The sequence below is a fragment of the Heterocephalus glaber genome, unplaced genomic scaffold (assembly GCF_053883595.1).
Source record: "Heterocephalus glaber isolate CG9 unplaced genomic scaffold, H.glaber_assembly_v1.0 deba00001461, whole genome shotgun sequence".
Classification (NCBI taxonomy): Eukaryota; Metazoa; Chordata; class Mammalia; order Rodentia; family Bathyergidae; genus Heterocephalus; species Heterocephalus glaber.
In genome coordinates this window covers 1103417-1391774 of record NW_028258308.1, presented here as the reverse complement: position 1 = coordinate 1391774, position 288358 = coordinate 1103417, and the positions used below count along the sequence as shown (strand labels likewise).

The following is a 288358-nucleotide window of genomic DNA, read 5'->3' as shown; positions in this document are numbered from 1 at the left end:
TCCAAATCTAGCATGTCTTGAATTCGGGCTAACCCAATCTTCTGCTGGAGCATCTATTGACTCCGTGAAGCAGAACAAATGAATGCCACCTCTAGAGACCCCACGCTGTGTCAGTCGGCTCCCTCTGACTCTGAAAGACTTGAACAATAAAAGTAAAAGGATGTGGCTACTGGTTATGTAGAGAAGTAAATAGCTTGGATAAACAGGAAGAGATATAAGGCAGTAGAAAGAATATAGGCCCCCCAAGTATCAGTGGTCAGCAGGCGATCAGAGTCCCATATTTACTGACTTAGGTTTCCTTTAGAATGCCTGGAAGTAAATAAGATACAATTGTTGAAATACACTTTCTCGACTGATGTCTAGAGACCAGTTTCTACAGCAAATTTATCATATCTAGAGTTTTACTATGGGAACTAATAGATGTTTGTCATGATAATTTACAAGAATTATAAAAATTATGATACACAAAGTTTAAAAACATGATTTGACTCAGATTATCAAGTGACCTTCAAAAATAATTGACGCAGTATAAATAAACTTTACTGGTGCAAAGGATACAGAGTGAGCAGTTGGAAGGAAGGAAAGAAAGAAGGAAGGGAGAGGGAGGCAGGAAGAGGAAAGGGAAGGAGGGAAGGAGAGGGGAAGGGAAGGAATGTCAGCTCTGTATATATTAGTAACCATGTGCTAATCACATAATTAATTTTCCATGTGTACTTGCTTTCAGTTAGTATGCATTCAGTTGCATTCAAGTATATAGTGAATAATTTGATCTTTCTGCCTTTATTTTTTAAGAGGCATAGAAAGCATTTTATTAGGCAGAAAGTCAAATGTACACACTCAAAGAAATAGAGTGAGGGCCTGAGAAAGAGGAGAGAGAGGCCTTGTTTTCTGGAACTGGAAGCATTTTTCTCTTAAGTGGCTGGCAACCCTGGAAAAAGGTAGCTCGCCGAGTACTTGCCCATATTATGGATATGAGCTCATTTTTTTAGATAAGTAATTTAAACCTTTCTTGGATTCTCTCAACCTGTTTCTTCATCTTAAGACCAGGCTTCTGCTCTTTACTTTCTCATTTAGGCCAATTTATAGACTTTCAATATTCCTTTGAAATTCTAGAAGGAAAAGCCTAGATTTAACCAAGGGAATGTGAATATAGATGCCTTTGGGTAACCAGCTGAGGCCCAGAAGTTGCAATCTTCTTAAAAGTACACTTTTTTGGTTATGGTTTCCTTGTCTCCTTTCTACCTAGCTTTTATGTCTTCAATCCTACCTCAGACTCTGCCCTTCTTTAGAATGAGTATTTTTATTAATCCTTGTAATTTAATGCCAAAATATGTGAATAATAACAATCCTTATAATATGCATGCCAAATATATGGCTTTAAAAAGGAAAAGAAAAAGAATTCGAAATACAGAAAAGTATGAAATATTTTGCATAATTTTTTCAATACTACTTTTCATTGCACTTTTAGACATTGGACATGAATTTGTCATGAATCTGTTCCTAATACATAAATATTCTACAGAAATTTCTTCCTTAATTCTCCCTTTCCACATCTTTATAAATCTCAACTAAAGAATTATACAATCTCAAATGATTCCAATAATATTTTCTTACTTTTAGGTGACCTTTTTGAGCTCTTGATACATGACTCAATTAATAAGCAGTTGTTACTGTGATTAATATATTGCAAATTTAATAGGTTCCTGAGCTGTATGGCTTTGATACTCATTATTTTATCAACTTACTTCATTGTCAGTTATTGTTTTTTCAATGTATTTATTCTTTTATTAGCACATTTACCATACATAATATGCATCAACAAAAACTTTATGAACAAAATCCTTATAGCACAGGAAATATTACAAAGAATCAACAAATGGTATCACATAAAATTTAAAAGCTTCTGCACATCAAAGGAAACCAAGAGATAAAAAAAATTAGATTCCCCCAAATTTAAAGATCCAATCCAAAAATGGGCTACTGAAATGAAAGAGCAAATAAATATATGAAAAAATTTTCAACATTTCTGATTATTCAAGAGATGCAAGTTAAAACTTCATCAAGATTCCATCTCACTCCAGAAAGAATAGCTATCATCAATAACAAATGCTGGTGAGGCTGTGGAGGGAAAGGAATGCTTCTCCATTGTTCGTGGGAGTGTAAATGGGCACTATGTAAATCAGTATGAAAATTCCTCAAAAAGCTAAAACTAGAGGTTCCATTTGACCCAGCTATTCCCCTTCCAAGTATCTTCTGGAAAGAGTTAAATTCATCATATCACAGTGATGGATGCATACCCACTTTTTTAGTAGTATAATTTATAATAGCTAAATCTTGGAAATAGCCCACATGGCCATCAACAGATGAATAGACAAGGAAAAAGTGGTATTTATATACAATAGAGTACTACTCTGACATAAAGAAAGATAAACTGGAGAGATTTGGGGGTAAATAGATGCATCTTGAGACCATAATCTTAAGTAAAATAAATCAGACACCCTAGTTTAATCACTGTCTATTTATTAAGTTAAAAAGGAAATTACTTTAAATCACATAAAATATATTGCTTAACTTTTAGGCTACACAGCAAGACCTAGAACTAATCAGCACCTGTTATATGAAAAAAGAGAATGACAACAAATACAATAGACTTTAAGGTGAGTCTATAACATGTTCCTTATTGAGAAACTAGCTACAGATAGGCACAAGAGCATGAATCAAACTGATGAGACAAAGCCTTTCCTGGTAGTTAACTGAATCACAGGTATCTATAAAGGGTTCATGAGTGTGTATATAGTGACATAATTTTTTTTTAAAAGTAGGGTTGGGGCTGGGGATCTAGCTCAGTGGTTTTGCCGCCTGCTTCTCAAGCGGAAGGACCTGAGTTCAATCTCTGGTACCAAAAAACAAAGAAATTTAAAAAGTAGGGTTGAATAATACAATATCTGAAATAAAATTTGTATTTGATGGGATTTAGGGAAACCTGGACACAGCAGGAAAAAAGAAAAGTCATTGTATTGAAGATAGACCAATAAAAGTGATAATACCCAAATAGAAACAATGGGCAAAAAAATAAAATACTTGACAGTACCATTTTGGACCTGACTAGTCATTTCAATGCATAGATCAACTCTACATAGGTAAGTTAGCAGATAAAGGAGGTAGGTAGTATGATATTTCCTCCATTTGGCTCTGAAATGGATAACAAGATTTAACAGATCATGAAAAGTAAAAGACAGATGCTGTAAAAGGAAGTGGGAAATAGATCGTTCTCAGAAGGGAAGGGGATCAAGTGATAGTGGGAGGAAAATGGGGTCAAGGCATGCATGGAGGGAAGAGGAAGGAAAGGAGAAGTGGATGAGAAATGGAATTGAGATGAGTTATGGACATGTCCCAGTTTCTCACAAGGAATGCAAACATTATGTACTACACACATGGACAAATACAGAATAGATCGTGAGCAAATATAAAAGACATATTCCAAATCAAAGATAAATATTTCAAAGTAATTATCTTCATTTTTCTTTCTTTGATCTGTTATCAAGAATGAGCTACAAATTTCACTTGACAAACAACAGTATCACTTATAAAAAATTACATGAGTCCTTTCAAATCTTAGAGATTGGTTTACTTCACTTTTGAAGAAACCACACTTCTCCAAAAAGAAAACTGATTCAATCCTGTAGTCCATGATCTTATGAGGAAAATAGTTATTATTGCAGTCATTTTTCTCATTGCTGAGTCACAAAGCCTGATGTCCACCACAACTTAGAGGTTTACTGTGGCTCATGTCTCTGGTCCATATTCAGCTGGCTCCATGGCAGGAAGTAATGGTAGGAAGGACTGATGGAAGGGGCTGGAGAGTAAAGCTGCTTACATCAGGGTGGAGAGTGAAGGCAGGGGTGGGGGAGAGAGATGCTGTAGACCTTCTGGGTTGTAGCAGACACTTCTCCCCTGTATTAGCAGGCTATAGTGGCACAAGCTTCTTGCCCTTTCATAATTTGGCTGTGTTACGTTGGAAATATTGTAATCAGCTAAGTTCACTTTCAGCCAAGGTCAACTCAGCTCGAGCTAAATTCCCCCTCTGAATTAATCCTCTGTTCTCTTCAGCAAAGATATGCGTGTGCTCTCATTCTACAGTCCTGACTCCTTGACACTTGTTATCAGCAGGTGTCCCAAGGCCTGTCCAGCTTCCCGCCTTCCCACACTTGTAATGAGTAAGCACTAGATGTCCTGGGAGTCCTTTATCTTTGCTGCCCAGAGCAGTTTAGATCAGCTCAAGACTCAGTTTCTCTCAATTCTCTGTCTCTGTGTGTCTTTTCTTTCCCACTTTCCTATCTGGTAGACATCATACTGGCTTGCAGGAGACCAGGACCACTGCAGGGGTCTCTGGTAACTCCCATTACCCTTTCCCTAAACTGGGTCACCCCCCAGTGCTCACTTCTGAGAAGGCCCCACCTCCTTCCATCGCGTTTAGCTACTGTGCTTCCCTGATTCAAAACCCCTCAAAACACCCAACTATGAGCTCATGAGGCCTTGGGGAACAACTTGATATAAACCATAACAGTTTTATTCTTCAGAATTACCAACATATCTGTTTCAGCAAGTTTTCTGGGTATTCCTTCAATTGTAAATAACTGTATAGCTCTCTAGAATTACTATTTTTTGCCCCATCTTATCCCCAGAGTCATGATATTAGCGAGCTTATTAAAATCTGTTACCTGGTGTTCTACAAAGTCCACATCATTCAAAATAATAAATTAATAAAGTATAATCTAATTTGGATATAAATAGCATTTCTAAATTTGTCAGACCCTTGGGAAATTTCTCTAGAGAAAAAATTTAAATAAAAAGAAAGTTAAAATATTTCTAAAAAATATATACAGTACAGCAAAAACTATTGTAAATTTAACAACATATAGCAATAACTATTTGCCAATTCTTGATGATTTACACAAATTGTCTCTGGTTTTCAGTTTTGCAAATGAACTAATTGAGGTCCGCAGAGTTTTAGTAAAAAGCTACTCCTGAGAGAGACCAGAAGCAGGACTTTTCCTCATCGTTTTAGGGTTTGTGTTCATTTGCATGTTGATAGGCCCTTTTCAATATGAATAAAATGATACTTCATCATAATCAGACTAATCTTGTCCATCCACCTCCACCAAAAGAGCTATGTCACTGTGTGCTTTTCTGAGGCTCCTGAAAGGAATCTGAGCCTCTCGTACACTAGTTTCATCTGGATTGCACACCCGCTTTTAGACAGGTGCCTGCTGACACCTCTGGGAATACACACGGGACTTTTCTAGTTTTGCTTTCCCTCGGGAGGTTGTCAGCATGTTTTTCTGCTCATCCTGGTTATGACATTTGTACCTTTTCTCAAGACTTTTACATTTTTAAAGATCCTTAGAGGAAAACATAAATATGATTATAAACTAACATGGAACAAAACTGAGTGTTATCAAAAAGAAGATATTACCAGATATTGACAAAAAATTTCTAAATGGATTACATTGTTCCTGCCAGTAATTGAGCTTTATCTGGTAATCCTGAAGCTAATCGATTAAATAAAAGAATTTGAAGCAAATTATTTACCAGGCTATAGCTTATATTGAGTGGAGGCTTATATATTTATACTATATTACTGTTATATCTTTAAACTAGACTTTTTCATAAAAATACTTTGTTCTTATTCTTAAACAGTTATGCAAGCAAGGGCATTTAATTTTTGTTTTCTTGTCTTTCTCCTTGTCTCTGATATGGAAAAGGATACAAAGAAATAAAGCATCACAAAAAAAAAGATTAAGGCTAAAATCTAGAAAGTCATCTGGCACTTCTCAGTTACCCGCCCCCCACCGCCTTCTGGTAGTGCACCCAAAGCAAACCATTTACTGAAGTAAACAACAGAGACCCAAACAGGAGGAAGGCAAAGTGAAGCAGGATATAAGGAAAGAAGCATCTACACAGTTTCATCCTTAAAAATGATAAAAAATGATACATTCCTAGTGAATTCCATTTGGATTGCAATAAGTACGGAGAAGAACTATGGGACTCATTTATAATATAGAGATCTAGCAAATAAACAGATGTATGGCAGAAATTCAGAGAAGGAGATAATTGATATTACTAAATAATAATAATTTTGTTCAGATTTTAATTAGGTGTTTAAGTGTATATGTGCATACTCCATGCTGATGTGTTTAAAATTCATACTTTCAAGAAAAAAAATTGTTTAAGTGTATAGAACCTACAGATGGAAGCAGTAACAAGAGCTAGATTATCTGTCTTTCTGGTCTTCCACAAACTCATCCTTTTCTCTGAGCCTGTTGAATAGGTGTGAAGTAGACATAACTTTACAAAGCCACCCAGTCTTTCTGTATGTCTCCTTCTCTGCATAACAGTCTTTTTACATCATCAAATCTTCTTTACCACTGAAGAAAAATGAAATGGAGGAAAAATCTAGAGGTCGAAAGAATCTCAGAAAACAGTTGGGTCTGGATATCCCAGTAACATATGTACTACAGACTGAGAGTAACACTAGTGGCACAGCCATGCGAATGCCTGGTAGTGCAGCTGATGCTGCTTCTGAAGGCCCATTCATTGCTGAATTGTAGGCGACCACTTGACTTCCAAAAGACAAGCCTCAACAGTACCAAATACTCACATTTTTATTAAAACAATAAATTCATAAATGCATATGAGCTGCTTCAAATGTTTTAAGGTAATCTAATTTATTCTGAAAATAACAACAACACGGTCAGACTTCAAAGAATACCTAAGGGAAAGTATAGGCATCCTCAGGATAGCCAAATGTCAACTCTGGTCCACATCTTCAGACCTGTTTTAGAGCTGAGAAAACTGACACCCAGATCAAGAGATATTCTCATTTCAAATAGTGGCTTAAAGGGAGAGCAGAAATAAGACTTTATTACTTTTCATCCTTTATCTTAGTGTGTCTTTTCTTATACTTTATGTCACTAATTGCCTCTTTGCTGAAGCACAACATAAAAAATGTAACATAGGTATGAAGACTTAAAATATTCATTCTTTACAATCATTTAGCCTTTTTTTCGTCCAGGCTCTAAGCCAGAATTGTTTACTATATATATTCCATTTCTGCCAGTTTCTGCTAGCTCGGTGAACTTAAGAAGACACCTAATATCTCTGTGAATGCATTCCCTCATTTATAAATTAGGAAAAATACTATCCCTCTCACTCTGTTATTATGAAAATTAAATGATTTACTACGTGTAAAGCACTTATACAACTCCTGTCTTATATGGAGTCAGTATATATGAGTCAGTATTGTTACCTAGATTTTCATCATCATCATCATCACGAATGGCCCATGGGAACAATTTTGCAATGTTCCCAAGTGGATCTGAATGGCCTTCTAGTTCATGACACTCACAGCACAAGGGCTTCCTGAATTACAGCAAGTTTATTTCAACTTCAGAGTTTATATTTGCAGTTTCCATGGCTCACTGCCTCTCTTCATTCAGATTTAGGCTCAAAAGTCACCTTCACATTTATATCCTCCAAGACTACACTTGTTGAACTAATCCTTGTATCTGATGTTCCACCATTTCACCTTTTTACATCTTAATGGAACTTTAAATTTGTGAACTTATATACTTATTTATATCCTTTTGTGGTCAGTGTCTGCCCCCCACCCTTGAATAGGACAATATACTTTATCTTGGTAATTATGGTGGCCGCAGTCCACTGAAAACTGTAAAGCAGAGCATAGCTATTCAGTAACTCCTTGCTGGATAAAATAATAAGCAAATGAAAGAACAAATGACCAGCAAAATGAAAGCTGCTAACAGAAGCAAGTGGAGGGCTAAAACTCTGATAACATGTAGGCTCTAAGGAAATGAACAGTGATATGAAAACCTGATTCTGCCTACAGACAGTGAACATGTGATTTCAAAATTAAAGGTGTTAGTGAATTTTGTTTCAAGATATTCTGGTGTTAATTTTACTTTGTGCCAAAGACAAAGGTTTAAATATTGTTTTCTGATCTGAAAGTTTTCTTAAAGATGCATTCTGCAGGTGAAACCACAAAAACAAATTTGATCACAGCTTTAAAAGTATTTGCTACAGAATGCCTTCTGAAATTCTGTTACTTGTATTATACCTTCGCTATTCATTCACCAAGTTTTTAAAGATGCTGGCATTTTAGCTACATTTAAAGTTATTTTTAAAAAAATAAATAAAGTTATTAGTTCTAGCTGCATTACATGAAATTAATATTGTTAGCAAGGCCTTGAATGAAATAATTTTTTAACTTTTTTTCATTTTATTTTTAATCCTTTCATGAAAAATTTTGTTCCTCAGAGAAGCAGTACTTATGACTCCTTAAGACAACTGGAATCATATCATGGAAAAACAGCGAGTATAAAACGAGTAATAACTCGGGTAAAAGATTCCCTAACTGCAGGATCTTCCCTTTCTGAAAGAGCAGCCTATGACCTCATTCACTAAGGCCTTATGTTTGTAAGTAAAAGAGCAATGCTGACACCTAGCGGTAGTGAGCTCTAAAACAGAAACAAGTTCCACAGAGCATGGGATCGCGAAGAGGGAACAGCAAAGACACGGGGAAGACAAGTAAAATGATCAGTTTCTATTCAGGGCCTGGGCTCTGAGTTCTCTATCAACGTGTTTATATTTGTTCTTTAAAACTCAGAATTTAAAACAGCAGTTTTAAATAAACTAATAGACAATAAAATAATTAGATTCCCATAATCAGTTTATGTGGAAGGACTTCCTGTGCCTAGACTGGGCGAAAAGGGAAAGAGGACCTAAAAAGATAGTAGCAAAGCTGAAATACAGACATAAAAATCCCTGGAGTGGTAGGTATCTCCAGGATGCCCACTGCCATTGCTACTGGGGTTAAAATGATAAAGAATCCAGCAACGCCGATGCTGAGTGAGTGTGAACTCACTGCAATTGACTCCCAACTCGACTCCGTCAAAGATCAAAGAATCTGATTTGACTGAGAATCAATACTTGCTGTGGGAAAAATCTCAAGGACTGCTTTCTGAGCACGATTCCACAGCAGCACGTTCCTACAAAGTCCAGGACTCTTCAGTAGGCATTTGGGTAACGATCTCAGCCAGGCATCAGACAGAAAATTGACTGAATTGTTGTTTAAATGAGTCCAAAAGAAAGTGTGCTCGGAAGATGCTCTTGTAATATCTGTTTCGTCGATTGTTCATAGAGACATCTAATGAAAATTAATATGATTCAAGGACAGCAGAGTATTCTTTCTGTAGCTCTCGTTTTTTGAGATATGTCCCTTCAGTGAGCATTATTGTCTACCACAAGAAAATCTGAAAAACAAACGTCTCTTTTCTGCCTCCAAAACACTCCCAAATCCCCGATTGGCTCTATTCCTTTGAAAATATATGCATTCATTTCCACTTTCACAGAGGTAGCTGGAAACCAATGGACAAATGGGAAACAAATGTGTCAAGTTGCTTTGAGTAGGAAAAGTCTTATGTGTTTTCCCCAAAGTTTTATTTTCTAGATCATAATAAATACGGGCAATTCTTGTCTCATAAATATTTTTTTCTTTCAGATTACATTTGTCTTTCACAGTTGCGATCTAAGAATTAAGTAGAAGAGCTATAGCATTCTGAATCAGATAACATTTTATCAGGTGATTTGCAATTTCTCACAGAAGTTTGCTTGAGGAATTCCTCACCTGAGATGAGATACGGAATGGCCCTGTCTGTAACAAGGGAACTATGGCATCTCTGACAAGTGTAGAATATAAATCTTTGGCCACATCAGTATGAGTTTTTTTCAGTCCACCCAATATTCCGTTCATATATTTTGACCATTGAAGAGCAACATGGTATATCCATTAAGAATTTCTGTATTGTATACATAAAATTTACAAATAACCTTAATTTTAAAAAAGAAACAATATTTTTAAAAGAATTTAACATCTGGAGCCAGACTTCCTGGGTTCTAAATTTGTAATTTCCATTTCTTGGCACATTAGCAGTATTTAACCTTGGTCTTGGTTTCCTAATCTTTATAAGAGAATACTGGTAGTGCCTACCTCATAGATGAGAAAGAAAAAGTAACTAATCCTTGTAACATATAAAAATAGTTCTTTTTATATAAGGAATTTTTATAAATGTTATCTAATTAATTTGCTTCATTTAAAAAATAAAAACAAATACTAGCCACAAATAATTTTCTCAAAAAATGTGGATAATTATCTCAAAGACCTTCTCCTATTATTAAAAAATAAACTGTTAGAATGGTCATGTATTTTCATAGGAAAAAAGACACAAAAAGAGAAATCCTCCAAGAAAAATAGTTAAAAGCATAATTTTGTCTTGGGGTTAGAGTCATAGGTCTGTTGCAGCATTTTTGCTGCTTCTTCCTACTAATAAAGCTTTAGGGGAGGAATTTCTCCTCTCAACAGGATAGGCCCTTCCAACTTAGGCTTCTATAGAATTATGTAAAGTATGAGGGACAGACTAGGAAATCCAAGAATAATCAGTTATAGAAATAATAGTTTACTAGGCAAGAAAAAAACCAAGTGTATTTTACAAGCAAAATGTTGGGAAAATCTGAAAGACAGGAAGAAAAACACACACACACACACACACACACATCAAGCATAGTTGGCACTTGGAATCACTTTTTGGCCAATAAGTATTAAGTAAAGTGTGGATATAGGAAAATGAGGTTCTTAGAACTATGCAAACTGGCTGCAAAGGACAGAAAATATTAAAATAAAAATAATTAAAATATCAATATTGAGGTGAAATACATTTCCACAGTCAAGAAAAACATTACTTTAAAACATGCATTGAATATGCATTTATGTGGAATTCCACAAGCAAATTAGTGAAATTTTTTTTAAAAAATGGAATCCAACGCAAGAACTGTTTAATCATGTGTTCCTAATACAAAATGGTACAAAATGCCATTTTTCTCTGTAAAACTTCACTGCAAATTCTTTTCTCACCTCATTTAAATGAAAGTAACCACAAAACACAAAATGAATCATAATGATGAAATCTTATTTGCCCGTGGTTCAGTTTCTTTTTTGAAATTTGTGTTCTCTGATTAACTGAGGACCAAGAGAATTAAATGAGAAATTAATGAAGAATTCAGGCTGAGTCACTTTATTTATGCTGAACAGAGCTGAGCACCTTTTCAGGCAAAATTAGCAACCCAATAGTGTTTGATGACAAGTAGGAAAATTTACAATTATACCTCTAAAATAATAAATTCAGTGATAAACTTGTTTTAAAAGTTTAAATTAAAGCCTTTAATAAATGAAATATTATGTTCAAATAATAATAGAAATTGCTTATTGTATTTTTCAGATGTGGAAATAAGACCAGCTATGTGTTTCATTTTCAGTTTTATATCAGACACCTATCCATTTGTGAAACTTCCAGGAAGATAAGGTGTAAGAAAATGGTAACATTTTTTTTAAAAACTAACAGACAAAGATGTCGATTTCTGATCCAGTGTAAGGAGCTCATCAAGCACGTCTGAATAGTGATCCTATAATTGCAGAAGCTGCAGAGTATACAAATCAATGAATTAGGCCAAAGAATATAAAAATCTATGGTTTGGGACATTAGCTTTTCTCATTGCCTTTACTATAAGTTAAATTGTTTCCCACAACGTACATATTCATGTCCTAAACCCCAGTACCTCAAAGTGTAACCTTTTTTGAAAGTAGGGTATTTGCAAACATAATTAGCTAAGATAAGGTCATCCCAGAGTACGGTGGGCCCTTGATCTGATGGATTGGTATCTTTGCTAGCAAACAAGAGACCCAGAGATACAGAAAATGAGAAAATGCCATGTGTGGCAAAGGCAGAGATTGGAGAGCTACAGCTTCAAGCTGAGAAACATCACAGATTGTCCCTAACAACTAGAAGTTGGAGAGAAGCAAGGAAGGATTCTCCCCTGCAGTTGCAGGAGTATGACACTGCCCACTGCTTGGTTTTGACCCCTAATTTCTAGAACTATCCTGTTTGAGGTACTTTGTTATGGAATCCGTAGGAAACTCATATTTAAAAACTTAACACTTAGAAAGTGCCAAAGAACATTTTATGAAATATTATAATGTTATCATACAAGAAGGAAAACACACGCTGAAAGAAAAGCTAGGACTAAAATTGGTGTGAAAGACTGTGGTGGAGAGAGCAACATGACAAGGATCAAATTACAGCAGAACTCTAATAGCTGCACTTCTTTTTGTTTGCTGAATCCATTTGTTCATTAAGTACATAGTACTTAAAGTTTTAAGTACTTGTTCCAACAATGATTAGTACACCTGAGTTATTCAATAATGACATGTGACTTTACTTATTTACTTTCATGTAGACTGTTTAATCTAATGGAAGAAAAATTATATTAAATGATGGTACACTGAAAATATTCCCATCTTTTAATAATAACTAAAGTTTGTTGAATTTTCACTGTGAGCTATTACTTTTCCAAGAGCTTTGTTCACATTAGCGAACTTCATTCTCTCAGCAACCCCAGGAGATAGATTTATTAACACCACTTCCATTTTCCTAAGGGCAAACTGAAGTACTAAATATTGAGACAGAATACTTCAGGTTACACAACTAACAAATCCCAGAGGTGAGATCTGAGCATAGTCCATGACAGCCAGGGCTCGTAACACCTTTGTTACAGTGTTCCTGCATGGAAGCAATTTCTCTAAGTCTCCTTTGGAGCCAGTTATTACAAATTGCAAATCATACCAATGAAGCAGAAAAAAGGCCAGTGTGTATTTTTAGCTAATGAATTAATAAAATGTGAGTGTTCTAGATCTACGGGAGAGTTGAAGCATAAACTAAAAAAGTAAAATCTGAAGAAAAGCTCTTTGGCTTTTACATCACAAAATTATTGGTGAGAAAAGCTAAATGACTTGGATTTCTAAGCACATTCTATGACCAGTGTCTCCCATCTAGCATTTCCACTTCCAGCACTGGAGACAGACAAAGCCAATACATTAATACTGGATCCCAACTGTAATGATAATGATTTAATTAACTGTACTTCCGCTTTTCATTTATAAAATGAGGATGAAATCAGCCACACAGTGTTACGCTGGGCCTAACATATAAAATAAAAATATTCAGTATGCTATGCAATACATAATGTATATTCAGCAACTGGTAGCTATTAATTATTGTGCCACTGACTTAGTATTCATATCATTAAAAATTTTTCAACAGAAATAGATCGTTCTATAATCACATCAGTCAGAACAGATATACATGGTGGAAGAATTAAGAAAGTAGACAAAATGAGAAAGTGGTAACTAATTTATCGTTTCAACTGAATTAGCAGTTTTATATTTTGTAATTTTATGTGTTAAATTAATATACATACATATTTAACAGTTACTTTATCTCACTTTGTAAAAATTCTTTGTCTTCATTTTACCCTCATTTTCCCACAAAAAATATAAAAATAAAGTCTGTGTATATTTTCAAGTTACATATACTTAAAGCAATATTTTTACACAATGTTCTTTGTGTAGAGATTTTTTTTTCTGGATATAAGGTATACAGTCTAATACTATAAGGTGATTAAAATGCTCATGTTTTTATATATTTAAAAAAATAAAAATAACAGCTTTTCTTACAATCAGTAAATACTGGAAATTGTGAACCATGAAGACATGAATGGATAAACAGTAGAATTCTGTTCACTAATAACAACGGATGAGGTATTGACCAATGTAATAATACACATCAATCTCAAAGGCATGATGTTGAGTGAAAGGCTACTACATGACTTCATACTTCAAGAGCAAGCAAAGCCATATGGATAGAAAATAAATCAATGTTTTCCAGGTGTTGGGTGAGAAGGAAATCAACTTCAAAAGAGCACAAAAGAACTTTCAGGGTGGATGCAGCTGTTCTGTATCATGACCTGGTGGTCATTACGCATGACTACCCGTGTTTGCCAAACTCAGTGAACTTTACATATAAAAGGGATGAATTTTACTTTAATAATCATATTGCAATGCACTATCTTTAAGAAAATATCTTATGTGAAACATATGTCATGGTGCATTCTTACACTCAGTCAAACAGCAGAACTTCCCCAGCAATCTCAGAACCTCTCCCTGGACCAAAACCTAATCACAGCACACTTCCTTTCTGCAAATATTTCCTCCACCTGGTCTTTTAAAACAATTATTAACACATTTTATTTTTAGACCAGATTTATTTTTAGACCTTAGAAGAAGGTGATTAGCAAGTTTACACTTCCAGTATATGTCCTCCCTCCATCTCCCTGGTGTTCCTTAATATTAAATCTTCATTATAGACTTTTGTAGAGCACTAATGGTACAGTTTAACATATATTTTTGTCCTCTGTATTCTCTGCAAATATATACCTGGGTGCAGAAGCTTCATTACACATATATCCTCTCCCTTTGGCAGGACTATTGGTGTTCTTTGAACACCAATCAGATAACATCTGTTTCTCACAATTATTTGACAGTAGCAACCATTGGTTCTCAAAGCCTATTTACACTAACTTATTAGGGGTTTCAAAATGATAATATACTAATTCTATCATTTTTGCTCACATACATCAGCTTGAGTACTTTTACATGGAGATAATTGATAAGAATAATACAGTTAATTTAGTAGAGAAAGTGCTCAATTCTTCTCATAGAATATAACCAGCATTCAAAATAGCGATTTAGTTGCTCATCTTCTCAAAAAGTAATCATTGATGTTTTTAACATCACTTGAAGGCTATTTATTTTAAAACATTTGTAAGTTTTAACAAATTAATTATGATTTTTATCAGTTATCAAACTTAAACTGTCTCTATTCTGGCCAGTGAGTGCATGTTCATAATGCTGTCCTTTTTGAGATGACCTTAGTAGTTTTTTGTAACTGCCTTATCATTTGATATGCCAAGATATTCTGCTTTCATTTTGTACATTCCCTACCAGTGTCTGCCATCTGACTTTGCTACTTTTCAAGTAATTTTTCATTTCTTTTAATGGAAAATGTAAATAAAGTCTACAACTTGTACTCTGATGATACTCATTGCAATTCACTTGGCTCATTATTTTTAGGTCTTTCCAATGGACAAAATTAGAAAATAACTCATGAGATTACACTCATTTCTAGTTCAAAGTTAGCACTGTAACATGTAGAAGTACATGCAGACACAATGGTACAAGTACTGTTACTATAATATCTACTACTTAAACTTTTCTGTATCATCCCAGTGACTGCTTTTCCTCACACCAAGAATCTCTATTGTTAAAGAAAAGGGAAACGACAATTAGAATATTACATATACACTCACTTGCTTCATTCTACTAATACATATGGAATAGTTAGAATAGCAATTCTAATATTTACACTGTTCATTTATATTAATGAAGGCAGCTAACTTTGTTGTTGTTGTTGTTGATTTTTGGTACTGGGGATCGAATTCGGGACCTTGCGCTTGCGAGGCAGGCGCCAGAACCACTGAGCTAAATCCCCAGCCCAGGACAGCTAACTTTTGCATATGCTGCCCTGATGGTTTAGAATTTATTCTACATCTCCATTGCCCGTATATTGCTGTTATGTTTTAAAACTTCTCCTTTTTACCCTCATTCATTCCTAATTCGACAAGTAACTATATAGTAATATACTGTTAAACACTAGTTTTTATTTGATAGCCACTTGGTCACATTGGTTACATGTGGTTACATTTTTCTACTCAATTCCCTAAAAAACACTCAACATGAGTTACTGCACATTAATAGCAGGGGATTTTTTCAACAGATGAAGATCTGTTTTACTGAATATAAAAATATTTTGTTTTCATTTTTTCTAAGTATCAAAAACATTATTTCATTGTTTCAATCATAAAGCATTCATATGGAAAACTCTAATGCTAATTTTATTTTATTTCTTTATAAATTATATATTCTCTTTATTCAGGCACTCAAAGGATATTTTGGCTTTTTCTTTAAAGACTAGTAATTTTATTAGTGTAAGTAATAGTATTAATCTTTCCATTTAATCTTTTAACGTGCTGTTTCTAATCTTCTCAACTTTCTTTTCCCAGGACATTTTTTTTCTCATTTGTAGTAATTTTTTGTTACTATTATTTTGGGGCTTTTTTTCTCAGAAATTTTCTTTCTTTGTATCTTGAATCTTTGCTTATAGTCAATATTTGCAACTTTTTCTTGAATCCATTTTATCATTTTCTTTATTTAAAAATTCTCCTTTTTACTTTTTTGTTTTTTATTTGCTTTGAATTTCTTCTACTGTAGTGTTAATTTCTATTTTTAATCTCTTATGGAATTTAGCAATTTTAATTTATGCTGTCTTTTATGCTTTGTAACATCCTTAGTGTCTCTTAGCTTGTTTTGACTTATTTTAAGAAACTATCTTTGAAGTTTGTATTTTCTGTAAGAAGTTAATTCTCCTCTTCAGCATTTTCTGTTAACATAACTTTAATTGATTTATAGCCCTGATTTTTGATATTTTATGTTTCTGAACATATGATATTTTATGCTTCAAGTTTCTGAACTGCAGGTAGCTTTTCCAGCTTCACAAAGTTGCTCCTCTATCATATCCATGGTGTTAAAATATATGAAGCCTGGTTTTCTGAGATTCCTCAGCTCCATAACTTGACCATACTGTTGTCTGGACCTTTGCCTCTCTTCTTAAGTGCTCCCCAGTGGGTAGGTCCTGGCCTAAAAGAATGACTGGTGGCTCAGTCCCGCAAGTTCCAGGCAGCTGGACTGCTCCAATCTGCATAGGTCTTACTAAAATACTCGAATAACTCAGTATGAGAGGAGGCAAAATCCCTGCTGGTTTCATCCACACTCTTGGTTTCATCTACTCCTCTAAAACTGGACTGTGGTAGGATATAAGAAAGCAGGTAGAAAGAAGATGAAGAAAATAATAATCTTACAATTGTACTTTTAAGAAGAGCTCAGCTTCAGAATATACTCAACGTTAACCCAAGTTATAATGCTACTGTTTTCCCTTTCAGGAAACTCACTCCAAAGAGTAGTAAAGGTGTGAATAGGGCCTGTGCTTTTCAGTCGTAAATTGAGCTTGCACTTTTCCTCCAATACTTTAGATTCCCAAATTCCACAGACTTCCACACTCAAAGAAAAAGCACTATTGAGTATCATATCTCTAAAATTTCAAATACATCCAATGGTTTTCATTCTAATCTAGCCCTCTGACAAGTAACCCGAATGTACTAGTCAGCTTTCCCACTGACAAACTGCCTAACACATACTACTCTCAGAAGAAAAGATTTAACTTGGCCCACAGTTTCAGAAGATTAAGCCCATGTTCAGCTGGCTCCAGGGCACTAACATCAGGCAGGAAGGGTGTGATGGAACAGAGCTGCTTAGTTCCTGAAGGCCAGAAAGCAGAGCAGAGCAAAGTGCCAGAGAGGGAGAAGAGAGCAGATATAGTTCTTAATCTGACCCACCCAGAAACAGACAGAAATGTGCTGTACTAATCCCCTGGGCAAATTCCAATCTGAAAAAGTTGAAAATGCACCTTAACTGCCCACTGGGAGACACTAGGAAAACATGGCGAATCATTCATCTTGAGGAAACCCCTCAAATCATGGGAATACTTCCAGCTGCAGGACATATCTCACTGTACAGCACCCACATTTCCACTGGCTGTACACTTCTTTCCACCTATTAAATATGCTTGTTCCCCTCACCTGTGAGTCCTATAATTCTTTTCTGTGAAAAAAAATCACTCCATTGTTGGGAGTGTGTTGAGGGGCCCCTCTCTTCTTTGGAGATACTTCCTTGTACCCTGTCTGGCATCAGGACTATAGGCTTCCACCATCCAGTGTATGGATATCCATTAAATATTTGGGGAAATCTAACTTTTTTTCAAGCCTGTCACTTGCCCAGTCATTTCCTTTTGCCTTCTTTAGAACAGAATCTAAAAACATAAATCTTGTGATTGGTATTGGCTTTCATCTTCCCACTGGTAGTTTAAGGATATCTTCTCACTCAACTTTATTACAAGTATTACTCACCTGCTCAAGAGTTTTTCTAAGTATGACACATCTTTTAACATAGGGATTCAGAAAGATCCAAAATATGACTTTGCTCTTACTAGCTCTTTTTTGTTTTGTTTCTAACGCTATTCATTATTTTTTGTCCTCTAAAACCTCTTCGGATTGTCTGTTTAATTTTATTGCATTTATACAGAAGTTAAAGAATGTTAGCAGGATTTGCATTTAGACAGTGTAGTAAGATATCAAATTCTGTATAAGTGTAGGAGAGTTCAAATTTTTATTTCCTGCTAAATATCTTCATAGGTTTTTCATTTGTAGTTGTAGTGCTACAAAATTATGTGTCTTGATGATTATCAGAGTGATCTCTATTGAAAGAGTACATTCTCCTTACTTCATTGTATTGCTTTCTTATAGTTTTAGAAGCAAATGTTGACATTACAGAAAATTAAGCTTTCGTGTATTTTTTAATTTTTTGATTGAATCATCTCAAATTTAAGCTTTAAGAGAAAGTTTTGCAAAATGATTATCGCTGTCATTTTTCACTTTCATATTGATTTCTCAAAAGGTAAACTTGTCATTATAAGGCATAAAATACAGAAAAATTAGGGACAGATTTGTATTAAAATAAATACACACATGAAGAAAATAAGAATAATTCATGAAGGAGATTGTAAAATTGCGTTTTAATAGTAACACATTAATAGCAACATGATAAATCAGTAATCTTGTTTTTGCACAAACTATAATTCCCCCCAAAACACACACTCATTTATATTTAATAACTGATTATTGGGAAGTATAGCTTATTAGGTCAGCTGATAAATTTAGGGCAAAATTTCCTCAAGGGGAAAACTATCCTTAATGGGAAATTTCATTTGTGCTGACCTAGAAAACTCTGAAAACTCCGTGGGGTATCTAATTTACGCAAACATCTATAATGAATCTCATATGCTTTGTTACTTTTTGATTCTTCAATCATGTAAGTTTTTGGCTCTTCTGGTTTCAGTTTATTTACTTGGTACCACATGCACAGGATATGGATCCTTAAGAGCAAGCCTTAAAAAAGTTTGCAATCTAGACTACTATTAAATTTTTCATAAGTGCACTAACAAGATCTCCAGGGTAAATCCCTAAAGCCTCAGAGATTTGGGGGGTTGGAAAGGTTTGAGCAGCCTTTATTGCAATCTTCCATTTTCAAATCTTCTACCTCGTCTACTTGTCTATGATCATTTCCACTTGTCTTAGAGAGTTCTCCCCTAGTGAGTTTCTCCAAGGTATTTATTATTCATCCTGACTGCCTTATTGATACCTTGTAAAATTCCGTGTTCTTGTACTTGATTTCTGAGAGATGGGGACAGAGAGAGAAAGAGAGAGAGAGAGAGAGAGAGAGAGAGAGAGAGAGAGAGAGAGAGAGAGAAAACACAAATGATACAGCCAAAGACTTACAAGTAAAAAGAAAAATTTAAACTTGAATGCATATTTAAATCAAGTTTTCCAGAGCAAAACAAAATTTGGGATTATTAAATAGTTTTCTGGTTTTATGTTTTACATGTTTAGATTTGTTTAGGTGAATTAGATCCATGTTTATTTGTACCTCTAAATTAATCATGTTTGCTTTTCTCAATTTTTTTCCAGGTAAATCAAAATAAATACACAGTATTTTAGCACAAGTGTAATGCTTTTGCTGCTGCCTCTCCCCTTTGCTCAATCGATTAGAATTTCCAAGCAGCTTAACACTTTAAGTGCTTAAGATAATATATCCTAACTTACCCGACATCTACAGACTGAAAGAGAGGTCAGATTGAGAATGTTAAGGACAGGTTATAAAGCTGTTACTGCAGAAACTAATGGAAAACTTTCATTTCATCATTTCATCCAAACTTTCATTATCATCTTGGTAGTACAGGTAGTACAAACACCAATTTTCCAACACTATCACAGAAAGTACCACTCAACTCTGTTGATCCCGAGTTGGGCTGTCACCAACATATTGTCAAAATACTCCCTAGACACTCTCTTCATCTTACCACCCTCTCAGAAACCAAACTGCTCACTAAGGACATAACATTCCTGCAGTACTTTCTGTATGCAACGCCTTTCTTTCTTCCCATACCCATCTTAACATAAACCAAATTTGGGTAATATACACACTTACTGAACATTCTCTGGATTTCCATACAATTAGCTCACTTAATCCTTACAATAAATGTCTGAGATAAAACATATTCTCACTTTACTGGTAGGGAAAAAGAAATGCTGATAATTTAAATAATTAGTCAAGGTCACCATATCTACTAAGAAGAAGAAGAAGTTAATTTGGGTCCAAGTTAAGAACTTCATTGCATAATTACAGATAATTTACTCAATTTTTTTCTCTGGAAAAGAAAAATCCTTGACATTTAAACCACGAGACAATTATCACCTCTTTGTTAAAGTCACATACTGGCCTTCTTGTCACTCCTTTTCATTTACTAAAGTACTAGATTATATTTCTCTCTACCAACAACAGTGTCATCAGGCTGAGTGACTTCTGTCTCCATGCAAGAGCTCAGTTCTGAACACAGTCAATAGCCATTCTCTAGTCTTGTCATTCCTGATAACTGTACAGCTCCTATTCTCTGGGCACAATCTCTTCTCTCCCATCTAGGTTGCTTGAGGCATCCCATGGATGAATTTATTGATCTCATGGCATCTTGAATCCATTAGCTCCCTGAATCTCTACAGTAGCCTGGACCCCTACTGACTTTCTACATTTTCCTGGTCAATTCACTTTTTCATTCTTCAAGATGATTATTCCATTTTTATCTTCTATTCATACTTTTAACTCTTCCTCCTTGTTCTCATACTCAATGATTAATTCACTGAGGAAATAAAATCACTTCATATAAATTTCTCCATCTTCCCACCATCGTATCTATGAACAAATCTGCATTTATTTTCATCTCCCACCTGTTAAAAAAATAGACAATACATCCACCCTACTCTTCTCTAAGGCCAAGTCCTGTGCTTGTACTGAGCCTTTCCTATCTTCTCTGAGCCACTGCACTAAGGCTTCTGTCCCTTCTCTAACTCCTGCCTTACCAGTTGCTGTGCTCAGCTCACTGGTTTCCTCTCTGTAGCACTGGGCACAGTAAATCAACCCTTCCTTGTTAAACCACATCCTTCTCAGACACTCCACTCTTTCTTCAAACCTTCTCCATCTCTTTTTCTGGATTTTAAAATAAACAGACACATTATGAACAAGGAAGGAAGCTTTCCAAAATCTTATACATTTTACATATTCCTATTTTGTTCACTGTTTACCAAGACCTTTATTTTTAGGTGACTAAAGTTAGAGCTGAGAATTTTTGCTGAAATGCCACCAAAATGTCATATGTACCAAAATGAGAGAAAGTTTCTTCATAGCCCATGATTAATTTACACATCACCCATGAACCATGTATATATAAATTTTCCCAGAGATTTCACTGTACTGTTGTCAGACATATAATATTCAGGGTTCAAAATGTGTGGAGAAAAAAATTAAAAAGCATTTTCATGGAGGTTTTAGAAAAACAAAAAGCCATTAGCCTTTAGACAACCATGGAAAATTATGTCATTCTATGAAGTTAAGCTTCCAAGAATTTAAGTTAAAATCTGTGGGAAATATGCAATGCCTGCATGTGAATATGGCATAGAAGAAATGAGAATAATATAGGAGTACTTATTTCAAGATATTTGAAAGGGTTTAAAACTTACTCGATCTTGGTTGCCAGGTATGCCCCCTGGTTGCAAACTTTATTTAAAATATTCTGCACTTACTTCTCAGATCCATTACTGCAAATACCTTTTGCACGTCTGGATTAAAAAAGCATGCTTCTAAGGGCACTCCATTTCCACTCAAGGCAGTGTTTTCTATTAAATTGGCATGTCACATTTAAAAACCAGACTTGATTTTTATAAGTTGTAAATATGAAAGAAGTTCTTCCTTTACTCTTTATCTGCCTTGAACTTTGTGTCTTTTTCCCCCCTGCAAGCTGACCTCACACTGAAAACCGGGCAGGGCGGGGTGAAGTTATGTCAGCAGCTTTGTTTGAGGCCCACACACTGACAGATTCTGCTGTGTATTCAATCCATGTTTAATAGCCCATTCCCAAGACAGGCTCCGGAGCCAAACCAACAAAAGAGGAGAACATATTCACGCTGTAAATAGCTTTAGGCAGATCACTTTTGAGTAAAATAAGGTCAGCTCGTCATTGCTAACTTTGTTTTCTATTTTCCGGGAAAAACTTTACTTGATACTAATTTCTTTATACATTACACAAAGACTTGTCCAATCATTGAGAACAGAATTGTACCTGCTCAGATGCTCTTCCATGAGCTGGCATAAGGTCATTTTGCTTTGCATTTTCATATAGAATGTAAAAATTAGAGGCGACTATGGCAGCAAGCTAATCACATATGCATTGTCTATTAAGCCCCATTTGAATGATTTTACATCTGCTTGGCAACTGCAACATTTCTATATTATACCCATGTATCTCCTTTGTTCCATCCATTCATTTCCCCCTACAAACCCAACCCATTTAGATTTAACTAATTATATTAGCATCTTTGTTCCAGAGAGCCTTTAGCTTCTGCTATAAAATAGGTAGCGTCATCCAATTAGTGGACAAAGGCTATGCCCCTTTGGATATGTCTATGTGCGTCGGTCAAATATCCTATACCAGGGTAGGTCGAGGTACAGAAAGAAGTGTAGTTCCCCTCCAACATTCACTCTTTAAATTTCATTCATTTTTTTCTCTAATTTGGGCTATTTCAAAGACAGAACCAAAAAATATTAATATTCTGATCTCCAAGAAAAAACCTATATATACTCCAATTAATCCTGAGTACATCATTTTTCTTGAACAAGTTGGAAGAAATAATTTTAATACAATTTTCTTAATTTAACACTAATTCTACATTTCATACAACAGGAACATTTCTTTAAAAAAAAAAAAAGAGAGAGAATGTTATAAAACAACCGCAATCACATTTTAAAAGTTTGTATCTTTTAGATAACTTGGTATTTTAACCAAAATTCTAATGCGATTTCTTAAACTATTTTATCAAACACTATGAGATGCTAACAGAGATCCTTGGAATGTGTTCTGTGATTAAAGGATATAGGAAAACTGCATATCCTGTGGGTTCCCTAGAAATTCACAATGAATGTAAATATAATGCTCCAATTTTTGACTCATAAAGAAAAGATTAACTATAGATCATCAAGCATATAGAATATTTTCTTAAAATACTCATTAGTATATATTAAAATACAATATGGTCAATGCTCTAATAATATGGTAGTAGTTGATATATATTCTTTTTTATTTTTCTGTAAATAGAATAATTAATTTCTATTGGCCTTATAATAATTTGAGATGAATTTATAAGAAGCATTGTTAAAGTACCAATATTATTCCCTCATATTTTTAGCTTTTTAAATTTTTACTAGTATATATATGTTTGTAGTACATAATGATTACTTTCATTGTTTACCATTGATACATGTAAATAACACATCTTGATTCCTTTTTTCAGCCTTTTTTCCTTCCATCTGTTGGTCCCCTTCCCTTTTGCAAAGACCTGTAGAAGTTACTAATTATTAGATAAGAGACTAAACTTGTCAATAGTAAACATTATCTTGTATAAAATAGAAAATTTTAAATCATACAATTATCTCATATTCATTTCTTTTACATGCCAAATCATTTAGTCTAATATTGCTCAATGCAAAAAACAATCATTACATAAACTATATTGGACATAAGGCCACTATAATGATCTCACTGTAAATAAGATTTGATTTCCAGGAGAGAAGAGGGTATGTGATCGTGTGAGACTGACAGCGACAACCTTTCTCTTAACAATCAGAACTCCAGAACTGAGCTTGGTGGCACAGGCCTGTAATCCCAGGACTCGGGAGGCTGAGGGAAGAGCATTGTCATGAGTTTCAGGCCAGCCTGGGCTACCCAGCAAGACCCTGTCTCAAAAAGCTAAAAAACAGAAAAACAACAACAAAAAAACCTCCACTTCCTTGGGATGACTCCAAGCAGTGTAGGGAAGATACAAGCTTCATCTGTCATGCCTCCTGCTGTTGTCTAAATGGATCCTCTCCATATTTCACCATGAATAGATTTTTAATTTACAAAGTACTGTACGAAACTTAATGGCCATTGCAGTGGTTTTGCGAGTTGGACCTTTAAGATGTGAGGAGACCGTGAGGACCCTACTTCCTGAGTGTGACTGAGGCTGCTGTAAAAGAACCTGCAGTGCTCTTGGCCTTCTGCCTTCCACTATGCAAGGACACAGTGTTTGTCCCTTCTAGAGGGTGAAGTATTTACCAGACAACTAAAACTGCTGGTTCCAGAACTTCTTAGTCTCAGGAACTATGAGAAATTCATTTCAGCTTTTCATAATCCCAGTTGTGGCATTCTGCTTCAGTGGCACAAAAGGCACTATGATGCCTTCTTACCATGATCTAGCCAAGAGTGAGGCCTAGCATAGAATTTTAATATTTTGGAAAAATGGGTCAGATCAAGACTTGTGCTGTGCAAACTATCCCATTCATTTTCTCCTAAAAGCCAATCAGAATTAACGATGTTCTTCTAAAGCTTCTTTCCCATTGCATCCTTGATGTGATATTCTTCCCTTGGCTTACAGAAGATATCCTGAGTTTCAACACAATCACCAGATGGTTCTTTCTTTTATTCTCTGTATCATGTCACTGGAATTTGGCAGAGGACAAGATATAAGCATATCTTGCTTATAGAATCATGCCATAACATTTTGAGCTAAAAATTTGTTCTATGCAATAGATACTTTCATTTGTTTTGATTTAACAAATGAATGGTTTAGCTTTGCTTATACGCAGGAAATGAAAATAGTCACAATTCTGAAACATCTTCCATCTCTTGTCAGTAAAATCAAAGGGTTCAGCCAGATTCATTCTATTAATATAAAAATCTATACTATGAATTGCCTTGACGTATCAAAAAATAAATATTTCACTACACATAGATTTTTAATTTATAAGATATTATATGATTGTCATAACAAATCTGAAAGATTGGTATTTATATTAAACATTTCAAAAAGTTCTTTCCCTTTTTGTGCCCTAGTGCATGGAAAACAACAACCATTCAACAGTTCAGTGAATACTATTCATTCTTTTATTCAACTTCTTACATTTATCCACTTATAGCAAGTTTTTGTTTTTTAAAATTTAATTATCTTCTACAAGTAAGTAACTTTAATGAAGAAGAGTACAAAATACTAGCTACTATTTTATAGCTTTCTTATTCACTCAAATACATCTAAGATTTTTTGTGGTAGTAAAAATAGGCATTCTTTGTTATTTAGACTGTTTAGTTCTCACATTTTTGAATAAACTTTTTGTCTCTTTATAATTCTTTAGTTCACTTTAAATAATTTGTTTAAAAATATCTAAAGAAGTATATCTTTTTATCTTTGAGTGAATATCTCTATTAGAAATTTGGAAATAAAATGTAGGTTAACTGGCATCTAGTATTTGAGTTATGGTACAAATTGTTGAATTATTACTGCCAAAATATATCAGTTTATCCACCCTTGGTATGAACATCTTATTTAGACCATGTACTACCTCTTTTTCCACATGGTCTCCCACCATGGGTGTTTCTAATCAATTTTACGTTTTACATTATTCAAATTAGTGTTATGGTGCCCCCACACCATTAAATAAATCTGTAACCTTCATACCAGGGGTTGGACAGAACCAAAATTGTACTTATTTATCACTAAAATTCTTTCTCTAATGTCACTAAGGTGTCTACAGGCAATTTTCTTGAAGGTTGCTGGAGAAGGAGAGAAGAGAGTATTTTTTATGCCTAGATCTCCCAGGGAAATATTTCTTCCACTTGGTACCTACCAGCCCTCATCACCTGTCCCCTCTCACAGCAAAGACCTGGCAAATACAATTCTTTTACGCACCACGAAGGAGGGAAGCAATAGTTAAAGGTTAATCCTGGAAGTTACCACCTGTGTTAGCTTTTCCATTATTGTAACTGAGATCATCAAGTTCTAAAAATAAGAAGGTTATTTTGCCTCTGTACTCTTTGGTGCTTACTAGAGTCAAATGTAGAGGAGTCCAAAACTTCTGTCTGGACATTGGAGACCTGAAGGGCCAGTCAAGGGCTGGAGCCCACAGCCATGTGCCGTATAAGTCTCTATCAAGGATCTGCTCCAGAAAGGCCCAACAGCCAGTGGTGGAAGCCAGAAAGTTTGTGCCTGCAGAGTGAAGGATCTGTGCCAGAAAGCTGAGATCTGCACTGGGAGCCAGGAGACAACATCCAAGATGAAGACAAGGTTTGCAGTTCTCCCGAAGGAAGACAGCAGCCAAAACTCCTTTGAAGAAAACCACAGAAAGGCAGCTTCTTAAGGTCTTCCCCTCCAGTTCATGTCATTCCAGCAACAATGCTTAGGTTGGTCTTCCACGCCCAGAACCACGCTGACTCAATGTGACTTCAGCTCACAAGTTGACCATTAGTTAATCCACCACAGGCTCACAATTTCGGGGGGTTTAGTGCATGATCAGTTGTCCACGCTGTTTCTAGTCTTGTTGTGAAACACCATGGTGAAACTGCTCACTTCACCACAAGAGAGTAAAAGAGAGGAAGAAGAATTGGCTGGGGTTCCAATGTGCCCTTTAAGGGTACTTTCTTAATGACCTAAGACCCCCCTTTTAAAGGTTCCATTACCTCTCAACAGGCCAGGCAGGGAACTAAGCCTTTAACACATGAGTCTTATGGGGACATTCTAGATTCAAACTATAGTACAGTGTTACCTTATTAATACAATCTGTGAAAAATTGTATCTCATTATGATTTTAGTTCTATTTATTTCTTGCAATCCTTCTACTATGTTGTTGTCTTTTAAATTAAGCACTGTTTAATTTTTCTCAGTGATTTATAGAAGCTCATAAAGTAACATGAGTAATAGCCTTTCTCCCCATATATTAGAAACATTTTCTCTCAGGCTTTCTGGTCTTAATTATAATTGTAACATTTTTAGTGAATGACTCCGCCTGTGAAAATCATCAGTTAAATCAGTGACACACCATACAATTTGCAATCTTGCCTTTTCATTAACCAAATCACTTTCAGGTTAAGGGTATAAAAAGACCTACACTTAAAGAGCCAAGCTTGGCTATGTTTAATACGTACAAAAGTGAAGATAGTGATACAATACTACCTCCTAGCTTCTGAGTTATTTTCCCTAATCTTCACAACTGTGGTTTTATTTTAGATAAAGCTCAGAATGTGTGAGATGATGCCTGTGATTGGGGACTGTCATCCTAACCTATACATAGTACAAGGGACCTAATCAAGAAAACCAGGCTTGAAAGCCTAGTGAACAAGAATGATATGGTGTATACTGCAGGTCTGAACAAACTTCAGAGAGCTATTAGTGTAATCACAGTAATCTTTTAAAAATGCACACAAAGAATACAAATACATATGGAAGGAAATATATTCAAAATTTACATAACTAGCAAAAGGAACAGGTGAATGATGAATATTTAAATCAATAAATGCAACTCACTGTGCAGAAAATCCACGTACAAGTGGTGGGTTCAAGTGTCAAGCAGACCACAAGGCAAGGCTACCTGTTTGCTCCCTGTATTTTATGCTTCCTGCTGTGAGTGAATGGAAAGTGTATCCACAGGGCCGTATTTGATTAGCGTGGGTGGCCTCAACACACAAGGTGTGCAAAATGGTCCTCTTTCTCTACATGCTTTTCAGTTTTTTACTCTTTGGAAAAATCTTTCTCCGAAGCAAGAAATGATGTTGACCTTTCAAATGAGCCTTCTCATATTTTGGCTATTAGAGACTGTTCTGAAGGAGAAACTGCGTATCACAGCTCCCGCAGCAGATGCCAGTAAACAATTCTTCCTCCAGGACATGTATGATAAAGTATCATGTGGGTATGCCCACTCTTTTGTGTAACCTGAACTAAAACTACCTATCTGTGACCACAAAGGGTAACCACTGCAATAGGCCACAGTAACCATGGCTGTGTTATCATCACTTCCACTGCGAAATGCATTGCTCTAGACTCTAGGTTACATTTGCCACAGTGTTCCAAGCTGGCATTTGAACAAAAAAAAAAACCCATGACTGGAAGCAACATTTTTAAACCAAGAGTCAAAAGAATTGGGGTTCCACTGTTGCAAATAAAGCAGAAATCAAACACCTTTAGTATTAAAATAGTTATTTAGTTTCATAAAGGTTTTCTATTTTAAATCATCTTTTTCAAGGCAAGAACCAAAGACATAGAAATAATACACATTCTATGTTTTACTGAAGCCACTATTTATCATCAATTTGTGGTGCTAACCATGTCCTGTTATGAGGACAATATATTAATATAAAAGACTGAATAAAAAAATTGCTGAGATGACTGCCCTAACAAAATGCAGTTTAAATTAGATTTCCCACAGATTCAAGTTCTCCTCTTTTCTTAGTAGCATCATAAACTCATTGTTAGCTTTGAAGAATTTTTTTTCTCCTTTGTGTAACTCAGTGTCTCCTAAGAATAAACTGGTTGGCCAGTAGTCTAAGTTATAAATAACACAAGAGATCTAATCAAGAAAACCAGGCTTGAAAGCCTAGTTAACAAGAGTATTATGGTGTACACTGCAGTTCTGAACAAATGTCAGAGAAGACCAGCAAAAAGATGGGAAGTCCTTTAATATTTGTCACTTCCCACACTACCGTACTACCACACTGCAATAGTGAACTACAAGCATTAAACGGTGTTGCTTGTTCACATTACTCTCTTCAGGGCCATTCATTCTATTTACTTCAGGGGTCACTGAGTGATGCATGTATCTGAAAAAGACCAGAGAAAATGCAATGAGGAATGCTCAAGTATGGGCTGAACTATACCAGAGTGTACATTCACTTACTAAAAATGTTCACATTGAAAAATAATAGTAATACAAAGCCTGTTAAAATTTTTTAAATAGATATGAGTATTTGACAACTGATCTTTCTCATTTAAAAACCTAGGCTCTGTACTTCTCTTCCTGTCTGTGACGTGATGCTGATATATATGTGCACAGGACTGTAATATTGATTATGCCCAAGGCAGCCTGTAAAGAGTAAATCTCACAATCGGCTTGTTTATAGAAGTGAGTCTGGCTGAAGCCTACGTGCCAAGGTCAGAGTAACTCACACCCTAATTCTGTTCCCATAACTAAACCCTTCAGACTAGAAGGACAATGTCCTAATTACAATCATCTATTTCATCTATTCTCTTCCCAATTTGAGAATGCTTTGTCTTGTCTTTTATGAGCCTTGTTTACATTAATTTCCATGGAAGCCACACATTACCTTTACCCCAATTGATTGCCAATAAAAGTCAGTGCCTGGGGCAGGCCAGCGCCTTTGGTGCTTGCACCAGCATTGGTTTCGTTGTCCTGGCTCCCTGCTTTCTCTCTCTTAGTTCTGTCTCTTAGTGTATGTTTTTCTCAGGCCTGCATTGCACACTAAGCAGGTGGGGATGAGAAACTTACTGCAGGAGTCTCTGGCATGTGTGTGTGTGTATGTGTCTGTATTATGGTGATATATATGAAATACTTAGAAAATTAAATAAGTATAACATTTGCAAAGTATTTCTTCTTTAATTACTTGATTTCCTGCCCATACCAGATGTAGCCCACAAGACCCTGGCCTCTCAAACTCAGCTTCATATCACCAAGCCTAGCCTCTTACCCCTGTTTAAATATTGAAAACAGGTTGAGTTCATTCTAGCCTCGAGACAGCCTTTAATCACATCCTTTACCAGATAAAACTCTGATTTACAGGAATACCATAGATATGCTGAGGGACATTTTGGAGAAACCAGCTACTGGATGGTTCAAGTAGCTATTCTTCTCTGTAATGGGGTAAAATGGCTGATTTATATGCTATGATCAATGTGAATCTCCACGTGAATATTTCTGACTTAGCCCTATCCAGGCGCAGCTCACCATCATTTGAATGCTGTTCTGTTCCCCATTAAGGCACAAGCACTGGGCTGGAGCTGCCCTTAACCCCCAAATTGAGTCGAACTTTTACCTTTGCAATGGACTGATTGTTGGTGAGCCTGAAAATCCATATATGTATCTTGAAATCCTCACACTCTACCATAGTATTGAGAATTAAGGCCTATGAAAGGTAATTACGTCATGAAGATGTAGCCTTCATGAATGAGATTAGTGCTCTTATAAGAAGAGGCCAGAGAGTCAGCTGGCTCTCTTTCTGCCATCTGTGGACACAAAGAGAAGCCCATTCTGTAACCCTGAAGAAGACCCTCACCAGAATGCAATCATTGCTGGGATCCTGATCTCAGACATCCAGATTTCAGAACGATGAGAAATAAGTTTTGTTGTTTCTATCCCACCCAGTCTATGCTGAATTTTTACAGCAGCCAGAAAGAAGGCAGCTTTTACTGTACAAGGGCCTTCTAAATAGTCCTTGTTCAGACTGCACTTCCTACCTTAGCTGCTGTCTATGTGGAACTACTTCCAGTTCAGCTATCAAAGAACAGGTTTGAATACTCACTACTATGACCAAAATCCTCACCTCCACTGGTAAAGTGCTAAGACCATAGCCCTCCTACCTGTAGAGCCTTGGGTATCATAGGAGTTGCTCCCACTCCATTTCTTTTGGGGCAGCCTCTGCCTCAAAGGCTAGATTTGTGCCTAAAGTTCCATTTCTGTCCATTTTTGGAAAGAACTCTGTTCTTCCACATTGCCCACCTTAGTTCATCTGTTCTCTTATTTAATACTACTCAGGGGTGCTTGGGTGGCAGTTACTGCTTCTCCTGAACATGTGTTGGCAAACAGAACAGACACTATTCCATCCCATGGGAGGTCATTTTCCCAGAAGCAACTCCTCACATTTGCCAAGACTGTTAATCTTTAACCCCTTCCCATCCTTCATTTACTATTCAGCTTATCATCAAATCATTTTCATTATATCACTCTAAACAATTTTCTCTAAACTAGACAAGTCATTCATTGCCCAAACCTATGATTTTCTTTCTAACATGATGTTCTCCACCTAAAGAAACTACTTAGGTTAATTCTGCAAAAGAATATCCGTATGGAAGAAAAGTGGCCAACTCACTGCAAAGTAAATTTATAACGAAGTTCAACACTAATAAGTTTGTACTATTGAGATCATCATTCCAGGGAATTTGGCAAGCAGAGAGAGCTTACCAGAAAAAAAGATTTTGAGGGAAGGTAAAAAAAATAGAGTAATACAAGTAACCAGGAAAGGTTGATGGCTTTCCTATATATTGTAGGCCTCCAAGTTCTGATAGCATGGCAAAAAGAACTCCTGAGTGTGTACTTCCAATAAGTGAATGAATGAAAATCAAATGATTTTGGTTAGAACACCATGGAGGCTTGAGATTCATGAGATGAAAATAATTCATCTTTGAGTGAAAAAATTTGACAGATTTAGAGGAGGGGTGGAGGGGTTGAAGGGAGGGCAGGGGAATGGGAAAAATATAAGAACCAAGACATATCTTGGAAAGGTACAAATTTGCAATGAAGAATGTCATTATATTGTATACCTAAAATGTACCAATAAACTTAATGAATAAAAGAGCATGTATTAATATGCATGTATTACATTTACTGAGGTGATTATAATTAAATTAAATATTCAAAACAAAAAAAATATTGAAACAGAGTAAAAAAGACTAAAGGAGACATAATTCCTATTATTTGACAGTTGTGTGCCTTTAAGTTAAAGCACATTTTTAATGATAAAATATAAATTAATTTTATATTTCTATGTTGTTCTGAAAAACATGAAAGGAGTCTGATAAACCACTCACCCTGACTCAACATAGACCTGAGTTAAATAATAATACTAGCAAATATTTCTTTTGTTTATAATACTAGCAAATATTTCTTTTGTTTTATTTTTCACTGGGGAGCTAACCAAGTAAAAGGTCAAGCAAATAAAATCCCATGTTCTCCTTCCCAATAAATATCAGGTCTTAAAACTGGTTTTGTGTATAACAGATGTTGTGATTTTAGGCCTTTATAGATTGAAAGGATCCTTCTATCACTAAGTCATTTTTAGCATATCAACAATGTCAGTAGGTAGCTGCAAATTCAATTTATATCTCAACACTTTTCCCAGTGATGATCTTCAAGCCCTCAGGAGAATGAAATGGAAGAGGGTGGAAAACCCATGGAAGAGATGGGGGGATCTGAATGTTGCCTCCAGTCACCAATAACTCTTAATACATAATGTATGTAACATTTTCTGAGTTCATTTAACTATAAAGAGCTTGAGGATATCTTATTTCTTCCACTAGGAACAGATGGGCATATCAAAAACTATCACAATCTGAATATTTTGTGCAACAGCCTCCCATTCCTATAGGATCTGCACATTCTTTACTGTTTTTTTCATATATTTTATAAAATGGCCAAAGGAATAGACTACCAGGAAAAAGTCATTTATTCTACCTGCTTCTTAATATCATCAAGCCCCAAGTATCCATTCCCTGTGCATTTCAGAATAAACAAATGTTTCATTGTTTCATAACTGAGAATATGCGTGGATACCTTTGTGATTTTTTCAATTATAATTCAAGTCTGTGAGATCATATCAACCAATAATGTTTGAATAAATACTCTTATCCTTTATATAAATAAATGGAATACAAATTTGTTAAAATTTAAAAATTTACCAGTGCTTAGAAATTAACTTTATTGTCTTTAATATTCTCTCAAAAAAACTATCAGCCAAGCTTTAAATTACTATTTTATAATTTCAATCTGTTTTTCATAATGTCTTTTTGGAAAACAACATGTCTACATAATAGTGCCATCTCTTTTCAGACTAAAATGATGTGAATTCTCTTTTCCCTGGTGTGCAAGTTACTTGACTTCACTATGACAAAGGCCAGGACCCTGAATGTCATATTCACAAATCTCTATGACTTGGGAGAAGTTTTACTATCAAATACAGTTTTCAACAATAAGATCTCAGTGAGGTGTGTTCCATGTAGAAAATGATACTCTGTATTTTCTCCTTGTACTCATAATTGCCTATTCTTGCTAAGAAAAAAAATTCACAAATAAACAAAAATGTAATTTTGATTATTTGTCTATCAAGTATTGAGGGATATTTCTTTTACTTTGTTTTCATTTAGTTAGTTAATTTTGGAGTTTTGCTTTTGTTTTGGATTCTTGGTTCAGCTATGGAAGAAAAAAATGTAGTGAGTCCAAGGCAGAAAAATTGGCTGTGTTTTGAAATGTCGAAGTTTTCCCTATCCTTTTTCACTAACTTAAAATTTGAAATTACTGGTGCTTCTCCTACATCTTCTGCTCTTGAAGGAGTAAGAGCTTTTTAGCCAAAGTGGCTGGAATGTTAAGCGAGGCACTTTTCTTTCTATCTGCCAGACATTGTTGGCTTTAGTTACATGTTTTCTACTGTCGAAAATGTTCTCAAAATATTCAATGACCCACAGAAGCATCTTTGCCTAGTACTTACATCCTGATGTAAAAAATCTGCACACTTAAAACAGTCTCTGCACTGAATCAAATCAAAGCACCAGAAAAATGTGTTATAAAAGGACCTACTTGAATTTCTCCAAGGACCCCAGTAATATAATTGCTGAAAATGGGTCAGATGGGTTGATCCATGACAGGTCTATGGTGGATCTTGAAAATGTATAACTTCTCCAAGGTACTTTTTAAAAAAAGAGCTGTATTATAAGCAAGCATATTATAAGAATTTTAGATCTTACTTTCTCTGAAGGAAGAAATGAGTATGTGTCATGAACACAGACAACTTCAGTCAAACTACCACAAATACAGTCATCTCCAAAGCAGACTAGGGGTTTTCTCCTCTTGAAGACAGGGAAATAAAGAATCAAATAAATGCTGTATAACCAACTGGACTTTCATATTATCTCTGGAATCTTTCTTATAAATCTTATTTTATTTCAGAAAAAATCCACTGTGGTTTGGTTTCAGGTTATGTTCACCCCTTGAACCTTATAAACTATTACCAGTAGAAAAAATTTAGTAATTTCTAACCCAAATGGTTGTGCCAAAAATAAAATAAAGTGAGCATGTTACAAAATTCAATCATCTGTTATACTTATAATTTTTAATGGAAACTTTTCTCTTGATAATTTGTAGTTTTTCTGGTTATTTGACCATCAAACATAAATTCATATGTAAAAAATAGATAAGCTATATTAATTGACTTAGTACTTAAAAATTTAAATAATTCTAATTCACTTACTACTGAAATCTTCCAAAACTCATATTGGGGAAGCAACCCTGCACTGGATTCAAACCAGGTTTCTAACCTCTTGGTAAAGGATAGACAACAAACTCATTGAAAAACGCATGCAAAAATAATACAGAGCTTTATTTGTAATAACTTTTTATGTAAATTTATGATCCAGCAAACAGATGGAAATAATAACATTTCAAGCATAAAACTTGAAATTTTTCAGTTGTCCCATCCATTAATACAGTAGCAAACACTATGTACATATGTTATACTCTACATTGTAAAACAACTCCAAAATACTTACTTAAAACATTGAAGCCTGAGCAAAATTAATTTTAACATGTAGGCATTTAGAACAATGCTCCAATTTTCATATTCTGCAGTAGTGTTAGAGAGAAATCCTTGCCAGCTGTGGCCCTGCCTGCCAGCCCCTGTATCTTGGGAGTCTTCAACTCAAACAATGTCTCTGTTCTCCTTAATATCTTTCTTTACATCTTTTCTTGAGTTGTAGCCTAGCACCCATCCTCAGCACTTGGAATCACAATATCCCATCCTTCTAGGATGCCTCACTTGCTTCTACTTAGGAAATTCTTCAATTCAATTTAAAACTTTAATTCAATTTAAAACTCTCAAACTCCATGACCACCCAAAGCTGAAAAATTCATTTCTTTACTCTTATCTCATCCATGCAGGAGGCAGCAACAGCAATTTTGTACTATCTGTTATTTATTCCTCTTTAGTTGCATATAAACAGTTTTCCCATACTTTTTAAAAAAATATTTTCTTCTGTTTTAAGATCACAAAATATAATGCTTATATCTTTAATTTAGTTTAGTTCTTTGTGTTATGTTGCAGAGGACCTAACAAATATTAGTTTCCCAATAAATTGCTATTGGTTTTTGTCTGAATAAAGATATATTTCTAATAAAATATGGAGCCTGGTGTTTTTGTACAGAAATTGAATCAAAGCAATTGCTTTGATGAAAATGTCAACAGATCTGTTTTGTTAGTACATCATTGCTTCTGAAGGTCAGGCCAAATGTGTCATACTTACACAACAGTGCTCTATTTGGTTGACATACTACGTCATTGAAGAGTTGTTTTGTTTGGTTTTTATTAATAATGTGCATGGCTCATTTGGGGACAACCACTTTGGAAAATAAAATTTGTGAAATAAATTCAAATGGATTTGAGATGAATAGAACTATGATGTTAGAAATCACACACTGCCGGTCACACAATTAAAAGAAAAAGTCTCAAAAAATACTAATGCCAGATTCCACTAAAGTTCTAGAAAGTAGTTTTAATTTCCAAAAGGACTGCTAATAATAAAATGCAACTTTTCCCAAGGTATATCTGGAGAAGATGGTGAAGTACATAACCAATTTTTAGAGCTGAAAAATGTTCTTAATGGGCAAGAACAACTAAATACACAATTCAAATACTAGACAACCTTAAGGCTGTATAAATTATGTAGGAAATTTTCGTTTTATTTTCTACCATAATGGGAAATATGGTTCTTATTTATTATAAATAAGAAGAAATTAACTCATGTAGGTATTTTAATCACTAATAATAATGGTAATACTTCTATTACTGGAGTTTTATCATGTCAAAAATACTTTGCCTCCAGTTTCATGCAAATTATCTCATTTTCCTCTTCTTAAATTTGAGGGGAAAATTTTATCATTAATCCTGTTAATAAATAACAAAATTGAAGGCTAAGTCGTGGAACTAGATTAAATTTCAGGCTGTCTGACTCTGCACAGTTGATTGATCATAAAGCTCTAGGTAAGTTTGAGCTTTTCTTGGCTAAGAATTAAAAATTGACAATTTAAAATCATTCATAAATGATAATATGGTTAAGTGATAACTGATAATATAATGTAAGGATCTATGATTAATATTGCCTATATCAGTGTTGTAATGTACGTTTTATCATTTTAGCTGCTTAGGATATTTTCATTCAATTAAAAAATTCTATATTTGCTTGCCAAATGAAATGGCATGAATGGAATATTTCACTTGTAAAACTAATTCTTGTAATCAGTTTTGTGTTGGACAAGAAATGTTTCCCTTTACTGAAAATGTATGATCAGGAATTATCTATTCCCAAAGAATTATACATTAACAGTTGCAAACAAACCAACAAATTGAGGGAAAGCAACTGCATGACATATCTAATATGAGGAAGAAATATGAGTTCTCAATTTCAAACTCTTAAATTGATATGAAAATGGCATCTGAAAGAGAAATGGACCACACACATTCAGATATAGTCTACATTAGTTTTATCCTGCATAAAAATCCATTGGAGTTAATCTCCCAAATTGTAAAAAAAAAAAAAATATATATATATATATATATATATATATGATGTCAAGTTTTGTTAATTCTTAAATTTTAAGGATTTTACTGCATTGTGAAACAAATAAATATATTGAAATCTATTCAAGTTTAGTTCTATGGGTATCATTTGTTGTAAAAATAGTGGCCATTACATTGTATTAGACATCTCTTGTTCACATGAGAGATCGTACAAACTTTATTTTCAATAAGTAAAAAATTAGAATAAAATTTGTTTAAACTCTCACTAAATCAATATAATGCATTTGTATTACTTTTTTCTTTCTTTATTTATTTCTTTTATTTGGGCACCAGGGATCGAACACAGGACCTTGAGCTTGTGAGCCAGGCACAGTGCCACTGAGCTAAATCCCCGGCCCTGTATTACATTTGTAAAGATGTATTTTTCCTTGTCAGTCTCTTTCCTTGTCATGCATTGTTTCTCTTTGTATGTGGAATCAGTCAGGAAATTTACATTTTGGAAAATGGTCCACTGTTAAAGAATGGCTCTCACTATAATATTAATAATAGACAGAATCGTATAAACAAATCACATATCTTCTGTTCTTTCCACTGCTAGCCACTATAAATTTTGAGTGGTATTGGAAATGTGAATGCCAAACTGTGGTAGAGTCTAGGAAATATGTGTGTAAACAAGGCCTTCATAGGTACTGAAATTTCAGATTGTTCAGATGACTTCAATTGGTTCCTGCATTTTTTTTATTCAGCAAATACACCATGATGACCTTCAAACTAGAGAAGACAGCGAAAAGCTGATGTTTAAGGAATTAAAGCCCCTTTATGCTTTAACATTAAAAATAAACACTCAAGTAGAATGGCCTCTCATTTGAAAATATTTTGAAATGGTTGAAATTCTATATGCTTCCATACTCTAATATTTAAAAATAACAATAAAGTGAAGACCTAACATAGCAGAATAGGAAGAACTTTATATTGAGAACTATGGAAAGTTTGGGTAACTCACTTAGAAGTGTATTTTTACCTCATCCTTTCTCTAAAACAAAATGGTTGAACTAAGTTATCTGTGAAGTACCTTGAAACATCTAAAAAGTGATATGATTCTCAGAAGAAATGCAATTCAGGAAAATTGTTTTTTATATAGGCAGCTTTACAAAAAAGGATTTATCTTACAAATATTGAGAGGTAATAGAAATAGTAGGAAAATGATGTTTTGAAGAAAGGGAACAGTCACTTAAGTATGAGAAATATAATAAAAAGAACCCAATAAATCTTGAGAAATGCAATATAAATCTTATCACTAGTATTGGAATGATGATCTCTTAAAACAAAAATTATTGTTTAATATTAAGGTAACTAAAATAACATCACTTGTTCGGCAAATATTTAATAAACTCTGGAGATAGGCTACTGTTCTAAGTACTAAGTATACAGCAGTGCAGAAATAAACATCCCTAACATGATGGATCTCATATTCTAACTTTAACATGCACATAAATTCAGGTGCAATGTAGTTTGCTTTCAAAAAAATTCTTCATTCAAAGAAAGTCATTTCACCAACAACAAACATTAATATTGATTTGTACTTTAAGATTTCCCATAATTTTTTTAAATCCCTTTTTCTCTCCTTTTCAAGTTTCTTAAATATCAGAGGTCTTCTAATCTCTGATCCTATAAACCTTTCACTTTTGGATCTGTTTTCCAACTTATATTATTTTATAGCACAGATGAATTTTTAGTTTCTTCCTCCTCTATTTTCCATTCTTTCACTTTTGCTTCTGGAATAATGAATACATTTTTTAAAGTGATTCAATACTGAATCTTTTTCATTCCCAAGATTTTTTTTTCACTCAACTATTGCCTGAGAGAATTTTTTCTAAGATTATTTACTAAGAGATATATTTCTTGATTGTTTCCTATGGTTTCAGAATATGCCTTGATATTTAAGTGGTGAACTGACTGCCTACCATATCCTACAACCACGATCTTTTCCTAAAGAATTTATTACCATCCATTCAGCAAATACAGTACTGATTCATCATGTACTATGTGTCATGAACTGCTACAGATGCTGTATACTTCCCAATGAATGATTTGGATCTAGTCCCTGCTCCAATAAATCTTATCTAGATGATCACTGCAGAAACACCTTTATTCTCTTATGCTGTTGATGGTTATCATGAAGATGGCTGAGACCAAATAATTATTTTTCTTTTTCAAGTTTCTTGATTTATTCAGATTTCATGCCTGAATAATTACATAATTAGCATCCTTACAAAATGTCATAGCTTTACTGACGTAAATTCAGTAAGCACCTTTTCATTTTGCAGTTTCAATCATTTCCTCATTTCAGGAAGAATTTTCTGTTCAGTTATCACTTAATATTTTCCCTTTTATGTGGGTTATTTATTTTAGAGACATTAATTCTTTTCACATCAGATAATCTAATCTGGCTTCCCTATTATGGTCTCTTTTTGGTTTAACCTTTGTATGGATTCTTTCTGCCTCTACTGTGATTATCTCATTTTTTCTTCTATCCCAATAATTTAATGTTCAGTTGGGTCTATTCTGATCTTTGGGATGTTATTATATCTGTAGGCTGCAATTTGGCAGCATAGTATTTTTTCAGATCATTTCTTATTGTATTGCTAATGCTTAACTTAAGAAGCTGTGTCTAGACTCTTTAATTGTTCTTACAGAATGCAGAACTGTATTTTATAAGACTTCATTTCTGGATTATCTGAGAACTGTTAGTCTTCTCAGTCTGCATCAATTTGAGGAAAAGGCATTAGGTTACATTCATAGGGAGAAATGAGCCAAGGCAGCATGATTCTTGATATTTTTAGGTCTCTGCTCTCCTGCTGTACCACTAAACAATTCTCTTCCATGGTTCATTCCATCAGAGGAAAGATGTGTCCTCTTTGTAAGTTAGGGAATACTTACTTTGAGGACTCCTCTCTTTTGCATCTCTAAAGCAAATATTTCTATATAAAAAGCCAGGTCTTCTTACGTATACTTTTTTCACCTATCTCTACAAACTAGCATGTCCATTAACAGAATAGGAAATGGGTAAATATACATCTCAAGTGAATCTTTGTCTGAAATTAGAAACGTCATGACAATTCTTCTATCAAGTAATCAGAACTGCCTGGCACAGCAGTAGTAAGGAGGTCAGAAACTATTCATGTTTCCCGTAACCATCTGTCCCATCAGTGTTCTGGGTTATGTATTAATACCTTTTTATCTAAACTGGGATGCTAAGCAATACAAACAAAAGTGCCTAATCAGGAAAAAAAATGTTGATGAAATTTAGAACTACCTACAACTTATTCCTACCTTCATACTTTTTAGATGTATATGGTAACTTCATTGAGTATGAAACTTCATTCTAAGCCTGGAGTCAGTATATTTCGAACCTGTTCTGTGCCAGAGGGGTCAAGTATAACAACAAACCTGTAGACAGATGCAGAATTTGGATGTCCTTTTAGTTTTACATAGTTTTGTATGCATGCCACCAGGGAGCTCACCAAGTTTTTACGATGCCTGTGACTTATACAGGGACAAAGACTGCTCTAGTAACCTGTATGAGGCATAGAAGAAAAATCCAAGCAAAAGTGATTATTGGGAATCACCATTGCTGATAATTATAAAAGTGACTGAGAGCTTCTGCTTCTTCTAGTAAACCTTGGTGATGAGGGAAAAGCAACAGCAGTATTTGAAACAGTTGTTAAAAGTACCCTCCCAACTGAGATCTCTCAAAGGTATCAAGAATCATCAATTTATCATCATCCAGTAATGGATGGAGACATCGGGAGACTATAAATTGTTGATTTGTTTTCAAAATACTTCTTATTCTAGAGAGAAAATGAGACATTTCCTTTACATAATTTGTTGTTTTGGTAATGTTAGGTGTGGTCTCAACTGAACAACAGATATTTTCAGTGTCAACTCATCTATTACATTTTAATGGATCTACAGTGCATCACCTAGGAAAATAAAGTTACCTTAAAATAAAGGAGACAACTGAGCAAATCTGCAGACTGTCATGGAGTTCATTCTTGTGTCAATGTAAGATGGATGTGGGAAGGTATTACAGGTCAATCTGCTCAGTTTTACAAATCAGTCAGCTCATCATGTCTGCCTCCTGTCCATCTGGAATTTACATCTCATCAATGCTACTGTGGCCAACAGGGGTAGAAGAGCTGTACATCCGACACTTGTCGGTGGATTCAACCCTAAGTAGACAGCAGTGGGGCGGTAACCCATGGCTCACTTAAGGGAGCTGACATATGACAGCACCGTCTAATAATGTGTTCACTCTTTAGTCCTTTAGTGTCTTCAAATTCCTTTCTCATATTCAGTCAAATTCCAGGTTAGAGAAAAGAAAAAGATTTGAGGCTAGTTCCCCATAATTTCCTGTAGAAAGAATTTCAGTGAGTTAAGATTTTAATGTTATATTTATTCTCTGTCTTGCTCAGAGTCCTCACATAAGGAACTCCAACACGAAGAAAAATTTTTATTTCATAAGACTGAATGGAAGATTCACTGTAAATTTGATTAAAATTGTAACAATCCACTTTTCATAGAATACAAGACCAATAGAATATGTTGTTTCTATACATCAGGTTCTTTCACAGTGAATCTAATATTTAGTGGCCCACATGGCCACATTCAAATTGCAGCTCTCTTACTTGCTGCTGTTGTAACATTAAACAAGTTACCTCACAAGTAATATCAAAATAATCCTGCCACTGGCCTCCTAGGATAAGGGTTAAATAAGTTAACATACATAAAGATCTGAGATTCATCCCCTCCTCCCTCTCTCTCCTCTCTCCCTCTCTCCTTCCCTCAGTGCCTGGGATCCCAATCTCACACATACTAGGCATACCAGTCATAACACTTTACCGCTGAGCCATAACATTAGGCCAAAAGAAAATCCATCTCTTAAACTAGAAAGGTAGAGGTTGTAGACTATATAAACTTGAAATATTTAACTGCTTTCAATTAAACACTACCCCATAAAAGAATATAGTAATTTAAAAAATGTAAATGTCAACAATAATTTCACAAATTATACTAAAATGTTCTAGGAATTTTAAAATCATTTGAAAAGTAAGATTTGATAATTGGTTTAAGCAACCTTCCCCTCATTTACTTCATTTCAAGAAATATTTTAGAAATATCATTAGAAGATAGCAGTAATGCAAGGAATTACGCAAAAGCTGCCAGGGCTAGTGGAGGTGGGTGGGGATCCAGGTATGTCCTGCAAAGGGACCCCACTTTTCATGCTTCTTCTCCCCGCAACTCCTGCCTTCAGCTGTTTGGCCTTGGCACAGATGCTTTTCAAGGTTAAGTTTTTTCCTTGCTGTAGTAATTACACTGGTTGTTTTCCAGGGCCTTTTCTTCCTTAATCTTTTGCAATATTAAAAACAGCTGGACTAAAATTGCCTTATAACAAGAAACAGCACTTAGTGGAAAATTGTGTGATAACAAATGCAGTGTTTATCTTTTTCTATTTTGCTCAAAATCATTATATGGCCCATTATAGGAAAAAGTAAAAAACAAAAACAAAAACCTAGAAAACACTGGGATCTTGGGCTTTAACCCTATTCTAGATCGCAATAGCATTTGTTTACTAGTAAAATCTCTCTTTTTTGAATGCTAAGAAATAAATAGGAAGAAAAATTTAAACCCAGGCCCTTTGATATTTTCCAGGTCTAATACATGGCAAACATCTGTAATAAGTTGAAGCAATGGTTTCAGTCTTTTTAAAATTTTATTTCCACTTTTTCCTGGGATTGTGTAAAATATGTCATCATCCATCAGTAAATTCCAGTTCAGAAAAATTTAATGCCTCAATTGAAATAAAAAGAATGATTCAAATTACTGAAGGTATACCTAACAATTTTTAAATCATCAGATTTTTTTGTTATGTATGTTCTTTGGAATATTCAAGGTGAAATTTCAATAGTGAAAGTCACAAAACTAACACATTTTTATTTAAATTAAGCATTTTGTTTACAAACTATTTGAAAATCTCTCAGATTATTTTATTCTTATTATAAGATTAAATTAGAAAGGAGGCTGAGTAATAGAGAAAGATAAATGTATATAGTTAAATCGTGTTAATGAAATGTCACCTTCTATTTAATGTACGTATTTTATATTGATGCAGACGTGTATTTGTTCACATTAATGACTCATTATTATAGAATTTGTCACAGATGGGAAAATAGTTTTGGGAAACATACTACAGCAAATCCCTGACTTATGAAAGCATTCTGTTCCGGGAGAACCTTGACACAAATGTACCATATACATTGCTTTGCACTTCCTAGCAGTTCCCTCCACATCATCACTGCTTTTCCTCTTGCTTCCAGATCTCCTGGGCTCTGAGTGAGTGCTGTACTACTGTACACTACTATTGCACTGTACAGTAAGCACACAGCAGCACAACCGCGACAATGTCTGGAAGACACATGAGCTACTTTGGTGATTTATTCACATCTACAAATGTTCATAATTCAAGATCCATTTGTCTCTGTGAAAGTTTGCAAGTCAAATGTTCTTAAGGGGGGGATTTACTGTATCTATGCCGTAAGTGTTTTCATTAATGTATAAAATGATTAACTGAAAATAATAAAAGAAAACTTACTAATTTCCATTGGTTCTCTCCTATGAAAATAGATAAAAAGAAAAAATAAGTCAAGAATGTGATCACATGCATCAAGGACTTAAATTATTATGATAGGCAAGCTATAAAGTCAGTCCAAAGATGCCTACAGACCCTTTCTCTTGAATGTGTGCTGAACCTAGTGATTAACTTCTGGTGAATAGAATATGACAAGACTGATGAGACCTCTCTTCAAAGATGGGATTATCAAAAGGCTGCTCATCAAATTGTGATTGTTTTCTCAGTGCCTTCACCCTCCCTGTGAGCAGCAAGTCAACATGTTGTGAGCTTCGTGGTGGAAAGATGTCTTTAGCTAAAAACTGAAGGAGGTCCCTGGTCAGCACTCAGTGAACAGCAGAATTTTACCAACTACAGTACGACTGATGCTCCAAGTGAAGGCTCACCCGGTCAAGCTTTCACAGGAGATTGCAGCCCCAAGGGACTCTGTGACTGGAGCTTTGTGACAGGTCGAGGCAGACACCTTACAGATAGGTTTGCCAGACTTTGGTAACACATCACCTGTGAGATGATGTGTGCTGTCTTAAGGTCCTTCCTTTCAGGATCTGCTGTAGTGCTGTGGTGTATAACAAATATAGACACCAACTGCAAATATACTGGGTATGATAGACAAGTATTTGATTAGCATATATTCTCATTTCTTTTCATAATTCGTCTTTCTTAGACAAATACTCTTGCATTCACTGTTAGAGGTTGCTAAGTTAGACCTTTTAAAAGAATTTTTAAAACCCCCTTTGTTTTTTCTTTTTTTCCAGTCTTTTTGTCAGTACACATTTGAGACACATAATGATTGTGTTCATCATGGGGAGATGGTGCATCACACATCTTAATGTTTTCATCCCCTCCCCAGCCCTTCAACTCCTAGTCCCCTTCGCATCTGCAACAGATTTATCTCCCTGTTTGTTATTATCTATCTTTTATGTTGCTCTTTATTTGTATTTTGGGGTTACATTTGAGAGAAACCATGTGATATTTAAGCATATATGTCTGATTTATTTCACTTAATATTATGGCCTCAAGGTATATATCCATCTTCCTGCAAATGCCTCAAATTTGTCCTTTTTATGACACATTTTGTATAAATACCTTTTTTTATTTATTCATGTTGATGGACATACAGGCAAAAGAATAATAATTCACATAGCTGAAAGCAGTTAAGAAAAATATTTGACTAAATGTGGAAATATAAATTTGCCTCATTATGAATACAAAACAAATTCATTAGAGTTAAAAATTATCTTAGGAGCATATCCCAATTTTATCCCTTTATGACTTAATAAAAGAGGAAGCAAATAAGAAAGAGAGAAACAGAGGTTTCTTTTTTATTTTAAAAACGTTTTTTCAAGTTCTGTAAAAAAGAAACGTGATTATGAAGATGAAAATGCATTCAATCTTGATAGTTATAGGTGGCAAGATTCTTCTATGGTGTACTCTTTAATTTTATATCAGCATTACTCAGAAAATATTACAGATCTAAAGGTGCAAAGTACAAAATAGGTAACATTTTCTGAAAGGTAATTTTTAGTTCATCCAGTTAGCAGAAAGTAATGTAATTTAATGTCATCACTATTAATTTAAGGTAGCCAGTGTACATTGGAGAGCTTTATTATGAAATTCTGTATAAGTACAGGAAAATTTAAATGAAACTGACTTACTGCTTCCAAAAATCTCAAAACTTTGTGTAGGAGAAAAATCAATGTTAGAATGAAAGCAACACATGATAAATAATAGTAGCATTAAAAAATGTATTGAGTATAATTTTCAAAAATGCTACTGTAATACTTTTTTCTAGTATCTTTTTATCAGCACATGTTTTCAGCATATAATGATTACATTCATGGTGGGGAGTAGGTACATGTGTATAACATATCTTAATTCTTTTTATTCTGCTCCACCTCCCCAATACTCCCTCATCTATAGCTAGATACTCTTTCCATTTAGAAAAGGTCTATCTTCCTGTTTCCTATTGTTTATTTTTTCCTCTTTAAATTATATATACTTTTGGTTTCTCATTTAAAAATTTTATGCAATATATTAGCTTCTACATGTCATATTTATTTCACTTAACATTATGATCTCAAGGTGTATCCATTTTCCTATATATGACTCAAATTTATTCTTTATGGCAGAGTGGTATACCATTGCGTATAAATATCACATTTTCTTATTCTATTTGCTGTTGGTGGACATATGTACTACTTACAAGATTAAGCTATTATAAGGTATGCTGCTAAAAAACTTCATATGCAGCTATCACTAAAGTACAGTGGACCCGAAATCTAACATACGAGCTACTTGGGTTAATTAGGTTAATAGAAGTTACATCTGCCTGTTGTTATCTATAGGGCGTACCCAGGTAAACATCTAGATCTCAGCTGTATCTACTTACAACCAACTTGAGTTACATCCAGCCCTTGGGAACCAATCGAGTTTGTAAGTCAAGGGTCCACTTTATGTTGTGTTAAATTTTTCAGGAGGATACCTAGAAGGGAAATAGCTGGTCAAATGGAAATACTAGTTTTAGTTTTCGAGGAATCTCCACACTGATATCCATAGTGGTTGTACAGTTTCCATTACCACTGACAATGTAAAAGGGTGCATTTTTCCACACACTCTAGCAAGATTTGTTATTTGATTTCTCAATGGTAGCCATTCTTTCTGAAGATAAAATCCCAATGGTGTTACAATTTCCATTTTTCTGATGCCCATAGATGTTGAACACTTTTTCATGTGTTTACTGAGCATTTGTACTTCATTTTCTGCATGATGTGTTTTCATTTCAGTTGCCTATTTTTTATTTTTTTTTATTTTTGAGGACCTTTTTGAGTTCAATATATATTTTAAGTATTAGCCCTCTGTCTGAGGAATATCAAGCAAAATTTTGTTCCCACTCTGTTGGTTGTTTTTGCTGTGCAGAAGATTGTTAATTTGGTACAATCCCATTTGTTTATTCCTGACATTATTTCTTTTGCAATCAGGGTTCTGGTTAGGAAGTTCTTACTTCTGCCTATATCTGCAATAATTTTACCTATTTTATGTTCAGGTAGATTAAGTGTTTCTGTTTTTAATATCTATGTCTTTGATCCATTTTTACTTTATTTTAATGCATGATGATACAGACAAGGGTCGAGATTCAGTCTTCTACATGTGAGTAACCAGTATTCACAGCATCAGTTATGAAAGAGGCTATCTTCTGGTATATGCTTCTGCCCTTTTGCCAAAGATTAGAGATTTAATGTGCCTGAGGTTGTCTCTACATCTTCTCTTCTGTTTCATTGATTCACATGTCTGCTTTTGTGTCAGCACCATGATGTTTTTATCACAGTAGCTTTGTAATATACCTTGAAATATGGAATCGGTGTCTCCTGCTTGACTTTTGTTACCCACAATTTCTTTTGCTATTGATTCTGGATCTTTTCTGGTTCCATATAAGTTTTAGAATTGTTTTCTTCTAGTTCTGTAAGGAATGCAGTTGGTATTCTGATTAGGATTGCGTTAAATCTATATATCAGGTTAGTAGTATGGCCATTTTGGTAATATTGGTTTTACCTATCCTTTAACAAGAGATAACTTTCCATTTTATGATGTCCTTTTCAATCTCCTTTTGTTACAGGACATAATACCAGGGATGAAATATGAAATATATCTCCCAACCTGTTAACTATATGATACGCCAAGTTCTTGTTCTCTAGAAATCGAAGAATGAGTCCTAGGAACAATGGAAGTTAAGAGTAGAAAGAAGTTTATTGATAGGAAAGCTCCTGAGGTGATAGCCTGGAGACTTCACTTTTACAGAGGAGTTTTATGGAGTAAAGCCCACGTGAATACAACATGGGCCACAGCCTTGAACATCCAATAAGGTTACAAGCATAGTCACTTAAGCAATGGTGGTCCAATTGGGAAACAAGTCACATAACAAGTGTGGATAGAAAGAACAAAGATTCTTCTAGGAAGTGGTGGGTCCAGAGGTCTCTGGTCACCACTAGGATGAATGATGTCTAGCTAGACTTCATTAGGCCCATATTTGTTCTTTGAAGAAGTATGTAGTTCTGGTCATCTTGTCTTTATCTTGAAGCCTGGTTTTCAGCCCATGTGTCTCCAGTGCAGCTGTAGTGTTTCATCTTTGACCCTCTGGAGGACCTATCCCTACCTGAATGCCTGTAGTATTTCTACCTAGTTCATCTATCTATAATACTTTTACAGGTACCATTGTTTAGCTAGAGAGATCTTTCACTTCTTTGATTAGGTTAGTTCCTAAGTAATTTTTCTTAAGGCTGCTTTGTTTTGTTTTGTTTTACAAAAAAATGCATTGTTGCAAAGTTGAGTCAAAAGAGAGCAGGGCTTGTGAGAAGATTAGCATCAAAAAGAAGCCATGTTTTTATCTTGTTTCACAACAAGATAATAGGAAAGGTGGTTGAAGGCATCTCAAGAATTTGCCAGACTCCAAATTTCACAGGCTCAAGAGTTTAAAAGTGTAAATACTTTTGAAAAACTTCCTTTGAGAAAAGAACTCCAGAGTCCCCAACTCATTCAGCGTCACAGAGGGAAATGTTTCCTGAGTTCATCTGTAGGGGACCAGACTACTGCTCAAGTCAGTGGCAAACTTCGCCAACACCCACGTGGTCCTGGTTTTTCAGGCATGCAGAATACAAGACTTTCAGGGTCGCACAGGCTTCCTCTCACATTTCTGAGCAAGGTCTTAAAAACCAAGCAATGTATCCCTGGCAGGGCAATGCCTGAAGCTGTGAGAGTGATGCCAAAGTGCAGTGGAGGCCCCAGTAATGTGAAATAATTGTAGATAGGTAAGTTAATTAGTATCTTGTAGGCAGTTGCACAGGGCCCCCTCAAGGTGCTGGCCCTCAAGACCCCAGTCCTCAAGGTGCAGGCCTCCAGGAGCCAACACAGCAAGGAGCCAATATGGAGAACAACTGAGGTACATTCACTGGTTAGCATTATAAAAAGAAGAGGCACTACTTCCCATAGAGATGGCAGTGATTAATATTCTAAATGGTAAATTCCTTGTATGTGTTTGTTTTCCCATTGATCCCCATTTAATCAATATTACCTAGGTGACTGTATTCTTATTGGTTGGTCATGGTTTTGTCCCACCTCATGCCCACCTTGTAAATTTTCATCGGGTCTCACAGTTTTGTCCCACTTTGTACCTGCCTCACCACATGGGGTTGCTATATAAAACACCTTTGAAAAGTGGGGTAGGTGGGCAACCCAATTTTTGGTCCCCCTTCTGTCTCTTAGACAGAAGCTATCTTTCTCTCAATAAATTTTCATACTCTTAACCTCTGTTGTTACTAGAATTCATTCTTTGATTTTAGAGAACACAAACTCACATTTCAGATATCTAGTAGGTTTGGGAGTTATATCCATTCCCCCTATATCAAAATATCGGCCAAAAGAGCTGCAGACAGTGAGCAGAACCACCCCAAGAGAGAAGACTTGTGGGCTGCAATAGGCAATATAGTCAGAATGGGGCTATCCAAGCCCTTTGGAGCCTAAATCTTGCCATAATCTACCCTGACTCCTGGATATGAGCTATAGAATGTAAAATCACCTGCTGAGTAGCAGACTTGCTATTGCCCCATTCTTTTCTACTTCACTATTCCTCCCTTTTGGAATTGGAATCTTTTCTTTTTGCCAGTGTATATTGGAAATATTTAACTTTCTAATCTGATTTTTACAGTAGCCCACAGCAAAGAGTTTGCCTTGTGTGTCAGACTTCAGACTAGAATTTTTCAGTAATGCTGGAAATTTTAAGATTTTTGTAACTTTTAAAAATGGGCTAAATACCCTTTATATAATAAATTGAACCTGAGCTTTTTGAGGCCAGGGATAGAATGTTATTTTTAAATCTAAAATGCCCCCTCAAACATCTCATATCCAGATATGGAGCTTTTGGAATACCTTTTTGGATCAGAGCAGGTACTATACTTAACAGAGGATTAATCCATTGATAAATTCATAGCTGAATGTACTTCTGTGAAGTAGGGCCTAGTCAGAAGAGGTGGGTAAGTGAGGGCATTCTCAGCTTCTCCCTTCTCTCTGTGGTTCTTGACCACCTGATCAGCTTTGTTCCTCCTTCTGCTATGATGCTTTTCTCTTGGAACCAACTGACCATAGATGGAAACCTTAAGCACATTAAAACTCCCTCTCCTCCTTTATCTTGTGGGTGTTGGGTGTTATGTGTTAGCAACAAGTAAGGTAACAAGTGGCTTCTTTAAAATTAGGAAAGAGTAAAAAAGATTTTTAGATCAAGAAAGGGGATTTTTTTAAACAATGGGAAATATTATCAAGTACTTGATATGCTCAAGCAGTTATCCCAAATATTTGTACTAAGTTGCATTCCTGCTGGCAGTCTGTATGCTGCATTGAAGATAATATCACTATATTCTCTTTCAATTTTGAAATGTTTATTATATTTTTTTAAAGTAGTTCCTTCTAGGTAATCTGACTTTTTTATTACTTTCAAAACTTTTCTCTTTAAATGAATGTTAACCAATTATAGTGCTATACCCTGAGTTTGGCTTTATGTTTATTTTATTTGTGAATGTATTATATTTCCCAATAAAATGTCTTTCAAAAGTCCTGGAACATTTCAGACAATGATGTTGAATATTTTATTCTACTTCATCCTTTATATTTTCTTTCTCAGTATCACCTAGTAATACTGAATATTCACATTCTATTTTACATCTCTAAATAACCTGTTTTATCTTTCTGTTGTATTTTATGATTTTATGTTCTCTCATTTCATAAACTGTAATCACCTGTATCTAATATCAATTTTTAGTTAAATTACAAGTTCAATTTATTCTTTTTAAAATTCTACTCAGATCTGGTTGTGGCCATTTGTGCCTATGATTCCAGCTATTCAGAAGGCAGAAGGCTCAAGGCCAGACTAGGGAAATTAGTGAGATCATTTCAAAATAAAAAATAAAAAGTGCTGAGGCTTGGGCTCAGTAGAACAATTCTTATTAATCCCCATGACTGAAAAAAAAAGCTACTCAAAAATTCAATCATGTAACTTATCCATATACAGTGGCCTCTTCACGTATGAACTCAATTTGTTCGCAAGGGCTGGTTGTAACTCAAGTTGGTCAATTGAAGGCTCAGGCTTCTGTACACAGCCTTCAAGTCTCCTGTATACAGGCCAATCTCAGTGTCCTTAGAGAGACATTGGCCCACAATTTCTCAATTAATGCCACACAGAAAAGGATGTTGTAATGTTCCTTCCAGAACTCTTCAAGGGTTAAATCTGTATCTGAGACCATCTGAAAGCACAAGTGGCTGGCATTTGGGTCATACTCAAGCCTTTGTTCATAAGTCAAAGCTAAAGTAGTAACCCAAGTTGTTTGTATGTCAAGTAGTAACCCAAGTTGTTTGTATTTCAGGCTGGTCATAACTTGAGGGTCCACTGTACTTTGTTTCCCATCTTTTTATTTTCCAAAAGTTCAAATTTTATATATATAATGTACATTTATATCTCTATATATTTATACTTATATAAAAAGACCAATAATAGCAGTATGTTATGCATCCATAGCAGCAATAGCGTTTCCAGGTTTTGCAGTCATCTGAACAAAATTATAGGCCAGGGATTTAGCTCAGTGGTTCCAGTGCCTGACTTGCAAGTGCAAGATCCTGAGTTCGATCCCTGGTACCAAAAAAAAAAAATTCCTGTGTGGAGTTGGTACATGGACATAACAAATTATAAAGACATCCAGCACACTCCATTTAAAAAAAAAAGAAAGAAAAGAAAAATACCCAGAAAACAGCAAAGTGATGATTGGGTGGAACAAAATCAAAGAACAGTAGGAACGGATCTCCCCTTTTTCCTAGATGAGCGAGCAGATAATTAAATATTGATGTTGGCATCCTTGAACATACCCAAATGAGTTATGTTTATCAACTACTGCTCTTTGAAAGGATGCAGTGTTTTGGTTGTGGTCTGAAGCTTTGAAGCACTGCTACTTGGTGTCTCCTTTCTTCAGTGGAGCTCTTACCTTTCAAACATGACATATTTGATAAAATACTAGTTAGGTTGAGTCTTGCTTGCCCTCACTCAATCATCTTTTGTTTTTTTAATTAAATTCTTTTATTGGTACATTGTAGGTATACAACACAATTACATTTCTCATTGGGAATTGTACCTTTACATAATGCATCTTGGTACTTATTTTTTCCCCATTCCTAGCCCTTCCTTCATGCCCTCCACCCTTCCCTATTTACGAAGACTTTATTTCCAATTTTTCCATTTCTCATCATTTTTCCTTTCCCTCTTTCCTTTCCCCTGCCCCTCCCAATACCCCTACCCCTTTGGACCTTTTCTTCTTATTTTACATTTTCTATTATTCATTCTAATCATTGGTACATTTTAGGTATACAATATAATGACATTCATTATTGGAAATTTGCAACTTTACATAGTCTCTCTTGGTTCTTATTTTTCACCCTTGCCCAGCCCTCCCTTCAACCCCTCCAGTCCTCCCTATTTACAAAGATTTTGTTCCTATTTTTGCATTTTCTCATATTAATCCCATTCCCTTCTATCCTTTCCTCTAGCTCTCCCACTTCCTTCCCCTTTGCCCCTTTTCTTCCTATTTCACATTACCTATTATACATTTAGTCCTTATTTACACTTACAGTTTCTCACAACAGAAAAACTATTTGGTATTTATTCATGTGTGTCCTATTTATTTCACTTAAGAGTATCACCTCAATGTGCATCCACTTAGCTTTTAATGGCTGAGTAGTACTCCATTTTATAAAAAAAAACACATTTTCTTTATCCAGTCTCCAGTTGATGGGCATTTGGGGTGTTTCCAAGTTTTAGCTATTACAAACTGTGCTGCTATGAACATGGGTGCACATATATCACTGTGGTATGATTCTTTTAATTCTTTGGGGAAGATCCCCAGCAGTGGAATAGCGGGGTCAAAAGGGACTTCCAGTCCTAGTTCTTTGAGGTATCTCCATACCGATTTCCACAGTGGTCACACCAGTCTACACTTCCACCAGCAGTGGAGCAAGGTTCCTCTTTCCCCACAGCCCCACCAGCATTGGTTATTGGTTGATTTCATGATAGCAGCCATTCTTTCTGAAGTGAAGTGAAATCTCAGCATTGTTTTCATTTGCATCTCTCAAATGACCAGTGATGTTGAACATTTTTTCATGTATTTATTTGCTATTTCTACTTCTTTGTCTGAGAAATGTCTGTTCATTTCAGAAGCCCATTTTTGGATTGGGTTTTTAAATTTGGGAGGTCTGATCTTTTTAAGTTCTTTTTAGATTTGAGATAGTAGACGTTTGAGTGAGGAAGAGCAGATGAAGATTTATCCCCACATTGTGGGCTGTCTCTACACACTGCTGGTGGTTTCTCTTGTTGTGCAGAAGCCTTTTAATAAGAAGAGATACCACTTGTTGATTGTTTCTGCTGGTTCACGGGCAACTGAGGTTTTGTTCATAAAATCTTTTCCTACACTGATGTCTTCAAGGGAGTCTTGTACCAATGTCTTCAACCTAACCTCTGTTCCAACTGGTTCAGATTTTCTATTTTCATATTTAGATCTTTAATCCATTTTGATTTTAGTTTAGTGCATGGTGAGAGATACAGGTGTAGTTTTAATCTTTGGCAAGTTGAAGCCCAATTTTTCCAGCACCATTTATTAAAGAGGCTATCATTCCTCCAGTGAGGGTGTTTCACTCCTTTATCGAAGATGAGATGGCTGAGTGTGTCTGGTGTTGTTTCTGCATCTTCTAATCTGTTCCACTGGTCCTCAGGTCTGTTTCTTTGACAGTACAATGCAGTTTTTATCACAGTAGCTTTGTAGTATAGTTGCAGGTTGGGGATTGAGATACCCCCTGCCATGTCTCTGTTACCTAGAATTGCTTTTGCTATTCTGGGTCTCTTCTTGTTCCAAATGAATTTGTGGATTGTTTTCTCAAGGCCTATGAAGTATGCTGCTGGGATCTCAATTGGAATTGCATTAAATCTATATAGCAGTTTTGGAAGTATGGCCATTTTCACCATATTGATCCTTCCTACCCAGGAGCAGGGGATGTCTGTCCAACTTCTGATATCATCTTCAATCTCTCTTTTCAGAGTGCCACAGTTTTCAGAGAAGAGGTCTTTGATTTCTTTTGTTAGGATGATTCCTAGGTATTTCAGTTTTTTGGATGCTATTGTGAAAGGAATTATTTGCCCTATTTCTCTCTCAGTGAGTCTGTCATTGGTGTAGAGGAAAGCTATTGATTTTTGTGTGTTAACCTTATAAGCAGCTACTTGACTGAATTTGGTTATTAAGTCTAGAAGACTTTTGGTGGAGTTCTTGGGATCTTCTATATAGAGTATCATATCATTTGCAAATAATGACAATTTGACTTCTTCATTACCTATCTTTATTCATTTTATTTCTTTCTCTTGTCTAATTGCCATGGCTAATGTTTCCAGAACTATATTGAACAGGAGTGGTGATAGTGGACATCTTTGTCTTGTTCGTAGTTTTAGTGTGAAGGATTTCAGTTTTTGACCATTTAGTATGATATTGGCTGTTGGTTTTTCATAGATGGCTTCTATCAGTTTGACGTAGAGACCATCTATTCCAATTTTTTGTAGGGTTTTAATCATAAATGCATATTGGATTTTGTCAAATGCTTTTTCTGCGTCTATGGAGATAATCATATGGTTTTTGTCCTTGGCTCTATTGATATAGTGTATTACATTGATTGACTTTCTTATATTGAAGCATCCCTGCATCCCTGGGATGAATCCCACTTGATCAGGGTGTATGATCTTCTTGATGATCTTCTGCATTCTGTTTGCCATTACCTTATTAAGGATTTTTGCATCTATGTTCATTAGTGAGATTGGCCTATAGTTCTTTTTTTCAGTTGGGCCTTTCTCTGCTCTGGGGATCAAGGTGATGCTTGCTTCCAGAATGAATTTGGGAGTATTGCTTCCCTTTCAATTTCATTGAAGAGTTTAAACAGTAGTGGCAGCAGTTCCTCTCTAAATGTCTTGTAGAATTCAGCAGTGAAGCCATCAGGGCCCGGGCTTTTCTTAGTTGATAAGTTTTTAATTATGTTTTCAGTTTCATTGGTTGATATTGGGTTGTTCAGAGTTTTTAGGTCTTCTTCGTTCAACTTTGGTAATTCATATGTATCTAGGAATCGGTCCATTTCTTCTGTGTTGTCCATCTTATTGGCATATAGGTTCTGGAAGTAGGTATTGATGATCCTCTGGATTTCTGCTGGGTCTGTTGTAATTTCACCCTTTTCATTCCTAATTGCATGGATTTGGGCCTTTTCTTTCCTTTTTCTGACAAGGTTGGCTAAAGGTTTGTCAGTTTTGTTGATTCTTTTGAAGAACCAGCTCTTGGCTTCATTGATTTTTTGTATTGTTCTCTTAGTCTCCATTGCATTGATTTCTCTTCTGATCTTTATAATTTCCTCCCTTGTATGAGTTTTGGGTTTGTCCTGCTCTTCTTTTTCTAGAAGCTTGAGGTTCAGCATCAGGTTGTTTAATTGGGCTCGTTCTGTTTTCCTAATATGCATATTCACTGCTATGAATTTCCCTCATAAGACTGCTTTCATTGTGTCCCATAGATTCCGATATGTTGTATTGTCATTGTCATTTAATTGAAGGAACTGTCTGATTTCTTCTTTAATTTCCTCTGTGACCCATTGGTTATTCAGAAGTGTGTTGTTCACTTTCCACATGTTTATGAAATTTTTTGAGTTTGTTTTTCTATGAATCTCCAATTTCTTTGCACTATGGTCTGATAATATACAGGGGATAACTTCAATTCCTTTGCACTTACTTAAACATGTTCTATGTGTGAGTATGTGGTCTATTTTGGAGAATGACCCATGTGCAACTGAGAAGAATGTGTATTCTGATTTTGTGGGCTGGAAGACTCTGTAAACATCTGTTAAGTTCATTTGTTCAAGAGTTCAACTGAGTTCTAGTATTTCATTACTTATTTTTAGTCTAGTTGATCTATCTAGTTGTGATAGTGGGGTGTTGAGGTCTCCCACTACAATTGTATTAGTGCATATATGACTTTTCATGTCCATTAGTATTTGTTTTATATAGTTGGGTGCACTAGTGTTTGGTGCATAGATATTTATGATTGTCATCTCTTCCTCTTGGATTCTTCCCTTTACAAGGATGTAGTGTCCTTCTTCATCTCTCTTAATCAGTGTTGGTTTGAAATCTACTTGATCTGCCAAGAGGATAGCTACTCCTGCTTTTTTTTTGGTTCCTGTCACATGGAGTATTGTTTTCCACCCTTTAACTTTCAGTCTATGAGTTTCCTTTTGAATTAAGTGTGTTTCTTGTATGCAGCATATTTTTGCATCTTGCCCCTTGATCCATTCTGCCAGTCTATTTCTTTTGATTGGTGAATTGAGACCATTAACATTGATGGTTATAACTGAAACGTATTGATTTGTCATTGCCATGACTGTTTCTTTTTGTTGGGTTCTCCCCCTTTCCATTTAATTTCTTGTCATGCCACATGGGTTCATTCTGCTTTGCTTCCTGGGCTTGTGATCCTCAATGTCTGTTCCTTAGATACTGTGTAACATTATTTGGAGTGCTGCTTTGGTATTCATGAAGTTTCTAAGGTGCTCTTTGTCATGAAAATATCTTATTTCTCCATCAATTTTGAAAGATAGTTTTGCAGGGTACATCAAACAGGGTTGGAGGCTGTTTTCTTTTAGGTCTTGGAATATGTCAGTCCAAGCTCTTCTTGCCTTGATGGTTTGTGTTGCGAAGTCTGCTGTGATTCTGATGGGCTTTCCTTTGTATGTGATTTGTTTCTTTTCTCTGCTTGGAGAACTTTGTTTTGTTGTGTTTCTGGAATCTTAACAATTATATGCCCATGTGTAGATTTTTTTTGATCAAGGCTTTTGAAGTCCTATATGCCTCACTTATCTGTATGTCAAGCTCTTTTCCCCTGCTTGGGAAATTTTCTGCCATTATTTCTGTGAAGAGATTTTTTTATGTCATCTCCACTCTCTCCTGTTTCTTCATTGAGCCCAATCAGTCTTATGTTATTCTTCTTTGCATCATCTAGCAGCTGCTGGGTTGATTTCTCATGTTCCCTTAAAATTTTGAAGCAATTTTTCTTTTCTTGGTCACTAATTGCAATCTTATCTTCTATATCTGAAATTCTGTCCTCACATGGGCTCATTCTGCTGTGCAGACTTTCAATGGAGGTTTTCATGTCCTGGAAATCTATTTGCATCTGTTTTATGGATTCCATTTGTTTCTTATGTTGGGATTCCATCATGTTCCTGAGCTCCTCCCTAGATTTATTAATCATGTCTTGCACTAGGGGCACAATTTCTCCTGTTATCTGAGAAATTATTTCTGATTTCATTTTTTCCAGATCCCCTTTTGTTGCCAGTTCAATGGGTCCAGGTGGTTGAGTATCAGAGTGTTCCATGTCATTTCCCTTTGGGGTTGCTGTAGGTGATCTGGAAGTCTGGTTTTGAGACTTATTTATGTGTTTTCTCATTTCAACTGGGGCAGGGAGCTGTTTGTCCCTGCACGGATTACCTCCTCTGAGCTGGGAGAGGTGGGACAGGGGCCGGGAGCAGTGGTAGGGATGGTGACCCAAAAGCCCTTTCCTGTGGGCTGGGAACAGCAGGAGGGATGGTGGACTGGAAGCCCCTTCCTCTGGACCAGGAGCAGTGGGATGGCAGCTCCGAAGCCCCTACCTCTGGGCTGGGAGCAGCAAGAATCAGTATCTTGGTCTGGTGGTCTGGTGTCCTCTGTGTCTTTGTAGTGTGGAACCAGGTGGCTGCCTGTCTGCAGCAGGGTGATTCGGCATCTTCCACACTACTCAGGACCTTGGTAGGGCATGCACAGACCTGCCTGTCTGCAGTGGGCTGATTTGGCGTATTCCGCAGAACTGGGGAACTTGGTAGGGCATGGGCAGACTTGCCTGTATGCAGCAGGGTGATTCGGCGTGTTCTGTGAGACTCAGGATCTCGGTAGGGCGTCCACTCAATCATCTTTGTATGAATCTTTTTATTTTCCCTGTGGTTTTGTGTTTACCACGGGTTTTATAAAAATGGTTTTTAGCTTATGTTCATGAAGAGAATGAGTAATTAAACTGTGCTGTTAATGAAACGAAATCCCTTCTAAGAAAGTACATTCCTTTACAGAGCTGTGTCATATCATCCTTTGGGCCCTCTGCTGGAAAAGTAGAATCAAGTTTGAAATAATGCCTTTTTAATTATGTCCTCTAGTGTTATAGATGTAGGACAGTACTGCATCATACCTCTATGAATGTAAAATATCTTGTACCTGCCTTATGATACATAGTGGTGACCATGCTTTATCAGAGCTGTTTTTAATGATGTTACTCTAGAATGTTTTCTTTCCAGATGATGATTAAGAAGCTAATAAAAAAAAATGGTGCCAGGTACCACAACAGTAACAGAACTTGGCTATTTTTTGTTTCCCTTCTTTAATCATTTAAATATGCTTTCTTTTTACTTCACATATTACTCTAGTATTCAAAGTTCCTGAGGACAAATTCTCCTTCCTTTTTGGATTACTCCTCAATGAATGTTTTATAAATTTTATTTTTACATCATTGTCTACAAAATATTATCTATATGTGTAAGTTTCCTGTATTGCAGATATATTGTGTTTTCAGTGTGCTTTGACAGACTCTTTATAGAACTGGGCATCTCAGAGTCTTTACTAACATTTAAAAACTATTTGAGGTTGAGGATACAGTTCAGTGATAAAGTGCTTGCCTAGCTTGTAGGAGGCCCAGGTTTGATCCCCAGAGCCAAGCTGGTTGAAAGGGAAGCAAATGATAAGACAGTGAGACATTTTATTGTCCTACTTCACACTACTTCACACTACTTCCTTTTGCCAAGTAAGTCATAATTGATTAGAAATAATAACAATTACAATTTATCAAGCACTTCTGCTTCTGTTATTAGTTGGTGCTATCTGTAAATGTATTGTTTTAAAAATACTTTATTGCCCATCTTGAAAGTCAGTAATTTAGATTTATAGCTTGAAAGCACATGTGATTAATGCAAAAAGAGTTAATCTTATAGAAAAATTGAATTTTTAAAAAATATACAAATGCAACATCAAGGTTAATGTTTATTTCAAGATGCAAACTACAGTATTTTTTTTAAATGTGCCTCAGACAACAGTTAGATATGTATGCAAATTTTATAATTGCAATTTTGACTTTTAGGAATATTTGAAATAAAGAATCTCTTATCTATCAAATAGAATTTAAGTTCAAACAAGCAGAGATTATGATTTTATTCTCTTTTTTAAATTCACATACTTGAGAAGTACTTGGCATATTGATAGGCATTAAGCAAATATTTGTTCAATGAATAAATAAATGAGTGGACAAAATACATGAATGTACTATGCCTTTTGTTTTGAAAATGACAAAACATATTTTGAACTAATCATTAATCCCAGAAAACTTAAACATAATTGATTGTGACATTTATTACATACATCCCTGTGGAAAATTTTCCTTCAATTTACCTAAAGTTTTGATTATCATCCTCTGAGTAACGCAGGCTAGTTTTTCAGGGTAGACTTACATACTTAAGCCTTTTATCCAGAATATTTTTACTTTGTCTTTTCTGGATAATCTTCCTATTTAATCAATCTTAATGCCATTCATTGATTCTTTTTCTTTTTTTCTTTTTTTTTTTTTTGTACTGGGGATCAAACTCAGGACCTTGTGCTTGCAAGGCAGGCAAGGCACCACTGAGGTGTATCCCCAGGCCCTATTAATTGATTCTAACATAAACATATCATGAAGTACTACAGATGCACTTATTTATTTATTTATTTATGTAGTTATGTATTTATTTGGTACTAGAGATTGAACTCGGGACCTTGCGCTTGCGAGGCAGGCGGTGGAACCACTGAGCTAAATCCCCGGCCCCCACTTTTTTATTTTGATTGAAAATTAATGAATAAATTTCTGTAGTTGCTCTTCAAAAAATCTTAATAGTGCTTTTAACAGATATGGAATTTGTCCATTCTTACATTTTTTATAGAGTTAAGTGACTAATATAATTATCCTATCATATTATTTAAAAAATAAATACCACTGAAGGTTTTTTAAATGTAATTTGCAAAATACACTAAAATACTGGGCATATGTTTCAATTAGTTTAAATCAGTTTGAATAAATTTAGTTGTTATTTTTATTTCAGATGCAAATATGCTCTGAAAATTTGCTAGTTGGTCAAGGAAATGCTATTAACAAATTTTCCACCTATATAGCCAATATAGATAGGCAGAAAAGGGTAAGGTCAGGAGGACTGGTGAAGCCATTTGCTTCTCTTCATATAGAAGTTACACAGAATAATACACATAATTTCACTATTTTCTCATACACTTCTACTCTGGCAGCAAAGCAGGACAAGAATCACTGCCAGAAGCTTCAGTCTGTAATACCTAAACTGTGTGTTGGTTTCTCATATCTTTTCAACTCTTTTTTAATTCCAAATATATTTTCACTTGCAAGTCCTTTATTGTTAGAAGGTGATATTTACTTTGTTCATTCTTTATTTAAAATATTGAAAAAGAGTGAGATTTTATATCATGAGATATGCTCAGAGTTCTATTAAGGGAAGATGCCATGGTTGAACTAGAGTCATATGATCAGCATGGGTCAGACTCAATAAACAGGAAATAAGTGAAAGATGTTTGAGTTGAAGGATAGATAGTGAGAATAGTAGATGTCAAAAAAACTTTTGGAGACTAACTGTGCTATTTCATAATGTATCTGAGCCAACCTTCCAATCACTTGTTGCCTGAGCTAATGATGTTTCTAAATTCTGCAACAATAACACTGAAAGCCCAAAAGCTAAATATACATTGGCAACCACTTACTCTGCATTGAAGCATAAAAATCTTCAATTCATTTACAAACATAAAAAAATTTGTGTTTGTATTACATGTATGTTTTGTCAAATAAAAAAATAATTATCACAACTTAAATAGTAAATTTTGTTGATATTTTTTGTTATCTTCTTTTCATGCTAGATTTAACAAGTGATATTAAATGTTTCCCAAGAAAACCATGTCTCATTCCTATTATAACCAAATGAAAGTTTCCCTTCTGTGTGATTCTGGGAATCAAGCATGGGGCTTCAAGCATGAAATGACTGCTTTATCATTGAGCTCCACCCTTGGTCCCCTCAAATTTTGATAATCACTTTAAGTAAAGGTTATTTTAATGCCACATACCATTATTGTCCTACTAAATCACAATGAGGATGTAATTTAATGTTTCTTTTGTTAAAAAATAACTTTGAAAAATAAAATTATTAAATGCTTTTAGTTATTTTATATATGATTAAAAAACTTGATACTTGATAATAGAAACCAAGGGTCAAAAATACTTAAAAACAAAACAACAAAATTTAAATCTGACACCATGAAATATTAAATTAGTCCTAGATAACTAGTCAGCTGATAAAGGTGTGTATGGAATATTCAGGGACTTTGGAAATAAAAGCATTATTTCTCATTCATTTCTTGAAAAAATTTGTTTTGTGTAATTATGTCAGGCCATGATCTCTTTAATAAACTAGATTTATTTTTGAAAATAACTTTAAAATAATTTAATAAAATCTTACGTGAGAACATTTTTTTTTCTGTACATTATAAGTGCTGTATGGAAGTTAGGACTGGGAAAATAGAAATCAAGACCAATATACTGATTAGGGGTTTAAAATAATTTACAAAATTAATTTAATAAAATGGCTAGAACAATAACTAACAATTATTAACAAAACAACAATGAAGCTGTCTGTATTTTCATTCAACAACACATTTAAGGCAAATATTGAATTAATATAAAAATAATATGCAATAAACTAATACCTTACGCAAGATACAATAAAATTAATGTCCACATTGAAGATCAAAAATTATGACAATATGCCTTCTTAAAACCTACAATTTTCTGGTTGTCAGAAAAAAAATTCTGTCTGCATTGAGCACAGCTTACTGTGGCCTAATAAGATGTCAATTGGAATAGTTGGACTATTTCTCAGAATAGAACACTACATTTTTCCTACCATGCCAGGTAAAATAATTTAATATATTTATTATAACAAAAGGCTCATAAGAACTACAAACTATACTTTGTGTGATTTTTAAAAAAATTTTTAGTGCTAACTCTGATTCTTAAAGATATCTACAATTGACTTTCTAATTCTCATGCTGTTCCTAAAAGGAATCATATATTTATCCTGAAAGTGTTACTGTGATTCGCCCCTAAAATTTACTTTATATGGAAAAGTTTCATCATTAAAACCCTACTGCTTAAGTGCATATATCTCAAGATTGATTCTACGATACTTTGTAGAACAAGCATAGATGTTGATATCAGACAAGCTGGGTGTATACATCTAACTTTACACTGTGACCCTGTTAAGTTATATAAAGGCTCTGTGCCTTGGTTTCTAGACTACAAAATGAGAACCTTCTCACAGTTTCCCAAGGGTAGCATGGAGTTTAGAAAGAGCCAGTGCACATGCCTAACACAAAGCTCAGAGAGTGCTGAGCACTTCCAATGTGAATGCCTTTTCCTTCCTTCATCATTCCTGGCATATCTTGGCTATTTGGAGATTAGTGAGAAAATAGGTTAAAACTTACTGGAATAAATCAGATCCATTAAAAAGACTTATCTACATTGCAAGCAAGAGTTAGTACATTTCCAAAGTAACATTCAATGAGATCAAAACATTGGCTTCAAAAATATATTTACACTTTACAGGGAAATGTTTTTCAAGTCAACAATGAGAAAGAACAAATAAGCTGTGTCTGTGTGTAGAGTTTAATTTTGTAAAAGCAAAGAAATATACCAATTTTATTAAATGTTCAGTGTTCATGGACAGGTAACAGAAACAAAGCGACTTCATAGAGCAATCTACATCAACATCAAAAAATATTAAAATAGAGATTCTCTAAAGAAAAGAGTCTTTCTTGAATGGGATTGATACTTAGTGGTTCCCATTATTTGTCCATGAAAGCTAAGAAAGGTGCTATTTCAAGCAGAATTCTAGTAGAACTTGGCACATAAGTTTTAACTTTTTAAGCAACCATTACTCTTCATTTTCTTGTAGGTTCACTCTCTCAGACAATCTCACATATACATACATTAATATTAAAAACATTCATGGCTATAGAGCAGAAAATTCATCCTAAAATTACATTTTCTACAACAAAAGCAGGTCACCACATTTATGTCCAATGTCTCAGTCAGGGAAATGGGTTTTCCTCAATCCGCTGATTAACACACACTATTATGTTCAATATTTCAAAAGGTGTGTTTCTAGGAAGAACTATTGGATCATGTGCAAGAATTCTAAGGCAATATAAGTAGTTGCTCCACAGGAAATATATGTATCTGCCTTTGCAATGATATACTCAATATACTTCACAAGTCTTTACTCTTCAAATGCTACCAGCCAGACATATGGAGACATTCATAGTCTATAGTTGGCTCAAAGGTCAAAAAATTGTTTAAAACAAAGTTTATGGAATAGCACCATAAGAAGTCTTTCCAAAAAAACATCCTTTTTTCAACATGCCATTTTTGAACTGAATTCCAGGAAGCAAAAAAAAGAGAGATTTTAAATTCTCACAAGGGCCACTTCCCCTTCATTCTATTTTTTTAAAAAACACACTAACCATGACATCAACAATAATAACTACAACAATAATACATCATTAACAAAAGAAAGACAATAGCAGCAGTAGTAATTTGAACATGAATCATCCAGGCAGTCATTTAGAAGAATCCTGCACACACCTCATGGGAGTTTTCTCATAAGGACCTTAAGACATCATAGATTTGTTGTGAAAAGGCAGGACTTACACAGAAAGAACTGAGTTTACCAATTAACTGGGCATTTTCCAGTAATTACAAAATGATGTCTAGACTTTAACTGCATTAATAGATACTATCCACACTTTGAACTTGTCAAAATGTAAATACAATGAAGTAGTCTCAATATCACTTGTGTTTTGAAGAGGTTAAGCTGGCCTGCAAGTGAAAATAATGAAGCTGAAATATTCCAGTTTCCAGACATCGCACACACACACACACACGTACACACACACGCACACACACAGAGTACAAACCACCCTCCAAAGACTCCCACTTCACATCACCTTATATGAATCTGGTTTACATTGTATCAGAGATACAAAGTCAAAGCAATTACGCTAAAGGTAAAAGGTTTTCCAATTTATGACCTGCAAGATCATTGTACAATCCCAAGTCTTGAAAAATAGTCAAAAAGAACACCCTGCAGGGTGACAGCCCCAGAATTGAACTGTGTGAATCATGAGGCATCAGTTTCAAGCTGTGAACACAAGCTGATGGAGGCTTTCTTGAAGCAGAAGGTGCCCATCCACCATTTTTTTTTAATGCATCAAGCATGGAGTTCAGATATTCTTGTAATGCTGGTCAGCGTTAGCTGGAAACTCTTTTAGTACAGTTAGTATAACTTTGATCTTACAGTTTTCTTTTGTTCAAACTCACTATATAAAACATTTGTACTAATATCGTCAGTTTAAAAAAAATATGTCTTCTCTCCACTGTGCACATTCCTTTAGGTTCTGAGAGAGGTTCAGGTGCTATTTTTTGGTATGCATGCTTTCTGGATCTCTTGTGCTCTTGTATCTTATATAAAATCCTTTCTTGTTGATTGTGTCATCGGTGTGAAAATGAATTAAAACTGCATCCCCAATTGAATAGATTTCTTCTGGTGGCTGAAGAAAAAAATAACAAACAACAGAATGAGTCATTTTTTTCTTCAATGCAATATATGTTTGAGAACATTTTTCTATGTTATATAATTTAATACTCCCAACAGCCTTGAAAAACAGATGTGACTGACTTCTTTTTAGAGAATGGGAATCTTCAAATTCAGAAAACAATGATGTGGCTAGAGATCACGTGGTTAGTGCTATAGTTGGGTTTTAAACATACGTTACTCTATTTCTAAGTTTTAAACACGTTCTAGAATTTAGCATTTTTATCACTGAACACTTAAGCCAGGTTCTTTTGATATATAAGTAAATAAAGTGAGATTCAGAAATGGTAAATAGAATAAATTCCTTTCAGAAGTTACTCTGAGGCAGAGTCACTTGCAGAATCTAAATGTTCCATTGTGGTTGCTGTTGTATTATCTACAAAACCCAGTATCTTCACACTGAGCTACATCTTAAGCCTTTTCACTTTTTGAGAAAAGATCTCACTCAGTTGCCCAGACTGGCCTCTAACTTGGCAGTCTTCCTATCTCAGCCTCCTAAATAGTGGGGATTACAGGCATGTGCTCAGTCACTACTTCTTATTTTAATAGCTTAAGTATGAAGAAACTTTTTTGTTTCACTTTAGCTATTACTTGGGCACTACTTCAACAGTATTATTTAAATAGAGATTAGTGGACTTCAAAAGCTTGGGAGTGATATCCTCACAACAAAATATGTATTCAGAAAACTAATATTACTTCATTGAGCCATGGGGGTACACCACTGAGGAAATGTTAAGCTTATCTTGGTCTTCTCTCTCATGATGACCTCCTCTGACCTGTTCATGACTCTCTTTACTTGCACACGTGACGCTGTGCCATGGAATACTATTCTCCCAGCACTGGATGAGCCCAAACACTGGTGGCTTATCCTATCATTCTCATCAAAAGTATTTGTTGAGAAGGTAATGTGAATTAGATGGTGTACATATTTTTTTTTCTTGTATTTTTTTTAGGAAGGTGACAACATTTTTAAGGGTATGTGTTCAAGTGTTTTGCTTTTAGGTTGTTAAGCACTTAAATATTCATTCCACAATATAAAGAACATGAAAAATAATAAGAAACTGGAAATAATAAATTCATTTGCTCATCTAAAATTATCGGGCAAATCCATTAGAAACAGAGAAGTGGGAAAGGTAGCAGAGACAAATTATATTTCATCAAGTCATTAAAAATAAAATTAAATAACTTAATATTTATAAATTTATAATATTAATAAAATTAATAAAATAAAATTATTTGGGAGATTATTACCAATTCATAAACGTTATACCTATCCATCATTAGTCATAGGCATTTTAATATATGTTAGGTATCATTTTGTTAGTTTATTTACTTACTCCAGATCCACAGAAGCGACCAAGACCCACAGCTGTCGAATCGAGACCATCAAAGAGTTCAACATAGTCATAGCCACAGTCTGCCTCTTCTTCCACTTCAAAGGCCTGGAAAGATAGTTCAAGTCGAGAGCCTCGTTCGGATACTAGCAGCCATTCACAGTCGACCTGTCCTGGATAGTTGTTATCACCAAACTGTGCGTGTGAGTACAGATCTCTGGATTTTGGTTCTGCTTTCAATCGACCTCCACACTCTGCCCAGGAAAGAAAAATGAAATGAGTCAGTCCAGCGAGCTTTCAAGGGTTCAATTTCAGTGTCAATGTATTCTACCCATTCTCTAATTTTGCTTCACTTCCACCACCAGATGTGTATCCAGAACTGGAGCACGATACAGCGTAACGGTGCTAACTGGCACAGGCTCCAGACACAGGCTGCCTAGGGTGGAACCTGAGCTCCAGCACACACTAACTGTGGTGCTGGCAACTGATGTCACTTCTCTGATTCTGTTTTATCAAGAGTATGTAACAGATGATAATTAATAATGGCAGCAATGTTAGTAGGCTTTCAGAACACAATAAGTGAAAATCACATATTAACTCTCAGTAATGTTTTTACTGTTATATCTAATGTTGTTTTTATTCTATAACAATTATTTTCATGGAGGAAAGACCAGGAACTTAACTTGATTTTAATCTTAGTAATTTTAGAACCCAAAATTCAAAGAAAAAATAAGCAACTGAAAAATAAATAAAATGTTTAAAAAGTGTGTGTATATGAGCATGTGCATGTTACATAGAACTTTCTAAATGTATATAAAACTGTGTTATGTTTTTAGGTAGAAATATTTGATCAGGAAAAAACATACACACATAATGAATTATAGTTATTTTTGTTAATTCCAGAACCTTATATTCAATTATAGGTTGTGTGCCTTCAATAATAAAAGAAAGTAAACGCACTATTTGGCTGCTTGTTTACAAAGGCATTAGTCAACAAATGCTCTATCCATTATTACCTTATCACTAGAGGAAAATATATCAAAGAAATAAATCAGTGAGTATTAGGTACAATTTAGATAATAAAAGTTTCAAAAAATGATCCCAGGATCCCTTCATTGTCAAAGCCCCAAAACTTTATAACGGGAGATTCAACAAAGGCAGTGAAAGAGTGCCTTTACAAGGAGTGATCAAAAATACAGTGAAAAGTAGACTCATCAAAACATTACAGTGTGTCCTCTTCCACCTTTTTCACCAGATCTGGCACCATGTGACTTTTTTGTCTGCCCAATGTCAAGATAACCATGAAAAGTACACATTTTGAAAGGATTTAGTACAGTGGAACAAAAGATACAAAAGAGGACTTCCACAACTACTTCAGAGAGTAGCAAGGGGATAAGTGTGTTCAAAGCAAGGAGGAATATTTTGAGGGGACTAATGGTAATGTGTCCTTTATTGTAATAAATTTCTTTTTATTTAAATATTAGCCATATTTTTTCAATCACACTTCATGTACATGTGGGTAAACATGTTTTGAAAGCACTCCCAAAAAGCAGAATTCCAATAAAATTGGGATTTTATTTCCCTAGTCTCACACATTGGAAGCTAAGTATCCCTCCTTTTTCTTCACAGTGCTTTTCTTATCCTACTAACTCCAAGAATCAATGTTCTCTCCCTGAAACAGCCCTGTTTATTTTTTGGTGAAGTAATACATTTGTGTCAAATTGTATGGTGTAGTAGATCCAAGCTCTGTCCTTTGTCCCACAACTTCTTTTGCATATATTTTTTAAAAAATTTTGTGCTCTAAATTGAACCCAGGGCCTTCCACATACCAAGGATTTGCTCTACCACAGTGTAATGTGCTCCACACCTCATGACTTCATTTCTAAAAATGAAGATTATACATAGTACTCACATCATAAGTTCTAGATGGAGAGTAAATGAGTTAACATATGTAATGGCTTGAATAGTGCCTGGAACATATTTAAAAGCCATAGTAAATTGTATATAAGGAGTCATTATTATCATTATTATTTTCCTGAGAGAACATTTAAATGGTAGCATCCACTCAGGTATGAAATGAAAAGGCAGAAATCTAGAAAATGTAAAATACTATTAATCTGCTCTTACAAAAGAAAAAATATATTTCTGAAGGCAAGAAAAATATTTTGTGCAAAATATTTCTGAATTCAACATAGAAATGTGTAAACCAGACAAATGTCATTTGTCAGTTTTTAAAAATCTACCAGTTCTCAAAGTTTGATATAGTGGAAGCATTTGTTTTTGACTTTCAAAAGACTGTCAGCATTTGTACTTTTTTCAGTTCCCAGGCCAGGAGAAATTGAAGGAGGAGACCAGGAGATACGGAGGAGGTCCTTGGTTTTGAGTGCCTGCTTCACAGTATGAGATGGGGGGGAATCAAGCCAGGATCCGGGAGAGGAAATCCTCTGCCAGCCCCAGCTGGAACAAAAATCAAGGAGGAAATAATGGAGTGAGTGAAATAAGAAAAGAGATTTCACAATCTTTATGAACATAAAAGTCACAGAAAGGAGGTGCTATTTGGTTTTATTGAAAATTGACCTACTTTTTAAAAAAATTCCTTAAATGACATTTAGGAGTAATTTTAAATGCTCTAAAAATTCTCTTTTTTGTATCTGTTTCAGTACACAGCCTTATTCCTATAAATCACTACTCCTACTAAATATCTGAAAATAATGTTATAACCATGAAAAAAAGAATTTAGCCTACAGCATTCATTTTTTAAAGCTGTGAATTTGAATATTATGTGTGTAAGATGTGTGATTTTAATATACCCTGAGAGAAATTCCATGAGCAATATATGATGGGTAGCATGATGGAAATTACTTTAGTGATTATGAGAATCCTTGTGGCTACTCAAACTCTAGTCAGTACAGCATTTAACAGGTGCATTTGAAGAGATAATTTTTAAGTTGAGTCAATATATTTTTCATAGAATGTCCCTATTCATTTACTAAGTCAGAAAAAAATATGAAACCAGTCCTTTAGTATGTGAATGGTATGATTTTTAAATTAATAGTTGAAGGTAATTTAGAAGCTTCTGGAACATCTTCCACAGAATTCTGGGAAATGGAAAATGGAGGCCAATGAATAACAGCATCAGAAAGAGAAGCCCAGGGTGGTCTTCATTCTAATTTGAAAAGACATGTTTATTCTTGTTGAAGTATTACATTCGGGAAGAGGTCCTGTAATTTGACCTACAAATGCTTTAGTGGACATGCTAATTTCCTTGATGTTGATCAAAATAATTTTCTTTCCAAGTTGCATAATACTATATTATGTGATTTTTTTTAGAATGTCAAGGACAAATAGTATGATGTCTTATATTACAGAAAAGATTTCCTAATAGACAATGGCATATTTTTTAAAAAAAAATTTTCTCTCCACTTTTCTCCCCAATTTCTGTTATAGCCATATCTTTTGACAAAAAAAATGTAGAATTTTTTTATTATGAAATTTTTTTCTTTCAAACAGTTTACCTAATGCTAGGGTAATACCATTTGTTATCTGATTAAGGTAAATTTATATTTAGAATTTGAATCAACTATCAGAGAAAAAAAGGACTCTTTCTAATAAAGTCCATTTTCCATGATTTAGTATTACTTGTGGAAAATAACCATAAAGCTATGCTACAGCCATTTTTCAAATCATCTATTTATAATGCTAGACATTTTTCTTGTGGATAAAATTGAAAATTGTATAAGAAATATAAATTTAAGAACACTAACATATGTGCTTGAGAACGCAACAGTAATGGCTACATCTATTCTAGAAGGCAGTAAATAATGCATAAATGTAAGGAAAGGTAACAGATGTGGTTTGTATTTTGCTGTCTTGTTAACAGAAACTGAAAGATAAGCTGAAAATCAAGTATAACATAGACTAAGCTGTTAACAGTCAGGAATTTATTCTACTGTTTTATAAATTCCTACACATTCTTGATTTTGTTCTACAAATTATTAATGCATTATATGGTCTATCCAAAGCAGATGTCCAAAAAAGTTGATGAAAGATTAGAATAGTTGAATGTGTTAAAGAGAATGTTTTGAGGAGGCTGCATAAGAATGTCAGCCTGGATTGCACAAAAAATAACAGTATTAAACAATCTACTCAGAAAATTCCCATACAGCTGGATAAATCAGACCAAACATTTTTAAATGACAGTAACAAAGAAACACATTATACAAAAATTTTGACAAGAGTGAATGACCAGGTGTTCTGAAGCCAGCACTCTAATTCCAACTGTTACTAACTTTTGTGCTACTTCAGTTTTTAGCCTCAGATTGCTCATGTCTGAAATGTCAGAGCTGGATTGAACAATATCCAGGCCTGTTTTGTTGAAAACAATCTGACTAGGATTGCTCAGTATTTGAATCAACACAAATTGAACAGAGAAGCAAAATAAGCCTTTTTAGTTATATATATTATGCACAGGGTTTGCTTAAAACCTGCTATACAAACCTCTTACAAGGAAGCATTCAATTCTAACCTGTTACAAATCACAATTGATACAGTTTTTTTATTAGTTTCTTCCTAATTCAAAAATTTTACGTAGATAAAACGTACTATGGTGGAAAATATATTAGTTCTGGGCACAGAATTATGATAAAACCTGAGCTTTGACACTATTTTATTTTTACAGTCTTTTTTTACTGTTTTTAACCTTATGATATACAATAATTACATGCAACTTGGAGAATTAGTATGTGTATATATATATATATGGCATCATTTTAACTTTGATATTACTTTACAAGCCTTTGGAAATTAATCATCCAGATTTTAATTCCCTTCATTTCCAAAAGCGAAGATGATAATCTCTATTTCATACAGTTCCTGGGAGACTTCAGTTATGTAAATTACATATATTTGTATATTACATATATTTGTTTATTATATTATAAACAGGATCTAAATAGGATGCGTGAATGGAGGGCATAAAATTTAGGAATTCATGAACTCCTAGAGCTGTAACTTTGAGATAATTATTTTCAGATGGCACAACTTGAATCCAATGAAATAGTCTTTTCCAAAGTTTCCTAAGTCACACTTGGAATGAGGAACCAGAGGTACTGACTCACTAACATCATTTGTTCTCAATACTCTCTTTTACAAAGAGTGTAAAGAAAAACCTCTAGAAATAAGCTTTGATAAAAATTTATAGACACTACTATATAATCTGCTATTTCAAGAATTTTGTTTTGACGTATTTTCATACTGCATTCTTGAAAGCTGAGATAGCCAGGATATTTCCTTAAATGCCAAGAACTTTGGGCTATAACAAAATATTGTTAAAGTACAGTAATAAGATTCAAATTTTTCTGCCCCTTCAATGTTTATAAGCATTGGGACTGTACTTAAAGTATAAATACCAAATACTGTGTATGAAAAATCTCATCAATATGGTATTTCTATGGTTCGTGAAAGATTTTTCTCAAACTGTAACATTTGTGGTAATAATGAGAAACAAAATATGATGAACAAGAGTCCAGTAAATACTGGTATAAACCATATCAATGTTCTGACAAGATATATCCACTTTCTCATACATTAGATCTACTGCTACTGATACAATACAGTGAAATACAATACTGGGAAATTAAATAGTTAAAAACAAGATTTATAAATCAAAGTGAAGCAAAATAAAACAATCAGCAGGAGACAATGATAAATATCAATCACTGATTTAAAATTATTTCATAGATGAATATATATTTCTCCGTGTTATCAAGCTTTTGTGGATTAGTAAAACCACTAGGTGTCAGTATAAGCTAAACAACTTCAGCAAATATCTACTATTAACTGATTTTTTTTTTCAAACTGAATAAAAGAAAAAGGAAGGAACTTCTTAGACAGCTATGAACATATAATTAAATTGGCCACAAATTATAAACAATTATATTCTCCTTTTTTGCCTAAAAATGTTTATATTTTTCTAAGTTAAAATTTATTTCCTAAAGACTTCTAGAAGAGCTAAAATCTGTAAGGCACAAGTTAGAATTGTAATAGAGAAAAGATCATGTTGCAAACCAAATAGGAGACAGAAAAAACAAACAAGGCACTGTGAAACAGAGATAAATCCCAAAATTAATAACAAAAAGAAATTACTGCAAAAGCTTCCTAACCAGGTAGGTTATTTGATAAAATATAAGCTTTGAATACCAAAGTATACAGTTCTATCTGTTAAAGATAACACATTGGCCAACTGCTAAAATTATAAATTTTCTTATGGAAATATTTTGATAGTTCTACTTGACCATATTTCATTGATCACAAATGAAACTAAAACCTATTAATTTATTTATTGTCTGTATGTTCAACCTCTACAAAGATATTTAGGTAGAATGCTGAGCAATTCTTCAAATATTTCAGAAAGTGCTTCAATGAGATTTTATCTACCAGACTTGGATATTTGTTGAAGATCCTGTTAATGAGCCAAATACACACATGCACCAGAAAAGAAACTTCCATCTTAGACAAAAAAGAGAAGTATGATCCTAATTTGCTGACCTGTAGAATGTGTGGCTTGAAAGCCTTTTCTCTGAACAGATGCGTCAGAAATAAACCGAACAAACATTTTATTTCCAGTAGCCACAAGGGGATCCGGTATGTTGTTACCGCATAGTCGTCCAAGAATTGGTGATTTTTCTGTTTCTCCATCAAATACTTCTAAATGATCATAAGCACATTCTTGATGTTGCTCAATCTCAAACTCACTAAAGGCCTATTTTAAAAAAAGGAATAGAAAAAAGTTTTTATATATTGCAAATCATTCAAAATGAATTTTTTGTTTGAGGCAGAATATATATATGTGTATGTGTGTGTGTGTACACACATACACATATATATACATACACACACATATGCACGTTCAGGGCACACAAATGATTTAATCCATTCATAATGAGGAAAACAAGTAATGGCTTTGCATGTACTGTGGTTTGAATCTGAAATGGTTCCTAAAGGGCCATGCTTGGTCCTCAGGGTGGCATTATTAGGAAGTAGTGAACCCTTTAAGAGGTGGGCCAGTGGAAAGGCATTAGGTCATTAGGGACTGGACTCAAAATGGATTGAGGCAGTCCAGCCTCTACTCCTTTCACTCTTTTGCTTCTGGTCATGAGGTGAGCAATTTTGTTCCACAGTGTTCCCCTGCCATAGTATGTAATCTTGCTATAAGCCATAAAGCGATGGGATCAATTCATTATCACTTAGAACCTCTAAGAGCCAAAATAATCCTCTTATTTTTATAAATTGATTACCTCAGGTATTTTGGTGCTGTATCAGAAAACCATCGATCACAATATGAAATTCTACTATTCAGCTATTGCAACTAACTCTACTATTTCAATTAATACTATTCAGAATTTAAACAGATAATAATAACAGAATGGCATTTTGTGCCAAATTTAATCCAGAAGATTCTTCAGAAAAGTTTAATCAATTATATTTTTTAAATGATTCTGTCTAGGGCTGGGGATTTAGCTCTGTGGTGCTGCTGCCTGCCTCGCAAGCACAAGGTCCTGAGTTCGATCCCTGGTACCTCCCCCCTAATAAAAATGATTCCATCTAGTGGATGATCACAAACTTGTGAATATCACCCTATCTTTAGGCACTTAAATGAAGAAGGAAATCAAATAAAGTAATTATTACATTTTTACAAAATCTAAGTGCAATAAATCTCCATAAAATAACTAAAACCAAAGGATATTTTCAGCCCTATTTCTTTATTGAGATCTTACAACCCATATTATTAGAGAACACAAACATCAGTATCTTATTAAGTTAGAATATTTTAAAGTTCCTTTTCAGTAATATTTTGCACTAACATTACTATCTGGTATCTTGCAAGTTTGGTATGTTTTTCCATTACTTATGACATTTAAAAATCTAACCTTTGTAGGAACTTTATGTTTGAGTTTTAACAAATGTAAAATTAAACTAATGAAATATACAATAAGTTAAAAATCACCAAAGAAATTTTAATTGAGATGCACTGAAAAGAGTATTACCCAAACTTACAAATTACAGGTTATCTAGGAATTACAGGTTATTTTCAATTTCCAATAAAGTTTATAGTCTTTCCTCCAGAGCAACCATCATGCCCTGGAGAAATAAACCACTATTCTTATTTACATCTTTTAAACAAAGCAAAAAATTATAAAGAAAAAAAACAGAAGAAATACAAAATATGCTTTAAATTTTATTAATTTTGTTTAATCTCTGAAGCATAAGATGTAATTTGTAAAAAATATTTTAATATAAAGATTTTCCATTATGTAATGTTGTGAAGTGATCATAATTTTCAATTTGATGAAGACATACAAAAATGGCTCTCAGTGCTGGCCAGATTATATATTTCACACCAAACTCTACCTCCTTCTATTGCTTCTAACTTTGGAGGAGTAAGAGAAGAAACAGAAGTAATTTATATTACCTAGAGAGTAGAAGAAACACATGCAGTTACTTAACAGAGGCAAGAAATGAAAAGAAAGCTGATCTTACTTAGGTGCCATTCCATTGCACCCTACCTGAGGAGTATAAATACAAATGTTATAACTGATAAGCATTAGAATTATTACTTGTTATAATCATTATGAGTAAAAGAAATGTTCCTTTCATTTGACAAAAGGCACTGGATAGTACAAAAAAAAAGACTGAGCATAGCACAAAGAACTTCTCAAGAAATAGAAAGCGGTGCAAGGAAATATAGTGAACAAGCAGACTTCTGGTGAGTTTATTTACCATGAACCACAGCATGCAAAGCAGGTAGTGACTCGCTTTGTCTTATTAATTACATGCATTGGTCTCTGTAATGCAATGTTAGAGTAGACACAGATCATGGAACAAGGAGCCCAGTGGATGTCTGGATGTCTGGATAGGTCTGTCACTTCATTTAGTTAACCACCTGTCTCTTGTTTGTGGTTGATCTCATGTATGAAAATTCTCTAAACATGGCCAGTCAAAACTTCTGGTTTTATGCCTCTCTCGACATGGTCCTCAATCAGCTCCTATTACCACTGTGTACACAGAACACATGCTTAAGATCAGTTTGTAACCAGTAAGAAACCACAAGAGAAAATGAGCTCAACTGCACCCAGAATTCTTTAAGCCAAGCCTCTCAAGCATAAGAACAATGTTATCTCAAGAGCATAAAACATTATTTTGGGAAAATAGCAATATCTGAAAACCATTGTATGTCATGTAATTTTTTCTTTTCCTGGTAAATTATGGCCATTGATTTATAAATATGAGGAGCATGGAAACCAGCTTATGTAGAAGAGAATAGTCTAAGAAAGAAAGATGAGGGTAATGTGATTTTAAGAATAACCTGTAAGTAATTGCTGAACATGGATCAGAACTTACAGACCACACTTTTACAGTCCATTCACTAGTCCTTAAAACACTAAGTGAACATGACGAATAAGTGACTATTTTGCTTCCAGTGAATTGCAGGAATCTGGAGTAAACAATAACATCTCTTTAGCAGAACAGAGCAACATCACACAAAGTGGCATTGATAGGGTGGGCTGTGGGCCATAGTGACACCTGGTCCAGAGCCAAAATGCTCTGGCTTCCTATCAAGTTACTAATGGAACAAGACTGAGTCCACAAGAGTTAAATTAGTCAAAGATTCCATAACAGACAAACACTCAAATGGTACCAACAACTCTCACTAAGGTATTAATGAATTTTCCTCTTGGAAAAGAGAATAGCTTCTTAGGTCAACTGCAAAGACTGGGTACTCCTTTTCCAGAAATTAACCTGATCCAAAGAACCACCACACACAACAAAAGCCACGACTCTTTCACACACTGAGATGTTATAAGTCTGTGCCACAGAGGCATCCACAGAGAGATCTCTGTATATGTTGTTACTTCAACAAAGAATAGTTATAAATCACAAAAAGTATTACAGGAGCCGTTGGGAAACTGGAATAGCTTTTAAAATACTCTTTAGAGCTCACAGTGATAAAGTACATTACACAATTTATCAGCTTTTAATGAAACATGCTGAACCACAAACTCTACATCTAAATTACAGAGAATGTGAAACTTTTTAGTCACTGGGAGCAAAAGCTACAGAAATCTCCCCAGACAACACTCAGGGGCCCAAGTATCCTTAACATTCACAATGCAGACAGGAAAGCCAGGAATGCTAAATATATGAAGCTACAAGGAACTCTAATTTTGGTTAAAATGCTTTCCCCTGCTTCTTCTTATTTTAATTTGCTTGTTTGTTTTAGGACTGAAATTTTTTTTAAGCATTTACACTCAGACTCCATAAGCATTTGAGTATTAAAATTTTAAAGCTTACTCATCCTATGATTATATTTCCATGATTTTAGGATACTAATCTAGATTTTAGGAAGGCCACACACACACACACACACACACACATGCACACACACACACACACACACAGTAAATAACCATGAGTTCTAGTCAGAAATCTAATGCATTTCCCATAAGGCAAACTAGGAGATTAAGAAGTCCATTCAAAAGAAATAAAATTGAACTCTCCTTATAGGCTGTAGAAGTAACTGTTTCTGGAACACCCAAGCAAGCCTAATCTACCTGGATAGCCAACGTTCAGGCTCCCTTACACCATTTCTTCAAATGAACATCTGCAAACGTTCTTTTATTAAAAATATAGATATTGGCTAAAGTCTGAGGTTAGGTACCATAACTACATATTTTCACAAAGGACAAGATAATAAAATGATTACATTTAAGATAGAAATAAAATTTAGAAGGATAAGATGAATGTTTAAACTAAAAGAATTAAAGAGACTGATGAATTTGAACAGCTGTGAGATAAGCTTAGAACTCCCTAGTACCAGCCATCTTTCGCCTTCTCCCGTCTTCAGTAAGAACTGTCATTTAGTTTCCACAAGATAATTGAAGGATTAGAGGCCACTGGAAAAATAGGGCAGAGTAGAATATAAATTCTAGTTTTCTGATTCAAAAGGTCTCTTCTTTTCTGTGAGTCTTCTATAGTAACTGTGATCAGATATGTTTTATGGATTTGTGTTGGAGAATTCTATAACAGTTGTAGAAGATTTTGTTTTTTAAATATCCCATGTACAAGACTAGGGATTGCAACTGCATGTAACTTAGCAAAACTCTAAGATACAAATCAAATAAAAATTACATAAAGCTATTGTAGTATGTTCTTATATCTAGAACTATGTTTGCATTTGCTTTTAATGATCAATTCAAACTATGAAAAAGTTACCAAAAACTTGATCAATTTTGAGCTTCTCAAAACCAAGACAGGATATGGCAAAGGAATATAGATCCTTTGCCTTATTCATTAAGAACTTTATCCTTGTTCGAATAGGAAGACTTTTTCCATGAATATTTTGGTTAACGTTTTCACTTTAAAGATATCATATGATCATTTTATGATTAAACACACACACACACGCTTAAATCAGGCAATATATTTATTTTAAGTGATTGTAGCAAACTACCACAAACTTAGAGGGTTAAAATAACACAGATTTATTCTTCTTTAGCCTTAGATGTCAATAATATAAAGTGGGTAGGTAATGCTAAGTTTTTTTCTAGAGGTCCTGGGTAAGAACACACTTCCTTGAATTTTTCCAACCTTTAGGGTCAGCTTGCACTCCTTAGCTCACACCTCTTTCTGCCAAGTTCAAAGCCTGCAATGTAGCATTTTCTTTCTTCTCTGACCTCCTGCTTCCTTTTTGTAAGGACCCTTGTGATTAGGGCATCCAACAAATCTCCCCTTTTTAAGATGTGTAATCTTACCACATCTGCAGTTTCTTTTGCCATGGAAGGTAACATATTCGCAAGTTCTGGAAATTAGAACATGGGACACTTTTGGGGAGCCATTGTCTTCCTTCCACAGAGCATCAGGGCTAAACATTTTCATCCTCTGAGGTGCATGTAAGTTTCAGGGGGAAATGAGCACAGACGCTTAGGAATTCATGCTTCCAAATTCTTTTCCTTGACTTTCTTAGCTCTAGGGAAAAAAACTACATCCTACAGGCCTACAGAGTTTTTGAAATAAAACTGTATTGGAACACAGAATAATTCATTCATTTGGGTATTGTTTCTGCCTATTTTCAAACTAAAATGTCAGCTTTAAATTGTTGTAACATAGATTGTATAGCCCATGACGTCTGTATTTACTGCATAGTTCTTCAGAGAAAAAGTTTTCTGAAAAGTAATCAGTAGCCACCTTTTCAATTGTTAGAAATGAATTTCATATGAAAAAACCTCTAATTTACTTTGAATAATTCAATAAAATGGTGATTTTTATTAATTATTACCTAATGATTACTATTTGGATATCGTGTGTCAATTTTTTACTAGCATTTAATAAAGCACTATGAAAAGCACTTTATATACAAGTTCACTTAATATGCAAACAAATCCAAGAACAAACATTATCTCCAATTTCCAGTGAAGGAATCAGGCCCTTACAGGGATGAATATCTTCCTCAAGAAAGTATGGATAGTAAGTAGGAGTGTTAGGATCTAGACTGATTTCTTTAAATTCAAAATGTATGTTCCATATTCCTCAATACCTCCTTGTGGTACATTTTAACTTAATCATTATTAGCTTGTCTTACAAATATTGTTTCCCACTTAATTCTTTGTACATTTAAATTACCAACTCGGCAAACACACATAGCAACTACACATGTATTTCCTCCCCAATACAGGAGGTTACAATGGAAAATAAGATAAAATATAGAGAAAGAATGCTTGGATTTAAAGTCATTTGAACTCTTGGAGTTATAGACTTGCTAAATTGCCTAAACTCTCTGGGACTGCTTCCTATCTGGCAGTGTCATTTCTGCCACAAATTGAGATTATAATCACAATGCCAGTTTGAAACCACTAGGTGATGTATACACATTAAGTTCTAATAAGATGTGTGCCGTCAAGCTACACTGGACATTTTGGGAAGCACTTTCAAGAAATGAAACAATTTAAAGCCATACTTTTATTTGCAGAATTATGTATGAGAGGGTATTCATTTTACAAAAGTTTAAAGGACAGTTCCAAGCTCTCCAGATTACAGTTCTCTAGCTTCCTATATTTTCATGAAGATAGTATTTCAAGGATTTACAGAGATCAGAGCATACCTATCAGTTAAGAGATGTGAAGGAATCCAAAAAATTTCTCCAGAATGAAATACTAACATATAAATATAATTGTGCTCCTTAATATTCATAGTTAGCTTTATAATAGATAATTCACTGGTTTAGGGATAAAAAATAATGAGTATGTTTATTATGTGGTATTGATATAATGTAAATCATCATTGTATGCAAATCATTATTTTATATTACTGGACATTATTTACTCTGGCATTAAAGAAAACAACCTCTAAGTATTTCCTAATTGTATATTGAATGCTTTTGTTAGGTTTCCATTGATGTAACAAAATGGCTGACAGTAACAATTTGAAAGAGGAAAGATTTACTTTGACTCATGGTTTCAAAAATTTCAGTTGATTATTATGATCTCCATTATTTTGGGCCTGAGGCAAGGCAGAACACCATGGCAGGAAGCTTGCACTGCAACAAAGCAGCTCACCTTATGGTGGAGAGGAAGTAGAAAGACAGCATGGAAGGGGCGAAGGATATTGTATACCCTTCATGAACACATCCCCAGCAACCTGCTTCCTCCAATAATGATCTGTCTCCTACACTTTCCATCATGTCCACATATCTCATTAAGTTATGAATCCATCAATGGACTAATCCATTAATAAGTTACAGCTGTCATGATCCAATCATCCCCAAAGCCCCATCTCTGAATACTGCTGCGCTGGGGAACAAGTCTTCAATCCATGAGCCTCTGGCCGACACACCAGATCCAAAATATAATGGTGGTAATTTAACCTAAAAGTATTTCAGCAAAACATTCTGGACTTTTCCTCTTGTAGGGTGAACATAAGCAATAACTTATTTATGTTACCCTTACACCACTAAATATTAACAGCCTCACAAATTTAAGTGGCTGTGTAGAATTTAAAATGAGTACATATTCTTTGTTATTTCTCCCATTGAAAGACCAAGTCTAATTTTCCTCCACTAGCTTCCTGGCCAGCTTTAGTAATTTGGTTCAGCAATAAAATGCACAGAGATACTTAGGGGGGTCTCCAATGCTTCCATGGCCTTCAGAGACTCAAAACTAGATCACTATGCAGCAACAAAAACCTGATATATCCAAAAAAAGGATAATTGTATTATAATAGCCAAAGACTGAAATTTATATAAATCTAAAACAAACTGACCTCTGGTAGTTCAACTGTGATATTATTATGAAATAATACACACCTGGTGTGAATGATCACACTGTGAACTGAAAATACTCATGGTAACTAAGCACTATGCACAAGACTGCTCTCATCTCACAGAAGGCACTGGATTTTATTGTAATTTGTGGCATCCATAACGCAGATCATCTAAATAAGCTTGAAACCATAGTGCTATAAGTAAACCAAATCAAGATAAATGCCATCTTAGACATATATAGCTAGACAAACTACTATACACATCACTTAACACAACTTTATGTTAAAATATAGGAATATTTGGATAAGAAGTCATAGCAAAGCTCTCAAAGTTCACAAACTAGATTAGTTTTATTAAAAGTCTTCTAAAATTATCAGGAAAATCTTGTTTTGTCAACTGAATTGGTTAGCTGTATTCCTGATGAGAATGTAGCCCCTGCATTGCAGCCTGTAAGGTCTGGAGAATTATCTTCTCAATCAGGACCTTGGACAGGACTAGAAAGCTGCGGGCTTGCTATGGGCAGTCATCTCCGCATCTAGCATCCTTCACAGAGTGACTGAAATGAACTGTTGTCTGTCTGGAGAGTCACTTACAAATACGACAAATGGAAGAACTATGTACTAGGAATACAAATGTTATCATTGTGTCTCATTTTATTATAAAACAATATTTGAATAAGGACTCTTCATTGGTGGAAACAATTCACTGACTGGAACGGGATAAACAAGGAATTTAAAAATTAACCTGTTGGCTAGAATGACAAAAAACTACCTTGGTTTGGAAGCCTCTTTCCTACAATATTTTTCCTCTTTTTTACAGTGACTGTTAGTCTGTAATGAGCCTTGCTGGCTAGCATTCCCTCTTGTTCTAAATGCAGCATATTTCAGGAAGTTGTTTAAAGTTCCATATTCCTATGACTTTATTACCTTAAGATATACAACTTACAGACATTGATCTAAAATAAAATGTAACATTTACTACCAGATGAATATACTACAGCATAAGACTCAAAAATACAAAAGGAAAGGCAAACTATACATTCCTATTTGACCTACTGATATAGATCAATGTGTGGGAGAAATATAAAAATATTAGTATCCAACTACAAGGGTAATGCATTATGCAAAAATGATATTCTATAAACTACAAAGTTGATTATAAAAGCATATATGTTGTGTGTATGAGGCATATAGAATTGAGGTAATCAGTAGAATATATTATATTGTATTTAAGTGAATTATCCTGTTGTTTTCTTGCTGAATTTCTGACTTTCTGTTCTTTTATGTGTTATTCCATTGAGAAACATCATTACCCACTTGGAAAATTCATTACTAGTAACAAATAAGCTGATTGTTTCTAGCAACTTTAGCAATACCTTTTAAAACATCCATCAAAAAAAGCCCTGAAGGAGAAGAATATGGTTGTCATTTTATCTAGGAAATCAAGGATTTGTTTAGTATCAGGAGACAAGCACAAGAAGGATAATCTTTTCCAGATGCCTACTGATTTAATTCAGTTCCATAAATCTTATTTTTCCCCATATTGCGAGTTGTGAAAGACACAGCAATCGGCTTGATAGGAAGAAGATGGGCTCACTTACTAATTTAATCCGGTGGCCGGGAGTGGCTCTGATCTCCCACGTGCACTCTTTCCTGCTTGGGTACTTGTCTGGCCAGTTGGGACTGGTGATGTGACCACTCGGGCTGTGGATCTTCTGTTCACACTCAGCTGTGTCAATAATGACAGTATCAGTCAGTGTGGGAATCTAGCCCATGATTGGATCAGAAAACAAGCGGCCTACTTGCCAACTGCTCTGTTGAGAGATCTTCCTGAATACTAGCTAATCATCACTCCTATCTCTGTTATCATATTCATCTGTGTTGGGAAATATGTTGCTGAACATAATCAGGGAATGTTTGTAGTCTGACTCACTGGAAATTAAATGTTTACTACAAATCAGATAAATGCCTAAAAAGAAAATAAACTATTTTAAACTGTTGGACCCATGAGCTCAAAAATGTAATACAGCAACATATTTTGACAATCAAGAATATCAGCACTGGGTATATGAAAAATATGAAATGCATTGCCATCAACAGAAATTAATGGGCTGTGCAGTTTTAATTATTTTCTTTCCCTATTAATGGGAATATAATTTACAGCTAATTAAAATCATTAAAGCTTTTTATAAATCATGCATTTACATTTGTTGTCTCCCTTATGCATATTATCTGAATACCTAAACTATAAGTTTACCTGTTAACGTAAATTAACCACAATTTTATCAAGTATGGCTATCATCATTATTTAGGAAATCAAGGATTTATTTAGTATAAGTAGAAAAAAATGAGAAGAAAATCTTCTAACAGAATAAGGGGAAAATTAGGTGACCAGGTGCTAGCCTTGGAGATAACTTCTAAATTAATTTCAAAGAATATCTCATTCAGTTAGCATGGAATTTCTTCTATGTTTTTCACAACTAATGTCTCCTTAACTGAGATATATTAATATCAAATTTCAAAAATATTTGCGATCAGCATGTCAGGTTCACTCTAATTTATGAAGCTATACACTATAAATCTTGATTCAGATTGGAATTATTTGTCATGCCTTGTGTATTCCATTCTAAAATACAAATTATTTTCTAAAATTTTCCAAAAAAATCTACTTGGGAAAACTCTTTACCATCTGAACAATATACCTGTTACACTGCAGGGTTGCACATCAAGGCTCTGTCCTCAACACTAATTAATGTAAATGCTACTGCCATGGTTTCATTCCTTATTATGAAAACTTTACCTTAATCACAGTAGGTTTTCATAGAAAGATTTGGGATTGCAACAGAGGAAAACACTCAAAAAAAGAGAAAGATGAAATGTGGATCTTGTGGAACAAATTAGGATTTGCAAGACAATAGTCTTAATAATCTAGGAGGGAGGCCACTTGCCTACACTTGAGGCCCTTGGTTTCAGCCCTAGCACTGGAAAAAAAAAATCTAGATCTATTTTTGACAAAAGTTTTCTAAATTCCATCATCCCTATTTTTGCCTTGCCATATAAAATGTGGGATTCACAGAATCTACAATAGATTGAAACAAAGCTGGGAGGCTCAATTCTGAAATGTACAAGGCATGTATACTGTAGCAGGTGTAAAAGAAAATTCAACTTCTTTCCTGGCAATTGAAATGAACTTTATTTAAAAAAAATCCATGAAAAATAGGGCTGGGGATTTAGCTCAGTGGTTCCACCACCTGCCTCATAAGCGCAAGGTCCTGAGTTCGATCCCCGGTAAAAAAAAAAAAAATCCATAAAATGAACTTTATTTATGATTACCTGGACATCATTATATTTTAGAGAAAGTTTTTTTTTTCAGATAATTTCAGAAATATTAGCTGTTGTAATGAACATGGGCATGTTTGCTACTTGTGAACCATGGGTTACATGCATAATTTACAAAAGTTTTGTTTTGTTTTGTTTTTCTGAGTTACTTTCCACATCTGCAAAAACAACTGGGCCTATTGCCAAGCCTATTGACTTAGTAGCATACTCTACCAAGTTATAAATATCATGTTCACACATGAAAGTAGAGAGTAATTCCCTTTCGTATATGATTCTGCATAGTGCCATTTTCTCAAAGGAAAAAAGGGAACTATCCCTCATATGTGTTATTATTATAATGGAACTGAACAGAGCAAGGTGATTTCAGAATATTTTTTATTACTTTAAAATGTATACAAAAAGTATCTATATGCAGTTTTAATCAGGCCTTTCCAATCTACACATGCTTGTGACTAAAGTTATAAAATCTTCCTTAATAATTTTCTTTTCAAAACAGGCATGAATTCAATATAAGTAGAAATTACCAGGGCAGAACTTCAAAGGAAGAAATAAAAATTGAAAATTATACTTTGTTACCATCTAACTCAAGGTAGTAGAAGGAATTAAAATCATTATTTTTTTTTAAATACTGGAATTTTGTACGGCCTTAAGGATAACATCTACAAGGCTAGTATCATGCTACTAGTGTGCTATGTTGGCCAAAACCCTGACTTGAAATGTTAAATGGCACAGTAACTACCATTTTCAAATGTCTTTCCTTTGGTAGGCATTTGAGTTTGATACTTCTGTATTTATAGATACATCACTCATGTAGTACAGATTTGGAGAAGGACATTATACCAAATTTTAAAATTTTGCAGAAGTTAAGTTTATACATAAATAGTGTTACAAGGTCTGTTCAACCAAGACCTGGGCATCCTGCAGGGGAATTTTTGGCTACCAAGTAGTGTTATAGGAGCTTCTACATCTATTATACAAAGTGACTCTAATGACATCCATGTGTAAAGTGTGAAACCTTTGGGTGATATAATGAGATTTCCAATAAGATGGTTTGGAAATCTGAAGATTGCACCGAATTTTTATTTTTCTTTTTTTCACCTTTGAACAGTCAACAGCAGTATAGTTCAATGATATGACTAAGTCTATTTCAAAGTAATAATTTGTGCAAACCACGTGAAATCAAAGATTTTTTTTTTCAAAATAAGAGCATTCTTTTCCATACCTTCCTTGCAATCATGTTTATTTTCATGCAGGACAAATCCATTCCGGCACTGACACATGTAGCTTCCCATTGTGTTGACACATTCATGCTGACACCCGCCATTATCCTTAGAACATTCATCTTTGTCTGTCAAAGAAATAAAGCCTGTCGTTTAGTAAGGAGCTTTAAAAACAAAGAATACCAACAGAGAGTGTTTTAGTTGTGGGGAACATTAGCAAAGGGTAAACTAAGTGATAGTGCTCCTTGTTCACAATACAAAACAAGTAAAAATTAACAGTATCTTAGTTTTACTTCTTCCTTGCTTAGCTTGGAGCTTTGTACCATGGATTGAATTTCTGAGTCTATGTATGGCAGGTAACAATTGCAATTCTTCCACCCCCAGGCTGATGTGAAAGTTTTAAGTAGGAGAATGACGAAATCAAGAGATTTTTGTTCCATTTCAAAAGACTTACTGATGATGTTTAGAAATAAGTTTTTAATTGTGAGTGGTTTAGATAAAGACAAGAAATACCATTTACATAGAAGAAAATCCTTCAGTATAGTTACCATGGTGTATAGCCAGAGGCTAAACAAGTTTGCAAGCTTTCTATGTACTCACTTTTTAAAAATATCATTCAGTAAAATACTGTAGTTGATTTTTTTTTGTTGTTAACTGGGCAGATATGCTTAGCATTAATGAATCAGGACATTTAAAAACATTCCAAGACAGAAAAAGCCATCAATTAGACCATCCTAAAGGTGAAACAATTTATATTAATTCTCTTAAGCAAATCTACTCTGACAGACCAATTTATTAATAAGTCATCCCCTGAAAGGGCTTTTAGTGTGCTAGAAGGAAAGTTAAGGTTAGAATAAGAAATATGAGCTTTAAGAAACAGCTACCAAATTGATGACAGGGAAAAAAGCCAAACTAGATGAACAGGCAGTCAATCCAGGGAGAGGCATCAGCTCTCACACTATGTCACTCAGCTGTCATCCCATGGCAGGCATGGCCATTTAACTAGAACTGGCAGATTGCTCCTGACACACATATATGATGACACATCACTCACATGTTCATCCCACACAGAGAGAATAAAAAGAACACAGTGCATCCTTATCAGATGCTAGAGTGAAGTCATATTTCACTCTGTCAGTTGACTTTTCTACTGAGAACTACTGAGTTCATGGTGCTACACAAATAGTGCAAGTTTTGCTTTTTTAATCATTAATATTCTCCTATGGAGTTAGGTTGAGGAAAAATATTTTCATTAACTAATCTTATAATAATTTTAAAGATGCATCCATGTTTCCATTATTAAGTGTTGATTATATGGTATACCACACAGGCTTGCAGGATGCATTCATGTGCAATACAAGAATATTTCAAACATATAGGCACTCTCATTCTTGAAAGAATATATCAGAATCAGCATATTTGTGATTTATGCATTCTCTATCTATCCTTGACACTTCCATTATTCTTTTAATACTTACTATGAAGAGTCTAAGAAAAAAAGAATAAAAATTTATTTTTAAAAACCAACAAACAGCAAAATATATGAGATATTTGAATTATCTTTATAAAATTGATTTTAGAGCAATTCATCATAACTCTGTGCCCCTATTCCTTTAACTGGATCAACAGTGAAGATCATAGTTTATGAAATATGAATTGCGAATGATAATTCACACTTCTACCACCATAGTATCATCTGCCTGCACTTTCTGATTCATATAGTTAACCAGGAAGTTATTTGCTCATCATTTTACAATAAGAAGCTTTAGAAAAATATTTAAATCCATAGTCCTTTTATAATGAAAATAATTCCAATATATAACATGTTTCTAACATCTAAACAACATTCTACTGGAAATATCATTTCATTAGTTTATATTTCCCAGTAGAATTGTTTCAGGATTTGATAGAACATAAGCTGACCTGTGGTGATGGAAACTAAATGAAATCAAATAGAAAGTAAACCCAGTGATATTTCAATAGCTTTGTGACAAGTTGCTCCTAATTCTATTGTGTTGGAAAAATATATGGAAAAAAGATGAAGAGAAAAGGGAAGAGCAGAATAGTAGAAGGCTAAGAGGATGAATTATTATCATAATTTATAGAGACATTATTAAGTATCTGTTATTTTACACTTTCCCATTTTATCATCTTTCCTTCCTTCATTCCCACATCTGCTGTTGCCTACTTTAGTCAAGGTCACATGAACTTTAAGAGCCATCAATTTTTCTGCTAGAATACATTTATGGGTTAATATAAATTTTAGCAAAAATTCAAAGCTAAACTAATCACAATAGTCACTAAAAGCAGCAGAGGAACATTATCACGTCCAGAAAAATAGCCTGTAAAAATGTTTTATGTGTCAGTCATATGAAAAGAGAAAATTTCATGAAGCCATCGGAATACTTAAAATTGTCCAGATATTTTACATTATGCAGAAAAAAAGATCAAAGTAGCTCTAAGGAATAGTGAACACAATGTAGTTATTTAAAGCTATTTATTTGAATAGCAGTTAGTTAATATCCTAATTAAAGTAAATACAATTTTAGATTTTCTAAACTGATGACAGTGGCAGCATAAAAGAAAAATGCAATAAATATGATTTGGATTTCTCATGAAAGGCCATCAAACAAGAGGGAAAAGCTATTGGCAAACTTGACTGATATTTTCACTTCCCCTTTCTAGTCTTTCTTCATTTCCCTTTCTCCTCTCCTATGAACTCTCCAGATATGTTGAAGAATGAAAACCCAACAAAGGAGAAAAGGGAGAAAGATGCAGAGTTTTAAACACTTCTGATAATGTCTACATAATAAATTTAATAACTGATAATTCAACGTATTCACTTGAATTTTTCTGGCATTTTCATACAATTGAAACACAATAAAAACAGTTTTTTTAGTTATAGAAACAAATGTTTTGTTACAGAGAAATAAAAACATTTATTTTCTGCAGATGGAAATCAATCCCCTCTTTGGGATGGACATATCTGCTTTCCATTTCTCTCGTGTTTGATGAAGAAGGTTCAATTATTAGGGGGAAAGGAGGTGGCATTTCCCCACCAGAGGCCTGCAGCATGCTTCTGAGATGGCCAGAGGTCATGGGCTCATGGCCCTATGAATAATACATACTGGATGCAAAGGAAGTGGCAACCTGTTACAAGTTCTTTCAAGATTCAAAAATAAAAATTTTCTCTCTGAAGAAGGCTTCCTTATCTGTAGGAAAAAGAAGTAAATCATCCATGCAACAGAACAGAACCATACATGAGGAAATAGTCTGAGACTAAATGAACAGAATCTGAAATAAATGGACACACACACACACACAAACACACACTCATGCATGTACATGCAGCAGCACAAACAAAATAAAACAATAGCATAATCACCTTTAGAAAAGTAGTGATAAAGTCACCGAGAGCTACAACAGAGACAATATGCTTGTTCCACAAACATGCAAATATTTAAATATGGCTAATATAGAAAATTTGGAAGCAGGATTCAAAATTGTGTGGGAATATTGCAGTTGTGTTGCTATTTGTAATTATTCACACTAATATTTATACTTTTGCTAAAGTAATATTAACTTGAATGTCACCTACAAATATCCACAACCACTCCATTAAAGAAAACATTGCTTAAAAACATTTGTAAAGAGTATTTGTACACAGGGAAAGGCAGATAAGGAGCATGTAGGTTAAAATCACTTGGATTTATAGTTAGAAAGGTACACTAATTATTTTATCTAAGTCTTGCATTTGTTACAGACAGAAATGAACTGGGGGTCAGAAAGCCAGCATCATTCCATTTTTGCCACTGAGCAGGTCATTAGAGCCATCAATGACAGATCACATCCCCACTCCATTTATCCCTGAGGGAGACTGCTATCAAAAGAGGTTTATTTTTCAAGTTCAGTGTTCATACTATTACAGAAGTCATGACTGAATCTTCATTAATGCAAAGTTGCCAAAGATAGTAGGATGCACATGCTCAATTTTCATTGTCTAATGTCGCTGATTATATTCACAATACTGAACGCTACAGTTGAATTTTAAAAAGCATATCAAGTTCCCCAAAATTTACTGTTCTACTAGAATAGAATTCTACTAATATTTAACTTGAACCCATACAAAGGAATATAACTTTGTTCTAAGCAGAGCATGGTTAACTGTACCTCACCACTGACGTAAACTGCATCATATGCCTATGCAGAGATGCACAATTGTGTTCAAATATAGTACTATATAAAACTAAGTTTAATTTTCCCACCACATAAAGTAAACACTGTTGTTAGTCTGATAAAGAAATCTCATTCAGAGATTATTGGACTAAGTATCATTTAGAAAATGTCTATGTCACTATATTCAGAATTAGCTAAAACGTGGCTAAACACATAATTCTTCATAATATCCAAACAGCCTTATCTTGATATTCTTAATTTCCTTATTTCCCTGAATATTAATCAATTTAATCTATTGGTTTTAAATATATACTGGAATCAATAAGTACATTATTTTTGCGGAGGGGCTTATAGATTACTTTGCCGTAAAACCTGTTAAGTTTCCAATTTTCAAGCTGCAGCATTTTTTAATGACTGGTGATACTTAATTGATTTGACATGTAAATGTCTTAATTTCATTAACATCAAAGTGACAGGCATCACTGATGTCAATTATCCTGCTAATATATTTTTAGAGAGATCATTTTTATTTCATTTCTTAAATCTAAGAAGTATTTATTTGAAAATCTGAAGCTATAAACAAAAGGAACTAAAATATACAATTTTATTAGATGAGGATATTTTAGAAATATTACTATAAATACATTATTTAATTGCATGCATTAATATTTAAATATACTTAGTCTTCTTCCTGATGTATTACTTCACAGCAAGAAAACTACAATTTATTTTTAAATAGCTTTCCCTTCCAAATAACATGCAAGCACTTCTCTCCAAGAAGTGAAAAGTGTATCTGTTATTTTTGAGGTCATAAGGATACTTTGTATAAAGCATTAGTAATGTCACTCAAAAAAGCCATGACCAGCTCTAAGAGGAGGATCCCTGGGCCAAGACAAACTAAGCTTTAGATGACTTGTGACACTAAACAGTATTTAACTCATCTGCCTCGTCTGTTACACATATTAATCTAATATTACAACATGAACATTTGGGATTTAATTTCTCTTGGAACTTTATTTGTCAGTTTATTTAGCTACTGCACTCTATCAAATACCTAAGCTAGACTCTGTCAAAATGAAATATTGTCATGGAATATATTTATATCATCTACATCTAGATCTAGAGAGAGCATATATATAAATACTAAAAAATGAAATGATTTCTTGAGATTGATTATATCAGTGAATATGATTCATAGAAAATTAGTGATTATTGGCTAGTTAGCTGAGTACAACTAAGGCACTCAGTTAATTTTAGAAAGCATAACTACACAGAGAAAAAAAATAAAGATTATTTATTCTTGTGTGCTAGAGCACAGCACCTTCTGGCTGGGCCTTCATATCTGAGTTATAAGAATTAATGAAGATTGTTTTATATACCAATAGTATTGTTCTAAGACATATATACATAAGCTGTCTATACAATTTGGAAAGTTTTGCCTCATCAGAATTAACAGAAAGTGAATTTTAAATATTTTGAGTATCGTTAAATATAATCATACTTTGGAGTCAGTGCATGTACCGTGTATTTTTTAAAAATATTTTGAAAACAAAATGTATGACAAATGTAAAAAGGATCCTGAATACTTTGAACAGTATAATAAAATTTATTGACTTCATAATTTCAATTTTAAGAACACATAGTTAAATGGCTGCCAGGCAAGTACCATTGTCTCCAAATAATCATTGGATCAATTAAATTTTGTAAAACACATGATATTTATAAGGCAGTGAAATCTAGGAAAGTCTTCCTTTTATTAAAATAGGCTATTAAAATTCTATTTTGAGTAACATAAATTTTAAAATAATGCCTGAGAGTTTTAGAAAGTAATTAAACCTTGAAGAAAAGAAGGGAACAAGAGCAATGAACCAGAAATGCATTGTGTTGGGAACACACTTCTGTGCATTACCTGGAACTCAATGGTGCTTCTGAACCACTAACTTCAAATATACTGAAAACCCCAAACAAATCCTGGACATGGTAAATCTCATTAATTTTAAAACACAAGGAGATTGAAATAAATGGACTTTGAATTAACTCAGTCCAAATTACCTAATATTAAAACGTAATTGGAATTTGCTTGCTAAGCTACAGTGCACAGGAAATTGCTATGCCTTTCACTACAATTTTATCTATATTTAAAGTTTAAGGATAATGTGTTTATAAAGAATGATTCTGAGAATAAGAAAATAAGGAAATTTCACTTATGTTTCTATATGTTTTTATAAAATTAAGGGAGCTTTCATCAAATTTCAGTTTTTTAAGTGAAAATTTTACTTTGAATTGATTAAATGTTATTTTTATTTCAAACACAAATATGAGCCAATAATTATATAAGATATTAAATTATTTTTAGTAAAATCATTATTTTCGTATTTCTAAGTATTATACTGCCATCATTTCCATAGTGACAAAGTGAAATATACTGTTGATATTGGCATAAGAATAAGAATAAAAATGTGTGAAGAAATGTGGTGCCAAGTAATGAGAAAGATGTTTTATTAAAATGAGACTACATTTTTCCAAAACAAGAAAATTATGTTGAAAAATCTGCCCCTTTAGGAAACAATTATTTTCAAATCTAGGTAATGAGTACTCATTGTGTGAAAAATTATTGTTATTTTTGTGTATTATTTGCTCTGGTCTTTATAATGTTACATTGTATGTAAGATCTAACTATCTTAGCACAACATTTCAACATGACCTCAATATTAATATCCCAACTTTAAGTAAAAAATTGATAGACCCAGGATAAACGATCATGCATTCTGTGGACCTCCAAATTAAATTTCCAGAAAGCTACGAAGAAAGATAACATAGAAAGGAAGCCAATCCATGGTGAAAACCTGTAGCATACACATAAAGATGTAAATATTTATACCTGAGAAGAAATGTGCTTTGAAGCCCTTCTTTGATACAGTGTTATCAGACCTGAATTCAATTCTCATGTTGTTGAACTGAGATGTGATCACTTCAGGGACTTCAGCACCACAGAATTTGCCATGCAATTTAGACTCAGAGGAAAGACCACTCCAGATCTCCACATAATCATATTTGCAAACCTGGAGAAAAAACATGATTATCAGCATCACCAGATTGGGGAGTACGAGATGACTGACATTTATTTTTCAAAATTTTATCATGCTTTTACCTCTTTACTACCATGGTCGTCAAACTGCAATTAATAGAAACAAATCAAGAAGCGGTTGTCCTTTGACCCAGAAAGCTTCCTTAGAGAATTTTATTGTATCACCTAGACTTGTGCTCACAAATGTATGCTTGTTTGTATATATTAACATCATATATCTTTTCCAGAAAATACAAAATGATAAGGATAATTGAGATGGATAGTTTTTCAGATGATGGTGTTCATGAGAAGAAGAGCAGCAATAGCCATCCTTTTTAAAATATATTTTTGGTGTTTTAAATTTTAGAAGGAACTGTTAAAGAACTTCTTATATACTGTTTTAATACTTACAATAAATACCTGAAATCACCATATTTAGTCCATGATACAATCACTAGCAATAAAAATAATCATTTTCATTATATAGATGAGAAAACCAAGGTTCATAAATTTTTATATAACTTATTCGAAATAATATCTTACAAGCAGTGTGGTGACTAACTGCATAGTTTGGCTTCCCTCATTGCTGCATCCCAGAAATGGCATTTTTATTGGAATAACATTATTAATAACTTTCAAAGAGAAAGACAGATACTTGGTATATGATAGAAAGATCATTGGCTTTTTATTAAAATGTCTGACATAAATTCCTTTGTGTTGTTGAGTACAGTGAAGTCACTCTGTAGGATTGCTTCAGGACAGCAAATAAGAGCTCTCTTCAGTGGAATGAAGGCAGGGATTTACAGTGAGGGATTCACAATGATAATATAAGGAGGCCGACTCATCTGATTTATAGGCACTGCACTAACACCATCAAATTGGAAGGAACTCAGTGAATATTAAGTATTCTTAAGCAATTCTGAGGCCACTAACAGATGTTTCCATAATACATGTTTCTTGAGTTCCAATACAGCACAGTCTAAAGAACACATCCTGCATGGATGACCTTATTATGTAAATATGTAATTAGCAAAGCTCAACAACGAATATGATTGAACCCTGGGGCATGATCTGTACTTTGAAATATGTCAACTCAAATTAGTATTTCTTGTGATAGTAATTCGATGTTAAATAAACAAAATGTCGCTAGGAAAAATGAAATAAGTGTTTTACCTACTTTGTTGCAAGTATGATTTTTTGTTTAGCTAGTGTAGTATGGGAATGTTTCCAAGGCTAATGTTCTTTCCTATTGATTTTCCCCTTGGGGTATCAATATAAAGAATAAAATAATGAAGCCTTAAACTTAATCTAGTATTCTACAAGACAAGTATTTTCACAGGCCTTTTATTGTGAGCAGATCAATTATCAAAATATAAAAATACACAGAATTCTGTAATGGTTTTTCACACGGAGAAACCATTATAAATTAAATAATGGATATGTAAACCAAATTTTTAAAAAGCACTTCTATGAATGATGACCATTACTATGAGAATAATGACTTCATTACACAGATCCTATTTATATAAAACTATCCACCATTCTTCCTCCTGAACACAAATCTCCAGTCTTATAAATATGCATCAATTAATAAATAAATTAATACATATCTCACCTGCTACAACTAAGAGAAAACTGTGTGAATAGCATCCATTCAACACTCAGTTCTTATCAAGTCACAGGATGGGTAGAGATATCCCATTTTCAAAAAGGGTAGCTCAGATAAAAGCTTTTCTAAAAATATTATAAAATTTACTCTCTTCATTTCAACATTTCCCCACATTTGAGGCAGTTGTTTAAAAAATAATGTTCTATGTGTATCAAACTGCATCTTTCCCATCATAAAGTTTACATATGGTGTTAAAAATACCCTCAAAAGGCCTATTGAGTTTTCAGGTTCTACAATTATCTGAAACACATAAATTCATCTCATTTTTTATTTTAATTTCCTTGAAGGGGACAAAAAGTCAGGTACTGTGTTTACCTCAAGCCATAGTAAGAGATTTTAAAATGCACAACAGGGAGAGAGATCTTTTGCAAAAGGGAAGGAGACCCAGAGATGGAGGGAGAGTAGGGGAAGGGGATGAGAAAAATAATTGACATGTTTTTTGTACATGTACCTGCTTCCCATGATGACTGTAATCACAGTGTAATGCAAACATATAGTAATAAAAAGTGCTTCATCTATTAAAAGCAAAATTAAGGAAAATAAAAGTCATCAAAGAAAAAAATGAAAAGGATTAGATATTAAAAAAGGGGCAAAGATAGATACCTAAAAGCAAAATTATGTGTAAACCTCACAAATAATTCCAGTATTTATTGTCCCAGGAGAATTGACAAGTTACATTTCTGTTCTCAGACTTTACAGGTTTCAACAGATATATATCAGAGGCAAAATAATTTTAAGAGTTAATTTTAGAGTGAAATCATGTTCATATCTAAATAAAAACAAAAAAGTTTGAAGAAAGGATGTAGAAACACAAAGAAAAATTTGAAAGATCAAAGCAAACAAATGTTTATAACTTTTTCTTTCTGAAATTAAACTAGTGTTGACCAATCACGCAAAGAATATTTTTCTAAAAGTTCTCATTCTTGGCTTGACATTTTATTTGTATTTGGTGTGCACATAGGAATTTTCAAATAAATTGCTGCACTGTTTTATTGTGGTCACCTGATAGAAAATTATACCTTCAATGCAGTAAGCTATATCTGTAAAGCTAAAGGTAGCTTCAACTACACATGTATTTTACTGACTAAAAAACTAATCTTTTTTTATTTATGAACCATGAGCAGAATCTATATTGAAGAAAATGTATATAATTAAAATTTCCACATTATCACAAATATATCATCTTCTTTGGTGGATATCTTCATTACTACTCAATCAGTGGATTTTAGTTTATTTTCCTAGAACACATTATGTAACAAGAAGCTGACCCTAAATATTCTGTTGTTTTTAGTAAATTAGAAAATTTGTTAATATATAGTGCATTTGAATACATGGAATAAAAACTGCCTCTGGATAATTTTCAATCTCCAAGAAACAGTTTAAAATATCATCAAATGATAAAGAGAATCATTAGTTGCAGATATTAATGGTAGAGCAGAGAAAGACTAAAATATTCATATAACTATAGTACATTCTTTCTTTTCCTTATGTTTGTCTGTCTGCTTTCAGAGATTCTCAAAACGTGATTTAAAAATTTTCTATTTATTGTGCACTTACTTCATTGCCTTCCAATTCAAAAACTTCAAACTTCATGGAAATTCTGTACTGAGTTGGTGCAACCACTTGCCACATGCAGTTTTTATTAGGAGGGTACTCTTTAGGCCAGCCGGGGGTGGTGATGGTGCCATTCAGCTTGGTAAGAAGCCCACCGCAGGCAGCTAGAAGGAAACAAAGGGAAAATAACCGCGGCCCATTCTGAGACCTTTGCATTCATACCCAAACATACTGGCCCTGAATTTGAATCAACTGCATTCTGGATTTTAAAGTATAGAAAGGGCAATCTCTCTTTCTCAGCTTTTAGGACAACTATTTTAATTATCAAATCCCATTTTAAAACTGTTATTTTGTTGCTTTGGAAAAAAGCAAATTATTCTGAACTACATTTTAAATCACTTTATAGTTGTGGGAGCACTGTAATATTGGATCTCCTCTCCCTTGTCTTTTAAATGGGTACAATAATATCTTACAATGCTAGTGATGTCTTGTCTACTACCAAATTAAGAAAAAATTGTGAAAATGGATAGAGCCATTCTGGGAATTAAGGGAATAGATGGATGGATGGATGATAGATAGATAGATAGATAGATAGATAGATAGACAGATAGATAGATAGATAGATGATAGATAGATACATGGGTCACAAGATAGTCTTACACAATCAGACCAAAATCATTGGTTTAGTTCCTCAAATTTTTTCTCCAAGACAAATAAAGCTTTTGTACTGGTTAGTAGGCAATATAAATTATGGTAAAGACAACATATTTATTCAAAAAATGCTAACATCTTGTTTTCTTAACCATTCAATTATCTATTTTATTTGGTTTTTTGTTTTTGTTTTTGTTATTTTAGTACTGGGGATCGAACTTGGTACCTTGCACTTGAGAGGCAGGAGAAAGAACCACTGAGCTAAATCCCCAGCCCTCAATTATCTACTTTAAAAAGGTACTATTTACACTTCCTTTTTTCTTTATTCATACTGAAATCAACAAAATCACAATATCTAAAAGCAAGTTGAATGAAAAGAATATATCTCATACACAGTTGATAACTAATTCCTACCAGGAAACTCAAGTTATCTAAAATAACTTGCTTCTTTGTTTGCCTTTGTGTATAATTTCTATACCTTATCATACTATATAAATATGCAAAATATTACCTATGCACTTACTTTCAATGCCTTTTTGATAAATTATTATGAAGTAAAATATTTCTAGAAGGTACAAATAAGTGAGTCATGTCAATTTGCAATCATCTCCTATAAAAATACTACATTTTCTTAGTAATTATGCTTTTAAAAATTCTAATAGAGGGAGAATGTTAGTAGTTTGTTGGCCAAAATGAAGATTTTTGAGAGCCAAACAGGAACTTTCAAAGTTTTCAGAAGAAACAGGGAGACTATAATTTTTTTAAGTAGGTCAGCAAAGGTGTGGCATTTATTCATTAAGCCAATACTTTTCCTACCTTTGCTCCTCAGATTTTCTGTTACAGACACAATAGAGAAGAACATGCTCACTTTCCAGAGATTTATATTTCAGTAGGAAAAAGCAAAAATAAATTAATATATAAATAATACTAATTTACTACAAGTCCTGTGAAGATGAATTTGTGAGAAACTTAAAAAGAAGAATAAAGGAGGAATAGAAGGAAAGCCATTTTTTTCTGCCTGTAATTCTGGGTATGGAGTCTGTAATAGGATAGAGAAGGGGAACACAACAAAGTCAGCTTTAAATTTTGAGAGAAGAGATTACAGACCATGGTAACACAACTCTGTACAAGAAATCTCATGTTCAAATATAAAGAGGAAATGTAGATAACCATGACAAAAATGTCTTTTAATCAATCATTTGTTCATAAAACACTTATTTGGCTTTGTGCTAAATGCTTTATGTTTGTGCTAGATGATAAAAATACAAAGATAATGTAGACTAGGGCTTTCCATTTTAATTAGAGAGACATACTCATAGACAATGTTAAGCAAAAGACAAAAGAAATGAGAAGACAAATACAGAGATGGATGGATGGATAGATGGATGGATGGATGGATGGATGGATGGATGCGCTCATGAATGCCTACATACATGTATACATAGAAGGAGAAGGAATGGATAGGGGGGAGGGATGGAAGGATGAAGGGCTGGATGGAGGATGGATATACATGGTGACCTGGTGCTCAAAGAGGAAAAAGACTAACTCTATAACAAGAATCCAGGGAAGGTTTCTCAACAGTTGTGACTATGAAGACTATGAATTTTGTCTCACTAGTTGAGGATCAAGATCAAGCTCATTATAGGGGGAGAGAGGGAGGGAGGGAGAGAGAGAACAGAATAGAGGAGGGGCAGCCACATGAGCCCAGGGCTACCTTCGCAGCCCCTTCTGTCTGGCCCCAGCTCATAACCAGGTTCGCAGGCACACTGGTAGCTGCCCAGGGTGTTCAGACACCGCTGCTCACAGCCTCCTCGGTCTGGCTTGGCACATTCATCTTCCTCTGTAAAAAGAGTGATAATTATAGAACAACTAGAGTATGATGTCTTTATATATTAAAGTCGACAACTTTTTGAAAATATAAGCCTTAACAGCTTGGAATAAAACAATATGATTCGTTTCTTCAACAAAGAAGCAGGGACAATGTGTAAGCCCTTGGTGGATGACATACGAGAATTCATGTTACTGCAACATAAAAATTTTGGAAGAACCAAGAGAAAGACTACTAAGATAGAGCCACACGAACTAAAAATCATCTTGTCTCAGATTGTTTTTTCTTCTTCTGAATTTGAGATCAAATAGAGATCGTTAAAACCTAGAGATTTGTCAGAATGAAAAATTTTAAATATCCTTACTATAAAAACATAGCTGCACCTATTCATTTCATGGTACAGTTTGTTAGATGTATCTCAAAAAAAATGGTTTTAGGGGCTGGGAATGTAGATCTGTGGTAGAGTACATAGTTAGAATGCATGCGGCTGTGGGTTCAATCCCCAGTACTTCAAGGAAAAATGCTTTGAAAGAAAAATCACAATTAAGAAATAGATCATGGAGAATAAAAATTAAAAAATAAAACTCAATCGCTTCTTGACCTTTTGGCTAAGATCAAGTGTAAAAAATAAAGCTCAAGAATTGACTTGATTTCTTTCAATTTAAAACATTCAGTGTTTCTTATATAGACATTTTGACTCAGAATATCTAACAATCCAGTATTTTTACAAATGTCTACACATTTAATTGTATGTAAAAATATGAAAATACATAATATTTTAAAAAATGAGTATGACAGGGCATTCCATTATCTCAGTTTTTCAGAAACAGCATAATGTGAATTAGGTAAATACTAAATATACTATGGAAAAATTATGCATCAACAGAACACCAAGCATTTTGATAGTGAAATATATAAATATCACATGAAAATAGTTTGATCATATGTGTCTTTTACTATTAATGCACACAGATGATTTCCAGGGTGTTAGTATATATCTTAATGAATTCATATAGTTAAAGTGTCAAATTTCCTGTCTTTCAATTCTTATGAATTCATAGGGGAAATTCATTATACTTTTCTTAAAATAATGAATATATTTTGAATCACTCATTAAATTTTGATATACTCAAATTTATCATTTGTCCTATAAAACTCAGTGTGGAGTAAATTTTGTTTTCTGTTGCCAAAGGAAAATTTTATTCAACAGTGATACACTTAAAATAAGTATTTATGTATTTCCTAATGTATGTTTAATGTTATAATTTGTAGTACAATAGCTTTTTTTTATCTTCGTAATTCACACAAAATATCGGACATGAATAAATGAAAACATAGGTAATTCAAAATGAAACTGATCAGCAAATAATTCCTTACAAAAAGATATTTTAGCTAACAGAACACTCTGCTGAAAGGTCTATAGTTGCTTCTAATGTTGAGGAACACTATTCTTTAATAGTTTTTTTAAAAATTGTGGTACCTGAAAATAAATTGACCAACTCCATGTCAGTAAAACCCTTTCCAGTTATGAATTCTTTGCTGGTTATATGTATGTATTACAAATATTGTCTTTCTATATCTATATAGCTTTATAGATTTTACTATTTTCGACTATTTCTTAAAACATAAATGGTAGGGTACCCTAATACTGTTCCTGTCCCATGCTACAAGGTTACAAACTAATACTTCACTAACATTTCCCATCAAGACTCATCAAAATATCCTCATCAACTGTGTTTACTTCAATTTTCCATACAATTTTAATCCTATTTCCCTCCCACTCACTAAATACCACATTTGTCCCTGCCTGAGAATGGAAATCTCACATTTGCAAATCACTGTGAAATACCTTTAAAAAAGTTAGCAGCAAACCCAGCTTTGTTGACAGTTCCATCAGAAACAAATTTCATCCACAAGGTATTGGAGGTGGATCTTATGTCTTCAGGTTTATCATAACCACAGAAACGCCCAATCAAGGGGCTATTTTCACTGGTCCCATCTCGAATTTCTAAGTGGTCATAGGCACAGTTGTCATGTCTTTCAATCTACAACAATAAAATTATGATGTATTCCATAAATAGACAAAACAATTTATATGGGAAGATTATGCATTCTCAGTGCTATAGTACTGACTTGTTAACATAAAATTTACTTATATCAAATGAGTACACAAGAGAATTTCCCATGAGTGTATATGGTAATAACCTACACTCAAGGGATATCTACATGAAAAAGGACATTTTGAATTTAAAAAAAAGTCTGTGGAATTGTGTGTCCATGTGGGTCAGGACCAGCAGAAGTTAACTGGTTTTTAAAAGAAAATTAAAGTACAAATAATGATTCTTTAAAAAGAAGTGAAAAAGATAGACAATTATCATCAAAAATCTGGGCCAGATATACATCAAGCAATATATAACTTATTCTTAAACTAAGAAAAATTGTTTATAGTTTATCAACAAGATCATCATTTTATTCATAGAGAAACTGGATATAAATATTTTTGACCAGTATATCATTGTTAGGTTATAGATCTAACTTTTAAAGGAAAATCTGATAGTATGGGGTGACATTTCTTTCTAGTCTATAAAAATTTTTATCCATGATTAGCACAGCTGAATATAGAAAGACTATAATATTACAGTCAGCTTTGGCAATTTTTTGTTGTTGTTCTCAAGGTAAGTTGCCCTTGGTTTGGATGACTTCTTTTACCTTTACACACTCCTCTTGATCCCTGTTATCTGAAGGAGCTCAAAATCTGTCCTTAATGACTAAATGCAAGCCAGGTGCAGTGGTGCATGCCTGTAATCTCAGCCCTGAAGGAGGCTGAGGCAGGAAGATCACAAATTTGAATCCTGCCTGAGATATTTAGCAAGACATTATTACAAAATAATAAAAAGTTTTTTAAAATCTGAGGATAGAGCTCAGGGATATGGTAGCTCTGGGTATGATCCCCAGTACAAAAAAAAAGTTGCATGCAAATATTAGGGCAGACCATTAGCCCATGCACTTTATGGAGAACTGTTCATGCACTGATGTTTTACCCTGAATGTCTAAAACCAACAGACAAGAATGGCTATATAAATTGTACAAGACAAATTCTGAACAAAACTCTTGCTTTTAATGTTTTCACAGAAGTTGTACATTATCTGTGAAATCTTAATAGAGTCAACTGCTTATAAAGTGTTTGAAAATGGAAAGGGCAGACATCTACAATTTTAAAACCATAAAAGTTATTACAGCTTGTCAACTATTGTTCAACATACAATTTATTAATTTATATAATTCTCCCATTACAAAATTGACATCTGAAAATTTATTTATTTCATGGAGTTGCAACCTGAACGAATGAAATTGATGTATATTTGAAAATTCTCTCTGTTGATATTGCTATGTTATGAGAGATACTCTTCAAATAAGGTAGCATAGTAGTGTGATAAAAACAGCATGGTACTGGCAAAGAAACAGACCCAAAGATCAGTGGAATAGATTAGAAGATGCAGAAACAACTCCAGACATACTCAGCCACCTCATCTTTGACAAAGGAGCCAATCGCCCTCATTGGAGAAAGGATAGCCTGTTCAATAAATGGTGTTGGAAAAACTGGATTTCAACCTGCCAAAGATTAAAACTAGACCCATCACCGTCCACTAAACTAAGATCGAAGTGGATTAAAGAGCTAAATATCAAGACAGAAACAGTAAACTTGCTGGAAGATAAGTTAGGTAGAACTCTCAATGACATTGGGATAGGAAAAGACTTTATGAACAAAACTTCAGTAGCACGGGAACTAGCATAAAAAATCAACAACTGGGAATTCATCATATTAAAAAGCTTCTGCCCTGCAAGAGAAACTACCAACAGAGCTAAGAGACAACGTACAATAAGGGAAGAAATTTTTTTCAGCTGTTCCTCAGACAAAGGTCTACTATCTAGAATATATAAAGAATTGAAAAAAATAAGAACCCCAAATTCAAAGACTCAATTCAAAAATGGGCATCTGAAATGAACAGACATTTCTCAGACAAAGAAGTAAAAGCAGCAAATAAATATATGAAAAAATGTTCAACATCACTGGTCATTCGAGAGATGCAGATGAAAACAACATTGAGATTCCACCTCACCCCACAAAGAATGGCTATCAAGAAATCAACCAATAACAAATGCTGGCGGGGGTGTGGAGAGAAAGGAACCCTTCTCCATTGTTGGTGGGAGTGCAGACTGGTGCAATCACTGTGGAAATCCGTATGGAGATACCTCAAAGAACTAGGACTAGAGGTCCCATTTGACCCAGCTACTCCCCTACTGGGTATCTTCCCCAAAGAATTAAAAGAATCATACCACAGTGATATATGTGCACCTATGTTTATAGCAGCACAATTTGTAATAGCTAGGGATTGGAAACAGCCCAAGTGCCCATCAAGTGGAAACTGGATAAAAGATGTGGTTTTTTTTTTTTTTTGTAAAATGGAGTACTACTCAGCCATAAAGAATGAGAAACTAAGAGACATTTATAGCTAAATGGATGCATACTGAGGCCATACTCTTAAGTGAAATAAATAGGACACACATATATAAATACCAAATAGTTTCTCTAGGGTGAGAAACTGAAAGTGTAAATAAGGATGAAAATGATTAAAATGAATAATTGATACTTTGAAATAGGAAAAGGTCCAAAGGTGGAGGGGTGGCAGGAGGGGAAGGGGAAAGGGAAGAAAGGAAAGGAAAAATTATAAGAAAGAAAAAAAAATGGAAGCAAAATCTATGTAAATATGGAAGGGTGGTGGAGGTGAAGGGCATATAGGTAATGCGGAAAAAAATAAGAACTAAGATACATCATGTTCAGGTACAAACACCCAATGATAAATGTAAAAGTATTGTATACCTAAAATGTACCAATTAATATATAAATTAAAAAAACAAATAAGTTAGCATAAGGAGACACCCAAAATAATTTTTTCTGGGGCACAGATTTAGCTGTGAAAGTATTACATTTGCTGTTTCCTTTTCTCCAATCACAGAACTGAATTCATTCATTTTTTTAACAAACGTATTCAGTATTATTCTCAGCAAGATACGCTGCTCATTGTTCTCTATGTATCATTCAGAAAATAACACAGAACTTTGGGCTCCTGGAGTTTGCCTGCTTTTAGTGGGTAGACAGAAAAGGAAGAAATAAATAAGATAATTTGTTCAATCATAAATATTAGAAAGCAATAAATTCCAAGAAAGAAATATAAAGTGACACGAGGTAAGAAGCATGAGAAGATGGGATGGTGGGAGTGAAGGCTGCAATTTTAAATGAAACCATCAGGTCGAACTCATGCAGTATGATTTATAAATCCAGATTTTTTTTCTTAAGATAGAAATTAACACTGAACTACTGACAAAAATGTAGGGAAAATAGAGAAAAGTCTTGGCAAGCCAAACAAGCCTCGGCTGCTTCAAGCAGCACAGAATGAACTGCTCCTAATTCATGAATCCTACTGGGGGGTGTGGTAAGAGAAGAGGAAAAGAATCAAGACTCCACACTGAAAAAAATATCCTTGAGGTGGAAGGCCCACTAATAAAAATTAAATCGCATTGCTTCATAGTAAAAGTCACACTAGAATAAAAATTAACAAAATTAATTACAAAGATTTTTAATTACTGTTTTAAGAAGATGATTACTTTTTAAAAATGCAGTAATAACAAGAAAGGAAACAAGATGGGGGGATGGGGATTTAGCTCAGTGGTTCTGCCGCCTGCCTCGCAAGCACAAGGTCCCAAGTTTGATCCCCAGTACCAAAAAAGAAGAGAAAGAAACCAAGATGGACACTATTGAAAATAAAAATATTAGTATCTTCAGTGATTAAAAAGAAATAATTGATATTGCCCTGGCCATAACAGTCTTGTTGTTTAAGAAATAGACAATACGTAGAAAATGAACTGTGTCTCACATATGTGGATTTATAATATACATGGATATTATAAATGCTTACAATATTCAGAAATGCATTATCCCTTCACACCAAAATTTGCATACTTTATTAATGACCCAATGGGTGTGTTTATATATAGTGTAATCCTGTGTGTAATGTCTACCCCATTAATGTTAATTGTAATTATATTTCATCAACCATATCTACTTGGCGACAGTGACCATAGATACAAATGAAAGTGTGCTATTTGATTTATGTCATTTCTGCAGGATTTTCTAGAGCAATAGCAGATCATTTCATCAATTGTTACATGAAATACATAGAAATAAATATGGTGGAAATTAATAGGAAAATTAAAAGGAAAAGCAGTTTCTTCTTGAATTAATGCATGGACACAGTTCAGAGAGCTGGAAGCTGAATGTAATGTCATGCACAATTACACATGTAGCAAATACGTTTTGATAATAATTATGTTGATTTATTACAGACTTTATGGTAATCAAAGCATAAATTATATACTAATGTGGTGATTTTTATAATGTAAACAGACCTAATACATCCATAGACAATACAATGAAAATGATGGTAAGATCTGATCATTTTTAAGAACTGATATTTAAATGATACTGGTAGTAGATCCAAATACACAAAGAAGGAATAAGGAGAACAAAGACTAGCTAAAAGGGATTAGTGTTATATTTCATTCCTAAGAGGAGGCCCATAACATTACTAGACAGTTAAAGAGGAAACACGGTAAAGCTGATTTCTGTTTAACAAGAACTGAAGTAAATTAACTTTGACTGGAAGTGGTCAGCCTCTCATTCTAAAACTGCCAACCTGTACAGAGGTTTGTGATGAGTGTTTGCAAGTGAGTTCTAACACAGGTGGAAGCCAGTCCCAGAAGACAGGGCAAGTCCGGGCTGAGAGCCCATTCATAAATTCATGTACGAATATATGCGTATGTGTATAGTCACATTCAGAGCAGATGTTTCAAAATAGCCAAAAGAAGGAAACAGCCCAATTGTCCATTGCTATATGAACAGATAGACAAAGCATAGCACATGCATACAATGAAATATTAGTCAGCTCTAAAAAGGAATAACATTTTGATATATGCTACAAATACAATGAAACTTGAGGTGAAGCACTCAGGTCACAAAAAGATAAATGCTGTATGATTTCACTTATGTCAGATGCTGTACCTGAAACAGTCAAAATTTGTAGAGACAAATAACAGTTGTTGCCAAGGATGGCGAGGAGAAAAGGATGGAAGTTTGTTTTTTAGTGGGTATCGAATTTCAGCTTTGCAAGATGAAAACAAAACTTAGAGATTGGTGGCCTATCAATGTGAAATGTACTTTAATGCTACTGAATGATACACTTAAAGTTATTATTATGGTAAATTTTACACTATGCATATTAAAAATAAATTCTCTCAGAAATGTTATGATGTAGCTTTAAAATATAATTAATGCAATCTAACTAACATGATCAAATATAAGTGATACAAATTTTAGAGATAAAATAAATTATAGTTTATACACTTGGGACAGTATGAGAGTTGTGATTTGCTTTTAAAAATGTTAAGAAAAACTACAATGAAAGCAATATATATAAGAATTTATCATAAAAATTGATATTAATGAGAAAAATTTAGTAAAGTCTAGCAAATAATACTAACAATAAATAGAATTTTGAATTAAAAAGTAAAGGCTAAATATATAGTTAATATTTCACATTTTATTTTTATATCAAATAGTTTAACATTATTTTGCAGATGCATTTAATAATAAGTTCATATTAGTATATCACTACATCTAAAAGAAGGGGGAGACAAAATATACATGTTAAAAAGAACAGCATGGATCTTGGTTAGGTTTATGTTCATGGGAGCTCTTTATTTAAATTCTGCCACTTCAGTTTTTTATTTTCCTTCATGATATAAGTATGTTTATTTACTCATGAATTTAATAATTTTATTGAAAACGACTAGTACAGCCAGATGTCACGTACTTGACAATGGGTCATGGCAATGAATAAAGCACATGTGCCTGACTGCCACAGAAGAACTGGATGGCATCATTGTACAGACAGTGGCACAGCACCGTACACCAGTGCACAAAGGGACAGCTCTAAGAGAAACACCAATGCACCTCTTCACTTCCAGGACACAGGGACAGCAATGCAGGAAACAACACCTTGGTTTCAAGTACAGCACTCCAGTTGCATGACCTTGGGCAAGTTTATTTAAACTAACGAGCACTAACTTTTCAGTATAGTTATAGCCTGAACCCTAATTCATGAAGAGCTTCTGAACTCTTCTCCTTTAGAGTCATTAACCAATAAATATTCTTAACTGAATACCCCCCCCCAAATAGTACATGACAAACAGAAACGCATTAACTAATTAAGACCTCCTTATCTCAGCTTCTTAGCTCATGCACACAGGCTATTTATCATAGGCTAATAAAAAATATTTGGAGGAATCAAAGGATTGCTTTTAGTCAGACCGTTCAGCAAGTAATAAGATAAAATTTAGGTACACAGTTTAGAACATTGAAGCTTGAGAGCAATGATGGTTAACGCTATTAAACATCTCTGGTTTTCATAAGAAAAGCATCATCAAATCAGGTTGTGCAACAATGTTGACAAGTACCTCAAATTTAATCCCACTTGAATTAATGCATGTGGGGTTTCAATTTAAACAAAAGTAAGCTCTGTGTTTACTTCATTTCTCTTCTGCTTTATTGAGATTTCTTTGAAGTTGTTCCTGTAAACATTTCCACTCTCCAAACCTTTTTCTCTCCTGCATTTCTGCAAAGTGAAAGTTCTCAAATAAAATAGTAGTAGAGGCTTCTTAACAACTAACACTGCTGCTGAAGGGAGGGTAACTTTCCATATGAATTTCAGAGGTGATCTATATTCATATACACACTTATGTAAGTATATTGGTGTTAGAAAAATAATGCAATGCATCTATTCAGAGAAGAGAAAGCTTCCTATTCCAACTTGTGCAGAATACTAAGAAATGACCGTAGACTGGGTGGCCTATAAAAAAAGAGTCTTATTTCTCACAGTTCTGGGGAGAGGCAAGATCAAGGTGCCAGAAGACTGAGTATCTGGTAAGGTCCTCATCCTACATGGCACTTCTTCACTGTGCCCTTCCATGCCAGCAGCTACCTAAGCCTCTTTCACAGGGACACGAATTCCATTCGTGAGAACCTCATCATAATCACTTCCCAAGGGCTTCACTGCCTCGTACCACTGCCTTCAGGGATAATATCTCAACATGTGAAGTTGAGGGGATTTACAAACATTCTGGTCACAGGTTTTCCAAAATGGTATGACTGATCTCTCCAAAGAGTGTCTCTTCCTGCTGGAAGATGCCTGAAATTCATTAACAGAGGCAATTACTCACACTTGCTTCCTTTACTTACATTAATATTCAAGTACCACTGGGAAAGGTAAAACTCTGACAAAAATTCATAGAAAGATAAAAATGGACTAAGTTCTTTACAAGAGATTTCAACAGAATAATGAGCCCACGAATCATGTGGCCTTTCTATCTAAAAGAATGTAGAGTAACATAGAGAATAAAAATACACAAAGAGAAAAGGTTTTGAAAAAAGTTAGACTGAAGTGAGTGAAACAAAAACTTTTGTCAGACAAAACTTTTAAAATTCTGAGAATGTGCAAGAATATTTTCTTGAAATAAAACACTTCCAGTTTAAAATATATGATCTGTATTGTTAAAACAGTACATAAACAAAATAAATTGATAAAAACAGACAAAGTTAAACAAACCACTTAATGACTACTGGGACAATTAAGAAAGTACATAGGGCTTCTTGATATTTGCAGTACTGCAATTGCTTACATTCCACAAAGTCGCAGAGAACACTGAATTTTCAAAAACTACTTCACTGCTCCTAAGCAAACACAGTGTTAGGTTCCTCTGACATTCTAGTCACAAATTTTTTAAATCAACTCATCAATGCAAAACTTTGCTTTGTGTGTGATTCTATCTGAAGACATCTTAATATTCGTTTTCAATTCATTAGCACTGAATTCGGTCAACAACAGTCTGACTCATTCGTGACTGAAGCTTATCTAATGTACATTTTTCCAGTCAGTACATCATAGCCAGTAATGTGCAAGTCTGTACATGTCTGCAAATAACCCAAAACACAAGATGACTATTGATTTGGGGCTTAAATGAATTTTTATTGAGTAGGTAAATTTGCAAATAAAATCAGAATCATTTGTACCTCGATTTTAAAGCTAGGTTACCACTTTAACATATGAAGTTAATGGGATAAGCTCAGCTTCCTTATCTAGAAGATTTAGTTGATGTTTGGGAATGCTGCTGATCCCCTCTTTCCCATAAAATAAAGCCTTCTGCTCCATAGAGCAGCCACTGAGGAAAAAAATAATGGCAGAGGTAAGGCAAGGATAGGCTGATTGGGACTGGCACTTTTGATCTCTAGTTTTCCAGGCTGATTATTTTCCAGACAGGTATTATTTTAGGGGAAACAGAGTCTTTGTCACTTCTGAATTTCTTGGAATCTAGTAACTCTAATATAAATTTAGCCAGATAACATACCAGCTACTCCATAGTCTAAATCTAATTTATGTATCTAGGTGTGTTTCCCTCAGCTTAGAAACTTACATATCCTTCATAAGGAAAGGATATATTAATTTACATCCACCAAACTTCATTTATTCACACTCACATCCGTTTACCATCATTTCTATTACCCAATATTATTCATAGAACCATTGGGACCAGGAGATATAGGGATCAGCAGTATAAGGATTATCCCTACCCTTTAGTTACTGTATTTTAGCAAAGCAAGCAATAGTCATATGTCCAATAAATAAAACAGAATGATGGTTTATAAATAATCATAGTTGAGAAAATATTTTCAATAGAGTTGTCAAGCAAGTTATTTTTAAATGAGGAGATAAGCAGATATTTGATTAAATGAGAGAGGAGTAAAAGCAAAGACAAGAAGGTATAAGAATTTCCATGCCAAACACATGTGGGAGAGAACTGGTGTTTTGGGAACAGAAAGAAGAAAGAAATGGAACTGACATAGGAGTAAGAAGGAATCTAGGAGGAAAGTGCAGAATGCCTTTGTTTGTGATCATTGAGTCTGGATTTTATTCTAGGTTTGATGGAAACCCATTGGGTGATTGCAAGTAATGTCACAATCTAATTCATATTGTCAGAGCAATGTATGCAGTCCTAATTTTTCATTCAAATAACAAAATTCAAATTCCAATCAAATAATCACAAACCAAAACTTCTAAAAACAAAATGTCATGATAAGAGCAGAAAATATATTCTTTCATAATAAAAAGAGGTATCTGGGAAATTACATGGAGCATACAAGGGGGTAGAGACAAATATTAAAGAAATAAAGGGTGCAGGCTTGTCAGTGAGACTGCAAGCTTCACTGGGGTTACCGGAAGTGCCTGGACTCCCCTAGCTTCCGCCTGCCCGGCCAGAGACAGATCCCTGTCACTGTGCTCTGTCTCAAGTACACACCTTGCCTGCAGATGGATCTGGCCTTTTTCTGCCTTTGTGGGGCTTGGACAGGAAATCAAGCTTCTTTCCAATCAGTGGAGATGTCTGGATTTCTAACCTTCATCTGGACCAACTACCCTTATCTCACTGTTCCTGTCCACTCCACTTTGGGGGGGTCTCAATTTTTAGACCAAGTCTGAATTAAACACATTCTAGAGCTCCTGAAAAAATCCCAATTGCTTGGCCTCCAATCCTTATCCTTCTTCCTCTTATCCCACAAAAGTGATGCCTAAACCAGCGTGGGCTTAGTAGCTCTGGACTCAGACTTTGATCTGGCATTCTGATTGGTCTTTGGTCTATTCCAACCCTTCATCTAATAACGCAGTAATAATGTCAGTTTCCTAAACAAATATTTTTGATGAAGTTGAAAGCTTCTGAGGACATTTGAATTTCTGGTTTTATATGTTATCTGTATAACAGCAAAAAAAAATGGATTTTTCTGCAAAAAACAACAAAAACTCTACTTTTTAGCCTCTTAGAAGAGAAATAAGATTTCTATTGCTTAATGGACCCTCAAGTAGTCTTGTGAAAAATACTGAAGCATTTGTCAAAAAAATAAAAATTAAAAAAAAAACTATTGTCAAGACTTCAAACATCCTAATTCAAATAGCACGGTTAATGTAAACTCACTTTAATCTTCTTGAAATGTAGGCAACAAGAAGAAAGTAAGGAAAAAAGCCTTTCCACTCTTGATGTTACATTTTATAGGCAATTCTTTGCTGATGAAAAGGCTGATTCTCTGTTTCTTTGCTGATTTAATGAGGATTCCCTTAAATGCCATTGTCATTTATGAGAATATGCTCCATGAAGGTTGTCTAAAAGACTTTACCTCAAAGGCCTGAAAGGTCAGTCCGACATGGTAGTCCTCAGACACTGTTATTTTCCACACGCATTCTTTCATCGGTCGATAGTCATCAGGATAATTAGGAGACTGAATCTGCCCTTCGTTTTTACGTATCTCACCTCCACAGATTGCTGACAAATCAAAAATAAATAAAATAAGTCTAGATATGCCATTTCTTTTCTATTTTCTTCTAAGGTAGTATTTAAGTTCAGTTTCTGTAACTATGAACATGAGGATAAGGTTATAAAACATCACAGTTGGCTGCATGCACTGTTGTAAAGATTTTAGAAGGTAAAAAACAGTCACTAAACTATAAGCATTACAGAGTGGTCAGCCAAGGACTGTAAATTCTAATCACTCTTATGTCACATCTTAACAAACACTTAAAAGCTTTTAGAGATTTTATTAATTTATTCTATGTGACTTCTGTGATGGCCTGAGTTTCTTCCTACTGAAGAAACAAGTACAATAGTTCATAAGCACTGAAACCTCGCCCTGAACAGAACTATCCCCAGGCCTGTGGCCACGGGTTGTGCTGTGCATTCAACTTCCGGGGCTCTGTTCACTTAATCTACATGGCTGTGCAGTTATTCTTTAAAATGAAATGCTTCCATTTACTTAAAAGTTTAAGGGAAGCAGAAATCTTTGGTCTTGGAAATTACCTAAACTCCTGTACTAGGAAGGGTCTCCTCTGCCCACAACCTGGCAAGAAAAGGGCTGCTTTTAAAGCCAGGAAGCACAATGCCAGTTTATTGTTCTAGACCAATATAGGACAAAGCACATAATAAATTCTTCCTCGAATGCTGACTCTCTTATTTAGACAAAGCATGCTTCAGAAATGTGCACAATTACTTTCTGTGCAGATTCTTATAATAGAGTATTTTAGCAGTGCAGGGACCAAATAAATATAAAATCAGTACAAAAGAAGAGGATAATTTTTTCAGAATATTTGAATGGTACTATGAAACAAAGTTTAGACTCTTTCCATTTAGCCCCTCACACCCAAGCACGTGTAGTTGTTACTGGTATCAGAAAACAGGCTGACCTTGCAATTTAAATTTCCATTAATATCATCCTATGAATATTAAAATGCACTTTTGTAATTTAAAAACATGGTTAAATATCATTCGAATAAAACAGGGAAAGGACATCTCTGCTAAGAGATCTAAGATGAACCAATCTCTTAAATGTAATGCAAACTTGCCTTCATATACAGCAGCAAACCCTTTTCCTACCCAGTTACTGCTGCTACGAAACTCAATCCACATCCTGCTGTCTGTAGAGGTCAGAACTTCGGGTACTTTGTCCCCACAGAATCTGCCTAAAAGAAATAAGAGAGATCCCTAAATGTGACTCTAGGCTGTACTTGTTTTCCATGCCAGCTACAAATTACAAATATATAAAACCAGGTCTGGCTCATATTTCTATGACTGGTAATTAGAGGAATAACTCTACTTTAATGTTGACCTACTAAAGGTAAATACATAAAATGATTTCTTTATATCTGTGTACAAAGGATCAAGTATTATTAGGATTAACAGTAAACTCAAAAAAGATCTTTATAAAACATCACACGATTCATCCAGGAGGGAAGTATCACTCTGTGGTACACAGAAATAGATGTCACAAATAGGTGTCAGTCATCCTGGTAGCTGAGTCAAATTGTCCATCTAGTCTTTAGTAGATGAGTAACTTTGTTAAGATTTTCTTCCTCAGCTAGGCATGCTGGCCCATGCCAAGGCTGAGGCAGGAAGTTTGCAAGTTTGAACCCTGTCTGGGCAATTTAGTGATTAGCAAGACCCTGTCTCAAAATAAAAAAGGGCTGGGAATGTAGCTCAGTGTGAAGGCCCTGCGTTTCATCCAAGTACTGAAAAAAAATTGTATTCCCAGCTCAAGGAGGAATTCTTTCTCTAGCCAGGCTCAGTTGTAACTCCTCAGAAAAAATTGCAGGGTCTTATATCACTGCACACTCCACCTTCTCATAGGGTTACAGGCATAGTAACAAACAGTGCCAGAAGACTTGAGTCTAAGTTTTGAGTCTTTTCTAAGTGCATATCTGTAGGTAAGTATTATAGAAAATGAGTACAATAATATCTATCTTTTTTTCCTTCCCCATTCTTCCCCAAAGATGTTTTTGCTTATTGTATATCTTTCTCAGGCTTGTAAACTTTTGTACAATGAAAAATGGTTAAATATGACAAAGCACATGAAATAGTTCTATAAACTTATTATATTGTTACCCGTTTTTGTGTGCTGATGAAAATGATATCAAACATAGTTTAAATATATGAGAAATGGTCTCCAACTTAAATAAAGTGAATATAAACTGACAGCTAATAGATGAAGAAGTAACTCCCTGAATAAGCAAAGTAAATCAGAGGCAGATAGCAGAGCAGTGGACGTGCACTGCCAGGAAATCTGTTGCCATTCAATTCAAATTCCAAGAAGTGGGCCCAGAGTGTCTATAATTCTAACATTTTCTGGGAGAGTCTGATGCCAGCAATTTGAGGGCTACATATGTCAGTCAGAGCAGTCATACAAGAAATAGTGCAGCAAGCTTTTCAAACGAAAACTGAACAACACTGAATCGGTCAGGTAGGGCATGATACAAGTTTACCGAACATGTAAGGCAAATAGAGTTCGAAAAGGCAGTGTCTCCCACTTTTAATTTCAGCTTTGATTCTACAAAAGCAGTTCAGTGAAATATTTTCTTTGGAATGCATGAATGGATACAACAAATTGCTTATCTGGGTTTGGAAACTAAATGTACAAGAGAACTTTTTCCTTAAAATATTAAATGTAGAAAATAATGTCTTCCTATCCTGACTTATCACATTAGTTCAACTCATTAGTTTTTCTTATTTTTAAACATTTCTGCAGATCTCTTGGACTTCCTAAGGCCACTGACACTTTTAATACAATATTATCCAATCAGCAGGTTTTAGATGTTAAGAAAAAAGATCTGCCTAGCACATCAATATGACTGAGCAAAACTACTTCTAAAAATAAAGGGAAAGTCACAATCTCAAAGGAAAGAATATCAATATAGAGTAGAGGCTCACACACTCACAAGAGCTCTCACCTCGAAGTAAAACAGGGTGACAGCAAAACAGAGGGCAATAGCAAACCATGGTCTGTGACTAAATATTGCCAGCAGACTTTCATGAGCGCCAAGTCTGACCTACAGTTAATGACACAGACTATAAATGCCTCTTCTCAGCCACAAAGAATAAAATAAAATAAAAACTCCAAGAAACAAATCCGTGCCATCTACAGTGACATCTACAGTAAGAGTAAATATGCTTGGCCTAGGAAACCAGCTACCAAACTTGCCCCTGACAGCTAATTCTGTGTTGCCTTAGCAAAGACAAAACAAAACAAACATACATGCACAACACAGACTCACATACATACATAATTTATCCATTTTAATTGAAATTATAATTATTAAATTGAATATAGAGAAACATTTTGAGTTGTCATGATAACCATAATTCATGAGAATGCTCTTCTGAACTATTATGTTCAGATCTCACTATCTTGCCTCATAGGTAAGTCACTTTCGTCTATTTATTTGTCTTGTATTTCTTTAGGTATAGCTTAACAGATATAATAAAAACAAAGATCATGCGGTCACACACATTGGAACCCTAAGATGACTCTTGAAAGAGTCAGCGATTACACAGGACACAAAATCTGCACAACACATAGGAGGGGAGTCATTTCTCACCAAGGAGAGGCGACTTCCTCCAGTGTCCGTCCCTCACTTCGATGTAGTCATACCAGCACAAGCTACTCTTGTACAGATCCAGCGTGGTGAAATTGAAGACAATCTGCAATGTGGAGAAAACAACACACACTTGAAAATCACTGTAAGCACACATAGTCATCTGATTCTTGGGAGTGAGGAACTCAAGACTACAATGAAAATGGATTCACAGCTAATTCTTTCTTTTCTAAATATTTGGATGACCTTAATATTATTCTTAAACAACTCACAGTCACATTTCCTCATAATTCCTCAATAAAGTTAATTTGAGCAATCGTAAAACAAACAGAAATGTTCATTTAAGTTTTTTATAATTTTCCTGAGATGAACATGACTGAACCATGAAGAATTTCAATATTTCCAAGAACATATTCTTTTTAATAATTTATTTCAAAAACAACCAGTCAGACACCTATAATTATGTTAAAATAACCGCCATGTGCCATATTCCCAGAGCATAATTTCATTGTGTATGTTGAAATATTTAAATACGGTCCCGGCATTCGTATTTATCCTTCTGACTATAATCAAAGGCAGATGCCACTATTCTTCTCTAGATCCAAGAATATATATTCAAAGACCTTTCAAGGTAGAAGATCTTATACGTAACCTTTTATTCTGGTGCTTTGTTTTTGGAATCATGCTGCTCTTTTGTAGAGATAATTCAAGAACAAGTCTAGGAAAGATAATTTTTCTCATCATTTTATAAACAGGACTCTACTTTTCTAATAATTAACTCTATTCTTACTTGATTACAACAAAAGTAAAACCAAAGTAGCATGAGAAATGTACTTTTATTATGTAAAATTCATTTATAAATCATTTTGTATATTCAAAAACTCATTCTGTTTCACTTAAAGTATCTAAGATGCTTAAGGCTCAGAGTGAACCTGGTTTTTACTCTAGAAACCCAAAGGGATTTGGGCCACAGTAATAAAATAGCAATTTTTGAAATACTTCTGCTATAAAGTTATAATTTGCAACAGCTTTCTTGGAGCCTTTTGTAGCAACAGAAAATCTGAATAAAAGAGAACTCTAAAGGAAGAAATTAAAGAGAGAAAATATATAGACAATAATTCTGAATGCATATTCCAAAACAGTATTGCCAATTCGGTACTGAAAATTTATGCTTCTGCCTTTCTTGCATGTGACATTTACCATAAAAGTAAACACTAGTTATTATAAGCTAATCCTGAACTGGCTTAGTGCTTCCTTATATCCAAGCAAATAGCAGTATAAATATTTCTAATGCCATCATACATCTAGATACAACAATGATCATTGATAATATTGTACCCTAAAGTTAGTTTCAATTGGCCAGATGTATTAACATGTAATTTTTTGTTTACTAAGAAATGAATACTAAGAATAAGAAATCAGAGGGTTAAGTTTTTAAATGTAATATAGCATGTTGTAGCAGATTTTGATTTTAATAGACTCGTTCACTTATTTTCGATCTTATTTGTAGTTTCTCTCTTTTCCTTGCGTTTCCTTCCCTTCACTCAACTTCATCATTCCAAATATTTTTTTTAAATATGTACAAATTTTTCCCAAATGTCAAAGGACACACTACCGATTATTCTTTTCTTTCTCATCTAGTAATCTTCAACATTTGATTATCAAAATGTTTTCAATTATATGTTATATTTACAAAGCTTTCAAATGATTTTTTCCTCCAGTATAATGTAGGTTTACTCTTAGATTATAGTTTCTGGCTTTTTCACTTAACTTGGTGTTTATGTTTACTACAAATGGGAAACACCATCATGACATGATAGAGAATTTATTCTGCATTTATATTCTCCTTATAGCAACCACCATGGGCTCAACTTCCTCAGATCGTATATGAACTCATGTATTATGAGAGAGACAGCAAAACTAGTACACAGACACAAAAGACATTCTGTGGATTCATTCTGTGGACTCATTCTGTGGCTTCTCTCTGGACTTACAGGGGAGTTTTTTAATGGGGTGCAAATAGTTTCAATTTCTTCCTGGATGAGAAAACAAATCATCACATTGGATATATGTATACCATCAAATTTTACCCAAAACTGGAAACAATGTGGTTGGCTTGCTAACAGTTATCATGGGAAGTCTTTTAAAAATTGCACACACAGACACATATGCACACACACACACACGCGCACACACACACCACACACACAGAGTTGGAAAGGGGATAATGCTGAGCAGAAAAGTTTGCTATCTTGTTTTTAATCTTCTAGTTTAAACTCCAAGCACCGTGGAAGAACAAAACCGGCCTGACACTAATATAAAACACAGAATTCTTTAGAAGTAGAAAATGTAATAAAGATAGGTTTTCTAAAATCAAATCTTAGGGCTCTGACTATAGAAGTACATTTCTGGTCTTTGACTAAGGCTGTTAGCAGAATCCTTTCTTGAATTACAAATCAAAAGCACTTGGAAAATATTTAGTCATTTCAAATTAGGCAATTTTATGTAACCATATTGCATTTTGTGAGGAATGATAAAATGAATTCTACATAATACAATTACATGAATGTTTTATTTCTGATAGTGTATATGATATCAAGTTTAAATGAATCTTATTTCTCTTGGAACACGAAGTGGAGGGAGGTGCAAGCACCAATTCTCAGGTTTCCTGTGATCTGTTAGGAGTGTTAGTTGCAAACCTGGAGTGATAGCTATTGCTGTCGAGTTTGCTTCTTAAAGATTTTGTTTGACAGTGCTGCACAGTGCACAGTCTTGAAGAAAGGCAGATCAACAGTTCAAGGGACTAGAGGTCACCAGATCTCCAGAGAAAGACATAATCAATGAACTTCTGTCAGCACAATTAAGACATCATTGACTACCTAAACAAATTTCATAGACATCATAAAAAAGGCCAAATGGAATAACATTTACACCTTGGAGAGGTGAGGATAGGAAAGATACAAACCTTGCCAATTAGACTGATGTTATTAAATGCCTCTTTAGAGAGAGACATTAGAATCAAAAGCAGCAAGATAAAATTGATTGTTGGGCTCCAGGCAGAGAAGCCTCCATAAATCTAATAAGCTCTCTAGATAGAAAGCAGTTTTTCTCAGAAATAAGGCTCAAAGAGAGTATATGGGAGATCAGTAAACTATAGCCCATAGGCAAATTCTGTCTGCAGCCTGTTGTTGTAAATAAAGTTTTATTGCAAATTTATAGCAACCATTCCTGTCTATATTGCCTATATCTGCTTTTGCACTACAATGTTAGAAATAATTATTGCAAGAAAGATTGTGGAGCCTATAAAAACAAAATCTTTATGTCATTTCCAGAAAAGTTTGTAAATCACTGTAATAATTGATCTTTAAGGTTTTGTTCATCTCTAAAATTGTATTAGACAAAGGGAAAATTGATATATCTTTTCCTACAACTGGAAGCTGCTCTTGATTGGGAGTCAGAAGACCCGAGTTCATGTTCTAGTTTCAAGAGCGAGTTTACTTCAACTTTCTGAAGCTGAGTGAATTTTCTGACTGTAAAGTGAAAGTAATCATGTCATGTTTATCTCATTAAAAGTAAGCCACAAAGAATTAGTTGGATAATGCATAGAAAACTACTTAGGTAATCTTAAAACCTTAGTTTCCTTTGTATTATTATTTTCATGATATATATTTAAGCATCTGTCACAGCATAAATTTGGAAACCAAATGTAAAATACTGTATTAATCCAGTTTCCTAAAGGTAAATATGCTGGGAAACATAAAAACATTAGTTTAATCTTAAAGTTCCCTGGAAAAATGAGCATGATAAAATGAAGGATTACAAAATTCAAAGAATGGATAGGAGAACTTGTAGTATTGATTCAAGACCTGCAGCAGACTAATTATGTGACCTCAGGAGACCTTGATTTCTACTAGGAATTAACTTTATGGCAGTTTGAAAACAGGAGCGGAATTATGCTATTAAAATAATGATTTTTGCTTAAACCTGTACGATAATATCTGGATTTTGAAACTGGTTTGTCGTCACCCACTACTCACCAGAACATTTTCTTATACCTCTCTTTCACCCCCTGTCCACTCCATTATCCCATTACTTTCCCATTTCTACACTGATATGCTGCACTATCCCCTCAAACAACTCCCCTGCCTGGCAGCTGTTACACAGGCAGTAGGTGCTGCCCATGCCTTTTCTACGGAGAATGTGACAGTGCATCCTACATTGTATGGCCACATTATTCTCAAAAATACTTGATATTACCACAATTTGGGCATTAGATTCTAGAGTCAAACGCATGTTTGCTGCCTCATTTTTCACTATGTCAAACGCATAAGTTTTATTCCACTCATCCTTAACTTCTTGCTGTTGTGCCCCAGCCAAGCATCCTGCTTTCAGCATCCATTCTGCAAGGTGTGGTTCCTCCTACCAGATTCCACTCTTCCCTGTCCTCCACCTTGAAACTTCTTACATATCCCACATTATATAAAGTTCTACCATCTCTTCAGTTGTCCCTGGGCCTTTCAAGATCTGAGCTCTCTTAAAAATCCGTGACAAGCTGCAGCTTGTTTTCTCCAATTGTGTTTTGGAATTTGGCAGTCGTATTTCAGGGTTACAATTTTGTAAGACTCTTGATAGCCAAGACTTATTTTACACAACAGAAGATACAACTATTTTAATAGAATAAAAATTTATCTATACAGTAATTGCTAGGTTTATGTAGTACTTTTGGCAGTGTAAACACTATACTGTGAACTGACCCTACAGTGTAGAGCATAGGTGAATGATTTTTTTTTTTTTTTTTTTTGTATTGAGGATCAAACTCAGGACCTTGTGCTTGCCAGGCAGACACAGTGCCACTGAGATAAATCCCTGGTCCTGTGAATGATTTTTTTTTTAACAGACTGCAAAAATAAAACAGTCAAATGATATATTTAAGTAGGTTGTATAGAGAAAGTTACTATATTAATTATATTCCAGACAAGCAATCTGCCCTTGTACAAAGGTCAATCAATTCATGGGACAGAAGACTCAACACTATATCTTTCTATCAGCTCAGCACAGAGACATTTTTAACTCTGCATTCTTGATTGTTACCAGGGTCAACTATGCCACATCAAGAACAGATTTTTGAGTAGGAATCTCTCTTTACCTTCATAGGTTCAGTCCTAGGAAGATATACATGCAAATTGTCAACCTTATATTTGATTGTGTATTATACATAAAATATACATAACTTCAAATTTACCATTTTAGTCATTCAAGTACACTGTTCTGTAACATTAAGTTCATTCATATGGCTGTATAGCAGTGACCTTACTTTTTTGAAAAAACATTTCTCTCTGCATAAAAATAATATATGCTTAATGTGGAAAAAAATAATAAAAAAGGAAGAAAACATATTTCCAAACATTCCAGGTAGAAGGTACATCATTCTGATATATATTCTTACATAATTTTGTCTCTAGTGTTTTCAATTTAATAATTAGATTTTTTTCATGCCTAAGACTTTTAACTTGCTGTTTAATTTCAAAATATAAATATTTTTCCAATTAATGTTTTCTTTCAGTTTTCAAAATTTGTTTCCAGTTTTTCATTATTATAAGCAATTGTTCTTGCACAAACCCAAATAATAGCTTTAGGATAAATTTCTGGGTAAAAGTGCAGGTACATTTTTTTTAAATGTGATACAGATTATCAATTGTCTGTCCTCCAGAAAAGTTATTTCAATTTCTATTTTCTACAGTTTGGGCCCTCAGGATCACTCGAAATTAGCACTGTGTTACATCTTTGTCAGTCTGATAGGTGTACCACTTCAATTCTTTGTTGCTTCAAACATTTTCCTTGATAAAGTGAGAGTAAAAATTTTATATATTAAATGAATATCTATTTGCATTGATACCACAGTAATCTTTCTGCTTCCTTAGTCACTTTCAACTGTGATGTTAAACTTCACTTACTGGCTTATAATAGATCTTTATGTATGAATAATATCAATGTACTGTACATCTCCATCTTGACTTTTAAAAATTTTTTAATAAAAAGATTAATTTTATGTAGATAATCCAAATACATTGTTATTTTATATTTTTTTTTGTTGAGGTACTTATATCATCTTTCATAGGATTTTTTTAAAAGGTCACTTATGTTTTCTTCATAAAAATATAATCTAGGTAGTAGAAGTTTAAATTGTTCACAGACCTCTATAAATGATTTCGTGTCATTTACTGAAATAAATTTATTTTTCTAGTTTATCTGAAAATGATCTTTATGTCAGTATATAATAGAAGTCTTCTATGTCCTTCAGTATAATTCTGGCTTTCTTGGCTTATCCATGGATCCAACATCTTCTTTTGACATTGCCCCAGAGTTTGAGTTACTGAAGCTTCATGATGATTTTCTCCTATCGTATAGTGCAAGCCACTCTTCCTCATTAAAATGGTTTTCAAATCTGCCTTGGTTGCACCAACACTTTTACTTTTTAAAAATCATCTTAGAAAATTTCGATCTGCATAATGAAAAGCTACTGGAATTACATTAAAACTACATTAATTTGGGCTGGGGATTTAGCTCAGTGGTTGCACCACCTGCCTCGCAAGCACAAGGTCCCAAGCTCAATCGCCGGCACACACACAAAACCATTAATTGAAGAATATGAAAATTTATAATGCTATGTTTTATATTTATAGATTATTTTATGTGATATATCCATCATTTGCTTATGTTAGTTCCACAACAAAGTTTTTAGTCTTCTACAATGTAGTACATTTTAATATATTTGCTTTCATTTGAACCCTTCTAGCTCTGCTGATTTGTTTAACTATTCTTTCAAATTTTTGAAAAAAAGAAAATATTTTTTCTATAACTAACGAAAAAGGAATAAAGCAGCCCAAACCTCCATGAACAAATGAAATATAGGACAAAATGTGGTATGTACCTACAACAGAATATTAATCGGCCTTTCAAAGGAAAGGAATACTGTCAAGCTACAACATGGATAAAACTTGGAGAAAATACACTAAGTGAAGTAAACTGGTCACAAATGGAAAAATATTATATAGTTCCAATTACACAAGCTATATAAAGTAGACAAGTTTATAGAAATACTAGGGCCACTATCAGGTGCTGAGAAGAGGTGGAAAGAGAATTTATTGTTTAATGAGTATAGTTTCCATATTGAGCTTTACATTTAAAATGACTACCGTGGTATATTTTGTTTTATGTTTTTCTACCATAATAAAACATTTTGGAAAATATTTGAATACTTTAACAGAAATATTAAATGCAAAGGACAGCAAAAATGTCTCTTTTACATGAAAAAAAGTAAGTGTCAAGAAAAATATATAATAAGAGTATATCAAATGATGATTATCTGAATTGATGTTATTGGAGCCTTTCACGGTTCGAGAATAGGGCAAAAATACTAATTAATATGTCTATTTAAAATGTAGACTGATGAAAAGAGAGTACCAAAAAATACAATATACAGTTAAAACTTTCAAAGCAACAGAAAAAAAGGACAATGAGAGAAAACAAAACGTAATTTGGTACACTGCATAAGAAGGAGAAGAGAGAGAACAAATGAAGGGGATTACATACAATGCGTCCATTAAAAATCACACAAATGTAAATGTTAACATTTTAAAATATAAAACCAAAAATCATCAAACACCAAATAAAAATAAAACTGAGTTATGCTATGTAAAAGGGATATACCTCGGACAAAAAGGTCACAAACCAATTGTCTAAAGCAGGACAAGATATATCAGGCAAAAATACTAATCAAAAGAAAGCACGACTTTATTAAAAATCAGACAAAGTAAAGGTTTGAACTAAGATACAACAAGAGATAAAGAAATTCATTATATAATAAAAAGTTTAATCAGAAAGAGATAATAGATGATATATATATATTTATATAATGATCCAGCATAAAATATATAAAATGAAAATGAAAAACTGTAAGGGGCAATTAAAAATATATCAAAGTAGTGATTAATAGAAGCATAGCTTTCTAAATATTTGATAGACAAACCAGACAAGAGCAATAATGTAGAGAACCTATGAACAGTACAGTAAGAAAAATTAAGGTATATATAAAAATTCTGCATACAACCTTTGAACAAAACATATTCTTAAATCATAGATTATTTTTATACATATTGGTCACCTCCAAAGTCATACCAGCCTGAGGCTGTTTGAAACACTCAGGGCAGAGGCCATGGTCCCCATCCAGAGGTGACTAACGGGCAAATTAATAAAAAAAAGGTGATTAGAAAAACAACGTATGTTTGCAAATAAAAACATATATGTTGCTTAAGAAAGTGAATTGAGAATAATAGAAGATAAAATCATTAGAATTGCAAAATAACAATAATAATATATGTCAAGCTGTTTCAGATATGGTAGTATGTAGGGAAAAATCATTGCCTTGAATATTTATACTGGAAATAAAACATCCTTGAAATTAGGAGCTAAGCTTTCAATTTAAATTAGAAAAAGAATAAAATCAAATATTAGAAGAAAAAATAAAGACACAAGATATGAAAACAAGATAACATTGTTCATTGGCCATTTATATGAAGTCAATTTATCTACTAATCATCTTAAATAATATTAAGAAAAATAAATAAATGATGATAGTTTTGTTGTTTTCTTCCTACCAGTAATATTTTGGAAAATATAGTTTTACTGGTAATAATTTATATAAGAAAAGTGAATTAATTTTGAAAGCTAATGGTATGAGTATTTTAACTAGTAAGATGAACTTTTATCTTGCTGTTATGAAATAATTTACTTTAATCTTGTTCCAAAACTTTTCAAAATGTGTAAGTTTCCCTTTTTTAAAACAGGCAATTTAAACTTCCTCTCAAAATTGATCATCTTTTAAAATTTAGTCTTCAGAAACTTTTTAAGAATGATTTTCATATGTTTTCAGGGGCTTATTAAAAGAACCTAAGCAGAAATTGATTAACATATATAACCACATTACAACAGAGACTTCTAATTATTAAATATAACTACAAAGATCTATGGATGCATTCATATATTTCAAGTCAGCTGTAACTGTTTGCATATAAAAGTATTTACGTTACACAAATATTTTACCCAGAGTTTTTACTGTACATGTTGAAAGGCACTGGACAGCTCCTACCTATGATATTTTTTAGCAACATTCAATTATAAGGAATATCAATGATTTTGTTTGGTTTGGTTTTGTTTTGGTGTTGGGGATCAAACCTAGAGCCTTTTTTTTTTTTTTTTTTTTTGGTACTGGGCATTGAACTCGGGTCCTTGCGCTTGCACAGCAGGCAGTGAAACCATATCAACCATTTTTTAAACTACAATGTCATTGTACCAAAGCTAATGAGTGTATTTAAACAATTCGCAATGAATTAAACACGTCATACAATGACTAGTAGAAAATAAAGATTAATATCAATGCTTCTTTATATAATACAGATTACAGGTCTCAGATTCTCTTTTAAAACAGAATCTAGAATAAATATATTTGTTGACTTCATTTTGTAATTATTTTAAATTTTATAATCAACCAAGCAAACCAAATATGATAAGGAGAATTTTGTCTTCTTTTTCAATTCTTGCATGTTTAATTCCATTTTCTTGCCTTAACCTGCTGACTATGAGTTCCAACAAAACATTGAAAATGCAATAGTGGCAACAGAAATTCTTGGTGTTTTTTTTTAACTGTCTCAATAAAAATACTTTCTCCATTACCCAATAACAGTGGTATATATATTAATATTTTTTATTCTCCAAGATTTAAAAAGTATCTTCTCTTCCTAGTTTGCTCATGGTTTGTTGTTTTTGCTCAAATATTAATAGAACTTTTTCTTTATCTGAGATACTCAGCCAATTTTTTTTCTCTCCATTCCTCATCCAATTATTACATACACACATGTTAATTACATACATAGACAGATCGACCTACATACATATACAAGCATATATCTCCATTTGATTTGGTTATTTGGGTAGAATTTGTACATCTTGATATGTGAATATCGGGTAGGTCTCCTTTTCTTTCTTTCTTTCTTTTTTTTTTTTGGTAAAGGGGATCGAATTTGGGACCTTGCGCTTGTGAGGAAGGCGGCAGAGCCACTGAGCTAAATCCCAGCTCAGCTTTCCTTTTCTTATACTTCCTTTATCAGAAATAGCCAAGTAAATAAGAGAATATATCTTCTTTATTTCTTCTTTGTAAGAGTTTTATACAGAAGACTATTATTTATTTCTTCCTTCAATGTTGAGCAGATAGCAATAAAGCCATTTGAATCTGAGTTTTCCTCTTTAGAAAAAAATCTAACTATCCAGTTATCTAGTAATTCAACTGCTTTGGTGTTTATAGAAGAATTCAAGCTTTTTTATTTCTTTTGAATAAGAACTTGATAATATTTTATAAGAATTTGCTTTTAAGTTATAATTAGATAATATTCTTTTATTCTCATTTTAATGTAGACATCATCTATAGTTATAATAATCTCTTCTTTCAAATTTAAATAATTGTGCTTTCTCTATTATTTTTTCTTGATCTTTTTTCAATTCATATTTTTTAAAATCAGTTCAAAATAGTAACTGTTTTCATACTTGTTGGCATTTTATTTTCACATTATCAGTTTCAGCTTTTATTGCTTTCCTATTTAAACAAGTTCTGTTTTATTTCACTTCTCTTTTCTAACCTCTTTAGATAGTGTTTGGGTCTAGATGTCCCCTCAAAGCCACATGTAGTCGTACAAATGATCTAGTATGTGTGAATGGAATTGATTCATGATGCAGTGCTAGGCTCAAGGGCACTAGGATTAAGGGTGTGAATGCTAACTGCCCTAAGTAGTATGAATAAAAGGGGCACAGAGATGCTGTTAACTTCCCTCTCTTGTTACCTTTGCTGCCTTGTATGTGCCACGCCATGTTGTTTCTCCTCTGCAATGCCTGTTTGCCATCCCTGCCTTGGAGTCACTGATTATGGACTGAAACCTCTATAAACTGTAAGCCAAATAACCCCCTTCCCTTCTAACTTTGGGTGCGGTTATTTTGTCTCAGCAACAAGAGAGAAAGGTAACTAACACAGATAGCTTATTCATTCATTTTTGCCTGCCCATTTCCTAATCTAAGGATTTAAGTCTAGGAATTTTCTTTTAAGTGCTACTTTAGTGACATTTTACAGTTTTGGTATTCAGTATTTTTATAGTTATAATTAAAAAGAATTTCAAATTTTAATATAATTTCTTCTTGGCTAAATTTAACATTCAGCTCTATATTTTAAATTTTTAAATGTGTGGCTTTTTAAAGTATCTTCCTGATAATGACTTTTTAACTTAATTTCATTATGTCTGAGAATATAATTTGTAATATTTCAACCCTTCTAGGGCATTTACATTTTAAAATTATATCATTCAAAAATTCCTAATTTGAGCAATTTCCACTGTTAATTTTCTCTGAGTATCTGAAGAATGAAGTAAGAATAAATGATAAAGAAAACTATATGTGACAATAATCAACATTTTGCTTGTGGGAGCCTAAAATAGAACTAGTGAGGGTTTAAAGTACCTTCTCCCCTGGGGTCACGGAGACCCTCCAGATGCAGTGTGTATAAGAAGGGTAGCCATTTGGGAAACCTGGAGAGGAAAGGTTGCCATTGGATTCTTGTAGAGTCTCTCCACAAGCTGAAAGGAAAACAACAGAAGATGATCCTTTACCTTTTAAATGAAGACCATGGATATCATTAGCAATGTGATAAACAAATGGTATATATTTGTATTTTATCAAAGACCTTTCTAAGTCAATTTTTTATGTCTTCTTATCAGAATTTCAGTGCACTTGATAGCATCAGTAGAGCTATCCATAAAACAAGACTGAGTTAAATAATCCTATATCCATAAACAACTCGCTCATTCATTGCTGGTAGCCAATTTAAAGGGCACCTATATTGAGGCTCAGGTTAGTGAATACCTCCTTGATGTATCTCTGGGACCAGGAAACAGTCCATTGATATATTCTTCATGAAATGAGACAACCATTAACACTGAGGACCATTTTAAGATTAAACAATATTAAATGACAACTAGAAGTAATCAAAGCAGGTGGCATTGAACTATCACACACAATGAATTGTTTTCAAAATGAGAAAAATATTGAAAACTAAAAACTTGGAACATTAAAATATATCAAAAGGATCTACGTATTTATTGTCTCTTTTATGTTGATCATACATAGCAATTGCTAGATAAACAATTCGTACTTTTGCTTTTACTGAGCATGTTTTATTCCTTGGAAATAGTTAACAGGTATCTGAAATAGCAAATTATCAGCTGCATAGCATTAAGATCTGCATTTGGCCAAAGCCAGGCAGCACCATTCTATTTTGGGTTTTCCTGTTGCTTTTGCAAGAGGTGGTATAGAGCACACAAACCTAGACTGATCCACGTGTGCTTACTCAGAATGACTCTTCCAGTCCAGCCAGTCATCTTTCTAACCTTCTCTCCACATGCCGAGAGAACAGTTCCTTCCCTCTGAAGGAGACTGCGATCAAAATGGAGACATTACCATATTCCATATTCCATAGCCAGAGCTACCAGCAGGTGAACTCTCATCTCATCAAACCCCGAATAAATTATAAATAGGTCTGCATATTTTGTGTTAAATAAAGAAAGGGAGATAATGGCTCTGAACATATAAGACAGAGCTACAAAAACAGTCTAACACAATATAAATATTTATTCAGGAGAACAGATATTATGGTTTGCACTACAAAATAAATCTAATGTAGGAGTAAGTGAAGTTTATTCTGATGAACCAGGCAGGTAAAAGGAAACAGATCAAAATGAAACTCCTCAAGGTCAAAACTGCATAAGTTAGCACTGTTCTATGCAGTATCTAGGGCACTGGATAAATGCCACATTACAAGAAGCCCTAGAAAAATGAAAATGTGTTAAGAGTCTTCTTAATATAAGCAATATGTCTAAAGTAGCATCAGGTAATATGCTAAATAATGATTTGTGAGTTGAGTGTTTTTCTCTGAAAAACTTCACAATTCACAGCAGTTTAAAAGTAACTTCTATGATGACTCAAAGCCCCTCTGAACCAGAGAAAATACTGGCACTGGTTTTGTTAAAGCAGAATTGAACAATTAACTAATCCACAAATACAAATGATACTGTTCTGATTAAGAAGAAACTCTCTTACGAAACATAAAACAAAATATAACACATAATTGAAAACTTCAGTCCATTAAACAGTGCCTATTTGTAACGCAAGAAGAACAGACATCTGAAGTTTAGGTAATCACTCGTTACTGTTCTTCAATAAATGATTGTCCCAGGCTACATATCCCTATTGCACAATATGCGTCAGCACTGTTCCCAGGTGTTTATTGATTTATGTTCAGATATTTTAAAACTTTATTATTCAAAGAGCTAAAAGAAATTTTAAAAAGAAAGGGTAGTACTGTTAAATTCAAACAGTCTGTCTTTCAACAACAAGGCAAAGGGACAGAAAGGCAAATTTAAGTGCTCAAATTGTCATTTATCAATTGTGCTATCCCCTTAATAAGGTTGTTTTGTGGGAGTCAAATATGCTGTTTTCTTAACCCTGAAATAACTCTTTCACAGGTAAGGTAAATCAATGATTGCAGGGTAAAATTATGTCTTTGAAATACAACTACTTCCTGAGTGATATTTGAGAAAACAAAAGCATATTAATTACAAAGAAGCAAATTGCTATGATCAGTGTTTCAATAAAAATTATAGCACCACAATGAATAACAGGTAAATCTTAGAAGCATCTTATATCAACAGATGAATGGATAAAGAAAATGTGGTATATATACAATGGAGTACTACTCAGCCATAAAAATGATAGAAGTGAGTGATTTGTAGGAAAATGAATGCACTTTCAGACCCTAATGCTAAGTGAAATAAATCTGACACAGAAGGTTAAATATTGCATGGTTTCTCTTACCTGAGAAACTCAAAATATAAATAATTTAAAGGGAGAAATAAAAGATAGATGACAGAAAACAGGGAGATAGATATTGTGGGGAAGGGAAGGGGTTCTGGAGATGGGCAGACAGGCAAAAGGGGAGAGAAAGGTGAAGGTAAATGGATCAATTCCCCATGATAGATACACTTATTGCTTATTACAAACCACAAACATACACTAATTGTAAAAAAGGGAAAGATTATTTCTTTAAAGAAGATGTAAAAATTAAAACCACCATTATTATTTGACACAGTTCACTGTTGAATTAGAGAATATTCATGTATTCTCTTCTTCAACATGGAAAGTTGGACTTGAATTGTATGAACATAATTTAAATGGTGTATTGTTCAATAATTACATATTCACATTCTTTTAATAGCTGGGTATAATTTACAATGGACTACACAATCTTCTACAAATATTATTCCTGACAAATATCTATAGCATTGAACAAATATCAAAGGTTGAAAATCTCACTTTCTCCATATTCTTCAAGAATACATTTATAAACAGGGCATGGTGTCACAGGGCTGTAATTCCACCACTCTGGGAGGCTGAAGAAGGAGGATGGAAAGTGTGAGACCAGCCTGGGCAATTCAATAAGAATTTTTCACAGAATAAAAATAATTTGAAAGAGGGCTGGGGATGTAGCTCAGTGCAAAGGTCCTGGCTTCAATCCCCAAAATAAAAAAACTATATAATTTTACGAAGGATCATAAAAATTGTGGTTGCTACACAATAATTTGTAGTATTAAACTAATATCCAAATAAATAGATGAAATCTAGTTTAAGGAAAGAAATAAAAATATGTCTAATCAACTTAACAGTATCTAATTTATTTAAATTATTCATAAATCCATGACTCTTAAAGTTTTAAGCATTTAAAAAATTATTTGTTTTAAAGTGATTTTCAGAATAAAGGAAACAGTAAAAGAAATGCAAAGCCATTAGCTGAATAATTAAGTTTAGATAAATTGCTAGAAGATTTAAAATACATTTTGGTAGTAACTGCGTAGCTGTGCCTGAAATATATTTGAAGTCACTTATATAACACGAGAGATTCTTACCTTCGAAAGCTCTTGTATTTTTAGATATCAATTTATCTTACAATTTTCTTATTTCTCTCTGCTAGGCAATTGTACACTTTGGATTTTAGATGTCCCCCAAAGCCCGTGTAGTAAAGGCTTGGTCCCCAGCATAGTGCTATTGGGAAGTGGTAGAAACCTGAAGAGGTGGGGCTTAGAGGAATCGTGCAGGTCACACAGAACACACCCTTGAAAGGAACAAGGGAGCACAGCCCCTTTCTTATCCTGTCACTGGCCAGCCATTAGCTGAGCAGCTCTGCTGTGCTATACCTCAGCCATGATGCGCTGCTCTGCCACAGGTCCCCGAGGAACTGCACCCATCAATAGTGGACCGGAATGGTCAAAACTGTGGGCCTAAATAACATCTACTTATTTATAAATTGTTTATTTCAGGTATTTGTTACAAAAATTAACAGAACAGAAAGCTGACATGTCACATGCTTAACTAAGGAAGATTGAGAAAACCAAAAATGTGGAAAAATATTAGTGTTAATACTTGGTCTAAGTTATAAAGTAGTTTTAAGCAGAAAGATCATGGAATTGCAGAAAAACTTAATGAGGACAAAATGCAAATAAAGACTAATGACTATGCAATAAGAGTTAAATTGAGTATTTTAGTAATAGGAAAGAAAACTAGAGCAGTCTTACAATTACAGCAGAGAAAAACACATCTAGAAAATAAAAATCACAAGAAAAAAAGGGCCTCAAGAAAGATCAGATAGCAAATTAATCATTGAAGAAGAGCAAAGGTGCTATAATTCATGTGCTCTAGAAGAGATCACCTTCACAAGCAAACTGCTATTACTGAGATAAAGGATGAGGAAGAGTTGCCATGGTGACCCATTCTTCACCCCCATGTGGATACTTCCTGTCCTAATACTAGAAAGGCTTGGAGGCCATCACAAGGACACAGGATTGTCTTTTGAGGAGTAAAGTCTGGAAATCTATCCAATTCTAAGGTTGAGCAGCTCTGCCTTCCCTCCCCATGCCCTTTCTGAGGCTCATGATGTGATAGTTTGGGAGTGTCTTATCTCAGCAGTGTCAGGCTGGGAAGGATCGTTTTCATCTTCTTTCCTTATACAAGGATTCATAAGAAGACTTTTTTGACCTGTCTCTAAAATTAAGAGCAAGAAATTACAATGAAAACAATTCTAGATGATAAGAAACATATCCTATTAGCATCACCTTAGAAATCTAACTGTACACTTGAGTTCTCATGATGAGTAGGCATTGGCTATACAGTAAGTAAAGTTTCATGTACCAATTTAACTTAAATTTGAGCATTCATACTTAGATAAATATAAAACTGGATTACAAGATATTTATTAGCTATAAAGTTTCATACAATAACAATTAGCATTACCTTAAAATTTAAAAATATACACATTTTTAATGTGGCTCAGCTTCTGATCAATTATTTTAAAACCATAAAACCATTCTTTGTATTATTCAAGAAGAAGCAACAATATTCACAGTCTATTAGAAACTTCGCCTTTTAAACTCGGGGCACTATATATCAAAGATCATAAAAGCCTTAACCTTGTCTCTAACTATATACATTACCAGACCAGTTCTCCTTTCAAGATGAAACTATGAAATGGCTCTATAAAATGTAGAGCAAATGGGGTTTTGATTATAAACTGATGAGAAAAATGTTGACATAAAATGTAATTAAATACATTTTATTGACTCTACTCACCAGTAATTTCTAAGAGTAAGAACAAGGCAGATTCCAAAGGCACACACAGTGTAACTTATCTTTTACTTCTCCCTTGATCCATGTAATTCATAAGCTATAATGCAGCAATGTGCCTTTTATAGTACTTTAAAAATACAAGATGATGGTGCTTTTATGAAGGTAGTTTTACTGTACTAAACAAAACCATGTGTATATTAATTATGCCCATTTATGTGTATTTACATGATACCTCAAGTGGAAACTACTAATTATCTTCCAGTTAATAACTAAAATATGAAAAGCCATAGCTTAAGATTTAATTATATTGTCATAATTTCATTGCTCTTTCATTCCTGACTGTCCTACAATTCAATATTGAAACGCATCTCAGTGTGCTTTTTTATGTATATGCATACAAAATGTGATCAAAAAATAAAATGAGTGTCTAATTTTTACAAATACTTATGACAGTAAGACAGACACAATGCCATCAATGCCCCTCAAAATACTCCCTCTCTCTTCAAAAACACTTATTCCATCATTATTATTTTTTAAAAAATTCTTTTATTGGTACATTTTAGGTATACAACACAATTACATTTCTCATTGGAAACTTGTACCTATACATAATGCATCTTGGTTCTTATTTTTTCCCCATTCCTAGCCCTCCCTTCACCCCCTCCACAAAGACTTTATTTCCATTTTTTCCATTCCTCATCATTTTTCCTTTCCCTTCTTTCCTTTCCCCTGCCCCTCCCACTACCCCTACCCCTTTGGACCTTTTCTTCCTATTTTGCATTATCGGTTATTCATTCTAATCATTGGTACATTTTAGGTATACAATATAATGACATTCATCATTGGAAATTTGCACCTTTACATAGCCTCTCTTGGTTCCCATCTTTCACCTTTGCCCAGCCCTCCCTTCAACCCCTCCAGTCCTCCCTATTTACAAAGATTTTGTTCCTATTTTTCCATTTTCTCATATTAATTCCATTCCTTTCCCCTACCCCTCCCACCTCCTTCCCCTTTGCCCCTCTTCTTCCTATTTCACATTACCTATCATACCTTTTAGTCCCCATTTGCACTTTCAGTTTTCTCACACCAGAGAAACTATTCAGTATTTACACATGTGTGTCCTATTTATTTCACTTAAGAGTATCACCTCAATGTGCATCCATTTAGCTATAAATGTCTCCGATTTCTCATTTTTTATGGGTGAGTAGTACTCCATTTTATTTAAAAAAACACATTTTCTTTATCCAGTCTCCAGTTGATGGGCATTTGGTCTGTTTCCAAGTTTTAGCTATCACAAACTATGCTGCTATGAACATGAGTGCACATATATCACTGTGGTATGATTCTTTCAATTCTTTGGGGAAGATCCATCATTATTACCAATCTCTGAAACAGTTAAGGAAGTACTCTTTCATGAGTGACTTTAGTTGGGCTGTCGGGGCTGTCTCAGTGTCCTGACCGGATTCAAAATGTTTACTTTTCATGGTGATCTTGGCTTTAGGGAAAAGTCAGAACTCAAATAGTGCCAAGTCCACTGAGTAGTGTGGGTGAGGACCTACTGGAATGTTCTTACGAGACTGCCTTTCCATTGGGGGGCCCTCGGCGGCAGCATGCACCATAGTTGTGATCATACCTTGTAACACACTAATGAAAGAGAACTTCCAGAACTGCTGAAAAAGTGACAAGAATTATGGCATAAGTGTGTTCAAAGTGAGGACGAGTATTTGAGTGGACCTAATGCCAATGGGTCCTTTAATGTAATAATTTCTACAAATTTAAATATTCACTGTATATTTTGATCACACTAGGTACAGTTAAGGAAGTAAAATAGTTTTACAACCAAATAGTCAATTTATTTAGTTTCTATTAATCGTATAATCTTCCCCTTTTTAAAGTTAAGAAACATATGTCAGATGTTATTGAAAATTAGTGAAGGATGATCCTTATCTTGACCCATAGTGGTGCCATTCTCTTATAAATTCATCTTTCCTATAGGAACTTGCAGTAAAAACTAAAATAATACCACCTAAGCATATATATTTTACATACATATATAAAATATTTTAAAGGCATTTATTAAAATATGAATCCAACTTCTGAAGTAAATTGAACATTAAATAGAAGTATCTTTATATATATGAAAAATTATAGTATATAGTTAGACAAGTAGGTACAGATAGATTTATGTACAAAGGAAAGCAATTTAAAGCTTACTTTAAATATGAAACATTAAGTTGTAAAAGTTTTTAACTACAACTTTAAATTTCAATCTACTGAAAATGTACTCCTGAAAACTTAATGGTCCTAAATTATAGATTACCTATTAAGATTAAAATTAAAAATAATTTACAGTTTTCCTTAGCAAATGTGATTTTAATGGAGAGGAAATCACTTCTCTTAGAAGAAATTTTAGCAAAATCTATTGAGTAGAATCAGTAAATGAATGCCTATGACCATACTGAATTATGAACTTTCTAATTATTTCCTGTGATTCTTCAACCAATTAACTTTTTTATGGTTTGCAGTTTATCTATTCAACAAAAGGGATCTAAACCATATGCCAGTAAGTACATTTTATAGTTTTGGGAGGGAAGTAGCTTGTCTTCCTCTATGTCCTAAAGGGAAAGTTTTCTGGACTAACACTGCAGTCATAATAAACTGAATAGACCAATTTCCCAGGAAATTAACAGATCAATTTTAAATAATTATTACGATAAACATTCAATGATTAATATATCCACCATATCTCTGATTTTTTGCAAAAAAATTGTTAGTCTACCAGCCACTTAAAACTTTTCTCATTATGTTACCATCTGCAAGTGTAGTAGCCAGACCAATACCTCCAGAAATCCATTCCACAAATTGCTATCAGGAAAAAGGAAGATTATTTGGACAAATAATTTGAGGAAAGCTGTGTTAAGTAAAATTAAGCATGTTTCTTTGCTGAGCATACAGGAGGTAAATGGAGACTGAAATATTTCCAGTTTGGAACAAAATCTTTTTGCTTCTGGGGTCATCACCATACTGCTGCTCCATTAGAACATTCTGATCAAGACCAACTTTATTCATTAACTTTATTCAGTAGCAAAATATATACTAGGTCATTAGCAAGTGGTTAGCACTTTTTTTTGTAACAGATTTGTAAACTCTTACTTATTAAAAAAAAAAAACCTTTTAGTTGATGCTAGGGGTTTAACCCGGGGCCTTTGCACTGAACTCCATCTCTACTCCATTTATTATTTTTTATTTTGGGACAGGATCTTACTAAATTGTCCAGGCAGAGATCAAACTTGCAATCCTCCTGCATCAGCCTCCCAGTATCCTGGGATTATTTCCCTGTGATTACTACCAGGCCCAGCTTGATAAAATTTTAGCTAATATACCATTAATGATGGTTCTTGCAAGGAAAGGGTCACTCAGGATGTGATTCTGAAAAGACATTCTTTTTATGTAGACAAGGAAAGAGCATTTCACTGTAAGTCTTGTAACTACTCGCTAATGATCAAACCACCATTCTATTTGGCTCTTTTACTCATTAAATGAAAAGAAATTAAATTAAAATTGAATTAATGATTAAAGGAAAAGAAATTCTTGTGCTTAAACTTTAATATCTAGCAATTTATTTTTATTTATAGCAATGGGCATTTCCATGTTCTTCTGTACCTTACTTTACGATTATTGACTTTGAACTGTACACATCACTTGCCAGCACAGAGAAAGACAAGTAAACACTTGAGTAACTCATGGTTTGTGCATCCAGAAGAGCACAGTCAGGCATGACTATGCTTCCATATTGTATGGTGCAATACCTGGACATCTATACAGCTTTCTTGCCTGTGCAATGTCTCCTTTGCTTAACCGGGTCCTCTGGCCAATTGCTGGCCGAATGCCATTGTCATCACGGGAGGGGAGAATGGTGTCCAGAAACATCCCCCTGAAAAGAAACAGACACAGGCCATGCCTAAGTCACCAAATCAAAACTCACATATTCTTAACAAACCTAAGGTTATCACTTTGCAAATTTAAATCAATCAAAGGAGAACTATGCCAGTATAAGCTTTAAACAGTGCTAGAGGTTTCCAAAACACGTTCATCAAAGTAAAAATAAAACTGTTAAATGTGTGTGTCTCACATAAAGTCAATGATGACATTTGTTTTTCCTTAGAAATGTATACGATATGCTTACAAAAATATGAAATAATTATAGTCTCCCAGAAAGTCCAGGATGGCTTTTATATTACTCTCCCATGAAGGTCTGAGAACCCCTTTGGTTAACAATTCACAAAGCAATCCTTCCCCATAAATAAAAAAAATGTAAGCATCAAACCAAAAGTTAAATTTGGGGGGGTTAAAACAGTCATTTAGTGTATTATTCTTAGAAATCCAAGTGTTATTACAGTATATAATAAAGAACAAGGAAACAAGACTGTCAAATTTACACACAACAATATAAAACAAAATACATAAATTTATAAATATATAATTTTTTCAATTTTCCATGGCTAAATCAATAAGCAAAAAATTTAGTCAATGTCTTAATAAGGTTGAACTACAGATTCTGAGTTAGATTCCAGGTTGTGGTAGAAGACTTCCTATTTTTCCTAATATGCATAATTACAATTCTGACTACAGTGTACTAAATATGCAATCTAATTTTACAAAGTATATCAAACATTTATAACTTTAAAGGGAGCACTAAGCTGGACTGAGAGACTGATCCAAGGAATTTAAAAAATATGAAGGTTATGGGTGTGGATTTCCAAAATAATAAAAAATAAAAGGTGGAATTTGCACAAAAATATTTTATATTATACATTTCAATTACAGATTATCTTCTAAATTCAGATGAGACTTTCCATTCCAAATTTTTAAATAAATATATTACTTTTAAAGCACAGGGTAACAGAACAAAACTATTAGCTCTAATTATTCCTTCCATTACCAAATAATTATTAAACATTGTTCTTGGTCTGAATTTATAGTGGTAAAAAGAAATAGAAATTCTTCCCTTTACAATTTTAACAGTGTAATGGGAGAAAGGGGATAACCCAGGTAGTCAAAGGTACTACGGGAAAAAAAGTAAAGATGAGAAAATGGATGTTGATTGCACACTGTTATATAGCTTTTACATAGAGTAATGAAAAGAAAATACACTTAGAGTTTCACATTGAAGTCAAAATTGAAAGAAGTGAAGTTCAGAGGTATATATGCAACTGGGAGTAGAGTTCCCAGAAAGAATAACAAAGGTAACAGGTCACAAATAAGGTGTCCCTGAAAGAGGTTGAACATCTGCCAGAGAATTTGATTCTTATCCAAAGATAATGGTTAATCTGTAGAAAAAAATAGTAAACAGATGAGTAATATGATGCATGAGTAACACAATGTATGAGTAATTTATGACTAAGCTCTTTAGCTGTTATATAAGAAAAAAGATGACTGGGCTGAGGATTTAGCTCAGTGGTTTCGCCACCTGCCTCACAAGCAAAAGGACCTGAGTTCAATCCCCGGTACCAAAAAAAAAAAAAGAAAGAAAGAAAAGAAAAATGATGACCTTTAGATATGGCCGGATAGCTCAAATGGAGAGACTCTGACTTTTTAAACCCAGATCTACAAAATACACAAAACAACATATGTATACTGCCTGAGAGAGAGTAAAGATGTAGAGACAATGATTTATGGGAAGTGATCATTAAAAGTGATCATGGCACCTATTGATAAGATGCCACTTCAAGTACAACAATGTAACTGAAAAAGTAGGTTAAATTATAAAGTAGCAGTGAAAACAGCCGTTCTTCAATGATGCTTCATGAATCAACAGATATGGTAAGTGGGCAGGTCTAAATTAATGAAGTGTTACAATTTCTGTAGTTACTCATTACTAATAGCACCATTTTCTCCTTCTAAAAATAAATTTATTATCTTCAAACTTTCTTTTTTCCAGCTTTCAAAGAAATTCTATTTAAATAGAACCTTTGACAGAGGAGCCAAAAATCTGTGCTGGAGGAAAGATAGCCTCTTTAACAAATAGTGCTGAGAAAACTAATTACACATGTGAGAAGACTGGATCTAGACCCATGTCTCTCACCATCTAAAATCAAGTTGGATCAAAGATTTAAATATTAAAACAGAAGCAATCTGCAGGAAGATAAAATAGCTAAAATTCTTGAAGACATAGGCATCAGCAAGGACTTTTTGAACAGAACCCCAATTGCATAAGAAATAACATTAAGAAAAAAATAGAATCATATCAAGTTAAACATTTTCTGCACAGCAAATGAATCAACCAACAGAGTGAAAAGACAACCTACAGAATGGGAAAAAAATTTTTTCCAGAAACTACTTAGAGGATTAATATCTAGAAATATATAAAGAACTAAGAAAAAAAAACACCTAACCTTCCCCAAATAAAAAATCCAGTGAAAAATGGGCAGCTGAATCGAATAAACACTTTGCAGAAGAATAAGTACAAATGGACAATAAATATCATGAAGAAATGCATCACATCATTGGCTATTTGAGAAATTCAAATTAAAACAACACTGAGATACCACTTACTCCAGGAAAAATGGCCATCACTGATAAATCAAATCAAAACAAATGCTATTGCCTTGGAGGAAAATAGAACCCTTCTACATAGTTGGTAGAAATATAAACTAGTACAACCACTAAGGAAATCAGAATGGCACTTCCTCAAAAAACTAAAAATAGAAATTCCACTTAACTCAGCTATTTCACTGCTACATATTTTCCCGAAAGAGTTAAAGACATCATGTTGTACTGATACATGCATTCCCATGTTTATGGCAGTACAATTCATAATAGTTAAATCTTGCCAGTAGCCTATGTGCCATAAAGAAAATATGGTATTTATACACAATGGTGCACTATTTTGGCATAAAGAAGGATAAATTTGAATCATTTATAGGAAAATGGATACCTGTTGGGACAATAATGTTAACTGAAATAGTCAAGATGCAGATGGTTACATATCATATGATTTCTCTTATATTAGAAACATAAGTATACATAAATTAGAGAACAAAATAAAAGATAGGTAACAGGAAGTAGCTAGACAGATCTTTTTCAAAAGGGATACAGATTGAGATGAAGGGAGAGGGTCCAGAGGGAAGGTGAAGTAAACAGAATTAACACATGTTACGTACATGTACAAACTCTAATAAAAATTTTTAAACATTAATGCATTGCTGGAAGTAAATGTTAAATTTTAATGAAATAAATTTGTTTTTAAAATTTGTTTTTTAAAATAAATAGGCCCATGACATTTTGGAGTGCATATACTTATTCAGACAGCAGAATGCTTTAATTTGGCTCATTCCCTCTACTGTGGTAACCTCTCCTCCATTTCAAAGAGGGTCCATTACTTATTCCTTTGTTCTTTCTTTCTTATCAGAAGTTAATGATCCTCTTTCACCATGTTCAGGCCAGTAAGAAAAGTAAGCTCTTCCTAGACTTCCTTACTGAGGTACTACCAATGGGCCTGAGACAGAGTGAACTAATCTCCACTCTCCATTTGCTCCAGTCACAATAAAAGGGCAATTTAGCCCAAGGAACTTTGTAAAAATTTACAACTTTTTTCTTAATTAAAAATGGGCGGGTCTATAGTTTCCAAGCATCAATGCACATTCAAGCTTCATAGATACAGCCTTATTCTTCTCACAAGTGAGTTCCTAAATCTACTGATGGGCTACATTCATGAAAACAACTGGAACTTTTATAGCCTGTTCAGAATCTACAAAAGAAACCAAATACAAAGAACTACAAAACTTAAAATACTTATATTTTCGGCATGAAGAACAAAAATTTTATGATCACATCTATTAATGCAAAAAAAAGTATTTGACAAAGTTCAACATTCTTTCATGATAAACTCCCAACAATTAGAAATAGAAAGAAATTATTTCAACATAATAGAGGCCATATGTAAAAAGCCCACAGGTAATGTCACACTCAATGATAAAAAGCAAAGCGTTTTCCTCTAAAAAGGAACAAAGTAAAGACACCTATTAGCACTTCTACTCAACAGAGTACTTGAAGTCCTAACCAGTGCAATTAGAAAAAAAAAGAAAGAAAAGGAAGGGTGGGAGGTACAGAAGGAGGAGAAGAAAGTAATAACACGAATCCAAACCGAAAGGAAAGAAGTCAATTATCTCTATTTATTGATCCACAGAAAAGTCTAAATCAATCTCTCTCTCTCTCTCTCTCTCTCTCTCTCTCTCTCTGTTAGAACTAATGAATAAATCCAGCAATGTGGGATACAAGATACATTTTTGTACACTAACAAATAAAATCCAAAATGGAAATTAAAACAAATATTTCATTTACAAAAGCATCAAAAATAAAATTTACTGGGCCGGAGATTTAGCTCAGTGGTTTCGCCGCCTGCCTCACAAGCACAAGGTCCAGAGTTTGACCCCCGGTACCAAATAAATAAATAAATAAACAAAAATTACTTAGAAATAAATACAACAAAAAATGAGAAAGACTTGAACAATGAAACAAAATTAATTATTAAAAGAAATTAAAAATGATTCCACTGCCTGTCTCAAAAGCGCAAGGACCCAAGTTCAATCCCCGGTACCAAAAACAAAAACAAAAACAAAAGAACAACAACAAAAAAAAACCCCAAAATAATACCATAATAATATATACTAGATATACTTTCTTTCAGGCCTGGGATTTAGCTCAGTGGTTCCAGCACTTGCCTCACAAGCACAAGGTCCTGAGTTTGATCCCTGGTACCAAAAGAAAAAAAAAAGAAATTAAAAATGAGCCAGGCATGGTGGCACATGCCTGTAATCCGAGCACATTGATGCTGAGGCAGGAGGATCACAACTTTGTGGCCAGCCTGGGATACAAAGTTTAAGACTTGCCTGAACTATGTATGGAGAACTTGTCTCAAACAAACAAACAAACAAACCAGGAAAACCAAAGAACTAAAGAAGAAACAAATAAATGAAAAGTCCCTGTCCTTATTGATCAAAAACTATAATATTTTTAATATATCAATATTATCCAAAAAAAACCCAGATCAAATACTATCTCTATCCATATCCAAATGACATTTTACCAGAAATTTAAAACATAATCACCCTAAGAATCATGTATAATCTTGAAGAATACCCCGTATCTGAAACAATTTTGAAAAGAAAACAAAGCTGAAGAATATGTGCTGTGTGGAGGAACAATTTCAGAATATATTACAAATGAACAGTAGTCAAAAGAGTGTAGTATTGGCATAAACACAGACTGATAGATTAAAATAGAAGCCCAGAAATAAACCTCGCATATCTGATCAAATTATCTGTAACAAAACTGTTAGATTGTTCACTTGGAAAAGTAGTTTTTTCAACAAATGGTGCCAGTAAAACTGGATGCCAGTTTCTGGTGCCACAAGCAAAAGAACGAAGTTAGGCTTTAATTTTATGCCATTTTACAGAGTTAACTCAAAATGGATTAAAGATGTAAACATAAGATGTAAAACTCCTAAAGAAAATAGGGAAAGCTTTATGATATCAGATATGGCAGTAATTTATTTTATTTGGCATCAAAAGTATAAGCAATGAAATTAAAAATACATTAATAGGACTACATAAAATTTAAAGCACTTTATTCATCAAAGGAAGCAATCAACAAAGAAAATCTGTGGAATGAAATACAATTCCAAATCATATATCTGATAAATGGCCAATATCCAGAATATATAAAGAACTCCTACTACTCAACAACTAAACATCAACAACCTGATTTAAAAATGAGCAAAGGCATTGAATAAATATGTCTCAAAAGATGATGTACAAATTGTCTCCAGGAATATGAAATGATATTAAACTGATCACTAAAAGCTACTCCCTAATTATCAGAGAACTGTAAATCAAAATCATAATGAGATACTGCCTTGCACCTTTATGGCTACTAATGAAGCAATAGAAAATAAAAAGTGTTGGTAAGGTTAAGTAAGAATCGGTACTCTTGTGCACTTTTTCTGGGAGTATACTGTGATTCAATCACTATGGAAAAGAGCAAGACGTTTGTTCAAAAATATTAAAGTAGGATTAGCATATAATCCAACAATCCCATTTCTGGGTAGATACCAAAGAGAACTGATACTTACAGTAGCACTATACACAATAGCCAAGAAGTAAAAGCAACCCAAAAGTCCACTGGTGAATGCAGGGATAAACAAAATAAAGTATATAACAGATAATAGAAAATTATGCATCAATATTATAGAAGAAAATCATGTCATATGTTGCCCCTTGGATAAATCCTGAGAAAATAATGGTCAGTGATATAAGTCACTCAAAAAAGGAAAAATACTGATTGATTCAAATTATAGGAAATATCTAAAGTAATAAAGTCATAGAATATAAAACAGTGATTGAAAGTTATTAGGAGTGGAGGAGTGGGAAGACTTGGAAGTTATTATTTAGTGAACACAGAGTTTCAGTTTTGCAAGATGTAAAAGTTCTGGAGACCTGTTTTACAACAGTGTGAATGTACATCAGCACTATTAATCTGTATCCTTTAAAATGGTTAAAATGGTAAAATTTTACTATATTTTTCCACAGCCACAATAAGAAACTTCAAATACTTTGAAGGAAAAACCTGGGAACTGTGCCAAAATTTTTATTTCCTGAAATCAGTCATTTAAATATGTTTATAAACATCCTCTTTAATGTCTCAAAATAAAATGTGAATTGGGTCATTTGGACAACTTCCCTTCTAACACTCTTGCAATGTGGGAATATAAATTTATGAAAAATGAACAGGAAAAATTTGAAACAATAAAATAAATAAAAGGTCAAGACTGGTTGGCACACAGCATAAAGGTGGATATGCAGGAAATGGACCACAGGCATTAAAAGCAGAGTAGTTAATGGGGAAAGAAGTAGACAGACTAAGGGCACATACTGCAAATTTCAGTAGAGTTTCATCGTCTATTAAGGATAGAAAAAAATAAATTACCTTTTGCTACTCTCATATATCTCTTCTATTCCAAAGAATCAAACCCCAAATTAATTTAAATAATTTAAATCAGTTGCATAGAAAACAGTGTTTGCTAAACTGGGATCCAAACATCCATTTCTTACAAGTTTCTATGGAAAACTCATTTCCGAGCACTGACATAAAAATAAAATTTTACAACCCCATTACGGTTAATTTCGGGTCAAATTTCTGGGTGTCATTTCACAAAAATTTAAATTCCAATTCCAGGAATAATAGTATTTACATAGTTAATATATATTTGTTATATATAGTATTTTTAAAAATTATTTTATAAAAATATAAAATAACTAAAATTATAGTATTTTAAAATTATTTTCTTAGGATATATAACAATTATATATATATATATATATATAATAATTTTTAAAATGCAATCCATACTCAGATTTTTTACATTTGGGTTTTGAAAAAGAATAACTTAAAAATGTGTCCATGTATTTAAGGGTTCATTAACACATCTTTCTCTATTTTGCACCAAAATTTTTAAAAATGGAAATAAATTTGAATTTTTTTTCCCCCTACCTTTAAAAATGCTATTGTACAAAAAATGCGGATCAATGGGAAAATAGGATGGATGAGTTCAGTGCTTAAATAATTCCAAGTTGCTTACCTGGGAAATATTTGCTCAATATTTGCCTCATCTTTAGAATGAAGTAGATAAAGACTCAAATTTATTATAGCTTTAAAATCTAATGGGTTGTTAGTGGAGTAATTTTAAGGTTAATGATTGGTGAGTAATGATTCCAAAAATGATATGGAAGTATATTATTTTCCTAACCTGTTCTTTGAAAATTTATCTAGTATCAATTTTTGAGCATAAGTGATGAGTAACAAAAATGAAAATACACAGTATAAAATGCAAGTTACATAGAGAATATGACATTACAACTCAACAATTAAGTGATTTATTTGACTTATAAATGCCTAGTGTTTATCAAATAATGCTTAATACTATATCAGTTTAACAGGATAACTCATGTGGAATTGTTTTACTTGGGCTTTTTTATAATTTGAGAATATAAAAATCTTTAAATAATTTATACCATTTTAATAATTGCTTTAAATTTATATGTTTGGTAGGAAAAGTAGAAATGTTTCTTAAAATGTCTTTGTGCCTGTTGACTAGGAACGTGAATCGCTACTTTTCTACTTTATCTCTCCTACAAGGCAGAAATACTTGAAAGCGGTTCTAACTCTAATGTCAAACAGAGCTTTGTGAGGAGTCACATGGAGAAAAAGAATTAAAAGTCAAAAGGTATAACCTGAGACTCCAACCTTGAGAACGTGTTCCTGGCATAGTGCATGATGCTGTCAAAGTCGTATCTTTCTCCAAGGGAGTTCACCTCTCCAGGCTCCATCTTCAGAAAATTGTACTCTTGACCTAAGAATCAGGGATAAGTAAGTTGCAGAAGGCTTTTAACTGAAATAAAACGGAATACTCAATAACTGATCTTGATGGTTGTGTTTGCACACCAACTCCAGGGTCAAATCATGTGCAAAAATCATGATTTCATTCTAATATTGTATTCAAAGAGCAATACTGGATTGGAACAAAGTTAATTTCTGCAAAAGCACACTCTTTTGTCACTTCATATTTTTTTCTTTAAAATCTACTGCTTATTCAGTTACTGGACAAATGATTATAAAAGTTACTCTTTTATCTAATGAGTTTTATACCTTTCTCATTTGACTATATTTGCTCACATCCAGAAAATTTATCTATTTGCTTTAGATCCTTCCTAAGAAACATTATGGAAAGATATAAAAACAATTTTTAGTGTAAACCCAACTTTGCAAGCTTTAACTACACTAAGGATAAAACACTAAAGATAAAATCTTTTATCTTTTAACTGTGCTAAAGATAAAACACTAAAGATAATAATCACCAAAGATAAAACAGAAACAACTATATTATCTTCAAAAAAGTAAAGTTCCCCTTGAAAAGGAGGTTCTACTTTGAGAGATTTTTTTAAATTATAAAAAAGTTTTAGAACTTAATTTTATTTCTTTTATATCTGTTATTTTAATTTTTGAAATTTTCACTTTTAATAGATTTCTGTACTGCTTGTTTGTACCATATAGTAACATTATTTCTTGAAATTTTAAAAAAGCCACTGAGATAAATATATATGTATACTTCTGTGGCTCCAAAGCCAAAGAATTTCTCCTGATAAATGTTTAGGTCTCATTGAGTCCATTTTCATAATTTAAGCCACCAAAGATGTGTACATGATATCACAGATGTGACTTTAAAAGCTCTGAAATACCAGAATATAAAAGTAAGCTAATGAGATTCATATCTAGAGCCCAAAACAGAACTCATATAAATCATATTGTTCCTATAACTAGGTTTTAATGCTAACTTCTATTTTTCTACTAAATATAAAAATATCACATTAATAAAAAGTTTCCAAAAGCCATCAAGACTAAGTAATGACTGAGTAATGCCATAAAGTATAATATCTTTTCTACATATGACAATGAAACACAGTATATACTTATTTGAATATTAAGAATGAGAAAATCAACTTAGAGTTACAGAGCTCAAAACCAAGACTAAAGTGTTTTAGTCTTTGAAAAAATTCACACAATAAGTATTTCTAAATTAGTTTATCAGCCTGTATAGTGAAATGTGTGTTCCACAAATCTCTGATATATCTGAAATACAAACATTCTCAAGAAGTATCCTGCATTCTCTACAATAAAGGCAATTGTTAAAACTCATGTCTTCATAAAGAATTTTCAGCATATTATAACATAACCCACTCTAAGTGGAGATTTTTAAAAAAGCTATGACCAGATTTTATAGCTACTGACCCATAAGACTTCAACGTAGAGCACTATGGGAACAGATTCTCTAATTAAGGCATTCTCTAATTAAAAACTGTTTCATAAAATTTTCTGAAAGTGATACACTTTCTGCAAAGCCCCCATAACTATCACTTACACACATGACACAGAGCTTCATACTAGATAAAAAGAACATGGCCACACATAGTCCAAATCAAAGAAAATAGACTTCTTTCAAGGAAGAAGGGAAGAGGATCAGCAATATAGACAATGAGGGTGCAACATGCTTAACAATAGCAAGCTTCTGTGTTGAAGACATACAATCTCATACCAATTTCTTAGCAAATTCAACTATTTTGTACATAAATTTGAAGCCAAAGTTTGTGCTTATTAGACATTCCTCTTAAGTAACATCTGATCTTAAATCTCTGAATCAGGGTAAGTCATGTACAAGATTTTCTACAATCTAATCTCTCTTGGTAATTACCAATTAATATTCCACTTATAATTTACCATGTTGCCACAGTAAGGTGAGGTGTTTTTACAGCCTTGAAATTTTATTCTTTTTCTATCTTGAAATCTCTAGTTCATTTTTAAATTTGGTTTACTGTGACATCTCCCTTCACTTGCCAACTCACAATTATCATACTTTTGCTTGGTTCTCTACAGTATTCTCAACATACAACTTTTGTCATTTTTTCTAACTCATTTGCAGCTATATATATCCTACACTGAGCTTTGCATTTTTCAGGAGAGTATCAAGCCATGTCATGACTTTCACGACAGTATCTCCAAAACCTAACCCTCCAAAACCTTCAACAAATAACTGGTACTAAGTATGAAGTGTGATCAAAACATACTTTTATATTTTGTTTAATATTTTATTTAAAAATAAAAGTGACTACATTAAAAGACACATTGCCATAAATCCTCCTCAAAATACCCTCTTGCCTTGAACACACTTACCTCATCATTCTTGCCACTTTTTAAAGCAGTTGAGGACATTCTCATTCATGAGTATCTTTAACTGCAGTATCCTGGCTGTTGAAATATGCTGATTGAATTCAAAAGGTTTACCTCCCCTGGCCATTTTGACTTTAAGAAAAAGCCAGAAGTTGTATATTGCCAGATTTGGTTAATAAGATGGATGAGTACACACCATACTGTTTTTATTGAACAGAAATTGTCATAAATATTTGGAATTGATTCATGATGTAGTCATGAAAAGACTCATGAAACTTCCTAAGACTTCCCAAACTGCTTTGGAAAGTGGCAAGAATGATGGGATAAGTGTGTTTAAAGTGAAGGGTTATGTTTAGAGACGGATTGATGGCAATATGTCTTCTACTGAAATAATTTTTTAAAATTTTAATTTACCATCTTATTTGTTCATACCTCATCTATGAATAACGAAGAGATGAATGCTATTGATTATAAAAAATTTGATATTTGGAACTTAAAATTAGCAATGATCAAAACAATAAGAATACATTTGTACTTTTCTTATTCTTAAATTCATACTACCATACAAGAAAACTCCAAACCTTTTTCTGGCGACTAAAATGTACAGATCTTTATCAATGTGAAAATGAAACGAATGAATTTTGCAATGAGGCAGTTATCACTCATCAAGCTGGCAGAGAAAAATAGATTTTAATTATAAATTACATTTCAGCTACTGAAAATATTCATAAGGTTCCAATTTTAAGGCAGTAAAGTTTAGGAGGAAAAATCTCAAAGAAAACTAGACTATCCTGAAAATGACTCACTTTACTGGAATTTTCACCAGAAACTATACCTGATAAAGCAGAGATTCCTGCGCTTGCAGTGCATGTCATGACAAGCCCTGGGTCCTTTTACAAATCCCTATGAGCATGAAAAGTGCTTAAATTTAAAAACTGATTTCATAACATTAGTTTATGGTTCCATAGCTCACATCCTCCTTGGAAAGCACAACAGTTAAAGACTAAAACAAATCTTGAGAAGAAAGGCTAGACTTTACATGAGATCACAGTGCGTCTAGGAAACAATTTAAAATATAAAACCAACAAGGATGATTTTTAGTCTAACAAATGTTGATTCTACCAAATCAAAGTAAGTTTACATTTTTTGAGGCAGTAATGGTAGCTTGTACATACACAATTCAAAGACATTTATTCTGCCTTAACCTCAACACATCGAGAGGCCTCTCACCTGGCTGGATGTTTTCCCTTATGATGGTTACGTGGTTATCGCGATCTGGCCGTGTATGCTCGTGCCAAAAGCCTATCACATGGCCCAGTTCATGAACAACAATTCCAAACTTGTCACAGTTCTTTCCAATAGAGATGGCCTGAGGTCCATTTCCCCTCCGACCTACATAGGAGCAGCATCTGTAATGAAGTAGAAAGTGGAGATGGCGGTGGAAAGGGTGTCCTGTATAAGTTACAATATTGTGACAATTTGTAAAAAAAAAACGGTGATGAATTGGATAGTCCAACACAGTCAGGGGCAGAACAGCATTCTGTTAGTAAATAGGGTTGTTTTCCAGCATCCTTTAAGTTTATGTATAATAAAAGTTTCCAAATAATTAACTGAAACACTTTTGTAATTGATCCATACATTAAGAGTTAAGCCTCAAATCATTTTTAGAAATATTTAGAAGATAAATTAGAAATAATTAATGTGCTCTACAGTGGGCCCTTTGTATCCATGGTAACTATCTTGTCAGTGTGGTTATCTGGGTAAATCCAATATTATTTTATATTAAAAACAAAGTTTATTTTTCCTCTTTTAGAGAAAATAGAATTAAATTTATTTATGAAATATATTGATTAATCAAAATAAAAATTTCTCTTTCTACTCCTGAAGGAATTATAACAGGAGAAAACTTTTGAAAGAAATTTAAAATTTTCTTTCAGTTTTCCTCAGTTTCAAAAGATGCATTACCTAAAGTAAATAGTTAACTAGAGCTAGAGACTGACTGCTGATGTCTCCCCCAAGTTCTCGAATGTGATAGTATTTGGAAGTGAGACACTGGAAGTTGACAAGGTCATGAAGGTAGAGTCCTGTGCGTGGAACTAGTACCCTTATGAAAGAAACCTCAGAGGGTTAGTTCCCTTGAACCTTTCCACCATGGGAGATCACATGTCCATGTTCATCTGGGAACAAGGAAATGGGGCCCCAACGAACACTAAATCTGTACATCCAGCCTCCAGAACTGTGAGATTTACACTACTCTTGTTCGTCATCCGGTCTATGGTACTATTTTACAACATCTGGAATGGACTAGGATAAATATTACAGAAAAACTGACAGCTAGTAACAGTGCAAACAATTATTAGATTTTTGTGATTTGTATCAATTGTTCAGGCTAATATTTGAGTGCTATTTTCTTATTTCACTTTCTAAAAGGATCTCGTAAATTGTTACAATAGAATATGAAATACCTGGGAATATTTTCCCACAAATTTAATCAATTTATTGAAATTTATACATGTTAATGATACTTTTCTATCCAAAATAGAGGTTCTATTTATTCATTTGTGTTCATGTATACACATATGTGTGCGTGACAGTCCAGAAAATTCTTATACATACAAGGGTGAACACATAAGACACCCATTAAATAAATTTTACATGTTATGATGTGATGGTAGCCACAGTTATAAATGACCACAAGTTGTATCTAAAACTAATAATTAAGGTTCACGTTGTTGTAGCTTATCCATGGAATTATCCCCCCTAGACAGCAATCGAAGTCACTGAGCCATTAGTCTTGAATATTGCTACACTAGTAATTAGACATAGACTTTTCTGATTTATTAAATTAAAAGGAAAAATGGCAAAAATGAATTGTTCAAATGATTAAAAAGAATTTCACTATTTAAATTTCCCCAGTACATTTGACAGTCCTTTTGATTTTACACAAATATAAATCTTGTGCATGCTTCCCACCTCACTCCCAAGCTTTTTCCGTAGGCTTTAAATACTTATGCATTTCTGCCTATGTTATGCCATTTAAATGAATTAATTCATATTCATTATTTGTAAATTTATATTTATTTATTAGAGCAGTTAAAGCTTAACAAATTAGTCACAGAACTGAGTTAACTGATGGGGGGACAGAAGTCAGTAAATGGTATCCTTTGCCTCCAGGTAGTTTTTCAATAATAGTTTTAATTCATACATAGGTACTCATTAAGTACTCAAATTTTTACTTATTACCTACCCAACAAGTATAAGAGAAAAACACATGTTTGAAAACTTTGGAGAGATTAAAACTGAAATTTTGCTACCTTAAACCAATACTTAACAAGGTGAAATAATCAGGTAATTATATACCAAGTAAATTACCCACAGTGAGTCCTTCTTTCTGGTTATAATCAAAAAAGACTACTTTGCAAAACAAATGCTGGGAGACAGTAAAGCAATGTGGTCAATGTATTTAATCCTAAAACACCCATTTTAAAATAATGGAATCCATAGCAATTTCCTATAATAAGATGAGGTTTCATTATGGAAATTGAAAATAGATTTCACTCTGCCTTATGCATAAGCTATTATTTTACAATGGTCATGTGAAAGAAAAAAATGTGGCACTTTGATACCTGACTAGGGGAACGGAAGAATGCTAGACATTCAGATTAACTGAATAACTAAATATGTTCTTTCTGAAATATTAGGTATGGAATGACAGGGTAACATGCAATTTGGAAGAGCACAATTTAATCACATTCAAGCACCGTCTTAACTTTCAATGTAATCCAGGTTTGATGTTATTTTCTTCCATAGGGCTCTTGAATTTTTGTTTCTAATTTGTGTGCTACATGTATAGTTTGGCCATTATAAGATCTATCTGCCTTTCAAGAGAACCTTTCATCAAATATTGGAAAATCTTGCCCCTCCTTAAATCATAAAGAACAAATCCAAATTTGATATTCTTACTTTAGCTTTCAGTTGTTAGGCCAAAACACATTTGAAACTTCCCTTGAAGTTAATTCATAAAGACACTCACAAAATTAGAATTGTTCCTACTTTTTCATCAGTTGTATTTAAAATCCCTCCAATTACGTAGCTTAATTCTGCACTTTCTTATAAAATGACTCAATTATTTATTTATTTAATTAGTTTCTGTAACAACAGGCCAGCAACACTGTGTCACCATTAAAATATAAGGTAAATCAGGACATAGATCTTCACCTCTTTGGTTCACTGACTGATCAGAAGTATCTGAAGCAGTGTCTAACATAGATCATGTAATATTTGTTAAATAGCCAGCTTGAATACTTACCTTTTACAACTTCTCCACTTGGAAGAGAAATGAATATCGCAATTTAATAGGTCCCTAATTCAATGTTCAAAAAACAAACAACAAACAAAAAACCTGTTCCACCTTCTGACTTCCCTATCCAAGTTAACTCCAGTTTCCTCCAGTTATATTTAACCCCCTGGTTTCAGTTCAGTGTGATGCCAGTATTTCTGAATTCTTTTCTCCCACAACAATCAATACTGTTGGCTCTGCTTCCAATCAATATCCAGAATCAGTCTACTTTTTATAGTCTCTACTGTTGACAATCTTGTCTAAGCCATGTCTCCTAACTGGTCTTTTTTCTCTTCTTGCTTTGCTACAGCAGGGTTTCCTCAGCTCCATGATATTTATAAAATGTCAAGTCACATTATGATGTTCTCAAGTGGCTCTGCGGCTCATTGTGTCAATGCCCAAAAATGTCCATTACCCTTCTCTAGCAGATGATTGCACTTCCCTACCCAACATTGACAAGTGGCTTGCTCTGAACAATGTTACAAAAGCCAAAGCTGGTGGTATCATTTCTGGAGAGAATCTTTTAAGAGGCTGCACATGGTGGCCATATTGTCTCCATTCCATCTGCCACAAGAAGAGTTACATTGAAAGAGAGGCTTCTAAGTTACCCTGGCTATGAGGGTAGCAACCCTGAGACAGAGCCACAGCAAAGCAATGGTGCACATGTAGTGTGAGTAAAGAATAAATGTTTGCTGCTTTATGCTACTGAGACTGAGGGGTCACAGCTATCATGGCATAAATTTGCTAAGCTGAAAAAAACAGGCTCTTTAAAGTCTTCACGAAGAATAACAAGAACATTCACACACAAATGTCTTAGCATACAGAACTCATACCTTACAACTATCCCTATGACTCACCCGAGCTCAGTCATATTTCCTCTCTGTTCTGACTTGAACATGCAGACAAGCTCTTGCCTCAGAATCTATTTCCTGTCTATACCCTCTGTTGGGAACTCTGTTCTCCAGACATTCCAATGGCTCTTCCCCCTTTCTTTTTCTAGTCTTTACATAAATGCCACTTGCACCCACCAATTTTGCTTTCTTTCTCCCTTAAGAGTATACAGTAAATTGTATATTTCAACTATGTTTTTCTTTTCTGCCTTTTTATCCTAGAATAGAAGCTTTTTGTGTGCACAGGTATTACCTGTTCTGCTCACTGCCCTATCTCCAGCCCCTAGAACTCAGTGGCCTATATCAGTCAGGATCTAGAGCTCAATAGATATCTCTTTGAAGAGCAGATCTCAGAGGGCAGAGGGAGAGTCCAGCAGGAGGCAGAGCTTCCAAGGCACTGGTTGTGGGGTACGGAGTGAGGGGTAAACATTCTCTTTCCGAGAATCATCCCTGGCTCTCAAGTTTTTCCATTGGTGCAACTCTAGAAGTTATCTAACAATCTTTCAATAAATTATTATTCTTGCTTAAGTTAGTTCATTTTTGTTGTGTGTAAATAAGAATCTGGGCTAGCAAGCCTCCCCTGTCTAGCTACAACTTCCTTGCAAAAAGAAGACACCTTCTATATAAGATTAAATCCCCAAAACTCACAACGTAAGTGACACAAAATGGAAATTCAACAGGTATAAGATAAAGACTGTTATCTTAATTGGAATAATCAAATAGACCAAAGTTAAATTCCATTTGTATCACAAAATCTAGAAAACACTTATGTAGTTTACACGATCTGTTTGGTCAGTTGGTTTTAGTAGCGATTAAAGGTTAGTAGACAGAAAAAAGTTATTATTTAAGAAACTAATAGAGTGAAAAAAGGAGTGAAATGCAGGATATTAAATATAAGTTTATATAATAATACACTAAGGTAATGAATTCAGTTACCTAAATCTCTCACATAGAAAGAACACTATAACCTCTATTATAAAAAGGTCTCACATTTTGCTGACACTAAATTTTTGTAATAAGTACATGCCACTTATGAAAATACCTATGAAGCATAATCACAAAATATAGCAAATGTTTAAATTAAAAAATACATTGCTGGGCCAGGGATTTAGCTCAGTGGTTCCGCCGCCTGCCTCACAAGCGCAAGGTCCCAAGTTCAATTCCTAGTACCGAAAAAACACATTGCTGCTAAAGACACACTGCCATTAATTCCACTCAAAATACTTCTCGTCTCTTGAAATATGCTTATCCCATTATTCTGGACACTCTGAAGCAGTTCTGAAAGTCCTTTTTCATGAATGTCTTTTATGGCTGCTTTGATGTACTAAATTAATTTAAACATATTTATAGAAATTTCTGTCAAATGAAAACTTTATGATGTGTCCTTATCCACATTTATTCATCTGATATGGCACAATGCAACTTGTGACTCTTCCCTGAAGTGAAAATGGCCATAAAAGATAGACATAAAAGATAAATAGATAGATAGATAGATAGATAGACAGATAGATAGATAAAAGGATTCTGGACATTAAAGCAACTACAAGAGAATAACTAAAGATATTCATGGAAAAGAACTTCTACAACTGCTTCAGAAAGTGGCAAGAATGATGGGCTAAGTGTGTTTGAGGCAAGGCAAAGTATTTTGATCATGATTAATGACAATGAATCTTTTATTGTAATAAATTTTTAAAAATTAATTATCCACTGTATATTTTGATCACGTTATATGATTTTAGGTGGCTCCAAGTATTTTGTGCAACACCAACTTCTAAAGCCTTTCATAATTGAATTTTTATGAGTTTATGTTCACCATTTTTATATCAAAATGATAAAATAATTGTTTTATAAATTGTGGCCAGTATTGATACTTCCAAATGAAATTTAGAATTCACAAAATAATTAAAATGACTAGCAGGCCAATGATCAATTTTTATACAAAGAAATATCCTATTTCTGAAAAAAATACTTTAGGACAAATTTCAAGCTGTAAAAAGAGTCCCAAAACAAATCACCAAAGGTCAACATTGTTACTATAAAAGTCACAAAAATATGTCTATATTAATACTCAGAATTTTGATTACAGGAGTGCAGCTACAGATTTAGGTATATTTGGGTCAAGTAGTATTTCCACTTTTCACATTGCTAAATTATTGAACTATATGTTCTTAAACATTCTTTAAAATTATTAAATTCTTTTAATGTAAAAGACAAATTCTTACATTCTTTTAGTCTGTATGAGGATTATAAACAATGTACAATAAACAATGTTTAAACTGTCTATTCTTTCATGATTACATAAATTAGAGCAGCATGTAGATATCATGAAGGATATGGAGGTAAGTTTCCTGCCCTAATCATTAACAAAGAAAGACATTTGACATTATCTATTATACCTTTTAGTCCTTATTTACAAAGGGGAAGGAGAAGTAGGAGGGGTAGGGGAAAGGAAAGAAGGGAATGGAATTAATATGAGAAAATGAAAAAATGAAAACAAAATCTTTGTAAATAAGGAGGGATGGAGGGGTTGAAAGGAGGCCAGGGGGAAGGGGGAAAAAATAAGAACCAGGAGAGATTATGTAAACGTGCAAATTTCCTATGATGAATGTCATTATATTGTATACCTAAAATGTACCAATAAAACAAGATTTTAGAAAAAAGAAAGACATTTGAGCACGCTGAAGTAATATAACTGTTAAGAGAATGCAAAATAAGAAAGGCTAAGTGTTTTGGATGTGTTTGTTTTACAAAATAAAAAAGGGAAAAGGAAAAGGCATTGATGTAAATACACTATGTATTCAGCAATATTTACACTAAGCTAAATCTATTCCAATTAGAGAATCAGAAAGAAGGAAGGGCAGCCCAGACTTGGACCTTTTAAATATTAAACAGATATAAAGGAGCAGGAGACATTTCAAATGCAACCAAAATTTATCCAGCCAAACTAGAGTAATTTAGAAGGAAACACTGCTTAATTATTAAACATTGGTTAATAATAATTTATGGCATTATCCAAAAATATCTAGAAAGACAATGATATATAACCCTTTGGAATGTCACTCAGGCAGAGTCAACATTGAAATGCCTTACTTTTTAAGTTAAATTATCTTCTAGGAAAATATATTCAAACAAAGATGACATAGACCCCACTCTAAGACCTTGTGAAATTTTATGTTTTCTGAATAAGTACATATCATTAGAGCAAGAACTGTCTTCTCCAAATTTAAACTTTTATGTTACTTGCCTAGCAAGCGCAAGGGCCCGAGTTTGATGGCCAGTACCAAAAAAAAAAAAAAAAAAAAAACCTTTTATTTTGGCTCTTCTACATGCAGTACAAGAAAAGGTATAACAATAGCAAATTGGAGAAAATTCATCATTCTGGAAGAATTTCAGCTGATAAATATAAATGATTTTTTGAAAAAGCACTGGAAAAATCACCATTTTGTAAAGATGGCAAGATTTACAATAAGGGGACATGGCTGCCACTATTTGTATCCAGGGGTCCATCACTAATGGATCATAAAGCGACAGGTCTGGCCTCCTGACATGAAGCCCTGTAAAGTAGTCAGCACAGCCTATCAAATATTCTTAGAAAAAAATAAACTGGATTTAATCACAGCTTTATATATAAATTCTAATTAATTGGAAATTCAGGGGAGAGGAGTTTGAAAACTTCAACCTTGAAAAGACTTTTCAAGTATGCAACATTGCTTGGAGAGCTGTTACTGTAACATGGCTGGATTATGGGATTTGTAGACAGATACGGAGCAGAAGCACCTGAAAATGGACATCGTAGTAAGTTCATCACATTTCTTAAATGTCATATCAAAGAACTTGGATTTTATTCCCAGTCCTGAATTTCCCAAATTGGCCTGGGATATTGATATATGCTCCTCATTTTTAAAAGGGTGGGATGAATCTTCTCCCTTTTTAGGTAATTAAGAATCATATTCAACTAATTGAATATTAATAATGGTCACTGGAAGACCACTACAGAAATACCTATTAAAATATAGCACAGCATTTTCACAATTTACAGAATCTTTTTTAATTTTTCAGAAAATATTCGTTATCTTATGAGATGGAAATCCGGAAAACACCACCGTAGGAGAAAACGTCAAAGTCCCAGAAAGGGTGATGTTGGTCTAAGGAGCACGGTTAGAAGTGAGCAAGGAGCTCAGGTGGATGTAACAGTGAAGGTGTGAGATGCCAAAGATGTGAGTGAATTGGAGCACTGATGTGGGATGGGGTGGAAACCAAACAACCTAATGAATATCAGTACCAGAAATTTACTGTGTAGATGTTACAGCGAGAACAACAGAATCACTGGGTAAAGATACTGATGTTCGAACCCAACTGAGATGACTGCAATAACTGTTTCAGGAGAAAGTACCTGTAGTAGTGGAGGAGCACATGTGTGATAGAGTCACAATTTCTGTGATCATGAGATATATTTATCTAATACTTACCATTTTCCAATATAAAATTAAACTTTCTTATGACTCAAGTACTGTGCAAATATTAAGAAATGAATCTTACCTATGGTTCTTGAATTTTTTCCTTATAGACATTCTGAAATCATTCCCTGGTTCTACTTACCCACAAGGTCTATAGGTGAACACAATGTAACTCTCTTCATCACTTCTTTCAATGAAAGTCACACATGTGTGCTTTTCCCAGTGTCTCATGGCCTGCTTGAACATGGCTTGCTGGCTGCCTGGAAAAATTGCATGACTTTAATGAGTGCTCGACAGGACAGTGCTGGCTCCTCCATGCGGAGGAGGCAGGGTAGGTCAGAATGCCACTGCTATCATCAACCAAACAAGACCAGTTTATAGCACCACAAATGAGTCACTGTTAAGAGTTGACACTCACTTTATAATCAGAAGGTTAAAGCTCACTATCTCTACAAATATGTGTGTACAAGGCTCTATAAAGGGTGTATACATTCTTCCTGTCATATGAAGAGAAATAAGCTTCCAGATTTAATGGGCACATTTGAAAGTCGGTTTAAAAACCCTAAAAGTACTTTAGACTCTTAGAACACAAGACTAAAAATATTTTCTCAAGCTGAAAGAAATTCTAAACTAGTCACCTAGGTTAATGGAGTATTTTCCAAGTTTGATTGAACACTGTGTTTTTCTGTTAATATTCTATACAAATACACACTTCTGTATGATAGCTTTTATTACTTTATCAAAACAGACACTCTGGGAATATCTTACCAGTGAAATTGCCTCCTATAACATAAGGAATAACACCTCCAGGCCATATTCTTTCCGTTCTTGATGTGGCAGCTCTGGGAACTCGATTTTTCTCATTTTGCCCTGAGAATTTTTGAGGTACTTTTCCCTTAACTGTGCTGTTTTGCTGCAAGCCTGTAGTGACATTTAAAACATTCTGTGAAACAGAAGTCCTTGGTCAGGGAGTCATTTAGCTCTTAAAGGACAAAACTTGAAATGTCTTATTTACATATTTGTATAAATATGCCCGAAGTTAGGAAGAAATGCACTAAAGAAAAACCTTTCAGTTATATTACATACTTGAGAAAAGCATTAAAATATTTAAGTATTTCATGTCAAGATACTATTTCTGAATTATCTGTAAATGAATTTTGATGAATTTCCATATAACAACCTGCAGGAGATGGAAGTCAGGCAGGGTATAAGCCATAGGAAAAAATTGTTTTGTATTTTCTATCTTATTAACTCACCGCTAATTCACCCACAGAGAATAAAATAATGTTTAATAAAGTTCTATGGTATTCAACACTCTCTTTATTTCAACTAAATCCTTAATCCTTTAAATAAGGATTGATATACTATAGTGCAGCCTATAATTAGGAATATTACATTATATATAGATAGGTTTAAAAATAACATAAAGACAAATGTAATCTCAGCCACCTGAGACCATCTGCCATGTCCCCTGCAGTTTCCTCTGGATTCCTCTCCAGGGGGTTCCTCAGAAGTGACACACCACAAGAAAGGGTTAATATAAAATTCAGTCTGCCATGGAGGGGCTTCCAAATTGAGAGTCCTTTACTGTTCTTCATGACCTTCCATATTTTTTGCTATTGTTTTCTTTTTCATAAATTTACCTGATTATTCTTTCTTATTCATCTTTCATTGAAACTACAAACATTGTCTCAGTAATAAATGCTTTAACATAACAACTATTGAATGTGTGGCCTCTATGCCTATGACTCTAACAAGTCTATCTTTTCAATGTCCTGGAGCAAAGTTTCTTTGTTTAGGTAAATTATTCTTTAACAGTATGTACTTAAGGAATTTAATTATAATCCATAAATTTAAGGAATCTTAGGATATAAACAATAAATAGAGGATTTAAACATTTTTAAATCTACAAATGGAGGTTAATAAACTCAATACTATGAACATTACCTAATTATAAAACCAAAGTCAGTGTTCTGAATGCCATATATAGATGTTTTAATGGTAAAAATATTAACTATTTTTATCTAATAAATCAGTCAATTTACTATAAGTGGATCTTATATTATTTCAAAACAAAGAGTTATGATATTTTTAATTTGACTAAAATTGGATTAGCTCTATGCTTTATAAAAATAACTTCATGTGATACCCAATTAACTGGAAAAGGGTATCAACAATAAAATAAATATCTAATGCATTTTTAATAAGGAGAAAACTAAAATAACTTAAAGGATAGTTCAAATTGTCCCAAATTAAGTTCTAAAATTCCTTCATCAAATATAGGCTAACCAAATGAAAATGAATGTGACTTTCTCAGCATAAACTCTCTACAACACATCATAATGGTACATGTATTTTTTAAAACACTAAGCTGCTATGAGTATAATATTTACTGTACATCAAGTCAAGCGTCTGCAACTTTAAACATTGATATACCAGAGCCAATTCTTCTTATCCTGTCTATAAGTTGATAGAGGGCCCCTCGTCTCTTTGCTAGAGCATGGTCTCCAAGTCCGCCTTGAAGAATAAGAAAAAATAATTAAGTTAAATTCAAATGTTACTTAAAGTTTTAGCAAATAAACAATTGTAATATGCTACAGTGATTTCTCTTTGGACATCCTTTTTATATGATCTTAGAATTAAGAATGTCCATGAATCTTTGAAGAGGGTAAAAATTCTACACCAACAAATGTTGGTAAGGAAAAGTAAGGCTATATCATGGGGGGAGATTTAAGGAGCAATCTAAATCACTGTATTTGGACATCGTGACAGTAGGGTCACTGTTGACAATTTGAAACATTTTTCTTTGCTGTGACCTTCACATCACATATTGTTATATAAAACGACAGCAAGTTATTCTGCCCTATTGATTGCATTCTAGCTATTTTCCCTATGAAAACTGAATTTTCAGAAGCCAAATCAGCAAATGGAAATGGAAACATTAGAAAAGCAGATCTGTGAATAGTACAAGTTGAGCTCTAAAGCTTTTATAAATTTTGAATAATTTTAAAAACATCAAATTCTATAAGATGAGCTCTCTAATCACTAAAATTAAGAATATAATATAAACAAAAAGTCATAAGGAAGAAATCCAAACTTGTTCAATTGCAAAATGCATTCCATTGGAACACACAATGGAAAAGGAAAGCAAATGCAAAATGCAAACAGAAGAGGAGAGGAGAGGAGAGAATAGAGAAAATATGTCTTTGCTTGATCTAACCAATAAAGATTAGAAAAGGTGGGTTCCTGGCATAAATCAAAAAACAGAACACTTGGCAAAAAATCCAAGACCCTTGATTCTCATTTCATAGTTTTCATAAAATGCTGCTCCCAATTTTGTCCCCTATTTGTCCTATTATCCTAGAATTTTTTATGGACAAATAAGTGAGGGCCATTATTGAATAAGCAACCAATACAACTACTAAGGATATGAGAATAAGTGCAGACAGATGCATGTGCAACACCACCAATGGCTATGTTTCACAGCTTCTTCAGACTGACAATGAAAATCAATCCAGGAAGACAACAAACTATTCTCAGACTTTGAACTAAGCCTAATACCTGGAGAGCTAAAAATAAAACAATAAAACCTATTGCCTTATAAGTCTCTTAAAGGGAAAATCAAGTAAGTCCTTATAAGGCAAGTAGGTTACAGCACTTGCCCACTGACCCATAATCTGCCTAATTATTTGCATTACATGGTCACATTTTTTGCTATACATGTTGAGAAAAATTTTTGAAATTTTTGTCATTGAACATTTTAGAAAGATGAAGTCATAGTTAAATGCATTCATTCCTAAGCAGTTACAAAAATGTTTTTAAAGAATGACATCTATGGTTTGAAATGACCATTGTATAGCATCTATATTTATATTAGATAGGCCTGAAATAGATATGAATAGATTTATAAAGAGGCTACTTGTGAGAAAAAATAAATGTCTTTGTCAATATTAAGGCAATTATAAAGGTAAGTGTAATCATAGAATTGAATAAACAATGTTTCAAAACTATCAAAGACAATAATAATTTGTATATTTTTATTAAATTTTGAATAATTTTATATCAATTGAAATAAAACTCTGTATAGGTAGCTTATTGAAACAGCAAAAAAGGAAAAATGGTTGTTTCTGACATGTTCTAAAACACTAAATATGTACAAATTTTAAAAATATTTATGGAAAAATTTATACATTTTTAATTAAAAGATAAATATTACTTAATGCAATACAAATAAATTTTAAAAGAAAGAAAGAAGAAAAAATAAATTATAGGATATCTTTATATTGTTTGAAATTGACCTGAATAGTGCAAGTTACTACTGATGTTTAAGATATATGTGCCTTTCACATATACATTTAGAATAAATATTCTTAACAGTATATATAATCTGTTTAATTCTATGTATTTAGAATAATGTTATTTTTCCAGATATACTATCTCAGAGCTTAATTTTTTTTTTTTTTTTTTTTTGGTACCGGGGATTGAACTCGGGTCCTTGCGCTTGCAAGGCAGGCAGCAGAACCACTGAGCTAAATTCCCAGCCCCTCAGAGCTTAATTTTCAATGAAATAACAAATAACAGCTGAGCATGGTGGCACACACCTCTAATCTTAGTACTACTGCAGGCCACAGCTGAAGGATCATGAGTTCAAGCCCAGTCTGGGAAATTTAGAGATTTAGTGAAACCCTATCTCAAAATTAAAAATTAGGGCTAGGGATTTAGCTCAGTGGTTCCACCACCTGCCTTGCAAGCACAAGGTCCTGAATTCGATCCCCAGTACCAAAATAAATAAATTAAATAAATAGTATAAAACAATTCTGGAGACATGGCTTAGTGCAACAACACTGGATTCAAATCCCACTGCTGAAAAAAATATTACAAAATTTTAAATCACAGATAAATAATGGCTTTAAAATAATGGGGGAAGTTAAAGAAATGAACTGAATGAAGGTTAAAGTAAAGGAAATTTTTGATAGAAAGTGCACCTTACAATGAATCTAGGATTCTTCTGAGTGGTATCATTGTTCCAGAATAAATTAAAGAACAAATTTCTTTCATGGCAGTGTTAAGAGAGATATAGCAATTGGAGAATCTGCCAATAAACATGTTCTATAGGAATACACGATGATCTATTGCAAAGCAAGATTTCCCCCTATCTTAGTGTATGTTTCAGGAAAAAAACTACCATTATATATGTACCAAAAGCCAAAGCACACTATGTTTACATAATATTTTTATTTTAAATTAAGTTTAGGTTTTATCTTACATATTCTTCACTTGAAATAATTGTCTTAGATGTGATAATATTTTGACTACATAGGACAATATCCTTATTCTTTGAAAGTACATGCTAGACTACTTAATAATAAAGTGTTTTCATATCACTTATTTGTATATATTTTCTACAATCAATTTCAAAATGTTTCATATACACTGATGCATATACCGGCACACACAGAGCAAATCGGTAAACTGTTAAAAGTGTTGAATCTAAGAAGTATACCACACTGGTGTCTCTTCCACTACCCTTTCAACTTTTCCATATGATAGAAATTTGCTGCAATAAAAAAAATGCAAGACAAGAGAATTGGACAAAAATTTAATTCACTGTCAAAAGTCTTAGGTCTTTTATGAAATTGTCTGCTAGATAAAAGAAAGGAATTACATATTTTATTTTCCATGGGATGGAAGAAGAAAATAAAAATAGTAAATGGAGGAAGGTAATGAAATCAAAAGACATTACATGAAATAACTTTTAGTTATAACTAGAAAATGAAATTTTATCCTTTCAAACTTGCCTTTTTTTCTCCAAAATATGACATGTAAATGACAATAATATTACTGTTGACCTTCATAAGGTTTTTGTGATGATTGAAAGAGTTCATACCTGCAAAGCAAACCCAGCCCAAGAATACAGTAAACACTATGATGTGCTTGTTAAATAAAATAATAAAATACAAACTACGAATAAACCTAAATTTCTAAACATACACATTTCTGTTCAAGAAATCAATGTTGACTGGTGGGACATTAAAAATGATTCAGAGTATTTTTTATCATTTCAAGTGTACATTTTCTCCAAAATGAACACAGATGTATCCAAATAAGGAGTCATACCTGTGGTATGTCCAAGTTGTCCAAAGGGATTCTGGGTCAGGTCAATTGTCCTATCTATTTGAAAGATATTTAAGTCTTCATCATCTAAGGCAATATCACCCCAAAATACAGCTAAAAGAGAAAAGGTGAATTAAAATGTAAAATATGTCATAGTAAAATGAATGCAAAGCTAATTAGAAAAAACATTACTGAAGTAATCTGAACTGGAAATATCGCACTTGTTACAATATAAATATAAGCCTCCTGTGAGATAGGTATGACCCCTGTTGTTTTTGGTACTGCTTTGTTTTTACTTTCCTAGCATTGATATTTGTGGGGAGGACAAAAAATAGTCTCCTTGAACGAGATGCTCAATGATTGACTAGGTTGGTGAGGTTCTAAAGACATAGAAATTGGCAATAATGAATTTATCTGCAAATATGTGAAAATCTGGGAAGAATGTCTACACTTTCTGTGGCTGCTTGCAACCAGTCACAGGTCATCACTGGTTGGGGAAAGGAGTAACAAGTAAACGATGGGCTGTGATAATTTTGTAAACCAAGCTTCACTCAGGACGAAAGAATATTTTGCCATTGTAGCCACTCATTAATTAATTCACTACAATTATAATGCACTTCTCTAAAGCCGACATTACCTTGAGTCCCTACAAAATGGATATATAACTACCAAACTCATATTTAAGTCAAATGTTCATTTGGGCAACAACTAGTTCCAGGCCTTTGAGATTTTATGATGAATAAGATCTGTTTCATATTTTCAGAAACCTCAAAATTATTATCTTTATAGCTCAGAAAACATTTCACTTCTTGCAGTGCTTTATGTTACTGAATAAAGCAAAGGTCTACGGCCCACTTTGAAATAATGAAAAGCTCATTTATAAGAAAGATGTGGATGGGAATTCAGCTCAGTGGTTCTGGCACCTGTCTCGCAAGTGCAAGGTCCTGAGTTCGACCACTGGTACCAAAAAATAAAATAAAATGAGGAAGATGTGAACTTCTCTTTTAATATCAGAAATAATATTCACATAATGATGAAATGGTCTTCTTGTTTATTTGAGCCTAAACTAAGCCAACTAAGTCATCATCACTGTCAGATGTCATAATACAGTGATTCAGGAAACAGCAAACTTGAGAAAATAAATTGATCATGACACAGTAAAATGTAACAAATGGCTAAAAATATCAGGATATTAATTTTAAATTTTCTTCTGTAAAACCAAAGGAGAAAAAGAATAACCGCATTCAAAATTTAGGAAGTAATAAAATCTATGTTTTTCAAATCATTGTCTTTTATTGGAAACTGTACTTATGAATTTTAGCATGATTCTTAAAAGTAATAAAATTAGCTAACATGAGATTTAAACCAGTTATCAAAGCTATGACATGTTTTATCATTTAAAATTTCATGTTAACATATGAAATTAACTAGTTTTGTTTTCTCACACAAATCTGATACAGGAAGGATTTAGATTTCTATGTTGATCTAGAAATCAGAAAATAAAACTCAATTTGTGGTATGTTATCTGTTTAATATATGGAAATGTCTTAAAATTTGAATTCTCTCCTCAACCACTATTTTTTTTCCTAGTACCAATAGTCTTCCCTCTTGCCAGTGGGAATGGCAGAGTGTAATAGGTGTAAAGAAATATTTACTATCTTTTACTGTCATAGGAACAACTCCATGAAGAGTCTATAAAAGAGCTTATGACTCTAGCTAAGAGGTTGGTGTTGATAGCTGAAACTGAAATCCAGACTCTAAAATCAAATTTAACTTCATACACATGCAGGAAAAAAATAAAAACACTAATGCTCCAGTGCCCTGAAAGCTCAGGAAAGAGATGACTGATCAGAATTTAAAGTTTTGCCCATTATCTTGTTGTTTTCATTAAAATAACTTCTACTTTGAAGACTTTAAGGTAAATCCAAGTTTGTGAGTTATTTACTGCTATCTTGTGTATTTCTACACAAATAACTGTGCGCGCTGACCTGCAGAGACTCAGCCTGACTCTTCTTTCTTAATCCTGAAGAGCTGGGGCAAACAGACACTAAATCTGTGTATATCTAACTCTACTTTGCAGAGAATCACCATGAATTTACTGAAAATGAAAATTTGGATTTATCCAGCTGAAGAGAAACTTCAGGTCTTTACATTTTTAACAAACTCCTAGTTGCTACAAATAATTATCATTGCCAACATTTTTATTAGTATTCGTTTTTTTTCTTTTCTCTGCAAGAAAAAGCCTCCACTCTTGTGAGTCAGCTGATGAACTGGAAAACTGAGACACCCAACCAATCAGAGTGTGTGTTTGTCAGCACTACATTTTCCATAATAGATGGAGTACCCATAAAATAAAACTCAAATGTGTTTTAGATTTTTATGTTCTTGGAATGACTGTGCAGAGGCAGCAGGATTCATGCCCTGACAGATTATATCAAACACAGATCAGCAGTCCAAGGGTAAGTCACTTCACAGAGGCAAAAACATTACTTCTGGAGACTCACACAGGCAGGCAGCCAGATTTGGAAGGCATTAGCCCATTTTATTTATCTTTCTTTTTTCTAACCTAATAGCTTCGGAATAGCTTGGCAGTTCTGAATATATCATAAATTGCTTCATAAGAAAGCCAAGAACTTTTTTTAAAGTAAGCAACAGGGAATGTTGATGTTGATGTATTTCTGTACAGATTCAATGAATTGGAGACCCCGTGCATCTTTAAATCTTGATATGATCAACAGAAAGAAAAGACATTCTAGAATTTCAACCTACTATATATGGTTGTTTAAAATACATAATTTCTTTCTCCATATTCACACATTTGAAGGTTTCCATTTCATCTCTACTCAAATCTAAGTATCCTATTCTGTATGCTAAAATACTTTATTTATGCTTTGGTACAGCAAGCTGGAGCATGACAATATTGATTTACAATTTACATTATAGTTTAATATATATTTTATGTTTGTTTGCAAAGAGATACATGGAATTCACAATTCCACTTTGGAATTTTTTGTTTTCCATTTTATTCAGTGTTTTCTATTTAGTTCGCATTTAAACCCCACAGAGATTAGACAGAAATAATTAAAAGTTATGAATTATCATTGGTTGTCTCACTCATAAGGTGATTTGAAAGTTTTCAGTTCAGAACTAAAAAGAATATGGGAACTTGGTTAATAGAGGACAATCCTAAGGAAATGCTCGACTGCAATTAGAATATTCATTATCTATTTGGAATTCGGCTTGGATTCCTATGGTCAAAAAGGGGGAGGGCAGAGCTAACCAATAGGCCAAAATTAAATGTCAGGAAGAACAATTTTCAAACTACATTCAAAACCACAGGTTTTGTTTTTCTCCTAAAAGTCATTTCCCTTCAATGAATTACAAAAATTTCCAAAACTCAAAGATCTAGAAAGACAGTAAGCTTTTGTTGCGGTATACAGAGCAATGCACTCTATAAAATAATGTATAGTAAAAATAAGCAATCTAAGATTGTAATTCCCTACCCCCTATGTTTTAAGGATACCTCTTTCACCCTTCCATTAGTGAATCACTTCCAGATTCACTAATGATGTTTGGCCCTTTAGTTTTGCGGCTGGGGTCCAAGGATCAGTTATAAAGAGGTTTCAAGTGTGTGATATCTGAAAAACTGTATACAAAATATGCATATGTATGGGTTTATAAGACTATTCTTTACCTAAAGCAAAGCCTATCAGTCCACTTAGAGGAAAATACTTGCAAATGAAAAATTTCCCAGAAAATAAATATATTCAATTTCACACAACAATACCTGACAACACTAGAATACCTAATAACCTGACAATACAATGTGATAGTAAGGAAGACTGTCTGCAATCATTACCGACAGAAAGCCTTCCCACAAAACCCCTCTTCCCAGGGGATCTGGGGTGTTTCATCAGTTTCTGTGCCCCAGAGGCTTCTGTCAATAATCAGCCAACACCTGAGATTTTGTAATTACGTTTTCAAGCATTTGACCCTTTGGCCTGATTTTCAAACTACTAATCCCAACAGTTAGCATGTGTTTTTCATCTTTCTTTTTTAATAAATTAATATTAACAGATACATAAAATTTTATATAGTAATATACATAGTGGTATAATATTTTTACATAGTAATACACATAGTGGTATAATATTTGAATACATGTCTAAATTGTGTAATAGTTCAATCAGATTAAGCATATCCATGTCCTCAATCATTTATCATTTCTTGATGATGAAAACTTTTGAAATCCTGCAACAGCTATCCAAGCAGTACTGCCCAGTCACTTCTCAGGGTTTTATTTTAGGAGAGATCCCTCCCTCCATTGTTCTGACCCCCGTGTTGCAGCACAGGTCCCATTAAAATAAAGACTCACTTTTGTGGTCCTGTTAAAAAAAAAAAATCCTGTATTCTAGTTTTTTGAAGTATACAGTACATTGTTATTATCAATATTCACCCTGCTGTGCAATAGCACCTTAAATCCTCAATGCCAGAGTCCCAAAAATAAGTAGCTCTTCAGGATATATTTTTAGCAATTTTTTAAAAAATGTAAATGGATTGGTGTATAATTTGTGTAAGAAAAATGAAGCTAAACATGGTATATATTTAATAAATCTGCCTCAAAACCAAAATACTAGCTATTTACCCACTTCAAAGAATGATTATGGAAAATATGTCCCCTTTTCTCTAAATGCCACACTTATAGTCTCAGAAAATACATGATGGAAATTGAAGTCCAGTTATCTTCATATTTGTGGGATCTGGAGAGAGAGATCAAAGATTCAAAGATAGCCAGGAGTGCTTACTCATTACACTTTTTCCACAAAATGTTTAAACTCTCAGCTTTCATTGATGTTAGATTTTAGGAGGAAAAATGATGTCATGTGAAGGTCTAACAAACTGCTTTGACTCACAATGAAGCATAATAAAAATTTCCTCAGAGAAGGGCAACAAGGAAGTCTCAAAAATGAACTATTTTTATATGATTGACAACTACTAAACAAATTCCCAAGAAAATGTAAGATTTAGCATAAGTTCTAATAAATACATTTTAAAAGCAATGTATCAGTCAAAAAGAAAATAATTTCCCATTGGCTTTTTATTTTCACAGAATAAGTTTTTCCCCCCAAAAAGACACACATGAAAATATATAAATTCCAATTTTGAGAAACAGTTACCTAAAATTTCAAAAGCTCTTGATATAATAAAAGCCTAAATAAAATGTATTTTATATATACTCAAAAATACTCAGAGATAAGAATTAGTTATATCATATGTGGCTTTCTTAAATTTCTAATAATAAAAAGGAAAGTATCTGCAGTCCAATTATTTTAGTCATTGTTCATAAGACAGCATCTATACAATGTTTTACTTAAAATATTCTATAGGGTTTTTTCAAAAATCTGCATCTCCACTTTTACTATGTACTACCACATACAATCAACAAATTCATCTAATCTACCATTTTAAAACTGTGTGCATAATGAAGCACTACCATTAAGGTTTAATAAAACTGTTTATCTTCTTTCCTTCATAAACTGGACTGAAAGGTACATCCAGGAACATGAGTTTTACTTGGTCACTCTAAAAATCAGATGCCCTTCTCTTCCAAAGATAGAGATTTGGAGGGGTAGTGGGCACAACATAAAGATTTAGTTCTGTTTGAATCATTGATTACTTTTTTAAAAAGAAAGGAAAGAAACTAAGCATATTCCAAATTTAGAAGTCACTTCAAATAACAAAGAACTGATATCCTGGTGTGTTTCCTTAAATGCACTATTTAAGTTAAATCAAGAAATAAAATTAAAATCAAGAAATAAAATTTCAATATGAAATTCAAAACACACACAGGATATATATACATATAATCATATATATACATGATTATTCTTCTAAAATACGGAGATTCTTGACAATGCAGTCATTTTTCATGCTACATTGCTTTCAAGATCAATTTAAATTGACTCAGCCATTCTGAACACAGAAAACAATAAGCAAGTTGTGTTTTTCAAATTTCCCTTTTCTGTTTTAACATCATTTTCCATTATGGATATGATTAAATGTTACATTTTCAAATAAACATCTTTCTTTTAAGTCAAAAACCAAACATTTTCCCATAACAAAAGGTCCATTGAAACACCATATCAATCTGCATTTATAGCCCACATGCCTGTGGATAGGATTTCTCAGAACATTTTTAAAATATCACCCATACCACAAATATTCAATTGGAACTCTGTCTCAAAAGAGAAAACATTGACCCAAAAGTACTTTGATTAAGAAGCGTAAAAATAAATACTGGAAATTTTGTGTTTATGGGCTAACATTTTCTCTTACAAACTTTAAGAAAATAAATCATTGTAGTTCACAAGCTTTTAAAAACTGCCATTGTTACACTGCTCAAATATTGAATATATAACCAACCACTAGCTAGATTTGCTTTATTTATATTTCCCACATCATACATCTTGCAAGGACAGAGCCAACACTTGCTTTCTTCTCCCTTAGGTCCATAACTGTTTGCATTTGTGGCCAGTGTAAGAGTCAACCCTGATACTTCTTTTGTAATTAAGTTTGTTTATTTTCTAAATATTGACATTAACTGTTGGAGTAAATCCTGGTCTCTTCTTGGAAGTAAGAGTATTTATGCAAATTTACTATTTTCTATATTTTGGCTTTGTTTTACCAACTGGCTTGTCGTCTTTTCACACAAACAGAGGAATCTTTATTCCAACTTTTCCTCATTTTCATTTAGCCCAGTTTTATGATAGGCTAAGAGAGTGGTTATATTTCAACCTTTTTGGTTATTATCTTGTAAAAGATTTCCTTTGGGTGTAAGTCAAAGGCTGGAGGTTTTTGTTTGATTAATATCTCATGCTGCACAGTCACAGAACAATCATGTGCTCAGTAAAGTACTGTCTGAAATTTAAAAACTCATTGATATCTGAAAACTTGACTCCACATACTGATTTCTACTTGTTCTTTTATAGACTTAGATTCTGGGATGAACAGAATTTCATTCACAAACAAGAAAAAATGAAAAAGCTATGAAACGTTCCTCTCAATATTATTTTCAATATTTTTAAAGATTTACTTTAAATGTTCAGTTACTTATGCTTCTATTAAACGTGTGATGTTTACTAGATATAAAATGTGCCTCCAAAGTCTCGTGTGTTCAGAGATGTGCCTTTAAAAAGATGATAGGCTCCTCTGAGGATGAATTCAATGAAGTAAACATAACTTGATGGTATTTGGGGATATAATGGAAGCGTAAGCAGTGTGGCTGAGTTGAACGGAGTGGGTCGTGGGGCAGGACCTAAGGGACTACAGCTAGCCCCTGGCCCCTTCCTTTCTGACTCATTCCCTGTCATTGTGTTTCCTGGTCCCCATGAAGTAAGCAGCTGTCTCCTACTCTGCCCTTTCACCATGATGTTTCTGCTTTGGAGCCAAAATTCCTCTTTTAAATTGTATATTTTGTCCCACTATTGAAAAAGGTAACTAGTTCATATACCACTCTCATTTTATCCATCTCATCCTAATGCTCACTCTACTTGACAAGGCAGAGCTTGTGAGCATGGAAGGTAGGAATTCACTTCTTGGAGTTACAGGATGGGAACTGGGAAGCATTTTCTGTTGAAATTTCTGTTTGAAGTCATACTGGTGGTGCCTTAACCATAGCAAAGCTTCACATGGGAAATTAAAGAATCAATATTTACAGAAACAATCATGTTACCTGCATTAACACGTGGAGCTAATTTGATGGAGAATGGAAGCAGTATACAAAAGAAGTATTTGCTAAAGGAAATCATACCTCATCATAACTTGGACACTGGTAGAGAAGAAATCACTAGGAGTCTGCCTGTTCTGGGTGTGATTTCAAAGATGTTATCTGCTTGTATTACTTTAAGCCTTATTTGAGATAATAAGAGAAAAGAAAAATGGATGATGAAATTCAAAGATACATGTACATAGTAACAAATAAGATTTTCATAAATACCAGGAATCAAAGTGTTTAATGTGTCCTCTAAATTGAAACATTTAGAACTGGAGTGATGAATTTTAGCTAGTAGATATAAACTGGAAATTTGGCCCATCTAGCCCTCTAATCTTCCTGCAGTACTACAGATTAATCTTAAATGTATATCAAAGCTTTTCAGCTCATTAAGTCTTTGGATTCAAGATAGAACTATAATTTTCCTCTTAACTTATTCACAGAATAACCCGTTAAGAAAATCTTTCTGTAATCTTTTGAAAACAAAACAGAAAAACCTACAGATTTGCATGTATTTTATTTTATTAAAAATATATTATCCAAAGCATCTCAATAATAACTATCTCCAAGGAAATGAATGTCATAATCCATGGAAATACACATGGTTAACTAAAAGATAATCTTCTTTTTAGTAAAACCAGATGCATCAAGGAAAAAAAAATTATGGGTAATAAAGGCAAGTATCTTTTGCTTCTGTAAATATTTGAGCTTCAGATAATTGTATCAGTTACTCTTTTATTTGCAAAATTGTAGAAAAACAGTATTGTAATAATAAGGCCTAAAATTTTGTAACAAGGTCATTTGTATAATTAATTTTAATAGGAAAATTAATTCATCAATAATTCTGTAGTGCATTCACAGGGCTTATAAAAAAGCAGTATCTTTTAGAAGTCGTAAGTAAGGAAGCCAATCAAAAAGAATAATACATTAAAATGTTTCAAATCTATTATTATTTTCAAATATGATGAGACTATTTTATTATCATCTACTGAATTTATATTGTTTATAATATTGTGCTAGGTACTGGGAATTCAAAAAACAATAAAGCAAAGTCCTTTTCTTAGGACTTAATAATTTAACACATCTAGAAAGCTCTATTATAACCATTAAAGGTCAATTTTAAATTGAATATTTAGACTTGTACTATCCAGAAAACTGTAGTACGATCAGATATTCAAAGGTTACCTTAAATCATCACAAGGAATATTAAAAATAGACAGGATGTCTAGTTTTAACAATTTGTATTTTTTGTGCTAATTACACATAATCTTAAATATCTCTGAATGACAATCCATTGCTATAATTGGTCATCCATTAGGATTGGGTTTTTTTCTCAATATTGTAACTACAATAGTCATTGACTTACTGCTTTGCAAGAAACTGCTAATTAAATTCAAGAAGAACACATCATAGAATAATGTTTCCAGGAAAAAGGCTAAATAGTAATATGTGCTTTTGAGGACTGCTTGAATTAAGATTTGTCTTCAGATTTGCAGAATTAGAAATTCTATCTTGTCATGTCCCAGAATCCATCACTTGGAAGTACAAATAAGTGTATTCATATAAAAGAATAACTTAGAAGTTATTCAGACATCCCTGGGAAACGTCATAAGACATTGCTATCATAAATATCAAAATGCCAGTTAATAATAATAAAAGATACAGTTAAATCCTCGATTTAACAATCAAGGATTCTTCTCTCAACATTCTCAATATACATAAAACCATTAAGCTATACTAGCAATAGTAACTATTGAGAGTGGAGTCAGAACAGAACAAGCTTACTGATACTATTTCTATGTTTAATGGCAGTATTGTATTACATATCTGGGCAGAATATCCTCCTCTATGGACAGAGTTTTTATAGAACTTTCAACATTTGCCTTTGGAATTATCTTTTGTCCTGGCATTAGTGTATAATATAAAGCCTTCCTGATTGATACATTCGTTTATTATCTATGTTAATTCACTTAATCTTGCCCTCCCCCTCTATTTAGAAATCATGTTGTATTTCAACTACACAGCAAAGCATACTCACCATCTAGCTTTGCAATAACCTGAATATTTTACAAAATTTGCCTCAGATCTGTAATTATAGGAGCAGCACTTATATGGTATATGTACCCCTTCTAATTCCCATGACCCCATTTTTTTCCTAGAGTGACTAGTATCATGAATATGCAAAACATATTGTATTTCTTTTTTCTACATGATTTAAAATTTTAAACAAACCTCAAACTCTGTTTTTGTAACTTCTTTATTTTGCCCAATATTGAAAATATAATGTTTCTTTATGATTCACAGTTAGCTGTAGTTTTTTTAACTTCTAAGTAATTCTTTTAAATGAATACGCTTACTTGTATCTCTCCCTGTTATAGAAATTTATATAGCATTAAAATTTTCTTTAATACAAACAATTCTCTAGTAAGCACCATATACAGTACAAGTTTTTTGTCATAAAAATAACGTTTATTTTAAAGGGTTGCTGATTCACTGTGTGTTTTTTTTTTAGTACACTTGTGAAGTACAATAACGAATACACTCTGTGGGCAGCTAGTGCACGTCCATGACACATCTTAACTCTTCTCACATCCCCTTCCTCTTCCCTTCTCCCTTCTTCTGTATGTTTTAAGTGTGAGTGGGTTTTCATTCAGTGGTTCTGTTGGTGCCATGGATAGGCTGGGGGTCAGGACCAGCCTGCTGCAGACAAGAGGGGGACTTTGGATTCAGAGAAGCCTGGATTGTGAGCTTGGCCATGGCATTTGGCAGATGGTTTCACATCTCTGAGCCTCCATTTATCCATCTGTAAAGGATTATGGGACCCATTGTGTAAAGTGCTTAGGGAATGCACATCTCTCCCACTTCTGGCTCCCTAAGAGCTGTCCTCTCTTCTTGTTTTAACACTGACCTGTAGGACCCTGTCCTTTCTCAGTTCATCATTTTCTCCCCTACCAAATGGGGATTATAGTACAAGATTTTATCTAGAAAATATATCCAGGAATTCATTCAGTTAGATTACAGGATATTCATATATAAACATCTGGTAAGATGAGTCTAGGTTTTGAATATAGAGTAGTAGTGGCAGTAGAAACAGCAACATAATAGAATATTTAGTAACATTGCTTTAAAGACACAGAACAATCAAGAGAAAACCAAGACTCATACAAAATGCCTAGCATAAAACTAGATTACAAAGTATTCCCCAAAAGCTCCAAATAGAAATAGATAAGAACAACCATTTTTCAATAGTTTTAATACCACAACAACTACAACAATCATACTATCAACATGAGTCAGGCACCAGAGAAATAAGGCAACTAGGTTTTCGATGGGCATGTGAACAAAAGAATGTCAGAAGGAGAGAGGGGTGAGAGGGAAGGGAGGGCAATGGGAGAAAAAAAAATAAGAATGAAAATACATCATATACAGGTAGAAATTCCATATGATGAATGTGATCATATGTATATCTAAATTGTACTAATAAGCTTAATAATAAAAACACTAACCTTAATAGTTATTGCATTTAACCAAAAATAAAACTGTTTTGAATGCCAAAAAAAGATACACACAGGAAGCTAATAAACTCAATTAATGTAAATGTTACATTCCATAACATAAGCTGGAATTAATAATATAAGCAAGAATGAAAATTGGGATAGAGGAATTGTAGGAGAAGGAATGGAGGGGGAGAGAAAGGAAAAGGGAAAGAAATTTTTTTAAAAAGAAATAAACTGTATTATGTACATGTAAACACTCCCTAATATGATTGTAAACTGAATGTACTGCAAAGAGGTAATAACAAGATAAAAATTAATGGATTAAATGTGAAAAAATAGCTGAGGGATATTCATTGGAAAGTAGAATAGACAATCTAAGATCAACAGCTGTACATACCAGGGAATGCTGCAGAATCCAATTTAAAATGTAATGCAAGGAAACCAGTAAATTTATGCATATAATTGGTAGGATGGCCACACAAGGAGTGATTACTCCAAGTTATTTGAAAAAAATGACAATGAAACAGTAATTTGCCTATACCCTCACTGAGATAAAATCTAAAAGCAAGAAACTTTAAAAAAGTAAATTTTCAATAATCATATTTGGCATGGATTGTGAGATAGAGTGTAAAGAGAAATTGTATTATTTTTGAGAACCCAGATGTTCATTATGGTTACGGAAGGCTGATTATAATATGAGAGATTAAGTAAAAGTTTTAAATTCCAAAATTAAAGTGCAATTATCAATATAAATGTATGACTACTTTCAAAGCTAAAAAGTATACATACACATATTTCTTAGTACTAACTAATAAAAAAAGAAACGATGAATGGCCGACACAATGATAATAAACATCTTTAAAACCAAAAAAACTTCCCAGTAAGCAAATCAGTGTTCTTTGTAAAAAAATAAAAATTGATTTCAGGCCTGAGGCAGAAAAGATCCTGAGATATATTATAATAAAAGAAAACAATAAGGCTACCAAAGATCAAAGTGTTACGTTATAGGATTCATGAAAAAATTGAATAAGCTGCCGCTGGCCTAAACTGATATAATATGCTTATCAATGAAGATAATAACTAATAGGATTGAAACACATTATTAAATATGTTTAATAATCCATGTTCATAATAACACCAAAAATACAACTGGGCACCTTTGAAGGATATTAGGGAATGAACTCATTTCTTCTGCAAATATACATTCAAAGAGGGATTGATTTTAAACAGATTGTCTGATAACGGGAAAGAATGAGTATTAGTACATGCAATTTTAGTATTCTTCCTCTTTTGTTAATGGCCTGTACTCATTCTTTGGGATAGTTTTCTTTAGATGGATTATCTTATACAATACTGGATTGAGGTGTTTTTTATATACTCTGGATAATTTACTATCATTGTAGTAACTTTCCCCAATGTAAACATGGTTTATAGTGGTTAGATTGTTTTAGTACATTTAATTTTTTTTGTATTAAATTCTTTTATTGGTATATTGTAGGTATACAACACAATTACATTTCTCATTGGGAATTGTACCTTTACATAATGCATCTTGGTTCTTATTTTTTCCGCATTCCTAGCCCTCGCTTCACACCCTCCACCATTCCCTATTTACAAAGACTTTATTTCCATTTTTTCCATTTCTCACCATTTTTCCTTTCCCTTCTTTCCTTTCCCCTGCCCCTCCCACTACCCCTACCCCTTTGGACCTTTTCTTCCTATTTTACATTATCAATTATTCATTCTAATCATTGGTACATTTTAGGTATACAATATAATGACATTCATCATTGGAAATTTGCACCTTTACATAGTCTCTCTTGGTTCTTATTTTCCACCCTTGCCCAGTCCTCCCTTCAACCCCTCCAGTCCTCCCTATTTACAAAGATTTTGTTCCTATTTTTCCATTTTCTCATATTAATCCCATTCCCTTCTATCCTTTCCCCTATCCCTCACACTTCCTTCCCCTTTGCCCCTTTTCTTCCTATTTCACATTACCTATTATATATTTAGTCCTTATTTACTCTTTCACTTTCTCACATGAGAGAAACTATTCGGTATTTACACATGTGTGTCCTATTTATTTCACTTAAGAGTATCGCCTCAATGTGCATCCACTTAGCTATAAATGTCTCTAATTTCTCATTTTTATGGCTGAGTAGTACTTCATTTTATAAAAAAAAAAACACATTTTCTTTATCCAGTCTCCAGATGATGGGCATTTGGGCTGTTTCCAAGTTTTAGCCATCACAAACTGTGCTGCTATGAACATTGGTGCACATATATCACTGTGGTATGATTCTTTTAATTCTTTGGGGAAGATCCCCAGCACTGGAATAGCGGGGTCAAATAGGACTTCCAGTCCTAGTTCTTTGAGGTATCTCCATACTGATTTCCACAGTGGTTGCACCAGCCTACACTCCCACCAGCAGTGGAGCAGGGTTCCTCTTTCCCCACAGCCCCGCCAGCATTTGTTATTGGTTGATTTCATGATAGCAGCCATTCTTTCTGGAGTGAAGTGGAATCTCAGCATTGTTTTCATTTGTATCTCTCAAATGACCAGTGATGTTGAACATTTTTTCATGTATTTATTTGCTATTTCTACTTCTTTGTCTGAGAAATGTCTGTTCATTTTAGATGCCCATTTTTGGATTGGGTCTTTAAATTTGGGAGGTCTGATCTTTTTAAGTTCTTTATAGATTCGAGATAGTAGACCTTTGTCTGAGGAGGAGCAGGTGAAGATTTTTTCCCACATTGTGGGTTGTCTCTTCACACTGCTGGTGGTTTCTCTTGCTGTGCAGAAGCCTTTTAATAAGAAGAGATCCCACTTGTTGATTGTTTGTGCTAGTTCACAGGCAACTGAGGTTTTGTTCATAAAATCTTTTCCTACACTAATGTCTTCAAGGGTTCTACCTAACCTATGTTCCAACTGGTTCAGAGTTTCTATTTTAATATTTAGATCTTTAATCCATTTTGATTTTAGTTTAGTGCATGGTGAGAGATACAGGTCTAGTTTTAATCTTTGGCAAGGTGAAGCCCAATTTTTCCAGCACCATTTATTAAAGAGGCTATCTTTCCTCCAGTGAGGGTGTTTGGCTCCTTTATCAAAGATGAGATGGCTGAGTGGGTCTGGCATTGTTTCTGCATCTTCTAAACTGTTCCACTGGTCCTCAAGTCTGTTTCTTTGTCAGTACCATGCTGTTTTTATCACAGTAGCTTTGTAATATAGTTGCAGGTTGGGGATTGTGATACCCGCCCTGCCATGTCTGTTACCTAGAATTGCTTTTGCTATTCTGGGTCTCTTCTTGTTCCAAATGAATCTGTGGATTGTTTTCTCATGGTCTATGAAGTATGCTGCTGGGATCTCAATCGGAATTGCATTAAATCTATACAGCAGTTTTGGAAGTATGGCCATTTTCACTATATTAATCCTGCCTACCCAGGGGCAGGGCATGTCTGTCCATTTTCTGATATCAACTTCAATCTCTCTTTTCAGAGTGCCACAGTTTTCAGAGAAGAGGTCTTTGATTTCTTTTGTTAGGATGATTCCTAGGTATTTCAGTTTTTTGGATGCTATTGTGAAAGGAATTATTTGTGCTATTTCTCTCTCAGTGAGTCTGTCATTGGTGTAGAGGAAAGCTATTGATTTTTGTGTGTTGACCTTGTAACCAGCTACTTGACTGAATTTGGTTATTAAGTCTACAAGACTTTCAGTGGAGTTCTTGGGGTCTTTTATATAGAGTATCATGTCATCTGCAAATGATGACAATTTGACTTCTTCATTTCCTATCTTTATTCCTTTTATTTCTTTCTCTTTTCTAACTGCCGTGGCTAATGCTTCCAGAACTATATTGAACAAGAGTGGTGATAGTGGACATCCTTGTCTTCTTCCTGATTTGAGTGTGAAGGATTTCAGTTTGTGACCATTTAGTATGATATTGGCTATTGGTTTTTCATAGATGGCTTCTATCAGTTTGAGGTAGAGACCATCTATTCCAATTTTTGGTAGGGTTTTTATCATAAATGCATGTTGGATTTTGTCAAATGATTTTTCTGCGTCTATGGAGAAAATCATATGGTTTTTGCCCTTGGCTCTATTGATATAGTGTATTACATTGATGGATTTTTGTATATTGAACCATCCCTGCATCCCTGGGATGAATTGCACTTGATCAGGGTGTATGATCTTCTTGATGATCTTGTGCATTCTGTTTGCCATTATCTTATTAAGGATTTTTGCATCTATGTTCATTAGTGAGATTGGGCTATAGTTCTCTTTTTCAGTTAGGTCTTTCTCTGCTTTGGGGATCAAGGTGATGCTTGCTTCCAGGAATGAATTTGGGAATATTGCTTCCCTTTCAATTTCATTGAAGAGTTTAAACAGTAGTGGCAGCAGTTCCTCTCTAAATGTCTTGTAGAATTCAGTAGTGAAGCCATCAGGGCCCGGGTTCTCTTAGTTGATAAGTTTTTAATTACATTTTCAAGTTCATTGGTTGATATTGGGTTGTTCAGAATTTTGAGGTCTTCTTCATTCAACTTTGGTAATTCATATGTATCTAGGAATCTGTCCATTTCTTCTGTGTTGTCCATCTTATTGGCGTATAGGTTCTGGAATTCGGTATTGATGATCCTCTGGATTTCTGCTGGGTCTGTTGTCATTTCACCCTTTTCATTCCTAATTGCATGGATTTGGGCCTTTTCTTTCCTTTTTCTGACAAGGTTGACTAAAGGTTTGTCAATTTTGTTGATTCTTTCAAAGAACCAACTCTTGGCTTCACTGATTTTTTGTATTGTTCTCTGAGTCTCCATTGCATTGATTTTTCCTCTGATCTTTATAATTTCCTCCCTTGTATGAGCTTTGGGGTTGTCCTGCTCTTCTTTTTCTAGAAGCTTGAGGTTCAACATCAAGTTGTTTAATTGGGCTTGTTCTGTTTTCCTAATATGCGTAGTCACTCCTATGAATTTCCCTCATAAGACTGCTTTCATTGTGTCCCATAGATTCCGATATGTATTATTGTCATTGTCATTTAATTGAAGGAACTGTCTGATTTCTTCTTTAATTTCCTCTGTGACCCATTGGTTATTCAGAAGTGTGTTGTTCAATTTCCATGTGTTTATGAAATTTTTCCAGTTTCTTTTGCTATGGATCTCCAGTTTCATCGCACTATGGTCTGATAATATACAGGGGATAACTTCAATTCCTTTGCACTTACTTAAACATGTTCTATGTGTGAGTATGTGGTCTATTTTGGAGAATGACCCATGTGCAGCTGAGAAGAATGTGTATTCTGATTTTGTGGGGTGGAAGACTCTGTAAACATCTGTTAAGTTCATTTGTTCAAGAGTTCAATTGAGCTCTAGTATTTCATTACTTATTTTTAGTCTAGTTGATCTATCTATTTGTGACAGTGGGGTGTTGAGGTCCCCCACTACAACTGTATTAGTGCATATATGACTTTTCATGTCTGTTAGTATTTGTTTTATATAGTTGGGTGCACTAGTGTTTGGTGCATAGATATTTATGATTGTCATCTCTTCCTCTTGGATTCTTCCCTTTACAAGGATGTAGTGTCCTTCTTCATCTCTCTTAATCAGTGTTGGTTTGAAATCTACTTGATCTGCCAAGAGGATAGCTACTCCTGCTTTTTTTTTGGTTCCGGTCACATGGAGTATTGTTTTCCACCCTTTAACTTTCAGTCTATGAGTTTCCTTCTGAATGAAGTGTGTTTCTTGTATGCAGCATATTGTTGGATTTCGCTTCCTGACCCATTCTGCCAGTCTATTTCTTTTGATTGGTGAATTGAGAACATTAACGTTGGCTGATAGTTATAACTGAAACCTATTGCCTTTCATTGCCATGACTTTTTCTTTTTGTTGGGTTCTGCCCCTTTACATTTAATTTCTTGTCATGCCAGATGGGTTCATTCTGCTTTGCTTCCTGGGGTTGTGATCCTCAATATCTGTTCCTAGGATATTGTGCAAAATTCTTTGGAGTGCTGGTTTGGTATTCACAAAGTTCCTAAGGTGCTCTTTGTCATGAAAATATCTTATTTCTCCATCAATTTTGAAAGATAGTTTTGCAGGGTACATCAATCTGGGTTGGAGGCTGTTTTCTTTTAGGGCTTGGAATATGTCAGTCCAAGCTCTTCTTGCCTTGATGGTTTGTGTTGAGAAGTCTGCTGTGATTCTGATGGGCTTTCCTTTGTATGTGATTTGTTTCTTTTCTCTGCTTGGAGAACTTTGTTCTTCTGTTGTGTTTCTGGAATCTTAACAATTATATGCCTATGTGTAGATTTTTTTTGATCAAGGCTATCAGGAGTCCTATATGCCTCACTTATCTGTATGTCAAGCTCTTTTCCCCTGCTTGGAAAGTTTTCTGCCATTATTTCTGTGAAGAGACTTTTTATGTCCTCTGCACTCTCTCCTGTTTCTTCATTGAGCCCAATCAGTCTTATGTTATTCTTCTTTGCATCATCTAGCAGCTGCTGGATTGATTTCTCATGTTCTCTTATAATTTTGAAGCAATTTTTCTTTTCCTCCTCACTAATTGCAATCTTATCTTCTATATCTGAAATTCTGCCCTCACATTGGCTCATTCTGCTGTGTAGACTTTCAGTGGAGGTTTTCATGTCCTGGAAATCTATTTGCATCTGTTTTATGGATTCCATTTGTTTCTTATGTTGGGATTCCATCATGTTCCTCAGCTCCTCTCTAGATTTATTAATCATGTCTTGCATTAGGGGCACAATTTCTCCTGTTATCTGAGAAATTATTCCTGATTTCATTTTTTCCAGATCCCCTTTTGTTGCCATTTCAGTGGGTCCAGGTGGTTGAGTATCAGAGTGTTCCATATCATTTCCCTTTGGGGTTGCTGTAGGTGATCTGGAAGTCTGGTTTTGAGACTTATTTACATGTTTTCTCATTTCGACTGGGGCGGGGGGCTGTTAGCACCTGCACGGATTACCTCCTCTGAGCTGGGAGAGGTGGGTCAGGGGCCAGGGGCAGCAGTAGGGATGATGACTCAAAGCCCTTTCCTGTGGGCTGGGAGCAGCGGGAGGGATGGTGGACTGGAAGCCCCTTCCTCTGGACCAGGAGCAGTGGGATGGCAGCTCAGAAGACCCTCCCTCTGGGCCGGGAGCAGTGGGAGGGTTGGTGGCCTGGAAGCCCCTTCCTTGGGCCAGGAGCGGCGGGACAGAAGGTGGTCCAAAAGGCCTTTCCTCTGGGCTGGGAGCAGCAGAAGTGATGGTGACTGGGAAGCCCCTTCCTCTGGACCAGGAGCAGTGGGATGACAGCTCAGAAGCCCCTACCTCGGGACCAGGAACAGCGGGACTCTGTACCTTGGTCTGGTGGTCTGGTGTCCTCTGTGTCTTTGTAGTGTGGAACCAGGTGCCTGCTTGTCTGCCACGGGGTCAGTACATTTAATTTAAATAAATATATTTCATTATCTCACAATAAATTTCATAACCATTGCCCTTATATTGTATGCTTTTGAGTCATATTAAGTAACATCTTTTTCTGTGTTCATGCAATTTTTTCATATCTATAAAAATTCTAAAAACTTTTCACATGTATCATATTAGTCCACATTGAGCTATATTTTTTTAATTTGTGATAAGAATAAATTTCTTCTTTTCTACACAGATAACAGACTCTTCTAACTTCAAGCAAAGAATGTCTATTTTTTTCCAAATAGTTATGATACCATCTCCATCATATACATATTGTATTAGCTTTTTATAACCATCATTGTGAAAAAATACTTGAGATAAATAACTTTAAAAAATAGAAAAGGTTTATTTCATTTCACAGTTTCAGTCCATGGTTGGTGCCCCTATTGTTTTGGGTTCATGCTGACAGATTACACTGTAGCAGAAGCTCATGTCAGAGGAGGTTGCTCACCTCATGCCAGCTGAGAGAGAGAGAGAGAGAGAAAGAGATTGACAGACAGACAGACAGACAGACAGACACAGAGAGAGAGAGAGCCTGAGGCCTGAGGTCGCATATCACCTTCAAGACCATGTTCCCAATGACCTAAATTCCTCCCACTATGCCCTGCCTTCTTGATCTTCTAATATCTCCCAATAGTTCCACAGACTAGTGACCTTTGGGGGACAATTTAGATCCAAACTATAACACATATCATATATCTAAGACTTCTTTTCTATTTCATCAGTATATTAACATTTAACCCTACTATACAGTAGCAATCACTTTATCAGGAATCTTTATTTTTAACAGAATTAGACCTCTACTCTTCATTGGAATTGCACTGACATTATAAATGAATATAGGAACTCTTGTCATTTCAAAGATAGTTTTTATACCCACGGTCATATTTAGTTTTCTTTGGTTTTATTTACATCTGTCCAAAAAGGAAAAACATTTTCTCCCTAAAGATTTTACACATGCCTCGTTGAATTTGTTTCTAGGTAAACATTCAAATATTGTTGCTATATTATGTACAAACCATTTTAAATTATATATTCTAAGTGTTTATTTGTATATGAGTTGTGATATTTTGATCTTGTATCTATATGATACATTTAACATTTCTATTGGCTCCAATAGATCTCCTGAATTTCCTGTGAAGAAAATCTTATCCTCTGAAAGTAGTGAGGTATTGTTTTCATACATTCTAGTTCCAGAGTGTGTGAGTATTAGTGTGTGTGTGTGTGTGTGTGAACTTACTTTTTTGTTCTGTTTTAGATAATTCCTAAAATCTTAATATTAAATATAAGCAGTGATAGCAGGAATATTTGTCTTACAACTTTTAGAAAAGGCTTCTAATATTTTACTACTAACTATAATTTAACCTAAAGAATTTTGGTGGAAAATTTCCAGGTCAAAGAATCTCTTTATGCTCGTACTTTTGGTTCTAACATTTAGATGTATAAAAGAAATTGACCTATAATATACTTCCTCTTAATGTTATTGTCCATTTTTGAAACATGTTTACACATATTTGTATAAGAATTAGATTTTCTTTCTTAAATAGTAATTTGAAATTGTTTGCAAATATCTGCAAATGGTAGGCACTTTCCCTAAACAATAACCTAGATATTCCATGTCTCTATTTTACCTATAAATGTGGAGATGGTTAAGAGAAGAGAAACATTACTACTGCCTTTTCTATGGTATTTTTTTAAAGAATGCTTTGACAGTCTGCCCATATTCAGTCTCATGACTGAAGAATTTATTCCCAGATGCTGGGGAGGCTGTTGACTGAGAGATTTAAGCTGTCATCTCTCTTGGCTGAAACACTCCCTCATCCATATCCAAAATCACTTCCTGTAGGTAGCAAGCACTCAGTGAACAGTCAAACAGGGTATATAAGGGCATAGTTCCCTCCACCCAAAATGGAATATCTCTACTGGATCATCCTAGCATCAGAGCTATAAATTTGTCTGAGATCTTCACTGATACTACATTGTACTGTAGTATTTTTTCTTTCTAATCCTGCTTCTTTTCCTTCCCATTCATCAGTAGTGACTCCAAGAACTCTTCCTGATAAACGCCCACATACTAATCTCCATAACAGAGTCTGCTTCCTAAACAACCCAACTTGTGTCAATGGATACCAATATTGGTATAGTAGAGCAGCACTGTAAGATTTTTGGGCATGGAGATTTAGAGGTACCAGTTAGAACCCCATCAGAAGCTGTAAATGGAACACAAATAATCTGTGGCCTATAGAACAATGTAACTCTTTCTTCTGTAATAATGACAGACTATAAAAAAGGAATAGTGCTGTTCTATATCAAGCATTTGTTTAATGTAGGGGGAAAATAACTCTAAAGACAGTAAATTAGGCAACTACTGCTAAACTTCCTTAATGCATGTTAAATGTTAATAAAAGAATAACAGTAATCAATCAGTAGTATTTTAGTGTAAGCCAAAGAGTTTTCTCAGTAGCATATAAAAAATTGTTCCTATCTCCTATAGCTAAAAGACTCAGAAACTAAAGAGGAGGATCAGTACTTACTCTTAAGGGTTATAGAACACTAGAGAAAAGCTAAGCCTTCCATCTCTGTGGGTCAATTATGAAAAGGCCCAGTCCCACTTAGGAAATAATGGAATATAACACATAGGATGAAGAAATGGGTGAATGCAATGCACCTAAATATCTTGATCTCCAGATTTACCTGAACTTTCAAATCTGAAGGAGCCTATACCATGCTCTTAAAAACTAGTACTTATCCCTTCGGAAAGATGGAACAGTGGCTTCTTGCCTGAAAGATAATCTGCACCACTCAAGATGTGCCCTCACCTCTTCTGGGCATGAAACCAATAACTACAGTTATTTTACAACATAACTTGGCCAAGCTGGTCTTAAAAAAGGAGGCAGGAAACTGTCCAAATAAATCTTCAAAACCTAACCAACTTACACCTGCAGGAACCCAAAAAGTATTCAGGAACTTAATTGTGTGGATGAAACATGCAGTTGTATAAGAAAGTTTCTTCATTTGGTAGCACTGTACTAGGATACAGGATGTGACACTTTTAAAGTGACACTGTAAGATGATGCCAACCTGCTCTTAGGGTGCTTCTTGGAAGAAACAATAAAGCACTAACCTATATTAAGTAAGAGAGAAATACTTGAATTGCCATGTTGGAGAGATTAAGAGGCTCAGTGAAGTAAGTACACACACACACACACACCATCCTTTCATATATATATTATGCTTAGGCAGAAACATAACAGATGACTGTACTACCTAGGAAAGTGTCTTCATTACTTTCTTCTTGCTAGGACAAAATACCTGGCACCCACAAGTCAAAGGAGAAAAAGTTTATTTTAGCTCACAGTTTGTGGAAGTGTTAGTCCACAGTCAGCTGGCTCCAAGGCAGAGTGGCATGGCAAAAAGACATGGCAGAGGAGAAATGGTCCATTGCAGGGCAGGTCGGAGGCAGCAAGCAACAAGCAGCAGCAACAAGTTTGGTTCCCTCTCTCCCTTTATATTCCACCCAGGTTATAAGCCTATTGATTGCTATCATCCACACCCAGGGTGGGGCTTCCATTTTCCACACCCAGAACTATGCTAAACCTATTTAGTTATTACATACCCTTAATCCCAGTATCATATACAGCAACCTCTAATAAGCTCCACCTAATGAACACCTGAGGCTTTGTGGGGATGTCTAGATACAATCTATAACAGATGATCCTGAAGATGTACAAATTACCAATGATGTAAGGAACATAGTGGTGGTGAAAGAAGAAGCAATGCCACCAAAAGGTTCAGAGTCCATGCTCCTTTGAAGTTCTATACTGATAATTCAATATTATGTTCCAGAACAATGAAATGATAAAATCCTTTAAAATATATACAGAGAGGGCATAGAGTGAAATTTAACTATCATAAAGTAGGTAGTGGCAATTACCATAAAACAATGTAAGATTATAGTCACATGTAGGAACATTGCCCTAATGTAGTTATGATACAGTTAATAGAACATGATGTCTACAGTTAATAGAACATGATGTCTATGGAACAAAATAAAGAGTATTGTGTAATGTGTACAACAACAACAAAAATGAAGGCTGAATGATCAGACATTTGAGGGTGATTACTCCTCAACATCCTCAAAATACCTCACTGAGCTTCCAGATCTAACAAACTGAGACCTGGAACCTACATGCTGAAGGAAGAACCATGTATACAGGAGGAACAGCCCCGTAACATCACAAAAAGAATGCATGATGATGATTCTTCAGTCCTTCTACAAAGAGGCCTAGAGCTGTGCACTGTTGGAAAGAGGGTCCTTCTTCCAGTGATAATGGAAATGCACAGAGCATTTCTCAGCCTAGAATTGGAGTATACCATGTAAGAACTAAAATAGTCCAGATTTGACTCACTATCTGCCCACTAAGTTTTTAATCCCCAAAACGGTCATTTTCCAGATCATTAATTTATAAGAAAGATTTGCATAGGTAGCTAGAACTACTTCCTTCCAGATTGGTTTTGTAGCTCATAAGATCTATTACAAAGAGGAGGCCTCTTAAATTTTAATCCATACCTCCCACACAAGTCAAGGTATCAAATATAAAGTAACTGTTTTGATAGTTGATGTATAGGATGTGAAAAGCTGAATGAGAATGTTTTTTTCATCTTAACCCATTTTTTAAAACTTAAAGCAGGTAACCAACAAAAGTATTTTTTTAAACCCAAGTGTTACCTTGACATCTAGACATGAAGTGAATTCCAAGTGGCAAGCCTCTCCAAAGAAGAGATAAGACAAACTACTCCACACTATGGTAGAACACTAGATAAATATAGGAGTATGAAGAAAATATCTAAAATTTTAATAAGATCTTAAAGGCAAAGTGTGTCACTATCACAATAAAAATCCATGAGGAAGAGCCGTCACTCTCAGGGACCCATTGGGAAATTTGGGCTTCTTTTCCACTTCTCAGGACTCTGAGCAGTCAGAGATCCTGCTCCTCACCAAAAGAGTTTTCTACCAGAAAATATGCTAAGGGAGCACTAGAACTTTAAGCTATGGCTGCTGCCTGCACTCTTTAGACCCCTTTGTTCCAGGAACAAGCAGAAGGCACCATCCTAAGAGGATAATTTATTGTGAACATTAGAGGATGATGTTAGCAGTGAAAGAATAAGCCTGGCTTCTAGTGATCCCTTAGAGCACCTCATAGTACTCCCTTAGGCAATTTTGATTATAAATGCAGCAGCTCTGACCTGAGAATGGCATAGTGTAGAAGAGCGTAAACCCCTCAGGAATGTAGTGTGGATGACACTACTATGTGGGCCTCCAATACTAGCCAAGGAGAATTTAATACTGCCAGCCCACAGGGTATGACCATGAAAAATAAAAGTCCTCATGAATTCCAATTCCCAAAGTACATGATAGATATTAGATCTCTACTGAACCAAATCTATGTTATTTATACTACGTATTCTTCAAAAGATAATAATTACAATCATGTAAAAGATGTATTTGTTACACTCTTAAAAGTATATCCTAGAATTCTAGAGATCCAGGAAACCTGAATAGCTTAAAAAAATTAAAGGTAAATATTCTTAGAGCCCAGTCATATATAGTCATTAAAATGTGTATTTTAAATGATAGTATTCTCATATTTCCCATGGGGGAAAAGATTTAAACCTAACCTCCTTCTCTGGCATTGATTTGCCAGGAAAGAGTAAGTACTGAGTATGGAAAGCAATGTTCTCTAGTGTAGTTTAAATACACTTTAAGTATCTCAAAGAATTTTCCGCTTAAGTATATTATATTTGGTACTTTTTCAGTTAAGCATTGTAGAAGATTCCCATTGGATCATATTGAAAGGCACTGTGAATGTGTATGTTTTTATTCCTCTTCTTATAGTTGGAAATCAAAGGAAGATTCCTTAAGGAACAGTAATATTTAAAATATTTTTAAATTATGTTACTTCTAAATTAGAGCATTTCTAAGAACAAAAATAGAGAAAAAAAGATAAATATTATCTGATTAAATACACATAAGCAAAAGAAAAAACTTTAAAAATTGATTTTTATATGAAAATGGCCTTACACCATTCATTAAAAGACCACTATTTACTGCTTATAAAGTAATGAAACATTCAGAATCCTTCTTAATCTATATATTTAATGCTAATGAATTCCCTTATAGTGACACAGGATGAAAAAATCTTTCTGGAAACTATAGATGGCTATAAAATTATACATGCACCTCTATACAGAATAAGACTGGAGTAGCAACTTCTTATAAAGCTAGTATGACAAAAATGTGTCCTAGTGATAATGTAATAGACAAAATTCTTCAAAGAATCAGCTAACATTTTACAACATTTCGATACGAAAAAGTCCAAGAAGAGTGATTAAAAATTCTGAAATTATATTCTATTATTTTCATGACATCAAAAATGCACTTAGAGGGAAACAAGCAATCCTGGAGAAATTGTGTTGTCATTCTTAAAATAATAATAACAACAACTATAAAAACTAATTTATGGCACTCCACTATCATAATGTGTGTTCATTTGCAGAAAGAGAAATTCTTCTGCATCGTATCTCCAGAACTTATTTTAGAGCTAGAATTGTTGACTTTGCAACATGTTTGAATGTATATAGCATTTTAAAAAATGTGTATACACAGGAATACTTATGATGTTATGCATTCCAATTCCATCAAATAAAAATATAAAGTCTTGATACCAAATGGCTTATGGTCAGGAGCTCAAAGTGAATGTCCACTGAAACATTTAAAGGTAAAACTGCATACTAATGATAAGATAGACTAATTAAGTATTGCAGTATAATTAAATGCAGACATACTAGGAATGGCTGAAGATATTTGGCCAACCATCAAATTGGCCGACAAATTAAAACTCAAACTAAACTTGGCCTTTGTAGACTAGAATATAGTTTAACATTGGCAAAGCAAAATTTTAGGTTCAAAGAAAAAGGTCCACAGTTATCAGAAATCTCTTATAAAATACTGGAAATGAATAAGAAACAATAATAATACTTAAAATACCCAGAAGTCTAAAATTAAGGGGGAAAGCACTTTTCAAAATATGTTTTGAATTTTGCTAAGCACAAAATATGTCAATGTAAAATTTTATTTTGCCAAGCTCCAAACACTTCCAGGTTCTCCAAGGCATAACACATAGACATTTGTATTCTTTCTATTCACCTCACAGGCAGTAATGAAAGTAACTTCCCAAACCACAAGGGGCATTTCTTTGACCCAAGGTACCACGGTCCTTATCTAGGTCATTGTAAGTATACCCCCAATCACATCAAGATAGTAACTCTAGCTTTTAACTTAAAAGATGAACTTCTGTAACAGTTCTGACCTCATGAATTGAGAGAACATTTTGGTAGGAAGCATTGTGATGAAATCTTTTTGCTCAAAAGATACAAACAAGACAAAATTCATCATCTTTCCCTCTTAGACCATGAATGTGGTTAACTGCCTTAAATTTTCCTTTGGAGGAAAACAAGCTTCTCCATATTTGTTTAAAAATATTTATATATCAAATGAACGTTTTTGACCAAAATGGTCATTCCTCTCCCCCTCCCCCAAAACAAATATTGAACCTGAAACTCATAACTTCCCTTTAGAATAGTAACAAAAAGTAGTGCTTTTTCATCAATTGCTTCGTAGTCTGTGTTCCTATGTGGAGAATTGATGAATTAGCTATCAGGGGTATGAATTACAAATTAGAACTGAGTACAGAAAATGTGCACTTTGAAATGCTTTTAGCATACAAGGAGTTCATTTACTCCTACAAGAAATTGTAAATATACCATATGACAGTTACTAAAGCAAAATTTTTCCAAAAACACTCAAAACATCAAAAATGTAAATCTATCCTTTTCTATTTAGAAATTCTATGCTGTGAAAAATATATGAAAAAATAAATTAAAATTCTTGTTCTATAAACACTATTCTGAGACCAAAGACAAGAAAAACCTGCAAAGAGAACAATTCCTTGATGTTTACAGCTTAGAGAAGAGATACAGATGGTACTCTATGTGCTCAGTGAGGTTGGTCCACCCTTTTCACAGATAAGATAACTGAAATTCAGTGATGTAAAGAAATTTATCTCAGTTAGGAAGGTGTGGAATTCAAACCCAGGCATTTTATTACTATGCTAAATTAACTCCCAAATAAATCTTAAATAGCAACAGACCTAATTACAACGAGAAGAGGGATAATACAACATAAATTCTACTTGTTTCCTCTGAAGCATATTTACTTTCTGAAGAGATCTTAGTATGTTATTTTTGTCATTGATCTATTTCTCTTCTCTATTCCATAGTTAGGGTGAATCATCAAATTCTGTTGACTTTGTTGTCCTCTCCACACCCCTACTTCACTTTCTGTCTCTTCTAATGTTCCTGGCAGTTTTGCCTCCCAGGCTCTCATAACCTTCAAACTGAACTAATTAGTAGCTTTCGTCCTGGTCTCTGGTCCAAAACACCACCACATCTATCTTTCTGGAATTTTTCTCACATCACTGCAAAATCCTCAATGAAATATCATCATTGAAGTTTGTACTATTTCTCAAAGTACCAGGCATTACAACTGAATCACAGGCATTAGAACTCACTAAGGGATTAGAAAATATACTAATATCTGATCCTAACTTCCAATCTATTGGCACACATTCTGTGAAGATAAAAGCCCTAGATCTCCATTTTAACTACTCTGCCAGGTGATCTCTAAAGGCCCTAAAGTGAAAAGAACTCCCTACTCCTCAAAGTCTGAGTTTATCCTTTGCTTCAGTTTTGTCAGCCTTTCCACTGCCCCAGGACCACACTCTTTGCTATTGCTCTCCCCTTATCTTTGTGCTTTTAAAATTCAAATCCATAGCCTTCATGCTGTCAGTGTAAATACTGAGATACTTCTTAATATTCTGGTGGAATGAGCAGACCACATCAAAGAGGCGATAACACAGTAAAATAGAATACAGCACACATGTATAGGGTGGACGGTGGATACTTAGCATTCTTACTCAGTGACTCATAGTAGGCAATATGAACATAAATTATACGTAACTGCAGCAATAGGTATCCATCCTCACACTAAGGTCACCATCTTCTCCAATGACTGCGTGAGTCTTTGCAGTAGCTATCAGTAATTACCTTCAAAATTTGCTCAGCCCTTTTCTAATTCTCAGATTGATATATTGTGGTGTAATAAAACTAACAAGCTTATTTAAAATATTATACCAAAAGAAAGAATCAATGAGTGTCTGGTAGAATTTCCAAGAAACAAAGTGGCCAGTTACACAAGGTTTTGTGGCAGAGATTTGTGTTAAATATTTGAGTCCCAAGCTCTGCTCTATAGCATTGGCAAAGCTCCGAATCTAACTTCAAAAGAAGTACTGACGAAATCTTTTGTGAATAATTTCCATATGTAAGGTTTCTCTTTAAGTAAATGTAGTCTCATCAAAAATATTCAAACATTTGTACAAAGAAACACAAGATAAGTCTGTATTTACACTTCCATTATTCTAATTTATAGTTGAAAAGTCAGAGAATAAAAATAAAATTTTAAAAATTGAAATAATTTGAGCATTACCAAATAATCAACATAGTTTTATATATTAAAATTAAAACTATAAGTGCTAAAATTATGCATAAGTAATTAATATAGGAAACTTTATGTTTTATTCCACTTTTAGAGTGTCTCTGTAATATCCATGCCACAAGCCCTGGAGTTAAGAATTACAACATATGGGGGCCTGAGGTTTATTTCTGTGACACCGCGCCTGCCTGGCAACCACAAGGGCCTGAGTTCGATTTTGAGTACTGGAAAAAAAAATAAGAATTACAACATGTGAGGAGACTGAAAATAGAAGAAATATGGTGATTCACAGAAATAAGCATAAGGTCGGGACTACAACTTAGATTTTTGTCACACATATCACAGGTTTTGAACTTTTGATGTCCTACCACCTGTATATCACAATGTTGCTTTCATAATATTTTATTTATAATTATATTCATAACTAACTTAGGATAAGTATGTTTGAAATGAGGGGGAATATTTTGAGGGGGATTAATAGCAATGTATGTTTACCATAATAATTTTTTCAGTTAAATTTAAAAATAAAATAAAAATTAACTTACCATGTGCAATGTCCACCAAGGTTTTCAACTAGGTAGGCTAATTATTTTCCCAATTTTGAAAACGTGATGAAGAAATGGAGCTCCTCTTATGATCTTTCCACTAGTTTATTTGTTATGTATTATATTTGCATTTTGTCTGGGTAAGGTGAAGGAAATTATTTTGTTATTATCTTCACAGTTGGGTGAAGGTTAAATTTAGATTCCACAGTTTTAAGATTTTTATAGTGAGGATTTAGAATAATAAATTATCAAGAAAAGATAATCCAAGTAAAGGAAAGAAACACATAATATTATTGGAAGACTGAAAGGATCTCTTTTAACCAGCAAACCCAGACAGTCTCACTCTAGAGCCCAAATATTTAACTATGGTTACTTTTTCTACTGTTTTTCTTTTATTGCACTCTATTCATTTCAGTGTACATACTTAAGATATGTCTCCCCACAAGGTGATACAAATCTTAATGGGACTCTATCATCATTAGTTTAAAATCTTAGCATAGAATATGGTAAATGAAAGATTCTCAGTAAGCATTAATGACAACACAAATATAGACAAGATTTGATTTAACACATCTTATTTCAATAATTACTAATATTTTTAATAATGTGCTTCAAGGATTGGTATCTCCATTTCTTCTCTTCCTCCATTTCTTCACAACCACACTTTTGGACTATATTAGGTTCCTTCTGAAACCAAGCATGGCTGCCTTGAATCTGTAAACTGATACTCAAGAGTTATCACAATGGAGACACATCCTCTCATGCTTGGGCTAAATAGGATATCTCATCTATTGAGTTTTCACCATTACTCCTCACAGTTGATAACAGATGATAGACAGTTGAGATCTTTCCAGTCATTCAATGACATGATGTGTTCCATTACTTTGATTATATTTTCTTGATAATTTATTATTCAAATCCCTACCATAAAAATCTTCAGACTATTGAATCTAAATTTAACCTTCTCAAACTGTGAAAACAATATAATTTCCCCCACTTACCCTAACAAAGAAAGTAAATATTATATATAGATGTACATATATATAACAAACTAGTAGAAAGATCATCATGAGTAAAAACTATTGTATTTATTATATAATCTTTGTCTTCAATGCTGAACCTTAAAAATCTTGACTCATACTCAGAAGTCCTTTTATTTCTTTTGCTATCAGACCCTTAATTCTGTGTTTAGTTGCCCCTCTCACCAAGTTCTATTATTAAGCTTGAGCTCATAATTTTTCTGTTTATTTTATGAGTTGATCAATGTTTTCCAGATCCTTAAAGTATTTTCCTTCTCAGGAACCTATATGATTCAAATAAATGTATTTATTTGTACTCTTTTCATATATATATATATATATATATATGCATACACATATATATTATATATATATATATTCTGAGTATTTCAGACAAATAGTTATGATTCTTACACATAAACATTTTTAAAATCCTCCTCTCCCCATATCTTGTGGCATTCCCCATTTTTACTGGGCATTGTTCTGTAGTTCTCTGCGGCGCACTTGTACAAAACCAATTAGTGTGTATTGGAAATAAGCCAGTCATTATTTGAGGAGCTAAATAAAGATCTCGAAAAAGACACATCAAACATGGGTTCTTGAGTTTAAAAGTAAAAACAATAAGATGGTATCCAAGTTCAGAATCTCAGGCACCAGAGTAAAACGTGAAGTGAAAGGGTAAATTATGTGATCACCAGGGTTTGATAACAGAGATTATATTGAGAAAAGGAAAAAAACAAGGAAATATTATGACTTCCTCTTAAGAGTCTTTGCCACAGGATTCCTTCTTATACTCTAGAACTTTACAGTGATTCTCCAATGGAATTAATTTCAATTAAATATGCTAGCATTCATATTATTCTATTTCAGCAACACTTTCAACCTCACAAAAGTAGCAAAAAAAGATGTCCAGGAAATTATGTTTTACTGTTAAATAAAGAGAAGTCTGTCAATGACATTGTGTCCTTGAATAAACTGAGTGAAATTCACTCTCCTCATTTGCACAAAGAGAAATAAATATGACAAAGAGCAAATAGATGACCTACCGCAGAGGTATTTTTTTAGTGAAGAATAAATACCACCACAGTTAATGATACTGCAAATGGAAAGAAGCAACAACAGAACCAGTGGGGGTGCTGCAGCATGAGGTGATACATAAATAGATGCTCCACGGAGAGAACACAGCCTGGGGAGGCAGGTAGAAGTTAGCTGCTGGTGCTGCAATGATGGCAAAGTGAACCAGACTCCAGATGGAGAAGAGAGGCATGGGGGAGCCAAAGCATGTGAGAAGCACAGGCTGTCCATCTGGCCAGACCTCATGGTTCCTGAAAACTGCAGGTTGGGCAAGAACCTGAACAGTGACAATAAATAACAAAGGACAGGTACTATGGACACTCACTTGGACCTGCCTCCCACACTTAAACCACACCCGAGACCATACCCAAAGCCATAGCTTAGGGTCAAAATGTTGAAGTCACTCATCCTTCACCATGATGCTCTGGTAATATGAGGTCGAACCTAGTATTCTCAGGGTTATGACTTCACAAGACAGCAAATGCTTTTAATATCTCACCCTGACCTTCATTTTGTCTTTAAACTTGTTATACCTGTTTGAAAGATGTTTCCCCAGAAAGGGGATTGACACTATTAACTTAAAATAAATAATTGAAGTTGAAAATTAATACAAAAATGGCAAAGAACTTTATACAACACTTCAAATTTCCTTTTTTGGGCTGGGGGTTTAGCTCAGTGGCACTGTGCCTGCCTTGCAAGTGCAAGGTCCTGAGTTTGATACCTGGTACAAAAAAGAAATTTCCTTTTTAAACTCATTCTTGCTGTGTAATAAGGAAATTTTTGTCTACTGCAATTTGGAAGAAAAAAATACATTTTTTTTCCTTTAAGTTTCTGGGTCCTTTGGTCTTTTGAAAATACTGATTTTCCCTCCATTGATGTGAATTAAAGGGGATGTGCATAGGTATTTCAGCAGAATCAATTCTATGATGCTGTCCATTGATTAAAATATTACAGAAAAAAATATATATTACAGTCATGAAAATGGTAAAGTATATATTCTTAGATGACATTTAATATCATGGCATTGTCATCCTTCATTTCTTTCTTTATTTATATTTTCAAGCCCTACAACCTATCCATTCTTATCAATCTTTTTAAAGAATTCATGATGCAAGAGTAATTATTAAATTGAGGATCCCAGGTCATAAATGAATAAACAATATCTAAAAGCCAGGTTTTTAATCCCTTGGCCACTGCATACCCTAATTATTAAGTTGCTTTAAAAAACTATACAAGTTTATACAAAATTGAGAATTCACTCACAAACAACTTTTCTTTAAGACCAGACTACAGTACCATTTAAATGTTCCAAATGATTTCTTGAGGTTGTACAAAATTTTTTGAAGTTACACTTTATCCATATGATTTATGATTTTAATAATCCAACCACACAAATAACTGTAAATTATTATAGAAATTCAGTATAACCCTTTAGTATAGCATTTCACACTTTCCTTGATTTGGCCAAAATTGTACAGTTTATTAAAATAATCTTTTGACCAGGAAATTCTTCACTTTAAATCATGTGAGAAATATTTATACTACAGGTACTACATGTAACTTCAAAAAATTAATCTTGTATTTCTGCCTACTCAGACCTACCTATAGCAGAGCAGTTGTTCAGATAATAACAAAAGTGTAACAATAAGAACAATACTTCACAAAGTGCACTTGGTCTGTGTATTTTTCTATTCCACAGCTATGATTTAACCAAACTTGAATCAAAAATATTTAGAGAGAAAAATTGCATTTTTACTGAACATGTATAGACTGTTTTCTTAACATTATTCCATAAAAATACAACAATCATTTAAATAGCATTCACATTGTGTTGAGTTTTATAAGTAATCTAGGAAGGATTTAAAGTATACAGGAGGATGTGCAGGTTATTTACAAGTACAATGCCATCTTACCTGTGGAACTGGAGCTTCACAGAGTTTGGTAACCTGTGGGGGCGGGGCGGGGTGGGGACACTATACTGTTTTAAGATCAACACCCTTGCTTCGAAAAGAAAGAAAATGTTAAAAATTGAAACTGGTTGAGTTTGTGGAAATAGATCGATGACCACAAAAGTTAAAACTCTGGAGTATTCCAAGATGCTTCTTTTGCTATCCGAAGAAAATTCAATCCTATATAAGACAGAGTGGAAAGAAGGGAGCTTACAGAAGCAGAGTCCTAGAAGAGAAACTCTTTTTGCTACCAGTACTCCCAAAATCTAAAGCCATACAAGGTTCAGCCACACATGTCTTGCATAACTAAGGTAAGTAACTTACTCAGACCTTCTTTTTTTATTTAAAAATAACTTTATTATCAAACACACACACATACAGAAATTAAAACCATTCAAAGAAAAACAATGCGAGGGAAAAAAACCTACAATAATATTCAAATACAGTAGAATTCAACCAAAACAAAACTGAAGAGGACTTAAACATTTTTCCATATAACTTAATAAAACATCTCAAGCACCAACAAGACACCAGAGAATGTGATTTACCAACATTGAACAAATAGCGGTCTAGGAAAAAAAACTCCAGTTACCTAGCATACTCCACATAAGTCAAACTTCTGCCTAATTTAAATTTCGATACAATCATATGACACACGATGGAAACACAATCCAAGAAATATGTTATTGGGCCATTTCATCCATGTGTATCCTTTATTATATTTTCAATTTCTCACACTAGAGAAACTATTTGGTATTTACACATATGTATCCTATTTATTTCACTTAAGAGGATGCCTTCAATATGCATCCATTTAGCTACAAATGTCTCTGTTTCTGGTTCTTTATGGCTGGGTAGTATTCCATTTTATTTAAAAAACACATTTTCTTTATCCAGTCTCTAGTTGATGGGCACTTGGGTTGTTTCCAAGCTTTACCTATTGCAAACTGTGCCACTATAAACATGGGTGCACATATATCGCTGTGGTATGATTCTTTTAATTCGTTTGGGAAGATACCCAGCAGGGAGATAGGTCGAATGGGACCTCTAAGGCTAGTTTTTTGAGGTAACTCCATACTGATTTCCAGAGTGGTTGCACCAGTCTGCACTCCAACCAACAATGGAGAAGGGTTCCTTTCTCCCCACACCCCCGCCCTCATTTGTTATTGGATGATTTCTTTATTAACAGCCATTCTTTCTCGGGTGAGGTAAAATCTCAGCGTTGTTTTCATCTCCATCTCTTGAACAACCAGTGATGTTGAACATTTTTTCATATATTTATTTGCTGCTTTTACTTCTTTGTCTGACAAATGTCTGTTCATTTCAGATGCCCATTTTTGAATTGGGTCTTTGAATTTGGGGGGTCTGACTTTTTTCAGTTCTTTATGTGTTCTAGATAGTAGTCCTTTGTCTAAGGTACAGTTGCTGAAAATTTTTTCCCACATTGTATGTTGTCTCTTAGCTCTGTTGGTGGTTTCTCTTGCAGTGCAGAAGCTTTTAATAAGATGAGAGCCCAGTTGTTGATTCTTTGTGCAAGTTCCCGTGCCACTGAGGTTTTGTTCATAAAGTCTCTTCCTATACCAATGTCTTCAAGAGCTCTACCTAACTTATCTTCCAGCAAATTTAGTGTTTCTGTCTTGATATTTAAATCTTTAATCCACTTCGATCTTAGTTTAGTGCACGGTGATAGATATGGGTCTAGTTTTAATATCTGGCAGGTTGAAATCCAGTTTTCCCAACACCATTTATTAAATAAGCTATCTTTCCTCCAATGAGGGCGGTTGGCACCTTTGTCAAAGATGAGGTGGCTGAGCATATCTGTAGTTGTTTCTGCATCTTCTATTCTGTTCCACTGATCCTCCAGTCTTTTTCTTTGCCAGTACCGTGCTGTTTTTATGACAGTAGCTTTGTAATATAGTTTCAAGTTGGGGATTGTAATACCCCCAGCTATATCTCTGTGGCCTAAAATTTCTTTTGCTATTCTAGGTCTCTTCTGGTTCCAAATGAATTTTTGGATTGTTTTCTTTAGCTCTATGAAATATATTGTTGGAATTTCAGTCAGTATTGCATTAATCCTATATAATTGTTTTGGAAGTATGGTCATTTTCACTATTTTGGTTCTTCCTATCCAGGAACAAGGGATATCTTTCCATTTTCTTATATCCTCCTCCATCTCCTTTTTCAGAGTGCTATAGTTTTCAGTGTAGAGGAACAGACCTTCCTTTATAACACAACATGCTATACCCTTGAAACTCTTCTAAAATGATCACCAAGGTCTTCTTTAATATCGCCACTGACTGTGTTCATTGTGCAAGGTATAATCTGCCACATAAGAAATATGAACTGGCATTAACTGTCCAAGGGCCAATAGCGACCCCAAAAGACCATTTGTCAGGGGTTCTATTCCACTCGCACCCACAAGCTGAATCTGAACTGCATTAAGCCTTGTTTGGGCACCTTACTACAGCCTGCCCATTATGTTGCTCTTTCCAACACCTCCCCTAAATCTCGCTCCTCCCAAGGCACCTAAAGTTTTCAATTTTGGGAGGATTTAAGCCAGTAATTTCATTTCTTTAATAGATGTAGACTACTCATGTTATCATTTCTTCTTGGGTGAGCCTTTACAGTTTATGTCTTTGAAGGAGTTAGCTGTCATATTTATGTGCTCAGAACTTTTGTCATTTTGCATCCTAGTGATTTGTGTTTGGGTAACTACCTCCCCTCTTTCCATTCCTGATAATCACAATCTACATGGTTCATTTTATCATGTTAGCTGGAAGTTAATCAATTTTATTGCTTTTTTTTAATCCCAGAGAATAGCTTTTGCTTCCATTGATTTTTCCCTAATGTTTGTCTCTTTCAAACATAAATGACTTTTGCTTTAATCTTTCATTTTCTTCCTTCTGCTCACTTTAGGTTTTCTCTTCTTTTTCTAGGATGTGAAAGTAGATCTCAAATTATTGACCTCAGGAATTTTTTTTTAAATAATAAGCATTTAACATTGAATCACCCCTAAAAATTATTTCCATAAAATCATATTTTGATTTGTGGCATATTTTTTTATTTCAGTTGAAAATATTTCCTAATTTCCCCTAATATTTCTTTTTGCCACATAGATTATTTATCGGTATGTTTTATACTATTTTTCTAAATATTTGGGATTTTTCAATACATCGTTTTGTTATCAACTTTATGATAGCCAATTAATAACAAAGGTATGTTTAACTCTCCAAATATGCAAATATAATTGTGGAGAAATATAATTAATTTCTCCTTTCTGTTTTTGCTTCAAATGTTGTGAAGATTTGTTGTAAAAACTGCCTTGTACATATTTATGTCTTGGTGAGGTGATTCTTTTTTCATAATAATATCCCTTTGTCTCTGATGATGTTCCTTGTCCAAAATCTGCTTCATTTGATATTAATATTGTCACTTGCTTTTCACTTGAGTTTCAATTTGTGTAGTGTATCTTTTTCCATCTTTGTTTTGTTTTGTTTTGTTGTCATGCTCGGAATCACTACCGACGCTGTACGTGTTAGGAAGTGCTCTGCCACAGAGCCATTCCCCCAACCCCTTCATCTTTCATTTTTATCCTACTGTCTTAGTCACTTTCTTATCACTGGGGCATGATACCCAACACCCACAATTCAAAAGAGAAGAAGTGTATTTTGGCTCATGTTTTCAATTCATAGTTTTCTGGTTCCAAGGCAGGACAGCATTGTAGAGGGGTGCAGTGGAGGAAGACTGCTTACATCATGGTGGACAGGAAGCAGACATAGAAGAGAGGAGCCATCCTGGAATGGACATACTCTTTCCACGTCACCTCCACAGTTACCCAAATCTTCTGACCAGATCCCACTTCCTAACAACATACTTAGCTCTAAGTATAGCATCCCTATAATCCAATCACCCTCCACAAATGTATGAGGGCTTCAAGAGACATTATTGATCTAAACCATAACACTTACTAATGTCATTGTTTCAAGTGAGTTTTCTGATTTTTGAAGTTGTGCTTAGGCCATTTACATTCAATGTAGTTTTTTATATGTTTAGATTATGTCTGACATTTTATTATTACTTTTCAGTGTTCCTTACGTTTTGCTGTATTAGTTTTCTATCACCAATGTGGCAAATTAGAATACAGTGTTTAAAACAATGAACATTTATTGCGTGACAGTTTCTATAGGCCAGGAATCCAGGCACAGTGTTGCTCTGTTAGTTGCCCTTCTTACAGCTTCAGAAACTGAGACATCAGGAGGACTTGATTTCTTTGTGACAATTATGAGGAAGAATCATTTTGTAGCCATTCAGATTTCCAGAGGAATACACTAACAGATCAAAGGTTGTTTCTTTACTGGCTATTAGCTAGGAAAATTTCTTGTCACCTTAATACTACTGTATTTCTCTTCTTCTTGCCCTCCAATAACAATAAAAGTTGTTTTCATACTACTTATCTCTCTCATTTCTCCCTTTGCTGAATATCTCTCTCTTTGTTTTGCTCTTCTACTTTTTTTATGGCACATGTAGTTTCATTTAGCCTATCCAGATAATCCAGAAAACCTCACTATTTTAAGAGTGTCTGAGTACATCTTCATTATTATATGTGCAAAGTCCCTTCACAGCTGTATCTCGATTAGGGTTTGATTGAGTAGCCAAAGATGGGAAGCTAAAAGGAACATTTTTAGACAGAATCCTACTTCAGCCCCTAAGCATTCAAGACACTCCCAAATGAAAAATATATTCACCCCTGTCAGTGTTCCCAAGAGTCTCATCCCATTAGTCAAACCATAAGAATTTCATCTAAATCTCATCTCTTCAAAAGTCCCAAATCAGTTTCAACAAGAGGAAAATGGGAGGTAAAATAAAGTCACAGACCAAGAGCAGTTTCAATACACAGGCAGACAAAATATATTAGGCAAAAGCCTATGAAAAAGCTTCTGTGGCTGCTGATTCCATCTTTTGGTCTCTAAAGTCCACAATTTGGGCTCACCACCCTGTCCTGTGCATCATCTTTTTTTCCTGGGACACATTAACTGTGTGCAGCTGAGTAATTTCACCACCAGTTTTATCTACTAGTAGAATTTGATTATCAAACATTCTTATTTCATTTTGTAGTTCTTTTCCATTTGTTTCTAAAGTCATAGTGTTTTACCAGTATATATTTAAAGGGCTGTTTCTCTACAGATCTTCCCTAGATAATCTCTTCTCCATGTTTCTGCTAAGATGGGTGAGACTCAACACCCTGCAGATTTCCAGAAGCTCCTTGGTATGAATGAAGAGATCACTTCACCTGTCTCTTATGTGACTAAATATTCTAATCTTTTAATCTTCCCAAGATTTCAGAGAAGAATCACACCACAGTCTTTTCATCAAAGCATTCTTTACTGACAGTTAACCTCTTAATTTCAAAGCTCCTTGAGCCATTTGGGTAAGACAAGAACTTCTGAAATCATTAAGTCCTTTTTCTTTTTTGTTTAATAGTATCCCCTCGATTTATCTCTGTTCTCTCATTTTATCACAAGCAGCAGGAAGTCCAGGTACTATGGACTAAATGTTTGTAACTGTCTTCCAGTCAAAAACAAATTGTATGTTGGGCTGGGGATTTAGCTCAGTGGTTCCGCCACCTGCCTTGCAAGCGCAAGTATCTGATTGTGATCCCCGGTACCAAAACAAAACAAAAACAAATTATATGTTGATGCCTTGACCCCCAGCATGGCTGCATCTGGGCTGAGGAAGTAATTCAGGTTAAATTAGATCATCAGGATGGGACCCTGATCCAAGAGGATTAGTGTTCTCAAAAGAACAAACACCAGAGAGCTTCCCATCTCACCAACTCACACAAGGAGGAGATCATGTAGAAGACAGCAAGGCAGTGGCCACCTAAAGGCAAAAAATGGAGCCTCAGAGTGAAACTTCCCTTGCCTACCTTCATTTTGAACTTCCTAGGTTTCAGAGCCATGAAAATTAAGTTTGCTTTTTCAATTTGGTCTGTAATATTTAGTTATAGGAAACTGAGAAGACTCAAGATCCAGGTAATACCCTAAATATTTGCCTTGGATGTTTCAAGTACATGTCCAAGTTCATCCCTTAAAAAGTTTTACTAATGACCCCTATTTTCTGAGGTTCTAATAACATGTTCTTTACTTCCTTTAAGGCCTCACTAGGACCATCCTTAATGTCCACATCCTACAAATGACTTGTTCAAGGCAATCTAGGCTTTTTAAAAATCATGTTCCTCAAAATTCTCTGAGACAATTGCCCACAGCCTGATTCTAAAACCATTTCCACATTTGAAGGTATTTATCACAGAAGCACGCTACTTCCAAGAACCCATATCTGCATTTATTTTTACTGCTGCCATAACAGAGTATCACAAGCACAGTGGTTTAGCACAACACTATTTATTAAACTGCAGCCACTGTAAATCAAGAAGTCTGGACACAGTGTGGCTCAGCTGTTTTCATGGCTTATAGTTTCATAGTTCATACTGAGGTGTCAGCAGGGCTGCATTCTTTTCTGCGGCCTCCACAAAAGAATCAGCTTGCAAGCTCTTTCCAATTGTTGGCAGAATTAAGTTTCCTTAGGCAGAGAGCTAATGCCCTTTTACTTTGGTGGCTGTCAGCTGGGAGCCACTCTCAATTCAGACAATTACCTCTGCTGAATCAGCCACCACTCTCTCTCTACCCGGTGACCACCAGCAGCATACAAACTTCTCCAATACTTATCATTCTTCTAAAGTCATCTTTTGACCCCAAATGTCTCTATCACTATTACACCGTTCTCTGCTCACCATTCACATAACACCCTTTAAAAATGCCTGCCAAAATCTTGTTTCTCAATGAGTTTTGTTTGAAGTTTTGTTTTCTGAAACTTCTGTTGCCAAGATCAGTAACATTTCAGGTAGGAGCCCCAGGTAAGGCTGACCATTCATTCTTCTTCAGTACCTCACAATCCTGGTTTTCCTCCTTGCTCATTGATGGGCTATGCTTCTCCAGTCTATTTCTTGACGCCGAAAAGCTCTTTTTCCTAAATGTTAAGGCTTCTCAAGCTTCTCACCAAGACTTGTTCCTCACAGATGACTATCCCTAGCTCTGTGTATTTGAGTCATAGTTCTGCACTGAAAATTATCAAGGTCATTTATGTCGCTAGAACTCTGGAATTTGGAAGTCGCCATCTCCTGCTTAAATTCTGTCATGTCTTCTCTATGTGCAGTGAAACAAATCTAGCATTTTGGAATCTGGATCTCCATTCCCTGTTAATGTCTGTGATCTCATCTCATCACGTTATCTTGCCACTCATTGTGCTCCGGCCACTGAGTTCCAAAGACACAGCAAGTTCCTTCCTGCCTCAGTAACTTCACATACACTGTTCTGTATGTGAGGAAAAACTACTCTTAGTCATTGGTTCATTCTTTTCCTTATTTTTTTAATGTATTTATTCATTTATTTATTTATTTATTTACTTATTGCATGCTAAGCACTGTTAAGTACAAAGGCTGCAATTTTTTTAGAAAGTATAAATAAACTCCAGGGCTTCAAGGTCTACTATTTAAGGCGGAGAAGTCAATTAAAAAATATATTTGTGTGCCATATATATGTTAAATATATGTACAGTTTTATATATGTACAATCAATGATGGACATGGAGAAAGAAGTTATTTTTGGTTGATGATTGAGGCCTTTCTGAGAAGATAATGTTTTAAAGTCATACGTGAATTATAAGAATGAGTCAATGAAGTAGCCATGAGCATTCCAATGCTCTCTTGAAAGGCATGTGCAAAGGCCCTGAGTTACAACTGAAATATGGCCATGGAAACCTCACCTTTTTGAGACAGAGAAAGACCTACAATAAAGTTAGAGAAGAAATAAAGACCAAATCAATGGGGCCTTGAAGACCACACAAGGAGTTGATACTATTGTAATTTCACTGGACAGATTTTAGTGTTTCTAAGCAATGAGTGATAAAATCTGATGCAGTACATATTTTAAAATCTCTCCATATGACACAGCCCAAAATGAACTGTTGAGATTACTAAAAATAAGATTTTCTCCAAATACTAAATGTGCCTCCAAAGTATTTAATTTTTTGTTATAGATATATCAGATGATAGTGTATTGCTATTTACAGACTCCATGAAGCTCTAAACAATAATTTATTTGAAACTACTAAAAATATATATGCACAGACACAAAAGGGTCAATTCCCAATAGGAAGATGGAAGATGGGCAGAAACCAATATATAATGGGCACATGCAGCAATAAAAATTTCTAATTTATAAATGTTTATTTACCCAAAAAAATGCACAGGAAAAAGTAAGAAATGAAAAGTTACTCTAGTCAATGTTAGCAGCTTTATTCATATAGTGCATGCATTTTTCTATGGCTTTAAATATGAGGTCAGTAACAAGTATTTTGCTTCACGTTTTCCAAAGAGTACATATGACTTAGGAAGACTGTGGGCAACAATTTCCAAACAATCACAGCTATAACTCAGATTCAGAGCTTCCTTAGTACTTCCTGGCATGAGTATTTTAAAGGTTTAATTTTAAAAGGGATAAGCAGTTTTATTTTAAAGAAGCATTCTCTATTAGAGGCATTTAATCTATTCTTCAGTCAAGTTACAATGGGAATATCAAAGTAAAACAAAAATGTAAAATATCACCAAGAGAGAAGAATTTGTGATCTTGTAAAATCTGGAAGTCCCCAATTCTCTATGAAGATTTCTAAAAGAATAAAAGAAACTAACATATAACCAAGAAAGAAAAGTGTTGTATCAAGGAGATGACTTCTAAGAAACAATATTTTCCTTTTTTGTATAAAAGATTAAATGCTTTGAGTATTGGTTTTTAAATTGTTGAGTATCTTATAAAGAAGAAACATCCATTTTAGCAATTATTGTATTTGCATGAGCTAGCAAATCTTTTCCTATATGCTGAGTATACTAAATGAATAATGGAGTGAATCTTGCAATGCAGTTAATTCTGATTTAAGGTGCCCAGACAAACACTACAATTTTAAAAAGAGCTCTTCAGGGAACTTGTATGATACATTCACTTTTGATAATTGAAATTTTTTCTGTGCTCTTCAAATGAAATTCTCTGTCAATGAAAATATCTTTCTGATGCAATATTAAATGGTGCTCAAGAAAAACCTAGGCCCATACTGAAATACATATCTTGGTTCCTGATAAAATCTATATATGTGAGTAATCTATACTATCAATAAAATCACAAAAATGGTTCCCACTTATTAACAAAGCTTTTGATGGCATGAATGTACTTAAAATATTGCCTCAATTCTCAGCTGCTCTGGGAAGATAGAAATGTAATGAAATCTGCTTTGTAGAAGTAGCAAGAACTGGCTCAAATTTTCAAATTATACAGCTCATAATTATGCATACATATTGTTAATTCCTACCATACTATTGTATGAGAAGGTACTCAACTAGGTTAGATTTTGGTGACACATAATGTAACTTCTGTCACACCCCAAACTTAGGGGTAGACAAAGGGACAGTTATAATTAAAAGTGAAAAGATATGAGAGTCATAGAAGCCTAGCATCATTATTGTTACCTCAGTCACAAGTGGACAGGAAAAGAAGCATTTCTGTTGTCAGTGACACTAGTGATCATACTGAGTGTTGGAGAAAGATGAATAGTTATCCAGGAAAAGAAATGGAAAGGGAAGCTTCTTAAAAGTGTCTAATCAAGCCACAGAGATGTGGAATGTCCAGATTTTTTTCAGCAACTGCAAATGCCAATATTGTTGGGAGCATAAGGTTTGTGGAGAGACATGGCCAAAAATGAAGCTAGAAAGGATGAGAGCAGATGTTCTTGGTGATGACTATGATCTTACTTCTCTGGGGAAGTGCCTTAGCTTTGCATTACTATGACAAATACCTCAGAAAATCAAGATAAAGAGAGGAAAGATTTATTTTGACTTAGGATTTCATTGGTTTCAGTCCACGGTCAGTTGGCGCTCTTGTTTCTGGACCTGTGGTGCAGCAGCACAGCATAGTGACAGGGCATGGTAGAGTGAAGCTGCTTACCTCCTGGTGGCCAGGAAGAAAAGAGGAAGAAGAGGGCCAAGGACAAGATACTCATCAAGGATACAGAACTCCAGTGATCTTCTTCCTCCCTCTAGGCCTCATTTCCTAAAAGTTCAGCCACCTCCCACAGGTGCCACCAGTTTGGAACAAAGCCTTCAAACATTAGCCTTCGGGAGACATTCCAGATGCAAACTGCAACAGGAAGTGGTTAATCTTTCTCTGCACTGCAGTCTGCACCTGTAAAATGGGTTAATAATACCTATAATTTTGTGAAGAATCAATGAGTTAATAAAAAATGCAAATAAAAGAATGGCCAGGAATAGTCTATATTTAATTATTTGAATTAATTCTATTAGTAAGTAACAAAAGAAGAATAACTGGCTGCAGATCATTCAGCTTAATAATTGTCCTAGCCAGGACCTAAACTCAGGTTGGAGGAACTCTAAAGCCATTAATTCTAACACCATCTGAATAATCATGCTTTATGATCTTAAAAGAGTAAAGCTAGGGGTGGGGATTTAGCTCAGTGGTTCCGGTGCCTGCCTCGAAAGCACAAGGACCCAAGTTCGATCCCCAGTACCAAAAAAAAAAAAAAAGAGTAAAGCTAATAAGCATTAAACTATTACAGTGTTTCTTCCTTATATGTGGGAGTGCTTTGTTTAGATAATTCCTTCCTATTTTTAAATTAATTTTAAGTACTTTTAAAAATGGATATATGCAAAACTTAGAGATATTTGTATGTTGATACTGGGCTACAAAAATCTCAATAATTTGTTAAGGTGTAATGCTAAATTTGATTAACTACTAAATCTCAGTGACAATCATAAATATACGTCTCATCCTTATCATGTTTGCAACTCATACATTTTAAACCTTGCAATAACAATTGGCACATTTGCTTTATCCGTTCCTGATGTGGTCTCTTTATGTTTTCCAATGATTCTTTCTCTTAAAGTTCGAGAATTTAAGAATTCTTGCCACATCAGTAGATTAAGATCAATTTATTTTGTAAGATACCTGAAGACTAACTCCTTCTCAAAGCCTCTCATAAGTAGGCATGGAATCTGCCTCTACCAAACAGCAAAGTCTCATCAAGCAGAGCAAGTGTTACAAACAAAGCACGTCTTTCAAACAAGTAGCAAGAAAACATTCATTTTAAGTTTTATATAACCTTGACATAATTGCAAAGACAGAAGATTTAGAAAATATATACAGGGCAAGGATTTAGCTCAGTGGTTCTGCTGCTTGCCTTGCAAGCACAAGGACCCGAGTTCAATCCCCAGTACAAAAAAAATCTATATCTATATCTATATCTATATATCTTCCTGTAGATATAGAAAGATACAGAAATTTTTTAAAGACTCTGTGACTTACTCTCAGATCTCAGTGATGTAAAGGGATCATGAAATCTGGTAAAAATAAAATGTTAAATGAAGTTATTCTATACATAAAGTAAATAAAATAAGCAATTCTAAGAGACAGGCTTGAGCAAATATATAATATTTCCAGCTAAATGTCAGGATGTAGAACATCAGGAAGATAACCCATAAAATGGAGCACACTTACAGAATGCAAACAAGTCTGGCCCAGTCTGATACTATGCTTGGTCGGGAAGCTAGATAACAAAGGTTGTACATGTGCATTCTGCTCTTTAATAAAATAGAGAGGACAAGGTAAGTAAAGGTCACATATCCACATCATGGCTTTCCTAACAATAATACAGGCAGGAATACTTAGGAGGGAAAAAATATTGTGGTGTTTTTCTTGGAACAATGTCTACTATGTACATGTCCATATTAATGAGACATTTTATTTTCTTAAACAAATTAATAAATTTCTTATTTTCATACAGCAAATTTAATCATTATAAAAGCACAAACTCCTTGATAACATTTATGACTAGTGGGCATATACATGTGTATGCATAAATTCTGTGTATATAAGTGGGACTTCCTAAGAATTGTATAAATACATATTATAAATTTAAGTATATACATATATTTACATAAATATATGTAATTAATTTTATATTAACCTATGGAATTTAAGATTTCTTTAATATCCAAACATATGATATACATCTATTAAAATTTAAAAAGGAAATGCTCAAACTGGATGCAAGGAGCCATGAGGAAAAGAAAATATTAAATGCAATCATGTACAATTTTGAAAGAGTAAAGTGTATTGTCTAATTGCAAATTAAATATATAGGCTATAGCTAAAGATAATTCCAGAATGTCAAGCCTGATTGCACAGGAAAATTCTGGTGTCATGGAAACAGAAAAGTACAGAGGAGAAGCTGATTTAGTGAGAAAGATGACTTTGCTTTCATTATTTGTGTTGTATGTAAATGAGCAGGATACACAATTAAAAATGAAAACGTCCAGTAAGAAGATGGATACTTGAACTGCAGTTTAGTCAGAGCTAGATATTATGGCAAGAATGACAGAAGATAGATAATGATAAAAGACAGAAGATGGATAATGATAAAAATCTAAATTGTATCCACATGTGAAATGGACTATGGATGAAAACTGGTACTAGATGAACAGACAAAAGAGGAAATTTTAATAGAATAATAGTAATGAAAATTATGAACGTTAAAGGAAAAAATTCTGAAAAAGTAATGCACTGATTGTGTCAGGGCTGCAAAAACTGCAGTTTATATACATAAATATTCAAGGAAATAACTGTAGACTTCTCATTTCAAGATAGATGTAAAAAGATATTCCTATGTCTTTCGACACTCAGATACCTCCCCTTAGCAATGAACAGAGCAAGAAACCAAAATAGACGCCATCGTTGAAACTAAGAAATACTCGTAACCTACAGAGTAAGTAGATAAAGGGAAAACAAGTGATTTATTAATATGTAAGAAGAATAATCCTTTTGGAAACAATGAAGAGAAATAAGTCAATTTTCCCCATAGAACCTGAGAAGTGCTCAAACACTGAGGGATCCTAGTATAACAGAAGAGGCGAAGCCAAGGCTCAAAGTCTGTGTGCCATTTCAAACATTTATAGAAAGGATAGCTGGACACTATTCTATGCAATTCTGATCTGTCAAGCTACATAAAATAGAGAAGTTTTACAGATTTTGAAGAAAACAGACTAGCTAGATAATAGATTTAGGGACACTAAGTACAGAATAAACTAGAATGAGGTGTAAGCTTCAAAACAAAATGATACTCTGCATATGATATTGTACATACTCATCAGTGAGATCTTCTTTCCCTGACTCAAATCTATCAGATTAACAGTTTATAAAATCAAAAAGCACACTAGTTGCTCTTTCTGTGAAAGTAGAAAATCAATCACATCAAGAAATTTTCCTCAAACTAAAGGGCCAAACTCTATAGATGAAAACAGCTCACATAGTGCTTGTTCTAATGAATGAATGAAAACCTTCATGAAGGCACATGTCTGAGAAATTTCAGAACACTGAGTATGAAATCAAAATCCTAAAAGTTCATTGGAAGTCAGAAAAAAGAGAAGAAAAAAAAAGGAATCCAAATGATTTCTGTATTTTACACATAAGATAGTAAAGCACAATGGGGCAATATTTCAAAGTAAAGTGTAGACACTCTATTATTTAATATCCAGTTTGTGAAAGTAACAAAACAAACACAAAAAAACTATAATTCAAAATAAAATTTCTTAAAATAAAAATAATTGAAATTACTTATTCAAAAAGTACATAGTATAACTGAAGGTCAGTTCATAATTCTAACATCAATGTTTTATCCAACAAAATTCTGAACTTGAAAAGAAAAAAATAATGTGAACATTTAGATAAAAGAAAGGAACACATGATATCTATGGAAAGAATAACTTTCTGTGAGAACAATGCTTTATTTTAGAAAAAGTGGAAAACAAAAATAACATGCCAAAATATATGAATATGTGAGTCAAATTTTATCCCCCCCAAAATTTACTTTTGGCATAAAAGATACAAATTGTAGTCAACTTAAAAAAAAAAAAACTCAGAGAATGTGGATACTACTGTGCCTTGAGAAATCTACTAAAGAACAAACTCCAGACAACTAAAACAATTAGAGGAACATCACATCAACAGAAGAAATTGAGTGGAGTAGCAAATAAATAGTTGATTTCAAAATACAAAGAAGTGAAATTTAGAGGAAGAAAATATCATATGAGATAGCTATAAGCTCTGATTTTATGAAACAGAGGGTACGATCTATAGTGCATAAAATGCATACCATTTTATTGTGTTAGTAATGAAAAAAATTGATTTTAGTAATAACACTCATTTTGAAGATGTTGTATGTGAAATGTGGTATAGAATAATTATAGACTATTCTGATTTTTAACATTACCTGAGCTCTTGAGAACTAAAGTGAAATAAGGAGAGTAAGTAAAAATCTAGTGATCTAAAATTTGGGTTGTACATACCTGAATGAACACACCAGATATTTTCTCTTCAAAAACATACAAGTGGGCAATAGTTGTTACAGTGAATTTGCTGAGAAATAATGATAAAGAGATCTTGAAGCATAAAGAATAAAAGAAGCAGAAATTTGGGTATATATAACAGACTATTCTCCTCATGAGATTTGTAAATCTTATTTGATGACTAGAACATAAATTATAACATCTCTGAAAGTCAATATTATTTATTTAAATGTGCATAAGGTAAAGAAATCTAAATGAAAGTAGGGTTTGTTAGAGTAATATAGTGATACCATGGATGAAGATAAGTACATACACATATTGTAATGATCAAAGCAATCACTATGAAAACTATGAAATTTGATGTAATCAAAATCACTATAAATAGATATTGAATTCTAATTATTTTCACTGCAGAAAACTGAAATAAATAAAATATTTTAAAATTAATCAGCTCAAAATGATATTCACAAATAGTAACTGATCACTTTTAGAGAATCATAAGCAATGAAAGTGCTGCCTTTACATTGTGTAAAGAGAAAGTATCATTTGTCTTGCCTTTACTACAGGGATTATGTACCCCTGTGTAACCAAACAATAAAAGAGAGGAAGTATTTCATTGTAAAATTATTCATATAAATAAAAAGGAATAATATAATATCACTATTTTCCAATATTTAATAAATTAGTCATTCTAAGCATTGAGTACCAATAGCTGCTAACATTAAAAAAGTTAGAACTACACATTATGTATGTCCTGATAAAAGAATACACCTCTACCCAAGAGTAACTTGGGTCTGACTGCATGTCTGTATCCAACTACCAACGACAGGAAACAATGAGAGCAGGGAACACATTGAATGCACTAAGTACCCAAGTCAGCCAAACCTAGACTATGATAAACTACACCAGTTAGAGAGTACAAATTCTTCTCAAGATAGATTTTAAGGGGAAAAAAGAGATTGGGGAGCATACTGCCAACTAAAAGAGACTTAAAAGATATCAAATTTTTAAATGGGCCAGACTAAACTATAGTGTCTAGCCTGCACTTTTTGCTGATAAAACCATAGTAAAAAGCAGTATTTAAAAAAAAAAGGTTACATCTGGGGAGTGGGAGAGACTTAAGGTCAGGATGGGCACATGGACAGCTTTTCTGGGTTGAGGGCAAATGTTCCATTTCTTAAGTTGGTGGAAGTTACAAGGGTATTCAGCTTAGAATTCACTAAGCTATATGTTTGTTTTGTCTGGTTTCCTACTCTGAGCTTTATTTTATAACACCCAATTTTAAAAAGGTTAAACATAGATCATGTATGCTGAATTAGCACTACCTTGGAGTTCTATACTACTAAAGCAAGAAAGATTGACGCCAGACAGGTAATATTTACTCTTTCAGCATAACTTCCCAGTGTGTTCCTAAGGTAACTAAGCATTAGACATTTTTTATTTATTGTAAGATTTTCTGTCACAGAGGTATTTCGAACATGATCTATTTACTGAAGCTTAGCAACCTGAAAAGGCAGAACTGCTGACTTCAGACAGGCCTAAATTTTAATCCCAACTCCATTTCTTTCCAGTTCCAAAACTTAGCCTTTATAATCTTCAGTTTCCATATCTGCAAAGTGGGAAAATTACTGGATACTGTTGCTTTTAATACTGGAAATATTTTACATAAAGTGTCTAGAAATAGTCTAGGCATTCACGAAACATTATCTTCTATTTTGATTACAGAAATTCCTTTTATAATTTCAATATTAACTTTAGCAAAATAAACACCCAAATACTGACTCTTCCCAGCAGTATTCTATAACAAAGGAAACACAGATCAAATTTTTGGCTGAAATTAATTAATCTTAACATTTTTTAGTCCATTTTCCACTGTTGACTTACAAGTATTTGAAACCAATAAGAAGTAATACTGTTACCTTTTGATTGTGCGATCCTGTGACCATAATGACAAACATGTTACAGTGTACTAGACTGCTGGAGACCCCTAACAGGGAGACAGACCACCAGCAAATCAGCTAGAGGTAACCTGGGGAATCTACTGGACTGAACCAACCAAGGTGTTAAAGAAACATGTAGTACAGGACATCTGCTCCTTTACTTCTGGCTTTTTCATTTCAAAAGAACCTCTTCCTAAGTGTTTTCAGCTTGCTGAGACCTCCCACTGCATTGGAATGGTGACCTTTGTGTCTGATTTATAAGCACCACTTTCTGCAATTTTTAAAAGGCATTTGAGTCATTACTTGACAAAAAGGCCTCATCCTCCAACTTGTACTTACCAGGAAGAATACAGCCAGTTTAAGACATAGCAGAAGTTTACAGAATGATTTTTGAAAACATCATTGTAGGTTTTTGGGTTTTTTGGTTTTTGTTTTTGGTACTGGGGATTGAACTTATGGCATTGTAGGTTTTTTTAAATTTCCCATGTTCTAAAAAGTCTTTCCAAACAGGCATTTTGCACTTAAAAGGGAGACTGAATGACGCCATAAGGAAGTAGATGTGACCAAGGGGAATTTCCAGTAAAACACAAAAGAGAAATAAAAGGAATTCATAGCAATTTCAAGGATAAGAAGAGCAGCAAGGAAATCAGTCAAGTGCCTCAACTCCCACAGCCTATGTTGAAATAGCACAGGGATCTAGGCAAGGGCGAGGCACAGACATGCTGAAAAAATAAAAGGAGAATGTAGGGAGCACTTGGAACTCTGGAAGGCAAGTTGCTGTCACGTGTCCTCCCCCCATGCAGGTGATGCAGCCACCACAGAATAAAATGACAGTGTCACTGTGCTAGGCAGAAAGGAATCCAAGTTAGCACTTGTGAGGCAGGCATTCAGGATATTTCACGTTCATGCCCTATTCGGGATGCAGAAGGGGCTGATAAGATTTCCAAGGATGGGCACTGCAACACTACAAAGTGGTTGGGAAATTAAAAGAGGAAGAACCAACTGCCAGGATGGGATGGCTGTGGACCTTGAGATTTGCAATGACAGTGACGTTACATGGTGTCTGCCTTATCAACAACACAAGTCCATCATCCCTTTCACAGTGGACACCAGCCAAATAGCAAGGGCGTGGGACCAGTAACCTCAGCCTCCAGAGAGGCTGGTGAAAAGCTGAGAGCAACACTCAGATCTGAGGCTTCCTTACCCCCATTCTCCATGAACCTGGATAACATCTCAGGGAACATATGGGAGAAAACCTAATCAGACAGGAAAGTGAATTTAATGAACAATTATGTGAAGTGAAGTGGAAAAGTACCATCACAACAGTCAGAGTTCAGAAAAATGTATTACCTTTGGAGAAATTTAAATTGTCAAATCAATGCATACAAACAGAGGGGCTTTTTTCACAGAATCATAGTTAAGAGTACAAGATTACATTACTGAAGTTGGAATCATCTTTAGTTTTCTGTTGACAATTTCTCAAATAAAGATACACGGATAATTGTAAAATACACTAACACTTAGGGGGTTGCAATAGCTGAAACATGGAGATGTGTAGCTGCCATGCTTTTTCTGAATGGACAGGAGAGACATAAACTACAGAGTATTCGCTTCTGAGGATCCTTTTCTGGAAAAAGAAAGGCTGAAAAATATTGCCACTTCCTCAGAACCCTCTTTCTGATTAACTGGTATCTTTTGTTGATGTGTTTTGCTCTTAAAATTAAAAATAGAGTGTCATATAAGAATTTATGAATAATTACCTTTAGTTATTTTGCTTTTGTATGAGATATCTGAGACCTTGCTATGTTGTGTTTGATGGATCAGTGTGAGAATGAAATAAAGCAAATCACTATTCTTTTTATTATCTATGGATGCCACTATGAAAGCTGACATTAATCCACTAGAGTATTCTATGAATAAGTATAAGAAAATGCTTTGATATATATAAACCTAAATAAAAAGATTGTATTGACACAAAGACATTGGAGAAGAAGATTTTTTTTTTTGTACCTGGGATCGAACTCAGGTCCTTGAGAGGCAAGCAGCAGAACCACAGAGCTAAATCCTCATCCCTGGAGAAGAAGGTTTTAAGAAAGTTCTTTAGGTTTAAAAAGGCTTGCTCTAAAATGGTTAATTATTCCATTTATTAAAGATTATACTGATGACAAAAAATTATAATACTGAATTTAAGCCTTGTCTTAAAATATCTTTCTGACATATAATTCTAAATCTCCTTAATAACAAGAAATTGCAAACAAATTCTAGAGAAAGAAGAAGGAATTATGCAGTTTAAATTTCAGAACATCCAATTAAAAGTAGAATCATTTCCTATTCCCAGTCTCTATGTCTGGCCTTGGGGCTAAGTTCTACCTTCAGAATTATGCATGGTTGCTGCAGGTACTAATGGGCAGCCCTGACTTAAAAAGCTTCTAAGTTATCCTTATTTATTAAGCTTCCCTTTGCCTTAGTATAAATAGTTTTACAGATAGAACTTTATAAATAGGATGTTAATAAGGGATGAGGAATACTTTCTTCTAGGAATGCTCACTTTCTATTCACAAAAAAATACATAGAAAATCAGCTAACAATCTCCTACTAAAAAGAATGCATCTAGAAGAGACAGTGGTAAGAGGAACAGGTTAATCAACATTTTCTTGGATACAAGCATATGATAACACGCCAAATAGCTGAAACAGCAGCTCTGTAATTTCAAGAAAAGGAAGGGTACAGGGAATCTCATAAGTATAGAATATCTAACTAGGAGAATTTCTGATATTGAATATCTCTGACAGTATTTCATACCTTTGCCTCTCTTCTCTTTTTATTGAATCTGTGTGCTTGCCCAAGACAGATTCCAGAGTAGGTGGAGAAAAACGTTGTGATATGCTAGACTGCAAACATTTCTCACTCCTACACCATCCAACTAAAACATAAGGCTTTCAGGGAAAGAGAATTCCCCACTGGTGATTCTACTCACACTCAGGCTCTACCATACACTTGCCCCAAATTCTACTAATCTGCTTAGCAGTGCTTCAACTCTATTACTAAAAGCCGTGCAAGTTCCTTGCCAATTATCCAGCCACCTGCTACAAACTGGTCTTTACCGCAGGCTACTTCCTTTTTATGTAAATCTGGTCTCAGAATAAGGAGACAACTACCCCGTGGAAAATAGAAAGTTAACAATTACTATCTCCCATCACATTTGAGATTTTTAACCTTAAAAAAGTAAACCTGAAAAGATAACCTAACTGTATAAATTAAGTGCAGAGGAAGTTTAAGAAAATCCAATTAAGTTCAGAAATGAAAATTTTATAAAACTGCTAATTAAAACAAGTCTCCTATAGTATTAAAACTGTTCTCTACATCCTAATACTTTATTCATGAAATACAATTAATAAACTGATGAAATAAGTCATAAATTATATTACTTATGTTTCATACAGTTAATGACAACAACAAAAAGTCATCTACAAAATAGAGGTAATAATTATCCTACTTTAAACTAGTCCTGGAAGAGAAAAGTAAAAGTATTTAGGACAGTCCCTGATACCCAATAAGCATGCTATAAGCATTTGCTATTGTTATTTATTCATTTCTCTGAAATAACCAATAGTGTATTATTCAAGATCAATACATAACGACTGTCCTACTAGATACATACATACTTCTCTCAAATGCTCATAGATTATAAGAAACATTTCTTTTTACATGTTATTTCAACTATTGTAGTTGAAAATACTTTTTTCAGGCTTTAGAAACCAAGTAAAAAGAAAATAAAGTATCTGTATTTCTTCAATGCAGAGAACAGCAATTTTTTCTATAAAGATTTAGAAAGTAAATATTTTACATTAGCTTTGTGGGCTATAAATTCTCTGTTGCAATGACTAAACTCTCCCACTGCAGCACAAAGTCATGAAAAAACATGTAAATGAATAAACTTGAGTGCTCCTGTTTTAAAGCATTGATTGAGTAATGAGTTTTCATTTAGGAAGTAAAATCTAATAGACAGCAAAAGGATATAAATTGATCACACACTACATAAGAAACTGTCATTAAGAACTCAATATTTTAAATTCTCATACATTATACTTAAGATTGTGTAAGTATTAATTCTTCATTATGGCCATCTACTACTGACTATATAGTGCTGGTCTATATACAGCAAAGGAGAACACAATGACTGGTACACATTTATACCTCCTCTTCCTCTCACCAAGCTAATAAAAGTAGCTGAAATCCCGTGGTTTCTGGGAGAATGCATCCAAGCCCTGGTTTCTGAACATTTGCTCTTGGCTTGAAAAGTATTGCCTTAATATACTGGCCAAATTAGTAAAGCTGTACTGATTTAACTCCTGCCAACTCTGCTCTTTCCTGGGATATTTATTGAGTTAAGTGATATTGTGAGAAATCATAGCAAACAGCTAATCAGGAATTTTACTTTCAGATGGGAGCAAGAAAAAAGAGGTGGCAAATGTCCAACTACTTAGAATTTTATCACATATGGGATAATCTAATATCAATGGGTAGAGAAAATACTTGTTTGTGCTATAGATTTTTTTCTTCTCATATACTCTACAGACATTACTTCATAAGTTCGGAGCAAGGAACAGCAGATATTATTAGATTTATTTCTAGAAAGAGTGCAGACATCAAACAATAACATGTCACCGAAAGTCAGCTGCTTGTCAGGGAATAGAAGACAGATTTCCTGAATGTTCATCAAGTCATTGTGATATCTACTCCATGACTTCTCTTTATAGCAGGATATTTCCAAAGGAAAGCTACAGAGAGTTATTCCACTTAAACTCCATCCCTCAGAGAAAAGTCAGAAGTGCTGAAGGAAAATGCATGTGAAATTCATCTACTTCTGTACAGTCAATAGAAAGATGAATTTCCCTCAGAACACTCCCATTTCCTTCTTGATATACACTAAGGGAAGATTCTGACTTCACAGCTTGAAAAGCAAATTGAGTGTGATAGCAGCTAGAACCCCTTTTCAGCAATTCGGGGCAGCACTGGTTGCCCCCCAAATAGCTACTGCCTTTTGTCAGTTTATGCCAAAACTCCTGGCATACTTCTTCTATCATAGTCTCATCTTCTTTTAGAAGGCTAACTGGGATGGCAATACACTTGTTTAACCTGAGTTTGTGAATTAAATCAGCAAATATAATTACTCAAATACATTGACTAAAGGAGGTTATGAAAATTTACAACTAATTCAAGGGAACTTGAGGGAGGAAAAATCAAGCACTGTCTTTTTATGACTGGAACTGTTATAGCTGACTTTTCTGCAACACAAGTCCCCAGTATTAACAATAAGGCGGCATATACAGCACACACGTTAAGACAAGCAAAGGAGGAGAGACAGAGCCTGAAGGAATCTTCGGACTGTAATTGAAGCTGTCTGTGCTTGTGATTCCAACACTGGCAATGAATGAATGGCTGCAGTATAAGACCACAGGCTAGATGGCAATGCTTAGTTTTCATAGCTAAGATTCTTTTGGAAAGCTCTGATGTTTTAAGATGAAACAAGAAGAGTATTTTTATTCAATGACTTTCATAGTCAGACAGACTTAAACTTTTCAACATTATTGAACCTCCCAAGGTTTTTCATAATTGCAAGCTTTGGTTCTGCTGATATTTCTGTCTGGAAAGGCTTCTCTCTCCTTCTTCTGCTGAATTCCTCCTCGCCAATAGCCAAGTCAGATTCTACCTTCTCTGGGCAGATTTACCCAACTTTACTCATCACAATGTCTACCCTCACCCGTTCCACTCTACAACTGTGGCTTTACTTTTATTAGAATTCTTCTCACATGTACGGTCGCTTCTGTGGACCTACCTGTCACATCAAGTAAGTCAAGGCGTTCAGCTATCAGAACTCACTTTCAGCATGAGGCACATTGTATGACACAGCAGGCGCTCAGGTCAGTGGAATCAATGATTTTGCAAAATTATTTTTACTTCATTGGGCTAAAAGAAAGCCTTGATCTTGCTTAATTCTGATTTTCAGGATAAAGAAATGAAAGACTGAGTAGCATGTCCAAGCTCATACAACTACTATGCATGTCTTGACTCCCTTTCCATTCTGAACTATAGCAGGCATTGAGAAATGACTCTGAAACAATTGCATTTAGCACAAATAGAGCCTCAGTTACCTCCACACCAAATGGCACATACTTATTTAAGAGAGCTGGAAAAAGAAAGAAGAAAATGGGAAGAGAAAAGAAATAAGAAAGAAGCCAAACTGTAAATATTCCTAGACCAAAGTTTCTCAACTTCAGGAAAATTGAAATTTAACAACATCCCTGGCCTCTACTCATTAGATGCCAATCACCACCACTCCAACCCCGATTGTCAACCAAAAATGTCTCCAAACATTTACATACATTGTCTGTGGGCTCCTGGTCAAGAATGACTATCCCAGTTGAGCAATCTGAGAGGAGGTAATCTTCTATATTACTTCAAAGTACCGATCAATTGAATATATAATACCCTGGCTTCAAACCAATACTCTCTTATTAAGTATAGATGCAAGAACCTAAAATTTTTAATCTGCTTATATTTTTATTAATCTTTTTAATTAAAACCAATGATGTTCTCATTTGCTAGTAGAACAGCTAGAAGGGAAAAAGAAAAAAACTGGCTAACACTTCCAGTTCTAAAAGAAATTAAATATACTAAAAAGTTCTAGAGATAATATTTTTTTTACTTTAGCTTTACTTTAAACTTGCTTAACATTTCTTGATCAGTATCAAACATAATACTCACAAATTCAATATTACTATGTAATATAGTGTAAGGGAATAAAAACTAGTAAAAGAGTAAACAAACATCCTTCACTTAATTTTGGTGTATTTCTTACAATAAGCCCTGTCTTTTATGGTATGCACAGGTTTCTAATTGAAATTTTTATATACTTCCCCTTTTTTTGAGAATTTAAGGTTTCTTTTTCTTCTTTCTCTATTCTTTCTTTCTTCCTATCTTCATTCTTTTGTTCTTTCCTTCCCCACCCTCCTCATCCCTGATTCTCTTAATTCTTTTGTCTTTTTTTCTTTTTAGATTATTAATATGACCCCCACTATACAATTTCTAAATATACACATAAAAAGCAAATTTACATTTTAAAACTGTACCAACAAACATGAATCATCAATGACCAGTTATTTTTATTTTTATAAAGAAGTTGTGATTGATAAAAGAGTAACATAAGCCTACTATGTTCCATCTATCTAGTGCAATAATAAAACTTTATTCTCAGTAGGTAGAATCCAAAACGGCAGCTGTTTAATGGCAGGAGCCATGCAGTTCCACACTATGATGTGATGAAATGATAGAACAGGCCAATGAAGGTCTCTGGCTGGAAGTTCCTGATGTCTGGCTCCCCGCTCCTGGCATTGGAATGCTGCACCAAGTGGCAGCTGTTCATTCTGGTTTACCTTTCACTGATAACAATGCATAGCTCTAAAACCAGATGCAAGGTCCAGGATCACAGTAGATATCCACGATACTCAGGTAATTTCACCAATAGATGGTGCAGATTAAACCCAAAAGAGATGCAAGACAAGTGGCCTCACATCTACCTTCAGCTCCCTGACAAAGAGCAGCCTTCCATTTCCTACTCACCTCTCCCTCCCCTGTGGTCTTGACCTCTCTTAAGAATCTTAACCACAGGATTAGAAGAAATTGTATTATATACAAATTCCGGTTTTCATAGAGATTTTAATATAGTCACTCAAGGTTTTCAATGTATTTAAGTGGAATACAACAACTTTAAGTGTGAAGTTTTTAACCAGAAATGTTTGCTTATTACCTCTTTAGTATGATCTTGGGGGGAGGGGAAGGCATATATGTTTGGTATCTTGCTTCTATGTCACAGGTTCCAAAGTCTAAAGTTTTCTGAGACTCTGAGATGATACCCAAGCTGTCAAATCATAACTAATGGCACCAACTCATTGATTCTTGCTAGTATCCAAAATTTTAATCATTCATGTAAATTGCATGATTTTTTAACCTCAAAACCTCTTTAAATAGCATATAAACAATTCTTACATTTGATTCATTTTTCTAACAATTAATTTGTATGAATAGGAAATTACTTTATTTAAAACTTTGAAAATTTCACAGGTAAAATATTGATAATTTCCTAATTCCAATAGTCAGCAATTTCTTTTTATTGATAAAGACTGAAAAATAGACTTTACTGTATTTCAGAGACTCAGTGATTTATAAAGCATTATCATTTTAGGGAAAATTCACACTTTTCCCAGCAGCTACTGTATATGATTGCACTACTGATCCATGTACAAAAGTTTGTGGGTGAAAGTAGAGTCTGGACTCAGTCCAATTTTTTTTTTTTTTTTTTTTTTTTTTTGGTACCAGGGATCGAACTCAGGACCTTGCGCTTGCGAGGCAGGTTCCAGAACCACTGAGCTAAATTCCCGGCCCCTGGAGTCAGTCCAATTTTAACACCAATTCATGCCTGAAAGGAAAAAGTATCCTATTGTAATCCTCTGGCCCAGAAGGAGCCACTTTTAAATAATTTATATAAAGACAAATACAAGCCAGTAATGATATCCCCACCTGAGAAACAGCAGTATACTTTAGCAGCTCAATAATCATTCAAATGTGGAAGAACAGGCAAAGGAAGAAATCTCAAGTAACCACAGGCTGATATTCTCAGATCCTGTGCTGGCTACCAGATCCAAATCCTCAGAAAGAAGTAGGTTCTATCTAAACATCATGTTCTCTAAGTTCCAGTGTTTACATTCATAAAAATCATAAAATAATATGCACAAATAGCCCAAAGCACAACCTGTTTTTGACTTTTATCTCTTTATCAATACCAATCTTTTTACAGCAGGGAAAACATGAGAATTCAGTATGACATTAAATTCCTTTAACTGATAGCACATATGACTGATGTTTGAGGGGAAATATTTCTGAGATATCACATTGTCATATTAGAACTTGCAAATCTAAAGAAATCATTCTAATTGGTGAGGTTGTAAAACAGATAAAGAAGAAAAAGAAGAAGAAAGACATTTAAAGAAGGGCAGAAAAGAAAAAGGATGATTATAATAAAGAAATGAAGAAAGAACAATAGCAAAACCGCAACCCCAAATTTATGCCTTAGGGGAATCACAGATTAGTAAACAATGTTCACACAAATAATGAGCTTTCTAAACCACTCTTTCAACTACAGTTTTCAAAAACAAACAACTAGTAATAAAGAATCACAGCAACTATTTGATGCTAAGAAGTTTAAATGGTTTCAAAACAGATTTTCTCTCAAGTTTATGATGTTTAAAGTATCAATGCCAAGATAAATGAGTCTCTTACCTCCTGCTACCCATGCACTTATTTTTGACTTTTTTTTTCTCCTTTTAGTTTTCTTGGCATAGGTCAATTGGTGTGCAGTGTTTCCTCAGGGATCCAGAGCCCCTGTCAACTTTCCTGAAATCAGTGCTGATCAGCTGCAGCAATGCCAGTAAAAGGAGTCTTCTCTGTCATTCTCACTCATTCAACAGTCTTTCTCTCCATCTAAAACTTTGCCTTTGACTGCTATTTTCTTATGTGCAGTTCAGATTTTTACATCTCTCTTCTCACTCTCAATTAAGTTTCTTTTTTATGTATTTATTTTCAATGTTTCTGTTCTTCTATGAGTTATTTCAGGCTAAACATGTGATGGTGAGGTTTTCAAAACTTTTAACTGTAAATGGTACTACAGAGCTAAAGAAATGCAAACCACAGAACAGTCTCAGCTGAAGTGCGACTAGACACACCTGTCAGCACTACCTGTGGTTTTATTATTCACTGGGGACAAAAGACTGCTTTCCTTTCTGGTCCAGAAGCTTAGAACTTTACCTTGTCTAACTATAAAACATCAAGGGAAACCTGTCAAAAAACAAAACCTTTCAACAAAACCTGCCAGAAAAATATCTAAGCAATATATAATACCAATAAAAAAGGATTGCCGTAGGGTATAAAACTTAACAAGACAAAAAAATCCTACTAACCTTGAAAATCAAGGAAGGGTAGAAGAATCAGGGAAAGAAAGAAAAGGAAGTGGAGAAGCTATAGAGGTGGTTAGGGGAAAAGAAGAGGGGACTAACAGAGAAAGTGAGGTTTAACGGCATGCCATAGTAACTGAAGCCACTTTTCAAGAATGTTGCTATGTGAGTCCATGCATTTTAGCCTACTCTATTATAGCCTACTTAATTACTTTGTTTCTGGCTTTAAAAAATACAGCTATGTATAAAGTCACTGGATAAAATACCCAGGTCAATTTAAATGTTTTGTCATCTCATGTGGTCCCTACAGCAACTCAGTAGGACAGGAAAACCAGGTAGCCAGATCTGATGCTAAAAGACTTTAAATGACCCTCTAGGAAACAGGGAAAATAAAGCTAATCATACCTGGGCTTTTTACTACATGTTCCATGCTCTTCCCAGGACTCACTACTTGTGTGACAGGATGTATTCAATTAATTTGATAATATTCACTCAAATTTCTTTACCTTAAATCCAACTATTACATAGAAATAAAGAAGCCAATTTGAATATTTATTTATTGTAGACTTTTGTTTTCCCTACCACATAATAAGGTATTCTAATTCTATATTACACAAAAATTCTAGAGTTAAACTCTAAAAGAAATTGTCTTCACATCGTCTTCAGGTGTGATTACCAAGTAATTTATAAACAATTACCCAATTATTTGAAAAGGGCTTTATAAAGATCATCAGAATTTTATGAAAATAAAAGTTAATGGTATTTTAATATTCCTATTATTTCATTAGCTTCTCCTCTATCTTTGTTTTCAATGAAAATTTCATTTTAATACAATCATCACGACTTCATCATTTTGCCCTAAAGGAACAACTCAATCTCCAGTTTTTTGCTGTCACAAATGAACATTACTTCTACTATTTCTATCAACCATTGGTACACACCCCAAGTATTCTCTAATATGATTTACTCAACTGTTTGTTAGCTTTGGATAATATAATTACATGGCTGGGAATTCATGAACTAACATCACTGAAAAGAAATAAAGTTGTATTCAACAATGGTACTCAGCTATAATGGTTTACTGCAAAAGTAAAACTATTCTCAAAGACATAAATTTGCCCTTTGCCTATTTCTGCATGAATTCCTGAGAAGTATAAGTCTTGCTCAGCTTTGAAGTCCAAAATATTTAGATGTTACACTTTCTAAGTTTTCTCTTAATTGATACCAATTTTTGGAGTAACTGCAACTTTCTCAACAAATTTCTACTAAGGAAACAACAACAACAACAACAATAACAACAACAAAACCCCGAGTGCATCCTAGCTTTGAAGTGATCTTCATCAGACGCAACAAAGTTTTTGGTTTAAAAACACGTCTAAAGTTTTACCTTAAGTCAGGGGCAATATTGTGGAATATAATGACATAAACTTCATACCAACCTAGACCATGGAAGGGATTTAGCCCCCGAAATAGGAAGTCATTTACATTGGCTCTGACCTCCCCTCATGAGAAGTCCAGGTGCTTCTTCCTGGTCTCAAGGGCTCAGGCAGCCCAGGCATTGCCCTGACACTGGTTAGCGCAGGGCTCAGTCTGGAGGTAAAGAAGCACAGCAGTATCCCAGAGCGAGTGTTTTAAACAAGGCCTTTAAGAGGCACTAGTGCTGCATCCACGTTTGGCCACGTGCCATTTGAGATTATAACACTATCCCACCAAGCAAAACATGGTGATGAATGCCTGGAACAACCTACATTCTTCCATAGGGTATCTCATTAATGAGTAGAACACATTTTTCCTTATTGCTATTCATTTGGATATTAGCCTCCATGCCAATTCTACACTAAAAATAGTTATAGAACATATAGAATGCCAAATAAGTGTGTATGTATATAAGTGTATATAAGTCAAATAAGTATATAAATTAGATTGTCTATACATAAGAACAAAATTATAACTTCATGAAATAGATAAAATTATTTTAAATAAGCTTCAATTAGTACATATTGATTTTTGTTTATTCTACCATCTTCTAAAAAGCCTAACATATGCCCATAACTAAAGCTACTTTAATATAAATATACTCTTATTACTGAATAAAATGGAATGTAATTTTATTAAAATGTGATACATAAAACTTGGAGTGACTAACTAGAAATCCCACTATGCTTCCTCTTGGCCATAAGAGAACTTATTTCTGGACAGTCTGGCCAGTCCATTTCAGGGGTCCTGGTCTCAGCAACATCTTCACTCAATCTTCAGTGTCTCAGAAAATGCAAATATTTGATGCCTCTGAGCCTCACCCATTTAAACGAGGCCTAAGGACACCTGATGACCAACCCCAGCAGTTTGGAGGACTCGTTCAAACACAAAATAAAAAACATCAACTGGCAAACCAAAGCAAAGAATTTGAGAGACTGCAAAACCACTGGTTTAAAACAAGACCAAAATTCTGTCTCTATTCTAAAGCTAAATAGAGCTATGACTTCACCAATTCTAGAGCGGCTCTCTGCTCCCTTCTTGTAATTGATGTCATGGTAGAATTACCCAGGGAGTTTGTGAAAACTAGTAATATTCAGGCTCTACTCACAGAGATTCCAATTTATTGTATCTGGGGTGCAATAAATATTAGTCCTTTCATAAAACTCTCGACTAATTTTAATGTGCAGCAAGTGTTAAAAACCATAAATCTAGAATCTTAGATAATCTGAAAGTGTCTTCTGAACACTTTAAATTTTATTATGCTAAACCATAAGCTCACTCTGTCACCTTAGAACAGAGATCACATTACTTTTTAAAAAGCATTTCAAATTATAAGCAAAGAATGTATTATACAATTACCGAACTATAGTGAATATCACCTTGACTTTTATCCTTCAAATGATACACTCTTATATGTATATTATTTATTATACTGCTATTTTGTGTGTTTATTTATGCTAGGGTATATCCAGTAAGTATATCTAGCCAATAATTTTCCAGCTGACATTTTCCTCATGTTGAAAGTATATTTTCAGTTCACAAAATCTCTTTAGATCCTTATTTTGAAAAGATAGCATCATTATATTGCAATTTTTAAAAGTTATACCAATGATCTAAATTATAATTCCTCACATTTTTGGAATTCTACATTTCTTGTATTTTAATATGTACAATTCTACGAGCCTTACATTTTTAGGGGCCAGGGATTTAGTTCAGCAGTGCTGCTCCCTAGCTCACAAGCACAAGGTCCTGAGTTGGATCCCCGGTACCAAAAAAAAATAAAAGAGTCTTATATTTTGGAATTCTAGAAAAGAAACTGAAAAACAGTGACCAACACTAAAATCTGAGAAAACAAAAGGAGTCTTTTAAAGGACAACAGAATTAGGAATTAAAAATCTCTACCTTGACTAAAATGTGCTTTGTATATGACTCATGCTTTTGATTTTAAAAATTGTAAAAGTTACAAGAGTACAAGAAAATATATAAATCCTATAAATATTCAGAAACACAATCCATTGTGAAAGTAAACAACTATAAAAAAGTAAAATAAATAAAATATGGAAATATAAATTGTTACAAGTACAAATGTAAAAGTATGCCATTAATTTAGCAAATTCTAAGGTCACCACTACTAAGAATTATAAAAAAACATTTTCAAACTTTAAAAAGAATAAACTTGAAACAAGTGACAAAAAGGAATTATATTAAACAAAATTTATTAAACAATAAAAGCCATAAGGCCCTACTATCATCCCTATTTTATACCCAAAGAAAAAGCCTCAGAGAACTCACATAATTCCCCCAAATTCTCACACCTACTGTTATGGTTTGTATTTAGATGTCCCCGCAAAGCCTCATCCTGATGAGGTGGGACTTTCTTTTTCAGAGGTAGCTGAATCTTAAATGTGTGATGCTGGGGTTAAGGGCATGTGATTACTAAATCACTACATGTGAGCCATTAGTTTGGCACTGCTCTAATCCCAGTAGTCTGAATAAGATAAAAGTGGCAGAAAGATGCTGGTAACTTTCTCTCTTGTTACCTTTGATGCCTTGTGTGTGCCATGTTGTTTCTGCTCTGCCATGCTCATTTGTCATCCCTTCCTTGGAGTGGGCTGATTATGGACTGAAACCTTTATGAACTGTAAGCCAAATAAACAAACCCCGTCCCCTCTAACTTTGGCTCTTGGGTATTTTGTCTCAGCAACGAGAGGAAAGTAACTAACACACCTACAAATACTACAACCAGAACTCAAGCTTAAAGCAGTCTTCACTCTGGAGATGCTGACCTGTAAATGTTCTAGAAGAGTACAATAGCAAAGCAGAAGTCATTTTCAGATAATCCTCTGTCACGACTTACATTCATCAAACACCAGAAGCAAAGGCTTTTTTTGTTATTTAAAAAATGACAGTGCGAGAATCTAAATAAAGTATAGGAACTTTTTCTAAAGAAGTTGCCTACTTTGAAAGGAATACCCTCATCAAGAACTACCATATGCATGTTTGTATATGTGAACATAGAATGAAAATTTGGCCCCTGAATACCAAGGAATGTGTAAATTCACAAGCAACTTTAACATGGATAACTACAAAAAACAGAAAAAATCACTTCAGTACTACAAGAATAGAAAATAAAACAAGTGGTAAGGTGAGATATCCTCACATAAACAGGAGTTTCAATAATCCTGAAAATGCCTTTTCTTAAAATCAGTAATAGTACTTAGAGTGGTTTATTTTTATTTTTTGATATTCGTGTAAACAAACTAACTGAATGCTGAAATTTGAATGCAAAGCCAAGCAGGTGAGAGAAAACATTTCTTGGGAAATATGTTTGGTTTCAGTGCTCATTCTGTCAATGACTTCTCCCTGATCCTCACTTTTGAACTGCTAAAGAAGATACCTATATTCCTGTACTTTGAGAGGAATGCACTCATGAAGAATTACCATGCGTAAACATAGAATGAAAAGTTGGCCCTTTTACAAAAATGACAGCTTTTGAACTACATTGGTGAGGTTGTTTTCCAAATGATTTATTAAGAAAATGTTCAAACATGTAGCAAAGTTGAAAAAAATTACACATCAGTTCCATATACTCTCCACCTATGTTCTACCATAATTACTGTACAGCTTCCTTGTGTACCCATCCTTTATTCTTCCATCTATCTTCCTTATTTTTGGTGCCTTTCAATGTAAATCACAAACATCAATGCACCTCTTCTTAAATATTTCAGCACGTTTTCATTGAGTACAATAGCTGCTTCCAGTATGATATCAAATTCAAATATGTACGTGTGCATTCCCTTAATTTTAATAAATGCATGTGTCCAAATGCTTATAAAGATATAAAATATCATGCTAGGAAGTTTTTAAATTTGTTTTCAAAATAACAAAAGAGAGGGCCGGGGATTTAGCTCAGTGGTTTTGCCACCTGCTGCGCAAGCACAAGGACCTGAGTTCGATCCCCGGTACCAAGAAAAAAGAGAGAGATTTAAAACAGGTAAAAGCAAAATATCTCTATTAAAAGTAACTATACAAACCTTCACCTGCGGTGGGTTCCTCTCCCCTCATGGTTCCAAGAGGTCCTCAAGAGGGAGAAAGTCATCCCGCTACTGCTCTTTAAAACCACTTCCAGCTCCATATGCCCAAAGCGTCTGACTGCAGAGGAAAGTAGTTCACCTACTCTGCCTTTCACCAAACATGAAAGAAGGCCAATTTCTCAAAGTTTGAAAGTTTCACTGGTAAATTATAATTGGTTTAATCATTTGTTTCTTATGCATAAGACAACCCTGTATTTGCAACTCAGATAGCTATCTTTTTTAAGTAATTTTGAATGCCAGTATTTTTCTACAGTAGGGCCAACCTCTCTCACTCTGTCTCTCTCTCCTAAACTCACACACATTTTGAAGAAAATGCTAGGGGGATTAACTCTGCTCCTTCCCCGGTGTGTAACTTTAGGCAAGTCTCCCATCTTCCTGGGCCTCAGTTTCTTAACTGGTAACACTGAAGGGAGACAGGAAAATAAGTGATCTTCAGCATTAACAACTTCAAACCTATGAACGGTTAATACAGAAGTCATTTCAAAGAAAGCCAACTGCCAGGCAGTTGAATACCTGGCAAAAAAAGATTTAAACCTGTAGTACATCTTCACTCAATCATGATAAATTTTCAGTCCTAAACACAAAATTTTAATTCAGAATGCAGTGAGACTCAATCCTGCTCTCAATATTTACATAGCCCTTTATGAATAGCTGGTTAATGTTGCTCCACTATTTTTCCCCCTTCTTTTGCTTCTGAACATCTTAGTTTAAAAGAAAATTCTAGTTCAGGCTATTGCAGGTTGGCCATTTCTGATCCTAAAAGCCCAAATCTGAAATACTCCAAAATCTGAAATTTTTTGAATGCTGATATGGCTCCAAATGTGGAAAATTTCACACCTGACCTCACATGATAGGCAGCAGTCAAAACACAGGAGCACTACAAGTACTGTGCAAAATTATCTTCAGGTTGTTAAAGTATGTATGAAATACAAATGGACTTTGTGTTTAGACTTGGTTTCTACCCCCAAGATATCTCACCAAGTATGTAAAAATATTCCAAATTCCAAAAGCTGGACACTTGTTGTTCTAAGCATTTTGTATTATTTAACATGTTTCTAAGGATATCATAAAGGCATGTTATGTTTTAGTATAGTACATTTATATGAAAAGGGACCTGATTTATAGTGAGCTCTCCTCTGTAGTTCTAGTTATTTATGTTTTAGCCAGACTAATGATTATCAATATTGCTTACAGTAAAGATGATATATGTAGATATACTCCAAGTAAACTCAAGTAACCAGGATTAGTTAAAAATTCCAATAGTAGTAGTTTAAACCATGAGCATATTCATTACTCAGGCCTCGCAGAAGTGTTGGCATCCTTTGTTGTAGGTTGTCTTCTCAAAGATTTTTGTCTAGAGAACGGCATAGCCAGACATGACAGAGAAAAGACTTGTTTTCTGATAAGTGTAATCCCTCTCAGTGGAGTAAAGTTTGGGCAGCATTGCTTGCAACTTATAAGGCTTCCCTGACCTCAGAGCCCTCAGTTGTCATGAGAATCCTCTTATTTCATAGGATCTTCCTGATCTGCTCCTCCAATTCACCCCAAAAGATTTCAGGTAAAAGAAAAACAGAAATAAGAAGTACTTTTATGGGTTTGAATAACACTGCAATTTCCATTTCACAGAATTAAAAAATTGATCAGTTCTTACCATTTCTATAAATATTTTTACTCTTTGCAGAAATTTCAATCCACTTACTACTTTATCAAGCAATATTGATATTTTGGATGTAGAATATACTAATTTTTTCACTTTCATATTTTTGATTTAAAACTATTTCAGAGAACTGGTGTTCTGATTATATTCTATATTTTTCTAAAAACCAAATAAAACTATCCATGAAAGTTAAAAAAAAAGTGTTTTTTAGAAAGTTGGGGAAAAATAACATAGGTAAGTTCAAGATTTCTCCAAATCTGCATAAGTACATTTTGTTTTCTGAAGTAGTGACAGAAAATCAAACCCTATGAACATTTTATATGTTCTAATAGATAAAAACTTGAACAGAAAATATTATCTAATAAAAGTTATGAATACAATAAGTAAGTAAGCATCTCTGAGGAATCTAAATTTTAAAAGGTAAAGAATCAGAGAGTCTCAAAGATTTATTGCATTGACTTTCTTGCTTGGTAACTTACCCAGTGGGTGCTATAAATTCAGTATAAACATAAATATAAATGTTTTACTTAGTACGTACGTTAAAATAGCTATTAAAATACAGCTGGTATTTTTCATGACTACAAATTAAGGGCAAGATGCACAGTGGTAAGGCTCCATAATATGAGATTCTACCTGGGAACACAGAATTAACATGTTTTCAACTAGACTTTCATACCTAACCAGGATCAGCTTTGCCCTGAGTTTCTTAGGTGAATAAATTATATATCATTTTATATGCTTTAAAAAGTTCTCTGTAATTAATCCAAAGTTCAAAAAGTAATCCACATGTGCTATCTCTGAGAGGAAAATAGCAAGAAACGCCGCACAAGAACACTCAGCTCTGAAAAAGCTCTTTTTCCCACAATAAAAGAGGCAACAGTCAGGAATAAGAGGACATAAATTGTGTTTCTCTGTAGCATCTAATAATTTTCTTAGAATTTCATAGAACTTATTAAATATTCACTGTCAATTAACATAAATAATTTTATTTTCATTGAATATTTTAATCATAACTCATCATATACTGAAGGAGGTATTTTTTGTTGTTGTTTTTTTTTTCCGCAGCAGGCGGTGAAACCACTGAGCTAAATCCCCGGCCCCATGAAGGAGTTTTTTAAAATGATGTGAATTTCAAATCAGATAAGTCCATGGGGAAATTTGGCTGAAATCTCTTATTTCAAAAAGTGCTTGGAATAAATATGTAATTACTTTATAGTTCATGTGGCAAAAGTATGATTTAAAAATTGCTTGTGGAATCCAAAACATAATTAAAGTAGTTTATATTTGATTAAAGAAGGAGAAAAAAAAGACAAGAATTCGACCTGAAAAAGTTCACTGTATGGTAAAATGAGCATCTCTATGGAAAATATAATTCTAGATGTAATCTACTATGAAGTGCTGACAAAACTGTTGGTATAAAAAGATATAATTTTCTGGAATTTAGGATATATCCTTGTTATTCTCTCTCAATAATAAAGTTTCTAATCAAAGTATCATAAAAGAACGACACCAAAATCCCTAATTTCTCCCACTCCCAAAACGCTGAACTAAGAAAATCTATTTGAGGACCTGCTTCAGGTAAAGACATCACCTGGAAAAAGATTTCCAAACTGGCTGTGATTGAAAACACATCTCTTCATATAAATTTCCAGCTCTCAATCCAAACAGCCAGTTTTGCACTTCAGATCTAAACTTCTGAATCTGTAACTTTTAACACTTTCTCCGGGTGACTTTGATACCTTAGCAGGTTAAAGAGAGTCCATATGGGTGACACAAACTCAGCAGGCAAGCAGAGCAATAAGCAAACCAAACTAAGTTTGGGAATGAGACGTGGAAAGCAACAAAGGAATGGGTCCCACTCCTTTGGGAGTTCGAGGCCTTCCATCATTGGAAGGCCTTGAACAGTGAGAACTAAAACAGAAATGGAAGTCACAGGCTCGAACCAGAGTTGAATCAGACAGTGTGTTAGCACTCAGAAGAGAGTGAAGAAACTAGATATATGGGCTCCTCGATTGTTAAACGAGGCAGTGGGGCTCCCAAAAGAAAGTCTATTGTCTTATTTTCTATATAAAAAGGCAATACTATTTTTAAGGCACTTAACTTAAAACTTTCTGTAGCAAAAAGAAATACTGCCACACTATAAACAGCCCCATGAATTATAATGCATTTGTGTTACAGAAATTTTTAAAGTGGGGGTAATTCATTTTATATAAGGGGAAGTTATATCAAGGGAAATACAATAAAGACATTGAACAGTTAATAGTTAACTTGAAAACTTAACTTAGAAATAAAAAAGAAGGGGTTAGAAACGAAGATAATTGATAAAAGTGAAAAAGACTCCTGTTTTCCCACTGAGTGACCTAAAATGAAGCATTACTTTCCCACATCAAAGATGGAAAAAAATGGAAACGACAGAATACGGATGTACTTAGTGATTAAGATTTTAGCAAGCCGGATCTGATGGCACATGCCTGTAACCCCAGCACTCAGGAAGCTGAAGCAGGGGGATGACAAATTTGAGGCCAGCCTAGGCTACAAACCAAACCCCGTCACACACACACACACACACACACACACACACACACACACACACACACACAGGTTAGGCTTGGGTTTCAAGCATTAGCAGCTATGTGAACATGGGCATGTCACTTAATCTTGAAAAGTCCCAATGCCCTCATATGTAATAGTGGATGAGTCCTATAACACAACTATTTCCAGTGGTTGGTATGGTCATTTTTGTGGGACTTTTGGCCAGGGGTATGTTTAAAACAGATATGCAGAGGTGAGAGACCTTTGGAGCCACATGCCCGAAACTTCCTGGAATGAGTGGTTAGAGATTAAAAGCCTACAGGGATACAGGTCCAAGTAGGATCCAAACACACTGCCTTAAGGAATGAATGCTCTGGCCTTCATCCTCCGCATACTCTGTCTGATTTATCACTTAGACAGCCCTAAGGTCAGTCATGCAACAGACCACCCTAACCTTTCCCTGTCCTTCTGTTTCTCCCTCATCCCCTACCTGAATTCCTACCCAGGCACCCTTCTTTTTTCCTTTATCCTTGCTTTCTGGTTCTATTAATAAAAAAGCATTAGTTTGGGGCTGTCTTTATGAGACTCTCTCATGCTGTGGAGTCTCTGTTAAGGGCAGTCTTTCTAGGCCTTCTTGGAATTTGAATTGGACATTGACACTAAATGATTTTTCATCCTTTGTGCCATGCCACAGTTGTGAACTGCGACAAGTGGTGCCCTAAGTGAGGAGTAAATTGGTGCAATTCATTGCAGAGGACCAACCTTCCAAAGCCTGGAAAAGGAACAGGGACATCCAACTTCATATCCCAGTAAGGGAACAGAGGCAGCTGTGGAATAGCCCAGAATGCCTTCAGCAAAGTCACAGGTTAGGATTATCAGCCCAGAGGTCCTTTCACTGTCCAATTTCTAAGTGAGCTGGGGCAGTCTATTTGTTCTTCCTTTTGCTCTTTTACTCTCATTCATAGAGAATGGCTCAAACTTTATCCAAAGAAGAAAAGCAATTTAAGCAACATTTACAATGTCTTTTAAAGACATCCAGATGTAAAGTTTCTGAACCTGAGTTTATTAAATTATTGAGAGTTATTCAACAATAATGTCCATGGTTTCTTCTGGAGAGGTGACCAGAGGGAAGGGTGACTATAAAATTGTAATACTATAATACTATAACTAGCCAACTGGACTTGTTTTACCAAAAGAAAAAGAACAAATTTAGGTAAAAGTTTATGTCTTTTAATATCTTATAATTAAATAAAGGTAACCAATTAAAAAGTTATTTTATATTAAAATGGAGATTTAGGGCCAGGAATTTAGCTCAGTGGTACTGCGTCTGCCTCAAAAGCACAAGGTCCCGAGTTTGATCCCCACCTCCAAAAAAATAATAATAATAAAATAAAATAAAATGGAGATTTAAATGTGTTTCAGATATAATAATGTCATCATGATTGTTATGCTAAAATATTATGCTCCCCTTGATCTCAAGTTTCCTTGTGAAACTTTGTAATTGCAATGAAATTTGGAAAATGGATGTGACTCAGTATGAATCTTTTGGAAAATTCAAATGTATTCATTTCTGTTGATACATACTATGCAAGATTTGGTGACTATAAAACCCCACACCAAAGCAAATTCCCTTTAATCTGCGTCAGCCCAGAGCATCAAAGGGTGACCATGCAGCCCTTCATTCTTGATCCCCCAGTCACCCTCTGGGGCAAAGATTTACTATTTAAAATTCAATTATTATAACAAAAAAGGGAGATCATGATAAAGAGTTTACTCCCAGGAATAATTTATATAAAGCATTCTTTTCTTTATATCTTCTAAATTGTGACTCCGATGGCTTCACAGTAGTGGAAAAACATTTTATTCACATAAAAGATAGACCTTATCTGACCCACAAGGGCTGGGCTCTATGGAATTGTTCACTTGGAGGAGCAGCTATGCAATTGTTTTATCACCAGGTGAGAAGCAACCCCATCACCAAGCCTTAGGAGATGCCGCTTCCCCTCCAGGGATGGGCAACAAGAGGAGCAGAACAGACCAGTTATCCTCTACACACAATCCTCAGGACCTACCTGGGGAGAGATCAGCTCACCACACAGGCTAAACAGATGCTACAAAAAAAACAGCATCTCTTCCACTCCAGAAAACCGCTTCCTGGCATTAGTAGCACAAGTCACCTATAACTCTAAGAAGGCAAAGGTAAAAGGATTCCTTCTTATTCTGCTTCTGCTTAACTGTACACAAAAGTAAGTGGCAAGCCAGATGGGCACATATACTTAAACCTCCTATGTTTGCTATAGTTAACTGGGCCATCACTGAATCTCCCCCTTTCCTCCACGGATACCTTTTATACTGACAGAGCCTAGCTGTCTCCTTACTAGCCCTTTAAGGTATTATGATTTTTTAAAATATATAGCCACTCTGGATACTCTATCCACTGGCATTTACTACGTCATGAATGGTACTTTTTGGCAGGAGAATTCTCTCTATGTAGTCGCTAATGTCACCTCCAATAACAACTGTATTCCCTCTCAGCCTCAGTGGTATATGAATCATATTTTCATTGAGCCTAACCATACTAAATGGGCCCATCATCAAGTTTTTATTAACACTGCCTGAATCCTAGGTTTCTCTGTGTTTGGCATGCACCTTCATAAACCCAATATTCTGGCATGTTCTCATCTGTAGGTGCCTATAGGAGATGACCTACCTTTGGTCTGGACTTCATGTTGGTCCACCAATCTCTCTGTTATTCACCTTGCTTATACCCTAACTCTAGAAAATGGGAAGCCCCAATTTTCTGATGGTGTTACAGACCAATTCAACTTGAAATTAGAGTTTACCTTTTAATTACAGGAGCAGCCCTCCCCTATGGAATCCTGGGCTCACTGGACCTTTATCATGTCTTTCTTCTGGCATCTACTTATATCTCTTTTTAAAAGTCTTATGGCATTTAGCTATTCCTTTCTTTCCTCGAATTTTCAGAATCAGCAGCTATCAAAATACAGATAAACTCATACGGATTGTTATGACACCTCTGATCATGTCATGATCTATACTTCCTGTCCATATATTTTGGCTTTTACTAAGAAGGAACCTATTTTCACTGTTTACATTTCATCCACTCCATGGTACCCACCTTTTAAGGCTTTCAATATTACCTTGCCCACAAACGCCTCATTCAATTAAATATTAGTCATATTACGGTGCTTAGACCAAGGACTAAACAATCTTACACATGATTGAGCGGGAGACTTTGCTCTTGAACAAATTACCTCAATATTTGAATACCTCAGCAAAAGCAGTTTTTGGACATTATAGCAGCAGTGGAACTGGTAGCTACTTGCAGCCACAGCAGCAATCACCCTAACTCATTCCATCCAAACTGCCCAAACCATGTATGGCTATTTTCAAAATATTACTTCTGAGCTCTTAACTCAAACATATTGATAAGGAAACTTTAGCTTGACACCCTCGAAGCAGCTATCAGATGGCTCAGCAAATATCAGCAAGCTCTTTGGACACATAGTAGTCTGAGCTATGATGCTGGTTACCATTTCATGGGCATCACTCCAATTCCATTTATCATGCTGAATCCTGGGGCGAAGTCCAGCATATGCTCCATGGTGCTTTTCATGGTGATCTCAATATATGAGGGCATTGGGCAGAGGTATGTATGAGACAGATATACAGAGGTAAGGAACTTTTGGAGTTGCAGGCTCAACACTTCGTGGAATGAGTGTTAGTGATTAAAAGTTAGCCTATAGGGCCACAGGTCCAAGTAAGGTAAAAATACATTGCCTTAAGGAATGAATGCTCTGTCCTTTATCCTCCTTACACTCTGATCTATTACTTAGATTGGCTCTGAGGTCAGTCATGTAACAGACCACCTTAACCTTACCCTGTAAGGTTAAAACAATATATTGTTTTATTAAATTATTTATTACTGATCTAAATTATAATTTCACCATTATTGTGTAGTATGGCATTTCAATTACCTTATTTTCTTGAATACATTAGAACAAAGATATTATTTTATATAGCAGGTACAAATGACCCTCGTACCTTGAAATGTGTGGTTCCACATAGGATCATAAGATGATAATGTTAGTTTTAGGCACTCTTGTCAAACTCCAAAATTTCATAGAAGGAGAAACTATGATTTAGAGTACAAATGGATTTTACTCACATCTTTCTATTGGAACCTAGAAATTATGTAACCGAATTGTCTTAAAGATTTTTTTCCCATTTTCATCTTTTTTTTTATGAAACTAAAGGAAGTAGCATATACTCATTATAAAAAACAATACTCAAATAGGAAAGGAAGAAGCCTGCTTTTACTACCTCCTTAAATTTAGCTTGGTCCCCTGAGCTAATTCTGGATCTACCTGCCCTCTCAGACCTTTTTAATGAGCTCACAAATCCTTTCCTACCTTAATGTCATGCTCACAGCACAACATTAAGCATGAGAAACTGGTTTTAATGTCTTAGAAAGTGAAACAGCCAGGATTGGTAACCAAGTGTTTGACTGTCAGCTAATACACGCAGTTCCTCCTGTCCTTGTAGATCATGCTGCTCTCTGTGTTCTGTTTTTCCATCATTTTCCTTACTGCAGTTACCTTTCTCCATTTTATTCTGGCCTCTGTTTCCTGCTTACAATACATATCCCCTAGAAGTTTACCAAGATCTTTGTTAGGAACTACAGTAGGTACAGGAACAACATGTGCTACTGTTACTTTTAAAGACACAAGTAACCCTATCACTTCTGGTCTCAGTTGAATCACTCTAGTGTTTTATGATGGACATTTTTTGAACAATTCGATGCTTGTCACATTACAGAACTCAACATTGTCTAGGGAAAACCTAAATTGTTTTGAAGTCATGTGTGAACATATCCCTACAGCTTTTTCCAAATTCTATGACCCTCTTCCAGCTTATAGTAGAGAAATTTCATCAGCCTCAGGCTTGTTTTTGGTTCTTCCTCATCTTCTAGATTTGAACCATTGACATGTCCCAGAACTAAGTTCTTGGACCTCCTCTCTTCTTTACTCACAGTCACTCCCTTACTGATGACACTGAATCTTACCATCATTAATACCACCAATCGATGAGTTCTAAATTTCTATCCCCAGCCTGGATTCCTCTTTAAGTTCTAAACTCATGTGACCAGCTGTCTGTCTACTTAATGTCACCATTTGGATGTCTACTTGACATTTCATCTCCACTTGTTTAAACCTCAACTCTAAACTTCTCCTCTTTCATGAATCCCTATTCCATTAAACTATAATTCTATTCTTCCAGTTCCTCAAGTTTTAAACTTTGGAACCATTTTTGAATCTCCTTCTTAAAACCTTACATTAGATTCATCAACATACTGCATTTGTTCTACCTTCAAAATCTATTCAGAATCTAAGTAGTTTTCTTCAACTCCATCACTAATACCCTGGTCTCACCACCACAAGCATGGCTGGCCAAGATCTTATTGTGTGTTGTCTGAGCCCTTCCCTCACCACCACCTCCGCCATTTATGGAGCTTCAGAACCTAGTCCCTCTCTGCTGCCACATCTAATTTCCAATCTCCTTCAACTGACTTCCATGCATATTGACATTAGCTTAGTGCTTTCCACTCCTCTCTCAAAATATACTCTGGTTTCTCTTCAGATTGTATAAATCTTTCACCAATTATTCCTCTCTCAAGGTTGGCTACAATACAAAACTTAGATGGTCTGGAATTGAAAGAACTAAGTATATGTAACACCTTCATCACCTACCAGTTCCATACCAAAGCCATTTAAGCACTCTAAATTTCAAATCTAAAATATATGAATAACAATACTATTTGTTCTATAAGGCAAATGTAAAATTTTATTAAATATATGGAAGTCATTTGGAAAAATCAAGTTCTAGAAAATATTTAGTACTCATTATAATCTAATCCTATCTACTCAAACACATCACAAATCTATTTGTGAAGCATTTCCAAAGCAAACTAGTAGAGAATATTTCTTTCTTCTAATCCCTATGGCCATTTGTTGAAAAGATAACATTCTACTTTATATTAACTTGTGTATTTGTCCTGAAGAATTATTTTAATACTGTAATGCTGTTTAATTTTTTGGAATTTTATAAAATATTTTGTGAAACTGACCTTACTCTGTATTTTTATCATAACTATTTATATACTTGTTCCATTCTCCTGATCAGACTTATTTCACCACAGGACAAGATACTCAATACAAAATACTTTTTAACTCCTCACATAGTCAGTCTACAGGTGCATTTTTATAGCTGATGTGGTTATCTGGATACAATGGACAGGGAAAAACTCATGCTTCTCATATTGAAATAAAGATCTATTTTGGCCCTAACTGAAAGAGCATTATGCCATGAGCCAAAAAATTGAATAAAATTGTGGCATGATGGTCTTTTAATAGAAACATTACGTATTATACACTTAAATATTAATTTATTCAAAACTTTGGTCATGAGTGACATCTTCATAAGGAGAAACACCAATTTGTATGTTAGGCAGTTTAAACTTCCTTGAGACTGCTGATATATGTGTCAAAAATCCAAACTGAACTAGACTCAAGAAAAATAATCAAGTTGTCAGAATTTTTGAGCCTGTTTTATTTCACGTTTTAGTTACAAACAATTACTGAGATAAATGTTTACTGATTTCCCTATTACAATTATGCAGAAAATAGAAAACAGCTTTTAGGGAAACTTAGAGTTTTGAAATTGAAATCTTGGAATGATTCTGATTCCTTGATGGAATGGTTTCATAGTTATGACCCTGAAAAAAAAAAAATAGGAAGCTGACAGAATGATCCTCAGTCTACTCCCCTATAAAATCACTTGGTGAGATACGGGCCTAATTCAAATAGGCAATTTACTAAAAGTGGATTAAAAAGTTAGCTAGTCATAATTTTTTCATAGATAAGCCTGAAGAAACTGCAATAATTAATCTAAAAACTAATAAATATACCTTATTTTCTTTCTTGTAGTTCAAATAATTTCCAGCTTCTCTCCTTAATTGGTTGGCTGTCCACCATAAATTCACCATAAATTCTAGGTGCTGAATTATTGAAATATTCTGTATTCCCTTTTTTCTTTAGTTGGAGCTGTAGTATGAGACTGCTGTTCAAAGTGTTTGGAGTAAAGCTACCTTTAAGTCCTGCCCATCTCACTTTTTACCTTTGTAACTTAGCACAAATTTTTTAACCTCTCTTTTGTCTCCATTGCCTCACTGATAAGTATTGTAAAATTATCTACCTCATAAGATTATTATGAATATTAGAATTAATATTTTCACATACTCTATTAAAACAACCTGAACTATAATGCTATAATAGGACTATAATCCTAATCCTAATATTAATTTTAATTAATTATGGGGGTTAGCAATTTTCTTAAAGAGCCAGAAAATAAATATCTTAGGCTTTCAAGAGGCTCGTGTTATCTCTAGTGGCCACAACTGCTCAGCTCCACTGTGCTAGCATGAAAAACAACCATGGAGGAGAAGCAAAACAGTGTGCATTGCTGTATTGCAATAAAACTTTATTTATAAAATGTTTCTTTACAAAAACAAGCATAGGGACTTAGTTTGCTGATATCTAAACTCCAGTGTATATAAAATCATTCTTATGCTACAAATCAACTGGAACACTATCACTCTAAAAGGACCAGCAGTATCATTCCTAGAATATACTGATGATATCTGCCTCCCTGGACATTTTCAGATGTCTCAGTGAGTGACTCCTGGGAAATGAGTCAGAAAAGTGACTGATAATTGTTATCAAAAACAGATTCAGAATCATGTTTAACAAACTTAGATATCCTTTCTTCACTTCAGTCCTCAATCCCAGGCATTTCCAATATTTATCCAACATTTAATTTTTAAAATATTTAAAAATATTTAGTTTAAATATTTAATTAATTTTAAATGTTTAATTAAATATTTCTATTATTTAATTACTCTACCCTATCTCGAAGTTGAATGTGATACTAATTTCAAGAAAATTTCACCTGCTTACAAGTGGGGGCAGGGCAACATTTAAGTCCAGACAGAGATCTCAGACAGAGGAGATCAGAGTTGGAAGGCAATGACAAGAAGAAATATGACAAGGTAAGTGTGGCCCAGGAAATGAGAATTAAATTGGACTACAGAAGGTCACAATAAATAACAAGAATTTAGTACACCAAATCCCTTGAGAATTGAGACATTGGAGACAAGAATAAAAGAAAGTAAAATAAGACCATGCTTCATTTGAAGAGGCCACTATTTAAATTTTTATTCAATTAAATCCAACAAATTAAATTTAAGTTTTAATGGCTTTATTGAGTAAAATCAATGTACAATAGACTGTGGTCTTTTTAAAGTGTAAAATTTGATTAGTTTATATAGATTCATAAAACCATCAACAAAATCAGAATAATTAATCTACTCATCATTTGCAAAAATCTTCTTAGGGACTTTTACAGTTCCTTCCTACATCCTCTCTCTGCACTTTGTCCCATTCCCAAGGAGACATCTGCAAGTGTCATGTTGGATTTATTTTCATCAAGATTGCTGTTTTAAATTTCATCTACATTGCTGCATATGTTAGTTTTCCCCTTTTTATTGCACAGATTTCCTACAATTTGATAACCATTCACCAATGGATGGGCAACTCTGTTATTTCCAATTTGGATTATTACAAATAAAACTTTTATGAGCAGTCACATTAAATATTTGTATAGACATGTGCTTTTGTTTCTCTAGAGTTAAAGCATAGAGGTAGACTAGCTGGGTCACATAGTAATTATAGGATATGACTGAATTCTTTAGGAACTGCTAAATAGTTTTTACAAAGTTGTATAATTTTATATTTCTGCACTGCTGGATCAGTGTTCCAGTAACTCCATCAACTATTCATATGATCAGGCATTTTGAGGAGTATCAGTCAGTTACCTTGTAGATTGCTTTTCAATTTGCTGGATGGCCTATCTAATTTCAGACATTTTAATAGATGTACAGTGGGATCTTGTGACTTTAATTTGCATTCTCCTCATGACTAATAAAGTTGAGTTTGTTTCCATATGTTTATTTGCTATTCGTTTCTCTGTATGGTGAAATCACTGTCCAAATATCTTGCTCATTTTAATTGAAGTGTTAATTTTATGATGCTTTTTAAGTTGCAGATATGAGTCTTTATCATTGATGTAATTTAAGGTAATTTTTCCCAATTGGTGGCTGATCTTTTCATTGTGAAATATTTTTAAAATAAAAATACTTTTCATTATAAAATAAAACAACAAGGAAGTTTCATGAATTAAGTAATTGATTCTGTGATAAATAAATCCACGACTGGAAATGTTGTAAAAATTACAGTTTTCCATAGAATTGTATAAGGGCTCTGTTTTCATTGTATCTCCTCTAACTCCTCCTCTTCCCCACCAGTATTTATGAAGTAACCATTGTGGGAAAAATATGCTATATGTCATATTGAGAAACAACCCTCACAGAACTGATAACAAAAACTAAGAGAGATAGTATATTGCCAAGATCAAATTAATCAAGAAAAGGACAGAAAGTGAATTCAAAAGCAGGAGACCTGCACATAAGTAGGTTTAGAGCAATGAGAAAATACACAATTTTCCAGGAATCCTGAGTTAATCACATTACCAGACTTCAGAATCACTGGTTGGAACAATAATCAATGTAAAATTATATACACATGCAAGTTCTCCCAAAACATTGAGGAAAATATTTCCTTGAAAAAATGAACTTTAACTGCAATAGTCTTTAACCCTAGACTATAAAAAGTAGAGACAAACTTGAGTATAAATTACTACAGATCTTTTTAAAAAGACTGTATGAAAAAAATTCCAGGCCAATGCAATATATATGCAAAATTCTAAATAATGTATTAGCAAAAAGTAGCTAATGTTTATTAAAAGTAGAGCACAGAAAGACCAAATGAGGTTTTTCCCAGGAGTACAATAGAAAATGCATTTTAATTTAATACAAAAGACACCATATATTTAAAGTGCTGAGTTTGGAAACAGGTATACCCCTCAAATTCTGCACCATACAAAGGTAACAATCTATGCCAAAATCCTTGCCATCATCTCTAAAAGTTCCCTTCTGCCAACTTGTTATTATTATCATTTGTGCAATAAGAACATTGAACACTCACCCTCTTGGAAAAATTTTAAGTATGTAACTAATCACTTTCTCCAAAGTATATTTTGAAGAGCAGAAGTTCTTGATTTTGATAAAGTGGAATGTATCAATCTGCATTATGTGAGGTACTCAATGGAACATATGTATCAAAATTTCTTTTGTAATAAAAGTATATATACATTCTCTGCTGAGTTGTCTTTGCAACTTTATTGAAAATAAGCAGAGATATAAATATGGGTCTTTTTCTACATTTGCTGCTCTATCCCACTATTATATTTCTCTCCTTTGATGTCAAAAACTGGTCTGCCTTGAGTACTGCACCTTTAAAATAAGTTTTAAAGGTGCAAGTTTAAGTCCTCCAACTTTCTTCTTTTATGAGATTGTTTTGGACATTCTAGGAACTTTGCATTTCTACACCAAATTATGTTGTTAATTTTTACAAAAAATCATGCTGAGTATATGACTGGAATTATTTAGAATTTATAGATTAAATTAGGGACGATTGTCCTTAACTCATAAGAGAACTGAATTTTCCAATTCATCAACAATGTATAACTTTTCATTAATTTAGGCCTTTAACTATTTCTTATAAATGTAGCTTTCCATGAATTGGTCTTACACACATTTTGACAGATTATTTCTAAGTATTTTGTATTTAATACAATTATAAATGGCATCATTTTATGTTAATGTCAATTTCTGATTTCACAAATGAAATGAATTTTTATATGACCATGTATCCTGTAATATGCTGAGCTTACTTATCTGTTCTTGTAGCTTTTCTTTTTTTGAAATTCTAGTGGAGTTCCAGATAGACAATCATACTAACTCCAGATAGTTTTTATGTTTTGAAATTTTGTTTTATTTTTTCATAAAAGAAAAAAATCAATTTATCAAATAGACAGGATTTCTTACCTGTTTCTTCTCAACTGAGTTTTGGTTTCCATCTTTCAAAGAAATTGTACATTTCATTAAATATAGAATAAATGTAGAATATATTGCACAAAGTTGTTCAGAATATCCTTCTATAACGATTTGACCATCTGTAGAACCGGTAATGATTCCACTGCCTTTATATTAAATATTGCTGATTTATGTTTACTTTTTTCAATTTGGCTACAGACTTAACAATTTTATTAGTCTCAAAAAATCATTTTTTCATTTCACTGATAGTCTAACGTTTTTTCTACTTCATTCATTTATGTTCTAATTTTTTATATTTATTCTTGATTTATCTATCTCTAGTTTCTCATACTGGTACCTGAGGTCATATATTCGGACCTTTTTTCTTTTATACTGCAAGTATTTCAAGGTATAAATTTCCTCTTCTGGAAGGCATGCCATGAAGGAATGAGGCTTGCATTTTGCATAACACACCCCCAATATTGACATGTTGTGCTTTTATTTTTATGCAGTTCAAAACATTTTCTCATTTCTCTTTTGATTTCTTCTTTGGCCCATAGGTTATGAAGTGCTATTTAGTTTCCAGATATTTGGAATTTTACTGAAATATTTGTTATTGATTCATATTACTATTGCAAGAGAATATAGTTTTTCCATTTCCCCCATCTATGTCTACTGGTAGTTTCCTTTATTTGTATCTACTTTTAATTTAATTAGCCTAAAGATATTGCTCCACTGTATACTAGTTTACATTGTTCACAACAAGAAATCTGTGGTCATTCTTTGCTCTTCCATCCATAGCTCCTTTGTACGTTCCTCTGTAATGAATTCTTTCCTCTAGCTGCATATAATATTTCTTCTTTATTAGTAGATTTAAACAATTTTATTTTGATGTGACATAGTGTAATTTTTTCACATTTCTTGTGCTGAGGAGTTGTTGAAATTATTAGTTTACCTATTATTTCTTCAAATTATTTTCATTTTTCCCCCCTGCTCAAATCTATCTCTGCTGCAGGACTTCTAAGTATTTGTATATTAAACAAGCTGAGATTGCACTACTCATTACTGTTCTGTTTTGCCATTTTAGGTATTACATTTTTTAATTTGTTAATCTTTTTTTCTGCAGTGTCTAACCTGTTGGTAATACCATCCAACATATGTTTCACCTCAGAGATTCTATTCTTCATCTCTAAAAAACAATGAAATACTATTTAATAATTATGACATAATTATCTACTAATTCTATCACATATTTCATTTCTGAGACATATTTGATTGATTTTTCTTCACAGTGAGAATCATATTTTCATGCTTCTTTATAATCCTGGCACTTATTTTTAGATTTTTTTTCTAGTACTGTGCATCAAATCCAGAGTCTTACACATACTAGTTAAGTACTTTACCATAAGATATACCCACAGCACAAAATACCTTGTATTATAAAGACAATGTAATATCAGGGGAAATTTTATTAAAAGATTAATAAATCTATTATTCCATTATTCTATTTTTCTACTGTTTTTCTATTTTCTCATAGTTTCCACATCCATACATACTTTGCATAATTCATATAATAGAACTATCTTCATTATTGCCCATAAATATTCAGATACAAAAAGGTATGGGAGGCAAAGTCCTTATCTGCATGTCTGTCTCACTTTTACACTTGTAACTGAAGCATTTATTCAAATTAATATTTCTGTGTTATCATTTTAGATTGCATATAGCCTTTATCATTATTTTTTGTCTTAAGCATTTTGAGGTTTAATAAATTTAAAAGTAACCTATGTTCACTTTTACAATAAAAGTTATATAATCTAATTCCTCAAGTAACAATTATTGACAACCTTGGTATGCACCTTTTCATATCTTTTTTAATTTCTTTTTCTATCATTTGTATGTAAATAATGTAAAAACAAATATATGCCTTTTATTTGTGGTTTTGGGGAAACATTTTTCTTTTCATTTAATGGACCATGAATGTCTTATGAGACCAATATAAGTATGCTTAATGAATTTTTTTAAATATCTTCATCATATTGTTCACTAAGAATGTAAGATATATGAGTCAACTCTTTTCTTAATGATGCACAATTCCATTATTTCTATCTTTTTGCCTCTTCTAACAGTGCTGCGATACTGACTGAATCCCAGACAATACTGACTAAGCTTTAACTTGTTGATTGCTGGATATTTTTATATTTTAATAAATATCCTTAAGTACTGCTCTGGAAAGCAGTTACATGCATCTTTTCTGGCATTTATTCTAGCTCTGTTAAGTGAGAACAAAGCAGTGTTTGGTTTAAGGCTGTTTCCCCCATTACTGATAACCTGATAATCAGTGAAAGAGTAGCATTACTTCCTGCTTTGTGTGAGCTTGGAAGAAGACTTTCTCCTCTTATCTTTGTGGGTGGTTATCTCCTCATCCTGGCTTAGTCTTCTCATGTACATGCTCTAATTAGTCCTCAATTGAACTTTCAGGCTGGATGCTTTACTGAATACAATGTGGAAATTCTCTGCAGTTCTCCAGTGTTCTTTCTATGTACAAATTTCTCCCTTCTGCTACTTTGTCCTGCAAATTCTAGCTGCCTTGGACCCCTAGAATTGCTAACTATATCTCAACACAGGGATATGTCTGGTTTCTGCCTGAATTACTCCTTCTCATTCTACATACAGTGAGCAGAGCAATCATAGGGCTCATCTCATTCATTTCTCATTTTCCAGAGATCCTTGTCTTCTGTTGTTTGACACTCAATGTCTTGGGGACAATTATTCCATGTACTCTGTCCACTTTCTTAATTGTTTTAAACATAGTGATTAATGTGTTCCTGTTACTCAATCCTGTCTAGCAGAAATTAACATAGCTTGAAATTATTAAGATTTTATTCAGTCCCCTATCAAGAAATTTAATAACTCGATTTAAATCAAATTTCTTTTAGGTAGTAAAGACTCAATTAGGAAATTTTACCAAAGAAGCAGTTTAAAATTTATTGTTCTCTGGAAGTTCACAAGGCTAACATGTGATAGTGTCACTCAAAAACTTACTATAAGCACAACTGCTCACTAATGCCTCAAAATGGCAAGCACAGTTAGAATTTGTGGTAAGGAAGAGAGCTGAAGAAAATATCTTGAAAATTAAATTTCTCAATGTAAGGTTAAAATATTTTTTTTAAAAAAATCTCTATAACTACAACCCAAACGAATGCTAAGAATGACTGCATATACTGCATTTAACAACTCAAGAAATGTAAAATTTAAAAGGCAAGAGAATCGAAGGCACCCACAGACTGTGAGCCTCCCCCAAAACAAAAAGTGTTACTCTTAGAGCTGTTTTCTCAACTTCCTAGTTTCTTTGTTTCACGTGCATTTATGATCTTTCACGTTAATGAATATCATGTTAATAGCTTCAAATAGTTACCCAGCAAAAAGCATTTATGCTTTTCTAAAAAAAGACATGACACAATGGGTAAATCAAAGAAATCAATAGCATATCCTGAGGAAGCTAGTTAAACAGGGAATGACACTTTGTGGGTCACTGAATGACCTTTTAAATTAACTTCCATTCACATAATATGTCACCACTACCAACGTTACCAATTTTCATAATCTGCTCCAAATAGGTTTACATGATCACTGAAATCAGTTTAATATTTTAGAATTAGCACTGCAGTACATCCTGTGGGGAATTTAGGGTCATAATCTCTAACAGTACATTCAGAGCTACATTTCCACAAATTAAAGAATGAGATTTCCTTTGAATCCATGTAACTAGAAGGTAATAATGGATATTTTTGAATGAATGTACAAATTAACTGAGGTAAACATAGTAGTATTAAAAGTTTCAATAATTATGGGAGTAAAAGTTAAAGAATTTTATTTTTTGTTAAATAATGAAAATAAAAAATAAAACCCTTATTTATGTTATTCAAAAGGTTGAAGAGATTCAGTAGTAGCAACTCTTCTGTTTTTTAATATCAGTAATACAGGATGCATTAAATACCAAGGAATGTAGAAACGTATCTCCAAATCAACTCCCTGGCAAGTTTCAGGAAAGCCTAATCTAGCCCTTTCAACACGATTAGAGAGTGCTCAGATCTGCCTGAAGGCAGCAAGTCAGCACAGGGAACCTGCGGCACCACTTCATTTAAGTATTTTTCCCTGAAGTATCTTCCCTTCCTTTAGAAATTACGTGGATAGCTTAACATCTAAACGAATGTTCTTCCCCCTTGAAATCTGAACCGAATACTTTCAAGTGAAGGTCACAAAAATGCTTAAATTTACAATGAAGTCAACACATAAACGAAGAAATTCGTGGATTTATCCTGCAGGTATAGAACTCATGAGTATTCTAAAAATATCACCTTTAACAAATGGGGTTTGATCATAATGAAATTCCCATGTTAACTAAATTAGATACATGGTATATTCTCTTGGAAGATCTTCTGGTTTTATTTAATATGCAATGATAAAGTTTCAAATAAGTTATTTAAATATTACACGTTTCAAGTTGTGTAAGAAAAAGCCTTCATGATGTTTAAACATATTTTTAAAAATAGTTGCCTCTGCCAGAATGACATACTAGGTACTGGAGTTAACCTTCCTATAGAACTAAAACATTAGATAAAATATTTTCAAAACCCTTTGAATGAATCAATAAATGACAGAGGACCAAAAAATACTTATGGTTGAGAATATAAGGGATCCAGAATGATGAACAGACGACTAAATGTAGCTTTTGACTGGGGGCCATTGCCCAGCTTGGTTGACATGGCTATTGAATTGTACTGCCCTATAAGCTTTAAAGGACAGGAGACACAGTTTGAGGCATGCCAAGGGTAAAAACTCTAATATAATAATCCAACAAAATGCTGAGACCGCAACATATAATGAAGACTGAAAATTACACTCATACCATCCCAGGTACATGCATAAAAAGTGAGCTTTCTGGAAGCTTGAAACTTAAGTAAGGGAGAACAAAGCAAATACCATTTGAAGCTGTAATGGACCCATTCCTGTGGAGTTGTCCTCTGCCTCTTCCTCCTTTTCTTATTCTATAAGTTTATCATTCCCTAATCCTTTTGCAAGTATTGTTCCCTCTCTTCTGCCCAGCATTCTAAGTTCTAAAGAGAACCCTCACCTAAACAGTGAAGATGTTAACTGGTAAACCTTCTTTCAGATTCATAGAACCCTAGAACTCTGATTACCCTTGTAATGTCCCACCTTAGTTTTGAGTTCCATGCATCAACTAACACAAAGCTTGTAAACTGATGTGAGGTTTAACTTGAACAAAAGTAAAATGTCTGTCTAAAAAGAATTTTAGGAGCTGGAGCTAGCCCAAGGAGGTTGAGATCCATTGTAATGTTCTGGGAAATGAAGGGAAGAAACATGCGCTGAATGACAAAGATTCCAGTTAGGACACAGCCTTTCTACCCTGTTTCTCCTTTTCTTCCCTATAAAAGTTGTCTGCATCCTCGACCCCCACTCCCTGCTCAAGATGGAGGTCTGAGATCAACAGACCTCTATCTTCTCAAGATCCTATCCCTTGAATAAACCTGTTCCTTCTTATTGACTCTTGTCTCCCATGTAGTGACCTTTAAGTAGAAGACAGCCCAGACTTTAATCTACTAACAGGACCTTACAAGCTGAAACTATTCCCAAACTAGGCTTGCACTTGGAACTGATATAACTATGCCAGCCCAGTATATTCAAGTAGAGAATTTAGTTTAAGGTGGTCCTTAACAATTAGTACTTTCAGATATTCAGCAGAAACAAAGAAAAATCTTCTCAAATTCATTAAAGAAGCAACCAATTCCAATCTTCTACAAATTATTAAGAGTATTTATGAGGCTAACACAGTTTGCATGGCAAAATTCAGCAAGAACAATAAAAGTAAGAAAATTTAAAACCAATTTACCTGGTGATGAACATAGAAACAAAAATCCCAAAGCATCAAAAGCTGACCAGCCATATTAAAAAATAATAGATTATGCTCATCCCAAGAATGCAGAAACTAGGTGAATGTTATGGTCAAGATTCAGAATGTCACCTCATTATGGCTTATATCTTGATGAAGTCCCAAAGTCTAATGTGCTCATAGAGGGGCTTTTCAGAGGTGGCTGGATCTAAGGTGTCCATATGAATTGAGGATTATAATAACTAAATTAGTTTAGCCTAGTTCTGGTTGTAGATAATGGAAGCCCCACTCTGGGTGTGGGTGGCACCAATCAATAGGTTTGTAGCCTGGATAAAATATAAAGGGATATAAAGAAGGTAGGCTTACTGCTTATTGCTTCCTGCCTGACATGCTATGGACTGTTTCTCCTCTCTCATGCCCCTCTGCCATGCCATGCTGACTATGGACTGAAACCTCTCCAAAACCTCTGTGAGCTAAAATAAACCTTCAACTTTGGGTGTCGAGTATTTTGTTTCAGTAATGAAAACATAACTAAGACACCTCCCAAGTGCTCTCGTGTTCAGAGATTGGCTTTTGAATGGTAATTGAATCACAGTTGCACTATATTCATCAGTGGATTAATCCACTGAAGAGTTCAGAGTTAGATGTGCCATTAGGAGGTGCTTGATGTTATGGATTAGATCAAGAATGATCCCCCAAAGGTGGGGCACTTGGAAGGAGATTAGATCATGAGGGTGCTATGGATGGCTGACTTGAGTTATGAGGCAGTGTCTGGTCAGAAGAGGCAGGTCACTGGAGGTGTGACTGAGCAGTGTGTATGTCCTTCCCTAGCTTCTTACTTCTCTCTGTACTTCCTGCTCATCATGATGTGAGCAGCCTTCCTCCTCTCAGACAGTCCCAATATGGCACCTCTGCCTTAAAACCAGCAGATCATGGCCTATAAATAGGACTCAAAATGAACCTCTCCTCCTTTAAGTTGTACGTTAGGTATTGTGTCCCAGTCATGAGAAAAGGACTGAGACACCCGATCAGAAGAGATGTGTCAGTAGGGATGCAACTTGGAAGATGCTGTCTCCCTCCCTGCCTTTTCCCTTTATCCTCTGCTTCTTGAGCTCTGTGACATGAGCCAGGTCCTTCTACCATGATGTTCTGCCTTGGCACTGGCCAAAGACACTGGAACTGTGAGCCATGCCATCTTGTTTACTATACTTTCATGCAGAAAGTTAAAGTATCTGTTGCTTTTTTTCTCCTGGGAGTTATTGAAATCTTTTCAGGAAGGTAACACACATTATTTGTATCCTCTACATAAAATCCTGAAATATATCAGAATATCTTGGTTGTATTCATTGACATCTTACAGAGTATCAGCTTACCCAGACCATGTGCATTTAATCTTTACATTTTATAAACTAGGTATCACTATCCCTATATTACAAATGAAAGGACTTCAGTTCAGAGGCATTATAAGTAGATCAAGTTAACATAATAAAACACTAAGAGCCAAGACTTGTAAGTAGGTCTACACAATATCCAGCACTCTAGATTAAATAACACTTGCTTTGATTCAGGCTACTAATTTCTATTGGACTTCATTCTTTTCTACTATGAAACCTCAAAGAATAAAACTGACATTGGAAATTATTTCAGAATTTTATTTTTCTGCTAAAAAGTATATTATACATAAAATAAGTAAAATGTGACAAAAACAGTAATTCTTTACTAGACAAATCAGAAAACTGTAGATTTATGAATTTGAGTTTTATGGAGATAATTTAAAATGTACACCTGTGTGATGTGGGAGACCATTTTCAAGGATATATACAAATGATTGACTGATTTAAGAATATAGCTGTTAAGGTGTCATGCATTTCATAAAATGCTTTATGCCAGAAAACTTTCCTAGAGTTTTCTTGCCTTTGGCTCTTGTGCTCTTCATTATGGACACTGACCTCAAACTTGAGAGAATTGCATCTTCCATATCTTCTAGCCATGTTTTCTTCACCTACTCATCTCTCCTGCGAAATAAAGCCAGCTGAGCAACTTTCAACTCTGATAGTAATGTGACGCTAACATGCTCTGATAAGCACATAGGCTTTACCCACATTCCATTCCACTCTTTTGCCACTTTATTTTTTCCTGATGAACTGAGGCGATACAAGAGGATGGGAGATTAGGCATAAGTAGTTTTCAAGGATAATTTTGACAAGGAAATCATCAAGGAACCTCAGAGACTATTGCAGCTGCAGCCTGGTAGCTGTCAAGATTTGGCTGGAACATTGAACCTTAGCAAGAGTCATTTCAGGAGAACCTTGAACATGTTTGCTTTCCTCTCAGTGGACAGGATAGCCCACTAGTCCTCCAACTTCCTGATACCACTTCAGAGCAGTTCTCGCTTGCAGTGTCAAAAACATTAGGATCCAGAAAGTGTTTAGGCTTGATCAGATTTAGACATTTCCAAGCCTTGGAGACCAAGACATTGCAAAGGCAAGCAGTACTCCCAGGTTACACACAAACGCAGCAGCAGAGGCAGCACTGGAATTTACATTTCTTGACTACCAGCCCAGTTTGTTTGCCAGTTGACATATCACTACCCAGGTAGGTTTATTTAAAGAAAGTAAAACATATTTACTTTCCAAAGCCACAGTAGGACAGAATAAGTAAAAAGAACAGTATTTCATTCCATTTATCCTTTGTTTCTACTTTTCCTGTCCTGCAAACAAAGAATTCATTTAAGAGTAAGAATATATGTAAAATAGAAATATACTCTATTAGATAATTTGGGAAAAAAATGAAAATTTCTTTTTTTTTTTTTAGTACAGGGAATTCAACTCAGGACCTGTGCTTGCAAGGCAGCCAGGGTGCCACTGAGCTATATCGCTGGCCCAAAAAATGACAATTTCAAAATCAAGCTGTTTAAGAAAAAGCAAATGGAAACCATGAATGCTAATACAGGCTATTTCTAAATAATTGCATAAGTTATTATTGGTTACATACCATCCCAGTCCACTGCCGAGTATCAAATCCACAAAGTACTTACTTAAAAGTTGTTACGTTACCCATAAAGCTTTATTCTTCATATATCTTAAGTAAAGAAAATCTAAGGAAAAGTTTTTATAAGAACACATATTCTGGTTATTGTATTAAACTATCTATTTCAAATGCCAAATTGAAATAACTTTAGCATATAATTACACAATTAATATATAAAAAACCATTATCCATAAGCTATTACCTACTTGCAAAAGGTGAAGTGAAAATTACAGCCTTATGTCTTTTCTTATACTTCTGTAACACCAGGATTATTCCATTTTTCATTCATAGTAAGTGTTCAATAAATGTTTAATGAATTAATGAATATTTGTAACATAGAGCCATGTGCTCAAATTTAGCTCTCTGTAAACATGGAATTGTGAGTATGTAAGCTTCTCAAGTCAATCCAGATGGCAAATGAAATCTGTACCAGAAATTACTGAAAGACTATATGGCCAAGATTCTATTCACACATTAGTCAAAGTGGATTGGAAATTGTCAATATATTTTGAACATAAGAGATACATGAGCACATCGTCAAGAATAACACCTAAAATATTTATGTTCATTACCTCTATATCTTTCCAAACAGAAAAGGTCTATTTGGGGATTTTATCCTCTCAAGATTGCAAAATTGAGAGTACCCGAGAGTGAATGCATTTTTGTACATGGCAAGAAAAACTACCTTTACTCACAAATGTTTTTATAAAGATCATCTTCCCACAAATAAATAGTTACGAGTTTTTAAAATTCTATATATTTATGCTGGTATGAAAAATGATATGATGTTTGTAGAGGTACAGGCAAAGTTATGTGTATTTTACATTCATTTAATTTTTATAACACCATGAGCTTACGGGCTGAATAACTTGACAGAATAACAGTTATTATGGGAGGAAAGTCAGCATTAGAGTCCATGTACAACACATTCCAAAGCCAAAATTATCAATAAATTATTACTCTGTCTCCCTAAAACTTAAAAAAAAAAAAACTTTTGAAACCAATTTGAAAAATGTACTCATAAAAGAAAAAGAAAGGAAGAAAGAAACAGAGACAGACAGACTATGGCATCCTTTGGAGCCTAGAGTTCTGGATTCAAATCCCAATCTATCAACTAGATGATACAAGGCAAGCTGTCTTAAAACCCTTAGATGCAAGTGTCATTCGGTATAAAATGAAGATGTATTATTAGATACTTGTTTTTGAAGCATATAGTTTTGTGTATGTAGCCTCATTCCAATTTTGAGTTCCTTTACACCCGCTAAATATCTGCACCTGTTGTAATTATTTTAATCCTAGGATACATAGGAAGTATTCTCTATAATCTCCATCTTCTCTGTGTTCATTTTTGCTCACTAGTTCACCCAGCAAGCTCCTAACAGATCTCTTTCCATACACAGACACAAGGCAACACAAGGTCCCTGGTCTAGGTCATTACTTCCTCTGCCAATTCCAGGTGGTAAATCCTAATTATTCCAATCCTGCTGACTGACATCCTGCTGCCCACTCATCACTCAGGCCTGTGTATATATTGTTTGTTCTTCTGATATTAAAAAACGCACATGAAATGTATACTCTAATTCTTATACACAAGAAATGGAAGCCTGATTTACCAGATTTTGTTCTTCCTTGCTTGCCAGAGAAAAAGTACAAATGGGAAGTCTTCCTCCTAGAAAACATAGTAATTTACAAAAAGTAATATATTTTCCTCAAAGAAGTTATAATATAAGTAACAGTACATACAGAATATATTTTAGATTTGTCAGACTTGCTATTCTTAGGCAACCAGACTGGAACTGCTAGAAGTTTACCTAACTCTATTATTTGTAAAAGTTTTGAACAGTTTGACTGCAGGGCTTCTAGACAAGTTAGGGTTGAAAAACTGAAGTTATTTAAGTACCTTTGCACAGCATATTTGTTTTCTAAAAGGCATTCACACATCATTTACATACACAGTGTACACTTTTAACTACTTTCCTTACTTGCCTGCATTAAAAAGGATGTTCTTCACATCCTTTACGGGCTCATGATCACAAATTCAGTACACTCACATGGCAAATACAAAGTGTGAAACAACTCAACATGTTACACACAAAATGTCAGAACCAGTGCCAGTGAGAGGACACCAATAACTGAATTCTACCTGGATTCAATTCAACACTTCTCTTAATGGATAAGGATAGACTGCTATCACGACTTATATTCTAGAGAAAAAAATGGAGCAGCATCTCCCCTACACTATTGAGCACTGAAATATTTCATTGCAAAGCTCATCATATGCATTTCTGTTTCATGCATATCTAGGATACTTCATTTTAACTCCTCACACTTAGAGAATACTCTCTCAAAAGAGAGCAGGACCTGCACTTTGCCCCATGCAATGGAAAAGTTCTAGTCTTATTCTGCCATTACAGTAAACAGCTTGTGAAATGCAAAACCATTGAAAACAAGACACATTCTCACTAAAGCAAATCATGATGAATGAATTCCCAGGGCACAGACACTACTGCATCAACTGACAGTCTTACTCTGTACACATCGCCTGGAGAGCCAGAGTATGGGATCCGACAAAAAGATCTGGAACACAGAAACCTGGTTTCAAGTCTTACCATTTGCCTCCTCTGATGACACTCCTGTCACTGAACCTTTCTGAGTACCGGTATCCTCATGAGTCCAAAAAAAGATGACAATATACATTGGTGGGGATACAGTAAAAGACAACAGACTCTAAATTTTTTTTAAATGTAAAAATGAGAACTATGTTATACACTTGATCTTAGCCAAAAGGCTGAGAAGCAATGATGAGAATTACGTTATAATGACCTGAATCACAGAGACAATTTCTGGACATGTAGGTACATGGAACTCCAGGACCTGTTCTCTTGAATATTACCCATTTGGCTATTTTTCAGTTATTCACAGTCTAGGGAATTGAAAGGTTTTAATTTCTCTGATGTGAGGTATAGTCATGGGTTGTTGAAGGACAGGGATATGATTTGAGAAGTGTATTATTAAATGAGTTTGTTGTGCAAATATCATGAAAAGTACTTATACAAACTAAGGCAGCTATGACATCCCTAGGTGACAGTTTATAGAACAACTGTCATATATGTGGGTCTCCACTGACTAAAATGTTGTTGTGCTTATATGTTATGCTCAGGTAAGTGCAGATGATTATATATACTTAATTCTCTGAAAACACAATATGAGTGCAAAACAAAAAGTACCATAAAGCTACAACTACTAACCATTTGTGGTTAGAAAAGATTCAGGAAGAAAAATTCCAACTTTTTATGAGGTCATTTAACTGACCTAATGCCATGGAAGTTTGCAACACTGCACTAGAACCTGATTATCCTAATAAATCCACTCACAGCCCAAGCAAGAGCTTAGAAGAAGCTGATACCAGCAACCAGGGCAGGAGCCATGAGAGGTGACACTGGGGTCTGCAGTCCACTTGCTGACAGTATGACACGGACGAGAAATGTAAGGAATGAACAGACCATTCCACACTGCTACCCCTTCTTCCCTGCCTCCCCCAGTGCACCAATTAAATAGCATCCACAAGAAGCTCAGCAGCACAGAAGATATCAAATGCTGATAGAAAATCTCCAGTTTTTATCTCTGTCTCCACAATGACTCTTCCCATGGTTAAAATGGTTCAGAGTGTTAAAAACTATTGGAGTTGACGTCTTTTCGAAACACTGAGTTAAACACTTTGCACAGCACATCAACACTTATTAAAATTTGAGAAAGGTAATAAATTTGGAAGCATCTTTGACCTACTCAATGTATATATTTAATGTTTTATAATAACTAATATCCAAGGAATTTTTAATGTGATTGATAGTAAATAATTTAGTTTAAACTAAAAGCGTAAATTGCAACAGAAAAGCTGAGTAAGGCAAACACCTCCTTGGTTTGCTCTCTGGATTTCAGTTAACACCTAATTTACAATAGTTCTTAATACAACTATACAGCTGACCTCTTTAGAACAGCTTGATGGAATAAGCACATATTTTGCAAGGAGCTGACAAAACAAGCAGTTCATTAGCCCACAGTGCCTCAAAATCCAATAGTCAATATTGCATTGTCAGGGTTGAAAATGGCAAGAACTAAATAAATAAACAAGGGATTCCCCCCTCTTGCTTTCTGGGAAAGAATACATTCAGTGAAATTCATTCCATAGCTTTGCATTTAGAAAGAAATTTTTAAAAATTTTTTCTTTCCAAAATGTTATCGCTTAATAGATAACTAAAGGAAACAAACCACTAAAACTGTATTTTAAAAATCATTTTGCTGTATTGAAGGTTAGGGAGAAGATTATCCACTCCACAATTTAGAAATGAGAAGTCCACAATCAATTCCAGATCTTGGAACATTAAAAAATTCCCAGAGACTGCAAGAATCTCCCAGAAGATGAAAACCTACATCCCTAAGAATACTGTCAGGCACCTGAACACTGGCCTAGGCCCAGCCAAACTCTGAACTAAAGATGCTGCAGGTGTTATTTCTATAGTTTAGGGGAGCAATAGAGCCCCCAATATCATCACCACCACCTCCCCAGAGAACAGATGGTACCAGCAGGATGCGCAATGCCTCACTAAAGTGGATTATTTGCCTCTATCTTTTCTAAGCCTTCTTTGCAAAGCTTAGGAGGGCCCTAGTTTGAAATATTTTAAACAGATGGATCTAAGGCACTACTAAAAAAATAAGAAATGCTCTAAAATGAATGACCACCACTTGATACTATCGATCTGAGTTCCAGAAGTATTTCACGGCTAACCTCAGCAAACCGCCATTTCAGTTCCACAATGACTGAGAGGCCTGCAGGATTATTAATGTGACTATTAGTCATAAAGTTTGCAAGGAATATATTTTTAACTACAGGAGAGTGAATTTCAAGTTTACATCAAGAGAAGTTGCTAAGATATTGAAAAACAGGATCTATAAATGTACAATGAGGGAAGACAATACGGTTTTTGTAGAAGAAACTGTAAGTATATGTACCATTTATATTAGACTTTCATAGAAAAGTAAGTCATTATGAAGGCAAGAGTTAAAGCTGTTGAATTATGTCTCAACTTTAAAAAAAAATCTTTTCTAGGCTCTTACATACTAGCAATTTTATATGAGAGGAAACTTAGAGAAGGTACAGCTGAATAAGCACCTACTTTGACAAAAACAATAAAGATTCTATGCATTATTATATGAACTAGCCAGGAAGAGGGATAAAAGATTTCTGTAATGGACTATAAAAGCACAGATTAGAGAAACCGAAGAGAACACAAATAAATGTAAAGATATCTTATTCATGTATTGGAAGAATTAATATTGCTAAAGTGTCCCCACTACTGAAAGTAAAGCAGGCAGTTAATATAATCTCTATAAAAGTACCAATGTTATACTTCACTGAAAGAGAAAAAAATCCTAAAATTTGTATGGAACCACAAAAGACCTAGAAAAGTCAAAGCAACCATCAGACCAAAAAAAAAAAAAAAAAAAGGTGAGGACATCACAGAATCAAACTTTGAAGTATACCACAAACTCGAGTTATCAAAACAGCATGGTACTGTATAAAAACAGACGCAAAAACCAATAGAGAATGTAAACCCACGAACCTACAATCAAATGACTTTTGACAAAGGCTACATGAACACATATTAGAGCAAAGATACCTCTTTGATAATGGTACTAGAAAAACTGGATGTCCACATCTACAAAAATGAGACTAAATCCCCATTTCTCACCATGTAGACAATTCCACTTAAAATATTAAAAACATAAACATAAAATACAAAACTAGAAAAGTACCAGAAGAAAAAGAAAAAATACTCTGCGACACTGATCTTAGTGAGAAATTTCTTGGAAAAGAATGTAAAAGCACAGACCCCTCCCCCCCCCAAAAATAGATAAATGGAATTATGTTAAATATTTTCAAAAGCTTCTGCATAGCAAATAAGAATGAAGAGACAACATACAGAATGGGAGAAAATGTTCACAAACTATGTATCTGACAAGTTATTAAGGGTTTAATATCCAGAATATATAAAGAACTCAACAGTAAAATATTTATAACAATCCAGTTAGATTTTATGTATGCAAATCACACTATTTCTTCAAAGACAAAAAGTGGGAAGAGCTCAGTCTATGTAAAAACGAAAGGAGAGAAGAGGAGAGAAGAGGAAAAAGAAAGCTATAAATAAATTTGGCTTACTCTGAGGGAATATATTCAAGAAAAAGTAATTTATCTTTCCATACCTATTAAGAATAATTCCCATTTGTGGATCAAAATGGCCATGGGCCCTCAAGACCAGAGCTAAAGAATTACTACTGGCAAATGAAGGATGGAATATAATGCTTTATGTATCCCTTTTGCAAAAACTGTATTTTGGCCACTTCTGAGTTGGCACCAGAGGCAGGATGAGAGAAAAAAATTCAAGATCCAAGGAAAGAAAACTAAAACAGAAGAGATTGGTCAGGAGAACCAGCTCAATGAAATGCATTTTTGAAATGGGAATGTGGCAGTTTAAGGAGGCATCAACCGCAAGATAAATGTTTGGATATTTAGAATTAGGACAGAATAAAGTAGATACAGAATTAAGCATCAAGTTCTGAAATGCCATACCTAAGAGGTTGTCAGCCTTACCAGAAAAAAAAAAAAAACACCAAGGACAAAAAAAAAAAAAAAAAGATACCATAATGCTTAGAAATTATAAACTTTGGAAAATTATCCCAAACTCTAGTGTCTTGGGATCCTAGAATATTAGTTATGAAGAAAAACAAAGAGAATTTTCTAGGATGCCTAAAGTCTATTTCTAGGTAAACAGGCTCACAGATGCTCCTCAAAGGGGAAAATCAACCTTGCATTTGCTGACCCTTAGTAATACTTGGATACTTTCCAAGAAATATAAATCATTTACTCAGGATCTTCAAGGTAGAAAGTTTTTTTTCCAGGGTGCTCATGGATGTCTACAGAGAACAAGGGTGCCCCTCTGGACATTTTGCCTCCTCTATCTTCTAAGCCTCTACTCATCATCAAAAATACTAATTCAATCTATACTAGATATTATACTTTTAATTGCCTGAGCTTTCCGACTAGCCCTTCACAGACACACACACACACACACACACAAAAAAAAAAAAAAGGAAAAGGGGATGGAGTGAGGGAATGAAGCAGGGAAGGGCGGAGGATATATGTTAATGCAGTTAGTTCATCAGATGTCTGATTTTCCATGTAATCTACACAAATCTAGAAGAAGATGAATTTGTCACCTGAATCTTCCCAGACTCTTCACAGATATTAATCCTCATATTAACACTTACTGGTGTGGTGCCACAATGAAACAGGACAACTCAGCTTGTGTCCTAAGGGGAGCTCCTACAGCATCAGCTTCCAAGGTCCCCTAGGACTCTTTGGAACTCAAGGGAGTAAAAGAACTCTGACTGCATAACCATTCAGATAGCCATGTACTGTCCTCAAGAAAGTCAGCCACATTCAGTATTTCACATCTTTGTGCATGTGTATTTATACCAAATAAAGTACCTATGTTCTGCCCTAATGGACTTGGCTTTATTAATATAAATGAAGCTACATCATATTAAATTACCTGCCTTGACTTATACGAAATATCTAAGTCAAAAGTCGATCAAACATAAGGCTTCCCTCCTCTCCTATAGCTTCATGAACTTAAAATCAGAATTCTGGTGGATGTACAATTACATTCTAGCTCACACATATATTAAGCATGGCACAATTTTTAAGCATATTATAATAGAGAATATTTCTCCTTGAGTACCATGCATTTGATCTTGCTTGGAATAGAAGTTTTAGATGGGCCTACAATGGTCTATATTAGCAGTTTATAGATACTGAGGAGGTGCTGAGACCACACTACATTCCTAATGTGATAATCTGGCAATCCATCCCTATGATAAACGTTAAAAACCAGTTAGGATGTCTGCCCTCAAAGATTTGTACTTGGAAAATATGAAACTAGGTTCTTACTTCAGCCATATCAGATATAAAAGTAACTGCATCTCTTATTATTATTTGGGACTCCCTAGAATAATCTGTGGTATACAGTTCAAGGAAAGCCTTCAAACAGCCAGCTAAGAATGCAATGTAATCCTTGAATATAGCCAGAATGTGTCATCAGGAGTCCTGGAATTAAGTTCTGAATAATCTTAACAAAGGTGTTTAACCTCAGTCAACGTATGTTGTCCTGTATGTGTACCAGGAAGATTAAAAACACTAACATACTAGGCTGCGGTGAGCATCAGCTAGAACAAGGTACTCAAAAATGCTTTGAAGCCCTAAACTCATGGTGATCAGTGTAACATCCAGCCTGTGTGTAGTTTACAGAATCTTGGGTCCCTTCTGACAGAAGGCCAGGTGGGGCCCTTTATTCTGAGTCATGCCTTGAAATCTGCTACTTACATGAAATGAGCTGATCAGAGGTAGCCAAGCATGTGGAAAGCTCGTCTCTTCCGCTTTTGCATCACTTTCACAAACTTGTCCTCCCCTTTATTTCAGTGACCTTCTTTTGACTCTTGTTCCAGATTTCAATGTATTAAGGCACTTCCTGTTATTACAACTTTTGTCTTATACAGTGCCAAAAGGGAGGCACTACAATTCTGCCCACTTTATAGCCAAGATGGTAAATTACAGCTTTTCATTTCATTATATTTAAAAAGCAGGGTAGCTCATCAAAGAAGGGATCTGAGATTCTGTGCATACTTCTTAGCCTTCCACTTAGGCTATTCTGATTTTCTCTCTCACCATACTCACAATTAGACAGGTGTGATACCTCTTCTACTGGAAGATAAGGAAGAAGTAAGAGTGCTAATCTATGCAAAATTGCTGTTTTTCTTATTTTAATCTCAACAGCTATAGTCAAAAATTTATCAGTATCAAAGGGAAAAAGAAACTGAACACTACTGAAGTTTTTCCCTTGCCTTAGATGTTTACGTGCTGGGAAAATAAACATCTATACTCGAGGTATGTTGAAATACACACAGTGTGAATACCTTGTACTGTATTGATTCCTGGTTGAATCTTTCACAGGAGAACATCAAAATAGATGTTTTCCTAAACAACCCTACACATTATAGACAATTAAGTAAATAAATAAAAGTACAAATTTCATCAAATTGCAATTATTACTCAAAACTTATTTGTTACCAAAAAGTACATTTAAGGAACTACTCAGGTTAGTCAGCACTAGAGCCAGACAGGGTCTCCTTGTCCACACCTCCAGACAAGACCCAAGAAACTTGGGGTTGGATTGAGTGTTGAAGGTGAGAGAAAAGAGTCTATAAACAAACTGAATTAAGTAAGGATACTGAGTTCCAGGGGGACCATTTTCCACCGAAACACTCTGAATTTGGAGTTCCTATCCATATTGGACTTCTCTGAGGAAGATCTAATAAACTGGGCCCAAGGCACACACCCTCCTCCTCAGAGCAATTCGTCATCAAAGGTTAAAATTAACTAGGTACTTTCCAGCATTTTCCTTCGCTTGCGTACACCTCTCCTTCCTTCAGGTCCGAGAGACACAGACCACGGTTTACCTCGAAATTACAGGCACAGATCTACCAAGTGCGCAAGGCTTCCGGAGTTACACACGCAGCGGATGCTTCGCCCACTCCCTCCCTCGACCCTTCACCAAAGCTCTTGCAGTGGGGCAGCTGACAAAGGACTCTACCAACTGCACGTGCCACAGACCTCACAGCCTGTCCAAAGTTAATCCTCACTGAGTTGAGGCTCACCCCAATCACCACCCAGCAGAGGACAGCACGGGGAGCCCCCGAGGCTGACCTGCGTGGCGGCCAGCGCCGCGCGCTCGGCGAAGGAGCCGCGCTCACGTGGTGCCCGCGCTGCTCGGCTCCGACCTCGGGCGGCGGTAGGGAAGCCCCGCCCGGAGCGGAGGAGGGACCCGCAGAGGCGCCAGTCTGGAGAAAGGGAGGGGAAAGACCGCAGCGTCCCGGCCCGGCGAGAATCCCGGGCTTCGGGCAGTGTGGGTGGGACTGGGGTTCCCCGGCGTCCACAGGAAGGGAGACTCAAGTTTGGTTGGGGTAGCAACTTGGAAAAACATGTTTCAGGACAGACGCATTGGACTCCCATCTAGAAATGAGTTCTTCCAAGGTGGTCAAAATGCCCATCCAGCCTGAACGTACTCTTGAAACTACCGGCAAAAGGGGAGCAAGGGTGTCCCCAGGTAGCGAGCCCGTCCCCACCCACCTTCGGGGAGCTCGGCCCTCCGGTCTCGGACGCACGGGGGAACCGCGCCCTGGGACTGGAACGTGGGCGGCGTGGTCCCCCGTGATGCCCAGCCGGCTGAGGGCTGGGATTTAAAACCCACCGCCGCGAGTTGTGTTTACGAATCGTTTCGTTTCTGCTGGGGGAGGAGAAAGGGCAGAAACTCCAGCACATTTACTCCAACTGGAGGACGGGCGCTGGGCACCGATGCCAGGCGCAGAACTCCAGTAACTCGGCGGGGGCGCTGCCCCTCGGGTCGGGAGGGGAAGGACAGGTGGGGAGAGGAGGGAGGGCGGCGAGGGAACAGGTGAGCTCCCACCGCCACCCGTCGGCGGCCCAGCGCCGGGTCCCAACTTGGAGAGGACTTACTGGCTTTGCACGGGTCTTTGTAATCGATAGTCTCCGCCTTCTCCTCTTCATTCCCCTCAAAAGTGTAGTCATAATCGAGGCCAGCGCAGACCCACAGCTCCCCGCAGAAAACAGTGCCCAAGGCCAGCAGGCACAGGAGCATCCTTGGCGACAGTGCTTCCAGCCCCATCCTCCTCTCCCGGCGGAGCGGGAGGGGACGGACTGCGGGCCGGTGGCTGAGGCGCGGGGCCGGGGCACCGGCGCTCTGCGCCCCGCGCGGAGGCTCCTCGGCCGGACCCGGGCGCTAGGTGTCCCGAGACATGCGGGTGCGAGCGCTGCCCGGGACCCCAGCTGCAGGGGGAGCTGCGGGGACCCGCGGGCGGGCGGAGGGCAGGTGAGGAGCTCCGCTCCGGGAGGCGGGCAGGGGCGGCTGCGAGCCAACTGAGCTCAGCGGGCGGGCGCTCGCCCGGCCAGGTCGTCCTTCTGGCGGCCGAAGTTTCCGCGGTCGCGGCTCGGCTGCCCCCGAGCTCGGACCCCGCTCCGCGCACCCGCCGCTGTCAGGACCCCGCGGCCGAGCGCGAGCCGCCGCCGCCACCGCTCCGGGAACAGGAATCCGATCTGCACATCAGCACATCTGAGCTGAAAGGGGAGACCGAGGAAGGGGGTGGGGGCCAGGCACGTCTGCCGCGAGACCTTAAAAGCCTGCAGGAGCCAGAGAAGCCACTGACTGCAAGGAGAGCAAGTGCGAGGATTTAGGGATGCACTGTTTGCCTTTTCCTCCCGGCTGTCTTTTTTACCCTCTTCCTAACTTGAAAAAAAAAAAAAAATCTTCGCAGCATCTAACCCAATCACTCGCATCCTGCTTACTTATTCATACAATCAGGGTCAGGATCCGGGCCACAGCCTCCTCTCTGACTTCTTTTGATAGCCTTACACAAACAAACAGACAGGAGTGCGCTCACGATTCCATTTCTATTTTACTAAACATAAAAATGCATAAATTATGTGTGTCTGCATCCGCGAAGAGCAATTAATAGATGATGAATGTGTCAGTTGCGAGTGCCAGACCGGGGGTGGCGAGAGGCATCTGACAATTTAGCTGCAAATTTTCCCCCTTATCCCGAATAAACAGCGAGTGTGTGTTTCTTTCCTTTGCTGCTGTTAGCCTTCTTGCAGCCCCAACAAAGAGAAAAATGATCTGACCCTTCACTATTGAGGTAAGAAAATATACTACATGAAAGTCTCCTACCCCACAAAGTTTTGCTCAGAACTAAGATCCGCAGAACTGCGATTTTTAAAAAAATCCAAAATCAAGTTACAGATTGCAGCAGCAGCAGGAAATGCTAGGACTCGATGATGGGCTGGCGCTGTGGCTCACGTGGGCGCAGAAAGGGAAGTTGGATGGAATACTCGGCGAGCAAATTTTCTGTGACAGTTCTGGCCCCCAAGCCCAGAGCTGCTTGGTATCCCTAGGTTTCACTTGTTTTACTTCGGAGGAGTAGAATGTGTAAAACCTGGCAGCTGGATCCTCGGAGGTAAACCACATGTCAGCCCAGCAGACTCAAGACAAACACAGGTTGAGGGAAGTTGAGAAGGGAAAAATATCAGAGGAAATCTCTGCAAAAGCCCTGGTGTGAGCAATTCCGAGGTTTCCCCACATCTGCAAGTAGTTTCCAAAAGAGGTGAGATGACTGCTCTCCCAAGCTTCCAGGGGACTGGGGATTGAGAGTGGTTTTTTGGGGGGGGAGGAGTTAAATCTTTAGCTGTCACTTTAGCAGGGACTTGTAAAACACCTTCCGTTGCCTTTACATCTTTATTTGACAAACACAGCCTGCTTTGCTTTCCAAGTTACTACCAACCTACAGAGTTCCATGTAGAGACAAATATGACAGGAGCGCCCCCAACCTCAACACAGGTAACCCTTTGACAGGTAGAGCTAGTTGTTTGGAAATTTGACCAGCTTTTACTATGGTTGTTGCAGGAAGGTAATAAGCTAAATCTTGAAGAAGTCTCAACTATTTTCACTGTAAGCTAAAATAATAGGAAGACTGGGTGGAGCTGAACTGATCCAGTGTTCTTCCTGCAACAGGGGGACTCTCTCAGAGACCACTGCAGTGATGAGCACCCTCCTGCAGATATTAAACTTTTAACCTCCAGGACACAGAGCAGGCCACAGATTCCAAAAAGAACATATTCAGTGAGCAGGTAGAGGCGTTGCTTTTGAAATCTCTTGCTGAGTCATTCTCAAATTGCCCGTCAAAAAAATGTTTGCATAATTAATAATCGTGTTGCTCTAGGGCAGGGCTAAACAAGAGTGTGTCCTGCTTAGCCCATCTGAGAGCTCAGAAAAGACAAATTCCCTTTGGAGGATACTCTGCTTTTGAGCTGCTGACAGTGTCCCCGCTCATACTCCAGACCCTGGCAGTGTCCCTGGTTCATCAGCATGCCTGTGAACATCTCCATTCTCCATAAACCATTTGATCAACTGTGAATTTGCAAGATTTTGTACATGGAGTTTGCTTAAATAGCACTTTGCTATGGCTAGAATGAGTATATTTCATTCACTTATTCTGGAGGGGATACATCCCTATATAGGGACAACTGACTGAGTATATAATGATTCTTACTATGTTTTCCTTGCAGATTTATCTTTGCTTAGTCTCACAATTTTATCAGTTTGCAATCCAGAAAATTATAATGATTAACATAGTAGAACCTCAGATCAAAATATAGAAATGTTTCCTTATAGCTAAAATGCTTACAGAGAATAGTTACATCACAACATCCTAAGCTTTAACCCTTGATTTATTTTTAAATTTTAAAAATATTTAATCTAACTCTAAATTTATAGCAATAAAACACCTACTTTTAAACTTCATTTGTTTCTGTAGTTGCTATGATTAAAACTTAAAAGTAGATTTTGTCATGTCCATGAAAAAAACATAAATTTGAAAGAATATGCTTGTGATTAGAGAGCTTAGTATTGTTGAAGTGTATTCATAGATGTAAAAGAAATGAATTCAGTCTCCTCAGGAAAGAAGAAATCAATTCCCCCAATCAGACATATGCTAATGATGCCCTCACTTTAGTTGGCAAATGCTCTTGACCACCTTGGTACTGCAATAGTACCTTGACCCTCAGTAATAGCAGGGGATAAAGCCACCTATCATATTCAGGGCAAGAGACAAATTCTATGCCAATTGTCATATCCTGTTTGTTATCATAGTAATTACAATAAACTTGCCTTGTAAATAATGCCAGTTAGAAATGTTTATTTTCTAGTCAATATGTGAGGTTCTGGATGTGACTGTTTATGACACCAAGTAATACATGAATATAGTCCCTTCTTGTCTGTATAAGGTAGAACTTAGAAAAATTAAAATTTCATTCAGTATACAAATAAACATACTGTGCATGAATGAAACATACTCATTCCTGCTAAGTAAGTGATGCCTAAACAAATTCAAAGTGCAAACTCTTTCAAACTTCCATATGGAATAAAATGTGAGTTTCTTCCACCACCCTAGCTGCATGCCTTTCTCTGTACTAAAAACTTTTAAGCTATTAATAATAGGGTAAATAGATTGATTCCTATGAAATTTTCATATCTGTCCATCAAAAAAGCAAATATTGGCAATTTCATATTACTTCAAAGCTTTAAACAATCCTGCTCTATGTTAAACTCATTGTTCTGAATAGAATTAGATATCTCAGTCAAACACTTTCACATGAAGGGATGATTCTCTGAGCCTCAATAACTTTGACTTCTACATTTTCTTTCTTATTTTGGTTTGGTTTGGTTTTAAATTTTAGATTTTTACACTTTTTAATGTCACATTGTTTTAGATACCACCACTGTAGGATGTTCCCAATCTTGATAATCAGGATGACATTCAGTCAAAATCTGACCTTACTACTATTTCCTAACCAACACATATAATGTCATGAAAAAGTTAGCAGACGGCAATATTTGCTTTATCACAAAGGTGTGAAAGAAAGTTTTTGTTTGTATACTAGGGAAAAATCCTACTGTCCTCTGGGGTAGAATAAAAGATTAATTCTTCCTGCTGCAAAAGTTCTCAGAATCTGGTCTGAATAGAGGCCACTGAGCTAGCAGCCTGGTGATCTCTTAATACTGCATTATACTACCCTTCCTCTCTACCATACCCTCACTGTGAGGTGCAAAGTTGCCCTTTATTTTCATGGTTTTACCTCTCCTTGCTTCATGGATTAAAAAATATACAATGAACCTTTGTATAAAACATACTGTATGCTGTATTTACAATGCAATGAGAATAACAATTTCAAAAATGTAATAATCAAGTACTATCAGCTTCTTAAGAGGAAGCAATGTCCAAACTTCAACAGGCCAATTGATCAGGCCAATCCAGAACAATCACTTACCAGTTTTTGATGATCTTATGCTATTTTGAAGACAGAAAATAGGAATTAAAGTGAATGAGTCATTCGTAAACATACTACTGTCACCTCATAACCCCTACTTGTGTACTGGGTCTTTGAGGTTATGCTAATATTGCTGACAATTGTGATCAGTGGAGAATGTATGTCTGACAGTGGTCAGCAGCGTCTGACAGTGGTCAGCAGCCTCTGACCTCAGCTAAGGCCTATTCTTCCTTACACCCCAGTGCATTGTGTCCTTCCTGACTCCCTAGGCTTTATTCTAGCTACAAGTGCCTTGCATTCAAGTCATTTATCTCACAGAGGATAGAAGCCGCATCATTTCCATGCAAGAATTTCACAAAATAGTCTGTACATACTGGAGGCAAAATAAAATTTTTACTCACAAAAATTAAATCTGGTTCAATTTCACTAATTTAAATAATAGTATAATATTCCATCACTGGAAATATGTAACACTAGAATGTGAACAAAAATTAATTTTAAAAATCTATATATTTAGTATAGAAGCAGTCTCTGGTATTAGAAACTTTTAAAAATCCTCATTACTCTACTTCTTAAATGTCTTTGGACACTTATTCTTTCTTAATGTGACTTTTCTAACTTTGAAATAAAATGCTGACCTTATGTGTTAGCTTTTCATCACTATAGCAGATATCTGAGGTGATAAGTTTATAAAGAGAAAAAGCTTATTTTTGCTCACAGTTTTGGAGATTGGAGTCTGTGAATGCCTGGCTCTTTTTCTGTGGGCCTGTGGTGAGGCAGCACGTGTGGGGGGAAACCTATGGAAGAGAGCCTTTCATGCCATGGCTGGGGAAGTGAAGGAGAGAAAGAGGAAGGGCCCAGGGCCCACTGTCATAGTCAAGGGCGTGCCTTACAATGACCTGAGGACCTCCCAGTGGGCCCCACCACTTCAAAATTCAACCATGTTCTAATACTGTCCCCGAGATCTCTGACGGTCACTTAAATTCAAGTCTGCCACCTCATGTGGTTGTTCTCCAGGACCATCGTATCAAGTATTCACAATACATAGCTCAGGGCCTGGCACAGGACAGGCTCTCAGTGCCCATGTCCTCACCCCTCCTCTTGTCTATAAATGATGAATGTCTAGGGAAAATCAAATCAAACTCTTGAAAGAAACTCACTTGTGAAAGTCCTTGTGAGTGCTTATGAACTGACAAGCAAAAGCATGATTTTTTTTTTCCTTTGGGGGTGAAAAAAATGATGAATGAAGACTGACAAAGGGGAACACTTAGATCCATAACAGGACTCATTCATTTCAGAATTTCATCTCTTCTTTCTACTCACCACCCATAGACAACTAAATAATAGTGATTCCCCTCTGCTAATTCTAATAATTTACCTTTGTAAAATAAATTCCTGACAGTTTGGATTCAGCACACTAAAAATCTTTCAATGATCAGTAGATAAAAAACAATGTACCAAGATGACTCGAATTGAAAAACCTGACATTGTTTACTAACCTTTTTATATTAGCTTTTGGGTAATTGGTTGGTGTATATTTATAGCTTGCTTGACTTCATTTTTATGATGCATTGTAAAATCACCAAGTTATTTTATAACTTATTTAACTCTATTCATAATATGCAGCTGCACTTGAACACTCTTTTTTCTGTATTTCTAAACTTTCCATTATGCTCTGGGCTTAGTTCTGGGACCCAGCCAGATGCATTTTGTAAGCTGCACTGGGCTTTTAGGTGGCAATAATTAATGACCTTGGCCTTCATCTTCAGGCATCGTAACTCACTTTGGGTGACTTTTTAACTGCTAATGCAATAGTTGTGCACTATAAAATCAGCCTCCAATCAAAATTAAACATCTGAAGTGTGTTTATTTATATATTTATTACTTTTCATCTTCAAAGCATTTTAACAACATTAACTAATGGTCCCTAAAATGGGTGAATATGGTTTGTTCTCAGCTGGCAACATTAACTCTACAAATTTAAGACACTAAAGTGGCCTCAGCTCAGTGGAGATGATTTTTTTTTCCATGTTTTTCTTCTTCTTCATCTTCTGGGTAAAAGTTTCATTCAGATTTACTGTGTCACGACTAAGAAAAAAAAAGATTTTATAAACTAAATAGGGAATAGTCAGGCCAGAGAAGAATAGCAAGAGTCTCAACAGCAGGTTCTAATTATCTCGCAGGTCGGTGGAACACTAGTATATCCACACTGCTTTGCCAGTGTGCACAGGAGAGCTTGGTTATCAACAGCTAATTACTCAGGCAAGGTTTGGACCCTCAATTATCTAGCTACTTCAGTTGGGTGTGGTGTTTTAATTTTTCACCAGGGGAAAGTGCTGACATTTCTGGACAATTTCCTAGTATTCTATTTCAGTTCACATGAATTTGGTAGATTATACCAAGTTCTTTCTTACTTATTATCACTTCTCTGAAAACATCACTACTTGTGAGCTGAGGTCACAGTTCATCTGTAAGACTGAGCCGCCTATCTTGCTCCTATAAAAGAGTGACAGAGTGTTCTCTCCCACCCTCCTTTTTCTCTCACTTTCTTCAGAAGGATTTGAAAAACAACAGTTCATTCATTTGGGTTGCCAACATTAGCATAAAAATTAATTAAATCTAACAGCTAAAACAAGTCTAAGGAGGGCTTTCTTTTAAATAAACACTAATAGACAGTGTGATCAAAAAATAAGATGAATGTTTAAATTTTATTAAATTGTTATATTAAAAGACATATTGCCATTAACTGCTCTCGAAATACTCCCCCTCACTTTGAACACACCTATTGTTCTTGCCATGTTTAGAAACAGTTATTTGAGTCTTCTCAACTGAGTCTCTTTAGTTGACCTGTCATGGCTGCATCAATGCCTGAGTCCATTGGAGATGTTGACCTTTCATGGTCCTTTTGACATTGGAGAAGAACTAGAAGTTGCATGGTGCCAGATCCAGTGAATAAGGTGGATGAAAACACATTGTAATGCTTTTATTTGACAGAAATTACCGTAAGTGGTTGATCAATGAAGGGTGATCAAAAAATACAGTTAATGTTTAAATTTAAAGTTTTATTACAGTAAAAAACACACTGTCATTAATCCCCATCAAAATATTCAAAGTACTCCACCTTGCGTTGAGCTCATTTACTTCTTCATTCTTGGTAATGTGATTTTACTGCAATACATTTTTAAAAATTTAAACATTCACTGTATCTTGCAATCACCACTTTTAATTCCAAGAAGTTACAAAGATTTGAACATTTCTAGAAAACCTATAAAAAGACTTGATTCTGTTTTGTTTTCTTACTCTATAGTAACAATTGTTACAAGAAATGGAAATCATCGTATGTTTGTCTTTAAAATTAGTGCAAAGTTTATGGCTTACTCTTTTAAAATCGTCAGAACACATGCAGGGAACCTGAAGCTGTGTGCTTTCAATTACTAGTAAAACAGGAAACCAATTAGGAGAGCAATATGCAACATGTAGTAGGACATTTTAATAGCCATTTTTCTTCTAATAATACTGCATAAATCCCTCAATTCATAGAACTTGCTACCAAAGGATAAATAAAATTATCATATAACAAGAAATTCTTCATAAAATAGAGGACTAGCATGTTAGTTAATGATCTGGTTTTAGAAAAGACCATAAAGAAGTGGACCCAGTTTTTAAACTGTGTTTTTCTTACCACTCTAAATTACTTTGTTCCTAGTTAAATTAATTTTACTGCTTTGACTTCAGTCTCAGATATTTCCAATAATTTCCACAAATAAAACATATGAAAATTAATAATATGTTGATAAATTTTAGTTTAGCTAAATAAGACATTTTATTGCAAAAGTAGTTGTATTTTTTCAAATGTCTATTACTACAGAAGAAGATGATGGCTATTTTTGGATTCATAAGATAATTTGTGGCCTTTGAGATTCTATCAAAGATGAAAATTTAATTCCAGTTTTCATAATATTGATCCTTTGACCATGTTACCCATTAAGAGGTAAATTTTCAGAATGATTTCTCCACTTAATAGTTCTCCTGAGGATATACATTGGTACTTTTTATGATAATTGTGAGAGATTTTTGTATGTGTTTTTGGTGTTGTTTTGTCTTATTAATGTTCTAGCTAATATGATAAGCAAGAATTAAAAAATGAGCTTCATATCAGAGTTTGAATATTCAAAGTCCTATATAAAGTAGTTTCAAGATGAAGCTTGAAAGCTGAGATTGCTAAAAAAAAATACTAATGTATACACACAAAACCTACTGAAGTGTGTTAAGGAGGGGACCATATTAGCTCCTCTTCTAACAAAATGATTCAAAGTCCTAACAAAATATTGACGTTGTAAGTGGTGAACCTGTGATATTGACTGTAATGGTAATTAAATGTCTCTAACACTTCATAAAAGGGAGAAAATACAATATTCTAAGGCTTCTCACAACCCTAACTGTATGGAAGCAATTGCTCTGCAGAATGTTACACTGACCCTTCAGATCCTGTTTTTCTACTGGGCCTTCAAAGGCCACACAGCTCTTAATTTCAAAGAGAGAAATAGTGCAGGAGTTAAGGCACTAATTGGCCCTAATGTGCAGTAGAGCAAGGCATTTCCCAGACTGTACAGAGAATGCTTCATACAGACAAACGTTGGCAGCTGTGTCCTTGTTGGCTGGTCAGTTTTCTGACATCCTGCGACCTCTAGTGAGAACCAGAGTAGTCGGCCAATGTAAATCTCCCTGTCCAGTCTGAGTCTCTATAGGAGCTGCAGAGAACACCAACAACACCTCAGCTAGACTTATAGATTACTTTTTTCTTTTTCTAGATCACACATTAATTCATGTTTCAAAGGGTGAAAATATTTTTAAATAACTTAAAAATTTTCCCTCAAATTTGCTAAAAATTTCATTAATCATTAGGGTACCTTCCTCCACAACTCCATTACAGATAACAAGAAGTGAAAGCAAAAATGGCGAAAAGCACAACAAAAATCGGAAATGAGTTTCAGTGGAAAAAAAGTAATGTATGTCTTCTATATATTATGACTGAGTAGCAGGACAGTTAATTGACATATGCTTTACAATAAACATATTTGCAAATTTTAGAGTAATTCAATTAAACTACATTTTGGTTAACACTACAAAGACAGTTTTACATGCACTCTGGTGTTAAGATATTAAATGAATTTCAGGCCCAAACATAAATGAATAAATAAGTTCACTAAGAGATAAATAAGAATATCATCACTTAAACTCTCGATGTACATAGCATAGCACCTGGTATATTGCTCATACTGAAAAATGCACTTGTCAAAAGGATAACACATATAATGATGTGTAGTTCATTAAGGTCAGTGTTTATTTACAAACAGTAAAGTACAGGAACAAATAGATGAACAATGCATGGTCGTCACTCAGATAGAATGTACAAGCCAATAGGGTGGACAACAGGTACATTCTGACAGAATGTTGTACTGTCGCTGAGAAATACATGAAAAATTATAGATGTACTGTGAAAAATGATCACCTTCACTTCAAGAGACAAGGGAAGAATCGAAGTGTGACATAACTTAGACCTAAATAGAGAATAGAATGAAAGAGGAATAAGCAAGTGTATTTCTGTGTTCTTTGATGCTTTGTAAATTGTTTCCCATCACCATCCTTACTTTAGCTTCATTTAATCTGTAAGATAAATATGAAACACATTCTCTCTTTTGAGCTTAAGTGGTTACTAATCCCTTTTCTTGTCACACATTCAGCCTATATTTTATAACTTTCTGTACTTTAATCTTTTCATTGTCAATATGTGAATATATTAATGCATTGTGTGAACCAGGGTATCTGGTATAAATAATACATTTTTTTTTTGATACCAGGGATCGAACTTGGGACCTTCTACTTGCAAGTCAGGCGGCAGAACCACTGAGCTAAATCCCTGGCCCCTAAATAATACATTTTTTAAGAGGGTGTTTTCACTTAAACATTTATATATAGCTTTTAAATGTTTAAAACTACTGTTGTTATGGAAATTATAAATCTTATCCACACATTAAAAACTGGAGCACTCCATTCACATTCTGTAGGGCCATAACATTTAACAATGTCCCAAAACATATGTATTTAATCAAAAAATTTCTTCAGAAAAAAGTTATGACTTGTTTAGAGACTTATTATATATCTGCACATATGTATAATATACATAAAATATAGATGTTATGGATCGGGTCTAGGTGTCCCCAAAGCCTCATGCAATGGCTGAATCTAGAGTGTGTGATGCTAGAATTAAGGGTGTGTGATTACTAAACCAATACACTGATTGGTTTGGCACTGCCCTAATCCTGGTAGTTTGGATATAAGGAGCAGAAGGATGCTCTTAAATTCTCTTGTTGCTTTGCTACCTTCTGGCTGCTGCAAACTGTTTCTCCTCTGCCATGCTACCTTGCCTTGAAGTCAGCCAATTATGGACCAAACCCTCTACAAACTGTGAGCTAAATAAACACTTTCTCCTTTAACTTTGGGTGTCAAGTATTTTGTCTCAGCAACAAGAAAAGTAACTACATATACATATATATTAGTTACTTTATTAGTTATATATATTACTTATTATGTGTATATTTATACTGAATACATTCCAGAGTAGTATATTTGATTCAATTGAATCTCAATCTTTTTGAAAAGCTCTTAAAAATTGTAGGGATTATTTTTTGGGAAACAATGGCTCTAGATATTTATATATAGCAATCTATACTCACATACACATATTCCATAATATATGTAAAATGTACTACGATTATGTAACTGAGTAAAATTAGATATGTATATGCATGCAGTTATTACTATAAATAAATTTGTCTCAGATTTGAGAATGAAGGTAATTTCATTAGGTCCTAAGGATTTAATTGGATAAATTTTCCCCATATACTGATGAAATACTTCGTTATTTAATCAATCAATAAAGCACAAAATTTATTGCTTTAATCTAGCCGTGTGATTTTCTTGCTTTTATCACTTTTCCCCTCCCTGTTCCAATCCATCCTTTCTTTCCTTCCTTTCTTCTTTCCTTCCTCCTTTCGTGCCTTTCTTTTTTCTTCCTCTTTCAGCTTTAGTTTTTTTAGGTAAAGAATTCAGTGTTAATAATTCTGGAACTTTAAAAATTCCTTTGAAGTTTGTTTTTTAACTAACTGGAATTATAAGAAAAATGGGTGTGGTGATGATGATGATGATGATGTATCTGGCACTAGGGACCCAAGCCAGGAACTCCTAAACACTAGGCAACTCTCTACCACTCAGCCACACCTCAGCCCAGGGTTTACATTATTTTTGTCTCTATTATATTTAGTGGCACTGGGCATATTTCCAATTTTGCAGTTAGTAATTTTTGAGAAGCAATTTTAATTAATTAGCCAATATAATTTAACTAAACACAATGTATACAAGGAGCTCTAAAATCAAGCAATGTATTTAATATATGTTATTTGAATCTTTTAATGATACTTTATTTGCATTCATCATCAGAATCATGGCTATTTAAAATAAATCATATTTGATCATATATAATTCATTTATTTTGAAAAATAATTGAAACCCTATTAATACCTTAGATCTGCAAGTCTGGCATCTTAGCTATATACATGTTCTTTGTTTTTTCTCTTTAAGCCCCTGGCTCAGATTCACAACATGATTGAGTTCCTTAGTCACAGGTTCTTTATAACGTATGTAAGTGTTCTAAAATACTTGCACTCTGCAGCCTGCCCTTGGTGGCAACACTGATTCGCTGCGTCCCTAGATGAAAGAGTGATAGTGAAAGACTCATTCTCTCATATAACAGAAAACTAAGCAGAGACATCCATATTCTTGAATACTCGGGTTAAGTAAGCCATCATTTTATGCCATCAGCAACCTCGGTCACTCAGAAGTTCTCTGATTACTGAGCGCGAAATTGGAAACAGGTTTAATGCTATTCAAAAACTCTATGGCAGTATTTGCTGAATATTGTTATTGCATATTGCTGTATGAAAAATCTGATCCACCAAGTAAGCCAACCCTTTAAAATAAATTCAATTTTATATTATTTCCCAATTCAACTCAACCAGAACTTTGTTATGCATGCCACAGTGTAGATAGAAAGGTCATGACTGCTGACCTGATGAATTGTATGCTTTCATAATGTAGAAACAGTAACCCAGCTGATTATTTGGCTGCCATGGATACCCAAAAAGGCTAAATTATTGCAAAATGATGAATAAAAATCTTAAGTATAATTTTTTAACATAGTTGAATATTGTCTATTTTATTTTACTCATTCTTTCATGAATACAATGTTGGAAAGATTAGGGTCCATATGTTTATGAACAGTAAACCGTAATGAACAGTAAAGTTTAACTGATACTTTATAAACAACATGCTACTTGCCCTATCTCCATTCTTTAATAATTTTGTCAGCTACTTTGTTGGTTAGCTCTATAGGTAGGTATGCTCAACTTAATGGCATTCAGTTGAAAAAAGATTCTGTTTCTATCAATCTATAAAATACTACACAGCATTTGCTGTTTTGCTGTATATTACTCAAACTGCTACAAATCAAATGTTCATGCCATTTTCAAGTGCTTAGATAGTGCTATTTAGCACTTAAAATTATGAGTATTTTTCTGCTACCTTTTATGAAAATTTCTGAGGGCAAAGTGCTCTAATTGCTAAGGTTAGCAGTATGGAATCCAAACAATTTAAAAATTCTAGCCTTGTTTCTGTTTTTTAACATTGTTCCCTCTGGTACATTTGTATGGAATTCAGAGAAGAGTGCCTTTTCCAATGATGGAAGCTCTTCTGCAGAACGATGATGCTCCATCATCTCACATGCTTGGTTTCTTCATGTTTCACGAATATTTAGGTTTTCTCTACATCTTGAATGAAATTTAATCATTTCATCTTTCTCAGAAATTCATGGTCTCCATTCCATTTGTTTTATAGAATTTTTTATGTTTATAAACTTTTACATGTGTATACAATGTTTTGTTACAATTTTAGTTCTGTTATTGTTCATCATTCCCAATTTTATGGATTTCCAATTTTGCTTTATTAGTCAGAAAGATATTTTCCAGTTAATTTTTCTTTTTCTTCAAGAATTTCTTTATTTTACCTCATTTTATTGAAGTTTTTATTTTTAAATCCTTGTTTTATTAATTTTCATTTCTTCAGCTATGAGAAGATTTATGATGATGTAGTCTACATTTGTTGGTCAGTTGCAAGAAACAAAAACTTTCTAGTTTAAGGGAAGAAAAAAACTGATGGAATTGTATGCTTGCAGAGATCCTGTAAGGCTTAAAAAAGGGGACTTGATTCTAATCCAGGCATGACCCCAGAAGAATATAAAACAGGCTTACCAAGGGAGGTGCCCCACTGATGGAATCAGGAAGGAGGAACTGGGAAGCCGTCACCGGAAGTGTACACTTCAAGAGCAGACACCCTGAGCTCTGCTGCAGAAATCAGGAAGTAACTGTTCCTACTGCACTTACCTCTGGTGGGACAACAGAGCACACTGCTGCTGGGAATAGTTTCTACCAGAAGAAGCTGCCTCAGCCACAGGAAAATGCTTCCCGTGTTTTCATCTTCCAGACCTCTACTGCTCAGGCCGCCAAACACACATGGCAGCTCAGCCTTGGAAGCATGGCTGATCCACACAGAGATATGCTCTAAATTGAAGACACACACTAGGCTACAAAGGCTGGGTGGGACAAAATAAAGTGTGCAATATATCACAATTTTTAAAATACTGACATGATAAAAATAAAATATTTTGAATATGTGCAGTGCTGTATATAGTGGGTAAAATAAATGCATTTTTAATTTCCCCTGTCTTCTTTTTGTTTCTTTGGGGGGGGGGGTTGTAAATACTAAAATGTTTAAAATTACATAGGACAGAATAATATTTCTGTAGGATACTGATATTCTGGAACTCAAGAGTGTATCTCTCATCCAAACCAATTTAACAATTAAAAACTTATTTGTAAGGAACTTGTATGAAAGTATGTTTTAGCTTTCTAGTGCCTGTCATTCAGAAAGCCCACCTTGATTGGAAGCTGAAATGGATATTGAGCAAATTAAGGCACTATAACTTCCTATAACTTTACATGAAGCAATTTTTTAGGAAAAAAATCTCAGGCGTATCTCATAAAATTAATTGTTTTGTTTTGTTTTGATGTCAAGCATGTGTTCCACCACTGAGCTGAATCTCAATCCCTATCTCATCAGGTTTAAATTTTTTTCTCTTTTTGATGACTTGTGGTCGTATATTTTTACTGTAATTTTATTATATTTTACCAAAATTATTCAGTAATTCTATTTTAATTGCCTAGATTTTGTTTTCCAAATTCCAAGTACTTGCATTTTTTAATTTTCTTTATCTTCTCAGTTATTATTAACTTTAAAAATTTTATGTTGCAATCAAAAGAAGGTGGTCTTGCATATTTTTTTTCCATTTGGAATGTGTTAAGGTTTTCTTTGTAGCAAAAATATAACTAGATTCAGAGACACCTAACATTCAGTCCACAACTTCTCTTAAAAAAAAGAAAAAATATATGTAACTAGGTGTTCCAAAAGCCCTATGGGCATGGGAAAGAAACAGGTTTTCTCTGCTGTAGCATAAGAAACTAATTAATATGTGTTAATGTCTTTATTTATTTTAGTCCAACTGTCACTACTTTTGCTTATTCTCTTGTTCTTGTTATTATTTCATTTTGCTTTGCTTTTGGCCTGACAGATCTGTCAAGGACAGGGAAGTGGAAAAATAATCCAACTTTACTAAAAATAACTTACGATTAGAAGACAAAGTAAAACATTAAATGAGCAAAATATAGCCTGGTATGTGGTGAGTGTAAAAAAGTTAAGGATAGGAGCCATGAAAGTTCAGCATAAGGGAACATTTTGTTTATGGGAATTAGAAAAAGACATCATATAACATACATGATTCTTAAAATATGAGTAGGATTTGGGGTTACAAAGAGAGAAAAGATTCTACCCCACGGGAACAAATAAGCCAAGGGTGGGGCCAGGAATTTAGCTCAATGGTTCAGGCGCCTGCCTTGCAAGCTCAAAGTCCCGAGTTCAATCCCCGGTACCAAAAATAAATAAATAATAAGCCAAGGGTGGGCTTGTGACAATACAAACAATGAATGTTTGCTAAAGCTAATGATACTGATTTCCTAAAAGAGGAGTTACACAGTGGCAAAAAGAATTATATTGAACAAATTTTCCTTTTATTTATTAAATATTTGCATTATTTCTTTTTTGGATCTCCTTTTATACTTGCTTTGTTTTCAACTGAATTTTTTCAATTCTGTTTAGGGATTTTTTTAAACAATCACTCCAAGTAGCTCATCAAGTTTGTATTTTTTTAAATTTGTGCAATATATTTGCTAAATACAAACGTTTCTATTTTATAGTCTCAAGTTAACTGCTTTTTACTTTTTGATCAGATTTCACTTTAAAATGTGTTTATGTCTAAAGATCAAATGATACGTATACTTTATGCATTTCTATGTTTTTTGCTACTTTAATAAACTGGGAAATCAGTTTTTCTAGTACTATTTTATTGAGCATTACTCCTTTCATTGTAGGTTGGGATAGCACAGTCTATTTTAAAGCAAGATATTCTGTTTGATTTATATTATTCTAACTTTTTGGTTTTATATTCAATAAATCTAATATTGCATATGTTATATATTGTGGAATATATACTTTGCTAAGTAGATAATTATTTGTTAGCACTATTCTCTGGTTAGTCTTCTTATTAAAAGTGCTCTCAACTGGCTCAGGAATCTTTAAAAAGTATAAGCAAATAAAAAAACTCAATGATTTCCTTGGAAATATATATAATCTACAAATTAATTAGGAAATTATTGTCACATCTACTCTAATCCTTTTTTCAGAAACAAATCTCTCATATTCACGTAAGTCAATTTATTGCCTCTTAGTAAAGTTTTGTAATTTTTCTTCATGGCTACTGAATTATCATTATTACAGTTATTATTAAGTACTTTTATTGAAAATAAATTGGACATTTTCTAACAGAATTGCTGACAGTATATTCAGTTTTAAGTAACAATCAAAGGACTCTGATTTTTTTCCATTGTTGAAGCTGATTTTTTATGTGACTACTAGCACTCTAAGTTTTTACTTAATACAAGGTATGATTTTTGTCTTCCTTTGATTAATAGTCACTGAGGAGGGTAATAAGTTTTGTTTACCTAAAAAATATTCACTGGGATAAGTTTACACTGTAACTTAATTGCTTGGAGACTAGTTTTTCTACAACATAGAGTAGAAGAGGCAACAAAGAAAATACTGGGTAAGGGTAGGGTGTGCTTTTCCTTGGCTCCAAGATATATATTCTAGAACATTGTATCTTAGGTCTCTCAGAGAGAAATACAGTTCTCCTTCCTCACTGGAAATGTTACCTAAATATAGGAGAAACAAGTAAAAATTGTAGTGTGTTTCTCATTGTCTTCTACACGCATCACTGATTCACAGAGGACGAGACTATGTGGAAAGGGGCTCCATCTTTGACTCTAAAAATATTGACAGTCAAATAATGTTATGACAATAAAGTTTCTTGAAAGTATGATACAATGAATATTTTTGTTCCTAGATTAAATGCTCCTTTTTACATGTAGCACATCAAACTTAAATTGTCTAGTTTCTGCATTGTAGTTGTCATTTAAGGTGTAGCAACGATCAGTAAAGTATATGTCAATTAAACTTAGATATTTGCATACATTCTCTGTAGGTGTCAGCATTGCTTTGTAATAGTTCTATGCACAGAGCTGTGATTCCATCATGTCATAGGATGTAACTTTCATGTTAAATTCAGAGGTAAGAATTAAAAGGGCCGCTCTAAAACTGACACATCTCTTGGATTAGTCTTTCTTATTTGCTGACAGGTTGTCTGAATGATTAAACTTCAGCTTGGAATTATATGAATATTTGTTTCTTCTTTAGGCGTGAATTGATATTTTCAAAGTTTTGCATGTCATTTTCTGGATTTAAAATTAAGACGCTTTGAAAATGTAAACAGTGACATTCATATGAATTTGGCATACTTAGAAATGACATTCCATTATTTGTTGCTGGGAAAACAGTTAATATTACTCCAGGCAGTGATTTAGATTGTAGAGGCTACAGCATTGCAGTGTACACAGGTCAAACATTATTTGCATAGTTTTTATTGTATAAAGCTAATAGAATTCTGTATGAGTCATGCTTATTTAAAAAGGAGAAATGTATATAAAATTTATGTTCATATTAGGAAAGTATTTTGGGGCAATTTTCTCATTCAGAGACTGAGATAAGTAAAATCTTGAAGGGGTAGAATCTGATTTAATAAATGTTTTGCGCACCTGAGCTTGCACCTGCTAGAAGTCTTGCTTTGGGAAGCCTGTGTGAAGAGGTGTGTATTCAGTGCCTGCCTGGCTCTCATTTTCTCCAGCACAGTAGAAAATAGAAGCATGTTGGAATTTCTATGGAGACCTAATGCCTGCAAGAGACCCAAGTCACAAAACCAAGATTACATCCATTTGTAATTGTAAATGATTGCATATTATTGTAAATAACTGCTATAATTACAAATGTTACAGAGAAAAATCAAGGTCTTAGAAAGCACACAGCCAGGTGTAGCTATTCATTATGGAAGTCATTTTAGGTTAACACAAAAGGACCCAATAAGCCTTTCTGTTCACTTGATTAATTTAAATGGCTCTCTAGTAACTAGCAAACTTGGTAGCTTCCTTCTTTTTGTCTATAGTGGTGTGATAAAATGTTAATAAATACTACCCATTTTTTCTTCACTGATTGATGCCAACATAATTTTGATGCCAACATAATTTTATACCTATTTTGCAGCTCATTTTACATAGATATTTTTTGGGGACAGCTGCAGTAGGTAATTCAGGTGTGAAAAAACCAAGAGGAGTTTCTCTTTAAATACCACACAACATATGGCATCTCACACATAGCTATCTGGGAGAAATGCTTTGAAAAGAAAAACCTAAAAAATTTACTCCAAATTTCTCTAGAAAACATATTTTTATGCCCCAGCTTTAACTATTTTCTCATGTGAAAGTGAAATGAAGATGCAGCATTCTAAAATGTACTATTTAGAGAATACCAGTATGTGCACCTGATTACCAACATGAAGATATTTAGAGGGAAATGTGCAAAAGGTGCAGCCTTTACAAGTTGAAAATTCATAACAAAAATTTATTTTTAATTCTTATTTTCCTTTTACTAGACAACAAGTAAGTATGCATCATCTATGAGGTACAATGTGGAGTTTCAATACACATAACATTGTGGAATAAACAAATCAGGCTAATTAACATATTAATAACCTCAAATGTTTATCATTTCTTTGAGGAGGGAACATTCAAAATCCACTGTTTTAGCTATTTTGAAATGTACAGTGCATTAGTATTAACTTTGTCACTGTGCAGTGTAATAGGACACCAGAACTTATTCTTCCTATTTAACTGTAACGTCATTCCTATTGACCAGTGGCTCTCCCTAGACGAGCCACACATCCAGAAGCTTGTGGTAACCACCATTCAACTTTCTACTTCTATGAGGTAGGCTTTTTCAGATCTCATATGTAAGTAAAATCATAACACACCAATTTTTCTTCCAGTATTCCTTTAAAGGTAGTGGGGCTTTCTGGGGGGGATGCATTTCAATGAAAGTCATTCTCTAATATACAAATACCTACAAGGTCAAGAGGAAAATCTTCTACAGATTAATGATCAGATGACAATAAAATGGTTTTGGTGATTTGAATCACTGGGATAAAAGCAGAGAAGGTCAGAACTGAAGAGGATGTACCTACTAGCTAGTCTAATTCAAGTTCCATCAAGCCACAACTCCTGGTTATTTCCATATTCTTTTCACCAGTCTATAAAATCTATAGGTGGATTATGGGCTTGCAATGTCTAAACAGGGTCAGGTTATACTACTGCACATAATGGGGTCAGTTTTAGCTAATTAATTCAATTAAAACACAAAATAAATGTGTACATTTATTTATAGTTCTTTAGATCAAATTAGTTAACTTTCTAACATTGTATGTTTTAGGAAAATACCACTGTTTCATATAAAAGCAGCTTTAAAATTAAAAGTGGCAATTGAAGGAATAACTAAATTTAACCTAATCCTTTGTACTTATTTTTATATCCTAATATTATTTCCAAAACAATAATAATTTTTCCTAAAGGATTTCTCAATATTATTAATTGTGACTATTCCATTCTCTAGCCTAGTAATTACAACATCTTTCCCCACAACAGAAACATAATGAAATTTCTTTATCAGAATCCATATGCATGTTTTATTGGAAGTTCCACAATGTTTAGCAGGTCTGTGAAATTACACCTTGGGCATATTCTGTTGGGAGACCTATTTTTACATTAATTTTTCATACCATACTCATACCTGAGACCCCATTTGTGGTATTTACTAGGCTATATCATCACTGTCTATTAAACATAACTTCTAAAGCATTGTGATTGAAACTTGGGTGAAACTCGATCACTTTTGGTTTCTGGCAACAAATCTCAATGTTGATCAAACTCACCTATTGAATGATTTATTTTTAGATTATGTCACAAATAAATAGAAGCTACTGCTATGATTCTGCAGGGTGCAGAGGGGAGCACACACTATGATAATAAAATCTTTTCACAAATAGCTCCATAAATATATTCTGAAGGTGGTAATGTGTCTTTGTTTCTCATACTCAGTCTTATTTTATTCCTGTTCCTCTACAGTAATAATAGCACCCTTGTCACAGTTAAAAGTATCTCTGTTTAGATGATCATTTATATGAGTACTATAGAAATAATACAAACAAGAAAAGTATAGTATTTACAGTCCTATCAGGCAAAAAGATAAACCATGAAAGGGACTCTGCTTAGAGTTTATTGTGTGCATCTGATGTTGGTTCTATAATTTAAAATTAAATCCCTCTCACCTCCGCACAAATGCTTCATTCTTCTTTTTAAATGTGATGTTATTTGAGGGACAACATGCTATTTGTTCAACAAAGGCTTCAGTTTAGCCTTAGGCATGGTTACAGTGTATTGCAAGGTCAATGTTGCTAATAATCTTTATCTTCTTTTTCTCTGAAAAGTTCCAACTCTTTCAAAAATCAGTATGCTATGGTCTCTGACCTTCCTTCATTACCACAGACACAAAGCTGTTCTGCTTTCTTTTTTCTTCCTTATCATAAAAGAACATTTGAGGGAGTTCTGAGTTGAAAGAGCTTTCAAGCACTGGCCATAATCTTAGGCACTATAGTTGGCAGAAAGCACAGCAAAAGTAGCCCATTTACATCAACCTCTCTGTCAGGAATACTTAAAAAGTAGTCATATATTAATTTTGTATATCACATTACTTCAGCTTTTAATCTTGAATTATTTCACTTGATGTTTGGAGATGATCAATGTTGATAGTAAAAATAATAAAAATAATTCATATAACCATATGTAGTCACACACTGTTTTATCAGCAATATAAGAAAAAATGATACTTCTGTTGCGGCTAAATGTTGGATGACTGCTGGTAACTATAATAATCATTTATTAACTGAGCTCTGGCAAAGAGGCATCGTTTCTTTTTATGCAATTTTGTTGCACATGTCAGCAGTCACAGAGGTCTAGGCATGGAATATCATCAATGAAAAATTCCTTTTCTAAAGGGCAGTCCAAATACCCTGTGATCCTTACAGCTAGAATTCTCGTAGATCACCACAGGTTAGTTGTGGCTTTCAATGTGAAGTGTGTGTGTGTGTGTGTGTGTGTGTGTGTGTGTGTGTGGCTGTGTGAAAAGAAAAAGAAAAAGAAAAGCTGCATACATTCACATCCCTCATACTGCAGTACCATGGCTGTTCACAGGGCAAGAGATGATTTAAATGGAATTGAAAATGATGGAGATAACATATTATAATTGAGATTATATATACTGATTCTCCCAAACAACTGCAATCATTATGTATCACAAAACAATAAAAATAATAATATCTATGAGAGGAACAAAGCTGTTATGATTCAGATTAAAAAATAATTTAAAAGGAAAAAAATAATTTCCCTTCCAAACTGGAAGAAAGAATATTTTATGACAAAGAAAATTAATACAGGTAATGTACAACAATGTTCATGACATAATATATCCTTAGATAGCAAGAAAAGGAAATTACATGTACTTTATCAAATAATTTTAAAAATTAACAATAAAACTTTTCATTTGACCGATACCATATTAATCTAACACAAGACTAAATTAGAGGCCTGTGTAATTTTTCAGAGTTCAATTGTGAAACTTGAAAAAATTGAATTCCGTACAACTAATACTGTTTTATAAACAAAATAACAACTCTGAAAGTTATTGTAATCAAGTCATACATGAGATGACATATGAGTAAATGAAAACTAGGAATGATATGAGGAGAAAAACTTGTAGGATGTTACATATCAAAGAAATAATGTTGATATTCAGCTCCCCTAAGTGCAGAGAAAAGAAATGATAAAGTTAAAAGCAAACAAAATTATGTCATTAGATGATGTGTGTTATTACTTTCATGTCTTGGCCCAGAAATTATTGTATCACACAAATCACTTTGTTTCTTGCAAGCATATTCGCTTTTTATTATTGTTGCCCAATGTCAGCCTTGTGACACTTCAGTATTCTTTACCGCTGATTAAGTTGCTTAAATTTTAAACTGTTTTATGAAAGTTAATACCAATAGCAAAGAGGAAATTCATCTGGTTAAGTGTCCAGATTAGGTAAGGCACAAAAAATTGAGACAAGTTTATTACAGCATTGAGTTAACTAAGGGATTATTGAGCAGGAGCCACAGCGGGAAATTGTCTTGATGCCATCATTAAAATAATAATATTTCTTATTTATTAAGATATTTTATATATATTTGGTCTTTGGTTTAAATTCCAGTCGTCTGCTTGGGAGTCAGAGACACATTCGGACGCAGCCAAAGTTGGCCTTCACTTTGAGCTCCTGAAATTCTCTGGATACCTTCTCCCTGGATCAACCTGTCTTTGCTCTGGACTCTCAAATTCCCAGCAGTGAGTCTCAGGCTCTGGCCCAGGCCACAGCAAGAAGACTTGGCATTGCTCTTTCCTTCTTCTTGTTTACGCCCAGATTCTAGGAAATCCTGACTATCCAGAGACTTGAGGTCACAACACTGCTTAGCTCAAGAGAGGTGATGATGTGGAGTGGAAGTTGACAAGGTGGCCGCTTAAGATTTTAGTTTTCCCGATGATCACTGTTGCATATAATTTATATGTCTGTGAGCATCAGTCAACTCTGTTGCAAACAAAATGATTAGTACCTTTATCATGTTTGACTAATAAGAAAAGATTTGAGAGTTCCTGCCAGTATTTCAAATAAGTAAATATTTACTCCTATAAATCTTGATTATATTAGTAGTTATGTCAGCATGCATTATATTATATATACATATATCATTATATTAATATGTATATCAATATATTATTTATATGTGGATTTATACATTGACAAAAATTATATCTCAGGATTTATTATAATAGCCTAAGAAAAGCAATTTTATTTTGATTTATTAGACACAGAAAATTCTCTTCTGTAGAAGATAAAATATTAAATTGAAATTTTCAACAAGGTTCAAATTACTATACTCAGCTTCCACATTTATGGCTAAGTGTTTACAGGAAAAAATAATTCTAGATCTAACTTAATCTAATTCTAGATCTAATAATTAATTAAAATGTCTAATAAGAAATATCAATTCATCTGCACAGTTTATGAAATTTTTGTTAAGATCATGGTGGGAATGTCTTATTTTCTGACCCTCCAAATTGACTAATTATCTGTTGTGACAACTGATACAAATAACTGAGTACAAGCCACTGCTCAGCTCAGGAGAAGGAAATGATATTGACTAGGAAGTTGAGAAAGTGGCCACTTTAGGCTGTAATTTTTTAGGGAATATTAAATGTTGACAAAATTGAAGCCGTAAGCTTCTGACTTAGTTAAGAAAATGATAAATTCATTATAAATATATCAGTGAATGCATGCATTTCTTTTTAGTTTGGGCATAACAGAAATACATTAAAACAATGTGTGAGGAAACAGAAATGTTAGAAATTGATTGAAAAATTAGGATTATTTTTTTGAGACATGGTATCTCCATGTAGTTCAGGGTGGCCTTGAACTCACTTATATGAGCCAAGCTGGCTTCAAACTTGTGGCAATCTCTTGCCTCAGCCTCCTGAGTGCTAGAGTTACAAGCATGCACCACCACACCTGAATGAATAATTGGAATTTTTTAAAAAGTGCACAGGATACAATTCTAAGTTGAAAATTTCATAGCTAAACACTTTTCTCAAAAGAGACATCAATAATTAGGACTTTTGAGTGAATATTACTTTATTTTTGTTTGTTTATTGAACTTTTATGTGTCCTCTTAAGGAACTACAGCCTAGAGAAAGTACAATGCTATGTAATCATTAAGCATACAATAAATACTAATTGGTGATAATTTACTATGTGATTCCAAGGCTACTATAACCAATACAATTTAGAAGCTTTTAAAGGAACAATCGTAAGCCTAACTTTTCTTTCCAAGTAGAGAGGCAGATTTTTTTTGCAAGTCATTTACAGAACATAGAGATTCACATGGCTAATCACCCTTAACTTTTGAAAGTACACGTGCTCACAATGGTGTATATGTGTGAGTTGGAAAGAGAAGGCTATTTTTAAGAAAAGTCCTGCGCTTCACATGCAGACACCAGCCAGTTATTCTTCAGGCAGTTCTCAGTAGTACTTCTGTATTCCCTTAAAGTCTTCAAGAGGATATTTTTGTTCTGAGATCAATGATAACATTTTGGTCCAAGAAAAACTAATAACAAAACAGTATCCAAAAAATGAAAGTGCATCCTTTAAAAAATGTTTTGCAAGGCATATTGAATTCATTTCTTTCTTACTTCAAGTCTTCAGAACCCACAAATGATTAAACCTAGTGCACATTTGGTCCTAGATAACTTGAAAATATTGAATTGATTCTGTAAATACAGCCCACAGTAACTAATCGTTCGTGAAAAATACCCAGGTCAGGGAAGAGAAAAAGCATATGAGAAGGATTACAGAGTTTAGCACTTGACACATCTTAAACACCAGTAATGTAAGTTTTTCACCAACTTAAAAATCTTTTTTTTAAACTTGAATTTCATCTACTATTGTTGAGGACCAATTCATATTACATAAGGCAAAGTGATCTGACTCTAGATGTGGTAGGAGGCCTAACATCCAGATGCAGGTGGAGATAGTATTGCAGGATGATATCCTGCTTCCACAGCAAAAGAAGAAAAAGTAAGTATCTTTAAAGTCTTTTATATCTTAGGATCTATGGCCAAATGTCAACTTCTATCAAGTGGTAAATGTCACTTCTTTAAACTCATAGACTTGAATTGTTAGTTTTATTAAAGATTTTCATTCTGACCTAGATTATTGATGCTAGTTTATGTTACTTCACATTACAATTTGGCAACTACCACCATGTCTTGTTGCTTAAGAATAAAATTGTTCAAATAACTTTTCATTATTTGAAAAGTAATAGTATGTAATAGTATGTAAAAGTAGGCAAAAGTGTGTAATAGTATGTAAAAGTATATAATAGTATGTAAAAGTATGTTAGGAAATAATGACAGTAATTCATGTGCAGTTTATTCATCAGTAACAGATTTTTACATTTTTATTAAGAACAAGAAGACATTTCATGCAAGTTGAAAGGATTTAAATGTTGACTTTAAAAAAGATCCAATGCTTCATTTCAGGCTTATTCATTATTGTTTTTGTAAACAATAGACAGTTAACAGTTTACACAGTGATGTGTTATTTAGCAGACTATATTAAAATATATGAATATATGTATGTATAACAAGATTTTATAAATATGTATATCAGGATTTCCCAAAGATATAATGAATTTAAATTATTATAGGAGATATAATTTGAGGTTCTTAACAGTCCCTAAATTTGAATACAATTTGGAATATATTTCTTAATTTGATGGTACTTAAATTCTAGAACTCAGGATAATAGGTAAGAAAGCAGAGAAGAAAGTATATTAACAGAAAATTCTGTTGCCCTAGACTTTTAAATATATACATTCTTGTCATGTTTCTTAAGATTTTAGACATTGAAATCTAAGATAAATTTTACAGCCATAAAATAATGAGTGATGATATTGAATCAATAACAAAAGTTTTCTCACTAAAGAAAATTCCAAGACCAGATAACTTCCCTGCTGAAAATATATAATGGAATACTACTCTGCCATAAAGAAGGATAAAGTTGAGTCATTTGTAGGTAAATGGATGCATCTTGTGACCATAATGTTAAGTAAAATAAATCAGACACACAAGCTTAAATATCACATTTCTCTTATATGAGAAACCCAAAATATAAATAAATGTCTAGAGCAATATAAAAACTAGATAATAGGAAAAAGGTAGATAGATCTTTTGCAAAAGAGAAAAGGAACAAGAGATGGTGGGAGGGAAGGAAGGAGGAAATAAAAAATTAAGATGTCATGTGTACATGTACTAACTCCCCACAATGAATGTAATCACTATGTACTGCAAACATGTGCTAATAAAAATAGAAAATAAAAAATTAATGCCAATTTTTTTCTCAAATTATTCAAAAAATTGAAGAGGAGGAGATTCTTCCAAACATGTTCTACAAGGGTAACAATACTCTGATATCCAAACCAGATAATGCCGCAACGAAAAAAAGAACTACTGGCCAATATTCCTAATGAACCCAGATGATGCAAAAATTCTCAACAACACATTAACAAACCAAGTCCAACAGCACACATAAAAAGATTATTCAGCATAATCAGGTGGAATTCCTACCAAAGATTCAATGGAAGGTACGTATGCTAATCAATGAATGTTATATGTCACATTAACAGGATCAAGGGCAGAAAACATGTGATCATTTTAATGAATGCAGAGAAAGCATTTAATAAAATTCAACATCACTTTTCATGATAAAAACTCTGACAAATTAAATATAGAAGGAATGTATGTGAACAACAAAAAAAAGACCTTAGAAGACAAGCCCATAGCTAATATCAAACTGAATGGGAAAAATCTGAAGGCTTTCTCTCTGAGATCTGGAACAATACATAGATGCCTGCTTACATCACTTTTATTCCACACAGCACTGAAAGTCCTTGTCAGAGCAACCTGGCAAGAGAGAGAAATAAATGGCATCCAAATTGGAAATGAAGAAGTTAAATAGTCATTTTCTGTACATGATATAATCTTATGTATAGAAACCCTCAAAGATGCCACCAAAAACTACTAGATTAACAAATAAATTCAACAAATTTTCAGAACACAAAAATTAAGGTATGGAAATCAACTATTTCTATAAACATTGGTAAATTACCTGAAAAAAAAAATCAAGAAAGTAATCTCATTTATAATAGTTACAAAATAATAACATATCTAGGAATAAAGTTAACCATGAAAATGAAAGCTCTCTAGAGCCAAAATTATACATTGATCATAGGAATTAAAGAAAACTCATAAAAAAATGCAAATATATCTCATGTTCATGGATTGGGAGAATAACTTTTGTTAAAATGTTCATATTATCCAAAGCAACCTATAGATTCAACTCAATCCCTATCAAAATACTGTAATTCTTCACTGAAATAGAAAAAAAAGAATCCTAAAATCATATAGAATCACATACACACAAAACTCTCAATTGTCAAAGCAATCTTGAGCAAAAGCAAAACAAAAGGTATTATACTCTCTGACTCATAATATCCTACAAAGCTATATCATATATTAGCAGGGCACAAACAGAGATACATAAACCAATGAGGGGAAAAAAAGAACTTACAAGTAAATCCATGCATATACAGCTAACTGAACTTTGGCAACATCATAGGGAAAGGACAGTTTTATAACTGGTATTAGGAAAAGGAGATGTTCACATGCAGAAAAATGCAACTAGTTTCTAATCTTTCACCATATACAAAAATCAACTCAAATGTATTAAACAGTTAAATGTAAGACTTAAAATTATGAAAATACTAGAAGAAAACATAGAAGTAATACTTCAGAACATTGGACTGAGCAAGAATTTATCCAAAACACAGGAAACAAAACAAATAAAGAATGAAATCCAGGCATGCCCTACTGAGGTTCTGAGTCGCACAGAACACGCCAAATCACCCCACTGCAGACAGGCAGGTCTGTGCATGCCCTTCCGAGGTCCTAAGTCACACGGAAGATGCCGAATCACCCCACTGCAGACAGGCAGCCACCTGGTTCCACACTACAAAGACGCAGAGGACACCAGAACACCAGACCGAGGTACTAAGTCTCGCTGCTCAAG

General features: G+C 34.3%; 1 protein-coding gene across 3 annotated transcripts; it reads right to left on the bottom strand.

Annotated features, from left to right (window-relative positions):
* Positions 1 to 60976: 60976 nt before the first annotated feature.
* Tll1 (tolloid like 1) lies at positions 60977 to 261819 on the bottom strand. 3 transcript variants are annotated; one of them, XM_004848221.4, is made up of 21 exons: positions 260540 to 261819; positions 160815 to 160925; positions 157134 to 157214; positions 155466 to 155618; positions 154840 to 154957; positions 146242 to 146420; positions 142534 to 142639; positions 134040 to 134164; positions 125020 to 125135; positions 113464 to 113566; positions 110938 to 111054; positions 109719 to 109864; positions 99231 to 99426; positions 97268 to 97393; positions 94906 to 95066; positions 91494 to 91674; positions 84439 to 84564; positions 81479 to 81606; positions 72111 to 72324; positions 65568 to 65818; positions 60977 to 64186 (listed from the first exon to the last, which is right to left on the bottom strand). In XM_004848221.4, exons 1-21 carry the CDS (start codon positions 260706 to 260708, stop codon positions 64052 to 64054), a joined length of 3042 nt encoding a protein of 1013 aa, XP_004848278.1. In that variant the 5' UTR covers positions 260709 to 261819; the 3' UTR covers positions 60977 to 64051. The 3 variants fall into 3 exon arrangements, with proteins under 3 accessions (XP_004848278.1, XP_087073118.1, XP_021116861.1); XM_087216992.1 differs by lacking the exon at positions 260540 to 261819 and adding an exon at positions 259730 to 259748; XM_021261202.2 differs by lacking the exons at positions 157134 to 157214; positions 160815 to 160925; positions 260540 to 261819 and adding an exon at positions 156147 to 156635.
* Positions 261820 to 288358: the final 26539 nt, after the last annotated feature.

Excerpts from the sequence above, each read along its gene's own strand:
- Tll1 (XM_004848221.4), bottom strand. The coding sequence starts at position 260,708 with ATGGGGCTGGAAGCACTGTCGCCAAGGATGCTCCTGTGCCTGCTGGCC. Across the intron at positions 91,675-94,905 it reads TTGAATTGGAAGGCAATGAA|GTTTGCAAATATGATTATGT; the intron begins GTAAGTGCACAA and ends TTTTTTCTCCAG. Across the intron at positions 81,607-84,438 it reads TAAACATGATTGCAAGGAAG|CTGAGTGTGAACAGAAGATC; the intron begins GTATGGAAAAGA and ends TTATTGACACAG.